At 43.7% G+C, this 269624-nt stretch overlaps 2 protein-coding genes across 10 annotated transcripts; both read left to right on the forward strand.

Moving 5' to 3' along the window:
* Positions 1-2657: 2657 nt before the first annotated feature.
* ILDR2 (immunoglobulin like domain containing receptor 2) lies at positions 2658-196717 on the forward strand. Of its 4 annotated transcripts, XM_077293754.1 has the most exons (10): positions 2797-2992; positions 108384-108704; positions 113094-113213; positions 161768-161824; positions 183946-184092; positions 184528-184698; positions 184850-184963; positions 190529-190727; positions 192360-192987; positions 194279-196717. In XM_077293754.1, exons 1-10 carry the CDS (start codon positions 2947-2949, stop codon positions 194312-194314), a joined length of 1839 nt encoding a protein of 612 aa, XP_077149869.1. In that variant the 5' UTR covers positions 2797-2946; the 3' UTR covers positions 194315-196717. The 4 variants fall into 4 exon arrangements, with proteins under 4 accessions (XP_077149873.1, XP_077149871.1, XP_077149870.1 ...); XM_077293758.1 differs by lacking the exon at positions 194279-196717 and having other exon boundaries at positions 2658-2992; positions 192360-193840; XM_077293756.1 differs by lacking the exon at positions 161768-161824 and having other exon boundaries at positions 2796-2992; positions 194279-194458.
* A 37923-nt stretch (positions 196718-234640) lies between these two features.
* Positions 234641-255623, forward strand: LOC143814997 (uncharacterized). Of its 6 annotated transcripts, none has more exons than XM_077293759.1 (7): positions 234641-234983; positions 247190-247345; positions 247450-247614; positions 247692-247815; positions 249344-249441; positions 250239-250290; positions 254102-255623. In XM_077293759.1, the coding sequence occupies exons 2-7, from the start codon at positions 247268-247270 to the stop codon at positions 255298-255300; spliced, it is 1716 nt and encodes a 571-aa protein (XP_077149874.1). In that variant the 5' UTR covers positions 234641-234983; positions 247190-247267; the 3' UTR covers positions 255301-255623. The 6 variants fall into 6 exon arrangements, with proteins under 6 accessions (XP_077149874.1, XP_077149877.1, XP_077149878.1 ...); XM_077293762.1 differs by having other exon boundaries at positions 234828-234983; positions 247235-247345; positions 254105-255623; XM_077293760.1 differs by having other exon boundaries at positions 234847-234983; positions 247235-247345; positions 254102-255445.
* The last annotated feature ends 14001 nt before the right edge of the window (positions 255624-269624 follow it).

The following is a 269624-nucleotide window of genomic DNA, read 5'->3' on the forward strand; positions in this document are numbered from 1 at the left end:
TCGTCGGGTTGGTGTACTGCAGTGCACAGCTGCTCCCCTTTTCCCTGGGTGGGGGAAGGGAACAGACTGTGGACGGATTCAGGAGATAAGTCAAGGTACATGGCTCTGGCATCTTCACCTTCAGAAGTAACCTGGGGAACAGGGCGAGCTAGGGCGCCCCCTAGTGTTAGGGACAGGGTCCCGGGTCACCCAACATCTGAGTCGTGACACTGAGTAGTAAACAGAGTGTCACTGGGGTTGGAGAAATGGGAGACAAAACCCTCAAATTCTTTAAAGGAGTTCTCCACCAAAAAGTAATCTTGTAATAAAGTATATAAAGTATACCACCATCCAGAGAATACATTTAAAGGATTAGTCCAGAAGCGGGAAGAAAAACATTGCTGCATTATTTCAGAAACAGTGCCACTTCTGATCATTGGTTGTGTCTGGTACTGCAACTCAGCCCCACTGAAGAACATGGAGCTGAGCGGCAATACCACATACAACCTTTGGTCAGGGGTGGTGCTATATCCCAAAAGAGAATTCATTGGGAGCTTTTCTTGGTGTATACGGTTAATGTACAATGCAAAAGACGACTTATCAAGGAGCTTCTGAGTAGTAGAGGCTCCCATATTGGCCGATTAGGCCCGACCAATGCACATTTCCTCAGGATGGACATTACTTCCCCTGATCTATAAGGGTTTCGGATACAGGGCAATCTGTTACAATCTGTGCATGCACCAGCTTCAGTCTGTAACAGTGTGTCAGTGCTGGCGATCACTGGATACAACTGTAACCAGGGGCATAACGATCCGGGTCGTAGAGTGTGCTACTGCAGCCAGGCCCGGAGGTGGAGGAGGGGTCCTCAGACGTCAGCGCATATTTCAGCGGACATCCAAGGATGCACAGTCAGCTGAAATGCATCGTGGCGCAGAGACCTGCCGGGTCCCTACACTGCGAAACATGCTGCCGGTTAACCACAGGCCAGCAGCTGACGTCGGCATGCAAGTCACTGGCTGCCTATGGCAGGGACATCACTGACGGCAGCTGCAGAACAGGATGCCGCGCGGTGGGGAGCGGAGGGAAGGGGAGTAGAATTATTAAAGGGAACCTGTCACCAGATTTGGCTGATATAAGCTGCGGCCACCGCCTTTCAGGGCTTATCTATGTCTTATTCTATAATGCTGTAGATAAGCCGCCGATCCGACCTGCAAGAGAAGACGAATAAGTTATATTATAGTCACCCGGGGGCGGTCCGGTCCGATGGCGCTCTTGGTCCAGCGCCTCCCATCTTCTTGCGCCGCCGCCCTCCTGCTGTACTTTGCTCCACCCTCAACAGGGCAGAGAAGTGCGCCTGCGCAGGAGCGCGGTGCCGGGGAGCCTGTAAAGCCACAGCAGGGCGGCGTCGCAAGAAGATGGGAGGTGACCCTGACCTGCGACACCCATCGGACCGGACCGCCCCCGGGTGACGATAATATAACTTATTTTTCTTCTCTTGCAGGTCGGATCGGCGGCTTATCTACAGCATTATAGAATAATACATAGATAAGCCCTGAAAGGCGGTGGCCACAGCTTATATCAGCAAAATCTACTGACAGGTTCGCTTTAAAAGACGAGCAGCAGAATGGGGACATATATACCAGGAAGGGCCCGGGGTGGAAGACATATATACCAGGATGGGGGACATATATATGTACCAGGATGGGGGGACATATAAACCAGGATGGGGGACATAATACCAGGATGGGGGACATATATACCAGGATGGGGACATATATACCAGGATGGGAGACATATATATACCAGGATGGGGGACATAATACCAGGATGGGGGACATATATATACCAGGATGGGGGCATATATACCAGGATGGGGGACATATATACCAGGATGGGGGACATAATACCAGGATGGGGGACATATATATACCAGGATGGGGGCATATATACCAGGATGGGGGACATAATACCAGGATGGGGGCATATATACCAGGATGGGGGACATAATACCAGGATGGGGGACATAATACCAGGATGGGGGCATATATACCAGGATGGGGGACATAATACCAGGATGGGGGACATAATACCAGGATGGGGGCATATATACCAGGATGGGGGACATAATACCAGGATGGAGGACATTATACCAGGATGGGGGACATATATACCAGGATGGGGGACATGTATACCAGGATGGGGGGCATGTATACCAGGATGGGGGACATTATACCAGGATGGGGGGCATATATACCAGGATGGGGGACATTATACCAGGATGGGGGACATTATACCAGGATGGGGGACATGTATACCCGGATGGGGGACATGTATACCCGGATGGGCACGTATGTCCTTAGAGGATTTAGAACGCTACCTGAGCCCATACATTTGACCAACACGCGGGCGGTTTGGAGGGTATCGGTCCACATTTTGCACTGCCAGGTTTGGCTGCTGACTGTAACACCTGTAGCTGTGGGGTCTGGGGGCTGCACATGCGCTGTACACAGCAGTGATTGCATTTGCTGACAGCCAGCAGAGATCTTGCCACAATATGATGAACTTGCTGAACTTCTTGTCACCAGCTCTGGGGGGGGTTACCCATGACTGTGCCCTGGGATGCGCATCACTGGGGCAGACGGGGGGTGCACTCACTTCCAGGAGGACCCCCCCAGGTGGCAGAGCAGTCCGGACCTGGCACCGCTGGTGGAGAGGAGCTGGGGATCCCGGCCGTACCACCAGCAGGAGAGGGGGGCGGGGAGGCGAGCGTCTCCCACCTGCTGCGCTCCGGGCTCGGGCTCACTGTCACACACGCTCTGCCTCCCCCCACTCCCGGGCGCAGTGGACTGTTCCGCGCTGCTCGTCGCTCTGGTGCTGGAGCCCCCGCAGACAGCGGAGAGCAGTCGGTGCCAGGTGCTGCCCGGGCTGTGTGCGTGCACCGGATGGAAGCGGCCCCAGGACTGGGCTATGGCTGCCGCTATCCTGGGCTGCATTGCTCTGCTGTGTGCCGCAGGTAAGTGCCGCATGGAACTTTCCCCCCTGCAGCTGGCATCTGCCCGGGGGGCACTGCCCATTATTGGGGTCTCCTGTGCCCCTGGTCCAGTGCATGGGTCTGCCCCGGGCACGGTGTCATTGTGGTGGGCACAGCGGGTGCTCCGCGCTCTGCTCTGGGCTTTTGTTATCATTTCCAGGGGCATCGATCAGTTCATTGTGGGCATGAGCGGCTGATGGGTACAAATGGCCGGAGGTGCCCCGGAGTGTGGGCAGCAGACAATGGGGGCGTCTGGAGACCCCTGGGGGCACGGTCTGAGGGTGACCTCTGGGGTCTTGTCCTGATGCCCGGCTGTGGGCACAGGTCGCTCCCTCTGTGTTCAGTAAATCAACAGATTGTTGGCACCGGCGCCCTGTTACGTGTATCCAAGGTGACAGCGGAGTGTGGGCATGCGGTAAGGAATACGCTCATCGCCGTGCCACTGTGTACGGGGGGCTGCACAGGATTAGCAGGACATTGTGGGCGCAGGGGAACCTGTGATGTGGGCACTGCTGATTGTGTGCTGGAAGATTCAGATCTTGTGTTGGCGCTGCTATCTGGGCACCGGGCACTCCTGAGAAGGAGCACACGCTCACTGCCATCATGTACTATGCTCTATGACATTACACCCACAATCTCGTCACAGCACTGCGCCCATAGATACAGCACTGCGCCCATAGATACAGCACTGCGCCCATAGATTCAGTACAGTGCCCATACATACAGCACTGCACCCATAGATACAGCACTGCGCCCCCATAGATACAGCACTGTGCCCATAGATTCAGTACAGTGCCCATAGATACAGCACTGCGCCCATAGATACAGCACTGCGCCCATAGATACAGCACTGCACCCATAGATACAGCACTGCGCCCATATATACAGCACTGCGCCCATATATACAGCACTGCACCCATAGATACAGTACAGTGCCCATAATACAGCACTGCACCCATAGATACAGCACTGCGCCCATAGATACAGCACTGCGCCCATAGATACAGTACAGTGCCCATACATACAGTACAGTGCCCATACATACAGCACTGCACCCATAGATACAGTACAGTGCCTATAGATACAGTACAGCGCCCATACATACAGCACTGCGCCCATAGACACAGTACAGTGCCCATACGTACAGCACTGCACTCATAGATACAGTACAGTGCCCATAGATACAGTACAGTGCCCATAGATACAGCACTGCGTCCATAGATACAGTACAGTGACCATACATACAGCACTGAGCCTCTACACACAGCACTGCACTCAGATGCAGCACATTGCCCATACATACAGCATTGCGCCATAGATACAGCACAGTGCCCATTGATACATCACTGCACTCATAGATACAGCACAGTACCCATACATACAGCACTGAGCCCATAGATACAGCACAGTGCCCATACATACAGCATTGCACTCATAGATACAGCACAGTGCCCATAGATACAGCACTGCGCCCATAGATGCAGTACAGTGACCATACATACAGCACTGCGCCCATAGATACAGCACTGTACCCTTACACACAGCACTGCACTCAGATATACAGTACAGTGACCATAGATACAGCACTGCGCCAATAGATACAGTACAGTGCCCAAACATACAGCACTCTGCCCATAGATACAGTACAGTGACCATACACAGCACTGAGCTCATAGATACAGCACTGTGCCCTTACACACAGCACTGCACCTATAGATAAAGCACTGCGCTCATACATACAACAGTGCAGCAATACTGCACCCATAAGCACTGAATTTTGCCCTTACACCGCACTGCACCCTTATCTACAGCACTGCACCCATGCATGCAAAATTGCAAAAATACATACAGCACTGCACCTATTCACACTATGCTGCACCCACAAAGAAAGTACCATTACACACTGCTCTGACACTCACTGCATTGCACTGTGCCTATACTCATATACATCACACTGCATCTATAAACATTGCATTGCACCTATAGACACTGTACCCATACAAACTGCACTGTGCCAATAGCTATTGTACTGCCCTGTAGACACTGAAGCTGTACACATAGCAGTGCACCTTTACACACTGCACTGCACCCATATGCATTGCATCAATACACTGTATACTGCACTTAGCCGATGCACACTGCCCTGCACCCAAGAAACACTGCACCTGTACACACTGCCCTGCACCCAAGTAACGCTGCACTTTCCCTATAATCACTGCACCGCTCCGGCTGCACTGCATACAGCAGTAGGCCACTTGACTCTTGCTTTGTGTTGCAGACTGAGAAGAGCTGGTAATGCAACAGGAGCGGTGCGTGCTGCTGGGTGTGCAGTGCCGGGGTGTGCGGCGCTGGCAGTAATGTGCTATAGGTGCCCGCGGTGAGGATGATGGCAGGCAGTGATTGTCGGCTCCTCTCAGTTATGAAGCTGCATATTAATAAGGGGAGATTATTATGCGTGACACCATCCGGCTGACATCAGCACCTCCAGCCCGCGCCTCCGCCGCCATCACATTTGTATGTTATCATTCTTACGTCCCGCTGACCAGAATATTAACCAGGAGGATTGATCCGCGCCAGGAAGAGGCTCTGATTGTTCTGCGCAAACATTCCGTCCCGGATCCCAGAGGGGATGATTAAATGTCCAGTGGTTGCGTATTGGCAGGTGGCGCATTTATCATGGAGCCGGCACTGCGCCACTGGCATCGATAGAGCACCGGTCAGCTGCCTCCGTGCCGTGCGTTCCTACAATTCTGGAGCTTGTTTCCTTCACACTCTTCCTTGTGCGTCTCCTCTGTTACTCTTCCTGGAAATCCTATAAAAATGTGACAACTGGACGTTCCCCTTCATTGTGTCACTCTACATTGGATTGGTGACATTGATGCAACAAGCCATCATCCTGCCAGGAGATCAAGAGTATCTAAGTAACTATCACTGGGAAACAACTAATCTAGGACTGCCACCCAACTCTCCCCGACCCCTGAATGGCAGCTCTGCCCAGGCCTCTCATAGATAAATGCAAACCAAATTGTGACTTTATGTAATGAGTATGTACAAATTACTGTGCTAAACGGGACATATTGCCACAACCCTGTCTCTCACCCAGCTTTCCCAGCCTCCAGAATGGTGAATGCATCTGGTATTTCAGCAGTATGAAAGTTTAGGATGAATCTCAGCGCTTCTTAGATTAATAGTCCAGAAAGTTTACTATGGATATAACCCATCTTTCCATGTCTCTAGATTGTAACCCATCTTTCCCAGTCTCTGCATTAATTTAGCTGTACACTATGGGAAAGCTGAGTGACATACAATGGACAAGGTGAAAAGCAGCTTTACCAGCCTCCTGAATGAAAAATGGATCTATTTCTGCAGCAGTGTGGGATGTTCTGTTATACCTTTCCAATGCGGGTTCCCAACCCAGCTTTCCCAGTCTCCGGAATGGCAAATGCATCTAGTTTTTCAGCACATAGTAATATAGAGATCTAAGTGCTGAAAAACTAGATGCATTTGCCATTCCGGAGACTCGGAAATCTGGGTGAGAGTCCCTGCAAGATCTGTATTAGTTGTCACCCAGCTTTTCCAGTCTCCTGAATAAAGTGAAAATCTACTTAGTAATATAGAGATCTACTGTATGTATATTTGCACTCCATTCAGGAGACTGGAAAAGACGGGTGACAACTAATACATCTCTTCTAGGGACTCTCACCCAGCTTTCCCAGTCTCCTGAATACCAAATATATCTAAGTTTAGCTTTATAAGGCGTCTAGGAAGAAGATTTTCAGTCCAGAACTAAAGTGTTGTGGACATCTAATGCATTTCCATCAGGGCAATCCCCAACTTTTCCAGGCTCCTGATAAAGTTTTGCAATAATTAGAGAACTTACAGTTTTCACAGGACTTACTACCCAGCTTTCCTAGTCTCTTGAATAGAGGATGTGGACTCTTAGTTCAGCAGATTTGCAGTCAGTGACCTTAGAAAAGCTGGGTGACGACCCATGCAGTGCACACGGCTTATAATAACCCAACATTTCCAGTCTCCTGATGAGTTTTGCAGTAAGAGTCGGGGGAGGGGTAAGGATTTATCATGGCATAACTTGGCAGATTTGCCGGATTTGTCTGGATCTCGGCTATGGGAAAGGTTTCCTTGGGTTATGTGGAAGGAGAGGTCACAGATCTGGAGGCGCACAGGGGAGGACGATGCCTTTGTCTCATTGTATAGGAGTAGCAGATGCGGAGGGGTGTAAGAAGTGGCGACCTAAACCCTGCATGACAAAGCCGGGCCACAATATGGGGACACAAAAGAATTGCGAATATATTAGGTGTCTATGGGAATTCCGCAGATGTGGATATCAGCAGCGCCAATTATCACTTTGGATATCGTTGTGACGATGCGTATATGTTTCAGACTTTGCACGTGCAAAAAAAACAGTTCCAGAAAAGTGGATAAGATCTCTATAAATCCCGTACACAGTAGGATTACTGGTATTTAATTTTTTCAACATTGTCAAAATTGACCTGCAGTGCGGTTTTATAATCGGCAGCTTGTCCAATTCTATTGCAGTAAATATTTGCTTTATTTGCTGATTTTTCCCATACAATGAGATGGTGAAATTTGGCCGATTAAAAAAAAAAAAGAAAAAGCATGTTATCTGCACATGACTTTTTAAGTTTTATGAAAGCAGGGTAACTGTGCAAAAAGAAAGGTTAAAAAAGTTTTATTTAACACCCGACATGCCAGAAAGAGGCAGAAAAAAAAACCCAGCTGAAAGAAAACACATTAAGGCTATGTTCACACGATGCGGTTTTTGCTGCGGATCCGCATCCTTTTTCCATGCAGGGTACAGTACAATGTTACCCAATGGAAAAAAAAACCGCTGTTCCCACGATCCTTTTTTCCGCTGGAAAATCCGCGCTGATTTTCTGCGGAAAAAAAGAAGTACCATGTCAATTCTTTCTGCGGATTCCGCTGCTGTTTTCCAACTGCACCAATAGGAAAAAGCAGCTGGAAACCCGCAGTGGAATCCGCAGTAGAAAAAGGACTGAAAACCGCAGTGAAAACCACCGCAGGTTTTGCACTGCGGTTTTCACAAATCAGGACCTGAAAAATCCGCAGGGAAAAAAGGATCGTGTGAACAAGGCCTAAAACATATGTAAAAAAAAGCACTAAAAAAACATTAAAACATATGTAAAAAAAAGCACTAAAAAACATTAAAACATATGTAAAAAAAAACACTAAAAACATATTAAAACATATGTAAAAAAAAAAAGCACTGAAAAACACTATAAAATAAATTAGCTGATGCAGAAATTATGCTGAAAACCCACAGAAAATCACCAGTTTTCCCCATTGTGGGAACCTAAGAGAGCAGCGTGGGAGATAGGACGAGTGCATGCGGAATTTTTTTTAGTTTTTAAATACGTTCAGGAAATGCAACCAGCTGCTGAAAATGTTTTAAAATATTAAAAAAAGCGCCATAAACCTTAAGCAAGTAGAAACTGTAGATTCCCGCTCTTTAGGTCCTGTCTGGTCATTACCAGGAGAGTCTAGTCTGCATGTGACCACAAGAGTATGTAAGGGCATATATGTAGTCTTGGGACCGCTCAATTTTGCTGCCAGAGCTGGGGAATCGTGACAGTGTGATCATTGCATATCATCATGATTCAGCAGACTTTTCTGTTCAGCCCAGAAAACCCCTTTAATGTTGGAAATAACCACTTTAAGGATATATACGGTACATATAATAGATATATATATATATATATATATATATATATATATATATATATATATATATATATATATATGATTTTTGTTGTATGCAAAAAAAAACGGTCTGACTTTCACCAGTTTTTCAGGATCCGAGTGTGGCGTGATGCTTTCCCGCACCCATGGCGTTGCATTAGGGAGATTGGTCCGAGACTTGGATCAAAATCGGACATGTCTCTGTGAGATTGTGCAGATCCCTCAGTCCGCGAACATACAGGGTCCCAGAGACCCCCGCTGAGCAGCTCAACATTGACAGGGTTCATCTCTTCCACATTGTCCCCTAGTGAGGATGCAGGAAGGAGCGGGGCACCGCCATGAGGGTCTTCTTTATCTTCACTGCACAGGGGTTGGGGGGACCACTGTTCTTAATGTAGCTACACATTATGAAAAATAGACTTATGTGGCTGTGGACCCCCCCATGATGGCTCCGGGCATTGCCCCCTCACGTGGATCATGAAGTACGACTGTCTGAACAAGGCCTTTTTGCTTCCTTCACTTTTTTTTTTGCCTGTCATTTTTGGGAGGGTGGCTTGTTGAAAAAATAAAAAAATCAAAAAAAAATCATGGAATTAATTTTTTCCAAATGTATTTTGTGTACATGTTTTTTGATCACACGGTGCTTTACTTGTTTTTTTTTTAACCATTTTTTAACCTATAGTGATATGTATAGGGAAGCCCATGGGGAAAAAAAAGTCACGTCCAGAGCAGACTGCAAACGCGGCCTAAATCAATTTTACCACGTTATAAAAGATGGCCTCCTGCCCCGCGAGTGTCCCAAAGAACAATAATGAGGCAGGAGCCCCCATAGCAACCAATCACAGCTCAACTTTCATTTCATATTTTACTCTTGACTAATTAAAGGTGCTCTGTGATTGGTTGCTATGGGCAACAAAGACATTTTTCGCGCAGAGTAGGCCTCATTTATTGATGTTGTCTGTGTGGCCCATAGCAACCAATCACAGCACAGCTTTCATTTCACATCTTACTCTTAGACATATAGAAGCTGCGCTGTGATTGGTTGCTATGAACAACAAAGACAGTTTTTTCTTCTAGGTTAGGACGTTTGCGCGGAGTAGGCCTCATTTATCGAAAACTACTCTGCAGCCCGTAGGAACCAATCACAGCGCAGGTCTCATTTCTTAAACTGCTCTGGCAAAATGAAAGCTGCGCTTTGATTGGTTTCTATGGATAACAAAGAAAGTTTTCTTTCAGACAGTTAAACCCATTCTTAAAATAGGACGTCATGGTTCTGCGGGGGTATAGACTAGGCTGAGGAGCTGAGCCCACTCCATACACAGCGGACGCCGGCTGCGTTATACAGCCGGCCCTTGCCTCTAACATCGTTGATAAGAGTGAGCTCTGATCCCTGCTGTTTAACCATTTAAACGTCGCTTTCAATCTCTGACAACGAAAATTTAATGGACCCGATTCCATGGCAGAATCATTAATACTTGTCGCCCAGACCCCCTGCTGAAGACCCCATTGCCGCCATCTTAGTGCTTTTGAAGATGAGATTCCTACATACTGTAATACTGTGATATTACAGTTTGTAGAAGGCATGATCAGACGATCACAAGGTCAAGACCCCAAGAGGGGACTAAAAAATAACAGTCTGTTAAAAAAAAATATATAAAAGAATAAATCACCTTAAAAATAAACATAAATGAGAAAAAAAACCACAAAAAACAACAAGCCCTCATCCAGGTCCATGCAAAAACAAAAGTTACGAGTCTCAGAAAATCGCTTTTTTCCCAATATTCTGAATTTTCTAAATTATATACCGTAAATTAAAAAAGTGCCCAGGTTTGGTATCATCGTAATCATACCGACCTGGAGAATCATGTTTCCAGGTAATTTTTACCACACAATGAACACCGTAAAAACAAAACCTTAAAAAAATGGCGGAATTTTATTTTTCTCCCCACAGTTTTACCGCATTTGGCATTATTTTTGAATTATCATTCAAAACTACAACTTGTCCTGTGGTAAAAACTAGCCCTAATATGGCTATGTTGGCGGAAAAATAAAAATGGTTATGGCTCTTGGAAGGAGACTAAGAAAGGACGAAAAGGCAAAAAAATGAAAAATCGCCTGGTCGTAGAAAGGGTTAATAGATCCGCCTGATTGTGTTTAGGCTGGTATCAGAGGGTGGTATTATTCGGTCAGTGTGCAGCGCGCATTATTCTCGTAATGGCAGGCGGCTCTTACACCCGTCCACGATGCAGATAAGGGCTCGGAGCTGCACTGACACCCCGGCACTTCTGCACTTTGCCGATATTCATGTGAACCCTGACTAGATATTAAATTAGATCTGTGTCTTGTGCTGACTCTACGGGGCAGACGACGCGTCTGATAATAGGATCCGTGCCGCGCAAATGACCCATCACATGACACGGGACAGAGGAGACGCATTATTTGTGTCAGTAGTTTCCCTGTGTAAAGGTCAAATCTGAAAAACATGGCTGTTCTGATGAGACCGAAGAGAAGGAATTGTCTGTGGGACAAGAAAGCTATACAATATCGAGAACAGAACTGTCTTAATCAGTGAATTAGGATTTTTCCTTAGGTCACATTTACCTCAGAGTATAACATTCAACCCTCTTTGCACCCAGTGTGCAACATCCGGCCCCTCGCCACTGGTATATAACATCTGACCCTTCGCCACTGGTCACTGGTATATGACATGCGGCCCCTCTCCACTGGTATATGACATGCGGCCCCTCAAGACTGTTATATGACATCCGGTCCCTCGCCACTGGTATTTAACATCCGGCCCTTCACCACTGGTATATGAATGACATCCGGCCCCTCGCCACTGGTATATATTATCCGGCCCTTCGCCACTGGTATATGACATGCGGCCCCTCACCACTGGTATATAACATCGGACCCCTCGCCACTGGTATATGACATCCGGCCCCTCGCCACTGGTATGACATCCGGCCCCTCGCCACTGGTATGACATCCGGCCCCTCACCACTGGTATATAACATTCGGCCCCTCGCCACTGGTATTTAACATCCGGCCCTTCACCACTGGTATATGACATCTGGCCCCTCGCCACTGGTATATAACATCCGGCCCTTCACCACTGGTATATGACATCCGGCCCCTCGCCACTGGTATATGACATCCGGCCCTTCACCACTGGTATATGACATGCGGCCCCTCACCACTGGTATATAACATCCGACCCCTCGCCACTGGTATATGACATCCGGCCCCTCGCCACTGGTATATGACATCCGGCCCCTCACCACTGGTATATGACATTCGGCCCCTCGCCATTGGTATTTAACATCCAGCCCTTCACCACTGGTATATGACATTCGGCCCCTCGCCACTGGTATTTAACATCCAGCCCTTCACCACTGGTATATGACATCCGGACACTGGTATATAACATCCGGCCCTTCACCACTGGTATATGACATGCGGCCCCTCACGACTGTTATATGACATCCGGTCCCTCGCCACTGGTATATAACATCCGACCCTTCACCACTGGTATATGACATTCGGCCCCTCACCGCTGGTATATAACATCCGACCCCTCGCCACTGGTATATGACATCCGGCCCCTCGCCACTGGTATATGACATTCGGCATCTCGCCACTGGTATATGATATCCGGCCCCTCGCCTCTGGTATATGACATCTGGCCCCTCGCCACTGGTATATAACGTCCGGCCCCTTGCCACTGGTACATGACATCTGACCTTCGCCACTGGTATATGACATCCGGCCCCTCACCACTGGTATATAAAATCCGGCCCCTCGCCACTGGTGTATGACATCCAGCCCCTCGCCACTGGTATATGACATCTAGCCCCTCGCCACTGGTATATGACATTCGACCCCTCGGCACTGGTATATGACATCCGACCCCTCGCCACTGGTATATGACTTCCGTCCCCTCGCCTCTGGTATATGACATTCGGCCCCTCGCCACTGGTATATGACATTCAGCCCCTCGCCACTGGTATATGACATCCGGCCCCTCGCCACTGGTATGTGACATCCGGCCCCTCGCCTCTGCTATATGACATCTGGCCCCTCGCCACTGGTATATGACATCCGGCCCCTCGCCATTGGTATATGACATCCGGCCCCTCGCCACTGGTATATGACATCCGGCCCCTCGCCATTGGTATATGACATCCGGCCCCTCGCCACTGGTATATGACATCCGGCCCCTCGCCACTGGTATATGACATCCGGCCCCTCACCACTGGTATATGACATTCGGCCCCTCGCCACTGGTATATGACATCCGGCCCCTCGCCACTGGTATATGACATCCGGCCCCTCGCCTCTGGTATATGACATTCGGCCCCTCGCCACTGGTATATGACATCCGGCCCCTCGCCTCTGGTATATGACATTCGGCCCCTCGCCACTGGTATATGACATCCGGCCCCTCGCCACTGGTATATGACATTCGGCCCCTCGCCACTGGTATATGACATCCGGCCCCTCGCCACTGGTATATGACATTCGGCCCCTCGCCTCTGGTATATGACATTCGGCCCCTCGCCACTGGTATATGACATCCGGCCCCTCACCACTGGTATATGACATTCGGCCCCTCGCCACTGGTATATGACATCCGGCCCCTCGCCACTGGTATATGACATTCGGCCCCTCGCCTCTGGTATATGACATTCGGCCCCTCGCCACTGGTATATGACATCCGGCCCCTCGCCTCTGGTATATGACATTCGGCCCCTCGCCACTGGTATATGACATCCGGCCCCTCGCCACTGGTATATGACATCTGGCCCTTCGCCCCTGGTATATGACATCCGGCCCTTCGCCACTGGTATATGACATCCAGCCCCTCGCCTCTGGTATATGACATCCGGCCCCTCGCCTCTGGTATATAACATCCGGCCCTTCGCCACTGGTATATGACATCCGGCCCTTCGCCACTGGTATATGACATCCGGCCCCTCGCCACTGGTATATGACATCCGGCCCCTCGCCATTGGTATATGACATCTGGCCCTTCGCCCCTGGTATATGACATCCGGCCCCTCGCCCCCCAGTGTATAATATCTTCCCCCATTGCCCCTTGTGTATAACATATGGCTCCTTAACCCTCATATATAACCTCAAGACCTTTTCCCCCCACCGGTTGTGCAGAGCTCACTGATACCAGGGGTAAAAAGTCAGTTTATGTAACAAGTTCATTCATGACATTTCTTCCTGAATCTCCCCCATCAGCTGTGAGTGATATTATTGAGAAATGGAAGGAACTGCAGCAAGTCCGTCACGAAGTGGAGACCCTGTGACTTTACTGAGTAGGGTGCCAAGTGCTGAGGAGCAGAGGGCAGAAAAGTCACCACCGCTCTCATGACCCCATAACTGCAGAGACCAGGCCTCCTCTGGTATCCGCGGACACACATTGACCAAGCAGCTGCATGCAGCCGTACATCACCAAGCACAATGCTGAGCATCAGATTGAGTGGTGTAAAGCCGCCACCACTGGACATTGGAGGAGACGTGTTCTGTGCAGTGATAGATCATACTTCTCTATCTGCATCTGATGGAAGAGTCTGGGGGTGGTGATTCCAGGAGGATGTTACCCCCTGGCTACATTGTGCCCCCTGTACAGATGGTGGAGGCGGATAATGCTATGGGATGTTACCAGGGCTTGTGCTCGGACCCTTAATTCCAGTGAAGGGAAATCTTAATGCTTCTGGACAAGACATTGTGGACAATTGTAGCTTCCACCTTTTGTAGGAAAATTTTGGTGAAGACCCTTATCTGTTCCCCATGACTGTGCCCAGTGCACAAGGTCCATACAGATAAAGTGAGGGAAGAACATGAGCTGGAACAGAGCCCGGACCTCAGCCCCATCCAACTGGTAGATCGGAGATTGTGACTCCGGCCTCCCCCCAACATCAGGGTCTGACCTCACAAACAATTCCCACAGACACCCCCAACATCTTGTAGAAATCCAGAAGAGCTGGAGATTATATCTGCAGAGGAGCGACTCCATATTATGTCTATGGGTGTAGGATGGGGGGTCAGGAAAGCTCCTGGAGGGGAATGTAGAGGGGGCACATACCGTACTTTTCTCCATAAACTGTCGCATTATTTATCATCCAGCTTTACCTGACAGAAAGAAGTAATTCACAAAGGTTTTACTAACTTGGCAGAAAAGGACAACTCTGCTAAGTGTAGACATGACCTCCGGATTTGGCCAACCTCATCCTTTCTGACCCCTTTTCTAGTACTCTGGGTGGTCTCTGATTTGGGTGGATCACTGATTTCCAGCAGAGAATATAAACAGGAGAAAGAGGAGGTGAATGTTGATGATGAGCACTCCCAGAAATTGCCGACATAGTTGTGTGTCAAAGTCCCCGAGGGAGGGGATCACTGTCCATCCACAGAGCAAGGGAAGCAAAGACGTGGAAGTGGCGATAGTCTGCAGAAATGTATCTGTGAGGGGGAACAATTTATCTACATGTACTATAGTATTATACTAGTTATATTCTTGTACATAGGAGCAGTATTATAGTAGCTATATTCTTGTACATAGGGGCAGTATTATAGTAGTTATATTCTTGTATATAGGAGCAGTATTATAGTAGTTATATTCTTGTATATAGGGGCAGTATTATAGTAGTTATATTCTTGTACATAGGAGCAGTATTATAGTAGTTATATACTTGTATATAGGGGCAGTATTATAGTAGTTATATTCTTGTACATAGGGGCAGTATTATAGTAGTTATATTCTTGTACATAGGAGACAGTATTATAGTAGTTATATTCTTGTATATAGGGGGCAGTATTATAGTAGTTATATTCTTGTACATAGGAGCAGTATTATAGTAGTTATATTCTTGTACATAGGAGCAGTATTATAGTAGTTATATTCTTGTATATAGGGGGCAGTATTATAGTAGTTATATTCTTGTACATAGGGGACAGTATTATAGTAGTTATATTCTTGTCCATAGGGGCAGTATTATAGTAGTTATATTCTTGTACATAGGAGCAGTATTATAGTAGTTATATTATTGTACATAGGAGCAGTATTATAGTAGTTATATTCTTGTACATAGGAGCAGTATTATAGTAGTTATATTCTTGTACATAGGGGCAGTATTATAGTAGTTATATTCTTGTACATAGGGGTAGTATTATAGTAGTTATATTCTTGTACATAGGAGCAGTATTATAGTAGTTATATTCTTGTACATAGGAGCAGTATTATAGTAGTTATATTCTTGTACATAGGAGCAGTATTATAGTAGTTATATTCTTGTACATAGGAGCAGTATTATAGTAGTTATATTCTTGTACATAGGAGCAGTATTATAGTAGTTATATTCTTGTCCATAGGGGCAGTATTATAGTAGTTATATTCTTGTCCATAGGGGCAGTATTATAGTAGTTATATTCTTGTATATAGGGGCAGTATTATAGTAGTTATATTCTTGTATATAGGGGCAGTATTATAGTAGTTATATTCTTGTATATAGGGGCAGTATTATAGTAGTTATATTCTTGTACATAGGAGCAGTATTATAGTAGTTATATTCTTGCACATAGGAGCAGTATTATAGTAGTTATATTCTTGTACATAGGAGCAGTATTATAGTAGTTATATTCTTGTACATAGGGAGCAGTGTTATAATACAAAAAAAGGGTTAGTGTCTGCTCACACATAGGGGCAGTATTATATTGGTATATTCTTGTACATAGGAGCAGTACTATAGTAGTTATATTCTTGTACATAGGGGCAGTATTATAGTAGTTATATTCTTGTACATAGGGGCAGTATTATAGTAGTTATATTCTTGTACATAGGGGCAGTATTATAGTAGTTATATTCTTGTACATAGGAGCAGTATTATAGTAGTTATATTCTTGTACATAGGAGCAGTACTATAGTAGTTATATTCTTGTACATAGGGGCAGTATTATAGTAGTTATATTCTTGTACATAGGGGCAGTATTATACTAGTTATATTCTTGTACATAGGGGCAGTATTATAGTAGTTATATTCTTGTACATAGGAGCAGTATTATAGTAGTTATATTCTTGTACATAGGGGCAGTATTATAGTAGTTATATTCTTGTACATAGAGGCAGTATTATAGTAGTTATATTCTTGTACATAGGAGCAGTATTATAGTAGTTATATTCTTGTACATAGGAGCAGTACTATAGTAGTTATATTCTTGTACATAGGGGCAGTATTATAGTAGTTATATTCTTGTACATAGGGGCAGTATTATAGTAGTTATATTCTTGTACATAGGGGCAGTATTATAGTAGTTATATACTTGTACATAGGAGGAGTATTATAGTAGTTATATTCTTGTACATAGGGGCAGTATTATAGTAGTTATATTCTTGTACATAGGGGGCAGTATTATAGTAGTAATCTTGTACATAGGGGCAGTATTATAGTAGTAATATCCTTCTACATAGGGGCAGTATTATAGTCTTGTACATAGGGGCAGTATTATAGTAGTTATATTCTTGTACATAGGGAGCAGTATTATAGTAGTTATATTCTTGTACATAGGGGGCAGTATTATAGTAGTTATATTCTTGTACATAGGAGCAGTATTATAGTAGTTATATTCTTGTATATAGGAGCAGTATTATAGTAGTTATATTCTTATACATAGGAGCAGTATTATAGTAGTTATATACTTGTACATAGGAGGAGTATTATAGTAGTTATATTCTTGTACATAGGGAGCAGTATTATAGTAGTTATATTCTTGTACATAGGAGCAGTATTATAGTAGTTATGTTCTTGTACATAGGGGCAGTATTATAGTATTTATATTCTTGAACATAGGAGCAGTATTATAGTAGTTACATTCTTGTACATAGGAGCAGTATTATAGTAGTTATATTCTTGTACATAGGGGGCAGTATTATAGTAGTTATATTCTTGTATATAGGGGCAGTATTATAGTAGTTATATTCTTGTATATATGGGCAGTATTATAGTAGTTATATTCTTGTACATAAGGGCAGTATTATAGTAGTTATATTCTTGTACATAGGAGCAGTACTATAGTAGTTATATTCTTGTACATAGGGGCAGTATTATAGTAGTTATATTCTTGTACATAGGGGCAGTATTATAGTAGTTATATTCTTGTACATAGGGGCAGTATTATAGTAGTTATATACTTGTACATAGGAGGAGTATTATAGTAGTTATATTCTTGTACATAGGGGCAGTATTATAGTAGTTATATTCTTGTACATAGGGGGCAGTATTATAGTAGTAATCTTGTACATAGGGGCAGTATTATAGTAGTAATATCCTTCTACATAGGGGCAGTATTATAGTCTTGTACATAGGGGCAGTATTATAGTAGTTATATTCTTGTACATAGGGAGCAGTATTATAGTAGTTATATTCTTGTACATAGGGGGCAGTATTATAGTAGTTATATTCTTGTACATAGGAGCAGTATTATAGTAGTTATATTCTTGTATATAGGAGCAGTATTATAGTAGTTATATTCTTATACATAGGAGCAGTATTATAGTAGTTATATACTTGTACATAGGAGGAGTATTATAGTAGTTATATTCTTGTACATAGGGAGCAGTATTATAGTAGTTATATTCTTGTACATAGGAGCAGTATTATAGTAGTTATGTTCTTGTACATAGGGGCAGTATTATAGTATTTATATTCTTGAACATAGGAGCAGTATTATAGTAGTTACATTCTTGTACATAGGAGCAGTATTATAGTAGTTATATTCTTGTACATAGGGGGCAGTATTATAGTAGTTATATTCTTGTATATAGGGGCAGTATTATAGTAGTTATATTCTTGTATATATGGGCAGTATTATAGTAGTTATATTCTTGTACATAAGGGCAGTATTATAGTAGTTATATTCTTGTACATAGGAGCAGTATTATAGTAGTTATATTCTTGCACATAGGAGCAGTATTATAGTAGTTATATTCTTGTACATAGGAGCAGTATTATAGTAGTTATATTCTTGTACATAGGGAGCAGTGTTATAATACAAAAAAAGGGTTAGTGTCTGCTCACACGTCCTAGAGCGCACGGATCCTGCTGTGCAGCAAGCTTTTCAGAACTTGAAAGAAATAAGTCCAGCGCTGTATGTCCATAAAATCCATTTTCTTTTAATGCATAGCTTCAAATAAAAACAATTAATTCATAGTCCAGACATTAAAATCATACGCGTTGTCAATGGTTAAGACGCACGTTCTTGCGTTGAAACGCGTATGATTTTAATGTCTGGACTATTAATTAATTGTTTTTATTTGAAGCTATGCATTAAAAGAAAATGGATTTTATGGACATACAGTGCTGGACTTATTTCTTTCAGTGTTATAGTAGTTATATTCCTGTACATGGTGGCAGTATTATTTTAGTGTTATTTCTCTTGCAGACAGATGATTTTCTATGACATCAGTTGGTGCTTGTGAAGCATTTTGTAGCAGCATTAGTTGATCATTGCTGTTGTCCTTGGTTTTTATATACAGACTAGCTGAAGAGCCCGGCGTTGCCTGGGCATAGTAAATATCTGCGGTTAGTTATAGCACCTCACTTCTCTTATTTTCCCATCATGCCTCTCATTTTCCCCGTCACATCTTTCATTTTCTCCCTTACACCTCTCATTTTCTCCCTCACTCCTCTCATTCCCCCCTCACTCCTCTCATTCCCCCCTCACACTTGTCATTTTGACCTCACATCTGTCATTTTCCGATCACTCCACTATTTTCCCTCACTTCTCTCATTTTCCCCTCTGTATATACATGTTTGTCATCTCCCTTATATATAGTATACACCTGTATGTCATCTCCTGTGTATAGTATATACCTGTATGTCATCTCCCCTGTATATTGTATATACCTGTATGTCATCTCCCCTGTATATTGTATATACCTTTATGTCATCTCCTCCTATATATACCTATGTGTCATCTCCTGTATATAGTATATACGTGTGTCATCTCCTCCTGTATATAGTATATACGTGTGTCATCTCCTCCTGTATATAGTATATACCTGTATGTCATCTCCTATATATAGTATATACCTGTATGTCATCTGTATATAGTATATACCTGTGTGTCATCTCCTCCTGTATATAGTATATACGTGTGTCATCTCCTGTATTTAGTATATACCTGTATGTCATCTCCTTCTGTATATAGTATATACCTGTGTCATCTCCTCCTGTATATACTATATACCTGTGTGTCATCTCTCCTGTATATAGTATATACCTGTATGTCATCTGCTCCTGTATATAGTATATACCTGTGTGTCATCTGCTCCTGTATATAGTATATACCTGTGTGTCATCTCCCCTGTATATAGTATATACCTGTGTCATCTCCTCCTGTATATAGTATATACCTGTGTGTCATCTGCTCCTGTATATAGTATATACCTGTGTGTCATCTCCTGTATATAGTATATACCTGTGTGTCATCTCCTCTTGTATATAGTATGTACCTGTATGTCATCTCCTCCTGTATATAGTATATACCTGTGTGTCATCTCCTCCTGTATGTAGTATGTACCTGTGTGTCATCTCCTCCTGTATATAGTATGTACCTGTATGTCATCTTCTCCTGTATATAGTATGTACCTGTATGTCATCTCCCTTGTATACAGTATATACCTGTGTGTCATCTCTCCTGTATATAGTATGTACCTGTATGTCATCTCCTCCTGCATATAGTTTATACCTTTGTGTCATCTGCTCCTGTATACACTGTGTTCCAAATTATTATGCAAATAATATTACCTATCTGAATTGCAGTCATTGTTATTTTCCAGTCATCTACTATTCTAGTATTATTGCAATGTTTTGGAACAAACTGCCTATGAAAACAGGATCTTTTAAAAAAAAATAAACACTCAAAATGCATGTTCCAAATTATTATGCACAGCAGAGTTTTCAACCTTTTTTTTTTTATTTTGAACAAAAAAATGGTCAGTTGTGAAGTTATAAGCATTATCAGCTTATTACAAAATGAAATCAAACAGTTTTCAAGTGAAACCTTTATTCTAGGTGATGTTACATTTGCACATAGGACCCCTTGTTGGAAAGAAGCTTCTGAACTCTCTCGTCCATTGAATTTGTCAGTTTTTGGATGGTTTCTGCTTCAATTGTTTTGCATGTGGACAGAATCCCCTCCCAGAGCTGTAGCTTAGATGTGAACTGCCTCCCGCCATCATAGACACTCCTTTTGATGATGCTCCAGAGGTTCTCAATGGGGTTGAGGTCAGGGGAAGATGGTGGCCACACCATAAGTTTGTCCTCTTTTATGCCCATAGCAGCCAGAGATGCAGATGTGTTTTTTGCAGCATGAGACGGTGCATTATCATGCATGAAAATGATCTTGCTGCGGAAAGCACGGTTCTTCCTCTTGAACCATGGCAGGAAGTGTTGTTTTAGAAACTCCACATAGATTATGGAGTTCATCTTTACCCCTTCAGGGATCATAAAGGGGCCGACAATCTCTCTCCCCATGATTCCAGCCCCAAACATTACTCCACCTCCTCCTTGTTGGCACCTTAGCCGTGTTTTCATGGGGTGTCCATCAACCAGCCATCCTCCACTCCATCCATCTGGACCATCGAGCGTTGCACGGCACTCATCGGTGAACAAAACAGTTTGGAAGTCAGTCTTCATGTATCGTTTGGCCGACTGGAGCCGTTTCTGCTTGTTGCAGTGGATAGAGGTGGCTGACAGGATGGCTTACGCACAGCTGCAAACCTCTGAAGGACCCTGCATCTTGTTGTTCTGGGACGTTGGAGGCACCAGCAGCTTCAAAAACTTGTCTGCTGCTATGACAAGGCATTTCTGCAGCTACTCTTTTAACCTTACGCAGTTGCCTGTTGGAAAGAGTCCTCAATTTTTCCTTATCAGCACGCACACGTGTGTGCTGGGAATCAGCTACATACTTCTTGATTGTGCGATGATCACGATGAAGTGTCTTGGCAATGTTGATTGTAGTCATGCCTTGACCTAAATACTCCACAATTTGTTGCTTCTCAGCAGCCGACACATCTTTTTTCTTTCCCATTTTGGCCAAAAATGTAGGCTGCTTAATAATGTGGAACAGCCTTCTTAAGTAGTCTTGCCTTTATTTGGACACACCGGCCAAACTAATTTGCACAGGTATCTGCAATTGCTTTCAGTGATATAAAGAGCCCTGACACACATCACCATCAATGAGTTTAAATGACAAACAAACAAATTCTAACCTTATCACTCTTAAACTCTTTGTGCAGAATAATTTGGAACACAGTGTATAGTATATACCTGTGTGTTATCTCCCCTGTATATAGTATGTACCTGTAAGTCATCTCGTCCTGTATATAGTATATACCTGTGTCATCTGCTCCTGTATATAGTATATACCTGTATGTCATCTCCTGTATATAGTATATACCTGTGTGTCATCTCCTTCTGTATATAGTATATACCTGTATGTCATCTCCCCTGTATATAGTATGTACCTGTAAGTCATCTCGTCCTGTATATAGTATATACCTGTGTCATCTGCTCCTGTATATAGTATATACCTGTATGTCATCTCCTGTATATAGTATATACCTGTGTGTCATCTCCTTCTGTATATAGTATATACCTGTATGTCATCTCCCCTGTATATAGTATATACCTATATGTCATCTCCCCTGCATGTAGTATGTACCTGTATGTCATCTCCTCCTGTATTAGACCTCGTTCACACGGTATTTGCTCAGTATTTTTACCTCAGTATTTGTAAGCTAAATTGGCAACCTGATAAATCCCCAGCCAACAGGACGCCCTCCCCCCTGGCAGTATATATTAGCTCGCACATACACATAATAGACTGGTCATGTGACTGACAGCTGCCGGATTCCTATATGGTACAGTTGTTGCTCTTGTAGTTTGCTTATTAACCCCTTAACGACCGCCGATACGCCTTTTAACGGCGGCCGCTAAGGGTACTTAAACCACAGCGCCGTTAATTAATGGCGCTGTGGAAAAAGTGAATAGCGCCCCCCAGAGTCGGATTTTCTCTGGGGTCTCGGTTGCCGAGGGTAGCCGAGACCCCAGAGAACATGATTCGGGGGTTTTTTACCGACCCCCGAGTTGCAATCGCCGGTAATTAACCGTTTACCGGCGGTCGCAACAACAACAAAAAAAACGCGATGTGCCGTTTAATTTCTCTGTCCTCCGATGTGATCGCACATCGGAGGACAGAGAAATAGGGTCCCCGATGGCCTCCGGTAGCCCTCCAATACTCACCTATCTCCCTCGGTGCTCCTCGTGGGTCCCCATGGGCGCCGCCATCTTTTTTCCGGGAAAAAATGGCGGGCGCACGCGCAGTACGCCCGCCACCCTAACATACTCACCCGGTGTCCCTGGGTCCTCTTTTGTCTTCTCCTGCCAGCCGGCTTTTTCCTTATGGCGGGCGCATGCGCAGTGCGCCCGCCATCTGCTGCCATCTGCCGGCCGGCAGGAGAAGACGAGTTGGGGCTAAAATTAGGGTTAGGGTTAGGGTTAGGGCTAGGGTTAGGGCTAGGGTTAGGGCTAGGGTTAGGGCTAGAGTTAGGGTTAGGGTTAGGGCTAGGGTTAGGGTTGGGGCTAAATTTAGGGTTAGGGCTAGGGTTAGGGTTAGGCTACTTTCACACTAGCGTTTTTTGGCTTCCGTCGCAATGCGTCGGAGAAAAAACGCATCCTGCAAAAGTGCTTGCAGGATGCGTTTTTTCTCCATTGGCTTGCATTAGCGACGCATTGCGACGGATTGCCACATGTCGCATCCGTCGTGCGACGGATGCGTCGTGCTTTGGCGGACCGTCGGCACAAAAAAAGCTACATGTAACTTTTTTGTGCGACGTGTCCGCCATTTCCGACCGTGCATGCGCGGCCGGAACTCCGCCCCCGCCTCCCCTCACAATGGGGCAGCGGATGCGTTGAAAAAACAGCATCCGCTGCACCCGTTGTGCGGCGCTTACAACGCTAGCGTCGGTACGTCGGCCCGGCACACTGCGATGGGCCGAGTACGACGCTAGTGTGAAAGTAGCCTTAGGCTTCTATCACACTTGCATCGGTACGGGGCGGTCGCAATGCGTCGGCCCGACGTACCGACGCACGTTGTGAAAATTGTGCACAACGTGGGCAGCGGATGCAGTTTTTCAACGCATCCGCTGCCCAGTCTATGTCCTGGGGAGGAGGGGGCAGAGTTACGGCCACGCATGCGCGGAAATGGCGGACGCGACGTACAAAAAAAAGGTTACATTGAACTTTTTTTGTGACGACGGGGCTAAAGTTATGGTTAGGGTTGGGGCTAAAGTTAGGGTTAGGGTTGGGGCTAAAGTTAGGGTTAGAGTTGGGATTAGGGTTTGGATTAGGGTTGGGATTAGGGTTACGTTTGGGATTAGGGTTAGGGGTGTGTTGGATTTAGGGTTTTGATTAGGGTTATGGTTAGGGTTGAGATTAGGGCTGTTTTGGGGTTAGGGTTGTGATTATCGTTAGGGTTGTGATTAGGATTATGGATCGGGTTAAGATTAGGGTTAGGGGTGTGTTGGAGTTAGGGTTGGAGTTATAATTTGGGGGTTTCCACTGTTTAGGTACATCAGGGGGGTCTCCAAACACGACAGCCAATTTTGCGCTAAAAAAGTCAAATGGTGCTCCCTCCCTTCTGAGCTCTGCCGTGCGCCCAAACAGTGGTTTACCCCCACATATGGGGCATCAGCGTACTCAGGATAAATTGGACAACAACTTTTGGGGTCCAATTTCTCCTGTTACCCTTGTGAAAATAAAAACTTGGGGGCTAAAAATCTTTTTTGTGGGAAAAAAAAATATTTTTTTATTTTCACTACTCTGCATTATAAACTTCTGTGAAGCACTTGAGCATTCAAAGTTCTCACCACATATCTAGATAAGTTCCTTAGGGGGTCTAGTTTCCAAAATTTGGTCACTTGTGGGGGGTTTCTACTGTTTAGGTACATCAGGGGCTCTGCAAACGCAACATAACACCCACAGACAACTCTATCAAAGTCTGAATTCCAAAATGGCGCTCCATCTCTTCCGAGCTCTGCCGTGCGCCCAAACAGTGGTTTACCCCCACATATTGGGTACCAGCATACTCAGGACAAATTGGACAACAACTTTTGGGGTCCAATTTCTCTTGTTACCCTTGTGAAAATAAAAATTTGGGGGCTAAAAAAATCTTTTTTGTGGGAAAAATTTTTTTTTTTTATTTTCACGACTCTGCATTATAAACTTCTGTGATGCACTTGGGCATTCAAAGTTCTCACTACACATCTAGATAAGTTCCATGGGGGGTCTAGTTTCCAAAATGGGGTCACTTTTGGGGGGTTTCTACTGTTTAGGCACATCAGGGGCTCTCCAAACGCGACATGGCGTCCGATCTCAATTCCAGTCAATTTTGCATTGAAAAGTCAAATGGCGCTCCTTTGCTTCCGAGCTCAGCCATGCACCCAAACAGTGGTTTACCCCCACATACGGGGTGTCGGCGTACTCAAGACAAATTGTACAACAACTTCTGGTGTCCATTTTCTCCTGTTACCCTTGGTAAAATAAAAATTTGGAGGCAAAAAGATAATTTTTGTAGAAAAAATGCGATTTTTTTATTTTCACGGCTCTACGTTATAAACTTCTGTGAAGCACCTGGGGGTTTAAAGTGCTCACCACACATCTAGATAAGTTCCTTAAGGGGTCTAGTTTCCAAAATGGTGTCATTTGTGGGGGGTCTCCACTGTTTAGGCACATCAGCGGCTCTCCAAACGTGACATGGTGTCCGATCTCAATTCCAGCCAATTCTGCATTGAAAAAGTCAAACGGTGCTCCTTCAATTCCAAGCTCTGCGGTGCGCCCAAACAGTGGTTTACCCCCACATATGGGGTATTGACGTACTCAGGAGAAATTGCACAACAACGTTTGTGGTCTAATTTCTCCTGTTACCCTTGTGAAAATAAGAATTTGTGGGCGAAAAAATCATTTTTGTGAAAACAAATGCGATTTTTTATTTTCACGGCTCTACGTTATAAACTTCTGTGAAGCACTTGGGGGTTCAAAGTGCTCACCACACATCTAGATAAGTTCCTTAAGGGGTCTAGTTTCCAAAATGGTATCACTTGTGGGGGGTTTCCACTGTATAGGCACATTAGGGGCTCCCGAAACGCGACATGGCGTCTGATCTCAATTCCAGCCAATTCTGCATTGAAACAGTCAAACGGTGCTCCTTCACTTCCAAGCTCTGCGGTGCGCCCAAACAGTGGTTTACCTCCACATATGGGGTATCGGCGTACTCAGGAAAAATTGCACAACAAAATTTGTGGTTAAATTTCTGTTTTTACACTTGTGAAAATTAAAAAAAATGGTTCTGAAGTAAAATGTTTGCAAAAAAAAGTTAAATGTTCATTTTTTTCTTCCACATTGTTTCAGTTCCTGTGAAGTACGTAAAGGGTTAATAAACTTCTTGAATGTGGTTTTGAGCACCTTGAGGGGTGCAGTTTTTAGAATGGTGTCACACTTGGTTATTTTCTATCATATAGACCCCTCAAAATGACTTCAAATGAGATGTGGTCCCTAAAAAAAAATGGTGTTGTAAAAATGAGAAATTGCTGGTCAACTTTTAACCCTTATAACTCCCTAACAAAAAAAAAATTGTTTCCAAAATTGTGCTGATGTAAAGTAGACATGTGGGAAATGTTATTTATTAACTATTTTTTGTGACATATCTCTCTGATTTAAGGGCATAAAAATACAAAGTTTGAAAATTGCAAAATTTTAAAATTTTTCGCCATATTTCCATTTTTTTCATAAATAATCGCAAGTAATATCGAAGAAATGTTACCACTAACTTGAAGTACAATATGTCACGAAAAAACATTCTCAGAATCAGTGGGATCCGATAAAGCGTTCCAGAGTTATAACCTCTTAAAGTGACACTGGTCAGAATTGTAAAAATTGGCTCGGTCATTAAGTACCAAATTGGCTCTGTCACTAAGGGGTTAATCAGATTTTTATTTTTGAAGGATAATACCAGACTTGTGTGTGTTTTAGGGCGAGTTTCATGTGTCAAGTTGTGTGTGTTGAGTTGCGTGTGGCGACTTTTGTGAGATGAGTTTTGTGTAGCGACATGCGTGTAGCAACTTTTTGTGTGTCGAGTTGCAAGTGACAGGTTAGTGTAGCAAGTTGTGTGCAGCAAGTTTTGCGCATGGCGAGTTTTGCGCGTGGCGAGTTTTGTGTTCTGCGTTTTGAGTATGTGCAAGTTTTGTGTGAGGCAACTTTTGTACATGTGGCAATTTTTCCGCGTGTGCAAGTTTTGCGTGTGGCGAGTTTTCCATGAGGTGAGTTTTGCACGTGTGGCGAGTTTTGCGTGAGCCTAGTTTTGCACGTGGCGAGTTTTGCGTGTGGTGAGTTTTCCATGAGGTGAGTTTTGCATGTGGCGAGTTTTGAGCGGCGACTTTTGTGTTTTGACTTTTATGTGGCGAGGTTGGCTTATGTGTGGTGAAATGTGTGCTGAGGGTGATATGTGTTCAAGCACGTGGTAGTGTGTGGCGCATTTTGTGTGTGTGTTCATATCCCCGTGGTGGTGTGGTGAGTATTCCATGTCGGGGCCCCACCTTAGCAACTGTACAGTATATACTCTTTGGCGCCATCGCTCTCATTCTTTAAGTCCTCATTGTTCACATCTGGCAGCTGTCAATTTGCCTCCAACACTTTTCCTTTCACTTTTTCCCCATTACGTAGATAGAGGCAAAATTGTTTGGTGAATTGGGAAGCGCGGGGTTAAAATTTCGCCTCACAACATAGCCTATGACGCTCTCGGGGTCCAGACGTGTGACTGTGCAAAACTTTGTGGCTGTAGCTGCGACGGTGCAGATTCCAATCCCGGACATACACACATACACACACACACACACACACACACACACACACACACACACACACACACACACACACACACACACACACACACACACACACACACACATACATACACACACTCAGCTTTATATATTAGATGTATCACAGGTCAGGGATTGCAGACAGCCGCTCTGCTGCACAGTTGTCATCTACCTAATATGTTGTACAACTTGGCTAATCCTTGACTTTTCTGCTGATGCTTCTGGGTAATAATATGCCAATCACATATGCAGAGCTGCATTCATTATTACCCTGACAGCTAATGTGAGCGCACACAGCTCCGCAGCTCTCCGGTGTGAGGCATTGTGGGAGATGTACTTTCTGGAGACATCTTGGCGTAATCCACTTCATGTCCCACGGTGCGACACAGTCAGTGGATTGGCCGGGATCCGCAGCCTGCTGGAAAATAGGAAACCATTCTGTTTCTCGATGCAGCTTTGGGAGTGACTGGAGTATAGGGCAGAATGTAGAGCAAGATTGTATCCTTGTGCATTCTGTATATCAGTGGTTTACAAATGCCTTGGCATCTGGCGGATGACTGAACTTGCTGGGAGTTGTAGTGTTTTTGCATTAATTGAGTCATCTAGACCTTTTACTCCTTTCCATGAGCTTTGGTTTTCAGTTCCTCTTCTTTTCATTCCTCGATCTGCTCCTGCCGACACAGCTGAAGCTTTGCTACAGTGTTCCTGTTCACCGACCGCAAACAGAGATCTTGAAAATGGTAAGAACCCGAAACACCGACGTTACAACCATCCATCATCATCTCTCACAGATAATAAAAGTGTTAATTACTGGTTGACACGACGCCGGTAATTGCAGCCCCTGAACATAAGACACCGGGTCATCTCCTTTTTTTGCGGTGGCGCACCGGCACCCTCTACCGCTCTCTGAAGTCGGATCGCAACACCTGTTTTGCTCCGCACACTTAATTACCATTAATAATTGACGCAGTGTATCGTTAGTCTGCGGAACTCGTGGCCCAGCAAGGCGCTCATTAGCATAGATTTACATAATTTTGCATTCTTCGGCCCCTCCCCCCTTCCCGTGATGTTTTATCCTGGCGTAATGTTCTCTCGCCGAATCACCTGACTGATAGCGAGGACGTGTTAATTGAAGTGTCTGGTAACTCGTTGAGTAATCCCGAGATATTAATTAGTTCTGAAATCCCCCCCCCCCCCCAAAAAAAAAAAAAAAAAAAAAGTGAAACGTGTGCCTCATCCTGCCGGCAGCCACCGAGGAGGAAATGCAAATCAACGCCAGAGGAACGGAAGTCAGCTCTGAGAAGTCGCACAGTATCAGCCCGGATCCCCTCCAGCTGTTAGACTAAGGCCCCATATTTGCTTTGTATCCAGATATTCGCTGTCATTATCCATTAAACGGTTGGAATACTTTTCACAGCTGAGCGTTTGTTACAGTTGTATCCAGGCTACACAACCCTCTGAGTGTTAAATCAGCAGCTCAGACTTCTCCGCTGTCCTGGTACAATGTATCAGTGTTGGAGTTCAGAGAGGATTTTCCAGACAGAATACCATTGCAACAAACCCTCAGCTGTGAAAAGTTTTAGGTCCATCTACCTCTGTATGTAAACAAGTATGTTCTCATTCACTGACAGCAAGCAGAGAGCTTGAAGTGGGTGAATAATCGAATTGAGCCGCACGGACCAAAGGCGTTGGTGCAGCGAAGAACAGCTAATCCTGATATACTGAACGGCACCTGGAGCAGCGTGGAATAGCAGAGCTGGATAGGCTGCATGGCACCGTCTGTGTGAAGCAGCAGAGCTGAGCGTTATGGCAACACCTTGGACGTGGAACAGCAGAGCTGGATAGGGTGAAGTCCAGCTGATCCATGGAATGGTAGAGCCAAATATGCTGGATGGCACCATGCCAGGCTAAGAATGCAGGACGGCACTTTGGAATAGCAGAACCGAGTATACCATCCAGCTGGGATGAGGTTGTCGAAAGATTAATATTAGGGTATATACAGCAGAGCCAGGTTAGATATGTGACAGCCGAGTCCCGAAATGCGTCAGGAGCGAGGATGCCGAGTTACCAGAATACTCAGCTAGCCTATAAGCTGTAAGCGTGTAACATCAGAGGTGAACATGTTAAGTGAATGTTCTTCTTTTCTCATCTTGTATCTTCAGTCTAGAAAAGGAAGTTATTTGCAGACCGAATCTTATCATGTATCTCTGTATACAGGGAGCTCCCCCTAGCGGTGACTGCAGACAGGATCTTATCATGTATCTCTGTATACAGGGAGCTCCCCCTAGTGGTGGCTGCAGACAGAATCTTGTCATATATCTCTGTATACAGAGAGCTCCCCCTAGTGGTGGTGGCAGACAGGATCTTATCATGTATCTCTGTATACAGGGAGCTCCCCCTAGTGGTGACTGCAGACAGAATCTTATCATGTATCTCTGAATACTGGGAGCTCCCCCTAGTGGTGGCTGCAGACAGAATCATATCATGTATCTCTGTATACAGGGAGCTCCCCCTAGTGGTGGCTGCAGACAGAATCTTATCATGTATCTCTGAACACTGGGAGCTCCCCCTAGTGGTGGCTGCAGACAGAATCTTATCATGTATCTCTGTATACAGGGAGCTCCCCTGTTGTGAACTCCATTTTCAGGCTCCCTCTTGTGGTCACAGATGGTATTGTGTGACTTTGGTTTTTTGGCTCCCCCTGGTGGTTTGGTTTATTATCCTGCGGGTCTGCTGGATCAGCTGCCTCGTTATTCACCAGGGAGGCTCCTATTTAGCTCTGCTTCACTTCCACTTGTTGCCGGCTGTCAATGTATTCAGTGCTATTCTGATTACTCCTGATTATCTCGTTTTCTGCCTCTTCAGGATAAGCTAAGTTCTGTTTGAATATTTTTTGCTCATCTGCCTGCAATATGATTTCTGTGTATGATGAGTCTAGTCCAGCTTGCTAACATGTGATTTCTTTTTGCTGGTAAGCTCTGGGGTATGGAGTTGCTTCCCCCGCACCGTTAGTTGGTGCGGGGGCTCGAGCAATCTCTGCGTGGATATTTTGAATAGGGTTTTTTATTGACCGCACAGTTTCCTTCCTATTTTCTGCTATCTAGTATTAGCGGGCCTCATTTGCTAAATCTGATTTCATCTCTGCGTTTGTGCTTTCCCCTTAACTCACCGTTAATATTTGTGGGGGGCTATTCTATATCTTTGGGTTCATTCCCTACGCCTGCAGGTCTGAATGAGTCAATGACTCTGGCCATTCAGATTGATCGGCGTTTGCGGGAGCGCAAACCTGCGCACCATTTGGCGGTGTCTTCTGAACAGACACCTGAGTCTATGCAATGTGATAGAATTCTGACCAGAAGTGAACGGCAAAATTATAGACGGCAAAATGGGTTGTGCTTTTACTGTGGTGACTCAGCTCATGTTATCTCAGCATGCTCTAAGCGCACAAAAAAGATTGATAAATCTGTCACCATTGGTACTTTACAGCCTAAGTTTATTTTGTCTGTTACCCTGATTTGTTCCCTGTCATCTTACCCGGTTATGGCTTTTGTGGATTCAGGTGCTGCCCTGAGTCTGATGGATTTGTCATTTGCCAGGCGCTGTGGTTTTGTTTTGGAGCCTTTAAAATTCCCTATTCCACTAAGGGGAATTGATGCTACACCATTGGCTATGAATAAACCTCAGTACTGGACACAAGTGACCATGTGCATGACTCCCGTTCATCAGGAGGTGATTCGCTTCCTTGTACTGTATAATTTGCATGATGTTGTCGTGTTGGGCCTGCCATGGTTGCAGACTCATAATCCAGTCCTGGATTGGAAAGCAATGTCTGTGTCAAGTTGGGGTTGTCAGGGAATTCATGGCGACGCTCCTGTGGTGTCAATTGCTTCATCCACTCCTTCTGAGGTCCCTGCGTTTTTGTCAGATTACCAGGATGTATTTGATGAGCCCAAACTCAGTTCTCTACCTCCTCATAGGGATTGTGATTGTGCTATAAATTTGGTTCCTGGTAGTAAGTTTCCTAAGGGACGACTTTTCAATTTGTCAGTGCCGGAGCATGCTGCTATGCGGAGTTATATAAAGGAGTCTTTGGAGAAAGGACTTATTCGCCCATCCTCTTCCCCTCTTGGTGCGGGGTTCTTTTTTGTGGCTAAGAAGGATGGTTCTCTGAGACCTTGTATTGATTATCGCCTTCTAAATAAGATCACGGTCAAATTTCAGTATCCTTTGCCATTGTTATCTGATCTGTTTGCTCGCATTAGGGGGTCTAGTTGGTTCACCAAGATAGATCTTCGTGGTGCGTATAACCTTGTGCGTATTAAGCAGGGTGATGAATGGAAAACTGCATTTAATACGCCCGAAGGCCATTTTGAGTACTTGGTGATGCCTTTTGGACTTTCTAACTCTCCTTCTGTCTTTCAGTCCTTTATGCACGACATCTTCCGCGAATATCTGGATAAATTTATGATTGTGTATCTGGATGATATTCTGTTTTTTTCGGATGATTGGGAGTCCCATGTTAAGCAGGTCAGGATGGTGTTTCAGGTCCTGCGTGCCAATGCTTTATTTGTGAAGGGCTCAAAATGTCTTTTTGGAGTCCAGAAGGTCTCTTTTTTGGGTTTAATTTTTTCTCCTTCTGCTATTGAGATGGACCCAGTCAAGGTTCAGGCTATTCATGACTGGACTCAGCCTACATCTGTTAAGAGTCTTCAGAAGTTCTTGGGTTTTGCTAATTTTTACCGTCGCTTCATCGCTAATTTTTCTGGTGTTGTTAAGCCATTGACGGATTTGACCAAGAAGGGTTCTGATGTTACTAATTGGTCTCCTGCGGCTGTGGAGGCCTTTCGGGAGCTGAAGCGCCGGTTTTCTTCGGCTCCGGTCTTATGTCAGCCAGACGTCTCCCTTCCTTTCCAGGTCGAGGTTGATGCTTCTGAGATTGGAGCGGGGGCTGTTTTGTCGCAGAGAAGCTCTGATGGCTCTGTGATGAAGCCATGTGCTTTCTTTTCAAGAAAGTTTTCGCCTGCCGAGCGGAATTATGATGTTGGTAATCGGGAGTTGTTGGCTATGAAGTGGGCATTTGAGGAGTGGCGACATTGGCTCGAGGGAGCTAAGCATCGTGTGGTGGTCTTGACTGATCACAAGAATTTGATTTATCTCGAGTCGGCCAAGCGTCTGAATCCTAGACAGGCTCGTTGGTCGTTGTTTTTCTCTCGTTTTGATTTCGTGGTCTCATACCTGCCTGGTTCGAAGAATGTGAAGGCTGATGCTCTTTCTAGGAGTTTTGTGCCTGACTCTCCTGGTGATTCAGAGCCAGCTGGTATCCTCAGAGAAGGGGTAATTTTGTCTGCCATCTCCCCAGATTTGCGACGAGTGCTGCAGGAGTTTCAGGCGGATAGACCTGACCGTTGTCCACCGGAGAGACTGTTTGTCCCGGATAGATGGACCAGCAGAGTTATTTCCGAAGTTCATTCTTCGGTGTTGGCAGGCCATCCTGGGATTTTTGGTACCAGAGATTTGGTGGCTAGGTCCTTCTGGTGGCCTTCCTTGTCGCGGGATGTGCGTTCCTTTGTGCAGTCTTGTGGAATTTGTGCTCGGGCTAAGCCTTGCTGTTCTCGTGCCAGTGGCTTGTTGTTGCCTTTGCCTGTCCCGAAGAGGCCTTGGACGCACATTTCCATGGATTCTATTTCAGATCTCCCTGTCTCTCAGAGAATGTCGGTCATTTGGGTGGTGTGTGATCGTTTTTCTAAAATGGTCCATTTGGTGCCCTTGCCTAAGTTGCCTTCCTCCTCCGAGTTGGTTCCTCTGTTTTTTCAAAATGTGGTTCGTTTGCACGGGATCCCTGAAAATATTGTTTCCGACAGAGGATCCCAGTTTGTGTCTAGATTTTGGCGGACCTTTTGTGCTAAGATGGGCATTAATTTGTCTTTTTCGTCGTCCTTCCATCCTCAGACCAATGGCCAAACCGAGCGCACTAATCAGACTTTGGAAACCTATTTAAGATGTTTTGTTTCTGCTGATCAGGACGACTGGGTGACTTTTTTGCCATTGGCCGAGTTTGCCCTTAATAATCGGGCTAGTTCTGCTACTTTGGTTTCGCCTTTTTTTTGTAATTCAGGGTTTCATCCTCGTTTTTCCTCGGGTCAGGTGGAGTCTTCTGACTGTCCTGGAGTGGATGTTGTGGTGGATATGTTGCATCAGATTTGGAATCATGTGGTGGACAATTTGAAGCTGTCACAAGAGAAGGCTCAGCGCTTTGCCAACCGCCGTCGCTGTGTGGGTCCCCGACTTCGCGTTGGGGATTTGGTGTGGTTGTCTTCTCGCTTTGTTCCTATGAAGGTCTCCTCTCCTAAGTTTAAGCCTCGGTTTATCGGTCCTTATAAGATTTTGGAAGTCCTTAACCCTGTGTCATTTCGTTTGGACCTCCCGGCATCGTTTGCTATTCATAATGTGTTCCATCGGTCGTTGTTGCGGAGGTATGTGGTGCCTGTGGTTCCTTCGGTTGAGCCTCCTGCCCCTGTGCTGGTTGAGGGAGAATTGGAATACGTGGTGGAGAAGATCTTGGATTCTCGTATTTCTAGACGGAGGCTTCAGTATTTGGTTAAGTGGAAAGGCTATGGTCAGGAGGATAATTCCTGGGTTGTCGCCTCTGATGTTCATGCGGCCGATTTGGTTCGTGCCTTCCATGTGGCTCACCCTGATCGCCCTGGGGGTTTTGATGAGGGTTCGGTGACCCCTCCTCAAGGGGGGGGTACTGTTGTGAACTCCGTTTTCAGGCTCCCTCTTGTGGTCACAGATGGTATTGTGTGACTTTGGTTTTTTGGCTCTCCCTGGTGGTTTGGTTTATTATCCTGCGGGTGTGCTGGATCAGCTGCCTCGTTATTCACCAGGGAGGCTCCTATTTAGCTCTGCTTCACTTCCACTTGTTGCCGGCTGTCAATGTATTCAGTGCTATTCTGATTACTCCTGATTATCTCGTTTTCTGCCTCTTCAGGATAAGCTAAGTTCTGTTTGAATATTTTTTGCTCATCTGCCTGCAATATGATTTCTGTGTATGATGAGTCTAGTCCAGCTTGCTAACATGTGATTTCTTTTTGCTGGTAAGCTCTGGGGTACGGAGTTGCTTCCCCCGCACCGTTAGTTGGTGCGGGGGCTCGAGCAATCTCTGCGTGGATATTTTGAATAGGGTTTTTTATTGACCGCACAGTTTCCTTCCTATTTTCTGCTATCTAGTATTAGCGGGCCTCATTTGCTAAATCTGATTTCATCTCTGCGTTTGTGCTTTCCCCTTAACTCACCGTTAATATTTGTGGGGGGCTATTCTATATCTTTGGGGTCATTCCACTGAAGCAAGTGAGGACTTACTTTCCCTCCAGGAATAGTCAGTTTCTCAGGCCGTGACGAGACGTCTAGGATTTTTAGGTAACGTTCCACGGCTGCCTATAGTTGTTTGCGGATAGGATCAGGTTGCGGTCAATCTAGTTACCACTTCCCCAGAGCTAGTAGTCTGTTCAGTTCCTTAGCTAGTAAATAGATAATGGCTGCACTCAAGTTTATTGTGCTAAAGCAAGGAAATGTGCAATACATGAAATGTGAACAGCATAATGGCTTGTGAAATTTATGAAAAAACACATGAGATTTTTAGCACAAAATGTGGCCAAATATTGTGAGCCCATTCACCAAACGTCAAGGTAATCTCAGATCGAATGGGTAACTAACCTGTCTGCCTAGTGTGAACACTTACCTATGGCTAATAAAATGGTAAAGCCTGTATTTATAGAGGAGGTTAGAACCAACTGTGTTTGGATGTAGTTAAAATCACAGCATGGTGAAGGTGAGTGCAGCCATTATCTATTTGCTATGTAAGACTTTTTGGTTATGCACCAGTTCAGACTAGATGGCTGTTCAGTCAGTTTTTCTATATTTACTATGCAGTTACTTAGCTAGTCCGACCTGCGATCCTTGCCACTAGGATCATAACACTCCCCCTAGTGGTGGCTGCAGACAGAATCTTGTCATATATCTTTGTATACAGAGAGCTCCCCCTAGTGGTGGCTGCAGACAGGATCTTATCATGTATCTCTGTATACAGGAAGCTCCCCCTAGTGGTGACTGCAGACAGGATCTTATCATATATCTCTATACAGGGAGCTCCCCCTAGTGGTGTCTGCAGACAGGATCTTATCATATATCTCTGTATACAGGGAGCTCCCCCTAGTGGTGGCTGCAGACAGGATCTCATCATGTATCTCTGTATACAGGGAGCTCTCCCTAGTGGTGGCTGCAGACAGGATCTTATCATGTATCTCTGTATACAGGTAGCTCCCCCTAGTGGTGGCTGCAGACAGGATATTATCATGTATCTCTGTATACAGGGAGCTCTCCCTAGTGGTGGCTGCAGACAGGATCTTACCATGTATCTCTGTATACAGGGAGCTCCCCCTAGTGGTGGCTGCAGACAGAATCATATCATGTATCTCTGTATACAGGGAGCTCCCCCTAGTGGTGGCTGCAGACAGAATCTTATCATGTATCTCTGTATACAGGGAGCTCACCCTAGTGGTGGCTGCAGACAGGATCTTATCATGTATCTCTGTATACAGGGAGCTCCCCCTAGTGGTGGCTGCAGACAGGATATTATCATGTATGTCTGTATACAGGGAGCTCTCCCTAGTGGTGGCTGCAGACAGGATCTTACCATGTATCTCTGTATACAGGGAGCTCCCCCTAGTGGTGACTGCAGACAGAATCTTATTATGTATCTCTGTATACAGGGAGCTCCCCCTAGTGGTGGCTGCACACAGGATCTTATCATGTATCTCTGTATACAGGGAGCTCCCCCTAGTGGTGACTGCAGACAGAATCTTATCATGTATCTCTGTATACAGGGAGCTCCCCCTAGTGGTGGCTGCTGACAGAATCTTATCATGTACCTCTGTAGACAGGGAGCTCACCCTAGTGGTGACTGCAGACAGAATCTTATCATGTATCTCTGTATACAGGGAGCTCCCCCTAGTGGTGACTGCAGACAGAATCTTATCATGTATCTCTGTATACAGGGAGCTCCCCCTAATGGTGACTGCAGACAGAATCTTATCATGTATCTTTGTATACAGGGAGCTCCCCCTAGTGGTGGCTGCAGACAGAATCTTATCATGTATCTCTGTATACAGGGAGCTCCCCCTAGTGGTGACTGCAGACAGGATCTTATCATGTATCTCTGTATACAGGGAGCTCCCCCTAGTGGTGGCTGCAGATAGGATCTTATCATGTATCTCTGTATACAGGGAGCTCCCCTTAGTTGTGGTTGTATGTGTATATAACTGCTCATCTTTATGCAGGGCAATAGTATCAGAAAACTGATATTATCATAGAATTTTTGAAAAAAGCATAATAATGTTGCAATTTTTACATATTTTTCATAGCTGGAAGAATATGAAGTTTCACGGACAACAATAAAAAAATTAAAAATTTTAAGATGATGTACCGATAAAATCTTGGGAGGAGGAAGAGAAGTGGAGGAGGAGTGCTTTTTTAATGACAGCTTGTGTCTTTAATTGTGCAGGGAGTCTGGTAATAAAGTGAAATGTGCTATATTCATTTTTGTAAACTTCTCTCTGTGTAGTAATATCACAGCGCACGTTCCATTCTCATGGCTGCCACTTGTCATATCTGATTAATGCAAGGGATAGCTGGAAGTCCTGCCTGTCTGCATCTATGCACGCTGCTCATTTTACATTCTGATGTTTTCGGAAGCTTCCGGGTTTTCTGACGTTTGTGATATATAGGTAGCCTAATAAATTATTTTCCAGTAATAGGTGAATTCTTGCACATGGAGGTAGCATTATACTATATTCAGGTACATAGGAGGCAGTATTATAGTAGTTATATTCTTGTACATAGGAGCAGTATTATAGTAGTTATATTCTTGTACATAGGGGCAGTATTATAGTAGTTATATTCTTGTACATAGGAGCAGTATTATAGTAGTTATATTCTTGTACATAGGAGCAGTATTATAGTAGTTATATTCTTGTACATAGGAGCAGTATTATAGTAGTTATATTCTTGTACATAGGGGCAGTATTATAGTAGTTATATTCTTCTACATAGGAGCAGTATTATAGTAGTTATATTCTTGTACATAGGGGCAGTATTATAGTAGTTATATTCTTGTACATAGGGGCAGTATTATAGTAGTTATATTCTTGTACATAGGAGCAGTATTATAGTAGTTATATTCTTGTACATAGGAGCAGTATTATAGTAGTTATATTCTTGTACATAGGAGCAGTATTATAGTAGTTATATTCTTTTACATAGGAGCAGTATTATAGTAGTTATATTCTTGTACATAGGGGCAGTATTATAGTAGTTATATTCTTGTACATAGGAGCAGTATTATAGTAGTTATATTTTTGTACATAGGAGCAGTATTATAGTAGTTAAATTCTTGTACATAGGGGCAGTATTATAGTAGTTATATTCTTGTACATAGGGGCAGTATTATAGTAGTTACATTCTTGTACATAGGGGCCAGTATTATAGTAGTTATATTCTTGTATATAGGAGCAGTATTATAGTAGTTATATTCTTGTACATAGGGGCAGTATTATAGTAGTTATATTCTTGTACATAGGGACAGTATTATAGTAGTTATATTCTTGTATATAGGAGCAGTATTATAGTAGTTATATTCTTGTACATAGGGGCAGTATTATAGTAGTTATATTCTTGCACATAGGAACAGTGTTATAGTAGTTATATTCTTGTATATAGGGGCAGTATTATAGTAGTTATATTCTTTTACATAGGAGCAGTATTATAGTAGTTATATTCTTGTACATAGGGGCAGTATTATAGTAGTTATATTCTTGTACATAGGAGCAGTATTATAGTAGTTATATTTTTGTACATAGGAGCAGTATTATAGTAGTTATATTCTTGTACATAGGGGCAGTATTATAGTAGTTATATTCTTGTACATAGGAGCAGTATTATAGTAGTTATATTCTTGTACATAGGAGCAGTATTATAGTAGTTATATTCTTTTACATAGGAGCAGTATTATAGTAGTTATATTCTTGTACATAGGGGCAGTATTATAGTAGTTATATTCTTGTACATAGGAGCAGTATTATAGTAGTTATATTTTTGTACATAGGAGCAGTATTATAGTAGTTATATTCTTGTACATAGGGGCAGTATTATAGTAGTTATATTCTTGTACATAGGGGCAGTATTATAGTAGTTACATTCTTGTACATAGGGGCCAGTATTATAGTAGTTATATTCTTGTATATAGGAGCAGTATTATAGTAGTTATATTCTTGTACATAGGGGCAGTATTATAGTAGTTATATTCTTGTACATAGGGACAGTATTATAGTAGTTATATTCTTGTACATAGGAGCAGTATTATAGTAGTTACATTATTGTACATAGGGGCAGTATTATAGTAGTTATATTCTTGTACATAGGGGCAGTATTATAGTAGTTATATTCTTGTATATAGGAGCAGTATTATAGTAGTTATATTCTTGTACATAGGGGCAGTATTATAGTAGTTATATTCTTGTACATAGGGGCAGTATTATAGTAGTTATATTCTTGCACATAGGAACAGTGTTATAGTAGTTATATTCTTGTATATAGGGGCAGTATTATAGTAGTTATATTCTTGCACATAGGGGCAGTATTATAGTAGTTATATTCTTGTACATAGGGGCAGTATTATAGTAGTTATATTCTTGCACATAGGAACAGTGTTATAGTAGTTATATTCTTGTATATAGGGGCAGTATTATAGTAGTTATATTCTTGCACATAGGGGCAGTATTATACTAGTTATATTCATGTACATAGGGAACAGTATTATAGTAGTTATATTCTTGTACATAGGAACAGTGTTATAGTAGTTATATTCTTGTATATAGGGGCAGTATTATAGTAGATATATTCTTGTACTTAGGGGCAGTATTCTAGTAGTTGTATTCTTGTATATAGGGGTAGTATTATATTATGTATATGATGGTTTTGGCAGAGGGTGATTTGCATTCATGTCGCTTTTCTCTCCTTGTAAAGTTCGCTTTGTAAGATTCACAAACTGTTGGATGTTTTCATTAAGGAGAAGAGAAGAAATCAGACGCCCACATACGTTACTGATGCTTATGTAATATGTGTGATGTGCGGCCTATGTTCTCTGTATATGCACGTGGCTGCATCTCTGAAAATGTCAGGACATTGATGGAGCGACTGCACACCTAGTCCACCCCCTGCCACCCTAAGTATTTTCATGTATCTATCTTTGTACTGTTGCCCATGGCAACCATTCAGATTTCAACTGTCATTTTGGAATCTCGTCTGGTTCTGTTGCCATGGGCGATGCACACTTTACTGTCACCTCTACACTATGTACATGACCCTGCTGTGTGTAAATGATTCTGTAGTTTTCTTCCGGGCAGACTTATTATTCCAGCCCACATGTTAATTAGGTAATTAATCAGTAGTGCCAGACTATCTGTGACCTTCTATGGGCACCTGTAACATGCAGCGCCCCCACAGGCTGTTTTTGTGTATTGCAGTCAATTATAATATACAGTATACTGGTGTGGATTTTTTGTTTTGGCTGATATTTTTTTTACATCCACTGATCAAGCAATGATGGCCTAAATTAAGGATAATATAGAAAGAGATAAAGAAGTTTGGCAAAACAGCGGCTCACCTAAACAAATATTTACTGTTTATTAATTAAGTAACAGGAGAAGAGGGACCATACAGATAAAAACAACAAAAACAGCCAAGAGGCTACATATACAATCCACAACATGCCCATGGATGGGTCCTCTAAAGCCTAGTAGTTCATCGGACCACCAGACAGCAATTATAAAGGGTTTTTCAGTAAACACATGATGTGAGAACAGATTATACTCCATGTTGGATAGCATAGCCCTATTAAAATGTGATAATACTACATTAAATCTGAAAAACAAATCAAAAGTGTAAATAGATCACAAATAATACCAACTCCCAAAATTGGCAAAATACCATCTCCTAATGTCCCTAAGAGCATTATTGTGAGCATGTAGTATAGGAGCAAAACATGTTTTGGGATTTTCTTTAACAAATTTGTCATTTATCCTTCAGAAATCTCTTCCTGGCTGTAATAGGTTGGCGAGGGCCCTTCAGTCCTGTAATAATGTACAATATATGGTAATTTCCGCTGCTTTTTATCACGTCGATTGTTATTTTGGCAGATCCCAGGGTCCCTCTTGCAGTGAGATGCTGTTGTGTCTGCAGATATTAATTAAAGCTGTCTCCGGTTATATTTCGCGCTTCCGAGCACAAATGCGGATTTATGTGTCAATCTGCTTAATATTGGACAGTGCCGGTATTGCAGGCAGCCATTGCGTGGTCTAAAAATATTCCCAAAATTCTCTTCTGCAAATCGTGAGAATTTCTCGTGCCATTAAAAGTGCGTTATTCCCCTCTAAGGATATTCTCATCATAGGAGTTTAGGACACATCCGCATGATATATCTGGTGTTTCACCTATCTCTGACCTGCCTCCTATTGGCAGAAGATGGTCCCCTGAACGAGTTTCCAGCAGATGAGGTGTCTGGCAACAGAGACTGAATGACAAGGTCCGCGGCTCTATCCTGTGCCACCTAGGACTGCCCCTGACCTGATTTAGGAAATCCCACCCATCTGGCCTGCCTACTTTTTGGGCATGGTTTATACCATGATCGGCCAACTCTATTCATCACCAAATTTGCCAGGGCTGTGCCTGATAAATCGGAACAGTTCCAGTAAATTGACATCATCAGGAGATCAGATGGTTATATTTCCTAGTGGGACCATAAAAAAAAGCTTATTTAAAAAAAAAAAAAATGTTTTCAATAAATCAAAAAATAAAAAAGTGCACATAACTATAAAATCATTACATTATTTAATCTGTATGGCGGACGTTCCAAAATAGATGTACACAAAAAAAAAATAATTGCGGAACTCCTGTATCCTGTTTATTCTCGTTCCAAACAAGTGAAATAACAAGAAATTAAAAAGTTGTACGGAATCTAAAATAATGTTAAGAATTAAAACAAGAACTCATAATCCTGTAAAGGACAAAATAAAAAATGGTGACACCGAACAAATTACTTTTATTCTGCTATAATAGTAAAAAAAGGATCTGTCACCAGATCAAATGTAGCCAGTTTTTGCTTTTATTTTGTTTCCGTTGCTCCCCTGGATATTTATTTATTTTTTTATTTTATTTATTTTTAATCCAACATACGGTTCCACAGATATGAGTCTTTTATTTTTTCAAAGGAGGCGTGGCTCACTTGGTAATAAGGAAAAGCGGATTAAAGACACGCCCCTGAGGATCCTGTGAGCCAAGCCTCCTTGTAAAGACTGTAACAATTAGGACTAAATAAGAAACTGTAAGGCAGATTTTAAAAATAAAAATTTGGAATACTCGGGGGAGCAGTGGGAAAAAAACGCTGTCACTTTTTGACATGGTGACAGATCCTCTTTAAGGCATAAAAATGTGTTGAAATTTGATATCACCATAACCAAACTGATCCACAGAATAAAGTGAAGATGTCTAATAACAAGATATAACCTTCACCCCAAAATAGGAAGCTAATGAAAGATTTTCAGTACATTTTATGCACTTCAAAATTGTGCCAATGATATATACAGTCATGGCCAAAAGTGTTGACACCCTTGAAATTGTTTCAGAAAATGAAATATTTCTCTCAGAAAATTATTGCAATTACACGTTTTGTTACACACGGGTTTATTTCCTTTGTGTGTATTAGAACAAAAAAAAAAAACAGATAAAAAAAGGCAAATTAGACAATTTCACACAAAACCCCCCAAAAATGCGCCAGACAAAAATGTTAAACACCCTCAACTTAATATTTGGATGCACCCTTTGGATTAAACAACTGCAATCAAGTGCTTCCTATAACCATCCACAAGCTTCTTACACCTCCGACCTGGAATTTTGGACGACTCTTCTTTTGCAAACTTCTTCAGGTCTCTCATGTGTGAAGGCGCCTTCTCCCAATAACAATTTTAAGATCTCTCCACAGGCGATCAATGGAATTTAGATCCGGACTCATTGCTGCCACTTCAGAACTCTCCAGCACTTTGTTTCAGTACATCTCTGGGTCCATTCATCTCTGGGGGCTACTTGAAATATGTTTGGGGTCATTGTCCAGTTGGAATGCCGATGACCTAGGACGCAAACTCAGCTTTCTGACACTGTGCACTACAATGCAACCCAAAATCCTTTGGTAATCTTCAGATATCATGATGCCTTGCACACAGTCAAGGCACCAAGTGCCAGAGGCAGCAAAATAACTCCAAAACATTTTTTAACCTCCACCATATTTGACTGTAGGTACTGTGTCCTATTCTTTGTAGGTCTCATTCCGTTTTTTTTGATAAACAGTAGAATGATGTGCTCTAACAAAAAGCTCTATCTTGGTCTCATCTGTCCAGAAGACGCTTTCCCAGAAGGATTTTGGCTTACTCATGTACATTTTGGCAAACTACAGCCTAGCTTTTTTATGTCTTTGTGTCAGCAGTGGGGTCACCTGCCATGGTATTTCATTTCATTCAAATGGCAACGCATAGTTCTCGGTGACACTGATGAACCCCGAGTCTGCAGGACAGCTTGAATTGCTTTGGAACGTGATTGGGGCTGCTTATCCAACATCTAGACTATCCTGTGTTGCAACCAATTTTTCTCTGCCGCCCACGTCCATGGAGATTAGTTACACTGCCATGGGTTGTAAACTTCTAGATTATGTTGCGCACCGTAGACAAAGTAACATCAAGTCCTCAGACCATTCTCTTCTCCTCTTCATGTTCTCCATGCTTAGTGTGGCACACACAGACACACAAGGCAAAGATTGAGTCAACGTCTCCCCTTTTTATCTGGCTTCAAGTGTGATTTTCATATTGCCCACACCTGTTACTTGCAACAGGTGAATCTAAACTAGCATCATATGCTTGAAACAAAGTTGTTCACCCACAATTGTGGAAAGATGCCAACAATTCTGTCAAGACCATTTTTGTTTTTTTGTGTGTAATTATGTCCAATTTACCTTTTTTCTCTGTTTTTTTTTTTTTTTGTGTTCCAAAACACACAAGGGAAATAAACATGTGTATAACAAAACATGTGTAATTGCAATAATTTTCTGGGAGAAATACTTCATTTTCTGGAACAGTTTCAAGGGCGCCAACACTTTTGGCCATGACTGCATATAATCTGTCCCCTTCTAAACAATGACAAAACAGTAGTTATGGTTCTCAAGAATGATTGAAAAACTAATCGGGTGCAAGAACAAAAAACATACTGCTTTCTAAAGACTAAAATATCTTCAGTTTTGGCTGTTTCGAGGGAGGGTGAGCAAGAACTCGGCTTTCTCAGGTTCCTGAAAGGCAAAGCTATTTTATGTATTTTTTCCCTATGAGGTCTGCCAAATAGAAGTATAGGAAAGCTGGGTAGCGGTGATATGTCTTATCTTTACTTATCAGGATATTGTTTTTCCTCTTTAGAAGCTTTGTGTGCAGAGTTTTATCACATCAGAGTTTTGCGGTAGCGGCTGTCACCTCGTGTCTCGTCGCTCAGCGCTCTCCCTATGAATAATATATGTTCAGCGTCTTCTCCCGGGGTCTCCTCTTTTGAACATTTGCTTTTACAGAAGCAACTCCTTTGGGGGTCTCCGCAGCGTCATACTGTAAACATCATTCTCCACCTTACATAACCCTCAGAATCTCTGCGGTGGCCATATTGGCTGCCTCTTGGGTTGTCACTTAGATTCCTTAGAAGACCACACCACTAATATGACTTTTAATATACTGATATCGTCGGTGCCCCCTCGCTTCTGTGTAGGTGGTCAGACTTTCTATAAATCAACAGTGCAATCAAATATAAAAAACATTATAATATTTCTTAATAGAAAAATCTGCTTCTTCCTCCCTCATGAGCCACTTCTTCTCCCTCGTGCCTCCTGATCTTATCATTCACTAAGAAAAAAAAAGCTAAAATCCGTTTTAGTCAAAACAAAAAAATCTGACTGCTCAGATTACAGTTACCTTATCACTTTTAGGAAGGAGGAGGAAAGAAACACAGAACTTCCATTGAGACGTTCTAGTAAGTGATGTATTTCACTTCAGAGCTGGACTCACAGCAGCACTGCTCAGGCTTCTGTGTATTACTCTCCATTCTTCTCCTTTCCAGTAGATGTTTTCTCTCACCCCCAGTACTGAATTCACAGCTACACTGCTGTATAATTTCTTCTAAGTTGCTGTTTTCTAGTAAGTTTTTTAATCTGATTCCAGAGCTGGATTCACATCTACATTGATCAGTACTGCTGTATAATGACCCCCATGAGGCTGCTGCTTTTGAACATGTGCTACAGAAATACAGTAGAGCAGGAACCCATTACATTTGGTTACCGCTCGTCCTGAGTCCTGAACTGAATATCTTCCTAGTTCTGCAATTTTACAGTCTGGGGTCATTCATTGCAGCATACGCAGTACAGTCTGTGGTCATTCATTGCAGCATACGCCGTACAGTCTGTGGTCATTCATTGCAGCATACGCCGTACAGTCTGTGGTCATTCCTTGCAGCATACGCAGTACAGTCTGTGGTCATTCATTGCAGCATACGCAGTACAGTCTGTGGTCATTCATTGCAGCATACGCAGTACAGTCTGGTCATTCCTTGCAGCATACGCAGTACAGTCTGTGGTCATTCATTGCAGCATACGCAGTACAGTCTGTGGTCATTCATTGCAGCATACGCAGTACAGTCTGTGGTCATTCATTGCAGCATACGCAGTACAGTCTGTGGTCATTCCTTGCAGCATACGCAGTACAGTCTGTGGTCATTCCTTGCAGCATACGCAGTACAGTCTGTGGTCATTCCTTGCAGCATACGCAGTACAGTCTGTGGTCATTCCTTGCAGCATACGCAGTACAGTCTGTGGTCATTCCTTGCAGCATACGCAGTACAGTCTGTGGTCATTCCTTGCAGCATACGCCGTACAGTCTGTGGTCATTCCTTGCAGCATACGCCGTACAGTCTGTGGTCATTCATTGCAGCATACGCAGTACAGTCTGTGGTCATTCATTGCAGCATACGCCGTACAGTCTGTGGTCATTCATTGCAGCATACGCAGTACAGTCTGTGGTCATTCATTGCAGCATACGCAGTACAGTCTGTGGTCATTCATTGCAGCATACACCGTACAGTCTGTGGTCATTCCTTGCAGCATACGCAGTACAGTCTGTGGTCATTCATTGCAGCAGACGCAGGTACCATACATGAGGCTGGGAAATCTGGGTGATCACACCTGTGAGGACTGTATTGTCTCCTCTGGTTGCTACATTGGTTATCACAATTTTTTTTTTTTAGGAAACAGTTGATGGGAATTTTGACCGGATATTTTCCAGTATTATTAATTATTATTATCTGGTGATTTTTAGGGGTCACACTGACGCCCTGACTGACACTAGTTGCTAAGGATGACGTCCTTGTCGTCTATCTGTGCACTTGGGATAACACTTGTTTCTTCCCGTGCTGAGGATGTGTGAAGAAATCCTAATGTGTTTAGAAGAATGTGATTTTTTTTCTTGCCTGGGAGCTAAGTGACTGTCGGAACAATAACTCCCACTTACCGTACGGCTGAGGAGTGAGTCAGAGGTAACACGTCGTCTCCCCCCGGGTGGGAAGGTGAAATTATAAGGACCCTGCTCCGGCAGCCGCGTGACTGTGTGCATTGCCCCGGACCCGACGCTGTATACACTGGCGCGAGGCGTCAGGGGTCACTTTGACATTGATAATTGGTAGCTTTGGGATTTCTGGAAGCATTTGCCCAGGACACATTTGCATTTCACAGTTAGCACTGGCAGATCTTCATACCGTCCAGTAATGGTCAGTGCGAGTTACAGCGCTCCAGTCCTTTCACACAATGCATGAAGAAAAGCCGCCACCGTCCCCCACAACAAGGATGAACTGCTATTGGTGCACATACCTGTTTAGTGTGCCCTGTCCTCATCCTCTGTAACTCGCCATCAGCTGTTTTCTGTCGATTGGGCACTTCCTCCTCATCAGCATTTTGCCATCACAATACGATAAGGAATAAGATAAAGTCCCGCCTCCACTTCCTGTAGTGAGAGAAAGTCCCGCCTCCACTTCCTGTAGTGAGATAAAGTCCCGCCTCCACTTCCTGTAGTGAGATAAAGTCCCGCCTCCACTTCCTGTAGTGAGATAAAGACCCGCCTCCACTTCCTGTAGTGAGACAAACCCCTGCCCCTACTTCATAGAGATAAAGTCCCGCCTCCACTTCCTGTAGTGAGATAAAGACCCGCCTCCACTTCCTGTAGTGAGATAAAGACCCGCCTCCACTTCCTGTAGTGAGATAAAGACCCGCCTCCACTTCCTGTAGTGAGATAAAGTCCCGCCTCCACTTCCTGTAGTGAGATAAAGACCCGCCTCCACTTCCTGCAGTGAGATAAAGTCCCGCCTCCACTTCCTGCAGTGAGATAAAGACCCGCCTCCACTTCCTGCAGTGAGATAAAGTCCCACCTCCACTTCCTGTAGTGAGATAAAGACCCGCCTCCACTTCCTGTAGTGAGATAAAGACCCGCCTCCACTTCCTGTAGTAAGATAAAGACCGCCTCCACTTCCTGTAGTGAGATAAAGTCCCACCCCCACTTCCTGTAGTGAGATAAAGACCCGCCTCCACTTCCTGTAGTGAGATAAAATCCCGCCTCCACTTTCTGTAGTGACATAAAGATCCGCCTCCACTTCCTGTAGTGAGATAAAGTCCCACCCTCACTTCCTGTAGTGAGACAAAGCCCTGCCCCTACTTCATATAGAGATAAAGTCCCGCCTCCACTTCCTGTAGTGAGATAAAATCCCGCCTCCACTTCCTGTAGTGACATAAAGATCCACCTCCACTTCCTGTAGTGAGATAAAGTCCCACCCTCACTTCCTGTAGTGAGATAAAGACCCGCCTCCACTTCCTGTAGTGAGATAAAGTCCCGCCTCCACTTCCTGTAGTGAGATAAAGACCCGCCTCCACTTCCTGTAGTGAGATAAAATCCCGCTTTAACTTCCTGTAGAGACATAAAGATCCGCCTCCACTTCCTGTAGTGAGAAAAAGACCCACCTCCACTTCCTGTAGTGACATAAAGATCCGCCTCCACTTCCTGTAGTGAGATAAAGTCCCGCCCTCACTTTATATAGAGATAAAGACCCGCCTCCACTTCCTGTAGTGAGATAAAGACCCGCCCCCACTTCCTATAGAGACAAAGTCCTGCCCCCATTTCCTAGAGAGACACAGACCCGCCTTCACTTCCTGTAGTAAGATATATATATATATATAATCATAAATAAATAGGTGCCAACTTCTTCTGGTCGGCAGTTGATCGGCATTAAGGGTTCATTATAGCTGAGCTGATCCCACTCTGTTTTGGGCCTTGTGATATATGGAACTTTTTATTGCACACATTTTCATTATTTTGCACATTGTTACTGTAATCAGTTGGTATATTCAGTTACTCTCAATTGATTTTTTTAGATCAGTTTTCTTGATCTCTTGATCTTTGGTGACCAACTAGATTGCGAATGCATTCAGGGATATTTAGGTTCAGCCGTTGGTGAGCGGGGGCGGGGAATAGGGTGCCAACCTCCGCTGGTGGGCAGGTGTACGATTGGGATAGATCAAGGCTGAGTACAGTCTTTATAGTGATATCCCTGTATATATATATATATACTCCTTCAGACCCCATCCCTTGTGAGTGGGATAGTTTCAGTAGAGGGGTATTATCATATTGTTACTGGTTAATTGGCTCATCTTGCATATAAGACAATTGGCTGCAGCAGGAGCCTCCCCCCTTTTCCTCCGTCTACAATAGGACAAAAAGTTTGGATAACAATCCCAACCCCTCAGTAATCCCTCAGCTGAAGATGGAAATAATCAGCGGGAGATTAACCCCTGTGTTCTCTAGAGGATTTTTATATTTTGTGTGTCGGGATCAGTCAACCCTGACAAAATCTGAGGGTCGGGATCCTCTCCTTTTTTTCCAATCCCCCCCACACCCTTGTCCCTGGTGATGACGCTTCCGATCCTGCACTCGAAAAAAAGAACAGCGCTTAATTTGCAGAAAATCCACAGTGGCAAAACCTGCTGTGCATTCAGCTGCGTCCCCTCCACGCATTTCACAAATTGCGTCACTGCAACTAAAATCCGTGGTAAAATCCACTGGCGTCATTGCCGCAAACTCCCTTTTGTACCATTTTGTGTCACTTCTAGGATTCTACCTCATTGGCTACTTTTGCGAAAACAGCGCCACTCCCGTCCTCAGGTTGCGTGTGGTACTGCAGCTGATACAAAACGATAGAACCTCCATTATATTTATTTCCGCTCCGTCTTTCCAGCTTGATCCCTTCCCCCGCACGGATTCTGCTTTGCTCGTATCTGGGCAACTGCAATGAACGTTCTGATTTTTTTGACAAGCTGCAGAGTAATAATAAAAAAAAGCTCCAAGCAGAAACCAGCGGCAGAGACATTGGAGACGTTCCCTCATCTGGAGGATCTCAGCACCCTGTCCTCTCATCTCTCGGTGCCACTTCCCATCGCTCACCCCAGTACGCACCATTTCACATCCTCGTGGGACTGGGATCACAGGACGCCCCGTCTAGTTATCTCCTGGGGAGTGCGGCCAAGTGTAGGAAAGCTGGGTGACCAGTGAGGCCGCCAGGGTCCATATCTCACCGCCTCCTCCGGCCGCCAGCCTGCTCAGACAGCACCAGGATGGGCTCAGCTACGCCATGGGTGGCACTATAGAAATCAGTGTTACTAATGGACGGTGTGTCTCATGAGTTGTCACAGTACTCATAGCAGCACTGGCTGGCACCAATATGGAGCACTCGGGCACTATTCATAGGGGCGCACTATTATGGAGCCTGCTGACTGGCAATACTTGGGCTGTTACCATTTGTAGGAGCATTGGTGGCTGGCACTATTTACAGGGAAACAGGCTGGCATTTTGGTAAGCCCTGTAGGAGCGCGCTGACTGGCACTGCTCATAGGGGCGCTCTGACTGGCATTAATTATGTTGATTCTCTGGATTGCACTATTCATGAGGACACTACTGTTGGCACTTCTTACAGGAGCGCTCTGACTGACTGCTTACAGGAGCGCTCTGACTGGCACTATTCATAGGAGCACTCTAGCTGGCATTACTCATAGGAGCACTCTAGCTGGCACTACTCATAGCAGCGCTCTGGCTGGCACTATTCATAGGAGCACTCTAGCTGGCACTACTCATAGGAGCACTCTAGCTGGCACTATTCATAGGAGCACTCTGGCTGGCACTATTCATAGGAGCACTCTAGCTGGCACTACTCATAGGAGCACTCTAGCTGGCACTATTCATAGGAGCACTCTGGCTGGCACTATTCATAGGAGCACTCTAGCTGGCACTACTCATAGGAGCGCTCTGGCTGGCACTATTCATAGGAGCACTCTAGCTGGCACTATTCATAGGACCACTCTGGCTGGCACTATTCATAGGAGCACTCTAGCTGGCACTATTCATAGGAGCACTCTGGCTGGCACTATTCATAGGAGCACTCTAGCTGGCACTACTCATAGGAGCGCTCTGGCTGGCACTATTCATAGGAGCACTCTAGCTGGCACTACTCATAGGAGCGCTCTGGCTGGCACTATTCATAGGAGCACTCTAGCTGGCACTACTCATAGGAGCGCTCTGGCTGGCACTATTCATAGGAGCACTCTAGCTGGCACTATTCATAGGAGCACTCTGGCTGGCACTACTCATAGGAGCACTCTAGCTGGCACTATTCATAGGAGCACTCTGGCTGGCACTACTCATAGGAGCACTCTAGCTAGCACTACTCATAGGAGCACTCTGGCACTACTCATAGCAGCGCTCTGGCTGGCATTACTCATAGGAGCACTCTAGCTAGCACTACTCATAGGAGCACTCTGACTGGCACTATTCATAGGAGCACTCTAGCTGGCACTACTCATAGCAGCGCTCTGGCTGGCACTATTCATAGGAGCACTCTAGCTGGCACTACTCATAGGAGCGCTCTGGCTGGCACTACTCATAGGAGCACTCTAGCTAGCACTACTCATAGGAGCACTCTGGCACTACTCATAGCAGCGCTCTGGCTGGCATTACTCATAGGAGCACTCTAGCTAGCACTACTCATAGGAGCACTCTGACTGGCACTATTCATAGGAGCACTCTAGCTGGCACTACTCATAGCAGCGCTCTGGCTGGCACTATTCATAGGAGCACTCTAGCTGGCACTACTCATAGGAGCGCTCTGGCTGGCACTACTCATAGGAGCACTCTAGCTAGCACTACTCATAGGAGCACTCTGGCACTACTCATAGCAGCGCTCTGGCTGGCATTACTCATAGGAGCACTCTAGCTAGCACTACTCATAGGAGCACTCTGACTGGCACTATTCATAGGAGCACTCTAGCTGGCACTACTCATAGGAGCGCTCTGGCTGGCACTATTCATAGGAGCACTCTAGCTGGCACTACTCATAGGAGCGCTCTGGCTGGCACTATTCATAGGAGCACTCTAGCTGGCACTACTCATAGCAGCGCTCTGGCACTACTCATAGCAGCGCTCTGGCTGGCACATTCATAGGAGCACTCTGGTTGGCACTATTCATAGGAGCACTCTAGCTGGCACTACTCATAGGAGCGCTCTGGCTGGCACTATTCATAGGAGCACTCTAGCTGGCACTACTCATAGGAGCGCTCTGGCTGGCACTATTCATAGGAGCACTCTAGCTGGCACTACTCATAGCAGCGCTCTGGCTGGCACTATTCATAGGAGCACTCTAGCTGGCACTACTCATAGGAGCGCTCTGGCTGGCATTACTCATAGGAGCGCTCTGGCTGGCACTATTCATAGGAGCACTCTAGCTGGCACTACTCATAGCAGCGCTCTGGCTGGCACTATTAATAGGAGCACTCTAGCTGGCACTACTCATAGCAGCGCTCTGGCTGGCACTACTCATAGGAGCGCTCTGGCTGGCACTATTCATAGGAGCACTCTAGCTGGCACTACTCATAGCAGCGCTCTGGCTGGCACTATTCATAGGAGCGCTCTGGCTGGCACTATTCATAGGAGCACTCTAGCTGGCACTACTCATAGGAGCGCTCTGGCTGGCACTATTCATAGGAGCACTCTAGCTGGCACTACTCATAGGAGCGCTCTGGCTGGCACTACTCATAGGAGCACTCTAGCTAGCACTACTCATAGGAGCACTCTGGCACTACTCATAGCAGCGCTCTGGCTGGCACTACTCATAGGAGCACTCTGACTGGCACTACTCATAGGAGCACTCTGACTGGCACTACTCATAGGAGCACTCTGGCTGGCACTATTCATAGGGGTTCTCTGACTGGCACTATTCATAGGAGCACTCTAGCTGGCACTATTCATAGGGGTTCTCTGACTGGCACTGCTCATAGGAGCTGAACATCTGGACTGAGGTCGGTTTATGAAGGGGGGATCATTATACTAGGGTTATGTCTATGTTTACAGGGTCTGGTTTATGGTCTTTATAAGCAGATGGGCTGGGGTTTCTATTTAGGGGTCTGGTCTGGGGTCTGTGTTTATTTAAGGGTCTTGGTCTGGGATTATTTGTGACCATGCTCTAGCAGTGGAATCAGCAGGGGCAAAACATCCATTTTATAGTCTTTTATTTTACATTAATTGTCCGCACTGTGTGCAGGAGATCACATAGGCAAACATGGGACTATCTGGTCATTGACAGCAAGCAGAGAACTTGAAGATGGCGACAAACTGAACCACAAAGTGTATTAGAAAACTGCCGAACATTTCATTATACGATGATCGAGCCCCACGGGGACATTAACACTAGATGTTTTTGCCGCAGTCCCTCCGGTAATTCGTGGTAACCCCCATACATATTTATGCAGTTTTCGGCAGCCTCATGGTCCTTTGAGAATACAGATTTTAGATGTTCGGCCCGTGTAATCTGATTCCAGGTCGTGTTGTATCTACCGTAATCCGGGAGGGAGGCCCGTCCCGGATCGGGAAGGAAAACTGGCAGAAGCTCCTGTCATTTATGGATTGGGGGAAAATGGAATCAAAATCTGGAGTCATTGGAGATGATGAGAAAGGAGTCCAGTGACGACGTGCTTTACACCGCTCCTGCAGACACCTGGCATTGTGCAGATGCTCCACCATGGAGACCCGGATGGTGACGCTGCGGGCGCACACTTCTGGTCACCTCCAGGGCCGGAGCCTCAGCTGGCAGTCACATTACATGACCATTATACCACTGTAGTTCTGTGCCCTTACTGGGAAGGTTGGCATTAACGGGATCCGCCGATGCCTGGAAATCCGTTTCTAGGGTTAAAAAGCGCCCAGCACTTATGAATTCCCGAGAAATGCCAGCCCGAGCCTTGGCTAAAGCCGCACAATTAATGAGTCCTTTGTTTAGTGAGGTGCCGTGCCAGCCGCTCATTAATTTATGCACACACACAATTATCAGGCTCGTCTCCGAGAGCGGCGGAATACAGACTAAACATTGTACCACCGCGATACGAAGGCCAAAGGGGGCGCCATATTTATACCCGGGAGGGGAGGGAGACGCCTTGCTGAATGTATAGGCCGCGACCTAAGACTTGTCAGTCATGGCTAGTGCATCCATAGGAAACAGTGCCAGCCATAATGCAGCCTACAAGAAAGCTAGCCACAGTGCCCCCCCCATAGGAGTGCCAGCCACAGTGCCCACCATAGGAGTGCCAGCCACAGTGCCCACCATAGGAGTGCCAGCCACAGTGCCCACCATAGGAGTGCCAGCCACAGTGCCCACCATAGGAGTGCCAGCCACAGTGCCTACCATAGAAGTGCCAGCCACAGTGCCCACCATAGGAGTGCCAGCCACAGTGCCCCCACCATAGGAGTGCCAGCCACAGTGCCCCCACCATAGGAGTGCCAGCCACAGTGCCCACCATAGGAGTGCCAGCCACAGTGCCCCCATAGGAGTGCCAGCCACAGTGCCCACCATAGGAGCGCCAGCCACAGTGCCTCCAGAGGAGTGCCAGCCACAGTGCCCGCCATAGGAGCGCCAGCCACAGTGCCCCTAAAGGAGTGCCAGCCACAGTGCACTCATAGAAGTGCCAGCCACAGTGCCCACCATATAAGTGCCAGCCACAGTGCCCCCAAAGGAGTTCCAGCCACAGTGCCCTCAGGAGTGCCAGCCACAGTGCCGCCATAGGAGTGCCAGCCAGAGTGCCCACCATATGAGTGCCAGCCACAGTGCCCACCATGAGTGCCAGCCACAGTGCCCAACATATGAGTGCCAGCCACAGTGCCCTCATAGAAGTGCCAGCCACAGCTCCCCCAAAGGAGTGCCAGCCACAGTGCCCCCTTAGGAGTGCCAGCCACAGTGCCCACCATAGGAGTGCCAGCCACAGTGCCCACCATAGGAGTGCCAGCCACAGCGCCCGTCATAGGATTGGCAGCCACAGCGCCCACATAGGAGTGCCAGCCACAGTGCCCCCATAGGAGTGCCAGCCACAGTGCCCCTTTAGGAGTGTCAGCTACAGTGCCCACCATAGGAGTGCCAGCCACAGTGCACCCATAGGAGAGCCAGCCACAGTAGCCCCCATAGGAGTGCCAGCCACAGTATCCCCCATAGGAGTGCCAGCCACAGTGCCCCTTTAGGAGTGTCAGCTACAGTGCCCACCATAGGAGTGCCAGCTACAGTGCCCGTCATAGGATTGGCAGCCACAGCGCCCACATAGGAGTTCCAGCCACAGTACCCGCCATAGGAGTGCCAGCCACAGTGCCCCTAAAGGAGTGTCAGCCACAGTGCCCACCATATGAGTGCCAGCCATAGTGCCCCCAAAGGAGTGCCAGCCACAGTGCCCTCATAGGAGTGCCAGCCACAGTGCCCTCATAGGAGTGCCAGCCACAGTGCCGCCATAGGAGTGCCAGCCACAGCTCCCCCAAAGGAGTGCCGGCCATGGTGCCCTCATAGGAGTGCCAGCCACAGTGCCCCCATAGGAGTGCCAGCCACAGCGCCCCTTTAGGAGTGTCAGCTACAGTGCCCATCATAGGAGTGCCAGCCACAGTGCACCCATAGGAGAGCCAGTCACAGTAGCCCCCATAGGAGTGCCAGCCACAGTGCCCCTTTAGGAGTGTCAGCCACAGTGCCCACCATAGGAGTGCCAGCCACAGTGCTCCCATAGGAGTGCCAGCTACAGTGCCCGTCATAGGATTGGCAGCCACAGTGCCCGGGGTGACGGTGCTGGATGTTATACACCCAGGGTGATGGGGCTGGAAGTTATACACCAGTGGTGAAGGGGCCAGATGTTGTACACCGGGGTGACAGAGCCGGAAGTTATACACCAGGGGTAATGGTACTGGATGTAATACACCGGGGGTGACAGGGCCAGATGTTATACACCGGGGTGAATGGACCGGATGTTATACGCCAGGGGTGATGGGGCCGATTGTTTTATACTGGGTGTGACGGTCTTGGATGTTATACACCAGGGGTGACAGTGTTGGATCTTATACATCGGGGGTGATGAGGCCGGATGTTATACACCGGGTGTGATGGTGTTGGATCTTATATACCGAGGGTGATGAGGCCAGATGTTATACACCGGAGGTGACGGGGCTGGATGTTATACACCGGGTGTGATGGGGTCGGGTGTTATACACCGGGGGTGATGGTGCTGGATGTTATACACTGGGGGTGATGGTGCTGGATGTTATACACCGGGGGTGATGGGGCTGGATGTTATACACTGGGGGTGATGGTGCTGGATGTTATACACTGGGGGTGATGGTGCTGGATGTTATACACCGGGTGTGATGGTGTTGGATCTTATATACCGAGGGTGATGAGGCCAGATGTTATACACCGGAGGTGACGGGGCTGGATGTTATACACCGGGTGTGATGGGGTCGGGTGTTATACACCGGGGGTGATGGTGCTGGATGTTATACACTGGGGGTGATGGTGCTGGATGTTATACACCGGGGGTGATGGGGTCGGGTGTTATACACCGGGGGTGAGGTGATGAGGCCGGATGTTATACACCGGGGGTGATGGTGCTGGATGTTATACACCGGGGGTGATGGGGCCGGATGTTATACATCGGGGGTGACGGTGCCGGATGTTATACACTGGGGGTGACGGTGCTGGATGTTATACACTGGGGGGTGACGGTGCTGGATGTTATACACCAGGGGTGACGGGACCAGATGTTATACACCGGGGGTGACGGTGCTGGATGTTATACACAGGGGTGACAGGACCAGATGTTATACATCATGGGTGACGATGTTGGATGTTATACACCGGGGGTGACGAGACCAGATGTTATGCATCGGGGGTGATGGTGCTGGATGTTATACACTAGGGGTGACGGGACCAGATGTTATACATCAGGGGTGACAGGACCAGATGTTATACACCGGGGGTGACGGTGCTGGATGTTATACACCAGGGGTGATGGAACCAGATATACACCAGGGGTGACGGGGCTGGATGTTATACCCCAGGGGTGACGGGGCCAGATATTATACACCAGGGGTGACGGGGCCAGATGTTATACACCGGGGATGATGGTGCTGGATGTTATATACCAGGGGTGACGGGACCAGATGTTATACACCAGGGGTGACGATGCTGGATGTTATTCAGCGGGGGTGACGGGACCAGATGTTATACACCAGGGGTGACGGGGCTGAATGTTGTACACCAGGGGTGGTGGGACCAGATGTTATACACCAGGGGTGATGGGGCCAGATGTTATACACCGGGGGTGACGGTGCTGGATGTTATACACCGGGGGTGACGGGACCAGATGTTATACACCAGGGTTGACGGGGCTGGATGTTATACACCGGGGTGGCGGGACTAGATGTTATACACCAGGGATGATGTGGCTGGATGTTATGCACCAGGGGTGGCGGGACCAGATGTTATACACCAGGGGCGACGGGGCCGGATGTTATACCCCAGGGCTGACGGGACCAGATGTTATACACCAGGGGTGGCGGGACCAGATGTTATACACCGGGGGAGAAGGAACCAGATGTTATACACCAGGGGTGGCGAGACCAGATGTTATACACCAGGGGTGGCAGGACCAGATGTTATACACCAGGGGTGATGGGGCCGAATGTTATTAACCAGGGAGCCAGACATTGTACATCAATGTTAATGGGACTGAATAAGAAACTGTAGTTCAATGATTTTAGGCGTCCGGCCCGGTTCTTTTCTCCATACTGTCTGTCCTGGGTTTATGGCGTCTGTAGTGACGGTTATTTCGGCGGTCACCCAGCTTTCCTACATACTGACAATCCTGTGTACTGACCGTTCCCCTACACTCTGCGCTCGGTGACCTTGCAGCCACTGGGATCAGACCTTTGTACGGAGCGACGTTCCGTGTGTAAATCATTGTCCTCGAGGGCAATCAATACAGGAGAGACAGGAACACGGTTAGGAGAAATAATCTGCCCCATCACCGGCCCATGACTGCTGCCCCGAGCCGCTCCAGTGATTGTGGAGATCGGTGCGAATACGCAGAGCTGATTATACCAGCTGTGAAAGGAAATCAAAATTCAGATTGCAGCTTTGGAGGTGACTAGAGTATAAGCCTGATGCATTTTGCAAAATGCATTTTTCCCTGTTAACAATAACTGGCAGAATTATAAGAACATCAGTCTTTCACAGAGTTTTCTGTTTGTGGACAGGACACATGCACATACAGCTTTAGTTGTGACTACAGATAACGGAATTTATGATCTGTAAGAATTCTGAATGGAGCTCTGGATGTGACTAGAGATATAACAATGATTGCACAAGTTTCTTTTTAGGATCAGCAAACCAACATAGTGCAGCTTTGGGTGTGACTAAAGTGTAAGACATGATATACGGTAACTAGGATTGCACAATGCTTTACTGTTTAGGAGCAGCCAACATAATGCAGCTTTGGTTGTGAGTAGAGTATAGACGATGTAAATTAGCTCCTACAATGCACTACTGTTTGATGTCAGCAAACTAACAGAATGCAGCTCTGGATGTGACCAGAGTATAAGGCTTGATGTAACTAAGCTCTAACAACCCTCTCCTGTTTGATAGCAGCAGACCAACAGAATGCAGCTCTAGATGTGACTAGAGATGTAACAAGGATCATTCAATTATCTGCAATTTAGGAGCAGCAAAACATCATGATGCAGCTCTGGATGTGACTAGAGCATAAGACTTGTATTTAGGTGCTAACAACGCTATGCTGTTTAGTCGCAACCAAAGCTGCACTGCTTGTTTACAGCTACAACATACATACTCCATTCACATCCAGAGCTGCATTTTGTTGGGTAGCTGCTACCAAATAGTACTGTATGGTATGAGCTAATTTACTTTATGTCTTATACTCTAGTCACAACGAAAGCTGTGTTTTGTAAAGTGCTGCGGAATCTGTTGGCTCTATATTAATACAATTATTTTATTATTATTTTGTTGGTTTGCTGCTACCAGAATTTAAGACGTGATGTAACCTTAGCTGTCACAATGTGCTGTTCTTTGGTAGCAGAAAACTGAACAGAATGCAGCTTTAGATGCGACTAGAGTAAGACATGATGTAACAAGTATCGCACAGTGCTCTTCAGTTTGGTAGCTGCAAACCACCAGAATGCAGCTTTATTTGTGACTAGAGTATAAACGAACACTGCTCTGCTGTATACAAGCTGCAAAGCAGTAGAACGCAGCTTTGGCTGTAACTAGAGCATACATGCACAATGCTCTGCTATTTTGGAGCCCAGGTAAAAATAAATTGTAAGCTCTGCGGTCAAGACTTAGGAGTGTGAGGCTAAATACATTCATACAAATGGCGGCAAATCTAATGACAAGAGTGTAATGTTCTCTGACGAGGCCATCGAGCGATTGTCTGGTAATTACGGGACGATTGAGGGAGCCGCTCGGTTTCATTTTCTCTATTGTCTTGCGGGCAGTGGAATTCTGTCTAATCCCTGACGTGCGGGCACCGGCGGCGGCTCGGAAGGACAGACCCCACTTATCACTCCCGCCTGCCGTGCCACTGCGCGGTACTGTGAGAATAGCTCTGGGGGCGCCATCACTAACCCCACACATAATGACATTACTCCGGGTAAATACTTCAGCTGTCAAAGGGATTTCTCAATTTGAGGAATCATTAACCGAGGCCGGAGAGCTGAGTAATGGCATCTCCTTACGATTTCTGGGGGGTCACTCATCTTTGCTGGACTCCTGAATGGCGAATAACACTCACTCTGCAGTGAAACTCTGTGTATTCCTACTTCACTAACTAATCTGCTCCTCGGAAAGCTGAGTGACAACCTCTAAAATCATTACTACGTCATCATTATAAAGGGTTGTCACAAAGCTTTCCTGGACCCCTGAATGGCAAATAAGCAACTTTATAAAATCCTTTTTGCTTCATCCTTTTGCTCCTCTGAAAGCTGGGTGACGAGATATTTCCTCACCATCTTTACAGTTTTTCTCAGACTCCATTCTTCTGCGTTATTGCTTTTCTGCCATATCAGTCTCAACAGAAAGCCTCCGTCAATATGGCAGCCACTATAAAGACTGATCTCACCCTGCTTTCCTGAACTCCTGAATGGAAAAATCTGTCACAGTGATACATAACTCCTTACATCATCCATCTCTCAGTCCATATACCCAGTTTCCTGAGTGGAAATTTCGGGCCTAGTCAGGCAGTGAAGCCTTGATTTGACATACAGTCTCTAAGACTGAATGACAACACCATGAGAACCGTTGTAGCGGCCATTTTGGTTGTCACCGTGATATCCCATATGAATAAAAGCCTGAGGATGTGAATTTGCCGAGAATTTCTAATTTATTTTTATGTAACATCATTCTTTATAGACTGTTTCCTAAAGGGGTCCTCCACATTTACAAAAATCTGATTATTATGGAGCAAAGTGACGAAAATCGCCAGCTTTATATATGTCTACCGGACCCCAGCTACAGCCTGAATCAAGTTTCAATCCCTCCTAATCTGTGTTAGACTGGTTGCTAAGGACATCCCGCTTGGCAACGCATATAATAAAAAAAAAAGTCTTGTTGTTAGGCAGTTTATCCCTAGTAACCGGACTGTCCAGCCTGTCCCAGATGTACAGATATACAGTAGTTAGATGTAAGAGATGAGTCCAAGTGTGCCATAAGTCAGAAGTCCACGGCATGGGTACTTCACCACTAAAGCCACTGCTATTTTTTAAATTTATTTTCTTTTCTTTGTTTTTGCTCACCTATCTATTTTGTCCCACATGGTATTCCACTGCCAGGAGCTCCCTGGTCAAAACTTTTCCAGTCTTTTATGCCCTTAAAAAGGACCTGTCAACAGATCAACACTGGCAAATTTTAACTCTTGTTTTATTCCCACTCCCCCCGCAATATTTATTGCTAATTATTATGGTTTTACTAAGAGATTGTGAGTCACAGGATCCTCAGGGGCGTGTCTTTAGGCTGCTTTGCATAATTAACCTGTGTTAACGCCCCTTGGTAAAGGCCATAAAACGTAACACTAAATATAAAAGCTCTTATCTCTAAAACCATATGGCAGATTTATAAAAAAATAAAGAGAATATTCAGGGAGCCAGCAGAAAAAAAATAAGAGCAAAAACTGGACACTTGTGTCCTAGTGTTAGGTCCTCTTTAAAGGGGTTGTCCCATGTGAAATATGCCACAAGTATCTGATAGACTGTGTCTGTAATTTTCGGGACTCCCCTAAAATGATGAGAGTGTATTTGGCTGCTTCTCCATTGAAGACAATGTGCAGTGGACCCCAATTTTCAAGACTGATGCAGGATCCTGGACTTTTACAGCATGTTCATACTTATTGTCAACTGTCCATAAATTTGCCACTTGTGTCGTGAAAATTTGAAATGCAATTCTGGCAAATTTGTAGGTGTCCTGGATCAAAAAGAGTTATGGTTTGCATACATTGGGAATGGTGCTGGGCCTTATGAGGTTGTGGTTTACATAAACTCCATATCCATAGTCTAAGTATGTCATCGCTGGAGACCATGATGTAGGGATCACTCTCAGAAGCCATTGTGAGCAGCTATGGAGCTGTCACCTGGTCACAGAGTCACCCAGGCTTCATGGTGATGCACATCCCTACACATGGTCACAGAGTCACCCAGGCTTCATGGTGATGCACATCCCTACACATGATCACAGTCACCCAGGCTTCATGGTGATGCACATCCCTACACATGGTCATAGAGTCACCCAAGTTTAATGGTGATGCACATCCCTACACATGGTCACAGAGTAACCCAGGCTTCATGGTGATGCACATCCCTACACATGGTCATAGAGTCACCCAAGTTTAATGGTGATGCACATCCCTACACATGGTCACAGAGTCACTCAGGCTTCATGGTGATGCACATCCCTACACATGGTCACAGTCACCCAGGCTTCATGGTGATGCACATCCCTACACATGGTCACAGAGTCACCCAGGCTTCATGGTGATGCACATCCCTACACATGATCACAGTCACCCAGGCTTCATGGTGATGCACATCCCTACACATGGTCATAGAGTCACCCAAGTTTAATGGTGATGCACATCCCTACACATGGTCACAGAGTAACCCAGGCTTCATGGTGATGCACATCCCTACACATGGTCATAGAGTCACCCAAGTTTAATGGTGATGCACATCCCTACACATGGTCACAGAGTCACCCAGGCTTCATGGTGATGCACATCCCTACACATGGTCACAGAGTCACCCAGGCTTCATGGTGATGCACATCCCTACTCTCTTCTCATTTTACTCTGATTTATATGGAGTGCCTGATCTATGGACACCCAGGAACCATTACTGATGCTTTTCCTATAAATTAATATCAGGTTGGTAGTATCGCCGAGGTGGGGCGGAACCGTCCCTTTAATTCCGTAGTATTGAAGGCACATACACACATTAACCTTGTAGCCGCGGGGCATTGTTATATTAATGACAGCTCCGGCTGCTCCGTAGCAAGCTACTACTGATCTACTAATATCACACACATGGAAGGAGCCCAGGTGTTTTAAGCGGCTTTGTTACACAAACTACGCCGCGTCATCATCTAGTGTTCGCGCCAGCAAGGCGGCAGATGTGGAGCGCGCGTCTTCGGAACAATTATTTCAGTTCATTTTGTAAAGTGTTCACAGTCCCACTGTGCAGATTTTCAGCATTAAACGGATCTCAGAGCGGTATTATAGAATACAAGAAAAATAAAGCTTTATTAAAAGGCTTATTGGAGCAGAGAGATTATAACATTGGCGGCGGGATGAGGTGCGGGCCTGCAGTGGAGAGATCTGCCTCTGAGATTCCACTTGTACACGCTGCTTGACAGCCTGTCAGGTTTGGCGGCTGATATTATTATTGCCTGATCCCCCACTAGTGTCATTATATGATGATAATAAATTGTAATTTGCTGTGAAAAAAAAAATATTTAAAGAGCCAGTAATTGTAAAATAAATATACATGTGTATACTCCCATCCCTGTGTATCAGATAATTTACCGTCCTGGTGTATTAGCTAATATACAATCCCGGTGTATCACACAACATACCAAATGATGTATCACACAATATACCATCCCAGTGTATCACACAATATACCATCCCGGTGTATCACACAATATACCATCCCGGTGTATCACACAACATACCAAATGATGTATCACACAATATACCATCCCGGTGTATCACACAATATACCATCCGGTGTATCACACAATATACCATCCCGGTGTATCACACAATATACCATCCCAGTGTATCACACAATATACCATCCGGTGTATCACACAATATACCATCCCGGTGTATCACACAATATACCATCCCGGTGTATCACACAATATACCATCCGGTGTATCACACAATATACCATCCGGTGTATCACACAATATACCATCCCGGTGTATCACACAATATACCATCCGGTGTATCACACAATATACCATCCCTGTGTATCACACAATATACCATCCCGGTGTATCACACAAAATATACCATCCGGTGTATCACACAATATACCATCCGGTGTCGGTGTATCACACAATATACCATCCCGGTGTATCACACAATATACCATCCGGTGTATCACACAATATACCATCCGGTGTATCACACAATATACCATCAGGTGTATCACACAATATACCATCCCTGTGTATCACACAATATACCATCCGGTGTATCACACAATATACCATCCGGTGTATCACACAATATACTATCCGGTGTATCACACAATATACCATCCGGTGTATCACACAATATACCATCCCGGTGTATCACACAATATACCATCCCGGTGTATCACACAATATACCATCCGGTGTATCACACAATATACCATCCGGTGTATCACACAATATACCATCCGGTGTATCACACAATATACCATCCGGTGTATCACACAATATACCATCCGGTGTATCACACAATATACCACCCGGTGTGTCACACAATATACCATCCCTGTGTATCACACAATATACCATCCCTGTGTATCACACAATATACCATCCCGGTGTATCACACAATATACCATCCGGTGTATCACACAATATACCATCCGGTGTATCACACAATATACCATCCGGTGTATCACACAATATACCATCCGGTGTATCACACAATATACCATCCGGTGTATCACACAATATACCATCCGGTGTATCACACAATATACCATCCCTGTGTATCACACAATATACCATCCGGTGTATCACACAATATACCATCCCGGTGTATCACACAATATACCATCCGGTGTATGACACAATATACCATCCGGTGTATCACACAATATACCATCCGGTGTATCACACAATATACCATCCAGGTGTATCACACAATATACCATCCGGTGTATCACACAAAATACCATCCGGTGTATCACACAATATACCATCCCGGTGTATCACACAATATACCATCCCGGTGTATCACACAATATACCATCCGGTGTATCACACAATATACCATCCGGTGTATCACACAATATACCATCCGGTGTATCACACAATATACCATCCGGTGTATCACACAATATACCATCCGGTGTATCACACAATATACCATCCGGTGTATCACACAATATACCATCCCTGTGTATCACACAATATACCATCCGGTGTATCACACAATATACCATCCCGGTGTATCACACAATATACCATCCGGTGTATCACACAATATACCATCCCGGTGTATCACATAATATACCATCCGGTGTATCACACAATATACCATCCGGTGTATGACACAATATACCATCCGGTGTATCACACAATATACCATCCGGTGTATCACACAATATACCACCCGGTGTGTCACACAATATACCATCCCTGTGTATCACACAATATACCATCCCTGTGTATCACACAATATACCATCCCGGTGTATCACACAATATACCATCCGGTGTATCACACAATATACCATCCGGTGTATCACACAATATACCATCCGGTGTATCACACAATATACCATCCGGTGTATCACACAATATACCATCCGGTGTATCACACAATATACCATCCGGTGTATCACACAATATACCATCCCTGTGTATCACACAATATACCATCCGGTGTATCACACAATATACCATCCCGGTGTATCACACAATATACCATCCGGTGTATGACACAATATACCATCCGGTGTATCACACAATATACCATCCGGTGTATCACACAATATACCATCCCGGTGTATCACACAATATACCATCCGGTGTATCACACAATATACCATCCGGTGTATCACACAATATACCATCCCGGTGTATCACACAATATACCATCCCGGTGTATCACACAATATACCATCCGGTATATCACACAATATACCATCCGGTGTATCACACAATATACCATCCGGTGTATCACACAATATACCATCCGGTGTATCACACAATATACCATCCGGTGTATCACACAATATACCATCCGGTGTATCACACAATATACCATCCCTGTGTATCACACAATATACCATCCGGTGTATCACACAATATACCATCCCGGTGTATCACACAATATACCATCCGGTGTATGACACAATATACCATCCGGTGTATCACACAATATACCATCCGGTGTATCACACAATATACCATCCCGGTGTATCACACAATATACCATCCGGTGTATCACACAATATACCATCCGGTGTATCACACAATATACCATCCCTGTGTATCACACAATATACCATCCGGTGTATCACACAATATACCATCCCGGTGTATCACACATTATACCATCCGGTGTATCACACAATATACCATCCGGTGTATCACACAATAGACCATCTGGTGTATCACACAATATACCATCCGGTGTATCACACAATATACCATCCCGGTGTATCACACAATATACCATCCGGTGTATCACACAATATACCATCCCGGTGTATCACACATTATACCATCCGGTGTATCACACAATATACCATCCGGTGTATCACACAATATACCATCCGGTGTATCACACAATATACCATCCGGTGTATCACACAATATACCATCCGGTGTATCACACAATAGACCATCTGGTGTATCACACAATAGACCATCCGGTGTATCACACATACCATCCGGTGTATCACACAATATACCATCCGGTGTATCACACAATATACCATCCGGTGTATCACACAATATACCATCCCGGTGTATCACACAATATACCATCCGGTGTATCACACAATATACCATCCGGTGTATCACACAATATACCATCCGGTGTATCACACATACCATCCGGTGTATCACACAATATACCATCCGGTGTATCACACAATATACCATCCCGGTGTATCACACAATATACCATCCCGGTGTATCACACAATATACCATCCGGTGTATCACACAATATACCATCCGGTGTATCACACAATAGACCATCCGGTGTATCACACAATATACCATCCGGTGTATCACACAATATACCATCCCGGTGTATCACACAATATACCATCCCAGTGTATCACACAATATACCATCCCAGTGTATCACACAATATACCATCCCGGTGTATCACACAATATACCATCCGGTGTATCACACAATATACCATTCCGGTGTATCACACAATATACCATCCGGTGTATCACGCAATATACCATCCAGTGTATCACACAATATACCATCCCGGTGTATCACACAATATACCATCCAGTGTATCACACAATATACCATCCGGTGTATCACACAATATACCATTCCGGTGTATCACACAATATACCATCCCGGTGTATCACACAATATACCATCCGGTGTATCACACAATAGACCATCCGGTGTATCACACAATATACCATCCGGTGTATCACACAATAGACCATCCGGTGTATCACACAATATACCATCCCTGTGTATCACACAATATACCATCCGGTGTATCACACAATATATTCGGAGTATCACATGTATCAATATATCACATGATATATGCAATATGTCACAATGATCAGAGCAACAATTAACCTTAATGCAGTTTCTCGTTTCTTTTCACCGTGAAACAGAAGCGGTACTTGTCCCAACAGCCGTTCAGTACAATACCAATAAATAAGAAATTCACAGCTTATCAACATTTCGGTTTTAGAGTTCCTTTATATTGAAAATGAAGATACATCCATATCACATTGTTAGCAGTTAAACTTCCACCACTTTCACCGTAGTATAAAGGATCCGGCTTGGGCGAGGAGGAAGCACCTCTCCGTATAAATCAGGCCGAGACGCTTCGCATTTTCGATAAATTGAATTTTACAATCACATTTTTGATGTGCCGTGAATTTCTTATTTATATTGTGTATCACAATGTCTCATACGCGGCACCGTTCTGGGATACAATCTATCGCACAATACTCACATATTTTATATTTTCAGTATCGGTTATTTTTTTGTGTGTTTTGTATAATGGTACAAACCATTGAAATTCTTCTCATATTTCTTATATTTATTAATGGCAAGAAAAAAGGAATCTTAAGTCTTCAAGGGAACAAGTGAGATCAGTGAGGATCGCATCATCCCAAACATTATCAAATCTTGGATTCTTTCTGATGTCGACCAAATCCCCCGAGTTTTCTAAGGCTTGTTTACTGCCCGAACTCCAGGAGTCACCCGACCGAATCTTGATTTACTTACAGTTGTACGGCAGAGCAATCTTCAGAACAATGATGGAAAATATTAGCGCGTGCCATCGGAATACAGATGGGTATATACTGTATATAGGGCCAAGTATGCGAGGACTCATTGATAAAAGGGGGACTGAGTGATGGCGGACATAGCTTTCTATTGTTTGATTTAAGAAGCTATTTCTTGGTTTATTCCCATTTATGAGGAAACCTGTTCTGGATTGAAATATCGGTCCCAAAGTTCCTTTAAATCTGTTCTTGGGATAACCCTTCAATTGTTCTCAGAAGTGAGGGAGAAAAAACTTTGAGTCTCGTTCACCCCCCATTCATTAAAACGCTTCCTTTATCGACTTGTAGAAAAAGCCGGAAGAGTCCTACTCTTTTCGCCCACTCATAGAGAAAGTGTCATGGGTTTATCACGACAGAGAGGGCCAGAAGACCGTGGTGTCTGATTTTACGTACTCCTGCACTGATTGGAAGCACTTCACCATAATATTAAACAGTGCAGGTTTCTGCTAGCAGTGCAGGGGTTAATCTGTTCAGTTGAGCTCTGCTAGAGCTTTCCTACTTTGATGGTCTCAGCTGTTCAGTGTTGGCCACTCCTCTCTGATATATATTCACCTCTGGCTATCAAGGATGCCAGTGTTAGTTTCATACTGTCTGTTTCTAGAGTTGGAGGTGTTGGTTATTTGAGGAGGCATTTGGAGTGTTGTGCAGAAGAAAGCTGCTTAGTGATTTGTTTGTATGCACATCCTCAGCGTCTCCTATTTGTTTTTTCCTTCCTGTACTTCCCGGTGTTCCACTCTGTTGTTTGTGAGTGCATATTTGTATGATACATCTTTCTTTGTTAGTCTGGTTTGTGTATTCTTATACACTACAACTCCCTACTTCTCTGGTTGGTGGAGGGGACAGATAAGGGTTGATTGAGGAGCTCAGCAAGGCATGTGGCCCCAGAGTCTTCACCATCAGAAGTAATCTGGATATCGGGGATAGCTAGGGTACTCCTAGCTTTAGAGATATGAAAGGAGCCCCTATCCCCGGGATATCCTGCAACAGTGCTATGACAGATAGCCTGTGAGTTCTGCTATCTTCTTCCCACTCAATGAGATCCTGTGAATCCTGCTTATCCTGCCCATTCATAGAGAGATCCTCTGAGTCCTGCCCTCTCCTGCTTATTCATAAAAGAAAACCTGAGTCCTGTCATCTCCTGCCTATTCATGGAGACAGCCTGTGAGTCCTTCTTCTCCAGATCACTAATTGAGAAAGCATGTGAGTCCTGCTTCACTCGCAGACCATAGAGGCTGTGAATCTGACTCCTCACATACTCACAAAGAAAGACTGTGAGTCCTATTACACCTACCCACGAAATAGCCGGTGAGTCTTGCTTCCCCACCAATTCACAAAAAAGCCATTAAACCCTGCTTCCATGGCCACTCAGAAAGAAGGCCTATGTATCCTGCCTCTCTCGGTCACTCATAGAGAAAGCATGTGAGTCTGACTTCCCTGGCCTTTTCTTAAAGAAAGCATGTGAGTCCTACTTCTCCTGCCCACTCATAGAGAAAGCCTGTGAGTCATGCTTTTTCTGCCAACTCATAGAGATAGCCTGTGAGTCCTTCTTCTCCCACCCACTCAAAGAGAAAGCCTGTGAGTCATTCTATCACTGTCTACTGATATAAAAAGATTGTGTGTCCTGCTTCTCCCGCCTACTTAGAGAGAGAGCTTGTGAATCCTACTTCTCTTACCCACTCAGAGAAAGCCTTTGAGTCCTGCTATCCCTGCCTACTTATAGAGAAAGCCTGGGAGTCCTGCTATCCCCGCCTACTTATAGAGAAAGCCTGGGAGTCCTGCTATCCCCGCCTACTTATAGAGAAAGCCTGTAAGTCCTGCTATCCCTGCCTACTTATAGAGAAAGCCTGGGAGTCCTGCTATCCCCGCCTACTTATAGAGAAAGCCTGTAAGTCCTGCTATCCCTGCCTACTTATAGAGAAAGCCTGGGAGTCCTGCTATCCCCGCCTACTTATAGAGAAAGCCTGTAAGTCCTGCTATCCCTGCCTACTTATAGAGAAAGCTTGTGAGTCCTGCTTCTCCTGCCTACTCATATAGAAAGCCTGTGAGTCCTGATATCTCTTTACTCTTTTTAGAGAAAGCCTGTGAGTCCATCCCCCACTCACTAATAGTAGGAGCTTGTGAGTCCTGCTTCCTCACCTACTCATATAGAAAGCCTGCGAGTCCTGCTTCCCCACCTACTCGTAGAGAAAGACTTTATTTCCTCGCCAATGCACCATTATAAACATATTTCTGGCACTGCAACCTTTTTGCAAACTCAGAAAAGCTTTCAGTATGAAATCTTATTCACATTGTCTTGCCCGATGTTTTAGATTGTCGGTCCCTTTAAGGGCAGCGAGTGATTGACTAAAAGGTGACCCCGGCCAGGCTGATGTTGAGTGACAGCCGCGTAGTGTCACTTGCGGTTATTCAATTTAATAGTAGCCTAAAGTGTCTTCTGGGCGACGTGTCCCTATTCTTGTCACGTAGAGAATTTGTTTTAGTGTCATTTATCTTGAGAGCCAATGTAAAGCTCCTGACCTACATCATATGGCCAGAGATGTGAAGATACCGAGATCTAAATGAAATTATACTGCCGGGAAAATTGGGAAATACGAGTCCCCGAGTCATCCTCCTGTGCCTTTTTATAAGTCTTTTCAACCATTACTAAACAATCTTGATCTCTACTATGGGACGCTGAGTGCCAAGCGCTACGGCCACACTATTGTAACACCTAGATCTTGTTACCCAGGGGTCTTAAAGGGATATAATTCAAAATATGACCTACTTTAGCTCCACTTTCAAATAATCTTCTACATATTTACCTTAATTGTACCTCTAAGTATAAATAATATCGCCAGACTGTGACCTGTTATTACCACCGCGAATCAGAAAGGGCTGATTAAATAGAGACACGCCCCTGCGGAGTTTGCTGCCCAGGCTCCTCACGTTTACACCTTATACCTTCCATGACTGCGTATGATATCCCTATGCCCAATGTTCTTTATCCCAGCCAAAGTGCCCCCCATGGCAGCCATGCTCCTAAATCTAAATCCCCCTATTCTATTGACAATGCCCCTCTGCATACCCCAATGACAACTCCACTAATAAAACCACAATGCCCCTTATCCCATGCACAGTCCTGCTATAACAGTCTTAATGCCTTAAATGTCCCCTCGGCTAGTGATGATGCCCCTTCTATAAGCCAAAATACCCCCTACAACAGCCACATATTGCCCCCAAGACAGGAACAATGTCCCTTGCCCCATCTACAGCACCGCCATTGCCTCCTTTGATGATGTCCCCATGCAAATCCCAGTCACAGTGCTCTTATCACATCCATACAACCACTACAGTGGCTTGCAAAATTATTCACCCCCTTGGCTTTTTACCCACTTGGTACATTACAACCTGTTTATATATTTTTGTAATCCGATTTGTGTGTGAAGCATCAGCACTAAATAGTCTAAGTTGGTAAATTGAAGTGAGAAACATATAGGAATAAATTACATTTATCGGATCGAATAACTAAAAATTGTCATGTGCATATGTATTCACCTCTTTTGCCATGAAGCCCCTAAAAAATTCTGATGCAAGCAATTACCTTCATAAGTCACATGCTTAGTGCCAAAACGTCTCCCTGTGTGCAGTCTCACATCTGTCAGTTTATACACTTTACCTTTTCTGAAAGGCCACAGTGGCTGCAACACCATTAACAAGAGACACCACTAACCAAACAACACGAAGGCCAAGGAGATCTCCAAACAACACCATGAAGACCAAGGAGATCTCCAAACAACACCATGAAGACCAAGGAGATCTCCAAACAACACCATAAAGATCAAGGAGATCTCCAAACAATACCATGAAGACCAAGGAGATCTCCAAACAACACCATGACGACCAAGGAGATCTCCAAACAGCACCATGAAGACCAAGGAGATCTCCAAACAACACCATGAAGACCAAGGAGCTCTCCAAACAACACCATGAAGACCAAGGAGATCTCCAAACAAGTTAGGGACAAAGCTATTAAGAAGTACAAGTCAAGACTTGGGTTTTAACAAAATATCCCAATCTCTTGATGATCCCCCAGAGCACAATCCAATCCATTATCATCAAATGGAAAGAACATGGTACCACAACAAACCTGCCTAGAGGAGGCCGCCCACCAAAACTCTCAGCCTGGGCAAGGAGGGCATTAATCAGAGAGGCAGCACAGAGACCAAAGGTAACCCTGAAGGAGCTGCAGAGTTCCCAAAGACTGGAGTATCTATCCATACGACCACAGTAAGCCATGCACTCCATAGAGGTGGTCTTTATGGAAGAGTGGGCAGAAGAAAAACCTTTACTTACACAAAAAAATTCTAAGGCTTGTTTTGAGTTTGCTGAAATACATGTGTGAGACTCCCTAAATGTATGGAGGAAGGTGATGTGGTCAGAAGAGACCAAAACTGAACCTTTTGTCTACCACGGTAAAGGCTATGTCTGGTGCCAAACCAACACATCTCATAACCCCAAGAACACCATCCCCACAGTGAAACATCATGCTCTGCGGATATTTTTCTGCAGCAGGGACAGGGAAAATGGTCCGAGTCGATGGGAACATGAATGGTGTGAAGTACAGGGATATTCTTGAGCAAAACCTGTTTGTCTGTCATAGATTTGTGACCAGGACGGAGGTTCACCTTCAAACAAGACAATGTCCCAAAGTTTACTGCTAAAGCAATACTCGAGGGGGTGTAGGGGTAAATATGTAAATGTTCTGGAGTGCCTGAGTCCCAGCCCAGACCTGGACCCAATGGTGAATCTGTGGTCAGACGTGAAGATCGCTGTTCACAGAGGAAACCATGTCACTTGAAGGTGTTGCAACAGTTTTGCCTTGCGGAATGAGCAGGAATCCCAGTGGCAAGATGTGGAAAGTTCATAGAGACTTATCCAAAGTGACTTGCAGCTGTAATTGCCGCAAACGGAGGCTCTACAAAGTACTGACTTTAGGGGGGTGAATAGTTATTCACACTGAAGTTTTCAGTTAATTTATCCTATTTGTTGTTTGCTTCACAATAAAAAGAAAAACAAATCTTCACAGCTGTCGGCATGTTCTGTACACGAAGTGATGGAAACCCTCAAAAATAAACAGTGAGATTCCAGAGTGTGAGGTAGCAAAAGATGAAAAATGCCAAGAGGGGAATAGCTTTCCAAGCCACGGTATGCCTGCTATGCTAGTCACATTGTCACCTCGCTAGCCACAGTGCCCTCATCCCCATAAATTTTTTTATATTTTGAGGGCAGCATTAACTCCGGTCAGAGACCGGGAGGATTTGATGCATTAGGACTTTATTCTTCTTCGCTGTCCGACCAGGAACAGCGATAGGTGACAGAGAAGTGCTGAGTGCTAGTAATAACGTTATTTTGGCAGCTGACGTCCTCCGTCAGCAGAATCGTGTGATGAATTTTCTGTTTGCATTGCTAACTGGAGGAAATACAATGTTCAGCAGAAGTGGCTGCCGCCTTACAGAGCGGCGCAAAAAGTTTTGCTGCCCTTTCGTAAACTTTTATTTTTGTTCTTTGGTGCTAGGAATCTGAAGCCTGCAGGATTACAAAGTTTAGGCACATTTGTATAAAAAGGGGAGTTTCTAGACAATTTTAGAATTCTTTTATTAGAACTTAAAGGGATCTGACACTTGGCATAAGTATATATTTTTTTTTTACCTGGGATAAATGCCGCTGTTCTCCTGAATCCGGCGTTGCTTTTCTTTGGTTCTTACGCCTCTCCGTTCCTGAGATACGGCCATCTCTACCATCTGTATAAGTCTAGTCTGGTTATGACATGGGCGTGGTCACCAAGATGACGCCCACAGAATAGAACTGAGGTCCATGCCCATTGGCTAACAAGAGTAGATTTATATACAGCGAACAGATGGCCATATCTCAGGAACGGAGATGCACAGGAGTAAAAGAAAAACATCGCCGGATTCAGGAGAACAGCGGCATTCACACCAGTTTAAAAAAAAATGCATATTTATGACAATACGTATCAAAGTGGAAGTATCATTTATATTTTTTCTCTTACTAATTATTTTTTCTAATCTGTTTTTTTATTTTATGCTTGTATATATTTTTGAAATTTATTATTTTCTGTACTTTATCATGGGGGCGGCGGCGGCCATCTTGCCTGAGTTACTGTTTACGGCATTCAGAGATTTGCTTTACAGCAGCCGCATGGATCACTGGAGCAATGTTCATTAGGAGAGCATTACAGGAATGGCACAGATGAGCCAAAGTATAGGCGGTATGATTTTAGCCAAATATTACCATCCCGATTATGTCTTATTATGAAGCAGAGATATATGGAGCTGTTTGACATGGCGCTGACCTGATAGACCTGCCGTTCTGCTGCCAGTGAGATGGAGGCATCATGGTGACCATATTGTTCTCTTTTGATTTTTGCAAATTTGCTCTCCAATTGACTTTATTTGGAGAAAAATATAAAGTAAAGTTCATGAATTAAAGGGGACCTCCAGTAAGAAAACCCCCTTAGCTTCCCACCGTACGGTGGTTCTTGAAAGTTTGTGAACCCTTTACAATTTTCCATATCTTTGCATAAACTTGACCTAAAACTACATTAGATTTTTACATATATCCTAAAAGAAAATAAAGAACAAAATAAAACAAAGGATTAAAAAATATTAGAATTTGTCATTTTCTTTATTGAAGTACATGATCCTGTATCACTCATCTGTGAGTGGTAAAAGTATGAACTTTTAGGATTAGCAGATAATTTGAAGGTGAAATTAGAGTTTGGGGCTTTCAATCAGTGGGAAGATAATTAATTGTGAGTGGGCGACCTGTTTTATTTAAAAAACAGGGATCTGTTAAAATTTGATTTTCATAACACGTTTGTGGCTGATCGTGGCACGAACAAAGGGGATTTCTGGGGACCTGTCACAAGGGTGTCACATCCCCCTGGAAGACATGGAGTTAGATGGTCACGTCGGGTAATAAATCGCAGTCCTCTTTAGAGATGGTGTGATTCATGTCCTAATTTAAATGGATTTCCTTTTCCTTCAATGCTGAGAGGGTTAAGGACTCTTTCCATGCTGACTGAGACCATACAGCCTGGTTGTGCTCAGCTGCAACTGCTTAGCTTTTACTCCCTCTATATACACAGGCTCTTGGCGATTAGTCACTGCTGGTGAAAGATTCATCTTCCTGTGCTTTGTGCTAAAGCTAAGTAGTTCATGTTTGGAGTTGTGGTGTTCTGTGGTTTGCTGTAGTACATTTGTGTTTATCTCTTGGTCCCTGTACCCATTTAGTTTATCCCTACCTGTCCCTATCTTCCTTCCTATTGTTGGTTAGTACTTTTGTATGATTGAGGTTTTCTGCTATCCCTCTTTTGTCTTTCTCTCTTTTACCTTTAATTCCTCTCCCATGCTTCATGGGATAGGGGAAGGGACAGATTAGGGTTTATATAGGAGCATAGTAAAGACGAGTCTCTGGCCTCTCTACCTTTAAGAATACCCCCGGGACAGGGATGATTAGGGTCCCAGTTCCAGGGACAGATTGAGGCCCCTCTTCCTTACTGAACTCCGTCACAGCAAGACAGGAATTCAGAAAGAAGAGTTGTTGATTCTTTTTAGGCTGGAAAAAGCACCAAAACCATCTCTATAGAGTTTGGACTGCATCAAGCCACGGTCAGACAGATTGGGTACAAATGGACGAAATTCAAGTTCAGTATTACCGTCCCCAGGAGCAGCCGACTGAAAAGGATCACACCAAGAGCAAGGTGTATAAGGTTACAAAGGACCCCAAGGTTACCTCTAAGCAACTAAAGGCCTCTCTCAAATTTTCACATCATAAGTGATAAGCTCATGGTTAGTGGGGATCCGACATAATCATTCAACATCTATAGGAATATCTCCCTCAGTCCCATAGACAATTAAGGGAGTGGTGGTCTCACATGGCCACTATTACTCATTTCACACAAGAGACTTGGGAACCCAAGCGTTCATGATCCTGAGGGCCTAATTGGACAGACCCAATGAAACATCATCTAACTTTGGATCCATGGGGGAAGCCATTGCATAGACAGGTTGTGCTAAGCCTTGGCGAGGGGTGGCCATATGTCCTTCACCATTACAGGGCCTTCAAGTTCAAATGGTTAGCAATTTGGGACCCCTTTCTTCAGAATATTTTGACCATGGAGCAGTGTATTATGGGAACTCAGCTGTTAGGTCACATGTCTGACAGTAGGGCGGGACTACATGCTGTCTGTCTCCCAGTACGACCAGCAGAATTTTGATTGCAGCTCCGGATGTGTATTGTTTTTGTGCTTCTTTTATTTTTTATTCTTTTTTCACACGACGGCCAGGTTCACCACACCAGCCGCTATGTAAATACATGTTTTGTTTGGAAATTCTGATAAATGTGCTCCATTGAGCTAAATATAAGCTCCTCAGCGCCGCTCCAAGCTTTCAATTCCAAAAAGATAATTCCACCATAAACCACAGACTCGGTCTACGAAAATTCAATTTGTTTTGTGCGCGTTAGTAAATGGAAGGAGTCAGAAGAAACGATCTGCGGAGTTAACTGTCCTGACCTTCCAGCATCTGAGGACTAAACGCGGCGGAGGCAGGACGGCCTCCACGCCACACAGTGCTGATCCTTACCACTGTCCCTGCAATGTCTGTCATAGTAAAGGTTCAATTCATCCTGGTGCCTGCGTCAGCACCGCCGCTGTGACCGCAGACATCCGCCTCCCGCTGCGGAGGACAAGGCCGCTGTCTGCCACCTCACAGCCACAAAGAGAGCGCACTGTGGTGACCGTCACCAAGTAGTCTGAGTCATGTATCTAAGCCTGTCATGTGTGATACATGTATCTAATCCTATCCTGCGTGATACTGGCTACTGAGCTGTGTATCTAATCCTATCCTGTGTGATACTGACTGCTGAGCTGTGTATCTAATCCCATCCTGTGTGATACTGACTGCTGAGCTGTGTATCTAATCCTATCCTGTGTGATACTGCCTGCTGAGCCGTGTATCTAATCCTCTCCTGTGTGATACTGTCTACTGAGCTGTGTATCTAATCCTATCCTGTGTGATACTGACTGCTGAGCTGTGTATCTAATCCTATCCTGTGTGATACTGTCTGCTGAGCCGTGTATCTAATCCTCTCCTGTGTGATACTGTCTACTGAGCTGTGTATCTAATCCTATCCTGCGTGATACTGTCTGCTGAGCTGTGTATCTAATCCTATCCTGCGTGATACTGACTGCTGAGCTGTGTATCTAATCCTATCCTGTGTGATACTGACTGCTGAGCTGTGTATCTAATCCTATCCCGTGTGATACGGACTGCTGAGCTGTGTATCTAATCCTCTCCTGTGTGATAGTGTCTACTGAGCTGTGTATCTAATCCTATCCTGCGTGATACTGACTGCTGAGCTGTGTACCTAATCCCATCCTGTGTGATACTGACTGCTGAGCTGTGTACCTAATCCCATCCTGTGTGATACTGACTGCTGAGCTGTGTATCTAATCCTATCCTGTGTGATACTGACTGCTGAGCCGTGTATCTAATCCTATCCTGTGTGATACTGACTGCTGAGCTGTGTATCTAATCCTATCCCGTGTGATACTGACTGCTGAGCTGTGTATCTAATCCTATCCTGTGTGATACTGTCTGCTGAGCTGTGTATCTAATCCTCTCCTGTGTGATACTGTCTGCTGAGCCGTGTATCTAATCCTCTCCTGTGTGATACTGTCTGCTGAGCTGTGTATCTAATTCTATCCTGTGTGATACTATATGCTGAGCCGTGTATCTAATCCTATCCCGTGTGATACTGACTGCTGAGCTGTGTATCTAATCCTCTCCTGTGTGATACTGTCTGCTGAGCCGTGTATCTAATCCTATCCTGTGTGATACTGTCTACTGAACTGTGTATCTAATCCTATTTTGTGTGATACTGTCTACTGAACTGTGTATCTAATCCTATTTTGTGTGATACTGTCTACTGAACTGTGTATCTAATCCTATCCTGTGTGATACTGTCTACTGAGCTGTGTATCTAATCCTATTTTGTGTGATACTGTCTACTGAACTGTGTATCTAATCCTATCCTGTGTGATACTGTCTACTGAGCTGTGTATGTAATCCTATCCTGTGTGATATATACAATGCATAAATAATACCGCAGCGGACACCATCACACAGGTGTAGAGCTCTGTAGCAGCAGAGTAATGAAGATGCCGAAATATTGGGGGCTGTGCAGTGATCGCTTTCAGACTGCCTCCAGTCACCACCAGGGGGAGCTGTCTGTATACAGCCCATTGATTTCAATGAGAGCTTAGTTGTAGATTTCCGTTTCCCGAGCACAGATGATGGCGGATGCTTGTGGCGCGACCTCTTAATTATGGAGCTTTTTTGGATTTCCTCTTCTGTAAGCGCGCCGTTAATTTGCCACGTTCTCTGTATAAGTGGCGTGAGATAAATTTGCCGCAGTTTACAGAGATTTCTGTGCATTTGCCTCTCAGGAGGATGCAATGATGCCAATGATACGCATCTCGTTAATGGTGGCATCAATCTGTGCATCGTCAGTGTCGGAGGCGCTTCCTGCTGCTCGTCATTCATAGGGAGCGTATAATAGTGCCGGAGCGACAATGAAACCAGGGGGCTTCGGTGATTTCTACCCTGTAGTGTATAAGTAATATGCTTCTGCCTGGAAACCATCAACAAGCAGCTGCTGACTGAGAGCTTATACTTATTAAAGTGAAAAATAGCGGTGTAAGAATCTGGATCTGCTTTACTTCTCATAAGGCATCCCCTTTAAGTATAAGACGCCTTTTACATTTAAAGCCTGACCTGCAATCACCTGATCGCCCACCGCGGGGCCGGCTGTAGACCACCAGAGATGCTGACAATGAGCCCCTATTACCCTAGACCACCAGGACTACTTTCATTATTGATTACCCTATACCCCCAGGTATGCTGACATTAAGCCCTTATTGCCTTAGGCCACTAAGGATGCTGCCATTAGTCCCTTATTATCATAGACCCCCAGGTATGCCAACGTTAAGCCCTTACTACCCTAGACCGCCAGGTATGTTGACATTAAGCCCTTACTACCCTAGACCACCAGGTATACTTAAAGTACATTAAGCCCTTACTACCCTAGACCGCCAGGTATGTTAACATTAAGCCCTTACTACCCTAGACCACCAGGTATACTTACATTAAGCCCTTACTACCCTAGACCGCCAGGTATGCCAACGTTAAGCCCTTACTACCCTAGACCGCCAGGTTTACTTACATTAAGCCCTTACTACCCTAGACCGCCAGGTATGCCAACGTTAAGCCCTTACTACCCTAGACCCCCAGGTATGCCAACGTTAAGCCCTTACTACCCTAGACCGCCAGGTTTACTTACATTAAGCCCTTACTACCCTAGACCGCCAGGTATGCCAACGTTAAGCCCTTACTACCCTCGACCGCCAGGTTTACTTACATTAAGCCCTTACTACCCTAGACCGCCAGGTATGTTGACATTAAGCCATTACTTCCACCAGGCATACTGACATTAAATAACAAAATCAGATCGTACTGACCCTCCCCGCCGCTCCAGCTCTCTGCCGTTTCCTCTGTGTCAGTTTTTGACTGCAGCAATGATGTCCCTTGGATATCTCCCTTCATCACTGCTACTAAAACACTGAGACAGAGGTAGCGGCGGAGGGTGAGTACTCTCTGATTTTGTTTTTTTTTTATATGAATTCTATCATTTGGGGACCGCTTTACCACAAAAACCCCTTTAAGGGTTCTATATCGCCAGGTAGGCTGACATTGATCCCTTTCTCTCCTAGACCACCAGGGATCCTTAAATTAACTCCATAACCAATAGAGATCCTGAAATCACTACCTTGCTGCCCTAGATCACCAGGGATCATTAAACTGACTCCTTAACTACCAGGGGATCCTGAAATAACCACATACTGCCCTTGACCACCAGGGATCCTTAAATTAACTCCATAACCAATAGAGATCCTGAAATCACTACCTTGCTGCCCTAGATCACCAGGGATCATTAAACTGACTCCTTAACTACCAGGGATCCTGAAATAACCACATACTGCCCTTGACCACCAGGGATCCTTAAATTGACTCCATAACCACCAAGGATCCTGAAACAACCACCTTACTGCCCTAGACCACCAAGGATCCTGAAATTAACTCCTTACTGCCCTAGACCACCAGGGATCTTTAAATTAGCTCCTTAACCATCATGGATCCTGAAATTAGCCCCTTACTGCCCTAGACCACCTGGGACTTTGAAACTGACCTGTATTGCCCATATGCTAAATCTTCAGTTCTGCACTGATCTGAGAGCTGGGCCTATGTCACACCAACATTTCGTAAGAAGCTTGGATAGAGGTCACCTCCGGTGGGAGCGGTTCTAATTATCCCTTCATTTTGATCATTGACTTCTGGTCACTTTGGCTTTCCAGCCGGTCAAGGCCACCGTCTGCGGAGGGTAGGATTGATGACTTTTCTCCGCTGTGATTCCCCGTGCTCAGCTTTCTCTTAGTGAGGGCTCCATCCCACTAATTAACGCTGTCTTCAATACAAAGTCATTACGCGGCCAGAAGAAGAGATTGCAGAATTTCCCTTGTGGAGTGGAGATTAGACTCTAGATCTAGAGCGCTAAAAGTCTTCACATTTTGGAGATCCAAGACCTGATCTAGTGATCGCAAAGGGGGCGACTTAGTTATAGAACAGAGTCCTGGTGCAGCAGAACCTGGTGTGGACCTGGCAATGGGGTAGATGTAAGACGACCCAAAAACAAACCCTCACTGCCTCTCTGTTTCGTGTCGGAACGTCATAAATCATGTGTTGGCATGGGCCCTGCTGTTCTTCTCTGTTCACGCTGTCGCATGATCAGAGGTGAGCAACCCTAAAACGTTGCGTTACGATGACACGGCCCAGAAGAAATGACGGAACTTCTTGTTTCACACTCCTGAGAAGCAGACTTATTTAGTAAGTGTATAATTTTCTAGCCCAGGATAACCCCTTTAAGAGTTCTTATTTTGGCTCCTGAATTTATCTTGGGGTCTGGTCCTGATTCCCAATTTATTTATAAGTGTACAGTGAATTAGTTTTGGGGGGTTCTGTGGATTTGGATGCTTTATGGCAGCGAAGAGAATGGTAGCCATTGGACAGAAAAAAAGTCCACAGACTTCTACAGTCTTCTGGAATTAACGCAGTAGAGACCTGCCCCTGATGACCAGCCAAGGGCAAGATGCATACAAAGCCTTATCTGTGTGTACAGTATATTTTGGAACTATCCAAACTTTCTGTATTGTAATTATTTAGATATTGTAGACATTTATTTCATAGTGCAAAAGTGCGCCTGCTCCGTACGCCTCAGCTTAGACATAGCACCCCGTAATTGGCCGATCGAAAATAATGTCTTCTGTCCATTAAAGAGGACCTGTGACGAGATAAAAGTGACTGGAATTTGCTTTTATTTTATTCCTTCTTCTCTCTTGAGTATTTCCATCTTTGTTTTTTTTAAATCGGCCATATGGTTTCAGAGATAAGGGCTTTTTTATTTAGTGATATTAATCGGGGGCGTGGCTCTCAGGGTAATTATGCAGAGCAGCCTAAAGACACGCCCCAGAGGATCCTGAGAGCGCTAAATAAAAAGGCTCATATCTCTGGAACCGTATGGCGGATTTTCATAATATAAAAAACAGAAAAGCTAGTAGAGTAGTGAGAATAATAAAAAAGCAAAAAACTGAACACTTTTGACTTTATTACAGGTCCTCTTTCAGCGATATGCAGAAAAGACTGGAAGGTTTGACAGGATACATTTGGAAAAAAAGATTAATGAATAGTCTGGAGTATCAAACACGATTTTCTGAATTATGTTACCAAAGTCAAATACTCTATTTCCCTTTTTGTGCATGAAATTTTAATAAATCCTCTTAAGTCCTCGCACTTATTTGGCTGTCATTAGGCCGAAGTGTTTCCGTCCAGTAATTATTCCTCGTCTCTCATTCTGAATAATTCTCACCGTTAAAAGGTATAATTACTGATGTCATCTAGCCTGGCGGTGACTGTCTGCCCTTCGCACAATGGGGAAGAGCAGAAGAAGAATTGATGAAAAAATTCATTATTGTGCACGCCGCATGGAAGCGTAGACACAATACGTGGCAGTCGCTGCTGCCGAGCGATATACAGCAAAAGACGTTTAACCTTCCGAGATCTCAAGAGGTTAATGTGCCAGTCACAGCTGCCCGACCGTGCCCCGCACAGTGTGCAACCACTTTGTGGAAATCGGCACCGCAGAATCTGGGCTGCCTGCCATGCACCTGAAACTCATTGAGCTAATTAGGTTAAACAGACTTCATTTACATAGGGGGCTGAGACGGGACAGCTGAGGAGGAATGAGGGGGACATGACGGTCATTGTCTGGAGGTGACTCCCCGGGTCGTCGGCTGACACATGTCACAGCTCGTTTTGCTGGCACTGATTGTCACTTTAGAGTTTAATTTGACATATTCCCAAACTGGTCAAAACCCAGGTTGCCATGGCAACTAGGAAAATAGCCATGGAAAGCGGTGTTGCTCCATGCTCTTCATACATTGTGGCCAGGTGCTACCACCAGGTGCCAAATGCATGGAGGTGGATCACGTCTCTCATGCAACCCCCTCCTGCTCCCCTGGCAGAAGCAATCACGCACCACTCCTGATGGCGGAGAAAGCAAACAGCGGCTATCCCATAATGTCATACAATAATGACACCGTGACTGATAGAGGAAGCTCAAGGCTCTGGATTGTGTGTGAGACCACTGGGAAATGGGAGAATGCAGAGGCAGAAGTTGACTGCTGGAACTACTGGGGGGGGGGGGAACTGCTCCAACTATTGGGAAGGCAGGTACATTGAGGGAGCCAAGTCTCCACCTGAGACTACTGGAAAAGTGAGGGGATATCTGTTGTGACTGCTAGAGAAATTGGGAGAGGCTGCTATGACTACTAGAAAAATTAGGAGAGACTTGTGACTGCTAGACAAAATGGGAGAGGCTGCTGTGACTGCTAGAGAAATTGGGAGATTCTGCTGTGACTGCTAGAGAAATTGGGAGATCCTGCTGTGACTACTACAGAAATTGGGAGATCCTGCTGTGACTACTAGAGAAATTGGGAGAGGCTGCTGTGAATGATAGAAAAATTGGGAGAGACTGCTGTGACTACTAGAGAAATTGGGAGAGGCTGCTGTGAATGATAGAGAAATTGGGAGAGGCTGCTGTGACTACTATAGAAATTGGGAGAGGCTGCTGTGACTATAAAAATTGGGAGAGACTGCTGTGACTACTAGAAAAATTCGGAGAGGCTGCTGTTACTACTAGAGAAATTGGGAGAGGCTGCTGTGAATGATAGAGAAATTGGGAGATCCTGCTGTGACTACTAGAGAAATTGGGAGAGGCTGCTGTGAATGATAGAGAAATTGGGAGAGGCTGCTGTGACTACTAGAGAAATTGGGAGAGGCTGCTGTGACTATTAGAGAAATTGGGAGAGGCTGCTGTGAATGATAGAGAAATTGGGAGATCCTGCTGTGACTACTAGAGAAATTGGGAGAGGCTGCTGTGAATGACAGAGAAATTGGGAGAGGCTGCTGTGACTACTAGAGAAATTGGGAGAGGCTGCTGTGAATGATAGAGAAATTGGGAGAGGCTGCTGTGACTATTAGAGAAATTGGGAGAGGCTGCTGTGACTATTAGAGAAATTGGGAGAGGCTGCTGTGAATGATAGAGAAATTGGGAGATCCTGCTGTGACTACTAGAGAAATTGGGAGAGGCTGCTGTGAATGACAGAGAAATTGGGAGAGGCTGCTGTGACTACTAGAGAAATTGGGAGAGGCTGCTGTGAATGATAGAGAAATTGGGAGAGGCTGCTGTGACTACTAGAGAAATTGGGAGAGACTGCTGTGACTACTAGAGAAATTGGGAGAGGCTGCTGTGAATGATAGAGAAATTGGGAGATCCTGCTGTGACTACTAGAGAAATTGGGAGAGGCTGCTGTGAATGATAGAGAAATTGGGAGATCCTGCTGTGACTACTAGAGAAATTGGGAGAGGCTGCTGTGAATGACAGAGAAATTGGGAGAGGCTGCTGTGACTACTAGAGAAATTGGGAGAGGCTGCTGTGAATGATAGAGAAATTGGGAGAGGCTGCTGTGAATGATAGAGAAATTGGGAGAGGCTGCTGTGACTACTAGAGAAATTGGGAGAGGCTGCTGTGACTATTAGATAAATTGGGAGAGGCTGCTGTGACTACTAGAGAAATTGGGAGAGTGCTGTGACTACTAGAGAAATTGGGAGAGGCTGCTGTGAATGATAGAGAGATTGGGAGATCCTGCTGTGACTACTAGAGAAATCGGGAGAGGCTGCTGTGACTACTAGAGAAATTGGGAGAGGCTGCTGTGACTACTATAAAAATTGGGAGAGGCTGCTGTGACTACTGTAGAAATTGGGAGAGGCTGCTGTGACTACTAGAGAAATTGGGAGAGGCTGCTGTGACTACTATAAAAATTGGGAGAGGCTGCTGTGACTACTGTAGAAATTGGGAGAGGCTGCTGTGACTACTAGAGAAATTGGGAGAGGCTGCTGTGAATGACAGAGAAATTGGGAGAGGCTGCTGTGACTACTAGAGAAATTGGGAGAGACTGCTGTGACTACTAGAGAAATTGGGAGAGGCTGCTGTGAATGATAGAGAAATTGGGAGAGGCTGCTGTGACTATTAGAGAAATTGGGAGAGACTGCTGTGACTACTAGAGAAATTGGGAGAGGCTGCTGTGAATGATAGAGAGATTGGGAGATCCTGCTGTGACTACTAGAGAAATTGGGAGAGGCTGCTGTGACTATTAGAGAAATTGGGAGATCCTGCTGTGACTACTAGAGAAATTGGGGGAGGCTGCTGTGAATTATAGAGAAATTGGGATAGGCTGCTGTGACTATTAGGGCTCATACTCACTTGCGAGAAACTCGGATGAGTCTCGCACGTTAATACCCAGCACTGCACCCGGCACTCAGGAGCGGAGCATGCGGCCGCATAGCAATCCATGCAGCCGCATGCTCCGCTCCTGAGTGCTACTACTGAGGAAGGTGGATGCTGACTAGTTTGAGGAGGGCTACTGTGACTATTGGGGAGAATAGTGAGTCCGCTTTGACTAGTGAGAAATGTAAGGGAGCTGCTGTGACTACTGGAGAAATAAAAGGCTACTATACTAGAAGAACGCTAAAGAGGACTGCTATGACTACTAAGGGTAGTGGGAGAAGGTGATTAGATTGCGAGACCTGTGATTATTAAGGGAGAGAATGGTGGATACTTTTGTAGTGCTGGCATCTCTGCGTGCCGGTAGAGACGCCGGATTACTCACCGCCACAGCCCCCGTCCCGCACTTCTTCCTTGCTCCATGTCTTCTGACGCACGGGGTGTGCGCAAGGCGTGCAGATCCTCAGGTATTGTGCTTAGGGCACGCTCCCTCTTTCTTAAAGTGGCTGCGCACCATCTTAAAGTGTCCCCAGCCAATAGCTAGTTGTCAGATCCACAGTACCTGTCAGTCAGTCTACCTGTCCTGTACCTGTCTGCCCGTTCTTGCTTGTCTATCTCAGTTTCATCCAGTCCAGTCCGCGCGTGCCAGTGCTCATCTGTACATCAGCCTGTCCGGTCCACACCTGCTAGTGCTCTTCTGTACATGAGCCAGTTCAGTCCGCACCTGCCATTGTCAATCTGTACATCAGCCGGTCCAGCCCGCATCTGCTAGGGCTCATCTGTATATTATCTGGTCCAGTCTGCACCTGCCAGTGCTCATCTGTATATTAGCTGGTCTAGTCTGCACATGCCAGTGCTCATCGCTCTACCAGCGGGTCCAGCCTGCACCTGCCACTGCTTCTGTAAATGACCAGCCTGCACCTGCCTGTGTCTATCAGTAAACCAGCCAGTCCCGTCTGTATCCGTGGTCCCGGTGTTCCTTCACTGCCTGCCTGCATCTGCTGTCTCTCCAGGCCATACCTGCTACCAGTCCCTTGTTGGTCTTCTGCCGTGCGTCCAAGGTCTGTCTCGCTCTAGCACCTGGTGTCCATCGGGAGCCAAGCCTAACCCCACCATCAGGGGCTCTAGTGAAGAGAACCGGTGTTCACCAATTACGCCCCTCCAGGCTCTCCTCGGACCGCAGCACAATGGTTCTACCATTCCCGTTAGAACTTTGGTTAGTGAAGAAGCAAAAGGGGCCTGCTGTGACTAGGAAGAGAGGGCTATGTGGGTCCAGTGTGGACTCAGAAAACCATAGCCAGAGAAGTCTGCAAAATTGGTGATGAAAGGAGAATTTTGGGTAGATGCCATTTGCACCCTCCCCCTTAGGGTCACTCACTGTCTTGGGGCTGATGCTTCGGTATACTGTAGATACTTCTCTGTAACAAAACAAGTGGATAAATCATGGCAAGCATTGTCCCTAGAGTTCTATGGCAGCCGTTCTTTCATTGGATTTGTTTTGTAATCGCTCTCATGACGCTCGCACTGAAGAGGCGGTTTGTACACAATGTTATATTGCTCTTGATTTTGAGGACAGGAAATAACTAATTGAGAGTCGGGAGGGTGAATTATTTCTATAGAGACCATATTTTTCATGTTCAGCATCTCCTATTGGCTACGTCTTTCCAATGTAGTTGAAGAAAACCTTGAAGACCTTTCCATAGAGCGGAGATCTTCCTCTTTTTTTTTCATGTACCTTCTTTAGCTTCAGCCTTTGTTTTTTTAACCCATATAATGATGCTTACTCTGTGGTACTGTGTCCAATTTGACTAGGGGCAAAGTTTGCATGGTCTCATTTGGGTCAGTTTCCCCTTGGATTCTAATATTTACTATGTTGCACAAAAATCACAACAATACGTTGACTTGGCTCCACTTGGAGGTGTAAGACTAAGTCTTATCAGGATGTTGGGCTCATTATATCACTTAAAGACCATTTTCAGATGAACACAATACGCCAGCATCTTTGTATTCGTATTACAGCATACATTTTATTATCACTGGGTTCTTCTATGGGTCTTCTGACATAGGAAACTGGCCTTTTGGCCATTTGATTTTCTTCGAAGATTCATTATGGAGGAAAATCAGGTTAGTAAAAAGGATATTGATGATGAATCATGGGAAACATACTGTATGTATAAAACTATACCAAAGAAAACACTGTACATGGTAAACCTGTGTACATAATAATGTATAGATCCTAAATTGTAGGCATATTCAGTATAGTTAGAGTTTAATGACCCAAGGGTCGTAATGGGGTCTAATTCAACCCCATACTATTTCATCTTTTCGTCCTTATGAGCACCTGTCTGTGTAGGCAGTAAATATACATTTGCAAATGTCTTCAGTTTAATGACAAAGGGGTTGTAATGGGGTCTAAATCAACCCCATACTACTGCATCTTTCAGTCCTTATGAGCTCCTGTGTAGGGAATGAATATACATTTGTAATGTCTTCAGTTTGATAACACAGGTATTGCGATGGCTGTCTAACTCAAAGCAAAACTGATGCCTGTATACTAAATGGTAGAGATGTCAATGTAGTTAAGAGTTTGATGACCAAGTGGTTGTAATACTCAACACTATTGCATCTTTCAGTCCTTATGATCTTTGATCTGTATGTCTGAATATACATTGTACTCTAATACATGTCTCCAGTTGTTGAGTCCCACATAACCTTGCTACCGACCCACTTTTGAGGACCACTATGTAAGTTGTATGGTCGTTGGTGCTGGTGGGTTGACATAGTCCTTTAATCATGATGCTGTATAGTAATTACCATTTAAAAAAAAACAAAAAAAACTTTTGCTCACCTGTATTGATATTTACAGGTGGTCTCGGACTTTCGGAGTTCTGAGAAAAAACAGTGGTGACTTGCAAAGTTCACTGTGCCAGCTTTTGAGTCATATACCTATTTGTTCTTCTAAGTGCCGAGCCCCTGAGCATTTTTAACTACCTTATATAAACTGTAACGAAAAACAGTTATTTTACCAAAGTGTTTACATGTCCCAGCACCTTTTTACACACCGCAACTCCTGACTTCAGCCCCTTAAACTAGACTCACCCTTTACTAGAATCCAGCACCATTCATCAGATGTCATTTTCTTTCTTTTGATCGGAGCAACCTTCAGTAGAACCTCTCCAGCCTTCAACAGACCCCCATAATCTATCCCCAGATGCTGCAATGCTCAACAGACCTCAGCCCTCCATCTCCAAACCCTCAAAATTTTCCAACCATTTTCTGTAGACCACAGCCCTTTTCCACGGACTCCCAACACTTCCTCAGGACCAGAAGTCCTTAAGATCCCCCCTACGAGAGTAGCCACCAGCGACCCCACGAGACTCCACCTGCAGATGTTCTAAATCTGAAAACGTTCTTCAAATATCTTTCGTTGAACAATGGCACAATTTGACATCAACGTTTTTGGAACCTTTTTGTCTTTTCCTGTTTATTTTTGGGCTGATCTTACGTTTCTAGACGTACTAATAGTTATTCTCTGTTTTGACGTCAGACAGGATCATTTTGTTCCTTTTTAGCATGGTGCGATGATTCATCGGGAAAACAATGTAGAGATCACAGCTACATGACATGTAATCTATACACGTGGTGTCTTATGTAGACTGGAGATATTCAGGGGCGAAAATCCCAAATAACCTGCTGGGGGCCAATTAAAGGGGATCCTCCATTGATATTATCCTTTTCGCTGTACTTCTTTCTGCATAGCGGTGACCATACTTAGGGGGTTAAAGAAAATAAAAGTCCATGTCGCTACTAGGGGGAGCTCACTACACAGACTAATTATTGAGCTCAGAGTTAGCTCCTGTAGCTGACACTAGAGGGAGCTGCTGAGCTGCTGTAACTGACACCAGAGGGAGCTGCTGTAACTGACACTAGAGGGAGCTCCTGAGCAAGTGCTCCTGCAGCAAGTGTTCAATTTCCCTATAGTGCCACCACTGGAGAAATGGGGTATTGCAGTGTACTGAATAAGTGTACAATTGATCGATTCAGGGCCCCCGAAAGAAAACGAAAAAATAGAGTAAAAATATTTTTAAAAAAATGTAAAAATAAAAGAAATAAAAAAAACAAAAAACACCTATTTGGTATCGTTACTAAAATAACACAAAAACTGTATATTTCAAGTCACCGGGTCATTTTTACCGCACAGCGAACACTATAAAAGCAAAAAAAAAGTTGATATTGCAGAGTTTTTCTTTAGTAATTTCTACCACTTGAAAGTTGGCGGCTCCCACACAGCAATAAATGGCCTCTCTGACAATTACCGGCCTCTTAGGAGATTCCTGGAAGGAGCTGATAACACTTGAGGACGAGCGCAGGCATGGAGAGTCTAATGGTCAGCACCTCGCGTCAATGACCAGAAGCCGCCATCCGAAAATTCATCCCGAGCCGTAACCACAGCAGACAGTATAGCAGTATATCATCTGCTCTGGATGGCGATTACTGGCAGATACTGTACAGTTTAGCAGTATATCATCTCCTCTGGATGGAGATTACTTGCAGATACTGTACAGTTTAGCAGTATATCATCTGCTCTGGATGGCGATTACTTGCAGATATTGTACAGTATAGCAGTATATCATCTGCACTGGATGGCGATTACTTGCAGATATTGGACAGTATAGCAGTATATCATCTGCTCTGGATGGTGATTACTTGCAGATATTGGACAGTATAGCAGTATATCATCTGCACTGGATGGTGATTACTTGTAGATATTGTACAGTATAGCAGTATATCATCTGCTCTGGATGGCGATTACTTGCAGATATTGTACAGTATAGCAGTATATCATCTGCTCTGGATGGCGATTACTTGCAGATATTGTACAGTATAGCAGTATATCATCTGCACTGGATGGCGATTACTTGCAGATATTGGACAGTATAGCAGTATATCATCTGCTCTGGATGGTGATTACATGCAGATACTGTACAGTATAGCAGTATATCATCTGCTCTGGATGGCGATTACTTGCAGATATTGTACAGTATAGCAGTATATCATCTGCTCTGGATGGCGATTACTTGCAGATATTGTACAGTATAGCAGTATATCATCTGCTCTGGATGGAAATTACTTGCAGATACTGTACAGTATAGCAGAATATCATCTGCTCTGGATGGCGATTACTTGCAGATACTGTACAGTATAGCAGTATATCATCTGCCCTGAATGGAGTTTACTTGCAGATATTGGACAGTATAGCAGTATATCATCTGCTCTGGATGGAGATTACTTGCAGATATTGGACAGTATAGCAGTATATCATCTGCTCTGGATGGAGATTACTTGCAGATATTGGACAGTATAGCAGTATATCATCTGCTCTGGATGGCGATTACTTGCAGATATTGTACAGTATAGCAGTATATCATCTGCTCTGGATGGTGATTACTTGTAGATATTGTACAGTATAGCAGTATATCATCTGCTCTGGATGGAGATTACTTGCAGATATTGTACAGTATAGCAGTATATCATCTGCTCTGGATGGAGATTACTTGCAGATATTGGACAGTATAGCAGTATATCATCTGCTCTGGATGGAGATTACTTGCAGATATTGGACAGTATAGCAGTATATCATCTGCTCTGGATGGAGATTACTTGCAGATATTGGACAGTATAGCAGTATATCATCTGCTCTGGATGGCGATTACTTGCAGATATTGTACAGTATAGCAGTATATCATCTGCTCTGGATGGTGATTACTTGTAGATATTGTACAGTATAGCAGTATATCATCTGCTCTGGATGGCGATTACTTGCAGATACTGTACAGTATAGCAGTATATCATCTGCTCTGGATGGAGATTACTTGCAGATATTGGACAGTATAGCAGTATATCATCTGCTCTGGATGGAGATTACTTGCAGATATTGTACAGTATAGCAGTATATCATCTGCACTGGATGGAGATTACTTGCAGATATTGTACAGTATAGCAGTATATCATCTGCTCTGGATGGAGATTACTTGCAGATATTGTACAGTATAGCAGTATATCATCTGCTCTGGATGGTGATTACTTGCAGATACTGTACAGTATAGCAGTATATCATCTGCTCTGGATGGCGATTACTTGCAGATATTGTACAGTATAGCAGTATATCATCTGCTCTGGATGGAGATTACTTGCAGATATTGTACAGTATAGCAGTATATCATCTGCCCTGGATGGCGATTACATGCAGATACTGTACAGTATAGCAGTATATCATCTGCTCTGGATGGAGATTACTTGCAGATACTGTACAGTATAGCAGTATATCATCTGCCCTGGATGGCGATTACTTGCAGATATTGGACAGTATAGCAGTATATCATCTGCTCTGGATGGTGATTACTTGCAGATATTGGACATTATAGCAGTATATCATCTGCTCTGGATGGCGATTACTTGCAGATACTGTACAGTATAGCAGTATATCATCTGCTGTGGATGGCGATTAATTGCAGATACTGGACAGTATAGCAGTATATCATCTGCTCTGGATGGAGATTACTTGCAGATATTGGACAGTATAGCAGTATATCATCTGCTCTGGATGGTGATTACTTGCAGATATTGGACAGTATAGCAGTATATCATCTGCTCTGGATGGAGATTACTTGCAGATATTGTACAGTATAGCAGTATATCATCTGCTCTGGATGGCGATTACATGCAGATACTGTACAGTATAGCAGTATATCATCTGCTCTGGATGGAGATTACTTGCAGATACTGTACAGTATAGCAGGATATCATCTGCTCTGGATGGTGATTACTTGCAGATATTGTACAGTATAGCAGTACATCATCTGCTCTGGATGGTGATTACTTGCAGATACTGTACAGTATAGCAGTATATCATCTGCTCTGGATGGCGATTACTTGCAGATATTGTACAGTATAGCAGTATATCATCTGCTCTGGATGGAGATTACTTGCAGATATTGTACAGTATAGCAGTATATCATCTGCTCTGTATGGCGATTACTTGCAGATACTGTACAGTATAGCAGTATATCATCTGCTCTGGATGGCGATTACTTGCAGATATAGGACAGTATAGCAGTATATCATCTGCACTGGATGGCGATTACTTGCAGATATTGGACAGTATAGCAGTATATCATCTGCCCTGGATGGCGATTACATGCAGATACTGTACAGTATAGCAGTATATCATCTGCTCTGGATGGAGATTACTTGCAGATACTGTACAGTATAGCAGTATATCATCTGCCCTGGATGGTGATTACTTGCAGATACTGTACAGTATAGCAGTATATCATCTGCTCTGGATGGCGATTACTTGCAGATATTGTACAGTATAGCAGTATATCATCTGCTCTGGATGGAGATTACTTGCAGATATTGTACAGTATAGCAGTATATCATCTGCCCTGGATGGCGATTACATGCAGATACTGTACAGTATAGCAGTATATCATCTGCTCTGGATGGAGATTACTTGCAGATACTGTACAGTATAGCAGTATATCATCTGCCCTGGATGGCGATTACTTGCAGATATTGGACAGTATAGCAGTATATCATCTGCTCTGGATGGTGATTACTTGCAGATATTGGACATTATAGCAGTATATCATCTGCTCTGGATGGCGATTACTTGCAGATACTGGACAGTATAGCAGTATATCATCTGCTCTGGATGGTGATTACTTGCAGATATTGGACAGTATAGCAGTATATCATCTGCTCTGGATGGTGATTACTTGCAGATATTGGACAGTATAGCAGTATATCATCTGCTCTGGATGGCGATTACTTGCAGATACTGTACAGTATAGCAGTATATCATCTGCTCTGGATGGAGATTACTTGCAGATATTGTACAGTATAGCAGTATATCATCTGCACTGGATGGCGATTACTTGCAGATACTGTACAGTATAGCAGTATATCATCTGCTCTGGATGGTGATTACTTGCAGATATTGGACAGTATAGCAGTATATCATCTGCTCTGGATGGCGATTACTTGCAGATACTGTACAGTATAGCAGTATATCATCTGCTCTGGATGGTGATTACTTGCAGATATTGGACAGTATAGCAGTATACCATCTGCTCTGGATGGCGATTACTTGCAGATACTGTACAGTATAGCAGTATATTATCTGCTCTGGATGGAGATTACTTGCAGATATTGGACAGTATAGCAGTATATCATCTGCTCTGGATGGTGATTACTTGCAGATACTGTACAGTATAGCAGTATATCATCTGCTCTGGATGGCGATTACTTGCAGATATTGTACAGTATAGCAGTATATCATCTGCTCTGGATGGTGATTACTTGCAGATATTGGACAGTATAGCAGTATATCATCTGCTCTGGATGGTGATTACTTGCAGATACTGTACAGTATAGCAGTATATCATCTGCACTGGATGGCGATTACTTGCAGATACTGTACAGTATAGCAGTATATCATCTGCCCTGGATGGCGATTACTTGCAGATACTGTACAGTATAGCAGTATATCATCTGCTCTGGATGGTGATTACTTGCAGATACTGTACAGTATAGCAGTATATCATCTGCTCTGGATGGCGATTACTTGCAGATATTGTACAGTATAGCAGTATATCATCTGCTCTGGATGGTGATTACTTGCAGATATTGGACAGTATAGCAGTATACCATCTGCTCTGGATGGCGATTACTTGCAGATACTGTACAGTATAGCAGTATATCATCTGCCCTGGATGGCGATTACTTGCAGATACTGTACAGTATAGCAGTATATCATCTGCCCTGGATGGTGATTACTTGCAGATATTGGACAGTTTAGCAGTATATCATCTGCCCTGGATGGCGATTACTTGCAGATATTGTACAGTATAGCAGTATATCATCTGCTGTGGATGGCGATTAATTGCAGATATTGGACAGTTTAGCAGTATATCATCTGCCCTGGATGGAGATTACATGCAGATACTGTACAGTATAGCAGTATATCATCTGCTCTGGATGGTGATTACTTGCAGATACTGTACAGTATAGCAGTATATCATCTGCTCTGGATGGTGATTACTTGCAGATACTGTACAGTATAGCAGTATATCATCTGCTCTGGATGGCGATTACTTGCAGATACTGTACAGTATAGCAGTATATCATCTGCCCTGGATGGCGATTACTTGCAGATACTGTACAGTATAGCAGTATATCATCTGCTCTGGATGGCGATTACTTCCAGATTCTTGTGAAATTGCATATTATATACTATAGATTTTTGTAGCTAAGGATCAGAAGTATTTGCATCTTCATCTTAAATCGAATGAACAGAAATGATTTCTGCACCGTCCTATCGAGTAATGGGATGCATAAGTATTTGCACCCTGTAAATATGACACCCGTGAGTAGTCTGTGGCGGTGTGCAGCCAGGGAGTTTCCTGGGATTGAATCGCTGCAAATTAGTCCACAGAGACCATAATGGTGAGGGGGGTGAATACTTATACAAACAGTAGAAGAAGCTAATTACCTTCCTGAAATGGAAGCTTTAAATCCTTCTAGTGTCTGAATATTTCAGCTTTTTATGGCGGTGTTTGAAGGTAACGATCCTGGCAGCGCGCTCCTTAAAGAGCTCATTAAATTGGCGCAGATAGTGTGGGCTCCTCGCTGCCAATCAGATCTCAGCTTTGATCATGGCGGCGATCAGATGCTCGTTAAGCTAATATTTCCAGGATGTTGCCGGAGGTCCCATTGTGTTTCCCAGCTTTGAGGGAAAGGGGGAAAGGGTTAACAGACATACAAATCCAAGGAAGGAGGTTTAATCCAAAGCTAACCGGTATATCACCAAGGCTACCTGAGACGTAGCCGGAATTGATCTCCTTCACGTTCTCCTTAATTACCAGTAATGCGAGTTACCTAATGTCTCGTCGTCCATCGACCTGGAAAAGCCAGAAACCGACGGGAAAACACCTATCGGGGACCACCAGCCAAAACGTACGCAGAGGGCTAGTATCTGCACAGCAGGATAAATCATCCCAAAAATCACAAGAATTGTCATTCCTACCGTGTCACACTCAGGCAATTGATTTTAGCTATAAAAAATACATTAAAAATAAAAACAAATATCAGCAAGTGTTCGACTTCCCCACAGCACTCCCGCAGGTAAGACAAGGCATTACACATGGTTCAGTTCTCATTGATGTGTCCTCCTGCGATCTGCTGTAATCTGCAAGGGAACCTGGCAGCAAGGGTTAAACTTCCTCACATCGCCCCCCGCAGGGAAAGCAAGGCATTACACAGTTCTCATTGATGGATCCTCTAGAGATCCTTTGCAATCTATGGGGAACCTGACAGTAAATGCTCATCTTCCCTGCAGCGCCCCCACGGGAATCAAGTCAAGTATTACACAGATCTCATTGATGGGTCCTGCAGAGAACTACAGTAATCTTCAGGGGAATCTGGAAGTAAGCGTTTAACTTCCCCACAGCTCCCCCGCAGGTAGAACAAAGCATTACACCGTTCTAATTTATGAGTCCTCCAGAGATCTGCAAGGGAACCTGGCAGCAAACATTTAACTCCTTCACCATGCCCTCCGCAGGGAATACAAGACATTACACAGTTCTCATTGATGGATCCTCTAGAGATCTTTTGCAATCTATGGGGAACCTGACAGTAAATGTCCATCTTCCCTGCAGCGCCCCCACGGGAAACAAGTCAAGTATTGCACAGTGCTCATTGATGGGTCCTCCAGAGAACTACAGTAATCTTCAGGGGAATCTGGAAGTAAGCGTTTAACTTCCTCACAGCTCCCCCGCAGGGACAACAAAGCATTACACCGTTCTCATTTATGGGTCCTCCAGAGATGTGCAATAATCTGCAGGGGAACCTGGCATCAAGTGTGCAACTTTCTTGCAGTGCAAATGAAGGATTATCCAGTTCTCATTGATGGGTCCTCCAGAGATTTTGTGTAGTCTATGGGGAAACAAGGCAGAAAGCGTGTAACTTGCGATCCCTTTAAGTAAGGAGACAGTTGAGATGTGTGATGAAGCCATGAAGTTATTGTATGGGAACAGCCGATGGACACCCTATTGTGGACTTAATTAAAGGGGTTGTCCCACTTGTATGACATATCAACAGAATCTATAAACGTTGTTGCACTCATACCCTAGTTGCATCCAGAGCTGTAATCTGAATTCTGCAGGCTGGAATGTATCTATAGCTCTTGTTGTGAGCTCCCACCATGCACTGCAGAAATTTGAATGCAGCTTTGGATGTGACTGGAGCATAAAGTCTAATTCCTTATTCTCTATAGTACTATTATTTTGTCATTTGCGGCACCACTTTTGGGGTTGCCCAGGATCCCTTTCCACGCCCGCGCTCTTGTAATGTGGGTTACCCAGGGCTGTCGCTTGCTCATTATTCCAGGTGGTTCGTCTATAAATATCAGGCACGCTCGGTAAACGTGCCTTTAAGGACGGCTCGCTTCATTGGGAAAGTAGGTTATGACGGTGGAGGAGGCCATTAGGAGGCAGCGTCATTATTTCTTTGTGATCCTGGGGGAGCCGTGACCTCTTATGTTTGCCACATCTTGGACCACAGAGGACGCTCCCCGTGGCCCCTCACTGATCATCCATGACCCATATTCCACCTACAGACACAAATCTATGAAGCGCGAGCCGGTGCCGGGCTGCAGACTATCGCTGGTCTCCACTTGTACAAGATAATCCAGAAAATCTGATAATCCGGCAGCGGTCAGGTGTCATGGATGCCGTAATGTGCGTTATATATCTATATTGGCGGTCTCTGTGATATCACATACCTGGGGGGCTCGGTTGTACAGATACATGGTGGATAAGTGGTACTGATAGGGGCTATGTCATTCATGGTGGGCTCTGTGGTATGGTACTGATGGGAGGACCTGTGGTATGGTACTGATGGGGGGCATGTGGTATGGTACTGATGGGGGGGACCTGTGGTATGGTACTGATGGGGGGGACCTGTGGTACGGTACTGATGGGGGACCTGTGGTATGGTACTGATGGGGGCTCTGTGGTATGGTACTGATGGGGGACCTGTGGTACGGTACTGATGGGGGACCTGTGGTATGGTACTGATGGGGGGGACCTGTGGTATGGTACTGATGGGAGGAACTGTGGTATGGTACTGATGGGAGGAACTGTGGTATGGTACTGATGGAGGGCTCTGTGGTATGGTACTGATGGGGGACCTGTGGTATGGTACTGATGGGGGACCTGTGGTATGGTACTGATGGGGGACCTGTGGTATGGTACTGATGGGAGGAACTGTGGTATGGTACTGATGGAGGGCTCTGTGGTATGGTACTGATGGGGGACCTGTGGTATGGTACTGATGGGAGGAACTGTGGTATGGTACTGATGGGGGGGGACCTGTGGTATGGTACTGATGGGGGACCTGTGGTATGGTACTGATGGAGGGCTCTGTGGTATGGTACTGATGGGGGACCTGTGGTATGGTACTGATGGGAGGAACTGTGGTATGGTACTGATGGGGGGGGACCTGTGGTATGGTACTGATGGGGGACCTGTGGTATGGTACTGATGGGGGACCTGTGGTATGGTACTGATGGGGGGCATGTGGTATGGTACTGATGGGAGGAACTGTGGTATGGTACTGATGGGGGAGGAACTGTGGTATGGTACTGATGGGGGACCTGTGGTATGGTACTGATGGGGGACCTGTGGTATGGTACTGATGGGGGGGACCTGTGGTATGGTACTGATGGGGGGCATGTGGTATGGTACTGATGGGGGGGACATGTGGTAGGGTACTGATGGGGGGCTCTGTGGTATGCTACTGATGGGGGACCTGTGGTATGGTACTGATGGGGGATCTGTGGTATGGTACTGATGGGGGACCTGTGGTATGGTACTGATGGGGGATCTGTGGTATGGTACTGATGGGGGACCTGTGGTATGGTACTGATGGGGGGCTCTGTGGTATGCTACTGATGGGGGACCTGTGGTATGGTACTGATGGGGGATCTGTGGTATGGTACTGATGGGGGACCTGTGGTATGGTACTGATGGGGGGCTCTCTGGTATGGAACTGATGGGGACCTGTGGTATGGTACTGATGGGGGACCTGTGGTATGGTACTGAGGGGGGGCATGTGGTATGGTACTGATGGGGGGCTCTGTGGTTTGCTACTGATGGGGGATCTGTGGTATGGTACTGATGGGGGACCTGTGGTATGGTACTGATGGGGGGCTCTCTGGTATGGAACTGATGGGGACCTGTGGTATGGTACTGATGGGGGACCTGTGGTATGGTACTGAGGGGGGGCATGTGGTATGGTACTGATGGACCTGTGGTATGGTACTGATGGGGGGACATGTGGTGTGGTACTGATGGGGGACCTGTGGTATGGTACTGATGGGGGACCTGTGGTACGGTACTGATGGGGGGGACATGTGGTATGGTACTGATGGGGGGGGACATGTGATATGGTACTGATGGGGGGCTCTGTGGTATGGTACTGATGGGGGACCTGTGGTATGGTACTGATGGGGGGGACATGTGGTATGGTACTGATGGGGGGCTCTGTGGTATGGTACTGATGGGCTCTGTGGTACGGTACTAATGGGAGGCTCTGTGGTATGGTACTGATGGGGGGACATGTGGTATGGTACTGATGGGGGGCTCTGTAGTATGGTACTGATGGGTGACCTGTGGTATGGTACTGATGGGGGACCTGTGGTATGGTACTAATGGGGGTAACTGTGGTATTGTTCTGATGGGGGACCTGTGGTATGATACTGATGGGGGGGACCTGTGGTATGGTACTGATTGGGGGCTCTGTGGTACGGTACTAATGGGAGGCTCTGTGGTATGGTACTGATGGGGGGACATGTGGTATGGTACTGATGGGGGACCTGTGGTATGGTACTGATGGGGGACCTGTGGTATGGTACTGATGGGGGTAACTGGTATGGTACTGATGGGGGACCTGTGGTATGATACTGATGGGGGGGCATGTGGTATTATACTGATAGGGGGCATTTGGTGTTATTCTGATGGGGGGACATGGGGTATTGTACTGATGGGGGGACATGTGGTATGATACTGATGGGGGACCTGTCGTATGGTACTGATTGGGGGGCATGTGGTATTATACTGATAGGGGGCATTTGGTGTTATACTGATGGGGGGACATGGGGTATTGTACTGATGGGACATGTGGTATGGTACTGATGGGGGTAACTGTGGTATCGTCTTGAACTATTACAGACTGACACATTGTGGCTCGGGAACTTCAAAATTTATGTTCACCCCGGGAAAAAAAGAAATCTTGTCTTCATTGCTCAAGTTAATGGGGTCCAATGTTCCAGTATGCGCCCCTCATCTCTGCTCATGCAGCGTTTATTAGTAATGTGGTAGGCGGTAGTGGTCTCGGAGGACCCTGAGGACCCAGACTGTGGGAACGTAGGAAGAAAATATTTGCCATGTCATCATTAGTGAGATGAAATTTTAAGATTGTGAAAGTTAATTTTCTTGTAATGTTTAATTCAGCCGATAATGAGCCGGCTCCGAGCCGCCAACTAATCCTAATTCTGTAATTGGGAGATCATTAAGGGCCATGAAATTCATGAGCAATTAGGAGACAAAGTCAGCGGCACAGGTGACTCGCTAGAAGACTCTAACTAAGAATCTTACCGCTGTCTCCATGTCTGTAGTACCAGATTAGATCACACCTACCATAGTGGATGGGTAGGGACTACTATGGGTACCCAAGTCAGAAGTCACCGAAATATGCCATACTGGCAACCTGTCGCTGGGGGGAGCTGTATAGGGGCTCATCTTTGTCACAAGTAGGTCACGTCCTCCAGTGAGATCTTTCGTTAGAAAATCACTACGTATTGTGAATGGCATCCTCCATTTATATTGTGTCTTTGTGTTGCATATTAAATGGATTTTGTTTCCTTTGGTGCTGAAGAGGTTAAAAACCCATTCTATGCTGGTTAGAAACTTGCAGCTCCATTTCACAGCTATTCCTGACCTGGTCATTTCCTCTCCCTATAAAATCTGACCAGACCTTCTGTTCCTCTCCAGTGAAAGTTGTACTTCCTAGCTCCTTGGAGTTGCTATGCTGAGTTGGAGATCATTGTTGCTGCAGGAGATTGTTGCGTGCTGTTTTTGGGTGTATGCTTTGCTTATTTACCCTTCCCTATATACTTCTCTACCTTTGGTGAGTGTTTTCTGTTTTAATTACTTTTATTATTGTTATTCCAGTTTGTCTTACTTGTTTATACCCTAGCATTTCTGTTGCATGCCTCTTGAAGGAGGGCACAGCTTAGGGTATAACAGGAGAACAGTAAGGCTGGTGGCCCAAACCTCCTCACCTTTAGAGATACTTTTGGGACCAAGGATGGTTAGGGTCCCAGCCCTAGGTAAAGTGCAGTGCCCCTCTTCCTATTTATGTACAGTCACAGCATGACAGTCTCCCAATAAAAATGATATCTGTTTTGTAGCGATCCGATGTGCCAGTCATAAGTATTTTGTTGTTGAAGAAAATCGGTCTGGAAGTGCACTGGGGGCGTGTCAGTGCACTTGAAAGAAGTAGTCTAAGTGCATTGACACCCCCCCAGACCTATTTGCATAGGACTTCTAAGCTAGATTTCTCTTGACTTGGCATTTCGGATATTTACAAAAAAAGTATCATTTTTTGTTAGGAACTGAGTGTCTATACAGCCACACCTCTCCTGCCAAATGAAAAATATAGGTTGATAGGTTCCCTTTAAGATGGTTGCAGATAGCCTGACTGCTTCTCCTGGCATCATAGAGCAGTAGGCCAGACTATGGGCCGTGCTGCCCAATTATTGCTGATCTGCACCTAACTTAGAACACATTCTAATCTATTAATGAAAACGTGATTATAATACAGAAAATGATTACATTGTTTCTGTTTATTCTATAATAAACAATTATAATGAAGCGCCACAAATAAATATGTTTACACGTATATGTCGCAGCACCGCACGGAAGCACGGGGAATTGTGCCAGCAACCGTAGCCACAGAGACTTATTACTAGACAGGATCTGATGCACTTCAACAAAATTATCCAGAAATACAAACAATGAGCAAGAAAAATAAACACCGTAATGAGAAAATAATGATCAGCGATGTCACAGAACCGCCAAACACTGCGCACAATACATACACGTCTAACCAAGAGTCCTCAGCAACTGGGGTGTGATTACAACCTCTAAAATGTCATATTCTTATAAATAGGAGCCGTATTATAGTAGATATATTCTTATACCTAGGGGCAGTATTATAGTAGTTATATTCTTATACATAGGAGCAGTATTATAGTAGTTATATTCTTGTACATAGGAGCAGTATTATAGTAGTTATATTCTTATAAATAGGAGCCGTATTATAGTAGTTATATTCTTGTACATAGGAGCAGTATTATAGTAGTTATATTCTTGTACATAGGGAACAGTATTATAGTAGTTAAATTCTTGTACATAGGAGCAGTATTATAGTAGTTATATTCTTGTACATAGGAGCAGTATTATAGTAGTTATATTCTTGTATATAGGAGCAGTATTATAGTAGTTATATTCTTGTACATAGGAGCAATATTATAGTAGTTATATTCTTGTATATAGGAGCAGTATTATAGTAGTTATATTCTTGTACATAGGAGCAATATTATAGTAGTTATATTCTTGTACATAGGAGCAGTATTATAGTAGTTATATTCTTGTACATAGGAGCAGTATTATAGTAGTTATATTCTTGTACATAGGAGCAGTATTATAGTAGTTATATTCTTGCACATAGGAGCAGTATTATAGTAGTTATATTCTTGTACATAGGGAACAGTATTATAGTAGTTAAATTCTTGTACATAGGAGCAGTATTATAGTAGTTATATTCTTGTACATAGGAGCAGTATTATAGTAGTTATATTCTTGTACATAGGAGCAATATTATAGTAGTTATATTCTTGTATATAGGGGCAGTATTATAGTAGTTATATTCTTGTACATAGGAGCAGTATTATAGTAGTTATATTCTTGCACATAGGAGCAGTATTATAGTAGTTATATTCTTGTACATAGGGAACAGTATTATAGTAGTTAAATTCTTGTACATAGGAGCAGTATTATAGTAGTTATATTCTTGCACATAGGAGCAGTATTATAGTAGTTATATTCTTGTACATAGGAGCAGTATTATAGTAGTTATATTCTTGTACATAGGAGCAATATTATAGTAGTTATATTCTTGTATATAGGGGCAGTATTATAGTAGTTATATTCTTGTACATAGGAGCAGTATTATAGTAGTTATATTCTTGTACATAGGAGCAGTATTATAGTAGTTATATTCTTGTACATAGGAGCAGTATTATAGTAGTTATATTCTTGTATATAGGGGCAGTATTATAGTAGTTATATTCTTGTACATAGGAGCAGTATTATAGTAGTTATATTCTTGCACATAGGAGCAGTATTATAGTAGTTATATTCTTGTACATAGGGAACAGTATTATAGTAGTTAAATTCTTGTACATAGGAGCAGTATTATAGTAGTTATATTCTTGTACATAGGAGCAGTATTATAGTAGTTATATTCTTGTACATAGGAGCAATATTATAGTAGTTATATTCTTGTATATAGGGGCAGTATTATAGTAGTTATATTCTTGTACATAGGAGCAGTATTATAGTAGTTATATTCTTGCACATAGGAGCACTATTATAGTAGTTATATTCTTGTACATAGGGAACAGTATTATAGTAGTTAAATTCTTGTACATAGGAGCAGTATTATAGTAGTTATATTCTTGCACATAGGAGCAGTATTATAGTAGTTATATTCTTGTACATAGGAGCAGTATTATAGTAGTTATATTCTTATACATAGGGGCAGTATTATAGTAGTTATATTCTTGTACATAGGGAGCAGTATTATAGTAGTTATATTCTTGTACATAGGGGGCAGTATTATAGTAGTTATATTCTTATACATAGGGGCAGTATTATAGTAGTTATATTCTTGTACATAGGGGGCAGTATTATAGTAGTTATATTCTTGTACATAGGGAACAGTATTATAGTAGTTAAATTCTTGTACATAGGAGCAGTATTATAGTAGTTATATTCTTGTACATAGGAGCAGTATTATAGTAGTTATATTCTTGTATATAGGGGCAGTATTATAGTAGTTATATTCTTGTACATAGGAGCAGTATTATAGTAGTTATATTCTTGCACATAGGAGCAGTATTATAGTAGTTATATTCTTGTACATAGGGAACAGTATTATAGTAGTTAAATTCTTGTACATAGGAGCAGTATTATAGTAGTTATATTCTTGCACATAGGAGCAGTATTATAGTAGTTATATTCTTGTACATAGGAGCAGTATTATAGTAGTTATATTCTTATACATAGGGGCAGTATTATAGTAGTTATATTCTTGTACATAGGGGGCAGTATTATAGTAGTTATATTCTTATACATAGGGGCAGTATTATAGTAGTTATATTCTTGTACATAGGGGCAGTATTATAGTAGTTATATTCTTGTACATAGGGAACAGTATTATAGTAGTTAAATTCTTGTACATAGGAGCAGTATTATAGTAGTTATATTCTTGCACATAGGAGCAGTATTATAGTAGTTATATTCTTGTACATAGGAGCAGTATTATAGTAGTTATATTCTTATACATAGGGGCAGTATTATAGTAGTTATATTCTTGTACATAGGGGGCAGTATTATAGTAGTTATATTCTTATACATAGGGGCAGTATTATAGTAGTTATATTCTTGTACATAGGGGCAGTATTATAGTAGTTATATTCTTGTACATAGGAGCAGTATTATAGTAGTTATATTCTAGTACATAGGGGGGAGTATTATAGTAGTTATATTCTTGTACATAGGAGCAGTATTATAGTAGTTATATTCTTGTACATAGGAGCAGTATTATAGTAGTTATATTCTTGCACATAGGAGCAGTATTATAGTAGTTATATTCTTGTATATAGGGGCAGTATTATAGTAGTTATATTCTTGTACATAGGAGCAGTATTATAGTAGTTATATTCTTGCACATAGGAGCAGTATTATAGTAGTTATATTCTTGTACATAGGAGCAGTATTATAGTAGTTATATTCTTGCACATAGGAGCAGTATTATAGTAGTTATATTCTTGTACATAGGAGCAGTATTATAGTAGTTATATTCTTATACATAGGGGCAGTATTATAGTAGTTATATTCTTGTACATAAGGGGCAGTATTATAGTAGTTATATTCTTATACATAGGGGCAGTATTATAGTAGTTATATTCTTGTACATAGGGGCAGTATTATAGTAGTTATATTCTTGTACATAGGAGCAGTATTATAGTAGTTATATTCTAGTACATAGGGGGGAGTATTATAGTAGTTATATTCTTGTACATAGGAGCAGTATTATAGTAGTTATATTCTTGTACATAGGAGCAGTATTATAGTAGTTATATTCTTGCACATAGGAGCAGTATTATAGTAGTTATATTCTTGTACATAGGGGCAGTATTATAGTAGTTATATTCTTGTACATAGGGGCAGTATTATAGTAGTTATATTCTTGTACATAGGGGCAGTATTATAGTAGTTATATTCTTGTACATAGGGGGCAGTATTATAGTAGTTATATTCTTGTACATAGGGGCAGTATTATAGTAGTTATATTCTTGTACATAGGAGCAGTATTATAGTAGTTATATTCTTGTACATAGGGGGCAGTATTATAGTAGTTATATTCTTGTACATAGGGGCAGTATTATAGTAGTTATATTCTTGTACATAGGGGCAGTATTATAGTAGTTATATTCTTGTACATAGGGGCAGTATTATAGTAGTTATATTCTTGTACATAGGAGCAGTATTATAGTAGTTATATTCTTGTACATAGGAGCAGTATTATAGTAGTTATATTCTTGTACATAGGAGCAGTATTATAGTAGTTATATTGTACATAGGAGCAGTATTATAGTAGTTATATTCTTGTACATAGGAGCAGTATTATAGTAGTTATATTCTTGTACATAGGAGCAGTATTATAGTAGTTATATTGTACATAGGAGCAGTATTATAGTAGTTATATTCTTGTACATAGGAGCAGTATTATAGTAGTTATATTCTTGTACATAGGAGCAGTATTATAGTAGTTATATTCTTGTACATAGGAGCAGTATTATAGCAGTTATATTCTTGTACATAGGAGCAGTATTATAGTAGTTATATTCTTGTACATAGGAGCAGTATTATAATAGTTATATTCTTGTACATAGGAGCAGTATTATAGTAGTTATATTCTTGTACATAGGAGCAGTATTATAGTAGTTATATTCTTGTACATAGGGGCAGTATTATAGTAGTTATATTTTTGTACATAGGAGCCGTATTATAGTAGTTATATTCTTGTACATATGAGCAGTATTATAGTAGTTATATTCTTGTACATAGGGGCAGTATTATAGTAGTTATATTCTTGTACATAGGAGCAGTATTATAGTAGTTATATTCTTGTACATAGGAGCAGTATTATAGAAGTTATATTGTACATAGGAGCAGTATTATAGTAGTTATATTCTTGTACATAGGAGCAGTATTATAGTAGTTATATTCTTGTACATAGGAGCAGTATTATAGTAGTTATATTCTTGTACATAGGAGCAGTATTATAGTAGTTATATTCTTGTACATAGGAGCAGTATTATAGCAGTTATATTCTTGTACATAGGAGCAGTATTATAGCAGTTATATTCTTGTACATAGGAGCAGTATTATAGTAGTTATATTCTTGTACATAGGAGCAGTATTATAATAGTTATATTCTTGTACATAGGAGCAGTATTATAGTAGTTATATTCTTGTACATAGGGGCAGTATTATAGTAGTTATATTTTTGTACATAGGAGCCGTATTATAGTAGTTATATTCTTGTACATACGAGCTGTATTATAGTAGTTATATTCTTGTACATACGAGCAGTGTTATAGTAGTTATATTCTTGTACATAGGGGCAGTGTTATAGTAGTTACAGTATATTCCTGTACATAGGAGCTGTATTATAGTAGTTATATTCTTGTACATAGGAGCAGTATTATAGTAGTTATATTCTTGTACATAGGGGCAGTATTATAGTAGTTATATTCTTGTACATAGGGGCAGTATTATAGTAGTTATATTCTTGTACATAGGAGCAGTATTATAGTAGTTATATTCTTGTACATAAGGGGCAGTATTATAGTAGTTATATTCTTGTACATAGGGGCAGTATTATAGTAGTTATATTCTTGTACATAGGAGCAGTATTATAGTAGTTATATTCTTGTACATAGGAGCAGTATTATAGTAGTTATATTCTTGTACATAGGAGCAGTATTACAGTAGTTATATTCTTGTACATAGGGGCAGTATTATAGTAGTTATATTCTTGTACATAGAGGCAGTGTTATAGTAGTTATATTCTCGTACATAGAGGCAGTATTATAGTAGTTATATTCTTGTACATAGGGGCAGTGTTATAGTAGTTATATTCTTGTACATAGGGGCAGTATTAATTACACTGGTCATCGCAATTTTTCTGGCAAATGGTTTTGAAACATATTTTAAGTCAATTTTGGCTGCTGATTACAAATATGAACTCCGTTTTTGGCTATTACATCAGGATTTCGAGATATTTTCAATGTTTGATGAAAATTACTCCTATCTAATGTTTTATGATAAAAACACATGATTTTCGATACTACATTGTATATTTTTAATCAAGGAATAGCAAAGCTTACAAAGTCTATGTACAGCAAATCTACTATATAATTGTCTAAGGGGTACTTCCGTCTGTTTGTCTGTCCCGGATATTTATTGGTCGCGGCCTCTGTCTGTCATGGAAATCGAAGTCGCTGATTGGTCGTGGCAAAACGCCCACGACCATTGCCACAACCAATCAGTGACGGCCATAGTCTGGCAGCTAAATGGCCGCTGCTTTACTGCCCTGCAGTCAGCGCTGAGCTCTAACACAGGGTTAATGCCAACGTTAACGGACCGCGGTGTAACGCAGTCCGTTAACGCAGCTATTAACCCTGTGTGACCAACTTTTTACTATTGATGCTGCGTATGCAGCATCAATAGTAAAAAGATCTAATGTTACAAATAATAATAATAATTAAAAAAAAGGTTATTCTCACCCTCCGACGTCGCCCGCTGTCCTCGGCAGTGCAAGCAGCAGGTTCCGGTGCCAAGGATGCTATGTGAGAAGAACCTGCCATGACTTCACGGTCATGTGACCGCGACGTCATCACAGGTCCTGCGCTCATACTAACCCTGGGACCGGAAGCTGCCGCGTGCACCGCACACAGGCGCCAGGACTTCAAGGGGCCTTCGGAAGGTGAGTAAATGTTTATTTTTTATTTTAACTCTTTTTTAACCACGCATGTAGTGCCCACATTGCTATATACTACATGGGCTGTGTTACATACTTCGTGGGCTCTGTTATATACTACATCTCTGTGCTATATACTATGTAGCTGGGCAATATACAACGTGACTGTCCAATATACTACGTGCTCTGTGTTATATACTACGTAGCTGTGCAATATACTATGTGGCTGTGTCGGTTCTGTTATATACTACGTCGACTGTGCAATATACTACGTGCCTCTACAATATACTACGTGGCTGTGCAATATACTACGTGGCTCTGCTATATACTACGTGGCTCTGCTATATACTACGTCGCTGACCAATATACTACATAGCTGTGCAATACACTACATGACTGTGTTATATACTACATAGCTTTGCAATATACTACGTGCCTGTGCAACATACTACGTGGCTATGTTATATACTACGTGGCTGACCAATACACTACGTAGCTGTGCAATACACTACGTGGCTATGTTATATACTATGTGGCTGTGTTACATTCTACGTAGCTCTGTTATATACTACGTAGCTATGTTATATACTACGTCAGTTGTGTTATATACTACGTCACTGTGAAATATAGTACGTAGCCTGTGCTATATACTGCCTACATATTCTAGAATACCCGATACGTTAGAATTGGGCCACCATCTAGTCAAATATACTTACAGAATTAAACTACAAAATATAAAGACACATATATATGGCACACAGATGAATGACACATGGCAGTTATTTGACATTTCTTTTCTGGGCTGATCTGTGATGTGCAGCTTCTGGGTTGTCTCTCATCAAGCTCCAGCAATAGTCAGCCATCATATGTGAGTCCCACCGGCCTGGATACCGTTCTTCCATTGTTTTAATGTCCTGATGAAAACGCTCCCCTTGTTCCTCGCTCACATCCCCAAGGTTCTCTGGAAGAAAGTCCACATTGTTGTGTAAATAGTGAATCTTGATGCTCATTCTACATCCGAGAATTCGCAGACTCATTAGTGGCTCTTCCACAATCTCTTCATAGTTGTCTGCTTTCTTATTCCCTAGAAAATTCTGCACCACATTACAAAATGCATTTCAAGCTCTTTCTTCTGTCTCATTCATTGATGTGATAACATTTGGGTCTCTCATAAGTGTTCTTATTAGAGGTCCATGAAATAATCCAGCCTTTTTCTTCTCTTCACTAAGACCAGGAAAAGTTGAACATATACAGTTAAAGCATTCTCCACTGTGATTGAGAGCTTTGACGAACTGCTTCATCAATCCAAGTTTTATGTGTAAGGGAGGAAAGACAATGTCCTTCCCATCCACTAGAGGATCATGGATGACATTCTTATCGCCAGACGCCAAACTCTGTCGCTGAGGCCATTCAGTTTTCACCCAATGCTCTGCTGTAGCTCTACTGTCCCAGTAGCACAGAAAACAAGGGTGTTATCATAACAAATGGGAATTATGCACGTTCAAAGAAAACAAAGATATTCTCACATTTATTGGGAGACTAAATGAAAACTAAATTTACCTTAGTGAACCGTATAAACCGGCACTTTTCATAAACTACTTATATTTATCATGGAATTCATGAAAATGGGCTGTATACCTGTAGAGCAAAAACGTGATGTGATAGAGAAATTCTAAGATCAGATTCGAATTCAGCACCCTCAAATTAGTCTACAACTGGTCTTAAAGTCCAGGCCAGAAATTTTTTTTTTTTGTAGACCAGTGTTATTGGTATTGTTGATAGCCAGTATATGGTTTCTGGAGTGTGACTAGGCATTGACCTGTCTTTCTCCTTTCTCTTCAGGACTGTCCCACGCAGTACAAGTAACGATGCCTGAACACAAGAAATCAGTCATGCTGTTCCAGTCGACCTTGTTGCGGTGCCATTACTCCACCACCTCGTCGAAGCCCGTCTTGGTCCAGTGGAAATACAAATCTTTTTGCCAGGACCGTACAGAGGAGGCTTTAGGCATCAGGAAAGCCCCCAGCAAGAGCAATATGGGGGGCAACCAGTATCTTGATTGTCCTGATGGCAGCAGGACGGTGCGACCAGTGGCCTCTAAACTGGGAGACAGCGTGACTCTGGGAGACTTTTACAAAGGAAGGACCGTCACCATTGTGAACGGTAAGTCGGTGTAGCGATGTCACCAAGGCTTAAAGTTGATGTCAACAAGTTATTTACCGAAAAATTGTGCCATTTGGCTCCTAGGTGAAGTCAAACAATACACCGGACACTTTACTAGGAGTCCTGTGTATTCTCCAGAGCAGTGATCCTTCTCTCTCTGCATACACAGGGACCTGTCGATCACCGTGAGGGGTCTTAAAGGGGAATGTTTACCTTTTACTATTTTTGTTAAAAGGATAGAAGCAAGAATGGAAAATACGACCTCCAGGACTCTAGGGACGGCTTTAGTTAAAATTGCATTGTGGACGGAGACTACGTCATGGTCAGACCCTAGATGAAAGCGGCGTGTCTTTTATTAGATTCCTCCGCCGCAGGATGTTATCATCGTCCTTGAGATTCACATTTGCAATTTTCTGTGTGTTTCATTGTATCCTTTTTGTATATATTGATTTCTGTAATAAATTGTAACCGTTTTCTCGTAAGTAACGTAATCGGTTCTAGCCTTGACGATCGCTGTCATCCGGCTGTAAAACGCAAAGGTCCGTGATCAGTGAAATATACTGAGATAACGACCTGCCTGACGCTGGCCACTGAGATGAATATTTAATTAATGCTCATTTTCCCTAGAAAATACACACGTGGTTAAAATTGTTGGTCCCCCTCGTTTAATGACAGAAAACCCACAATGGTCACAGAAATAACTCGAATCTGACAAAAATAATAATAAATAAAAGATCTATGAAAATGAACAAATGAAAGTCAGACATTGCTTTTCCACCATGCTCCCACAGAATTAAAACAAAAAAATATAACTCCTGAAATCGGCCTGGACAGAAATGATGGCACCCCTGAAAATACTGTGACAAATGGGACATGTTAAATCGCGGTGTGTCCACTAACGAGCATCACAGGTGTCCACAATCCTGGAATCAGTGCGTGGCCGGTATATAGGGCTACAGATCCTCACTGTGCTGTGTGGTGACATGGTGGGTATCACACTCAACATGCGTGGCCGCAGGAGGAACATTGATGACAAATCAAAGAGACGGATAATACGAATGGTAACAAAAGAAAAACTTCTAAACAGATTAAATGTGAACTTGAACCTCCAGGAACATCAGTGTCAGATCACACCATCCGTCGTTCATGGGAGACGACCAAGGAGGACACCATTGTTGAAAAAAAATCATAAAAAAGCCAGACTGGAGTTTGCCAAACTACATGTTGAAAAGCCACAAAGCTACTGGGAGAACGTCCTATGGACAGATGAGACAAAAATGGAACTTTTTGGCAGGCTCTATGTTCACAGACGGAAAAATGAAGCATATCAAGAAAAGAACACTGTCCCTACTGTGAAACATGGAGGAGGCTCTGTTATGTTATGGAGGCTGCTCTGCTACATCTGGCACAGGGTGTCTAGAATCTGTGCAGGGTACAATGAAATCTTAAGACTATCAAGGGATTCTAGAGAGAAATGTACTGCCCAGTGTCAGAAAGCTTGGTCTCAGTCGCAGGTCATGGGTCTTGTAACAGGATAATGACCCAAAACACACAGCTAAAAACACCCAAGAATGGCTAATAGGAAAACATTGGATTATTCTGAAGAGGCTTCTATGAGCCCTGACCTAAATCCTATTGAGCATCTTTGGAAAGAGCTGAAACAAAAGGCGACCTTCACACACGAGACAATGGAGCAGTTTGTTCTTGGATAGCGTCCAAAATACCTGTTGAGAGCAGCAGACGTCTCACTGACAGTTACAGGAATCGTCTGATTGCAGCGATTGCCTCAAAGGTTGTGCAACAAAATATTAAGTTAAGGAACCATCATTTCTGTCCAGGCCGATTTCATGAGTTTTATTTTTTTTTATTCTGTGGAAGCATGGTGGAAAACCAATGTCTGACTTTCATTTGTTCGTTTTCATAGATTTTTTTACCAACAATTTTGACCACGTGTGTAAGTTGCATCTTTTCTGGGGGGGGGGGGGGGGGGTTCTGTTTTTGGATTTTTTTTCTAATTTCGGACTTCCCCCTTTATCTCCGTAAAGCTGTGCAGTATGGGGCACAGTGGTGACATTACACATCGCGTGAGATTATTGTGTTGCTCCTTTGTCACACGTTATTGCAGCCATTACTCTTGCGAGCTCATGATCGTTATAATTTCCATTTTTCGGTTCAGTGATTCACTTCATTGTATTGGGATCGGTCATTAAAATGTAAAAGTTTTATGGATCCCGGGCAGAATGTAGGACGACTGCAGGCATTTCATTAATGCAGATATGGTTATTTCATATTCTCTTCTTTTTTTTTCTCTGTGCATTTTTTGATTTATATCAGATATTATGGAACTAAATCTTAATCCGTGTTTAATGAGTCGTTTTACAGCTTTTTCTTTAATCAAACTTTGGGTTTTAATTCCTCTCCATATCCAAGATCTCTGCTTGCGGTCAATCAATAGGAACAAATTCATAAGTCTGTTTGATAGAAAAAGAAAAAATATCATCAAACTATCGCCCAATAGTAATGTCCAGATATATATTCTGAAGGCAGATACCTGGCACATTACCCAGACCTTTATACTCATAGGCGCCTTCATGCAATTTTGTAGTATTAAAAAAAACAATAATTTATGAAAGTAAAATTCTGAGTCTGAGACTTAAAAATTAAAAGGTAAGATTGGGCACAGACCGTCACATATTCTCAAGAAATTAACAGATCAAAGACCTCCATGGTCATGGTGCAGGATAAAATGTTTGCCCTTTATTACAAAAAATAAGTGTCCCTCCCCTTTTATTGGGACTATTGAACATAACATATGCTCTCTCTCATTGGGGATAACACAAAGAAAAGGGAGTATAGTCCCCTCCTGGAGCAATGGTTGATAAGATGAAGAGGGGTTCCTGTATCTTCCCTCCTCCCTGGAGTCACTATATAGAGAGGGACAGATCACAGTAATTGGCTCTTTTTGGTTAGAGGGCTGATAGCATAGGGAAAAGTTCCAGTGTTCCCTCTCGGAGCCAATGGAGGCTACAGAGGGGAGAGATGACAGGCTACATTTGGTAAGATAGGTGACAACATGAAGAAAAGTTCCTGTATCTTCCCTTTTCCCTGTGGTCACTATTTAGAGGGACAGATCACAGTAAATAGCTCATCTTGGTTAGAGGGGTGATAACATAGAGAAAAGTTCCAGTGTTCCCTCTCAGAGCCCCTGGAGGCTATAGAGGGGAGAGTTGACAGGCTACATGTGATAAGGTAGGTGACAACATGGAGATAGGTTCCTGTATCGCACCTGTGATCACTGCAGTCTGTACAGGTGGAGAGGTGACAGCAAGATGCTGAGATTAGAAAGGTTTGGTAACATGAAGAAAAGTTCCTGCCCCCTACTGCCTCCACTGTTATCACTGGAGACCTTTCAAAGAGAGATGACAGTAACCGGCTGTGAATGGAGAGAAGGATAATAACCTGAAGAAAAGCCTCTCCCCCCGATCATTGTGGAGGCTGTACCACAGGGGACATGACAGTGACAGACTAATGGTAAGAGGGGTGATTACATGAAGAAAAGTTCCTGACCGCTTTACTAAGCAAGATGACAGTAACAGGATGAGATTGGAAAGAGGGTGATAACACGAAGAAAAGCTTTCCCCCCGATCATTGTGGAGGCTGCACCAGAGGGGTGATTACATGAAGAAAGTTCCTGACCGCTTTACAAAGCAAGGTGACAGTAACAGGATGAGATTGGAAAGAGGGTGATAACACGAAGAAAAGCTTTTTCCCCCATATCATTGTGGAGGCTGTACCAGAGGGGACATGACAGTAACAGACTAATGGTAAGAGGGGTGATTACATGAAGAAAAGTTCCTGACCACTTTACTAAGCAAGATGACAGTAACAGGATGAGATTGGAAAGAGGGTGATAACACGAAGAAAAGCTTTCCCCCCGATCATTGTGGAGGCTGCACCAGAGGGGTGATTACATGAAGAAAAGTTCCTGACCGCTTTACAAAGCAAGATAACAGTAACAGGATGAGATTGGAAAGAGGGTGATCACAAGAAAAATTTACATATGTCCATTCCCTGAGGCTGTGCGAGGAGGAGGATGACTGTAACTGGCTGTATTTGGTGACGGGTGATAACAGGAAGAAAAGTTCCTGAATCCTGTTCTTTGGTCGCTGGACGCTGTGATCTTACAAAGGATCAGTCCAGTCATTGATAGCAAAATGAAACGTTAAAATAAAGTGAAGAATTGAAATACAAAGTAGTTTTGTAAAGTTGAAGGACTTTTTATTATAGAATTTATTTACGAGCGGCGAGCCTCTTTATCCTGTGTAGCAGTGATGTGCTCTCTCTCTCTTTGCCTGTCATAACTTTGCTGGTCTTTGTCATTGGTTCTAGATGCGGATCTCGAGTTTGGCACTGTGCAGTGGGGAGACAGCGGCCTCTACTATTGCCTTGTGGCTGTCTCTGATGATTTGGAAGGAAAAAATGAGGATCGTGTAGAGGTCCTTGTAATGGGTGAGTACTACAATCCGATGCTTATATACACAGGAGCAGCTATGACTTATAGTGGAGAATACACCTATAGGGACACAGCGGAGTTACATGGTAAAGCTGTGGCTGCTTATGACCACCACTAGAGGGAGCTCACTGCATACAGATTGTAAAACTCCCATAGTGAGCGCCTCCTAGTGGTGGCTGCAGCCAGACAGAATTTTATCAATCACTTTTGTGATTAAGCAAATATGTGAATTTCAGTGTAGATACCATGGGACTCCTTGCACCAGAAGACCCTAAAGTTCGTCTCTTAATCCCTTAATTGCCTGACTGCTTTTTCTTCTGATTGGATGCAGCAGTAATCTGCCGTCGGAGTGAGAAGAGAGAGCTCAGAGACTGGTTTTTTTTCTATCTTGGATAGCAAGAGACCTCTGCAGCCAATCGGTCTCTGGTGATTGGCAGCAGCGGTCACTTGACTTTCTTTGCAAGAAGTGGAAATGAGGCGATCAGCAGGTGTAACAGGGCAGCATAACCAAGGAATTTTAGCACGACCATAGGCCGATTTAAAAATAAAAAGTGATGGACAATCCCTTTAATACCCCCGGTGCCGGCAGTTATATGGAGATTGCGAGTAGTCACCTGCATGTTTCTTTGCCTGGTCCTAGACAAGCAGAAGGGATTCCCTGATGACGTCTGTAGGATTAATGGCGGATTCCCTATCGTATAGCTGCAGCGAGGTCTCCCCGGCGTCCATGGGGGTCCGGAACGGGGGGATATCTTCTGCTCTATAGGAATGAATGGTAATTTCGCTGCCTGGCTTGGAGGGATAACGTAATTTCAGAAATAAATGCAGAGTTTAGAATGAGATTAATTTAGGAAAGACCTCATTACTGCAGCTAGCGACTGAGCGGCCATTAAACTTTTAATATTTGCACCTCTGGGGAACAGATCGCAGCTGCAGCGTCTGTTACATTATTCCGCCTTTTTTTCTGGCGTATCTGGCATCCTCGGGATCTCCATACAGATTTGCAGCCCTGGCAGCGCCTCCATTAATGTTTTGCGGAGTCATTAACCCCCGTCGCTCTCCTTGGTGACAGTATAATGGGGGTTAATTGCAGGAATTATTAGGCGACAGATGCGGGACGCGGCCAGAGGGCTGACACCGGATATCGATCCCCTGGTGATGGGGAGTAACATATATACATAGCGGTAGAGTCGGGATTTAATAAATGCAAAAGTAAAAACTATGTGCACCCTGCGTCTAATTGCAGCATACTTCTAGCGCAATGCGGATTTATTTGTGCAGTGATCTATATGGGATTGTGCAAAATATGTTTGCGCCCCTCCAATGCAACCTCAACTCTGCTACCTGAATTATCACCCTCTACCCTTGTTACTTCTCTGCCAATACATGGCCAACTCGGACCTAATCTGCTCCAGTCTGCAAGGTACCTCCCCATATATCTCTGACTTAATCTTCTGATACCTCCCCACTCATAATCTCCAGTCTACACCTGTCCTCTCCGTACATTTCTGACCTAATCCCCCAATACCTCCCCACTCATAATCTTCAGTCCACACCTGTCTTCTCCGTACTTTTCTGACCTAATCCCCCGATACCTCCCCACTCAATCTCCAGTCCACACTTGACCTCTCTAAACATCTCTGCCCTCATCTCCTGATACCTCTGCACTCATAATCGCCAGTCCACACCTGTCTTCTCTGTACATCTCTGCCCTCGTCTCCTGATTCTTCCCCTCTCATAATCTCTGGTCCACACCTGTCCTCTCCATACATCTCTGAGCTAATCCCCTTAAACCTCCCCTCTCATAATCTCCAGTCCACACCTGTCTTCTCTGTACATCTCTGACCTAATCCCCTGATAACTCCCCTCTCTTAATCTTCAGTCCACACCTGTCTTCTCTGTACATCTCTGACCTAATCCCCTGATACCTCCCCTCTAATAATCTCCTGTCCACACCTGTCTTCTCTGTACATCTCTGACCTAATCCCTGATACCTCCCCTCTCATAATCTCTGGTCCACACCTGTCCTCTCCATACATCTCTGAGCTAATCCCCTTAAACCTCCCCACTCATAATCTCCAGTCCACACCTGTCTTCTCTGTACATCTCTGATCTAATTCTCTTATACCTCCCTTCTCATAATCTCCAGTCCACACCTGTCTTCTCTGTACATCCCTGGCCTAATCTCCTGATACTTCCCTTCTCTTAATCTCCAGTCCACACATGACCTCCCTGTAGATCTCTGACCTAATCCCCTTATACCTCCCCTCTCGTAATCTTTGGTCCACACCTGACCTCTCCGTAGATCTCTGACCTAATCCCGTGATACCTCCCCTCTCATAAGCTCCTGTCCACACCTGTCTTCTCTGTACATCCTTGGCCTAATCCCCTGATACCTCCCCTCTCATAATCTCCGGTCAACACCTGTCTTCTCCGTACATCTCTAGTCTAATCCCGTTTCCTCCCCACTAGAGATGAGTGAATTGATTTGCAGCACAGTGATCTAGAGGCCATGTCAGTTGCGTGCGGCCACCAGACCAGAGCCTTGAGGACCCCTTTCAGCCTGCTGACATCCCCAGGCATGGCGTGACTTCATATATTCATCTAGTCACCAGATCAACATATATTCGGCGGGGATTTAGGCAAGTAGAAGATAACTCAAGGGACTTTCCGTCTGCCACTGGACCAGGGTTCTGCAAATTGAAATTTTAATTTCTACTCCCCACTTCTAGACCTGTGTCCTCCATACAGCCCCAATGTAATATCTAATATCCGGTTCCTTCTTACTCGTAATATCTGGTGGACGACCTGACCCAGGGCCGGCGTTAGGGGCAGGCAGACTAGGCAGCTGCCTGGGGCCCCCGCTGCCCTAGGGGCCCCCAGCCAGGGGCAGACATACTGTTGATGGCACTGCTCCAGGGCCCAGAGGTGGAGGGGGGCCCCTGCAGGCAGGCCCGGTATCATGCAGGGTCGGGCCCCTCTCACTCCCTCCTGTAATCATGGAACACCGAGTGTCGGGGAGAGAGCGGGGCGCGAAGTGCAGGAGATCAAAAAGGGGGCGTGTCATGCAGGGAGAGACGCTGGCCAATGAACGCTTTCCTTACCTCACAGTGACCAGACTGAGGAGAGCGCTCACTGGCTGCCGTCTGTCCCCCTGCATGGAGCGTCCCAATCGTGAGTACTGGCCTACAGTCAGGGGCCCCGGCTGCACAGCAAATAGAGTCATCATGGAGGAAGAGCAGGACTTACAGGGGGTCTTCTGCTCCCTCCACTGTTCTGTTCAGAGCAGGCTGCAGCGTCTCCTCACAGAGAAGAGATGGGGGAGGAGCGCACTGCAGGGGCAGCACGGCAGCAAAATGTATGCTGTGAAGTGACCTGAAAAGTAATGTGCAGTTATAGTGCTCTTTATAACTTATCTCTTTATAATTTTAGTCATGGAACTTTTTGAATTTGAGTCTTCTCCTCCCTTACTGGGAATTTATCATCAGGTGCTGTCTGCTCTGTGCCCCATCCCCCACAGTGGGGTCTGCAGCCCTCTCCAGCTGAACTGACCTGCAGGGCTCATCTGATCACCTATACAAGATTAGTATGTATGTATGTATATGCTTGTATATGTATGTGTGCATCTGTGTGTATCTATGTGTATGTTTCTATCTGTGTGTGTGTATCTGTGTATGTACAGTATATGTGTGTATGTATGGTATAGTTGTATGGCTGTGTGTGTATGCATGTACAGTATGTGTGTATCTGTGTATGTGAAATAAATTTGTATGGATATATGGTATATATGTATGTTTATGTGCATGTACATACAGTATATGTGTATGTATATGTGTGTACGGTATGTGTATATACTGTATGTGTGTATGTACGGTACGTGTATGTGTATCTGTATGTTCGGTATATGTGTGTGTATACATGTACGGTATATGTATGTATGTACGGTATGTGCATTTGGGTGTATTTTATATGTATGTACGGTATGTGTGTACTATATGTATATAACTGTATCTGTGTATGTACGGTATATGTGTGTGTATGTACGATATATGTGTGTACGGCATTTGTGTGAATGTACGGTATATGCATGTGTGTATGTACGGTATGTGTATGTATGATGGTATATGTATGTGTATCTGTGTGTATGTATGGTATATGTATGTGTTTGCATATACTGTATTTGTATGTGTATCTGTGTGTACGTACGGTGTATGTATGTGTATTTGTGTGTATGTATGGTATATGTATGTACGGTATGTGTATACTATCTGTGTATATAACTGTATGTGTGTATGCATGTAAGGTGTATGTCTGTGTATGTATGTACTGTGTGTGTATCTGTGTGTATGTACGGTGTATGTATGTACAGTATATGCCGGAACAAAAATCATTGTTCTCATCAGCACATCGCCCAGTTAAAACTGCAGATATGCTGCTAAGATGATACTGTATGGGGACAGATTGATTTACTAGTGATCATTCTGTCCCCATCATTGTTCCTCAGCCAGTGTAAAGAGGCTGGAAACAAGTGGCGAATGACTTCAATATTGTTGATCACGCTCGTTTAGTGGCCTGAAATCAGCGCATGTAGCTACAACCAAAATGTTTCTGTTGGTGCAATATGTTAGCATTTGGGGCCCCATTTTAAACTTTTGCCTAGGGCCCCACTTTGCCTAAAACCGGCCCTGACCTGACCCCTTCATACATCTTACTTGTGTCCAGTTCTCACAAGATCTCCATTTTTGGTTTCCTCTTTTCTGCTTCCCTCACAGCCATCCCCGAAATTTCTCCTGTCCTTCGCCCATACTTTGGAACTCCCTACTCCAGACTGCCCCATTCTGAACCTTCAAAAGCATCCATATCTTCAGGAAAGCCTGTATCCTACAGTAACCTTCCTAACCTCACCCACAGTCCCCTGCCTCTTCTCTTGTAGACCCTCGTGGGCTGGATTTCCTTCTTCTTATGTGTCTCGTGTAATCCTGTTTATTGTGCCTGTTTTTGCTTTACTATATACTTTTGTACTATACCCCTTCTGTTTGCACCTACTTCATGTATGCAATGTTCTACAAATAAAGTGTGTTTCGACATAGTACTAATGATAATTAGATAAAGGGACGATCAGTGTAGACACAACACTTGAAGACGCGAAAAATTTTTGTTCTTTACTTTTGTACTTACCTCCTCATCTTCCATAACTTTGTTTTTAGGTTTTAGTTGACATAGCCTTATGAGGGCTTGTTTATTTGTGCCACAAGATGTAGTCTTGAATGACACAACATACTTTACCATAAAATCTATATATTGCCCGTCCGGCCTCGACCAATCAGCGTTCATAAATAAACTACATACATATACTAGAACGACAATAACATGAAGGACAGTCTGTGAGGGAGAGAATAACATGAAGGACAGTCTGTGAGGGAGAGAATAACATGGAGGACAGTCTGTGAGGGAGAGAATAACATGGAGGACAGTCTGTGAGGGAGAGAATAACATGGAGGACAGTCTGTGAGGGAGAGAATAACATGGAGGACAGTCTGTGAGGAAGAGAATAACATGGAGGACAGTGTGTGAGAGCGAGAATAACATGGAGGACAGTGTGTGAGGGCGAGAATAACATGGAGGTCAGTCTGTGAGGGAGAGAATAACATGGAGGACAGTCTGTGAGGGAGAGAATAACATGGAGGACAGTCTGTGAGGAAGAGAATAACATGGAGGACAGTGTGTGAGAGCGAGAATAACATGGAGGACAGTGTGTGAGGGCAAGAATAACATGTACAGTGTGTGAGGGAGAGAACAACATGGAGGACAGTCTGTGAAGGAGAGAATAACATGGAGGACAGTCTGAGGGAGAGAATAACATGGAGGTCAGTCTGTGAGGGCGAGAATAACATGGAGGTCAGTCTGTGAGGGCGAGAATAACATGGAGGACAGTCTGTGAGGGGAAAAAATAACATGGAGGACAGTCTGTGAGGGAGAGAATAACATGGAGGACAGTCTGTGAGGGAGAGAATAACATGGAGGACAGTCTGTGAGGAAGAGAATAACATGGAGGACAGTGTGTGAGAGCGAGAATAACATGGAGGACAGTGTGTGAGGGCGAGAATAACATGGACAGTGTGTGAGGGAGAGAACAACATGGAGGACAGTCTGTGAAGGAGAGAATAACATGGAGGACAGTCTGAGGGAGAGAATAACATGGAGGTCAGTCTGTGAGGGCGAGAATAACATGGAGGTCAGTCTGTGAGGGCGAGAATAACATGGACAGTCTGAGGGAGAGAATAACATGGAGGACAGTGTGTGAGGGAGAGAATAACATGGAGGACAGTCTGTGAGGGGAAAAAATAACATGGAGGACAGTCTGTGAGGGCGAGAATAACATGAAGGACAGTCTGTGAGGGAGAGAATAACATGGAGGACAGTGTGTGAGGGAGAGAATAGCATGGAGGACAGTGTGAGGGAGAGAATAGCATGGAGGACAGTCTGTGAGGGAGCGAATAACATGAAGGACAGTCTGAGGGAGAGAATAACATGGAGGACAGTCTGTGAGGGAGAGAATAACATGGAGGTCAGTCTGTGAGGGAGAGAATAACATGGAGGACAGTCTGTGAGGGAGAGAATAACATGGAGGACAGTGTGTGAGGGAGAGAATAACATGGAGGACAGTCTGTGAGGGAGAGAACAACATGGAGGACAGTGTGTAAGGGAGAGAATAAAAATTTTCCCAGTTTTTAAGTTTATCATATGGTAAAATAAATGGTGTCTTTGAAAACTATAAGTCATCCTCTAGAAAACAAGCTGTCATACAGCGATAGATGACTAATAAAGTTTTGACTCTTAAAATAAAGACAGGAGAAAAACAATGGCAGTGTGTCCAATGGGTTAAAACATAAATGTAAGCACCAATGTTTATATGAATACTAGATGGTGGCCCGATTCTAACGCATCGGGTATCTACTATGTAATCGTCTAGTTCTGTCTGTCTGTAACGGAAATCTCGCGTCGCTGATTGGTCTCGCCAGCTGCCCGCGACCAATCAGCGACAGGCACAGTCCGGCCGCGAATTGGCACGGGTTTGAACCACGCTTCACTGATTGGACGCGGCCGGACGGCACACCGCTTCACTGATAATGTATATATTTTACCTGGAATATCCTGTGTATTCATTGCATTATTCTTAAATCTTCATACATGAACTACATACATATTCTAGAATACCCAATGCGTTAGAATCGGGCCACCATCTAGTAGTTTATATAATAATATTAACCAAAGCATTACGACTAAGTAAAAACACGCAGCATACAGTATAAGAATATACAGTATATCTCCATATATCAGAAGATAAGTATTAGATAAAATGCAAAAAAAATAAATAAATCTCCAAATAACTGATGGATTAACCACGGTATTGGACTTGTGAGCTTTTTGTGTTTCGCCACCTCTGTGGCTTCCTCTGGGGTTATAATTTTATAATATGTTGTTTATAATATGCTTTTTCTTTATCTGATTTTTTTTATTTTGCTTCTTCTTATACCTATTTCTAATGTAAGGTTAAATGTATTCTTTATGCACACATTTGCATAATGCAGTAAGAAGATGTGATTTTGACAAATCTTCACATTGCTGAAAATTTCTGCAGATTTCAAAAGCCAAGTGTCATGATCCAGGCCGGGGTTTGTTTCATGTTATTCTCTCCCTGGTCTGGTCAATGTGTGGGTTAACCTTCTCTGCCTCGTTTTGGATTCTGTGTGGCTATTTCAGTCTGCTGTGGCCTGCAAACCAATGTCAGTGATAGTTCATGCTCCCAGGCTAGAGCAGCTGACTCCTTGATTCTGTGTTCTTGTCCTCTGCCTGTTTACTCTGTTCCAGTGACTTCCCTTTCCCTCCTCCCTGCTTGTCTTAGTGTTCGCTCCCTGTGCATGGACCTTTTGGTATGTGACCCGGCTTGTCCTCTCACCTGCTTGACTGTCTCTCGTCTCTGTGATTTCTGCTCCCATCTGTCTCTGACTTCTGGCTTGTATTTGACCACGTGTATTGCTGTAACCTCTGGTACTTCTTGTCCTGACTGTTTCTGACTCGGCCTGTCTGACTACTCTTTCGCCACCAAGTGGCGCTTATACGGCTGCTCAGAGGTGTTGCGCTGTGTGCAACCTCTCTTCCCTCACAGCATCCCCTGGTGGAGATTGCGCTATACTGCACAGCAGCAGCATTACACCAAGTTGTTGCGCAATATTAATTGCAGCCAATTGTCAGTAAAATACATCATGAAATCTGCGCGCAACTCATGTAGTGCATAAGCGACTGATAAGCTACAGAAAAATCTGCAACGTATCTGCTACTTGTGAGATCTGTAGATCTGTATAATTTGATGCCGGTTTTCCACAGTGGAATAACCCTGTGCATCAAACAGTCCTCCATACCGAGAATTTTGTGGACTATGTACATAGTACATTAGTGCGGTTTTGCATTTCTACCTCTTTCACATTAGAAATCTCATGAATGTATTTTAGCCTTTGGCAGGTCTCTAATAACAGTGGTACTTGCCATTACTCCCTACTGTGATGGGTGATAATGAGAGATGTAAGTCCACTATTTCCTGGCATGAAATATGAAGTCTTAATATCCATGTCCCTCCTACAGAACTTCACACAGCTGAGAGTTTGCCACAATTCTATCCAGTCTAGTCACAAACACATGAACTAAACCTGTTAAAGGGAACGTGTTAGGATGATTTTACAAATGAAACGAACAATACGGTTGTTTAGTTCCGAATACTACAATAAAAATGATACCTGTCTTGTAATAATCCGATGTGCCAGTGCTGAGAAATGAGTCTTTGAAGTTACATGCAAATTAGCCTTGAAGTGCATTGGAGGGGCGTGAGATTTTAAACTAAGTACACTAACACGCCCCCAATTTATCTTATTTGCATGTGACTTCAAAGCTCGATTTCTCAGCGCTGGTATATCGGATTACTATGAGACTGGTATCATTTTTATTGTTGTACGAGGCCCTTTGTAGCCATAATAGTTTCAGGAGGAAAATAAAAATATTTTTAAATCTTTAAGTCAGGATTTGTACTTAGGCTGTATATGTAACCTTCAGCTGTTACAACTGATTTTGGTTGTAAATAATAATGTTCCCATTCTCCGGCAGCAAGGATAGATCTTAGAAAAGTTGCGAAACCTTTTAATTATACGATGATTAATCTTTATATATGTAAAATAAAAACACCCATTAATTACCAAAGTTTCCATGGATGACAAGATTTAATATGACTCCTCTGGTGACTTAACGCAGCGTTCATTAATCCAGCCCTTTGTTTTGGTCTTGTAGACTCATTGAGCATCGCACGCTCCATCCTCCGCCTCGTGCGGATGCGTCACACAAAACAGATGCAAATGGCGAGTCTTAGGCAAACACACGGCGTTCATCACATTCATTCCACTCCGGATAGCAACACGGAAAAGGTCGGGAGAGATGACAATGTTAGTAAATCATCGCGGCTACGCAACGTTGCTCGTTTGGCCGCAAATTAATTAGACAGAAAAACAGATGCTACCTCCTGACATTTCCCCCCTCACCCGATCGAATTAGGAAAAGTAAAGTTTACAGTCTGCAGAGGTGGGAGAAATCCTAGGAGGGGTAGGGAATTAAAGGAGTTAAAGGAAAAAAACATTTCAAACATCCAATTTCCACATTTTAAAACAAGTGACAAGCAGCAACCAGGATGGTCTTCTGGTCTGGAGGACCCAGAACATCTGCCCATTGATTTAAAAGAGAATTGTGTAATACCTCTTCTCGCCTGTGGAAGCGCTGTATGGATATTAAACACTTGCTTCCAGGTTCTACTCTGCGTCAGATGAAGAAACCATGTGATTAGCTAATAGTTGGGGGGAGTGCCTACATAGATTGGACTTGATAACTGTGATCAAGACACCCAGTTTATTTTTAGGAATCTGTTTTAACAAAACGGGGCTAATCCAAGTAGGTGGTGCAATGATGTATAGTCCCGTGATGGTTGTGGTTGTGATAGACATCATGTGACTTGAATGTTTTTCTATGGGGGGAGAAGATGTGCACCTCATTTTTGATGAACGACTAAAGTGTCATGATCCAGACAGGGTTTTGGATCTTGTCTCTCCTTTCCCAGTCTGGTCATGTCAAGGGTTAACTTGCTCTGCCTAGTTCCGGTGTCGGGTCTGCTATTTCTCTGCGCTGCATCCTGCAAGCAGTGCCGGTTATATTTCCTGCCTACTGCGTGTGTAGCTGGCTCTGGTGAAACCATGATTTGTTCTGCTGCGTTTATCTGTCTTTTCCCATGTCTGTTCATTCCTCTCTTCCCGCCCCAACTCTGTGTGTCCCTGTGTGTTTGGATCTACCGGTACTCGACTCTGCTTTGGCTCTGACCTGATTCTGTCTCTTCCTTCTTGTACTTCTGCTATGGACCGGTACTGACCTTTTGGCGCTCCTCTGACTCTGAGTTTGGGATTCCCCTTGGTACTATGCTACTCTCTGGTATCGACCCGGCTTGTCTGACTATTTTGCTGCCACCTAGTGGTAGCCTTGCTGCAGTTCTGCTGGTCTGCTCTGAGCAGGATTTCAGCCCTCTCCACTCTGCTGCCATCTAGTGGAGTTTGCATTTACCTGCAGTGCTGCCTCTTTGGGGTGGCAAGTGAATCATGGTAATGTCATAGCTCAACCCAAGCCCTTATTTCTAACATAATAGGTTATTTCTTACCCACAGGAAAAGTGATAACTTGATCGGTGAGGGTGCAACCACTCGGACCCCCATGATCCTGTGAATGGGTCTATAAAACGCCCCATCTGAATGGAACAGTTAATATTTCCTGGAATCCCGAACACAATGAGTGGTGCGTTGGCGCACGTGGGGCCACCACTCTGTTCCAGTCTTGCCCTTTAAATTCTCCCTTCCCGGGATCGGTGGGAGTCCCGGCTGTTGGTCCTCTAACGATCAGCAAGTTATCACCTATCATGTGTATAAGGGATGATTTCCAATGTTGGGAATAACCTCTTTAAAGCGTTAACCCATCTAGATCTACGAATATTTTCCTCCCCTTGGCCCTGGGAATTGTATTTATACATAAGGAAAGCGCACGGCTTAATCTTCTGCAAATAGATGGGATAATAAGATTCTTATCTCCCGGAATTAGGCTCTTAAGAAGAAGAAGAAATTTCTTCAAAACGACCCTTGAGATTCAACAAGACCCTTCAAATTTTAGAGCGTTGAGAAAAAAAAAATTACGTTGCCTACAGGTTATTAGAACATGATTGGCTTTATCCCAATCCCCAAATATATTTGATGTATTTATGCAGATCATTCATCTTTTTTTGACAAGAGGAAAATAAATGGTTCTCTGTTTTGGAGAAAGTCTACTTATTAGATGGGCCCCTTATTAATAAGCAGATAAAAAAAATCTCATACTTGCTGTTGATCAAAGCAAATCAGAAGTGATCGGTGCGGAAACCTAAGCAAGTGTTCAGTTTCCCTGCAGCACGCCCAGTGGAGAAATGGGGTATTACACATCGTTCATTCATATGAATGGGTTGACTGTGTAAGGGTACGTTCACACAGGACTTTTTTGCTGCTTTTTTTTGCTGCTTTTTTTAATGCTAATTTAGGTGCGTTTTTTTGGTGCGTTTTTGGTGCGTTTTTTGGGTACGTTCACACAGGACTTTTTTGCTGCAGATTTTTGCTGCAGATTTTTGCTGCTTTTTTTATGCCAATTTTCAGCTGCTAGGACACCTCACAATGGCTCTTCACACCTTACTACCAGGAACTCCCTCACAATAGATCACAATCAGGACACCTCACAATGGCTCTTCACACCTCACAATGGCTCTTCACACCTCACTAACCACACCCCTAAGCTCTTGGCTGTGAGATCCCTTCCTGCTGGCCATGATTTTCTGCACAAAAAACGCAGCAAATAATGCTACATGCGTTTTTTCAGCGTTTTTGCAGCGTTTTTTTCATCACCCATTCAAGTCAATGGGTGAAAAAACACTGCAAAAACGCAGCAAAAACGCTGAAAGAAGTGACATGCCCTATGTCCAAAAAAAGCAGCAAAGCAGAAAATACTGATCAAACAAAAAACCAACGTGTGTGCATGAGATTTCTGAAATCTCATAGGCTTTACTGGTACTGTAAAAAGCAGCTGAAAATTAGCATTAAAAAAAGCAGCAAAAAAAAGCAGCAAAAAAGTCCTGTGTGAACGTACCCTTAGACAGGACAGGACGTGTCCTCCCGAGCTAGAGACCCTCTTCCTAACCACTCTCTCCTTTGACCAACCCTACATTTGTCAGGGCATTCTGGGAGTTGCAGTTGCCGAAAAACTAGAAAGTCACAAGTTAAAGACTTGAATGTTTACAAGGCTGTTCTCCTAGGGATAATGTATGGTCACGGTGGATTCCACCAGTAACGAGAAGCCATGCGGAAAATAACTTTCTGTGACCGTAAATTTAAAATTTTAGGTGGTAAAAAAACCCCTTGGACATAAACGCTCACTATAAAAATTCACACCTCGAAGACCGTAACTAAGAATTATCGAGCATCCAGCCAGGGAAAAGCAGTCAGGACGGAGACGCTGGTAATGGTGGCCACAAGCGGCTGCACTTGTATGATAAGACCTCTTATCTCCCTGGCCGGACTCCGAGCGAAACGTAGCGCGTATAGTTCTTCCTCGAGAGGTTCATCAATAATGGTGGCGCCTGTCGGGCTGTCACTGAAGTGTCGCACATAGCGCCTCAGTATGGCAGCGCTTCTTAAAGGGCTCTTCCAGGATGAGGCATAGATTACAGCTCTTCTTAAAGGGCTACTCCAGGATGATGTATTGATTGCAGCTCTTCTTAAAGGGCTATTACAAGATGATGTATTGATTGCGGCAGGTTATTTACTGTCTACAATAGAAACTGTATTTCCTAAAGAGACACTTTACTGGCTTCTGGAGGGAGGCTAATTTGCATATTTCTTTTCCCAGAGAGCTTTGCTCCTAAGGCTCTCCTTAATGAAAACCAGTACCTCCCAATTTCATGCACTCCATCCTGGATTTGTAGTCCAGATCCAGTCCCAATCTGCGTGCTTGTACGATACATAGCATGTTCCTAATTGGTATGGATTCCAAGTGGAAAAGCCACAGATTTACTCCATTAAGTCAAAAAAAGGGATAATCCGTGTACGGATGTGTTGGTGCAGCAAGGATCAAGGGGTTTACAGTATATATTGTAGACCGAAGATATAGCGCTTAACAGTAGACTGGTCCTTTACATCCTGATTAATTCCCCCTACACTGTTCATGCCGCCCTCCTCCTATGAAGCCCCCTAATCCTTTATCATTGTATTGTTTACATTTGGATAAAATCTTTTTTTCTTTTTTTTGTACTTAAGAAAATTGACAGACATAGCCCAGAATATACAGGTTGCCTTGACAATCTGTTCATTAAACCTTTCATCTCCTACTACCCAAAACCAATATCACAATTCAAATAAGAGCAAAAAGTGATGTATTGTCTGCTTACATTATAAGTAATTTACACGTGTGCAAGAATATAACTACTATAATACTGCCCCTATATACAGGAATATAACTACTATAATACTGCTCCTATGTACAAGAATATAACTACTATAATACTGCCCCTATGTACAAGAATATAACTACTATAATACTGCCCCTATGTACAAGAATATAACTACTATAATACTGCTCCCTATGTACAAGAATATAACTACTATAATACTGCCCCTATGTACAAGAATATAAGTACTATAATACTGCCCCCTATGTACAAGAATATAACTACTGCCCCCTATGTACAAGAATATAACTACTATAATACTGCTCCTATGTACAAGAATATAACTACTATAATACTGCTCCCTATGTACAAGAATATAACTACTATAATACTGCCCCTATATACAAGAATATAACTACTATAATACTGCTCCCTATGTACAAGAATATAACTACTATAATACTGCCCTCTATGTACAAGAATATAACTACTATAATTCTGCTCCTATGTACAAGAATATAACTACTATAATACTCCCCCTATGTACAGGAATATAACTACTATAATACTGCTCCTATGTACAAGAATATAACTACTATAATACTGCCCCCTATGTACAAGAATATAACTACTATAATACTGCTCCTATGTACAAGAATATAACTACTATAATACTGCCCCCTATGTACAAGAATATAACTACTATAATACTGCCCCTATGTACAAGAATATAACTACTATAATACTGCTCCTATGTACAAGAATATAACTACTATAATACTGCCCCACTGCCCCTATGTCCAAGAATATAACTACTATAATACTGCTCCTATGTACAAGAATATAACTACTATAATACTGCCCCTATGTCCAAGAATATAACTACTATAATACTGCCCCTATGTACAAGAATATAACTACTATAATACTGCTCCTATGTACAAGAATATAACTACTATAATACTGCTCCTATGTACAAGAATATAACTACTATAATACTGCCACTATGTACAAGAATATAACTACTATAATACTGCTCCTATGTCCAAGAATATAACTACTATAATACTGCCCCTATGTACAAGAATATAACTACTATAATACTGCTCCTATGTACAAGAATATAACTACTATAATACTGCCACTATGTACAAGAATATAACTACTATAATACTGCCCCTATGTCCAAGAATATAACTACTATAATACTGCCCCTATGTACAAGAATATAACTACTATAATACTGCTCCTATGTACAAGAATATAACTACTATAATACTGCTCCTATGTACAAGAATATAACTACTATAATACTGCCACTATGTACAAGAATATAACTACTATAATACTGCCCCTATGTCCAAGAATATAACTACTATAATACTGCCCCTATGTACAAGAATATAACTACTATAATACTGCTCCTATGTACAAGAATATAACTACTATAATACTGCTCCTATGTACAAGAATATAACTACTATAATACTGCCACTATGTACAAGAATATAACTACTATAATACTGCCCCTATGTACAAGAATATAACTACTATAATACTGCTCCTATGTACAAGAATATAACTACTATAATACTGCTCCTATGTACAAGAATATAACTACTATAATACTGCCACTATGTACAAGAATATAACTACTATAATACTGCCCCTATGTACAAGAATATAACTACTATAATACTGCTCCTATGTACAAGAATATAACTACTATAATACTGCTCCTATGTACAAGAATATAACTACTATAATACTGCCCCTATGTACAAGAATATAACTACTATAATACTGCCCTTATGTACAAGAATATAACTACTATAATACTGCTCCTATGTACAAGAATATAACTACTATAATACTGCTCCTATGTACAAGAATATAATTACTATAATACTGCTCCTATGTACAAGAATATAACTACTATAATACTGCCCATATGTACAAGAATATAACTACTATAATACTGCTCCTATGTACAAGAATATAACTACTATAATACTGCCCCTATATACAAGAATATAACTACTATAATACTGCCCCTATGTACAAGAATATAACTACTATAATACTGCCCCTATGTACAAGAATATAACTACTATAATACTGCTCCTATGTACAAGAATATAACTACTATAATACTGCCCCTATGTACAAGAATATAACTACTATAATACTGCCCCTATGTACAAGAATATAACTACTATAATACTGCCCCTATGTACAAGAATATAACTACTATAATACTGCCCCTATGTACAAGAATATAACTACTATAATACTGCTCCTATGTACAAGAAACCGCTATAATGCCTCTTTGCAGAAATACAGGTATATTTAAGTAGATCTTGAAATCTGAGTGCAAATTTATGGTGGATATTACACTGAGAGAAAATGTATTCTGTAGATTATTGGATCTGATAATTTGCTCTTTTGCACATTTTTTTTATCATCACTGGATACAATGGAATGATTTTCTTCCTTTTCAGCCACTCTTTGTTATTAGTCGCGGATGTTCTGATGATTGCGATGTCTACAATAGTGTGTTCTGCGAGTGACGGGCATCAGAGTGTGGGTCTCTGTACTACCCTACTACATTAGCTGCATTATCCGGCCGTTTTGTCATTAGGGTCTAGAAAATCTGAATTACGGCAAGTATGGAAAATGTTGTGGCGGCCATGTGGGTGGATTTTTTGACAGCCTCACACATGCTCCTTACTTATATTTCAAATTCCAAAACCAATTTGGCCACAAGTTAAAGAATTCAGTTATTTGATAGAGACTGGTTGCTAGGTACATTTTGTTTTTTTAATATCCCTATATAACAGTTGCTAGGCAGTGTGTACTTAGCAACCAAAGTGTCAGACATGGCTCAAAACTGAATTTGGCCCAAGACCCTTGAATTTTGCCAGTATGTGTCTGAAAAATTAGGACAGTGCCAACAAGTTTTGGACAGTTGGCACCAATGGGGTTTTCATGGTCGTGATCAGATTTTCTAAAAAAAAAAATATATATATAGGTAGAGGACTTTTTATAAAACATGTGCGTTAGACTGGTATCTAAAATTGTGTATAAAATATGGTTGCTAGGCAGGGTATACATAGCAACCATATCCACCATAGCAATAACTAGTTGCTAGGCCACGTATGCATATTAACCATATAGATCTATAAAAGACTGTCTGCTAAGCAGTGTATCCATAGCAACCATACCAGCCATTTCAATCTTGTGTAAAAAAAAAAAAAAAAAAGCATAGTAACCATATCACCCTAATATAAAAAAAATTCTGGTTGCTAGGCAGTATATAGCTAGCAACCTTATCAACCTTGCTTTACAAAAAAATGGTTGCTAGGTGGTGTATGCATAGAAACCATACTAGTTAAGTTATATAAATCTCTCATTAAAGACTGTTTATGGGGCAGTATATGCATAGCAACCATAGCAGACTAGTATAGAAAATGGTTGCTAGGCAGTATATGGCTAACAACCATATCAGCCTTAACAACCTCGCATAAAAAAGACTGGTTGCTAGGCGGTGTATGCATAGAAACCAAATTATCCATATACATCTCATATAAAAGACTAGTTGTAGGGCAGGTTGTGCATAGCAACCATATCAGACTCATATAAAAGACTGGTTGCTAGGGGGTATGCATATCATCCTCGTATAACAGACTGGTTCCTGGGCAGTGTATATATATATCAGCCTGAGGTAAACACTGGGCCCATGATCACCATGCCTGATAAATCAGCGGTGTGCTATACAGGGGCTCCTTGTGCCTTCGGTTCACTCGTGCCTGGAGCCGGCACCGAAAGTTATTACCGTAATTAGCATTTCCTAAAAATGTATTTATGGGGGGGGGCTACTTTATAAGCTCGGTCAGTTGTTATAGGCAACGCCTGTTGTTTTTGTGAGGTTGTATTTGGCCTCAGTTGTGAAGAACGCGTCTTATCTAATGGCTGATGTAACGACTCGGTCGTCTTATTGAAATTCTGTTCAGCCGTGAGACAACTGCATGCGGTAATTTACTCCCAGCGCGCCGCGATGTCAAGATGGTGGGCCTCGTGACCTTTTTCCTTCAGCAAACTACACAAAATGAGAAAAAGAAACACAGCGAAAAGGTCACTGAGAATGGAGGACGCGGAGCTGCATTGTGGATCTCCGCAGAAAGCCGCGCTCCTGGCTCCGTCACCGCCATTGTTACACGTGCTCTTTGGCCCACAATATAAATACTCTAAACGTACAAAAAAAACTCACAGCTGTTTTTTTTTAATGTATTTTTTTTTTCACATTTTTAGTGTCGCATCTGTTCGGCGTGTAGGTTTATTTCTCTTCTGTACTTCATAGAGCTGGTGGGCCCAGGTTGCGTAGAAACCACGGTGCTTTCTGTATAATGGACCTCCATTTTGGTACATGTACCTTTGTTTACCAAACTTTTCATGAGCAGAGAGGCAGACGGGTGTAGGGAGGCCAGTAGGTTCATAAAAGTGTGTAGAGTGCCCCCATAATATGGATTCTGTTTCCCATCATCATAAATAACACGTTTGGTAAGCACAGCTACAGTTCCCCCATACTACTAGTAGTCACCATAACTATCACATCCACAGTGCCCCTGTAGCCGTAACAGCCACAGTGCCCCCACATGCCTCCATATTTGTACATCCATAATGCGTCAATAACAGTGAAATCCGCAGTGCCCCCCCATACCAGTGATGGCCACAGTGGCCCCATAACAGTCACTTCCGCCCACTGTAGACAAGCAGCAAGCAGAATCCTGGTTGAGAGATGTGTATCACCGAGGTGACAAGCCTCGAGAATATGAAATTCGGTAAACAAGATACAGCACTAATAGGTGCTGAAAGGGTTAATAGGACGTATGGGTCCAGGTTTTTAGGAACTAATAGAAGAGATGGGCGGGACTGGTCATTCCCATACTCCAATCCAGGGGGTGCAGCTGGTTTAAAAGTTCAGCTGAGCTGCCCATGAGTGCCTGGGAGTAGAGGTGGAAACACCAGTGGTATTTGTATCTGAGTGTGGTGGGGAAAAGACCTTGGATTGCTCAGTCTCTTAGGGTATGTTCCCACGGTCAGTAATCGGCAGCGCTTTGGACGCAGCACATGTCCTCTCCGTGCAAAGTGCTGCCAGCTTTTGAATGCAGATGATTCCGTATGTGTTTATTGAACCATGCGGAATCACCTCGCCCAATACATTGTACGGGTGAAATTTATCTTGCGGAGACTGAGCGTCTCCGCAAGATAAACATGTTGCTGTCTGGAAAGACGCACCACATGTCCGTCTCCACAGGGAAGCCGGAGACGTCCGTGCACGCATAGTAGAGATGGAATTTTTTTAAATCACGTCCACTATGCTGTAACGTCTGGCCGCTGCGGGTTGGACGCTGCGGATGTACGCAGTATCAAACCCGCAGCGTTTACTGACCGTGTGAACATACCCTTACAGAGACTGTTTGAGCAGGCCGGACAGCCTGACAGTTAAATGGTTGAGCCCACACCTTCTATGGGACTATTTATTTTTTGTTGTACTTTTTTGCCTGAGGAAAAGACTTTTGCTTTCTTTTGGAAGGTTATGTTTGCACTAGAAACTGCGTGCCTGTGTGAACGCTGCCAACTGCAAAATAGCTTAACCTTTACAATTAGGGCTTCACATGCAGACAGTGAATCCCAAGGAGTGCTGGTGATTGTCGATACAAGACTTTGTCCGGAAGAAGGCAAATACAGTTCTGCAAGAACTGTCGGACAAAATGGAGAAACTTGTTAAACAGCTGGTACAGGCCTATGTCCAGCAGCAGCAACAGCAGACCGAACAGGAGACCAACAAACTCTTGATGCATTAGTTCCAGCTGCAGCAACATCAATTACAGCAGCAGATGGAACTCCTAGAAGAATCTGTCAGCAGCAGGGAAACCGGACCTTCCCCAACACGAAGTGATGAGTCCCAGGTAAGTCCTGGGTGATGACATTGAAGCATTCCTGAAGTTGTTTGAGAGGGTGCTGGACCGGGAAAAGTTACTTCTGGAACAGTGGGCGGAGGTTTTGGTGCCATATCTGACTGTAGAACCTCAGGATACTACTTTGACCTGACCCTTCAGGAAGCCTAGGAGTAAGTTGAACTCAAGACCAAGATATTGGCCCATCTGTGCGTAACACTGGCTGTCAGGGTGCAGAAGATGCTCCACTGGGACTATCACAGGGTCAAACCTCAACCGGTCATAGATGCTTGACCTCCTGCACTTGGTGCAGAAATGTCTGAGGCCAGAGACTTGTTCCCCAGTCTAGCTGGTGGAGAGAGTGGTAATGGATCAGTTTAATCACTCTCTGTCAAGGCCAGTTCAATCCTGGGTTGCCCAGGAAGATCTCCAGAACACAGACCGCCGAGATGTCTCCAGGCAGTGAAGGTTGCCTGAGAACCCTTTTCAGAAATACCCAAAAGAAGGGGCCCCAGACCACATCTGGGGGCGCTCGGCAACCCAGGAGGCGTCAGTCAGGTTTGAAGGGTACATCTCGGGACATTATCTGTTGGAAGTGTCATGCCCCAGAGCATATTTCAGCCAATTTGACCCATGCTGATGGACTGCAGCCTAGGCTATTCCTCATCTTGAAGAGGACCTCAGGTATGCCTGGCTGGTGACTGTGAACGGTGTCCCAGTGACTGGAATTCTGGACTCTGGGAATTTAGTGACCCTGGTAAGGGCCACATTTCCACATATGCTAGTCCCTGGGAAGATGGTGGGCATCAAGTGTGTTCACGGAAATGCCAAGAACTTTCCTGTGGTTCAGCTCGACATTGGCACAGACTGTGGTTCTGTGTCTGACAAAGTAGGGGTGGTCAAGAACCTGTCAGATTTTATAATTGTCAGTCGTACTTTCCCTCTGTTTTGGGATTTGTGGGTGAAAGTGGTATCGGCTTTTTGCTTGGCTGACAACCAGGTGACAACAATATAAACTTTGTAACATGCCGCTGCCGACAAGTTTCCATTTTCTGTACAGGTTAGCAAGAAGGAGGTGGAAGGAACCCCTAAAGTCAATTTCCCTGAGCTGGAGATGTAAAGCGAAAATTTTGAACAATTCATCTCAGGGACCTAGGTCTAAAAAGTACTCGAGGGGGAGGGGGTTGGGGAAGTAAAGGTACCAAATGTTGTAATAAATTGTGTTCCATATTCAGCTAGGCAGAACGGTCGGTTGTATTGAGGGATCAAAGTGGGGGACCAGGTAAAAGAGCGCTGCCTCGAGACACAAGGAGTACGATCCAAGGGTACAGTCGGTTGGCTCTAATGAGACAATTAAAGCCTAGTGATCATGTACTTGTGATGGTTCCTACAGTGGGGAGTAAGGACCTTGCCAATTGACAGGGACTGTTTGAGATGATGGCAGAGTATGAGGGTATATGGACACGCAGCCTGCAGAATCCTGGATGGGAGGTGTGCATCACCGAATTGGGATATAAAACCCGGTAAGCAGGCTCCAGCACTAGTAGCTGCTGAGGGGGTCAATAGGAATTATGGGTCCAGGATTTTGGGAACAACTAGAAGAGATAGGTGACACTACTCGTTCCCACCCTCCAATTCAGGAGGTGCAGTTGGTTTAAAAGGGCAGCTGAACATAAGTGACTGGGAGAAGAGGTGGAAGCACCTCATTTAGACCTGAGTGTGGAGGTAAAAAAGACCTTGGATACTTTGCTCAGAGGCTGTTGGAACAGGACTGACAGTAAAGAAGGTGAGCCCGTACCTTCTGTGGAACTGTTTATTTTGTGATGAACCTTTTCACCGGAGGGAAAGACTATTTTTCTTTCTGTTGGAAGGTCATGAACGCAAAAACTCTTCCTGTTTGCACATGAAACTCGGTGCCTATGTGAACGCTGTCAACTGCCAAAGAGCTGAATCCCTACAGCTCATAGGGTCCACATAAGGGACAGCAACGATACCCACATAAGAACGCTCAGAGGACTAGACAGTACACACATAAGAACGTTCAGAGGACTTGATGGTACCCACATAAGAACGCTCAGAGGACTAGACAGAACCCACATAAGAACGCTCAGAGGACTAGACAGTACCCACATAAGAACGCTCAGAGGACTAGACGGTACCCAGATAAGAACGCTCAGAGGACTAGACGGTACCCACATAAGAACGCTCAGAGGACTAGACAGTACACACATAAGAACGTTCAGAGGACTTGATGGTACCCAGATAAGAACGCTCAGAGGACTAGACGGTACCCACATAAGAACGCTCAGAGGACTAGACAGTACACACATAAGAACGCTGAGAGGACTAGACGGTACCCACATAAGAACGCTGAGAGGACTAGACAGTACCCACATAAGAAAGCTGAGAGGACTAGACAGTACACACATAAGAACGCTCAGAGGACTAGACAGTACCCACATAAGAACGCTCAGAGGACTAGACGGTACCCACATAAGAACGCTCAGAGGACTAGATTGTACCCACATAAGAACGCTCAGAGGACTAGACGGTACCCACATAAGAACACTCAGAGGACTAGATGGTTCCCACATAAGAACACTCAGAGGACTAGATGGCAGTCTGAGACTATAACGTGAAAAGGATTTCCTGGATTTATACAGATTGAGCTTAATTGGATTTTCCAGGAGAACCACATTGAAAATCTATCCTTAAGATACCAAACCGGTGGAGGTCCAATGCCTGAGCAGCTGTTTTTCGCTCCCGCTTGGATGTAAACAGGGAGCGAGAACATCACGGTGGCAGATTTTAGGTCCTGCAGCTCAACTCCTGTTGAAGTGAATCGGAGCTGATCTGCTGTACCCGGGAACGAACACTACATAGTGTACGGAGATGTGCTGTTTTGGCTCAGTTTTCATACAGCCATCATGAGGGAATTGCAAACAGTTAATCGGACTGGTGCGGGCGCCGGTTGTCAGACCCCCACTGATCTCATGTCCTAAGGATAGATCGTCAATATGGTAATCCTGGTACACTCCGTTAATCCCTTTATGAAGTTGTACAACTTTCTAATGCACTTTACGTTCCAACTCTTCACTTTTTTGAAAATCTGTTTGCGGTCAGTGAATGAGAACATGCTTGACTCCATCCGGTAAAGCTGTACATTGCAAGAAGTGGATACCGTTGTATCCAGCCCAGACAAAGCTCATTAGCGGCTGCACCTTTCTCTCTGCTGTCTTGTTACAATCTATCAGATATGATCTTCTCTCTGTTGGTTCATGTGTTTTCACCTCTCTTCGCCTCCTGATGGGGCGATGTTGACGTCATCGTATTTATTAAGCCACGAATCGACTCAATCATCAGGATTGCAGATCACTACAATCTCATCTTCTATGGAGCAGGGCTTAATTACAGAGCACGGTCCGTCCTGATAAACGGCTGGTGATTTGCCGCTCGCCTTGATGGTCGGATTTAATCAGTCTTTTCCATTGATTCTGTAGGGAAAGTTAATGTCTACGGTCTCTTCTCCGAGACGGCTCCTGGTATATGGAGGTGGGCTAATCTCCAGTCCCTTCTGCCGTGATTGATGGGATTCATTCCGTGAGGCTTGTGCATATGTATAGGGGAGGGGGCCTTTGTCAAGGATAATGGATGGCTACTCATTGGATTATGAATGGCTCAGATCCAGTTGACCGATTCTCGGTGTGAAGCTGTCAGCTCGATCCTTCAGTCTTTGTGTTTCGCACCCTGTTCTCAGTAGTCTTGGCCATTGATAGCCTGGTCCCCGTAGATTACTTAGTGTTGCCCTAAGGGGTTAAAACAACCATTTCTTAATTACTGTAAGTTATTTCCCTATCCTGATGAAGATGACTATCTGCATCCGAAACGCGTTGTAACGGCTTTGTCCTATAGGATTGTAATGGTAACTTTACCGCAGCTCCCAGGACTGTCTCCTAACCAAATCATCATGAAAGGTCCCCGAGACCACCAGAACCGCACATTGCCTTCTATTGGGGGAACCTGGTTCTGTTATACCTGGACTCAAGCATCCACTGTAATTACATAGGCACGTAGGCCATTCCAAACCTCACGTCAAGTAACAACGTCCATGATGTCCTTCTCCTTACTGCCCACGGTTTCCAGGCTTGTGTGAGTTATTAAAGGAGTTTTCTAGGACATTTGTGTAATATTTCTAGGTATGTAATCTTAACTGTAGGGGTATGTGCACACGTTGCGTTTTTGGCATATTATTTTTCTGCGCCGTTTTGTCACAAAACCTGAAGGATTTCCTATTACCAGCAGAAGATTCCTAAAGTCTCGTGCACATGATGCTTATTTTTTCCTGCATTTTTGCTGCAGAGTTCACACATACTAATGAGTGGGAAAACTGCATCAAAAAGCATGCCAAGAATATTGTAAAAAAAAAAAAAGGATCAAAAACGTGTCAAAACTGGCTGTATTTTATGCTGTGATTTTGCAGCCAGCACATCAGTATCTGCAGCAGATTTTCCTGAACGTGCGGACATACCCTAACGGCCACATGACCTTCTTCTTCCGGAATTCTGGTGGCATAACGACGAGTCTGTAGTATGTTTTCTCCCGGTACTGTCGTTCATCGCGATGTCAGACCATTGAAAGGAGAATCCTCTGGATGAACCGCACTGATCTCTCAGTGCATGTGCCGGAAGAGAATGTGGTGTGCGCAGAAGTGCATTCTAGAAAAATGGGGTATTGGTAAATGGAGGTGGTAACTGGCCATTTAAGAAGCCGGAAATCCACTTGACTTGTGATGTATCCTTCTAGACGGAAGACAACTCTCCTGCCTTAGTGGGATTTAAGGGGATTCTCCACTTTGGGCCATTTGACAATATAGATGTCATGATCCAGTCTGGAGTTTGTTTTCTGTTATTCCCTCTCTGGACTGGTCATGCGGGGGTTAACCCCCTCTGCCTCGTTTTGGAGCTGGCTTGGCTTTTTCAGTCCTCTGCAGTCTGCTGGCCAGCGTCAGTGATAGTTTATGCTTCCAGGCTAGAGCAGCTGACCCGTATACCCTGGTGATCCTTCTGCCTCTGACTTCCAGTATTTGTGTGAGACCCGTTCCCTATCCCTGACGTAAGGCTTGTCTGGTGGTTTCCTTACAGTGTATGACTCGGCCTGATCTCTGAACCCCGCTTCTTGCTTTCCATCTCTGATACCTTGTTCCCCTATCGGCTTTGACTTCTGGTTTGTACCACGACTTCATCTTACGTCTCAAGTTTTGGATACTGCGCTCCCGTTTGGCTCTGACTTCAGGCTTGTCTCTGACTTTGTGCATGCTGTGACGTCTGGTACCTCTGCTCCTGACAGTTTCTGACTGTGCTCGTCTGACCACTCTTTCGTTACCTGTGACACCTGTGCGGCTGCTCGGTGTTGCTACGCTGTGATTGTGCAACCTCTCTTCTATCACCAGCACCCCCTGGTGGAGGCTGCGCTAAACTGCACTGCAGCTGCATCACAATAGATATCAGAAAATGTCCCTCTGCTGGAAACCCCGGCGATCACTGATCTGTGGGGATAAGTGTTCAGTTTCCCTGCAGTGCCACCACATGGGGAAATGAAGTATTACACAATATTCATATCAGTGAAGGACGGGTTCTTCGGAATGAGAGATACTCTCCGCTCTGGACGAGAGATAAGGATCCTGAATAGAGGTCCTGCTCACTATCAACTCCGTGAAATTGGGTTTACTAATCCAGAGAACCCTTTGATGACGTCTTTTGGACCTTCACCATCTCTAGATCTTCAGGAACACTGGAGACATCCAGGCCTTTCTGCTTCTCCTTGGGTGGGAATCTTGCTCGGAGCAGACGTTACATTGCGGCTGGTTGTCTTTCCTAATTTCCTATACGATGTACGGATTTGACACTCTCGGCTCTTCGCTCTTTGTGTTTTCTGCTTAGACTTGTAGATGCTAAAAGCAGATGCACTGGGGGAATAGCGAGTGGGCAGGTTCATCCCACGGAGTGATGCTGGAAACGCGTTCCTCAGCTCCAGTCTAATGGCACAAATTATATTCTGCTGTCGAACATAAACCCCATTGTGTCTCGTTTGTAGGACAACTCGAAGGACGACAAATTCTGCCGACCCCTGATAAATCCATCCCATAATGCCCACCGTAATTGGAGCAGCTGTAGCCACTAATGGTGGCTCCTGGGAGATGGGAGGACGTCAGCGACGCAGCATAAATCTACTGACATTCCTGCAAAATCACCGACAAACATCCGGCAACTTCTGCTCAGTGGCCATTTCCCCTACAGTTCTTCGTTGTGGCCACTGCCCGTTACTGATTCTCTGGTTCCCACACATTCCAAATATCTGTACTCCATTCTTATCAACAGCTACATTCACAATATCCCAGCACTCCCTGCTTGTCCTGTGTCTCTGCAGAACATCAAGCGAGGCTCCTCTACACCAACCAGCAGTGTAATACCAGACGTAATCAAGTTACAAGGCAGAATAGTGAGTGCAGCTCTGGGGTATAATACAGGATGTAACTCAGGATCAGTAATGTAATGTATGTACACAGTGACTGCACCAGCAGAATAGTGAGTGCAGCTCTGGAGTATAATACAGGATGTAACTCAGGATCAGTAATGTAATGTATGTACACAGTGACTGCACCAGCAGAATAGTGAGTGCAGCTCTGGGGTATAATACAGGATGTAACTCAGGATCAGTAATGTATGTACACAGTGACTGCACCAGCAGAATAGTGAGTGCAGCTCTGGAGTATAATACAGGAGGTAATTCAGGATCAGTAATGTAATGTATGTACACAGTGACTGCACCAGCAGAATAGTGAGTGCAGCTCTGGGGTATAATACAGGATGTAACTCAGGATCAGTAATGTATGTACACAGTGACTACACCAGCAGAATAGTGAGTGCAGCTCTGGAGTATAATACAGGAGGTAACTCAGGATCAGTAATGTAATGTATGTACACAGTGACTGCACCAGCAGAATAGTGAGTGCAGCTCTGGGGTATAATACAGGAGGTAACTCAGGATCAGTAATGTAATGTATGTACACAGTGACTGCAACAGCAGAATAGTGAGTGCAGCTCTGGAGTATAATACAGGAGGTAACTCAGGATCAGTAATGTAATGTATGTACACAGTGAATGCACCAGCAGAATAGTGAGTGCAGCTCTGGAGTATAATACAGGGTGTAACTCAGGATCAGTAATGTAATGTATGTACACAGTGACTGCACCAGCAGAATAGTGAGTGCAGCTCTTGAGTATAATACAGGAGGTAACTCAGGATCAGTAATGTAATGTCAGTACACAGTGACTGCACCAGCAGAATAGTGAGTCCAGCTCTGAGGTATAATACAGGATGTAACTCAGGAACAGTAATGTAATGTATGTACACAGTGACTGCACCAGCAGAATAGTGAGTGCAGCTCTGGGGTATAATACAGGATGTAACTCAGGAACAGTAATGTAATGTATGTACACAGTGACTGCACCAGCAGAATAGTGAGTGCAGCTCTGGAGTATAATACAGGATGTAACTCAGGATCAGTAATGTAATGTATGTACACAGTGACTGCACCAGCAGAATAGTGAGTGCAGCTCTGCGGTATAATACAGGATGTAACTCAGGATCAGTAATGTAATGTATGTACACAGTGACTGCACCAGCAGAATAGTGAGTGCAGCTCTGGGGTATAATACAGGATGTAACTCAGGATCAGTAATGTAATGTATGTACACAGTGACTGCACCAGCAGAATAGTGAGTGCAGCTCTGGAGTATAATACAGGATGTAACTCAGGATCAGTAATGTAATGTATGTACGCAGTGACTGCACCAGCAGAATAGTGAGTGCAGCTCTGGGGTATAATACAGGATGTAACTCAGGAACAGTAATGTAATGTATGTACACAGTGACTGCACCAGCAGAATAGTGAGTGCAGCTCTGGAGTATAATACAGGATGTAACTCAGGATCAGTAATGTAATGTATGTACACAGTGACTGCACCAGCAGAATAGTGAGTGCAGCTCTGCGGTATAATACAGGATGTAACTCAGGATCAGTAATGTAATGTATGTACACAGTGACTGCACCAGCAGAATAGTGAGTGCAGCTCTGGAGTATAATACAGGATGTAACTCAGGATCAGTAATGTAATGTATGTACGCAGTGACTGCACCAGCAGAATAGTGAGTGCAGCTCTGGGGTATAATACAGGAGGTAACTCAGGATCAGTAATGTAATGTATGTACACAGTGACTGCACCAGCAGAATAGTGAGTGCAGCTCTGGAGTATAATACAGGATGTAACTCAGGATCAGTAATGTAATGTATGTACGCAGTGACTGCACCAGCAGAATAGTGAGTGCAGCTCTGGGGTATAATACAGGAGGTAACTCAGGATCAGTGATGTAATGTATGTACACAGTGACTGCACCAGCAGAATAGTGAGTGCAGCTCTGGAGTATAATACAGGATGTAACTCAGGATCAGTAATGTAATGTCAGTACACAGTGACTGCACCAGCAGAATAGTGAGTGCAGCTCTGGGGTATAATACAGGATGTAACTCGGGATCAGTAATGTAATGTATGCACACAGTGACTGCACCAGCAGAATAGTGAGTGCAGCTCTGGAGTATAATACAGGAGGTAACTCAGGATCAGTAATGTAGTGTATGTACACAGTGACCGCACCAGCAGAATAGTGAGTGCAGCTCTGGGGTATAATACAGGATGTAACTCTGGATCAGTAATGTAATGTATGTACACAGTGACTGCACCAGCAGAATAGTGAGTGCAGCTCTGGGGTATAACACAGGATGTAACTCAGGATCAGTAATGTAATGTATGTACACAGTGACTGCACCAGCAGAATAGTGAGTGCAGCTCTGGAGTATAATACAGGATGTAACTCAGGATCAGTAATGTAATGTATGTACACAGTGACTGCACCAGCAGAATAGTGAGCGCAGCTCTGGAGTATAATACAGGAGGTAACTCAGGATCAGTAATGTAATGTATGTACACAGTGACTGCACCAGCAGAATAGTGAGTGCAGCTCTGGAGTATAATACACAAGGTAGGAGGCCTGCATTTTATGTACATGCAGCCATTACTTTTTACTTTATCCCAGTTTGCCTCTGGTGCAGCTTATGAAGTGAGATATGTCGTATGGACGCACAGGTTCGTTCTTTATTCGCACCACGTAACGCCAAGACAGAGAGGAGATAAGTAAAAGACAGGACAAGGATTGCGGTCAATTAGTTTTATTGCAGTCAATGGCAGTTGCATCTGGTTCCCTCCAGAAAGGTAATAGGAAATCATTAGGGATCACACGGCGTGCGGCCGTCCCTAGAACATCACCTAATGGACTGTCCCTTATTACGTCTCCTCCACCATTTTCCATGTATTTGGACGCTGTCTGTTTACCCCGTGCTCCCTCACTGGCGTTTAAAGGGGTATTTTCCCCATGAAAATACACACAATCCGAATGTTAGAATTACAGTATGGTCCAAACAATGTCTGTCCGGCCGCTGCTAGATTACAGCTCGGAGTGAGAAGACCCCGGTTGTCAGCCGCTTGATTACCTTCTTTATTGCACCGTATCATTTTGCCAAATGTGGAAGTCACCGCCTTATTTTGTGCTGTACAAAGGCGGCTGCTGCGTGTGCCGCAATCCAGTGATTAGAAACTAACATAAAGTTTATTATTACCCAGAAGAAATAAAAAAAAAAAAAATCACACCTTTAAAATAGCACTAGTCCGTCTGTAATATGCCATTACGATAGATATCGGCGAAACGCGCCTGCTGTAATTGCCGTTCATTACCGTTCAATAGCCATAATTAAATTTCATGGCTGTGATCATAGACAATGTCTGTATTATAGAGATTTTTGGGGTGATTGTAGTTTCTTAAAACTTTTGTATATATATATATATATATATATATATATATATATATATATATATATATATATATATATATATGTAGCCAAAAAGTTTTAGAAAAATACATTGAACCCCAAAAACCTGAAGTAACAAGTGAGTATTTTATGATATGTGCTCGTGTCTGGACGTCATTGAGGGGGTCCGTCAGGCAGAGCTCTGCTTATTGATATGACATGAAGAGCGAGGCATCCTCAGCCCTTCCATTATATGGTTGACCATAGGCCACATCTTGCCTTCAGGGGGGATTACAGATGCTGGGCCCCCGGTAATCAGTAGCTCCATAAGTTCCATAAACAAGCTGGTCCTTTATTCCGGTTACATCCCCTATCACAACCCCTGTGGTTTCCATATCTGTTGTCACCCGGCATTTTAAGAAACTTCTCAAACCGCTGAGTCTAAAAAAAAATATTTGACAGAAGAGAGAACTTGTATTTACAGAGGATTTCTTGAAGTTCGGGGAGAAATGTTCTGTAAGTGTCTCTTCGCCGTAAAATAATCATCTCGAGATGATGAACATTTCAGAACGACTCAATTAAACAAATATTACATCTTGCCGGGTAAAGCTGACGGCGATGGTTTGATTCCGAGTGCTGTCTGTTCCAGCGGCTGAGGACGGTAAGTAATCACGTCACATCAGGCAGATCGAAATTACTTTGACGGGCGACGCACAGGTTCATTTTCTTAATCCAACTTTGCATTCCTGGAGCAGATTATTCCCAGAGTACTGAGTACATCACTAATCTCCCGGAGCCGCCGTCATCTCCCCCGACATATGAAGACAAATAAGACCGGAGATGTGGACATTTTGGGGGCCGGCGACCCATTGCAGACCCCACAGAACTGTTTTAGTTTATCAGAATCCATCATATACTAAATGGAGATTCATTATCAACTGTTTCAAAAACTGTTTTTTATTATTGCAGCCACGTCCTGTCTTATTTATCAGCTTTACTGTATGAACTGGGACATAATGAGCAGAGTCATCTCATCATTAAAGGTTGGACAGTGACCACAGCTGCAGAAGTTCCTTCCAGTCTTCCACGACGTCAATGCAGCACTGACATCGCATAAGTGACTGTGTCAGCCAGTCCTTAAAAACCTCAGTATAGCAATTCTATAAACCAGGCATATAGGTAAAGCTGTGTATGCACCTCGCTGATCACTGGGGGAGACGCCGTACTGCATCGCTTCCTGCAGACTATAGAAGTCAGCTGCCATAAAGCACCGCCCTCCCCCGCTGTGCAATGTATATAGTCCGGCCTGGCAGGCTAATCATGAAGTGGAGCTGCTACAGACTGTACAATCAGTGTTCAATGCCAGCATCATCCTTTACTTATTGTGGCTCACGAGGAGGAACAACACTTGTCAGTTTCAGATCATAGAGAGGCACAAAGCTTAGCGGGTGCCCTCAGATGTAGGCGATGTCTTGGGTTCAGTATCAACAACAAGCTCTCTGTAATAGCATTCACTGGCCGGAAACATAGTGGCATCTGTCTTCGGGCCACAACCACCGTTTCCCCATAGGAGACACGACCACCGTGCCCCCATAGGAGTCACAACCACAGTGCACCCATAGGAGACACGACCTCAGTGCACCCATAGGAGACATGACCTCAGTGCACCCATAGGAGACATGACCACAGTGCCACCATAGGAGACACAACCTCAGTGCCCCCAAGAGAGACACGACCTCATTGCCCCATGAGAGACACAACCACAGTGCCCCCATAGGAGACACGACCACCGTGCCCCCATAGGAGTCACAACCACAGTGCACCCATAGGAGACATGACCACAGTGCCACCATAGGAGACACAATCTCAGTGCCCCCAAGAGAGACACGACCTCAGTGCCCTCATGAGAGACACGACCACCGTGCCCCCATAGGAGTCACAACCACAGTGCACCCATAGGAGACACGACCACAGTGCACCCATAGGAGACACGACCACAGTGCACCCATAGGAGACATGACCACAGTGCCCCATAGGAAACCACCACAGTGCCCCATAGGAGACACGACCTCAGTGCCCCCATAGGAGACACGACCTCAGTGCCTCCATAGGAGACACAACCACAGTGCCCACATAAGAGACACGACCACAGTGCCCCATAGGAGACACGACCTCAGTGCCCCATAGGAGACACGACCACAGTGCCCCCATAGGAAACCACCACAGTGCCCCATAGGAGACATGACCACAGTGCCTCCATAGGAGACACACAATTCCCCCATAGGCGACACGACCACAGTGCCCCCATAGGAAACCACCACAGTGCCCCATAGGAGACATGACCACAGTGCCTCCATAGGAGACATGACCACAGTGCCTCCATAGGAGACACACAATTCCCCCATAGGCGACACGACCACAGTGCCCCCATAGGAAACCACCACAGTGCCCCATAGGAGACATGACCACAGTGCCTCCATAGGAGACACACAATTCCCCCATAGGCGACACAACCACAGTTCCTACATAGGAAACAAAACCACAGTGCCCTGGAGAAACAGAAACAACCACAGCTCTTCAATAGGACATGCAATTACAGTGACCTCATATGAGATACAACCCCAGTGCCAACATAGGAAACACGACCTCAGTGCCCCAATAAAAGACATAACCCCAGTGCCCCAAAAGTAGACAACCACATTACCCTCATAAAAGACACAACCCCAGTGCCCATGTAGCCACGATAGTTTGTCATCCAGGTTCATATTGGCGGTCAGTATTGATTACGACATCGGCCCATGCTCAAATTACCTGAGTTTTCTAAGTTTGATCAGTAAGGGGCAAATTAAAGATTTTCAGGAATGGTTTTCAAGTGCATTTGTACAAAATTCTTTTAATTATACTAAACTTTGCCAACATTTTGCAGATTTTTATTTAGGGAGGCTTATTGGTATAGTGATGGCTTTCCTGTACTACTCCTGGTGGTCTGGAGTGATTTAGTGACTAATATCGCTGGTGGTCTGAGGTTCTGAAGTTCATTTCGATGTATACTATACATTAAATGCTGGTTCGTACCTGCGTACAATCCCTAATTTATCAGATACAGGCCTAGTCCAAAATCAGGACCGTCTGAGACTGAATGGGGCGGATGTTTCTATAAACCCTGCCCAAAAGTTGGAGACTATCATAGGAGTCCCCAGGCGGTGCTAGAAACGGGACTGTTGCTAAGTAACGGTGACCACCGCTTCATTCACACATGCCCCATTGAAGTTAACGGAGAGGTGGTCAGCATGGACAATACTACGCCAGTTTGGGATCTAAACTCCGAAACTTTTTTTTATACATATATTTTTAATCTTCTCTGTAACTGACGATAAAAGAAATAGTTTTAATACAATTGGATCCATTTTTTTTTTTTTTTTGGGACACAGGGTCATAGAGTTAGCGCAAATCGATTTGCCGGATCCAGTTGAGCGGCCATGTACGTAATCTGTGGTCCCTGCGAATCGTGTCCAACCTGCTGGGATCTGTGGTTCTTCCTCTGATTAGCCAGCCTGGCGTGATTTCACATGTACGTCAGAAGGGACCATAGATTCCTGTCATGGCTGCTGGGCCGGCTCCTCCATGGTATCAGACCTCCACCAGTCATCATTAAAGACGAGGTTTTCCTGGGGCCTTCACCAGGGCCTCCACTTAATGAAGATTTCCGTGGTGTCATCTTCGAATAGGTCGTGGCCCACAGAAGATGACTGGAAGTCCCCGCTGAAGGTCCCAGGAGGATGAACCTTGTCAAACTTGACGTTGACGTCTTGAAAAGGCCTGCATTTTGGGGGCAGAAAGTCAAGCCCTCCCTCAGGCGTTAGTGGGAATGCTCGGCGTGATCGATTCTGTCAGCATTACGCGGCCGCCTCGCTGTGGATTTTCTTCTTTTTCCCTCATCCTTGTGTCTCCTAAATATATTCTTCTTCACGTCGTTGTTACCTCAGCGTGAGTCACCGAGTTCTGTCTCCGCCGCCACTTCCACTCATCCTGTTTAAAATGCTGCCGCGTTGCCAAGGATTTTCCACCCTCCCGTTAAGGGTTTTTTTTTTTACAGCAGCGTGCGGCTTACAATGAACATTTTTTTTTTCCCATTAAAGGCCTCAGCGACTAAAGTTTCTATGGTAACAACAGCCTTCCAGAGGTCTTGTTGCCCGCTAGGCCTTTGATCTTTCTGAGCTCCCGCCGCCCTGTCCCTCTAACATTTACAAACAGCAGAAGCGACGGGGACACAAAAAAAAGCAAAAAAGAAAATGAGGAGAAATACTCTGGACGCACTTGGCCTATAAATCTTGTAGCGTCGCCATGGTCGCTGCCAGCCTAAGGATGGGATGGTGTCCTACTTGTTGCTCTCCATTATTTTCTTTATTTTTTTGTCAGGCACATTCGCAAGCGGCCGGCTACTAATTACTGTGAACACACTTGCGGTCGTTTCGTTCTTTTTTTTTTTTTTTTGCAAAGTACTCGCTAGGCCTCGCGACGTCGTCATGGCAACCATTCATGGAATTGAATGGCCCTTTTGTGGCTTATTTAAGAGACATATTAAAATATGGGCAGAATGGGGATGACCCTTGTGATGGTGCGGCAACAAACTAAAAACAAAATAACATTTTTACACAAAATTTAAATAAAAAAATTAAATTTTTGTACAAAAATTTTGTACAATTTTTTTTTTTTTTTTTTTTTTTTACCACCGAGCCTACTGTAACTTGAGACAGGAGTTTCTACCGTACTGATGCCCGGCTCCAGGTTCTTACAGGCCTTTGGGGTGAACCCCTTTTCGATTTTAATTTTTCCTCTTCACTTTCCAAGTGCTGTAAATTTAATTTTTTTTTTTTTTTCGGTTGATGGACTTGATTCGGCTTGGTTTTTTTTTTGCAGTACGAGCTGTATTTTTCATTATTACCATTTTGGGGTCCGTACGACTTTTTCATCACTTTCTATTTCGCTTTTGTGGGAGGTGAAGAGGGCATAAAACACCGAAACTGGTATTTGGATTTTTTTTTTTGCAAACGTCGATACCAGTACAGTGGCATGTAAAAGTTTGGGCACCTCTGATCAAAATGACGGTTATTGTGAATAGTTAAGCAAGTTGAAGATTAAATGATGTCTAAAAGGCCTAAAGTTAAAGGTGACACATTTTCTTTATATTTTAGGCAAAAATATATATATATATATATACAGTATATATAGTAATTATTTTTTTCATTTTAATAATTACAAAATGGAAAGCGGGCTGTTGTAAAAGTTTGGGCACCCTTGGAGATTCGTGTTCTCAGATAATTTTGACCCAGGTTTCAGACCTTAATTAGCCTGTATGGCTTGTCCGCTATCATCGATAGGAAATGCCAGGTGATGCAACTGTCCCAGCTTTATAAAAACCCAGCCTCCTCTACCTTGTGCCAAAAAACAGCAGCCATGGGTTCTTCTAAGCAGCTGCCGAGCACTCTGAAAATGGTGGAGACCCATAAAGCAGGAGAAGACTATAAGAAGATGGCAGAGTTTTCAAGTTGCCCTTTCAGCAGTTCGAAATGTAATTAAGAAATTGCAATTACCAGAAACAGTGGAGGTCAAAGTAAGGTCTGGAAGACCAAGCAAAGCAGCTCCCATCGGTTCTCATAAGCAGCTGCCAAGCACTTGGAAAATGGTGAAGGCCCAAGAGAAGGAGAAGGCTGTTTGAGCAATTTTTCTAGAGAAACTAAGAGAGGCTACCTTAGTATCATGGCGGCACACAGGATGAATAACGTATGAAAACTTGTAATTAGACAATGAGCAAATCAGTCGGCAATTAATCAAATTTGTTAAGAATTTTTCCCAATAATTTTAGATTCTGGCAAAATTTTCAGACTTTGATTCGCACAAGTCCAGGAAAATGGCAGCCATTCTTTTGAGAACTACTGTGTCCATCTTCAGGTGACAGGAGCACTTAAAAAAACAAATGGCGACACAAAACCAAAATTTTAGTTTTACAAATTTCTGGGTTATATTTTTTCACTCCCTATCAGTAATTAACAAAAAAGTCTATGCAATACAAGACAATCATGAGAGGTTAAGACAGCGCACATGTGCCGGCTGCAGATATTCCATATACCGCCATACGTTGCACCTGTACACCACAGATACATTTTTCCATGAAAAAAATGCCGCCATAATGCGACTTTCGATGGAAACATGCCACAACGCTGAATTGCTATAAATATTATATAATATTGTGCGTCTCCATGTTGGTTCCATATTACAGCTGTGCGTGCGGCCTTCCTGTCAGCGGCGCCTCCGCTCCTGTCGTTCTCGGTGATCGATGACCCGGTGCTGGGGCTGCAGAGTTAATGATGGATATTAGACCCGCAGCGGTCACATCTCCACCTCATAGTAATCAGTCAGCCAGGCCTCATGGAGCGCTGCGCTCAGCGACCGGTGAGATTAGCAGACACATTTATATATATATCTACGTGATGAATCGTCCCTCCGTGGTTACACTAAGAACCCGCATTGTTACGTAGCGGAAGCTAATGCAAATGTATGAACGCCGCTGGGAATGACCGAGGTCTCCTAATGGCCGCTAATATCCAGAGGGAGAACACATGCCCATGAATTGCCCCCATTGACTTTAATGAGAGTGGTGTAAGTGTGTGGTAGCGCCCCCACGTGGTTGCTCCAGGCACATGGTTTATTAGAGGCACTCTGCTGGCACTGTTTGTGGGGGTCAGCCCTCTAGCACTCTTTAGGGGCACTCTGCTGGCACTGTTTGTGGGGGTCAGCCCTCTAGCACTCTTTAGGGGCGCTCTGCTGGCACTGTTTGTGGGGGTCAGCCCTCTAGCACTCTTTAGGGGGCTCTCTGCTGGCACTGTTTGTGGGGGTCAGCCCTCTAGCACTCTTTAGGGGGCTCTCTGCTGGCACTGTTTGTGGGGGTCAGCCCTCTAGCACTCTTTAGGGGGCTCTCTGCTGGCACTGTTTGTGGGGGTCAGCCCTCTGTCTCTCTTTAGGGGCACTCTGCTGGCACTGTTTGTGGGGGTTAGCCCTCTGTCTCTCTTTAGGGGCACTCTGCTGGCACTGTTTGTGGGGGTCAGCCCTCTAGCACTCTTTAGAGGCACTCTGCTGGCACTGTTTGTGGGGGTCAGCCCTCTGTCTCTCTTTAGGGGCACTCTGCTGGCACTGTTTGTGGGGGTCAGCCCTCTAGCACTCTTTAGGGGGCTCTCTGCTGGCACTGTTTGTGGGGGTCAGCCCTCTAGCACTCTTTAGGGGGCTCTCTGCTGGCACTGTTTGTGGGGGTCAGCCCTCTAGCACTCTTTTAGGGGCACTCTGCTGGCACTGTTTGTGGGGGTCAGCCCTCTGTCTCTCTTTAGGGGCACTCTGCTGGCACTGTTTGTGGGGGTCAGCCCTCTAGCACTCTTTAGAGGCACTCTGCTGGCACTGTTTGTGGGGGTCAGCCCTCTGTCTCTCTTTAGGGGCACTCTGCTGGCACTGTTTGTGGGGGTCAGCCCTCTAGCACTCTTTAGGGGGCTCTGCTGGCACTGTTTGTTGGGGTCAGCCCTCTAGCACTCTTTAGGGGGCTCTCTGCTGGCACTGTTTGTGGGGGTCAGCCCTCTAGCACTCTTTTAGGGGCACTCTGCTGGCACTGTTTGTGGGGGTCAGCCCTCTGTCTCTCTTTAGGGGGCGCTCTGCTGGCACTGTTGTGTATTACTGACGTTCTGCTGTATAGCCGGCAGTGTTTTATTGGGGGTTACACTGCTGACTATATTAGTATTGGAGGTACTCTAGCGGTATTCTTTGTGATGCTGCACTGTTTTGGGGGGTCTGTAGCTGCAGTATTGGTTGTTGGGGCATTTTTGTGGCACTGTTTATAGGGGGACGCTTCTGGTGCCGCTTAGGGAGCACTAATGAGAGAATACTATACTGACCACTCCTCTAGGTGTAATGGGGCGCTGTTTAGGACGTCCGTTTGCCACAGTTTTCCCGCCAAGTGAACAGTTCTCTGCTCGATCAGATGTGATGGCACTGAATGCGGACCCCACTCTCCGGAATAGCGGACCCTCTGAATGACACATCTTGTATTTTCTGGCCCGCAGAGCATCGACGTCATTTCTGCCGTACATGACTGGTGCTGGTGGCGTGGTGCTCGGCGGATGCCACGCTCGCTGCTCGGGGGGCTTCTGGGTGAGGACGCGGAGCTCGTCAGGCGGAGAGCGCGGAGCAGAGCCGGCATTGTGTGTGCACACAGGCGACGACCAGGGAACAGCAGAGCCGGATGAGTGGGAACAGAGCGCTAACCCCAAAACTCACAAATAGAAGCGACAAGAAAATGAATCTGGTTATATCCCCCAACGTCCTCAGTCCGCTAACGTGTGTGACGCATTAAAGGGACGTTTCCCTGCTTGCTGTCAGTGAACGGAAACACTCTGGGGTAGAGGTTGAACATGTGCGGACAGAATATCTCTGTGGTCTACACCACCAGCCTTCACATAATCGCAGCAGAACAAGTCCCCGTGTCCTCACAATTTCCTAGATACGTGCTCGCTGTCAGTGAATGGAAGCAAAGTATGAGTTTGTAGCAGAGCTGAGTTGGTGACATGTAGCAGAGGATAAATTTGGTGTAGGAGAGTTAAGTTGTTCACATGTATCAGAAGTTTAATGTGGCAGAGATTAATTGTTCATATGTAGTAGAGGGTAAGTTTGATGTAGCAGAGCTGAGTTGGTCACATGTCGCAGAGAATAACTGATGTGGCAGAGCTGAGTTGTTAGCATGTAGCAGAATGTAAGTTTAATGTAGCAGCTTAGTTGTTCGCATGTAATAGAGGATAACTTTTATGCAGCAGAGCTGAGTTGTTAACATGTAGCAGAGGACAAGTTTGATGCAGCAGAGTTGAGTTTCTCAGATATACCAGAGGTTTTATGTAGCAGAGCTGAGTTGTTCACATGTGGCAGAAGATCTGATGTCATCTTATAATGACAAATTAAACATTCTTAGTTCTCTGTCTAGTCTGTAATGTCCCTTGATCCCTTATCATCCTGTGGAATCACAAGTCCCAGCATATCTCCACCATCTGCACAGACAGCCCCCCCCGGCCGGAACATTCTGGAGACATCACGTATTAATCCCATGTGGCGAAAACACCAATATACAGTTTCCGGGGATGTGAGGCGTCCGTGGGTTGTGATCTTATTACTGGTGACAGATTCCCAGCCGTCCTCATAACTTCTTGTATCAAATCAGAAAGCGGTGAATACAATGTAACACGAGGTCTCCGGGATTCCATTGTGATATTCCCCGCAGTGCCGGCTCATTTATATAAATAATTTTCTCATTTTTAGTATTTCTGCTTGCTGTCAGTTAACGGAATGCATCACCTGGACCACCATCAGTACAGCAATACATCATCAGAATCAAGTTTTGAGTATTGGAGACGGATTTGAAGAAATTCTGCTCAGTTTCTGCACCCAAAAAAATCTTTGTGAATACACCCAATTTTGGAGCAGAAACTCAATCATAACCTCCTTATGATTACAAAACTAAATTTTGAGCAATTTTTAGTTTTAACATGAAGCACGTTATGCATTGTTACATGATCAGTACCATTGTCAGTACATGAAATCAGAGCCAGAACCACCGTCAATATATGGATACAGTGCCAGAAACACCATCAGTACATGAATATATGACCAGAACCACCATCAGTACAGGAATACATCAACAGAACTACCATCAGTAGAGTAATAAATCACCAAAATCACTGTCAGTACATGAACACATCACAAGAACCACCGTCAATACAGTGATTCATCACCAGAACTACGGTCAGTAGAGTCATACATCACCAGAACCACTGTCAGTAGAGTCATACATCACCAGAACCACCGTCAGTACAGGAGTACATAACCAAGCTTAGTATCAGTGCTTAGTATCAGTTGCTGTTTCAGGTAAGCCCTGCACTGGTTGAAACTGGTTATTTCATTTGATGTGCTGCCCTCTCCAAATTTCTTTGTCTTAAAGGGGTTGTCCAATATAACAAAATAAGACTGTTTTTTTTCCCCGAAACATGTAATATTAAACACACCCTATGGTAAGGGTAACCCCTCTAAGACACAAGCTAAAAATGGATTAAAAAATGGATTAAAAAGAATATCAAAACATTAGCACCATCCGGTGTTTTGGGGACCCCATTTTTCCAAGTCCCCCGCAGTGGCGCAGGATATGCTCCTTTTTCTGCTATCCTGCATTCATCATGGTCGGGAAATCTTTCACATTCGCCTCCGGAGTAATCGTCCTCATGCTGCCAAGTTGGGAAAACCACCAACTCCATCATCCTCCCGTCCTTATCCGACCGGCAGAAAGTGCGGAGCCAAATCCATGCGCGGCTCTCTGCACAGAAGCCTCCGCCAACACCGCGGGTTTTGTCAAGTGCGGCTGGAATTTGTCCTCTTTTTTTCGTGTCCCCAGACTGTCGTTTTGTTCCAAGTTTTCTCTGCGGAAGAAAAAAACCCCTCTCGTATGACCGTGGCTCGTGCATTTTGGAAGACGGGTGCAATGAAATCATGGGACAATAATATATACCGCCACCCGGTGTAACAATGATATTTATCAGAAGAATTATGATCTGATTCCATTAGGACTGCAATGATTACAGCCGCAGAGATTGGATGACAGAGACGTGGGAAGCCGGACCGCTAACATAAAGGCCGCAATTTAAAGGGATAGTCCACCGGGGGGAAAAAAATGACTAGTTTCTTCATCCCCCATAGCTGACACTTATCCAGTCCCTGCTGGTCTCATGGAAAGAAATGTCACTGCTGGCTGATGAGTAGTTATCATCCAGTATCTTCTTGTTTTTTCTTAATCTGGACATATTCTATGTGATCCCTCATCATAACGCTACGGGAGCGAGAAAGTATGATTTTCCTTGGAGTTTCCCTTTAAATCCTTCGATCTATACCCATTCTTAGAGCACTGCAGTGCAGTCACTGAACCAGCAGGGGGCGACAGATGCAATGCCATCCCATATGACAATTAAAACAGATGACAAAGAAGACTGCCGTTTTGTGTCCGCAGCTCCCGTGCAGACCTGTGCAGATACGTCACTCCTATCCGACCCCTCTTTATTTGACCCCAGTCATTTCAGAACTAAACCAAACAATGTCTCCTCTTATAATACATTCATAATGACAGACTGAAACCTAACCCTCACAGGTGGTCCGACGAGAAGTGGTCTCCATGCTAGAAGTCCCTTTTTTTCACCCATTTTTCAATCTTTTGTAGGGAACACGTGAGTGCCAGATCCGAGTACAGAAGGATTTTAGTTGTGGTACCATGGAGACACATTGATGTGCAGAGAAGCTGTATACACAAAACGGCTGGAAATGTTTCATCAGGACTAATTGCAAAATTGCTGCTTTTTTTTCTTTTTACATATAATATAGGGAAAAAAATAGCTGTTAATGTCTACCTACCCTCTAAGAAATAACGAAGGCTGTTTTACCCGCCTACCCTCTACAATCAGCTCCATACGTTCTACCGTCTTGATGACTCACCTTCTCCAACCCTCCAGGAACTATATATAGGCGTTTCATCTCACAAGGCGACTAGAACATCAGCGCAGTCCTGTAAGATTGGCATCGGGGGCCATAAATCTTATTTAGCCCTTTGCTAATACTGGGATGATTGTCCCTGCGCCGCGCCAATAACGCACAGGTGTTTCTGCTCATTTTTCCTCGCCGGCTCGGAGCACATTGTAGCCTCCGGCTCAAAGCTCTGATGTGATATCTTTAATTACGGTTTTATTGTTCTGTAGAGGGAGAAAATTGCATTAAAATTTGGTTTTGTTTTATTTTGCGCCTGGGAAATGTCACCGCCGGTAGCTGCCACGTCCTAATGCTTGCAGGCGGCAGAAATGAGATTAAAGGGGCAAGAAAAGATAGAATACCTACTGAGAAAGTGTCCAGTTGGCCAAATTAGAGGAAAAAGTAGATAAAAAAACGTTCATAATTCCACATTAGTAGATTAAAAATAAAACAACAAAACCACAGAATTCCTATAAGGGGTGTAATACTTCATTTCTCCTGCGGGGGAGCTGCAGGGAAACTGAACACTTGTTAGATTCTCTTAGCGATTGCTGCTGATCAGTAAGGGTCGCAACAATTCTAACTAAAAGGGGTTTTCCTTGTTTCTCTTCTTCTTGCCTTTTTCCTACTCTTCCTCTATCCAGGTCCCAGATTCTCTGTCCTTAATCCTGTGACTCTCTTCTTCCTGTACAGATCCTTATCTATCCCAATCCCCCTTCTTCTATCCTCGATCCCACGGATGGCTTCTGCCCAGAACCTATATCTCCTTCTGTAATCCCACGCCTCCTTTCTCGCTCCTCAGATTCCATCGATCACTTGTCCTCGCTTCCTTCCTCGGATCCCGTCATTCCTTTGTCTCAGGTTTCTCTTCATTAGATCTAATGTATCCTTCTATCTCAGATCCCTTCTTCCTCCTCACATTTCATATACGGTATATTACGTATGTAGCGGTATTAATTCCACATCATGTACAGACCTCGTGAACGTTGCCCCACAATCTAGATTCCCTATCAGTCTTTGGACATTCTGAGGAAATCAGAGAACCCGGAGGAAACCCACATAACATGGGAAGAACATACAAACTCAGATCAGATATTGCAAAGTACAGTGCTAACCACTGAGCCTCCGTGTGCCCCGTATATTCCTTCATCAGTCCTCAGTTCTCATGCATTTTCTTCCTCCTCAGATTCCATACATCCCTTCTTCCTTCTCAGATCTCATGTATCTCTTGTTTTTTCTTCATCCTCAAATCACACGTATTAATTCCTCTTAGTTAGATCCCATATGTTTCATCGGTCTTTCCAAATTTAATAGATTTCCACTTTCTCCTCAGATCCCATGTATCCATCCTTCCTCCTCAGATCCCATGTATCCATCCTTCCTCCTCAGATCCCATGTATCCATCCTTTCTCCTCAGATCCCATGTATCCATCCTTTCTCCTCAGATCCCATGTATCCATCCTTCCTCCTCAGATCCCATGTATCCATCCTTTCTCCTCAGATCCCATGTATCCATCCTTTCTCCTCACATCCCATGTATCCATCCTTCCTCCTCAGATCCCATGTATCCATCCTTCCTCCTCAGATACCATGTATCCATCCTTCCTCCTCAGATACCATGTATCCATCCTTCCTCCTCAGATACCATGTGTCCATCCTTCCTCCTCAGATACCATGTATCCATCCTTCCTCCTCAGATGCCATGTATCCATCCTTCCTCCTTAGATCCCATGTATCCATCCTTCCTCCTCAGATCCCATGTATCCATCCTTCCTCCTCAGATCCCATGTATCCATCCTTCCTCCTCAGATCCCAGGTATCCATCCTTTCTCCTCAGATCCCATGTATCCATCCTTCCTCCTCAGATCCCATGTATCCATCCTTTCTCCTCAGATCCCATGTATCCATCCTTCCTCCTCAGATCCCATGTATCCATCCTTCCTCCTCAGATCCCATGTATCCATCCTTCCTCCTTAGATACCATGTATCCATCCTTCCTCCTCAGATCCCATGTATCCATCCTTCCTCCTCAGATCCCATGTATCCATCCTTTCTCCTCAGATCCCATGTATCCATCCTTTCTCCTCAGATCCCATGTATCCATCCTTCCTCCTCAGATCCCATGTATCCATCCTTTCTCCTCAGATCCCATGTATCCATCCTTTCTCCTCAGATCCCATGTATCCATCCTTCCTCCTCAGATCCCATGTATCCATCCTTCCTCCTCAGATCCCATGTATCCATCCTTTCTCCTCAGATCCCATGTATCCATCCTTTCTCCTCAGATCCCATGTATCCATCCTTCCTCCTCAGATCCCATGTATCCATCCTTTCTCCTCAGATCCCATGTATCCATCCTTTCTCCTCAGATCCCATGTATCCATCCTTCCTCCTCAGATCCCATGTATCCATCCTTCCTCCTCAGATCCCATGTATCCATCCTTTCTCCTCAGATCCCATGTATCCATCCTTTCTCCTCAGATCCCATGTATCCATCCTTCCTCCTCAGATCCCATGTATCCATCCTTTCTCCTCAGATCCCATGTATCCATCCTTTCTCCTCAGATCCCATGTATCCATCCTTCCTCCTCAGATCCCATGTATCCATCCTTCCTCCTCAGATCCCATGTATCCATCCTTTCTCCTCAGATCCCATGTATCCATCCTTCCTCCTCAGATCCCATGTATCCATCCTTCCTCCTCAGATCCCATGTATCCGTCCTTCCTCCTCAGATCCCATGTATCCATCCTTTCTCCTCAGATCCCATGTATCCATCCTTTCTCCTCAGATCCCATGTATCCATCCTTCCTCCTCAGATCCCATGTATCCATCCTTCCTCCTCAGATCCCATGTATCCATCCTTCCTCCTCAGATCCCATGTATCCATCCTTTCTCCTCAGATCCCATGTATCCATCCTTCCTCCTCAGATCCCATGTATCCATCCTTCCTCCTCAGATCCCATGTATCCATCCTTTCTCCTCAGATCCCATGTATCCATCCTTCCTCCTCAGATCCCATGTATCCATCCTTTCTCCTCAGATCCCATGTATCCATCCTTTCTCCTCAGATCCCATATATTTATTCTCTCTCTTCACACCCCATATGTCTTTCCTTTCTCCCCAGATCCCATGTGTCTCTTCGCTCTTCATAAATGGCATGTATTCACACTTTCACCTTAGATCCCATGTAGCCATTCTTCCTTCTTAGATCTCATGTATCTCCTGTTTTTTCCCAGATCCCATGTGTCTCTTCCTCAAATCACACGTATTTCTACTTCCGCCTTAGACCACATATATTTATTCTTTCTCCTCAGATTCTATGTATTACTACTTCCTCCTTATATCCCATGTTTCCCTTCTTCATATCCCATATATTCTTCCTCCTCCTCACATGCCATGTGTTCTTTCTTCCTCGCCTGATGCCAAGTATCCCACATGTATTCCTATTTCCTCCTTAGATCCCATGTATCCATTCTTCCTTTTCTTCTTCTCAGATCCCATGTATTTGCCTTGCCTCCTTACATCCCATGGATTTCTTCTGTCTCACATCCCATGTGTCCCCTCTATCTCTCCAGATCCCATATATCTCATGTTCTTCCTTCCCAGATCCCATGTATTTCATCTTCCTCCTCATATCACATGTATTCCTACGTCCTTTATAGATCCCATATACTGTATCTTCTTCCTCGTCATATCCCTTGTATCTCTCCTTCCTCCCCAGATCCCACATATTTCTCCCTCCTTCCCCAGTTCCCTTGCATTTCTTCTTCCTCTTTAGATACTATGTATCCATTCTTCATTCTCAGATCTCATGTATCTCTCCTTCCTCTACAGATCTCCTGTACTGTATCTTCTTCCTCCCCAGATCCCACATATTTCTCCCTCCTTCCCCAGTTCCCTTGCATTTCTTCTTCCTTCTTAGATCCATTATCCATTCTTCATTCTCAGATCTCATGTATCTCTCCTTCCTCTACAGATCTCCTGTACTGTATCTTCTTCCTCCCCAGATCCCACATATTTCTTGCTCCTTCCCCAGTTCCCGTGCATTTCTTCTTCCTCCTTAGATCCATTATCCATTCTTCATTCTCAGATCTCATGTATCTCTCCTTCCTCTACAGATCTCCTGTACTGTATCTTCTTCCTCCCTAGATCCCACATATTTCTTGCTCCTTCCCCAGTTCCCGTGCGTTTCTTCTTCCTCCTTAGATGCTATGTATCCATTCTTCATTCTCAGATCCCATGTATCCATTCTTCATTCTCAGATCTCCTGCAATGTATCTTCCTCCCCAGATCCCACATATTTCTTGCTCCTTCCCCAGTTCCCGTGCATTTCTTCTTCCTCCTTAGATCCTATGTATCCATCCTTCATTCTCAGATCCCATGTATCTTTCCTTCCTCTTCAGATCTCATGTATTTCTCCTTCCCCTTTGGATTTCATGTATTAAACCTTAAGTTTCCCTTTTTCCTCCTTAATCTTGATATTTTTGTTCTCCACACTTCCCTTCATTTTTTCCTTTCTCCTTATCCAGGTCCTTGATAGATTTTCTCCTTCCTCCTCTCTTCTGTTTCCTCAGATCTGATGTGTTATTTCTCGGCTCCTCTGTGTGTTTTCTCTTCACCTTATCGTTATGAAACCTGTTGACCATGTAACAGACGCCTTCAGGTCCTCGTAACTCACCGCCGTAATCACAGATCTATAACTTAGGTTTTATGAGACTTTTCTTCTTCTATATCTTGGGTTTATGGAACCTTAAAAAGCTTTTCAGACAAATTGTATGACTAACCTAATGGCACTTATGACGCTGTATAAAAAAAATCATAAAGGACAAATCGCTGTTGACATTTCTGTAAATAATACCAACATGAAAACTGAGGAAAAGGAAACCAACGTGTGGGTGAGAACTAATCTTTTGAAGGATCTCACTGGTGGTACTGGTTTCTGACCAGTTCAACTTCCTTCATGTCATCTCCTTCGTGCCTCTAATTGGCGGTGCTTCTCCAAGGTGGCTCCCATTTTATCTTCATAAATCATTGTAGGATAAACAAAAGTTATTAATGACCCGGTATAAAACTGTAAAATACTAAGAGGAGCAGTAATGAGCAGTCAGTGGTCGCGCAAGGTTTTCTGGTATCTGTGTGAATTTTAAAGGAGATGTGTCATCAGAAAATGATATATTGTTTTAATCAGATTTTTAGATTAAATGTACCCTTTTAAATTTTTTTATTATATCTTCAATTTTTCTAATCATTATGTGAATATAAACAATTCAGAGATGTCCTGTTCTGGACCAATGACTTCTCAGTAGTCTCATTGTCATCACAGAGAGGATTACAGTGAAAGGTAACATCTCTATATACAGTAGGTAGCGCAAGATCCACCATTCACAATAGGGGATGGGATGTCACAGCTCACCTCCTCCTCCTGTACAATGACTGATAACACCTCTATATACTGTAGATAACACAGGATCCACCATTCACAATAGATGTCACAGCTCACCTCCTCCTCCTGTACAATGACTGGTAACACCTCTATATACAGTAGGTAGCGCAAGATCCACCATTCACAATAGGGGATGGGATGTCACAGCTCACCTCCTCCTCCTGTACAATGACTGATAATACCTCTATATACAGTAGATAACACAGGATCCACCATTCACAAAAGGTGATATCACAGCTCACCTCCTCCTCCTGTACAATGACTGGTAACACCTCTATATACAGTAGATAACACAGGATCCACCATTCACAATAGGTGATATCACAGCTCACCTCCTCCTCCTGTACAATGACTGATAACACCTCTATATACAGTAGATAACACAGGATCCACCATTCACAATAGGTGATGTCACAGCTCACCTCCTCCTCCTGTACAATGACTGATAACACCTCTATATACAGTAGATAACACAGGATCCACCATTCACAATAGGTGATGTCACAGCTCACCTCCTCCTCCTGTACAATGACTGATAACACCTCTATATACAGTAGATAACACAGGATCCACCATTCACAATAGGTGATGTCACAGCTCACCTCCTCCTCCTCCTGTACAATGACTGATAACACCTCTATATACAGGAGATAACACAGGATCCACCATTCACAATAGGTGAGATCACAGCTCACCTCCTCCTGTACAATGACTGATAACACCTCTATATACATTAGATACCACAGGATCCACCATTCATAATAGGTGATGTCACAGCTCACCTCCTCCTCCTGTACAATGACTGATAACACCTCTATATACTGTAGATAACACAGGATCCACCATTCGCAATAGGTGATGTCACAGCTCACCTCCTCCTTTTCAATGACTGATAACACCTCTATACACAGTACATAACACAGGATCCACCATTCACAATAGGTGATGTCACAGCTCACCTCCTCCTCCTGTACAATGACTGATAACACCTCTATATACAGTAGATAACACAGGATCCACCATTCACAATAGGTGATGTCACAGCTCACCTCCTCCTCCTCTACAATGACTGATAACACCTCTATATACAGTAGATAATACAGGATTCACCATTCGCAATAGGTGATGTCACAGCTCACCTCCTCCTGTACAATGACTGATAATACCTCTATATACAGTAGATAACGCAGGATCCACCATTCACAATAGCTGATATCACAGCTCACCTCCTCCTCCTGTACAATGACTGATAACACCTCTATATACAGTAGATAACACAGGATCCACCATTCACAATAGGTGATATCACAGGTCACCTCCTCCTCCTGTACAATGACTGATAACACCTCTATATACAGTAGATAACACAGGATCCACCATTCACAATAGATGATGTCACAGCTCACCTCCTCCTCCTGTACAATGACTGGTAACACCTCTATATCCAGCTGATAACGCCTCCTTCATACGTCCATTTTTTGTGTCCGGTTTTTAAGGACCGCAAATACTCACACACCCATTTTATTGGAGACTCCCCCATTACTAACCCCAGGGTCATACTTAAAAAAAATAAAACTCCACACCATCTTTTGCACATTTATTCACAAAAAAAAACAAAGTTATACTCATCTTGACACCTATAATCCATCGAAGCCCATGTCCCCTGCAAAAGACCAAAAATAATAAAACACCATATTCCTCACCTCTCCGACAATAATCCATTAAAGAGTCCCGAGACGATCCAGATGATTTGGAGAGCAGTCTCTGATGTCATCGCTCGTGAGAACTTTCTCGCACAGTGAGCGGTGACATCAGTGAGGTGACCGGGGGTTCTTCAGCTATGAACTCCGGTGACTTTCTCACGTCAGCGCTAGACACTACAGGACGGAATCACGCTGCTCTCTGTGTGTGTTCGTGGAGAGCAGTTGCATCACTGATGTAACATGGCCCTTAATGAATTATTGTGAGAAAAATGGTATTTTATTTAATGTCTTCCTCCACCACCTTTTCCTTCTTTTTTCTGCTCTTCTAGGAATGATCTAGATACGATTTTACTAATTTCTCTCTTTTCTTTCCTCTTTCTCTTCCAGGCAAGACAGGGGTGCTTGCTGATCTGTTGCCCAGTTTTGAAGTGGAAATTATGCCAGGTACCCAGTGTCATCTTCTAAGTGTTTCTACAGATCTGTTATTCATCCATCTGTCTCTTCCATCTGTCTCCACTCTCCGCCAGGTCAGGTTCTCCGATTAGGACGATCTTCGTGTTGTGCGCCGTTCATGTCTCGGGGAGCTCGGCGTCTTGTTACTGGGCTCCTTATGTATCTTTTAGGTTCTGGTAAATATTCTTGAGATCTGACACAGACAAAAACAGCACAAAGTGCAGAATTTGGGGTAAGGCAAGTATTTTTGTGCCCCCCTTAGCTTGTGAACCACTAGCATGCCCTGCGTCCCTTCTACCGCTAATCCCCCAAGGTCCATCGATTGTAATTTCAGGAAAATACTGATAGAAGTATCATTTGCTCTTTGACGTCCAATTTTTTTGTGTATGGTTTTTTTTTTTTGTAAATTTGTTATATGTTCATTTTTTCTTATTTCAATTTTATTGCCGTAGCCCTATCCTTAGTGTTAGGGTTTAGAAAAAGTGTAATAATGTAAAAGTAGCTCTTAAAAGTAAATGAAGACTGTCTTCATTTATAAGTTGGTCATTTTCTGGCTTCTCGTTCACTGCCTATGCAGAGCGCAGCAGTTCACATGAGTTTGTGATCACCTGCTGCGCTCTGCATGAGCAGTGGCTGAGATGGAAAAGTTCACTTCGTTGTACGGAGCTTTGTAATTTATCAGTCCGGTTACTGCCTATGCAGAGTGCAGCAGACTATGACAAACTCATCTCTCCTACTGTGCTCTCGGGTGGGCACTCACTACGCCACTCAAAGAAAAAGTGTGGGTGGCATGGGGGAGAGGCAGGGGCTGAAATTTTGTTTCCCCATTGCACAACGTCTCCTATGGGCCCCCACAATGCAATTGCCTGGGAGTCCTGTAGATTGATGGAGCAAAATAGAGATGCTTCTCATATGTCTCCCTAGGAGCTGATTCTCTCTCTTAGAGGGGGATAAAATATTTTAGCTGAAACGTTAATGGCCTATTAGATGTTTTGAACGATCTTCTGGGCCATTGGGGTTGACCATGAGCAGGGCCGTTGTGCTGGGCCTTTTTTGCTGAGCATGAGCAGGGGCGCTGTTCTGTGCCATTGTTGCTGGGCATGAGCAGGTGTGTTGTGCTGGGCTATTGTTGCTGGGCATGAGCAGGGGTGTTGTGCTGGGCCATTGTTGCTGGGCATGAGCAGGGGTGTTGTGCTGGGCCATTGTTGCTGAACATGAGCAGGGGTGTTGTGCTGGGCCATTATTGCTGAGCATGAGCAAGGGTATTGTGCTGGGCCATTGTTGCTGAGCATGAGCAGGGGTGTGGTGCTGGGCTATTGTTGCTGGGCATGAGCAGGGGCGGTGTGCTGGGTCATCGTTGCTGGGCATAAGCAGGGGCAGCGAGCTGGGCCATCGTTGCTGGGTATGAGCAGGGGTGGTGTGCTGGGCCATCGTTGCTGGGCATGAGCAGGGGCAGTGAGCTGGGCCATCGTTGCTGGGTATGAGCAGGGGCAGCGTGCTGGGCCATTGTTGCTGGGAATGAGCAGGGGTGGCGTGCTGGGCCAATGTTGCTGGGCATGAGCAGGGGCGGCGTGTTGGGCCATTGTTGCTGGGCATGTGCAGGGTCGTTGTGCTGGGAATGAGCAGGGGTGGTGTGCTGGGCCATCGTTGCTGGGCATGAGCAGGGGTGTGGTGCTGGGCTATTGTTGCTGGGCATGAGCAGGGGCGGTGTGCTGGGTCATAGTTGCTGGGCATAAGCAGGGGCGGTGTGCTGGGTCATCGTTGCTGGTAATGAGCAGGGGTGATGTGCTGGGCCATCGTTGCTGGGCATGAGCAGGGGCAGCGAGCTGGGCCATCGTTGCTGGGTATGAGCAGGGGCAGAGTGCTGGGCCATTGTTGCTGGGAATGAGCAGGGGCGGCGTGCTGGGCATGAGCAGGGGCGGCGTGTTGGGCCATTGTTGCTGGGCATGTGCAGGGGCGTTATGCTGGGTCATCGTTGCAGGGCATGAGCAGGGGCGTTGTGCTGGGCCATTGTTGCTGGGCATGAGCAGGGGCGTTGTGCTGGGCCATTGTTGCTGGGCATGAGCAGGGGCGTTGTGCTGGGCCATTGTTACTGGGCATGAGCGGGGGCGTTGTGCTGGGCCATTGTTGCTGGGCATGAGCAGGGGCGGCGTGCTGGGCCATTGTTGCTGGGCATGAGCAGGGGCGGCGTGCTGGGCCATTGTTGCTGGGCATGAGCAAGGGTATTGTGCAGGGCCGATCTTTTTTGTATATTTATCAGCATCTCTCATCTTTTTTCTGCCCTTCTTATCCGCTTTTTTGTAGACTGACAGAGAGTAGTATCAACATTATATACGTTCACCCCTCCCCCGCTCACCCTCGGGCCATTCCGACAACTCATCCTTTGTGCCTCTGCTTTATTGGATTTATTTTGTACATTGTAGTCTGTTCTACCTAATTCCAACAGGGACCATGAACCAACGTGCCCCCACGTAGCACGTTCACCCCGTCACCTATGACAATTAATATATAGTACGTAAATGTTAAAAGGTAGCACAGATTATGAAAACAGCACCACACCTGTCCACAGGTTGTGTCTGTTATTGCAGTTCAGACCCATTTACTTAAGTAGAGCTGCAGTACCAGGCACAACCTACAGGCTGATGTGGCGCTGTGTCTGGAAGAAAGCAGCCGGGGTGTTCTAATCCTGTACAGCCCCATGAATTGTTGCAATCTGTGTGGATCACAATATGTTGATGTTTGTTACACATGTAGCAGATCCTTGACTTGGGGTCCTCTGGTCTCAAAAAATAAAAAGATCTGCTTTATTTCCACAGGAAAAGCGCCACCTACAGGTTGTGATTGGTACTGCAGCTCAGCCCTCTTCACTTTAACTGCAATACCAGACCCTGCCAATAGCCAAAAGTGGCGCTGTTTCAGGGTAAAAAAAAGTATGATTTCCTTGACTATGGATGTAGACTGGAACATATTCTGATCCATGATATTTCCAGTTATTTAACATTAAAATGGGTTAAATGCTAACTGTGTGTGTGGCAAACATGACTTGCAAACGCTGTTCCTCTGGTCAGCTTTCAGTAACTAAACTTTTTTTAAATATTGATCAGCCTTTGCAAAGTTATGTATCTTGGTAATAAACTATATCTTATTTTGCTTTCTTCTCTCTCAAACCCGAGACTGAAAATGCTTTTTTAACTCCCTTGTTCAAGCTCTTTTAGAAGCTGCTTTGAACTGCTGCTGTAGCAAGAATTCTGAGGCTATGTGCTTACGTAGCATAAATACTGCATTTTTTTCTTTGCTTTTTTTGTGGAGAAAATTCGATGCATTTAACATATGAAGGAAAGTGGATGTGATTTTATGCAAACTCCTGCCCACTACTGTGTGTACAAAGCAGCTTCTAAAGGAGTATGTACTAGGCAAAAGCAGCAGTTCAAAGCAGCTTCTAAAAGAACATGAACTAGGCTAAAACATCACTTTCATGCTACAGCATCAGTTCAAAGAAACTCATGAAGTAGCATGAACTAGGCAAAAGCAGCAGTTCAAAACAGATTCTAAAAGAGCATGAACTAGGCAAAAGCAGCAGTTAAAGCAACTTCTAAAAGAGCATGAACTAGGCTAAAACATCACTTTCGTGCTAGAGCAGCAATTCAAAGCAGCTTCTAAAGGACCATGAATTATGCAAAAACAGCATTTCAAAGAAGCTTCTAAAATAGCATGACCTAGGCTAAAATAGCACTTTCATGCTAGAGCAGCATTTTAAAGAAACTCCTGAAGTAGCATGAACTAGGCAAAAGCAGCAGTTCAAAACAGCTTCTTAAAGAGCATGAACTAAGCTAAATCATCACTTTCGTGCTAGAGCAGCAGTTTAAAGCAGCTTCTAAAGGAGCATGAATTATGCAAAATCAGCATTTCAAAGAAGCTTCTAAAATAGCATGAACTAGGCTAAATAGCACTTTCATGCTAGAGCAGCAATTCAAAGAAACTCCTGAAGTAGCATGAACTAGGCAAAAGCAGCAGTTCAAAACAGCTTCTAAAAGAGCATGAAGTAGACTAAAACATCACTTTTGTGCTAGATTAGCAATTCAAAGCAGCTCTAAAGGAGCATGAACTAGACAAAAGCAGCAATTCAAAGCAGCTTCTAAACATGGGCTAGGCAAAAGCAGCTGTTCAAAGCTTCTTCTAAAAGAGCATAAACTAGGCAAAAACAGCTATTCAAAGCAGCTTCTAAAAGAGAGTTGAACTAGGCTAAAACATCACTTTCATGCTATAGCAGCAATTTAAAGCAGCTTCTAAAGGAGCATGAATTAGGAAAAAGCAGCAGTTCAAAGCAGCTTCTGAAAAATCATGATCTAGACAAAAGCAGAAATACAAAGCCGCTTCTAAAAGAGCATGAACTAGGATAAAACAACACTTTCTTGCTAAAGCAGAAATTCAAAGGAGCTTCTAAAGGAGCATGAACTAGGCAAAAACAGCACTTTCAGTATGGGTTTTTTGAGTGAGAAGGAAGCAAAATAAGGTAATGAAGTCTATTAAAAATATCACAATTTTGCAAATGGTGATTAATAATTAAATAAAAAAAATGTTAAAGGCGCTTTAGTTAGCCAGTTGATGTCTTGGGTAGAATGAATGTAGCTTAAAATGCCTTTAATTGGGGATTCCAGTTTTGTAGAAATCATGGGGAGAACTAATGGGATTATTTGACAGATGGAGATGACAGACAGCGGTGGGGGAGGGCTTCCAGAACCAGGAGAAAAATGATGAGAAGAGGAAGAGCTGCTCTCCTGGGTCAATACTTAGAAATCTTCCAAATAATTATTTTTTTTTTGCTTTTTATTTATGGTGTTCCAAACCCTCACTCTATAATTCTACATTTCATCTGTTAAGTTTATCAGTTCATTAAAAATCAGGATGTGGATAATTAAACGATTCTTGTGAGGAGTCAGCATTTCTTCAGATCTGCCGCCAGGACTTCTTATCCTACAGAAAAACTCCAGCTCAGCTCGTTCTTACTTTCTTTAAGTTCTGGGGCCATAGAAAAACTGATACAAAAGTTTATATTATATATATATATATATATAATTCCTTAGAGACATTGCTACTAGAACAATACATTGTATCTCTTCGAGTGCCTACAGCTTGGCACTACTGACCCGTAAGGAGCTGTGTGCCACCACGTGGTTCCTCCGTGCACAAGGTTTTTGGTTTTTAGAACATGTCTTAATTCTTTTCTTATAGGATCCATAATAAAGGAAAAATCTCTGTGTAGCAAAAAACAGTGCAGAACACCATGTCAGAACGGTTGGAGGATACAACAGCTGCAGGCTTATGCTGCTGGGAGGAATGTTGATAAAAGGAAAGGAGTCAGATAATGGGACATGATGAGACTCCCTCAAAGGGGTTTTTCACTCTTAGATAATGTTCGGCCTCCAGCTACAGTTTGTTTAAAAAAAACAACAACAACAAACCGAGCTGTAATCACCGTCTCCAGGTCCAATAGTTCTGCCACTGAGCTCAGTGATTGGCTGCCGACGTGGTGACAGTGCAAGACACTAGGAGCGGCGACGGATGCTCATCAGTGGACCTGAGGACGGTGAGTACAGCTTGATTAGTTTTCTTTTAACAAATTGCAGCCTGAGCTGAACATTTTCAGAAAGGTAAACTACCCCTTTAAAATGGAATGTTCAGAATACATCAGATTTTCTGGGGAAGCGCATTCTAGAGTCCTGGTGCAGCACAAGAGAAATTACGAAAAAGAAGGGAAAAGAAGGGGGAAGATGCAAAACATACAGCGTTTAAGGAGAAAATGTAATGAGATTGGGAAGAGCTCGGTAGATGAGAGTTAGGAGGAAACGGCAAACAAGGCGGTGGATTGCACATACATACTGGTTGGAGAAATGCTTGATACTTAAAGGGGTTGTCTGGTGAAAACAGTTATCGCCTATGTCAAGGATAGGTAATAACTTTATGATAGGTGGTTTTGGGGAATTTTATCAGCATAAAAAAATGGAGCATTAGGTTGGACACTCAACCACCGCTCCATTCCATTTCTATGAGGCTGACGGAAAAAGCAGAGCGCAGCGCTCTGCACCCACTTATGCTCTAGTCACACTCAAAGTAGGAGTTAAAAATGTGACCTGATAGCAAAGATCTTGGTGACAGTTATCTGGGATTTCTTAATATTCTGGTACCTGAAAACCTTTACTCTTTCGATGTTAGAAATCATTTTTTTGGTTGGGGAAGCGCATTCCAGAGCCCTGGTGCAGCAGGAGAGAAAGCCTGGAGATGAAAGTAGAAGATACAGATTATGGAGGATGTTTTTCTTAGATTGCTGATGAAACCTAACGAACGGGTAGAATGGTAAACTGAGATTAGGGGAGAGATATATTCTGGAACCTTAACACCGAGCAGCAAGAGCGTAATTCCACGCAAGATGGATACATTGTACTTGAAGTAGACTGATTATAAAGCTCCTCATCACTATATTCATGAAAATTGATGGAAAAACGACATCAAAAGTCAAGTTTTTGGGAATTTCACCTTTAACTTCGCATCGTGATGGATGGGGGAAACGTAAAACAAATATTAGACCTGATTTAGAAAATGTTATTTCTCAGAAATCAAATTTATTCCATCAGTCCCCTGAAAGAAATACTCGCTGAATAATGAATAGAGTGGACCGGTGAATAATGCATAGTATGGATTGTTACATTTCATCACTTATGCTTGGAAATAAAATATTCATTGCAGCGGCCGAGAGTACGGACACATGCGGAGAGGAGAGGGGATGCGGAGGATAAGAACGAGCGGGAGGTGAACACCTCGGAAGACAGAAATAACTACCGAGTAAATGTTCTACATGAACAGAAGTGGACGCAGATATCTCTGCCTGCTATACCAGGGTAGCCCACCAGGGAATGTTCTATGACCCCTTATGGTATGATGACATCACACTTGGGGCACTAAAACTCCACCTACAAGCCCACCCACTCCATTCAAGCAGCTGCAGGTCCTCCCTTCTGGGTCTTTTGGGTTCCTTTTACTAGTAGTTAATCTAGCTCTTGCTGTTTTGGGGTCCCGTGGCTGTCACATTTACCAGGCGTTACTGTAGCTCTTGCTGTTTTGGGTGTCCCGTGGCTGTCACATTTACCGGGAGTTACTGTAGGGCTCGCTGTTTTGGGGGTCCCGTGGCTGTCACATTTACCAGGCGTTACTGTAGCTCTTGCTGTTTTGGGTGTCCCGTGGCTGTCACATTTACCGGGAGTTACTGTAGGGCTCGCTGTTTTGGGGGTCCCGTGGCTGTCACATTTACCGGGAGTTGCTGTAGGGCTCACTGTTTTGGGGGTCCCGTGGCTGTCACATTTACCGGGAGTTACTGTAGCTCTTGCTGTTTGGGGGGTCCCGTGGCTGTCACATTTACCGGGAGTTACTGTAGCTCTTGCTGTTTTGGGGGTCCCGTGGCTGTCACATTTACCGGGAGTTACTGTAGGGCTCGCTGTTTTGGGGGTCCCGTGGCTGTCACATTTACCGGGAGTTACTGTAGGTCTCGCTGTTTTGGGGGTCCCGTAGCTGTCACATTTACCGGGAGTTACTGTAGCTCTTGCTGTTTTGGGGGTCCCGTGGCTGTCACATTTACCGGGAGTTACTGTAGGGCTCGCTGTTTTGGGGGTCCCGTGGCTGTCACATTTACCGGGAGTTACTGTAGGTCTCGCTGTTTTGGGGGTCCCGTGGCTGACACATTTACCGGGAGTTACTGTAGCTCTTGCTGTTTTGGGGGTCCCGTGGCTGTTACATTTACCGGGAGTTACTGAAGGTCTCCCTGTTTTGGGGGTCCCATGGCTGACACATTTACTGGGAGTTGCTGTAGCTTTCGCTGTTTTGGGGGTCCCGTGGCTATCATATTTACCGGGAGTTACTGTAGGTCTCCCTGTTTTGGGGGTCCCGTGGCTGTCACATTTACTGGGAGTTACTGTAGCTCTAAATGTTTTGGGGGTCCCATGGCTGTCACATTTACCGGAAGTTAATATAGCTCTTGGTTTTTTGGGGTCCCGTAGCTGTCACATTTTCCGGGAATTATTGTAGCTCTTGATTTTATGGGGGTCCCATGGCTGTCACTTTTACTAGGAGTTATTGTAGGTCTCGCTCTTTTGGGGGTCCTATGGCTGTCACATTTACTGGAAGTTATTGTAGCTCCTGCTATTTTTGGGGTCCTGTAGCTCTCTTTTACTGGGGGACCCTCAGATTGTGCTATAAATGAGGTTCTTAAGACTGTTGTTATAACTGGGAGGTAAGGTGGATGTCGCTGTTACTTGGCGTGTGCTATTACTGGGGTTCCTTTGCATGTCAATCTTTTTGGGGGTCCTATGAATGATGAGTATCCTGGGCATTTTACAGTGGGTTCTTTGACCTTCATAGTTTCTAAGGTTTCTATGACTATTGTCTTTATTGAAGGCCCAATGGCTTTTGATGTTAGTGGAGGTCTTGGTTCTGCCTCCGAGGATCCTGCACCAGTTGGCATAATTTGGGGCTAAGCTTAGATCCAGCTCACCATATGGGACATCTTGAAGGTATTCGGAGCCCGGAAATGCCGGGTCAAGGCGTGGAACAATAATTTGGATTGTGACCAAGATCCTGTTGCTGCCTTCATTACTGGACGGCCTTGCTCCTCTTATAACTGGAGGAGGGATCCTCAGGGGTGTGTCTGTCTCTAAATAAGGTTAAAGGGTGGAATGTTATGATCTGGTGACCTTGGAGCCGCATGAAAACTTCCTCTGGAGTCGGTGGAACCTGTACTGACCGCAAATCCTGAACTAACACCGCAACTAGAAGTAGCCGTGGGGTGTGCCTAACAAACCCTAGACACCTCAACACAGCCGGAGGACTAAATACCCCTATAGATGGAAATAGGAATGCTATCTTGCCTCAGAGCAGACCCCCAAAGGATAGGCAGCCCCCCACGAATAATGACTGTGAGTAGGAGAAGAATAGACACACGCAGGTAGAAAACAGGATTTAGCAAAAGAGGCCACTCTAGCTAAATAGGAAAGGATAGGACAGATTACTAGGCGGTCAGTATTAAAACCCTTCCAAAAATATCCACAACAGATAATACAAAAAGTTCCACAATCTAACTAAAGACATGGAATGTATATCTGCCACTCCAGAGAATCCAACAAGACTGAGAAAATACTGACACAATCTAAGCTGGACAAGAAAACACAAAGAATAGCACTGAATTGTGAAGCACACAGCATGTGTGCCACAGGAAAAAAAACCAGACACTTATCTTTGCAGATTTGGCAGAAAGGCAGGAGGAACCAGGCAGAGGTCCAACACCTCCCAACAACAATTGACAACTGGCAAGGACTAATGAATCCTGCACACCTAAATACCCCAGTCAGAACTGCAATCAGCAGACACACCTGACCAGGACTGCAACCCAGGGACAACTGCATTACCACCTACAACCACCGGAGGGAGCCCAAAAGCAGAATTCACAACAGTGGAGCTTCAGAGAGGGTTTTGGCCAATCAGATTCACTGTTGCTCAAAAGAACAGTGTGAAGTCACACGGGAGTCAAATATGGTCAGTATGTAGCTTAAGATTATTTTAAAAGGGGACTGGATAGGTTTGGAGCTTAAATATCTAAACAAAATTGTAATTCAGTCCAGTGTTGACTTGCCTGCAACCACTGAACCGTTAAGGTTTTCATTCACCCCACGGCCTTTTTCGTGGGCTGATGGCGCCATATAGGGCAAAGACTTCCTGGTCCGCTCATTATTAGCGCTCTCGCTCGCTCGGGAGCTATTACAGCGCAATACGATGCCCCCGGCCCATACAGTAATGTCCGTTTTGCTTCCGCTAAGCTGATGGCAGGGCCTAATTACAATGATTGTAAAGTAGAGCAATGAAATTGCGTATCATGAATGAACCTGCAACCCAGTCTAGTAGTCGAGGTAATAACAGCTTTTAGAATTACACAGCGCACCCCTGATTGTATTAATTAACTCTGCTGCTTACAAAATGTTTAACCCCTGAATATGCCCCCTACAAAGCCCCCAGCAATGATGAGATGAGCTTTGTTTATTCCAGCTTTACTCATTTAAAGAGGCAGTAAAATATCAATAAAAAAAACAATCTCACCTTCCCCTCCCGTGCTAATGAATGTGTAACATATCTGGAAAAAAACATTTTTATTTTTTAGGATTTTTTTTCCCATTTACGACAAATTCGTTATGGCTAGAGAAGACCAAAAAGATTTGCACGACCCCGATCCGGCTTCCATTTTGGTACTCCTTGGCACCCGGACCAGGGATGTGCGTCCTTGGCTTTTATATAGGCAATTCTCTAGTTGCACCCATGATTACTAGGCCCCAGTGACATCATGATGTTGTGGTACTGCCCCCGCCAGTGCTTGTTCCCACGGTCCAGAGGTTACGGCAGTTGAGGCTGTGAGGGAGCGGCAGCCTCAGTGACGGCACCGCTAGTCACTGCTCCCAGCATCTCATTCACCAGTGGTTTTCAGCCTTTTCTGGGACGATTGAGAGCTGATGTTTTTAGCCGGGGGAAGGGGCAATATCCATGGCCCCTTCCTAGGCTATTAATATCAGCCAGCAGCTGTCTGCATAGCCTTGGCTGGTTATTAATTATTGAGGGACCCCACATCATTTTTTTTTTTGGGGGGGGGGGTGGCTCCCCTATTTTAATAGCCAGTAAAGGCTAAGTTTACAGCTGTGAGCTGATATTAATAGCCTGGGAAGCTCAATGGGTATTATCCCCTTCCCAGGCTATAAACATCTGCCCCAGTCGCTGGCTTTCCCTCTGCTGGTTGTGTTTTTTCTGTAAAATAATCTTTTAATAAATACATGTCCAGTAATTTGCACACACAATGTACTAATTGTATTTGTCACTGACATCTATATATCTACCTATTCTATATGTATTTACTGTATGTAATCCATCTCTTCTATCTTGTCGGCTCCTGCAGTGATTTTACAGAAGCCGGCAGATTAATTGACGGCTTTTCTTCTGTCTATCTTTCTGTGCAATATAAATACATATATGTGTGTGCTACTGACATCTATATGTCTATGTATTCTATTTGTATATTTCTATCTTTTCTATTCTAACCTGTCTTTGTGATTTTACTGTACACCGCACATGAATTATCGGCTTTTCATCTATCTAATATATGGTATATATATACTGTATATATACTTGCATGACACTCGTCCGTTTTTTCGGTCTAGATATCGGCCTTTTTTTTTTTCTCACATACGGGTATAAGCCCTAACGGCCGGGATCGGACAACATTTGATTAAACCTTTAGATGCTACGGTCAATGGCAGCTGCAGCGTCTAACTGGTTGTACAGAAGGAGAAATCTCCCTCTGTCACCTGCAACATAATCCCCAATGCAGAGACACGGGCTAATAGATTGTCTGTCGGAATATTACTGATGGAAAATAATGTTTTGGTTTCCTCATTTCATTGACAAGTTGATCATAGGGATGGAAAAAATCTCATTCGAAATTAAAAAGTTTATAAATAAAAAATATAATAAAAAAATCAAATATATAAAAAAAAGGCTAAACTGATTTTTTTTTTGTCTCTCATCCCCTTAAAATAAATGTTAATAATTTAAGTACAACAACTAGTTCTAATAAAAAATATCCATTTAATCACAAAAATTAAGTCCTGATTGACAGGAAAAAAATTGGACTGGGGCGATAAATGAAAAATCCATTTTTTTTTATTAATTCAGTTCTGCTTTGAAGGGGTTAAATAAAAATAGATCTTAACAAGAAACACATTTTCCTTCCTTCCACGCTAGGTCTCCATTATTGACCCGATCACTGCTGTGTACTATGTAATTGAAGTGACCCGGCGCTCGACACGGTGACGGTATAATGTGTTATAAGAGCCGCAGGTGTCATCGAGCCGCGGTCACAGTCATGTATAACCCGAGACAAACTCACCCCCGCTTAGTCACATCAGACTCTGAACCCTACACAATAAATTGTGCTTCTTCCACTTCATCTAACACAGAATGTGTAATTGTGATAATTCATCAGGAATTGCCGGAAAAGACAAAGAAAGAATAACAGAAGAATGTTCCATTATCTACACGAGACCCTGACCTAAAGCGTTAATAAGCAATAAAGCCGCAGCCCCAGCCATATTGTGAATGAGAGACCATTATCCATCTGCACCAAGAGTCTTGTCCACATAGGGGCAGTATTATAGTAGTTATATTCTTGTATATAGGGGCAGTATTATAGTAGTTATATCCTTGTACATAGGGGCAGTATTATAGTAGTTATATTCTTGTATATAGGAGCAGTATTATAGTAGTTATATTCTTGTACATAGGAGCAGCGTTATAATAGTTATATTCTTGTACATAGGGGCAGTATTATAGTAGTTATATTCTTGTACATAGGAGCAGTATTATAGTAGTTATATTCTTGTACATAGGGGCAGTATCATAGTAGTTATATTCTTGTACATAGGGGCAGTATTATAGTAGTTATATTCTTGTACATAGGGGCAGTATTATAGTAGTTATATTCTTGTACATAGGAGCAGTATTATAGTAGTTATATTCTTGTACATAGGGGCAGTATTATAGTAGTTATATTCTTGTACATAGGGGCAGTATTATAGTAGTTATATTCTTGTACATAGGAGCAGTATTATAGTAGTTATATTCTTGTACATAGGGGCAGTATTATAGTAGTTATATTCTTGTACATAGGGGCAGTATTATAGTAGTTATATTCTTGTACATAGGGGCAGTATTATAGTAGTTATATTCTTGTACATAGGGGCAGTATTATAGTAGTTATATTCTTGTACATAGGGGCAGTATTATAGTAGTTATATTCTTGTACATAGGGGCAGTATTATAGTAGTTATATTCTTGTACATAGGGGCAGTATTATAGTAGTTATATTCTTGTACATAGGAGCAGTATTATAGTAGTTATATTCTTGTACATAGGGGCAGTATTATAGTAGTTATATTCTTGTACATAGGGGCAGTATTATAGTAGTTATATTCTTGTACATAGGGGCAGTATTATAGTAGTTATATTCTTGTACATAGGGGCAGTATTATAGTAGTTATATTCTTGTACATAGGGGCAGTATTATAGTAGTTATATTCTTGTACATAGGGGCAGTATTATAGTAGTTATATTCTTGTACATAGGGGCAGTATTATAGTAGTTATATTCTTGTACATAGGAGCAGTATTATAGTAGTTATATTCTTGTACATAGGGGCAGTATTATAGTAGTTATATTCTTGTACATAGGGGCAGTATTATAGTAGTTATATTCTTGTACATAGGGGCAGTATTATAGTAGTTATATTCTTGTACATAGGAGCAGTATTATAGTAGTTATATTCTTGTACATAGGGGCAGTATTATAGTAGTTATATTCTTGTACATAGGGGCAGTATTATAGTAGTTATATTCTTGTACATAGGAGCAGTATTATAGTAGTTATATTCTTGTACATAGGGGCAGTATTATAGTAGTTATATTCTTGTACATAGGGGCAGTATTATAGTAGTTATATTCTTGTACATAGGGGCAGTATTATAGTAGTTATATTCTTGTACATAGGAGCAGTATTTTAGTAGTTATATTCTTGTACATAGGGGCAGTATTATAGTAGTTATATTTTGTACATAGGAGCAGTATTATAGTAGTGATATTCATGTACATAGGTGCAGTATTATAGTAGTTATATGACTGTACATAGGGGCAGTATTATAGTAGTTATATTCTTGTACATAGGGAGCAGTATTATAGTAGTTATATTCTTGTATATAGGAGCAGTATTATAGTAGTTATATTCTTGCACATAGGGGCAGTATTATAGTAGTTATACTCTTGTACATAGGAGCAGTATTATAGTAGTTATATTCTTGTACATGGGAGCAGTATTATAGTAGTTATATTCCTGTACATAGGGGGCAGTATTATAGCAGTTATATTCTTGTACATAGGGGCAGTATTATAGTAGTTATATTCTTGTACATAGGGGCAGTATTATAGTAGTTATATTCTTGTACATAGGAGCAGTATTATAGTAGTTCTATTCTTGTACATAGGCGCAGTATTATAGTAGTTATATTCTTGTACATAGGGGCAGTATTATAGTAGTTATATTCTTGTACATAGGGGCAGTATTATAGTAATTATATTTTTGTACATAGGAGCAGTATTATAGTAGTTATATTCCTGTACATAGGGGGCAGTATTATAGCAGTTATATTCTTGTACATAGGGGCAGTATTATAGTAGTTATATTCTTGTACATAGGGGCAGTATTATAGTAGTTATATTCTTGTACATAGGAGCAGTATTATAGTAGTTATATTCTTGTACATAGGGGCAGTATTATAGTAGTTATATTCTTGTACATAGGGGCAGTATTATAGTAGTTATATTCTTGTACATAGGGGCAGTATTATAGTGGTTATATTCTTGTACATAGGGGCAGTATTATAGTAGTTATATTCTTGTACATAGGGGCAGTATTATAGTAGTTATATTCTTGTACATAGGAGCAGTATTATAGTAGTTATATTCCTGTACATAGGGGGCAGTATTATAGTAATTATATTCTTGTACATAGGAGCAGTATTATAGTAGTTATATTCCTGTACATAGGGGGCAGTATTATAGCAGTTATATTCTTGTACATAGGGGCAGTATTATAGTAGTTATATTCTTGTACATAGGGGCAGTATTATAGTAGTTATATTCTTGTACATAGGGGCAGTATTATAGTAGTTATATTCTTGTACATAGGGGCAGTATTATAGTGGTTATATTCTTGTATATAGGGGCAGTATTATAGTAGTTATATTCTTGTACATAGGAGCAGTACTATAGTAGTTATATTCTCGTACATAGGAGCAGTATTATAGTAGTTATATTCTTGTACATAGGAGCAGTATTATAGTAGTTATATTCTTGTACATAGGGGCAGTATTATAGTAGTTATATTCTTGTACATAGGAGCAGTATTATAGTAGTTATATTCCTGTACATAGGGGCAGTATTATAGTAATTATATTATTGTACATAGGAGCAGTATTATAGTAGTTATATTCCTGTACATAGGGGGCAGTATTATAGCAGTTATATTCTTGTACATAGGGGCAGTATTATAGTAGTTATATTCTTGTACATAGGGGCAGTATTATAGTAGTTATATTCTTGTACATAGGAGCAGTATTATAGTAGTTATATTCTTGTACATAGGGGCAGTATTATAGTAGTTATATTCTTGTACATAGGGGCAGTATTATAGTAGTTATATTCTTGTACATAGGGGCAGTATTATAGTGGTTATATTCTTGTACATAGGGGCAGTATTATAGTAGTTATATTCTTGTACATAGGAGCAGTATTATAGTAGTTATATTCTCGTACATAGGAGCAGTATTATAGTAGTTATATTCTTGTACATAGGAGCAGTATTATAGTAGTTATATTCTTGTACATAGGGGCAGTATTATAGTAGTTATATTCTTGTACATAGTAGCAGTATTATAGTAGTTATATTCTTGTACATAGGAGCAGTATTATAGTAGTTATATTCTTGTACATAGGGGCAGTATTATAGTAGTTATATTCTTGTACATAGGGGCAGTATTATAGTAGTTATATTCTTGTACATAGGAGCAGTATTATAGTAGTTATATTCTTGTACATAGGGGCAGTATTATAGTAGTTATATTCTTGTACATAGTAGCAGTATTATAGTAGTTATATTCTTGTACATAGGAGCAGTATTATAGTAGTTATATTCTTGTACATAGGGGCAGTATTATAGTAGTTATATTCTTGTACATAGGGGCAGTATTATAGTAGTTATATTCTTGTACATAGGGGCAGTATTATAGTAGTTATATTCTTGCACATAGGAGCAATATTATAGTAGTTATATTGTTGTACATAGGAGCAGAATTATAGTAGTTATATTCTGCTACATAGGGGCAGTATTATAGTAGTTATATTCTTGATTTGCGAAGCAATGGTGAATGTAGGTTCTCCCGCGAGTGACCCATGAACTGCTTGTTGTAGTCTCATGACGGTTAATATTCCTTCCAGTTATACCTATGGAATATCGTGAAAATATAAGGTTGGAATTCTCTTCATATGGAGAGTAACATATGCCGTGGCTGATTTCCACCAGAATAGATGCCTCCTTCCGTTCGCTGTTCTCGTGATTCATTTTTAATCCCTCTTACAGGAGAATAGATGTTTTATTTGCAGTCTTTAGTCGGTGGGAGTGGGCAGCAGATGGCGCAAGTGCTCAGTACCAGGCTCAACCAAATGGGGGCGATCTTACGCTATAATGGAAGTAATAAGAGGGTGGCCCCACAGAACAGTGGAATTTGGACTCTGTTATCCAAGGTTCTTGTGGACGGTCCTGTGGATGTTCCTAGTTTCACTAAAATAAGTGTAATGAATGGAATTCTGTAGAATTTCAGCTCTCGATCATTTTGTTTCAGAGATGTCAGTGGCTTTTTCCTGGCTCTCCATTGAAAACACATGTACGCTCAGGTGAGCCGAGCATGCTTGTATGTGGTGGAGTCAGGACAGTTAACCGTCTTCGGACAGCTTGACTCTGCAGCAGAGCTCCACTCTAAAAGAGCAGGCCACCTTCAGGGACATTTTATTTTGCTTAAATGAATGTTTTTGGAGCTTAAAAAAAAAATATGTTTTGTAATTTGGTTTCATTAAAATTTTGCACCGTTTTCCTTTTAGAGGTTTTTTTTTTTTATTCACATTCAATTTTGATGTGGTCTGTGATAAGAAAGTTGAGAGGAGCTGAAAGGCAGAGAAAAGATCTACAAACTTTTCCATAAGACTGTGAAAACGAGCTCACTGAAGGATTCTCAGTTAACTTGTTCTACAGCCGGCAATAAACAGCAAAATGTCGAGGCTGTAGGAAGACAATGGTGCCAAATGTTTAATGAAATCTGATTGCCAAAATGATTTTTAGTCCCAAACACGTAGATTTAAGGAAAATAAAAATGTAAGTTGTACTGATACCGGGGCTTCTCATAAACTTAGAATATCATCAAAACGTTAATTTATTTTGGTTCTTCAATGCGAAAAATGAAACTCATATATTCTATAGAGTCATTACACACAGAGTGATCTATTTCAAGTGTTTTTTTTTTCTGTTAATGTTGATGATTATGGCTTACAGTCAATGAAAAGCCAAACGTCTTATGACTGTAAGCCATAATCATCAACATTAACAGAAATAAACACATGAAATAGATCACTCTGTGTGTAATGACTCTATAGAATATAAGAGTTTCACTTTTTGCATTGAAGAACTGAATTAAATTCACTTTTTGATGGTATTCTAATTTTGTGAGAAGCCCCTGTATATCCCTCCGTTCTCAGGGTCTTTGATGCTTTTTGCTGACTGATTCACACTAGGACGGCGGTGCTGAGACACCGAGTCCTGGATGTTAGACGCTCTCTATAAAGGCTCCTCCATAAACAGCGCGGTTATCCGGCAGTGTTACTATAGTGAAATTAGCAGCTCTCACGGCTTCTGTGTAATAATGAGCCGCTAATGCATCGCAGGCGCCTTTATAAAGCTACCTGAAGGCGTCCGTAATAACATGTTGTCAGCAGCGTATACAGGTACCCCTCCCCCCCCAGAATTCATGGCTCATTAGTGGGGATGGGGTTTAGTGTCACGCCTGGGCTCTATTTGTGTAAGTCTTGTTTAAAGTTAATAAATCACAAAAATGACAAAATAAGAATTTATTTTAGAAAGTAGTCATAAAAAAAGTTGTTGTTTTTTTATTTTTAATTGCTAAAAAAAAATAATAATCTTGAAATATCTTTTCCGTGGCCAATGGAAAAGACAATAGACTGACACTTCCTGTTTTCTACAGCTCATTTCTCAGCTTTGCTGTATAGGCTGAGACAGAATAAGCAGAGACATCTCAGCATCATTAAAGGGACAGGAAAAGTGAATGTAATGCTTTTTAACCATATTGGAGGGGTTTTCTTTTTTTATGTGTTTTCCCAGCCTCAATCTTTTTGTCACTTTTGACACTTTTTTTTTTCTAGGGATCTTACCCACCACCAGTTACCTACCAGCAAAATTCTGTCTGGTCGTCCACCACTCGTCCACAGTAACATTGTCTCAATACTGCCAGAAAGTGCAGTGACAGCGGGATTTTACAGGCCGCTTTCCCATATACAGAAAGTACCTGCTGTTTCACAATGAGATGTAATGTGTGTACAGGAGGAATCACACTATTTTTGGCTATAATATGACTTGTATCCTGCATTTTTCACCAGTTTTCCCTCTTGCGAGCACTTGCTCTAATTTTCAGTTGTTCCTGAGGTAGAGGGAGATGTTTCCCATACAAAGTAGACACAGACATGAGGGATTCCTGCTCTCCTATCTTTTTGTAGGAAATGTTTAAAACGGTATCAACAGCTTGGAGGGCATTATACAGCTGAGAGCAGTGTAGCTGTGAATCCTTCTCTGAGGTGAGATAAAACACTTACTAGAAAGCCGCAAAAGCAGCAACAGGAACTGTCTATGTATTTCTTTGTCTTTTGCAGCCACAGCGACTCAAACATAGTATTCGAGCACACCAAAGATATTCTATTAGAATGTCCCCCTTTAGGGTTCTCCATCCACATTGCTCTGTTCCCCCCCCCCCCCCAAGACTCCCATCAGTCACCCCCATTTAGTGTCCATTGCGCTTCATGCATTTAATTGTTGGCTTTTTTGAAAATGTAAAATGTTATTTTGAAATTCTAATACTTGCTCCCATATCCTTCTTGCCAGTCTAGATCTACATTTTATGCTCTTTCAAAGTCGCCGTCATCATTACCTTAAAGTCTCGCTGATGCGCCTTTAACACTGCTGAGAAATGTCCAAGAACTGAAGTCTCTGGGCAGTGCCAAAGTGCCGAAGCCTCTCGGGGTCTCTGTAGGGGGCTGCAGCCCCTTGTAGTTTTACTTTTTTCTATGTCCGAGTTCAGAGTCCAACATCCATGTATCAAGAACTAGTCAGAAGATTAATCTTTGGTTGGAAATTTCCTCTAAGAGGCGGTCATCCCTTCCTTAAAGGGGCTCTATGACAACAATCCTCTTTTGCTTTATAGGTGTCCAAACTGATAGGCCAAAGCTTTGGCTTAAAAAGCAGCCATCTTTGCCTTAGGGTTAAGAAGCGGCCATCTTTGCCTTAGGGTTAAGAATCAGCCATCTTTGCCTTAGAGTTAAGAATCAGCCATCTTGCCTTAGGGTTATGAAGCAGCCATCTTTGCCTTAGGGTTAAGAAGCAGCCATCTTTGCCTTGGGGTTAAGAAGCAGCCATCTTTGCCTTAGAGCTAAGAAACAGCCATCTTTGCCTTAGGGTTATGAAGCAGCCATCTTTGCCTTAGGGTTAAGAAGCAGCCATCTTTGCCTTAGAATTAAGAAGCAGCCATCTTTGCCTTAGAATTAAGAAGCAGCCATCTTTGCCTTGGGGTTAAAAAGCAGCCATCTTTGCCTTAGGGTTAAGAAGCTGCCATCTTTGCCTTAGGGTTATGAAGCAGCCATCTTTGCCTTAGGATTAAGAAGGAGCCATCTTTGCCTTAGGGTTAAGAAGCTGCCATCTTTTCCTTAGAGTTAAGAAGCAGCCATCTTTGCCTTAGAGCTAAGAAACAGCCATCTTTGCCTTAGAATTAAGAAGCAGCCATCTTTGCCTTAGGGTTAAGAAGCAGCCATCTTTGCCTTAGGATTAAGAAGCAGCCGTCTTTGCCTTAGGATTAAGATGGAGCCATCTTTGCCTTAGGGTTAAGAAGCAGCCATCTTTGCCTTACAGTTAAGAAGCAGCCATCTTTGCCTTACAGTTAAGAAGCAGCCATCTTTGCCTTAGGATTAAGAAGGAGCCATCTTTGCCTTAGGGTTAAGAATCAGCCATCTTTGCCTTAGGATTAAGAAGGAGCCATCTTTGCCTTAGAGTTAAGAAGCAGCCCTCTTTGCCTTAGGGTTAAGAATCAGCCATCTTTGCCTTAGAGTTAAGAAGCGGCCATCTTTGCCTTAGGATTAAGAAGGAGCCATCTTTGCCTTAGGGTTAAGAATCAGCCATCTTTGCCTTAGAGTTAAGAAGCGGCCATCTTTGCCTTAGGGTTAAGAAGCTGCCATCTTTGCCTTAGGATTAAGAAGGAGCCATCTTTGCCTTAGAGTTAAGAAGCAGCCCTCTTTGCCTTAGGGTTAAGAATCAGCCATCTTTGCCTTAGAGCTAAGAAGCGGCCATCTTTGCCTTAGGGTTAAGAAGCTGCCATCTTTGCCTTAGGGTTAAGAAGCAGCCATCTTTGCCTTAGGGTTATGAAGCAGCCATCTTTGCCTTAGGGTTAAGAATCAGCCATTTTTGCCTTAGAGTTAAGAAGCGGCCATCTTTGCCTTAGGGTTAAGAAGCAGCCATCTTTGCCTTAGAGCTAAGAAGCAGCCATCTTGCCTTAGGGTTAAGAAGCAGCCATCTTTGCCTTAGGGTTAAGAATCAGCCATCTTTGCCTTAGGGTTAAGACGCAGCCATCTTTGCCTTGGGGTTAAGAAGCAGCCATCTTTGCCTTACAGTTAAGAAGCAGCCATCTTTGCCTTAGGGTTAAGAAGCAGCCATCTTTGCCTTACGGTTAAGAAGCAGCCATCTTTGCCTTAGGGTTAAGAAGCAGCCATCTTTGCCTTAGGATTAAGATGGAGCCATCTTTGCCTTAGGGTTAAGAAGCAGCCGTCTTTGCCTTAGGATTAAGATGGAGCCATCTTTGCCTTAGGGTTAAGAAGCAGCCATCTTTGCCTTAGGATTAAGAAGGAGCCATCTTTGCCTTAGAGTTAAGAAGGAGCCATCTTTGCCTTAGAGTTAAGAAGCAGCCCTCTTTGCCTTAGGGTTAAGAAGCAGCCATCTTGCCTTAGGGTTAAGAAGCAGCCATCTTTGCCTTAGAGTTAAGAAGCAGCCATCCTTGCCTTAGGGTTAAGAAGCGGCCATCTTTGCCTTAGGGTTAAGAAGCGGCCATCTTTGCCTTAGAGTTAAGAAGCAGCCCTCTTTGCCTTAGGGTTATGAAGCAACCATCTTTGCCTTAGGGTTATGAAGCAGCCATCTTTGCCTTAGGGTTAAGAAGAGGCCATCTTTGCCTTAGGGTTAAGAAGCGGCCATCTTTGCCTTAGAGTTAAGAAGCAGCCCTCTTTGCCTTAGGGTTATGAAGCAGCCATCTTTGCCTTAGGGTTATGAAGCAGCCATCTTTGCCTTAGGGTTAAGAATCAGCCATCTTTGCCTTAGAGTTAAGAAGCGGCCATCTTTGCCTTAGGGTTAAGAAGCAGCCATCTTTGCCTTAGGGTTAAGAAGCGGCCATCTTTGCCTTAGAGTTATGAAGCAGCCATCTTTGCCTTAGGGTTAAGAAGCAGCCATCTTTGCCTTAGGGTTATGAAGCAGCCATCTTTGCCTTAGAGTTAAGAAGCGGCCATCTTTGCCTTAGGGTTAAGAAGCAGCCATCTTGCCTTAGAGTTAAGAAGCGGCCATCTTTGCCTTAGGGTTATGAAGCAGCCATCTTTGCCTTAGGGTTAAGAAGCGGCCATCTTTGCCTTAGGGTTAAGAAGCGGCCATCTTTGCCTTAGGGTTAAGAAGCGGCCATCTTTGCCTTAGGGTTAAAAAGCGACCATCTTTGCCTTAAAGGGGCTTTTCTTACTACCAAAATGACATTTAAGAAAATAAGCCAGAGTGATAATAATCCGCTGTTATCATGGGCGCATCTTCATTGCAATGCCAGTTACTGTTCTGGCACAGAGAGAATGAACATGTGGAGGACCACCATATGCTCTTAAAGGGCATATTAAATGGGATTGCCAGAATTACAAAAACCCTTTAACCAATGCATTTAGGCTAATTCAGGCACAAAGGATCCACCCATGCCCCTTTTTAAGTCGTGCTTGCATAAGGGGGCAAACCTCACGATCAGAACGGCGGCACAGTTAGATGGAGGATAAGCTAACAATGGCGGCATTTAGGATTTTGGTGGAAGGAAATCTTTATTGTACACTGATCAGCAAGTCTTCTTTTGTCCTTTGCAGAATGGGTGTTTGTCTGCCTGGTGATAATCGGCACTTTCCTCTTCTTCGCCATGGTGGGCCTTTGTTGGTGCCAGTGCTGCCCCCATAGCTGTTGCTGTTACGTGCGCTGCCCCTGCTGCCCAGAATCCTGCTGCTGCCCCCGAGCCTGTGAGTATCACGTGTGTTACTGTATCCTGAGATGAACAGCTTAAAAAGAAAGATTGTGTTACCCCGTCGGGTGTTATTTATGCTATATGTGACTTAAAAAATGGGGCATATTTACCAAGCAAAGTGCGGCAGAATATCATGACTCGCATTCAGTGATGCCCCAGATGCGCTCGATGGGAGACAAGTCTGGAGACGTCGCAGCACATTTGTATTTAGATGTATTTTGTATTATTTTTCTTGTTTCTCTCATGTTCTCGTGTATATTCTGATACGGAACCCCAAATCCCCAACATTCCTGCTGCCTGCAGCCACCACTAGGGGGAGCTCTGTCCACACTGCGGTGACATCGGACTCATGGTGAATGTGGCGACTTTCTGAAACTTTTTACTTAAAGTCCAGAATTTTAGTTGTTTTTTTTTTCTTTCCTTTCCGCAGTGTATGAAGCAGGCAAGGCAGCAAAGATTGGCTATCCCTCCACCGTTCCCACTGCCTGCCCTCCGTATTACATCTCCACAGTCCCTGTTGCTCCAGTCCCAGCCCCAATGCTGATGGAGAAGCAGCACGTTCCACCGCTGGTGCAGAGCGACTCGTTAGGAGGTCAAAATGGTAAATCCAATACAGCTTGTGATGGGGAATGGGGCCAAGAATTGCGCAGCACAGAGTATTTCAGGAGAGGAGGGACCCGTCCAATGTACATAGAGCTTAGCTAACCGCAGAGACTCGCTGGTCGGTGAAGTAACATCTGTGTTTCCACCAGTGCGTAAAGGTTACCGCATCCAGGCCGACAAGGAGCGGGACTCCATGAAGGTTCTGTACTACGTGGAGAAGGAGCTGGCGCAGTTTGACCCGGCGCACAGGATGCGGGAACGATGTAAGTGCTCCGTACAGAACGTCTCCGAGCAGAGCCGGGGGTTTAATCCAAGACTCCAGAATCTGTTCAGTTGAGTCATTTTTCTGTGAACTTGGCGGCCACCTACACAATGAGTCACCGGCTATGAGCCGCCACTTCCAGCCTCGCATTGTTCCCAGCGCAGAAATATATTATATTCCGGTCATAAACACAGACTCATCAATGTTAGCGGCTTCTATAAGGACTGAAGTACGGCTGGTCAGAGGATGAGGCTCCGTGCGCGGCGCTGCTGGGTCCTGCTCCTCCAGAACTTCTCGTATGTGTGACCGCAAGAAAAGCCGACCCATGACAGGAGCCTAATGGGATTATTCCTAAACGTATACAGACCCCTAAATAATACAGACCCCAGATCAGACCTCTGAATAATACAGACCCCAGATCAGACCTCTAAATAATACAGACCCCAGATCAGACCTCGAAATAATACAGACCCCAAACGAGACCTCTAAATAATACAGACCCCAGAACAGACCCCTAAATAATACAAACTTCTGACCAGACCCCTGAATAATACAGACCCCTAAATAATACAGACCCCAGACCAGAACCCTAAATAATACAGACACCAGACCAGACCCCTAAATAATACAGACCCCAAATGCCTAAATAATACAGACCCCAGATCAGACCCCTAAATAATACAGACCCCAGACCAGACCTCTGAATAATACAAACTCCTGACCAGACCCCTAAATAATACACACCCCAGACCCCTAAATAATACAGACCCCAGATCAGACCTCTAAATAATACAGACCCCAAACGAGACCTCTAAATAATACAGACCCCAGAACAGACCCCTAAATAATACAAACTTCTGACCAGACCCCTGAATAATACAGACCCCTAAATAATACAGACCCCAAATGCCTAAATAATACAGACCCCAGATCAGACCCCTAAATAATACAGACCCCAAACCAGACCTCTAAATAATACAGACCCCAGAGCAGACCCCTAAATAATACAGACACCAAACCAGACCTCTACATAATACAGACCCCAGACCAGAACCCTAAATAATACAGACACCAGACCAGACCCCTAAATAATACAGACCCCAAATGCCTAAATAATACAGACCCCAGATCAGACCCCTAAATAATACAGACCCCAGATCAGACCCCTAAATAATAGAGACCCCAGACCAGACCTTTAAATAATACAGACCCCAGGCCCCCAAATAATACAGACCCTAAACTGGAACCCTAAAAAAATAGACCCCAGACTTGACTCCTGAAAAATACAGACCCAAGACTGGACCCCTAAAATCAGAACGCAGACCAGATACCTAAATAATACAGATCCTTTACTTGACCCATAGGTACAGATCCCAGACCAGAACCCTAAAAAAAGAACCCAGACAAGATATCTAAATAATCAGAGCATCAAACCATATCCCCTAAATAATACAGACAACAGATCCTTAATTAATACAGACTCAAGACCCCTAAATAATGCAGAGCCCATGAATACATGCAAAAACACCAGATTCCTAAAGCATAGAGACACATAAAATTCTGTCTGCAGCCACCACTAGGGGGAGCTGCCTGTATACTCAGATTCATGATAAGGTCCTGTCTGCAGCCATCACTAGGGGGAGCTCCCTGTATACAGAGATACATGATAAGATCCTGTCTGCAGCCACCACTAGGGGGAGCTCCCTGTATACAGAGATGCATGATAAGATCCTGTCTGCAGTCACCACTAGGGGGAGCTCCCTGTATACAGAGATACATGATAAGATCCTGTCTGCAGCCACCACTAGGGGGAGCTCCCCGTATACAGAGATACATGATAAGATTCTGTCAGCAGCCACCACTAGGGGGAGCTCCCCGTATACAGAGATATATGATAAGATCCTGTCTGCAGTCACCACTAGGGGGAGCTCCCCGTATACAGAGATACATGATAAGATCCTGTCTGCAGTCACCACTAGGGGGAGCTCCCTGTATACAGAGATACATGATAAGATTCTGTCTGCAGCCACCACTAGGGGGAGCTCCCTGTATACAGAGATACATGATAAGATCCTGTCTGCAGTCACCACTAGGGGGAGCTTCCTATATCCAGAGATACATGATAAGATTCTGTCTGCAGTCACCACTAGGGGGAGCTCCCTGTATACAGAGATACATGATAAGATTCTGTCTGCAGCCACCACTAGTGGGAGCTCCCTGTATACAGAGATACATGATAAGATCCTGTCTGCAGTCACCACTAGGGGGAGCTCCCTGTATACAGAGATACATGATAAGATTCTGTCTGCAGTCACCACTAGGGGGAGCTCCCTGTATACAGAGATACATGATAAGATCCTGTCTGCAGCCATCACTAGGGGGAGCTCCCTGTATACAGAGATACATGATAAGATCCTGTCTGCAGTCACCACTAGGGGGAGCTCCCTGTATACAGAGATACATGATAAGATCCTGTCTGCAGCCACCACTAGGGGGAGCACCCTGTATACAGAGATACATGATAAGATCCTGTCTGCAGCCACCACTAGGGGGAGCTCCCTGTATACAGAGATACATGATAAGATCCTGTCTGCAGCCACCACTAGGGGGAGCTCCCTGTATACAGAGATACATGATAAGATCCTGTCTGCAGCCACCACTAGGGGGAGCTCCCTGTATACAGAGATACATGATAAGATCCTGTCTGCAGCCACAACTAGGGGGAGCTCCCTGTATACAGAGATACATGATAAGATCCTGTCTGCAGCCACCACTAGGGGGAGCTCCCTGTATACAGAGATACATGATAAGATCCTGTCTGCAGTCACCACTAGGGGGAGCTCCCTGTATACAGAGATACATGATAAGATTCTGTCTGCAGCCACCACTAGGGGGAGCTCCCTGTATACAGATATACATGATAAGATCCTGTCTGCAGCCACCACTAGGGGGAGCACCCTGTATACAGAGATACATGATAAGATCCTGTCTGCAGTCACCACTAGGGGGAGCTCCCTGTATACAGAGATACATGATAAGATCCTGTCTGCAGCCACCACTAGGGGGAGCTCCCTGTATACAGAGATACATGATAAGATCCTGTCTGCAGCCACCACTAGAGGGAGCTCCCTGTATACAGAGATAAATGATAAGATCCTGTCTGCAGCCACCACTAGGGGGAGCTCCCTGTATACAGAGATACATGATAAGATTCTGTCTGCAGCCACCACTAGGGGGAGCTCCCTGTATACAGAGATACATGATAAGATCCTGTCTGCAGCCACCACTAGGGGGAGCTCCCTGTATACAGAGATACATGATAAGATCCTGTCTGCAGCCACCACTAGAGGGAGCTCCCTGTATACAGAGATAAATGATAAGATCCTGTCTGCAGCCACCACTAGGGGGAGCTCCCTGTATACAGAGATACATGATAAGATCCTGTCTGCAGCCACCACTAGGGGGAGCTCCCTGTATACAGAGATGCATGATAAGATCCTGTCTGCAGTCACCACTAGGGGGAGCTCCCTGTATACAGAGATACATGATAAGATCCTGTCTGCAGCCACCACTAGGGGGAGCTCCCCGTATACAGAGATACATGATAAGATTCTGTCAGCAGCCACCACTAGGGGGAGCTCCCCGTATACAGAGATATATGATAAGATCCTGTCTGCAGTCACCACTAGGGGGAGCTCCCCGTATACAGAGATACATGATAAGATCCTGTCTGCAGTCACCACTAGGGGGAGCTCCCTGTATACAGAGATACATGATAAGATTCTGTCTGCAGCCACCACTAGGGGGAGCTCCCTGTATACAGAGATACATGATAAGATCCTGTCTGCAGTCACCACTAGGGGGAGCTTCCTATATCCAGAGATACATGATAAGATTCTGTCTGCAGTCACCACTAGGGGGAGCTCCCTGTATACAGAGATACATGATAAGATTCTGTCTGCAGCCACCACTAGTGGGAGCTCCCTGTATACAGAGATACATGATAAGATCCTGTCTGCAGTCACCACTAGGGGGAGCTCCCTGTATACAGAGATACATGATAAGATTCTGTCTGCAGTCACCACTAGGGGGAGCTCCCTGTATACAGAGATACATGATAAGATCCTGTCTGCAGCCATCACTAGGGGGAGCTCCCTGTATACAGAGATACATGATAAGATCCTGTCTGCAGTCACCACTAGGGGGAGCTCCCTGTATACAGAGATACATGATAAGATCCTGTCTGCAGCCACCACTAGGGGGAGCACCCTGTATACAGAGATACATGATAAGATCCTGTCTGCAGCCACCACTAGGGGGAGCTCCCTGTATACAGAGATACATGATAAGATCCTGTCTGCAGCCACCACTAGGGGGAGCTCCCTGTATACAGAGATACATGATAAGATCCTGTCTGCAGCCACCACTAGGGGGAGCTCCCTGTATACAGAGATACATGATAAGATCCTGTCTGCAGCCACAACTAGGGGGAGCTCCCTGTATACAGAGATACATGATAAGATCCTGTCTGCAGCCACCACTAGGGGGAGCTCCCTGTATACAGAGATACATGATAAGATCCTGTCTGCAGTCACCACTAGGGGGAGCTCCCTGTATACAGAGATACATGATAAGATCCTGTCTGCAGTCACCACTAGGGGGAGCTCCCTGTATACAGAGATACATGATAAGATTCTGTCTGCAGCCACCACTAGGGGGAGCTCCCTGTATACAGATATACATGATAAGATCCTGTCTGCAGCCACCACTAGGGGGAGCACCCTGTATACAGAGATACATGATAAGATCCTGTCTGCAGTCACCACTAGGGGGAGCTCCCTGTATACAGAGATACATGATAAGATCCTGTCTGCAGCCACCACTAGGGGGAGCTCCCTGTATACAGAGATACATGATAAGATCCTGTCTGCAGCCACCACTAGGGGGAGCTCCCTGTATACAGAGATAAATGATAAGATTCTGTCTGCAGCCACCACTAGGGGGAGCTCCCTGTATACAGAGATACATGATAAGATTCTGTCTGCAGCCACCACTAGGGGGAGCTCCCTGTATACAGAGATACATGATAAGATCCTGTCTGCAGCCACCACTAGGGGGAGCTCCCTGTATACAGAGATACATGATAAGATCCTGTCTGCAGCCACCACTAGGGGGAGCTCCCTGTATACAGAGATAAATGATAAGATTCTGTCTGCAGCCACCACTAGGGGGAGCTCCCTGTATACAGAGATACATGATAAGATCCTGTCTGCAGCCACCACTAGGGGGAGCTCCCTGTATACAGAGATACATGATAAGATTCTGTCTGCAGCCACCACTAGGGGGAGCTCCCTGTATACAGAGATACATGATAAGATTCTGTCTGCAGCCACCACTAGGGGGAGCTCCCTGTATACAATGCAGTGGGCTCTGCCTAGTGGTGGCTGCAAGAAAAGCTACATTTATAGTGTCACCCAGCTTTACTAGGAATAGATATCCTTCTGATTAAGGGTGTGTTTTGTTTTCTCCCTGGCGTTCTGTTCATTGATTCTGCCTCTTTTTTCAGACAGCCACACCATCTCAGAGCTGAGCTCCCTGCATGAGGACAGCACTAGCTTCAACCATTCCTATCGGCAAGTCCGCAGGAAGCCGTTACCTACCAGCTGCACCATTGATGGAGATAAGGAATATTGGTCAGGGGTGGTGGGAGCCACGGCCAGACCCTCAGCGTGTTCCAAATTCCGAGATGAAAACTTCAGGAGCAGGTGAGTGATGAGTGAAACATTTAACACTTGAAAGTCTTCTGAGCTAACAGAGTTGTGTTGTACAAGAACTGCTCAGCTCCTGACTCCACAACCTGTTCATAAGGGTCGCAGTTAAAAATCCCCTGTGTAGACATACCATATTTTTCGGACTATAAGACGCACTGGATCATAAGACGCACCTAGGTTTTAGAGGAGGAAATTAGGAAAAAACATTGAAGCAAAAAAATGGTCAATTCTGTACCTAATATCCCCTATCCTGGTATATATGGCCCCATCCCGGTCCTGGTATGATTGGTCCCATCCTTATTCTGGTATCCATGGCCCCATCAGGAAAGATTAAAAAAAACCATTACACTCACCCTCCTCCACTCCCTCTCAGTGTCCTGCTCCGGTGCCAGCAGCTGCCAGAATACTCACCGGGACCGTTCATTGGAGAGAGCGGTGAGTATCCATTCCTCTGCTATTCATGTCTCTTAAGTATCGGCACACGTGATCGCCAGCAGCAGCAGGAAGGCTCCGGCTGACACTGCGCGCTACTGAAGAGGAATGGATACTCTCCGCTATCTGCGATGAACGGTCCCAGTGAGTATTCTGGCAGCTGCTGGCACCGGAGCAGGACACTGCGAGGGTGCGGAGAAAGGTAAGTGTAATGTAATGTATGTACACAGTGACTGCACCAGCAGAATAGTGAGTGCAGCTCTGGAGTATAATACAGGAGGTAACTCAGGATCAGTAATGTAATGTATGTACACAGTGACTGCACCAGCAGAATAGTGAGTGCAGCTCTGGGGTATAATGCAGGATGTAACTTAGGATCAGTAATGTAATGTATGTACACAGTGACTGCACCAGCAGAATAGTGAGTGCAGCTCTGGGGTATAATACAGGATGTAACTCAGGATCAGTAATGTAATGTATGTACACAGTGACTGCACCAGCAGAATAGTGAGTGCAGCTCTGGGGTATAATACAGGATGTAACTTAGGATCAGTAATGTAATGTATGTACACAGTGACTGCACGAGCAGAATAGTGAGTGCAGCTCTGGGGTATAATACAGGATGTAACTTAGGATCAGTAATGTAATGTATGTACACAGTGACTGCACCAGCAGAATAGTGAGTGCAGCTCTGGAGTATAATACAGGATGTAACTCAGGATCAGTAATGTAATGTATGTACACAGTGACTGCACCAGCAGAATAGTCAGTGCAGCTCTGGGGTATAATACAGGATGTAACTCAGGATCAGTAATGTAATGTATGTACACAGTGACTGCACCAGCAGAATAGTGAGTGCAGCTCTGGGGTATAATACAGGATGTAACTTAGGATCAGTAATGTAATGTATGTACACAGTGACTGCACCAGCAGAATAGTGAGTGCAGCTCTGGGGTATAATACAGGATGTAACTCAGGATCAGTAATGTAATGTATGTACAGACTTTTTTTTTTTTACACAAAATGTTAGTATCTATTATCTACATATTGAATATGAAATGTTCTCAATGTATAAGATTTTGGGGAGGATCAGTCATACGTTGTCATTTCTTAGTTCCCATTTAATGTGTGGCAACAAATTGTCCATCATTTTATACCTGTGAACCCAATCTCATTTTTTGTTTCGATTTACAGTCTACAAAGACCAACCTCGGAGGTGTTAGAAAGAAAAGCCTTTCCAATGGCCGTCCAAGCCATCTCTACAGACGAGCTAGCTCAATACACAGACTCATACAAGCAAAGGTCCCGGAGGTCCGACAGCCGAGGTCCCGGGACAGGACCGAGGTTTGAGAGGTCTGAGTTGAGAGGAAGATCCCTATACCAGGACACCTCAACCGATGACTACTATGGCAAGAGAAACCACGGCAGGGAACTGTTTTCAGACAACGAAAGAGGCTGGTCATTCAGCCCGTCTAGGATACGAGCCCCAGAGGACAAGCATCTGCCCAAAAGGATATCCCGGATGGGACAGAGTTACGACGACGCTTATCTTAGCAGTGTTCTCGAAAGGAAATCAAGGGGTATCGAGGAGACCTGCATTACCCCATCCAAACTGAGCTTGCGGCAAAATTCAAGTCGCAGCTACGGTCGATCTCCAACGTTCAAGACAGGAGACGGCAAAGATCAGAAAGTTGAGGAAGATGACTCGCTTCCTCCGTACTGCGAGAGGGAGCTTGCCAGGGCTCTCCCGTTTCGCTCAAGAGAACACTCCTATCTCAGCGCCTCAGACAAGAGGAAGAAAAAGGACCAACCAAGTAAAACAGTGAGAAAAGCCTTCTTTTTTTACATGAATGGGTCACAGGCCAAATGGGGTTGGCGGGCTTTGTCAAAAATTTAAGAAGTGGGTAGGATGTGTGTGAGGACACGATTATACAATGTCGGTGGACCGTTAACATGATCGGGAAAAGCATGCTGTATAAAGGCAGCTCCTGTTTGATCATATTTCGAAAACGGGACCTTTTTTTTTGTCCTCTTTTTCGGGTTTGTCCAAAATAGTTTTAAAAAAAATTCGAAAATAACACAAGAAAAACTTGGGCTGTTTGGACAATTCTCCATGCTGTGGACAATGAGTGGTTAATTCTGTCTTTTTTATATATATATATCTATTTATTCTGTGTATTCGGCTCCAGATGTAACTCGTCTTGTGCAGGCATGGTTGAAATCGGGATACATGTTTGAGTTGAAAATCCTTGTGAACAACTAATAAAAGCTACAAATGTGGGTGTTCCGGGGTGGTTCCACTCTTCTTAGGTTGATTTTTTTTTTTGTGGTTTTAATATTGATGTGATGGAACTAAGAATGAAATGTTGTAGAAAAGGAACAAAAAAAGTCAAAAAGTTAATGCCGCATTGTCTGTGCAGTTCCAAAAAGACTCTGAATTTTAAGGTCATCTGACCAGAAGTCTATTTTTTTGCAATGATAACAATAAAAAAAAGCAAAAACATTCTAGACTTGTACAGATACAAAACTGTTTGTGTTGCTGCTGCTAATTATTTTTGTTCCCAAATTAATTTACATGAACATGTAAATGTGGCAGCTTTTTTTTTTATTAAATGTACAACATTTTTTTTTAAATGTATTAAATCGAAAAAATATATATAAAAATCAAAAACACAGACGGGTGGTTTCCTTTATTCTTTAATAATCGCATTCCTTTTCTTTGTAGTTTTTGTGTTTTTTTTAACGTAAAGTTTGAGAGAAACATCCAATAAGGAATAGAAAATTTTCATTTTTTTACATATTTTTTTTCCATCCTTCCGACTTAAGAAACTCCACCCCATGTGTCATCATGTCCGTCCGTCTGCATGCCGTGGATCATCCGTCAGCCCTGTGTTGCCTCTTTGTTTTTGAGACAGTCTCATTGGTGCCACTTGGCTAGGTGTAGAAATTGTACTATAGGATGTTCTCAATAGAAATTTCGTAAATTCCCCCCCAAAATGTTGGGCAGTCGGTTGGGGTATTACCAATTTTCTTGGCCCAAGGACAGGGACAGGTTAATCATTTTGTTCTCCATTTTGTCATGTTCATATCTTACTGTTTATTATTTTTCGCAGGGTGATTTTCCAAACAGGATGTCCCTCGTTGTCTGACACCGTGAAAGACTTAAGGAAGATTCTCATTGGAGGAGGTACTGAGGCAGTCCTGGTTACAAGAGGCAGAGCCATTAGCCACTGTGCTCCAAGGAACCCCTTCTTGGCGTGGAAGATCTTTAAATAGTTAGTAGACCATATGCATTGGGCCTTAAGTTGGAAGCAATGGTCTCCTGCTGGGTTTACAACCCAACCCCCCCAAAAATGGACCTTTCAAAAAAACAAAAATGTGGAGTATAGCGGGGCATTACAACTTGCCACAATTTTAGATTGTGTTAGGACTAGCCTTAGTATAATCTTACTCCTGTTCCTAAACAAAACTTAACAGGGGTAGAAATTGCCTCCATTCTCCAACATTCCTTATGTCTCACACTCTTTAACAGTGTTATTTTTGTACCATCCAACCTCTTTGTGCCTCTCATGCACAGTGTCCGAGGAAAGGACGAGTGATGTCTTTGTGTAAAGTGGGCCGAATTCACAGACATAAATAATAATAAAATAAAACGTTCTTTATAAGAAAGGAGTTTTTAATATAACAAGGAGGACCTGTCATTTGCTCAAATAATTTGGCTTAAATATCATGTAAAAATCCCTGAGCTCCCCCCGATTCTGACGCACTTTTCCTTTTCGCTCTGCGTTGTTCCATTGCAGAGATATTCACATTTGTTTCCTCTGGAGCACAGTATGTGAAATATCCTGCTTGTAGTACAACTGGGCGTTTCTTCAGGGTCTTCTTTGGGGGCGTGTGCTTTTACCTCTCCCTCCAAGACACTGCCAATCAGCTTGACAGTATTCTATACTGACAAATTAGCAGCTAAGTTGTGATAGGCGGCCTCTTGTAGATAGGGGTGAATGCACACGCCCCCAGAGAAGACCGAAGAAGTTGCTAACAGAGATTTCACATACTGCTCTCCCAAGAAACAAATAAGAATATCTCTGCAATGCAGCGACGCAGCGCAAAACGAAAAAAAGCATCAGACTCACGGAGAGTTCAGGTATTTTTACAAGGTATTTATCTCCATTTTTTATAGCAAGTGACGAGTCCTCTTTATATAGTTAAAGCCAAAACAATTGTTAGGAACAGGAAGCTAATTCAATTTTGAATTTTTTTCTTCTTTTCTTTAAAGAAACTAAAGATTTTTAGTAAAAAAAAAGATTTCGGGATCAATTTTATATTTTTTCATAGTTGTAATTTGCCCAATGAGCAATTAAAATACATAGAAAGAAAAACTATTTTCACATTAGATATTGAAATCTTGTATAATAATATATTTTTATTTTTAGGACCTAGATTTTCAAATCTCGCGAGTATAAATTAAAAATCTGTTTCAAACAGAATTGAAAAAATGTTTGTGGCCCAAGCTGTCTGTGAATTCAGCTAGATTTCCCCATTGTTTACATGGAATAGGTGCTACCTACATTCACTACATTCATCTCTTTTAGTTTTAGTATTTTTTTGTTGTTGTTGTTGTTCACTGCTGCCATATATCTGTTCTCACTCCCCCTTACTCCCGTTTTTACCATGTCACAAATACCATTAATGCAAGAAATCGCTTTTATTATAGAAGGAGAAACAATACATGTGACTTTTTGTATCAATTTTTGCGAACAATATTCTTTCAGTTTTTTGTAAAAAAATGTATTGCATTTTATCAACCGAAAACAAAACTCCCCCCCAGGGGTGAATGTACTGTGAATGTATCGTGTTGCATTTTTGAGGTTTTTATGATTTAGTATTTTAGTTTATAAAAGTAGTTAATATTATAGTACGGTGTTCTCTGCATTAGTATCTTGATGCTTAAAAGCTGAAAGTGTTGATTATTTTTATTATTATTTTTTTTAATCTTGTTACTTTTAAGAAAAAAAAAAGTTCTTTTACCCTTTACTATATCTGTTTATAAGATGTAACTTGCATGGACATGGATTCATCTGAACATAACCCATACATTTTAGTTTTCAGTTCCTAAATTTACATTATTACACAGCTTGAAAAGATCCAGGATTTTAACTATGGGCCAATTTCCCATAAGGACAGATTAAAAATTTTTTTACAAAAAAAGTTTTAAATAATTTAAATAATTTCTAAAATATTATTATCTCATATGTTCTTTGCAATTTGATCATGTGGGGGCTCCATGTGCTTTATATACGGAAACGTTCTCTGTGATCAGCGATTTTGTGGCAGAATATAACTTTCTGCAATGTTTTTTCCGTATAAATCCTGGGCCCTTTCATAGGGCCCTATCAAAGTTCACGGCTCCTATGATGATGTTTCACATCTGTAAAGTTGCGTGGTGCCGTATCACGCTCATGGTATCAAGCCTTTAGTATATTGCGGGGAAAAATGTAAAAAATAAATAAATAAATTGTGCTTTTTTAAAAAAAAAAAATTTTGACACATTTAAAAAAAAAAAAAAACATGCAATAATGAATGAAAAAAGAGGGGAAATAAAATAAAAGTAAAGCAATAAAAAATATATTCTATTAAACACTTCTCGATGTGATGTACTGTACATGTACGCCACACGTTGTGTAAAGGTTTATGTAGCGGGCTCAGAAGCTGAGCCCGCACCATTCCTGGAAGATAACAGCTGTATTAAACAGTTCTCATCTTCATGTAGCAGCAGCGACCAGAGCTAAGTTAAGAACGCTGCTGAAAGCCCTTTAACTGCCACAATTTGTCACAGACATTTAAAGGGTATATTCGGGACATTGTGAAAAACAATAAATGTGCCTAACCACTAACAGGCAGGCAGTTGCTACCTACCTGCCTGGTGTGTCCGTTCATCCCCGACACAGAGTGATCACAGACCGCTCCTGCCAGCGATTCCGCTGCCTCTTCTGATGTCACGTCAACAGAGCGGCGACTTTTGACTTCATTGTGACTGACAGTCAGCTCCCCCAGATAGGTGGTGAGAATCTGACTGTCTATCAGAATGACGCCGAAGTTGCGCTCTTGTCAAGAGCGGAGAGGAAATCGATTCCCTTCAAACCCCGGCCAGGGACAGCGGTTCTTCTATCTTGGAGAGGTCTTCCGGCTCACTGGAACCTCCGGCCTGCAGGGGCCGTGCTCTTACTAGGCTGACACGGGGGAAGCGAACCCATACAGCGTCTCCCGGCCCATCGGGTGCATCTGCATCCTTGAGTTCCGCCTCTCGTTCACCCTCAACAGCGGAGATTAGTGAACGTGGCTCGGATTATGATTCTGAAGGGTCCCTCGATTTTGCGGCACCTGATTATCAGGAGTCAGTAGACAGCCTCATTGAGGCCTTCAACCAAACCCTGGGTATAGAGGACGATTCTACCTTGGCTACGAGTCATAAGGTATCATTCAAAAAGATCAAGTTGCCTCATAGGGTGTTTTCCACTCACCATGAGTTTGAGGACTTAGTCCAACGTCACAGAGAGCGTCTGGACAGGCGTTTCTCGGGACAAAAGGCTCTAAATACAAGGTACCCTGAGCTGCATAAGAAGTGGGCAGAATCCCCGTCAGTAGATCCACCGGTTTCTCGGTTGGCCTCTAACACGCTATTATCCCTTCCCAACGGTTCCTCTATTAGGGATCCAACTGATCGGCTCATAGAAAGTTTGGCCCGCTCAGTCTTCGAGGCTTCAGGTTCTGCCCTCTCGCCCTCTTTTGCGGCGACTTGGGTAGCCAAGGCCTTGATATTTTGGTCAGAATCTTTAACTAAGGCTCCACAGGAGAGGGACCTACCAGCGGTATTGACGGAGATGTCAAATCAGATAGCTCTAGCTGGGAGCTACCTTATCAATGCATCTTTGGATGCAGCGAATGGTGCGGCATTAGCTGCCGCGAATGCAATTGCTATTAGACGGGCTCTTTGGTTGAGAACATGGCGGGCGGATTCTACCTCGAAAAAATCCCTTACAACTCTCCCATATCAAGGTGGTTGATTATTTGGGGAAAAACTGGATCAGCTCATTTCTGATACCGCAGGGGGAAAAGCAATTTTCTCCCACAGCAAAAGATTAAACAACCCTTTCGTCGCCAGTTTCAGGCTCATTTCAAATCCTTTCGTAACCCCAGGTGGACCCCAGCGTCAAAACCCGCTGGCCCAGGTCGACCAAATCAGGACAGAGATCATCAGATCTCCTACAGAGCCAACCCGTTGGGAAGAATGCGGTGCCAGCTTCCAAGGTCAAGGGGATCTAGATCCCATAGGTTTTCGGCCAAATGACTGGAGGCGGTCTCCAATCGCCACCGACAGAGTGGGCGGCCGTCTACTCTTGTTTCATCAGTCCTGGCTCACGGTGGTTCATGACAGGTGGGTAAGAGAACTAGTGTCCTCAGGGTACAAAATAGAGTTTCTCAGTTTCCCCCCATGCCGGTTCTTTCCATCCCGTCTTCCCAGTTCAGAATCCCAGGTACAAGCCCTGTTCAGAACTATAGAATCCCATCGGCTCCGCGGGGTCATCATGCCAGTCCCAAGGGAAGAGAGATTTCAGGGTTTTTATTCCAACTTGTTTACAGTTCCCAAAAAAGACGGATCTGTAAGGCCCATTCTGGACCTTAAAAGTTTAAACAGGTTTGTCAACATTCGTCACTTTCTAATGGAATCCCTCCGGTCGGTCATTGTGGCAATGGAAAAGGGAGAATTCTTAGCATCAATAGATATTCAAGATGCTTATCTTCATATTCCCATATTCCCTTCGCATCAAAAATTTCTACGTTTTGCCGTAGGCAGCCTACATTTTCAGTTCACAGCCTTATCTTTCGGGCTGGCCACCGCACCCAGGGTATTTACAAAGGTCATGGCTGCAGTGGTGTCCATCCTGCATTCCCGGGGCATACTCGTCTTGCCATATCTAGACGACCTCCTTATCAAGGGGCCGTCTTTTCGAACCTGCAAGGAAAATGTCAGCATTACTCTGGATACTCTTTCTCGCTTAGGGTGGCTGGTGAATCTAAAGAAATCGTCCCTTGTACCATCTCGGAAAATCTTTTTTAGGGATGATCTTCAACACATCACAAGGGCTGACAATCCTACCCCGGGACAAGGTCCTGACCCTCTCACAAGAGGTAAGGGTCCTTCGCCGGCCGGTCTACCATACAATCTGGTTCTGCATGAGGGTCTTAGGAAGGATGGTGGCAGCAATAGAGGCAGTACCTTTTGCGCAATTCCATCTCCGTCCCCTCCAACGTGCACTGTTGGCAGCATGGGACAAGATTCCGTATTCCCTCAACCTCAGGTGCCGTCTGTCTCTCCAGGTCAGACAAGCTCTTGCATGGTGGTCAACGAGCCCTTCTCTACGACAAGGGAATCCCTTTCCCCCAGTCCATTGGCTGGTAGTCACGACAGATGCCAGTCTTCTCGGTTGGGGAGCAGTGTTTTGCCACCACACAGCCCAGGGATGCTGGTCCTCGCGGGAGTCAACCCTCCCGATCAATCTATTGGAGATTCGGCTGACGCTGCAACACTTTCATCATCTTCTTGTAGGCCGCCCTGTCCGGATTCAATCGGACAATGCCACAGCGGTTGCCTACATAAATCATCAAGGGGGTACCCGCAGCAGGACAGCCATGCACGAGGTAAACAGGTACTCAACTGGGCCGAGAAGAACTGCTCTGTGATTTCGGCAGTCCACATCCTGGGCGAGGAAAACTGGGCTGCGGATTTTCTCAGTCGTCAGGGCCTTGCATCCGGGGAGTGGTCTCTCCATCCCGAGGTGTTTCAGCAAATATGTCATCTCTGGGGAACCCCGGACGTGGACCTAATGGCTTCTGGAATGAATGCCAAAATACCCAGGTTTGTCGCCAGATATCGAGATCCACAGGCAATGGCCGTGGACGCGTTAGTTCTACCTTGGAACCAGTTTCGCCTCCCATATCTGTTTCCGCCTCTGGCACTGCTCCCGAAGGTAGTCAGGAAGATCAAGTCAGAGGGAGTCCCAGCAATCCTGGTTGCTCCAGATTGGCCTCGTCGGTCATGGTACGCAGACCTAGTGCAGCTGCTCACCGAGGTTCCTTGGCGACTTCCAGAGCGCCCAGATCTACTGTTTCAGGGTCCAATCTACCACCAGAACTCAGGGGCCCTGTGTTTAATGGCCTGACCATTGAATCTTGGATTCTGACGCAGGCCGGGTTCTCGCAAAAGGTTGCCGCTACCATGATTAGCGCCCGCAAATTCGTCTCAGCACGTATTTATCATCACACCTGGAAAGTTTTCTTTTCATGGTGCAGAAAGCGTGGGCTTCCCCCACTACGTTACTCCATCCCTAACATTCTTGCTTTTCTCCAAGCCGGCCTGGATTCAGGGTTCGTACCGAGTACCCTCAGAAGGCAGATATCATCCTTGTCGGTTCTTTTTCAGCGTAGGATCGCCGTCAATTTACAGGTGAAAACTTTTCTACAGGGGGTTGCTCACATGGTACCGCCTTACAGGGCCCCCCCTGGATACTTGGGACCTTAACTTGGTCTTAAGTGCCTTGCAGGAACCTCTTTTTGAGCCTCTTCAGGACGTCTCTTTGACTTACCTTTCCTGGAAAGTCGAATTCTTGGTAGCCATAACTTCCATTAGAAAGGGTGTCAGAACTGGCGGCGCTGTCCTGCCGGGCTCCGTTTCTACGGTTCCACCAGGATAAAGTTGTGCTCAGGCAGGCACCTTCTTTTTTGCCAAAAGTGGTTTCCTCGTTTCACATTAACGAAGACATTGTCTTACCTTCTTTTTACCCGGCGCCAACGCACCGTATGGAAAAAGCTCTCCATACGTTAGACCTAGTGAGAGCACTTAGGAGGCACATTTCACAGGCGGCACCTTTTCGGCAGTCGGATGTGCTGTTTGTCCTTCCTGAGGGTCGCAGGAAGAGACTCGCTGCCTCAAGATCCACCATGGCCAGGTGGATACGATCGGCTATTCAGGAGGCCTACCGCGTCAAGGGCATGGTCGTTCCGGCCAGAATTAGAGCTCACTCCACTCGAGCAGTTGGGGCTTCCTGGGCGATTCGGCACCAGGCTTCAGCAGAGCAGAATTGCAAGGCTGCAACCTGGTCCAGTTTGCATACTTTTTCCAAACACTATAATGTCCATACGCAGACTTCTGCAGATGCAAGTCTGGGTAGAAGGATTCTTCAGGCAGCGGTAGTGCACTTATAGGCGGCAGATGCCTGGATATTACTCCGGTGAGTCATTTTCCCACCCAGGGACTGCTTTAGGACATCCCACAGTCCTGTGTCCCCCAATGAGGCGAAGAAGAAATAGGGATTTTTGTGTTACTCACCGTAAAATCCTTTTCTCCGAGACGCTCATTGGGGTACACAGCTCCCTCCCTGTTAGCCAAATGGCTCTCTTTTTTTTTTTTGTGATTTGACTTTATCAGTCAGTAAGGTCGTTTCTAGACATGTTGTTTCTGTATTAATGCTGACTTTTTTATTTGTTCTCCTACTGCTTTTTGCTCCAAACTGGGTTCGCCTTCGGCCAGTGTCAGGGTGTATACGACGGAGGAGGAGCGAAACCTTTTTTTATGTTTACTTAGTGTCAGCCTCCTGGCGGCAGTAGCATACACCCAAAGTCCACAGTCCTGTGTTCCCCAATGAGCGTCTCAGAGAAAAGGATTTTACGGTAACACAAAAATCCCTATTTTAAAAGTGTTTTTAAAAAAAAAAAAAAAATAGTATCACTGTTATCTTTAGTGATGAGCGAATATACTCGTTACTCGAGATTTCTCGAGCACGCTCGGGGGTCCTCCGAGTATTTTTTAGTTCTCGGAGATTTAGTTTTTCTTGCCGCAGCTGAATGATTTACATCTGTTAGCCACCATAAGTACATGTGGGGGTTGCCTGGTCGCTAGGGAATCCCCACATGTACTTATGACCAGAGATCGAACTCTGCGCATGCTCAGCCTTCTGACACCCCTTCCTCCTAGCCCAGGGCCTGCAGCATCACCGGCGCATGCGCAGCCTCGGGCCACTACCACATTAAAACTATGGAAGGAACGGTGTGGAGGCTCCAAGCTTTCAAAATATGTTGGCAGAGCTGAACACCCCCTTCTACCAGCCTTGGATGGGACTCGCAGCATCACCCCTCAGCGTCAACCTCTGAACATCTCCTGTGACTCTGGTCTACCACCACTGCAGCCCCCATCCCCTACGGTAAGCTGAATTCGGACCCACATTTGACTTATTTAATTTTTCTTACCTATTTTCCTCCTGAAAAATGCGCCTTATGGTCCGGTGCGTCTTATAGTCTGAAAAAATGAGGTATGATTAATGACTCTTAAGTTATAAAAAAAAAAATGAGAAAGAACCAAACAAAAGCGCAAGAAAAGAAAATTGGCAGGGAGGGGTTAAAAATGTCCATTTATGAGAATTTGTCCCACAGTGGATCTCGGGATAAATCAGCTGATGTAACATCCAGTTTATGGTTATTTTCTTCTTCATGTACTAACTATTCATGGTCACGTTGCCCTTTGCTAAAATAGTCATTATTCCTTTTTTTTTCTTGAAATATTATTTAATTTTATTTTTGTTTTAATTATTAGAAGAGAAAAGAGACCGATTCACTTAGACATAAAAATGAATCTCAGTCGTACCAACTCCTGCATGATAGAATTTTGTTTTAGTTTTTTTTAAAAATTCCCATCTTTGTTAACCCCGATATGCAGAAGCTATAATTTCCCTCTCGGCTACAACCGGCTATTTTTTCAGCCGTTTGCTCCAAAGACGGACGCTCTTGTCTTTACTAGATTGAGAATATTTTTGAATTGGTCGGTGGTGCTGATGTTTATCTTCAGCATTGCATGACGGGATATGCTCATACGTTGTCATTTTTGGGGTAAGTACGATTAATCCCGAGAGAGCGTCGGGGCGACCGCCTCTGGACGACCTCCTCTGGACGACCCCCTCTGGACGACCCTCTCTGGACGACCCCCTCTGGACGACCCTCTCTGGACCTTAATGTATATACAATTTCTAGAACGGCTTGTATTGAACTGTGAACAGAATTTTCCGCTGCCTTTCAATTCATTAATTGTCTCTTTATGATTTTATTAAAAAAAAAGAAGAAAAAAAAAATTGTGATAGAAATCTGGTCGTATTTTTATTCTCAGCCTGAATCTTCGTTATCGGTCGATGTTATAAAATTTGTCACAGAATTTTTGATGTTTTGGTTTGGATTTTTTTTTTATGTTTTGGAAGTACTGTATGAACAGAAAAAACATCTGTAAGAAGAAAATGAATTCTAAATCAATATATTTATGAGGGAAGGGGATGTCCGACATTAAAATACATTGTATTTTAGGCATACATACTTTTAAGACAATGAACCCTTCTAGCTCTCCCCGTGAATCAGGTGCTGGCCGACCTTGGAGGTCTGCGCGTGCGTCAGAAGTGATGCTCTAGACAGAAATCAGCGAGACTGCCAGAGCGGTCCGGGGACCAGAAGAGCGCGTCTTTGGACATTTCTCATAATCCATGCTCTTCTAGTCAACTGACTGCTGCTGCCAATCACAGGCTGCAGCGGTCCTGTTGACTTTGGAATGGAGCACTCGTGGTCTCCAGAGCTGACATAGACCTCCGGAGTGACCTGCGCTGGATCCCTGGCTGAGTTGGAAGATGAATAAGTCTTTAAAACCAGCATCATCCCCTTTAAGGTGGAATTTATAATTCACTCTCATAGTCAACATTATTCTAAAAAAATTCTGATGTTTCTCAGTGAGAAATGTAACAGCAAGTAGCATCGACACATAGTCCAACTGCTGAAAGGTACAAGAAATTACAAAGTAGGAGGCAATTGTGTCTGTTCCCCGGTTTATAATTTTGGAGTTTCATCCAGTTTTTAGAGCAACATTACACATTATGTCAGAAGCCCTAGAAAATAAAATTAACTTAAGTAGAACTTCAGAACATCTTTCTTTCTGTGTCCCGACGACAATTCTACTTTTTTTAATACTATATATTTTTTAGCATGGGTGACAGATTTTGCAGTTGGCAAAACTGTGAACATGTCCATAGACCATATTATTTTTTATTATTATTTATTTATATAGCACCATTAATTCCATGGTGCTGTACATGTGAAAAGGGGTTACGTACAGGGTTATAGATATCGTTAACAGTAAGCAAATTTACAATGACAGACTGGTACAGAGGGGAGAGGACCCTGTCCTTGCGGACTTACATTCTTTGAGATAATGGGGACGAGACAGGAGGTCAGTGTGTTGCAGCTCGGGTGGTGGTGAGGCTGCAGCTTCGGTGGTTGGTGAGGAGGCAGAATGGTTATTGCAGGCTGTAGGTTTTCCTGAAGAGATGGGTTTTCAGGTTTCGTCTGAAGGATCCGAGGGTGGTGGATAATCGGACGTGTTGAGGCGTGGAATTCCAGAGGATGGGGGATATTCGGGAGAAATCTTGGAGGCGGTTAAGTGTGGAGGAGAGTAGGAGGTCTTGGGAGGATTGAAGATTACGTGAGGGAAGATAGTTGGAGATTAGTTCAGAGATATAGGGAGGGGACAGGTTGTGGATGGCTTTGTAGATCAGTGTTAGTAGTTTGAACTGGATTCGTTGGGGAATTGGGAGCCAGTGGAGGGATTTGCAGAGGGGAGAAGCAGGGGAGTAGTGAGGAGAGAGGTGGATTAGCTGGGCAGCAGAGTTGAGGACAGACTGGAGTGGTGCAAGGGAGTTAGCGAGGAGGCCACAGAGAAGGATGTTGCAGTAATTCAGGCGGGAGATGATGAGGGCATGCACAAGAGTTTTAGTAGATTGTGGGCTGAGGAAGGGACGGATTCTGGCAATATTTTTTGAGTTGGAGGCGACAGGAGGTGGCAAGAGTTTGGACGTGTGGTTTGAAGGACAGGGCAGAATTGAGAGTTACCCCGAGGCAGTGGATTACAGGTGCGGGAGAGAGTGTGATGCCGTTTACCATAATAGATAGATCAGGTAGGGAGATACGCGAGATGGGGGAAAGATGATGAGTTCGGTTTTGTCTACATTGAGTTTTAGGAAGCGAGAGTTGAAGGAGGATATGGCTGACAGACACTCCGGGATTCTGGACAGAAGAGAGGCGACATCTGAGCCAGAGAGGTAGATCTGAGTGTCATCAGCATACAGATGTTACTGGAAGCCATGGGACTTTATGAGTTGTCCTAGGCCAAGGGTATAGATGGAAAAAAGTAGAGGCCCTAGGACAGAGCCTTGAGGGACTCCAACAGACAGTGGGCTGTGTGAGGAGGTAGTATGTGAGTGGGAAACGCTAAATCTGCTGTCAGAAAGGTACGAGGAGATCCAGGACAGGGAAAGGCCTTTGATGCCGAGGGAAGAAAGAATCTGTAGAAGTAGGCAGTGGTCGACTGTGTCGAAAGCAGAGAACAGGTCTAGAAGGAGGAGGATGGAGAACTGTCTGTTAGCTTTGGCTGTAAGTCATTAGTAATTTTGGTCAGGGCAGTTTCGGTGGAGTGATGGGGCGGAAGCCAGATTGGAGGTTGTCAAGGAGAGAGTTAGATGAGAGGTGGGAGGAAAGTTGACCATGGATATGCTGCTTAAGGAGTTTGGAAGCAAACAGGAGTAGTGATATGGGGTGATAGCTGGACATAGCAGTTGGGTCAAGGTTAGCTTTTTAGAGGATGGGTGTGATGGTGGCATGTTTGAAGGCAGAGGGGAAAGTACCAGAAGATAGCGATAGGTTGAAGAGATGGGTTAGGGCTGGAATGAGCATGTTAGTGAGGTTGGGGAGCAGGTGAAAAGGGATGGGGTCAAGTGCACAGGTGGTGAGGTGTGATTTGGAAAAGAGGCGAGTAAGTTCTTCAGTGATGTTGGAGAGGGAAGTTATTGGGGAAGGGCAGAGGTCTGGTATATGGAGTGGTTGGGGTGGTGGAACAGTAAAGGTTTGCCTTGTTTGGTCGATCTTGTTTTTAAAGTAGGTGGCAAAGTCCTCAGAAGAGATGAGGGGAGTTGGAGGTGGCAGTGGGGGGAGGAGGAGAGAGATAAATGTGCTGAACAGTTGTTTTGGGTTGTAGGATAGTGAAGATACAAGGTTAGTGAAATAGGTCTGTTTAGCAGAAGTGAGGGCTAGTTTGAAGGCAAGTGTAGCTTGTTTGAAAGCAGTGAAGTCGCCTGGCAGGCGTGTGTTTTTCCAACGTCGCTCCGCGACCCTGGATGCTTGTTGGAGTTTTTTGGTGAGATTGTTATGCCAGGGTTGCCTATTGATTTGTCGCACTTTGCCATGCATGAGAGGGGCGACTGAGTCTATGGCTGATGTGAGGGTGGAGTTCTAGAAAGCGGTGGCGCTATCCGTGTCGTGGAGTGAAGATATGGAGGACAGGGGTAGAAGAGAGTCTGTGAATGTCTAGGTGTGCAAGGTTTCTGCGAGGATGTGGTACTGGCTGGACGTGGGGGGTGGGTGAGAAGGACAAGGAAGAGAAGGTGAGTAGATGGTGGTCAGATAAGGGGAAGGGAGAGTTTGTGAGATTAGATAAGGAACAGAGGCGGGTGAAGATGAGGTCTAGCGTATGTCCGTCTGTGTGGGTGGCTGCGGAGGACCACGGAGTAAGTCCAAAGGATGAGGTAAGGGCCAGGAGCTTGGAGGCTGCTGGTTGGCAGGTGTCAGTAGGGATATTAAAGTCACCCATTATGATGGTGGGGATGTCAGCAGAGAGAAAGTGAAGAAGCCAGCTGGAGAATTCGTCGATGAAGGCCGTGGCTGAGCCCGGTGGTTGTTATATGAGTCATTTGGAGTTTAGAGGGAGAGTAGATACGGACAGAGTGAACCTCGAAAGAAGGGAGGATAAGGGAGGGTGGGGGTTGGATAGGGTTGAAGTAGCAGTTTTTAGAAAAAAGGAAACCCACTCCCCCACCATGTCTATTGCCAGAGCGAGGAGTGTGGGTAAAGTGGAGGCCACCGTAACTCAGTGCAGCAGGGGAGGTGGTGTCAGCCAGGTCTCAGTGAGGGCCAGGAAGGAAAGATTGCGGGAAGTAAAGAGATCGTGGATCACGTGGAGTTTGTTGCAGACAGAGCAGGCATTCCAAAGTGCCCCAGAGAGAGGAAGCAGCGGGGAGGGGGTCAGTGGCACAGGTTTTAAGTGTGAGGGATTGCCGTAGTTTCTCATAGTGTGAAAAGGATAGGGGTGAGGATTAGTGGAGTGAAAATAGTGAGGGCAAATGTGAGTATGGTTAAATAGCAGGGGAAGAAAAGAGAAGCAAGTAAAATTAGAATACAGTGATTAGTCTTACCGTCTGGCCGATTCCAGGACTGTTTCTGGCATATTTCTGACGATACACTTAAAGATGTCACTTGAAATGATGTCACATCTGACTAAAGTCAAATCTGACCGACACCATTCAACTTATACCATTAAAGTGTCCAAGAAATGGACCCAGGTGAGAGAGGGAGGGGGGGAGGTGGAGGACAGTCCACAGCAGTATATGAGGGTATACGTTCTGTCTGTGAAACACAGTGATAGAACAAGTATATATCAAACATTACATTACACTCATTAAGCCTCCGTCCTTAGATAACAAAAGGCAAATTATTACCACATCCTATACTTCTTACAATATTTGTACCATGTACAAAAATATAACTACTATAATACTGCCCCTATGTACAAGAATATAACTACTATAATACTGCCCCTATGTACAAGAATATAACCACTATAATACTGCTCCTATGTACAAGAATATAACTACTATAATACTGCTCCTATGTACAAGAATATAACTACTATAATACTGCTCCTATGTGCAAGAATATAACTACTATAATACTGCTCCTATGTACAAGAATATAACTACTATAATACTGCTCCTATGTACAAGAATATAACTACTATAATACTGCTCCTATGTGCAAGAATATAACTACTATAATACTGCCTCCTATGTACAAGAATATAACTACTATAATACTGCTCCTATATACAAGAATATAACTACTATAATACAGCTCCTATGTACAAGAATATAACTACTATAATACTGCCCCTATGTACAAGAATATAACTACTATAATACTTCTATGTACAAGAATATAACTACTATAATACTGCTCCTATGTACAAGAATATAACTACTATAATACTGCCCTCTATGTACAAGAATATAACTACTATAATACTGCCCCTATGTACAAGAATATAACTACTATAATACTGCCCCTATGTACAAGAATATAACTACTATAATACTGCCCCTATGTACAAGAATATAACTACTATAATACTGCTCCTATGTACAAGAATATAACTACTATAATACTGCCCTCTATGTACAAGAATATAACTACTATAATACTGCCCCTATGTACAAGAATATAACTACTATAATACTGCCCCTATGTACAAGAATATAACTACTATAATACTGCCCCTATGTACAAGAATATAACTACTATAATACTGCTCCTATGTACAAGAATATAACTACTATAATACTGCCCCTATGTACAAGAATATAACTACTATAATACTCCTATGTACAAGAATATAACTACTATAATACTGCTCCTATGTACAAGAATATAACTACTATAATACTATGTACAAGAATATAACTACTATAATACTGCTCCTATGTACAAGAATGTAACTACTATAATATTGCTCCTATGTACAAGAATATAACTACTATAATACTGCTCCTATGTACAAGAATATAACTACTATAATATTGCTCCTATGTACAAGAATATAACTACTATAATACTGTCCCCTATGTACAAGAATATAACTACTATAATACTGCTCCTATGTACAAGAATATAACTACTATAATACTATGTACAAGAATATAACTACTATAATACTGCTCCTATGTACAAGAATATAACTACTATAATACTGCTCCTATGTTCAAGAATATAGCTACTATAATACTGCTCCTATGTACAAGAATATAACTACTATAATACTGCTCCTATGTACAAGAATATAACTACTATAATACTGCTCCTATGTACAAGAATATAACTACTATAATACTGCCCCTATGTACAAGAATATAACTACTATAATACTGCTCCTACGTACAAGAATATAACTACTATAATACTGCCCCATGTACAAGAATATAACTACTATAATACTGCCCCTATGTACAAGAATATAACTACTATAATACTGCTCCTATGTACAAGAATATAACTACTATAATACTGCTCCTATGTACAAGAATATAACTACTATAATACTGCTCCTATGTACAAGAATATAACTACTATAATACTGCTCCTATGTACAGGAATATACCTACTATAATACTGCTCCTATGTACAAGAATATAACTACTATAATACTGCTCCTATGTACAAGAATATAACTACTATAATACTGCTCCTATGTACAAGAATATAACTACTATAATACTGCCCCTATGTACAAGAATATAACTACTATAATACTTCTATGTACAAGAATATAACTACTATAATACTGCTCCTATGTACAAGAATATAACTACTATAATACTGCCCTCTATGTACAAGAATATAACTACTATAATACTGCCCCTATGTACAAGAATATAACTACTATAATACTGCCCCTATGTACAAGAATATAACTACTATAATACTGCCCCTATGTACAAGAATATAACTACTATAATACTCCTATGTACAAGAATATAACTACTATAATACTGCCCCTATGTACAAGAATATAACTACTATAATACTTCTATGTACAAGAATATAACTACTATAATACTGCTCCTATGTACAAGAATATAACTACTATAATACTGCCCTCTATGTACAAGAATATAACTACTATAATACTGCCCCTATGTACAAGAATATAACTACTATAATACTGCCCCTATGTACAAGAATATAACTACTATAATACTGCCCCTATGTACAAGAATATAACTACTATAATACTGCTCCTATGTACAAGAATATAACTACTATAATACTGCCCCTATGTACAAGAATATAACTACTATAATACTCCTATGTACAAGAATATAACTACTATAATACTGCTCCTATGTACAAGAATATAACTACTATAATACTATGTACAAGAATATAACTACTATAATACTGCTCCTATGTACAAGAATGTAACTACTATAATATTGCTCCTATGTACAAGAATATAACTGCTATAATACTGCTCCTATGTACAAGAATATAACTACTATAATATTGCTCCTATGTACAAGAATATAACTACTATAATACTGTCCCCTATGTACAAGAATATAACTACTATAATACTGCTCCTATGTACAAGAATATAACTACTATAATACTATGTACAAGAATATAACTACTATAATACTGCTCCTATGTACAAGAATATAACTACTATAATACTGCTCCTATGTTCAAGAATATAGCTACTATAATACTGCTCCTATGTACAAGAATATAACTACTATAATACTGCTCCTATGTACAAGAATATAACTACTATAATACTGCTCCTATGTACAAGAATATAACTACTATAATACTGCTCCTATGTACAAGAATATAACTACTATAATACTGCCCCTATGTACAAGAATATAACTACTATAATACTGCTCCTATGTACAAGAATATAACTACTATAATACTGCCCCATGTACAAGAATATAACTACTATAATACTGCCCCTATGTACAAGAATATAACTACTATAATACTGCTCCTATGTACAAGAATATAACTACTATAATACTGCTCCTATGTACAAGAATATAACTACTATAATACTGCTCCTATGTACAAGAATATAACTACTATAATACTGCTCCTATGTACAAGAATATAACTACTATAATACTGCCCCTATGTACAAGAATATAACTACTATAATACTGCTCCTATGTACAAGAATATAACTACTATAATACTGCTCCTATGTACAAGAATATAACTACTATAATACTGCCCCTATGTACAAGAATATAACTACTATAATACTGCTCCTATGTACAAGAATATAACTACTATAATACTGCTCCTATGTACAAGAATATAACTACTATAATACTGCTCCTATGTACAAGAATATAACTACTATAATACTGCTCCTATGTACAAGAATATAACTACTATAATACTGCTCCTATGTACAAGAATATAACTACTATAATACTGCTCCTATGTACAAGAATATAACTACTATAATACTGCTCCTATGTACAAGAATATAACTACTATAATACTGCTCCTATGTACAAGAATATAACTACTATAATACTGCTCCTATGTACAAGAATATAACTACTATAATACTGCTCCTATGTACAAGAATATAACTACTATAATACTGCCCCTATGTACAAGAATATAACTACTATAATACTGCTCCTATGTACAAGAATATAACTACTATAATACTGCTCCTATGTACAAGAATATAACTACTATAATACTGCTCCTATGTACAAGAATATAACTACTATAATACTGCCCCTATGTACAAGAATATAACTACTATAATACTCCCCCTATGTACAAGAATATAACTACTATAATACTGCTCCTATGTACAAGAATATAACTAATATAATACTGCTCCTATGTACAAGAATATAACTACTATAATACTGCTCCTATGTACAATAATATAACTACTATAATACTGCCCCTATGTACAAGAATATAACTACTATAATACTGCTCCTATGTACAAGAATATAACTACTATAATACTGCTCCTATGTACAAGAATATAACTACTATAATACTGCTCCTATGTACAAGAATATAACTACTATAATACTGCCCCTATGTACAAGAATATAACTACTATAATACTCCCCCTATGTACAAGAATATAACTACTATAATACTGCTCCTATGTACAAGAATATAACTACTATAATACTGTCCCTATGTACAAGAATATAACTACTATAATACTGCCCCTATGTACAAGAATATAATTACTATAATACTGCTCCTATGTACAAGAATATAACTACTATAATACTGCCTCATATGTACTAGAATATAACTACTATAATACTGCCTCATATGTACAAGAATATAACTACTATAATACTGCCCCTATGTACAAGAATATAACTACTATAATACTGCTCCTATGTACAAGAATATAACTACTATAATACTGCCCCCTATGTACAAGAATATAACTAATATAATACTGCTATGTACAAGAATATAACTACTATAATACTGCTCCTATGTACAAGAATATAACTACTATAATACTGCTCCTATGTACAAGAATATAACTACTATAATACTGCCCCTATGTACAAGAATATAACTACTATAATACTGCTCCTATGTACAAGAATATAACTACTATAATACTGCTCCTATGTACAAGAATATAATTATTATAATACTGTTCTCACTGTACACAAATATGGATGTGAATTGTGTGGTAATCATTTACATTATAATTTGGTCCACAGTAGATGATAATTAGGAATTGTTGGTCGGTGCGCGGTGGCTACGTGTTGTGCAGATGATGACGCTTCTCCTCTTCCTCCGTTTATTATGGACGCTCTGAAAAGACTGTTATTTGCTTTGTGTTTGTGCATTGAAATGTAAATAGAGGCAGACAGTGATTTCTATACATGCGGTCTCCCCCATACACTCGGCATGAACGCTGCGTGATCTGTAATCTGACAAATCGTGGTTTATAGCTGGAGGAACAAGAGCCTTTTATGTGTAAAGATTGGTATTTCATCAGATTCGCTCGATGATGACAACAATGGCTGGAGGATGATCCACAGGTGCAGAGAAAACCAAGAGGTAGAGGAATTATTGTCAAAATGCGAGAAATAAAAAAACGAAAAATACAATGAGTCGAGTACACCAAAAGACAGAAAAAAATAGTAGCAATGCTTGACGAAGGCTCGGCACATGGGCCAATAAGTCACCTACCTTTTTTCATCTGATTCTCTTTGAGTGCTGCCTGCATTATTTTTTACATTAATGGTCGTTTTTTTGGGTTACAACTTCTAAATTGAAACTAGTGCTGCTCGCTTTTTCTTTTTTTACAAAGTGTACACACCCTGGCTCCATCGGCGCACCGCCCAAAGCCCGGGGTGTCGGCAATGAAGTAGGACTCACTCAGTCACGGGATTGAAATTGTAATACCAAGAAGTAAAACTACAGGATGTCAATGGTGAAAAAGTGGAAGCAAAATTTTCATATCTCAGTTTTTGCTTAATATTTAGTATAAGCGCCTCATGCAGAAATCCTGACACTTCCAGCCTCGGTTTATCCCTATTCCTACTATGTCATTAACCCTGAGAATCAGCTCGATTTTCTTTCTCCTATGATAAATGGTGATGATAAACTAGAACGTTTTCGGAAAATAGCAAAATTTTGAAAAGGTGCCAACAATTTTGTATGACTCATTTTTGGAGTTTTGTGTTTAATTATGTCCAATTTGACTATTTTTCTCTGTTTTTTTTTTGTGTTGTTCTAATACTGTCCCGCACGGTGTAGGAAAGACTAAGTGCAACACGAAGGGATAAGGGTAAGGGAACCCAACACTAGGGAAGGGGGAAGTGGAGACCCCTAGGCAGATCTAACCCTGCATGTCACCCCGCATGTCCTAAGCGTCCCTATATAGGTTGCGCGCCTATCGCTGAGCAGGATTCCTAACCCCTGCCTGACCCTGGCGATAAGCCTTGCATCGGGAAGGGCAGGATTATCACTAGTCAATCCCGACTACCACTAAATGCAGTTGTCTAGGCCGTCTCTCCCATACACAGGAGCGCTGCTTGTTTGACCAAGCGCTCCTGTGTTCTCTATGATATAGCAGCCGACAGACATCTCAGCCGGTGACTAATCTCCAGAAGAACAAAGCATTCGGCAGTCCGAAATCTGACAAGCCCGATGGACAATCTCCCCAAAAAGTTGGCCAAACCCACTGCCGACATTAGTCTAATGTGTATGAGGGGGCTTTAGGATAAGTGATCTGCCCGATATAACAATTTCAGCCTTAACTATATAGTTATAGGTTTTTTTAAGTACTGAACACTGGGACCCCATTTGTAATTATTGCTCACCATGCAAAAGTTTTAATAGTACCAATAAAAGTAAAGATTTATTATTTACAATTTTGGATGGTGAACGCTTGGATATCGTTTCTGTCCTATGGACTTTTTCTTTTACAAAGTGTTGACTTGGCCCTTAAATTTACCAATTTCGATTCAGGATCAATGGGATGTACTGAGAAAAAAATAATAATTGATGGAAGCACAAACTCTTAACGGGACTTAAAGCATGCCTGTTGTTTCAGAATAAGCTCTTGTGTGTGCATGTAAGAACCTCTGGCCTTTTATTTCTTTGTATCCTGTTTCTTTCAATAGTTTTTTCCTTTTCAGGTTCTCACTGCAACATTAATAAGCATTGTAGCTGTGAATCCAGCACTGGGATAAAATAAAACTTACTGGAAAGCAGAAGCATGGTCTCTATTTGTCTCTTTGCCTCTGTCCCTGCAGTCACCACCTCCTTCCCCTCGCCTTTCTTTCAGTAGCACAGTCTCAGGTTTACGGCCTTTACATTCCGAATTCCATTGTACAATCCTAAATTCAGAAATAGAAACCTACAGACTTCAAGGATGTAATATTGCAGGCGCAGCCTTTTAGAGGGTATCTGAACTTTGAGGATGGAAACCTAATAGAATACTGTTGATTAACTCAGTTGATGAACATATGAGACCTTAAAGGCCATCATCACCACAGCGAATGGATACACCTGGCGCTAATTAGGAGCTCATATACTGTATATCCAGAATAATTTATTTTTCCTCTTGAAGCTCCACTTAATTTATTCTGTAGGATGTCTTAGCTTATGTTGCATAGTTACTACGTGACTATGGTGTGGGTGACCACCAGCTTAATACATGAACAAAGGTGCTGTACAAGAAGACTTCCCTCCATGCTCCACAGGCTTTCTTCGATCCCTGGAACTGGAAGGAAAAGGAGAATCCTCAAAAAGCTTCAGAAGACAAAGCGATCAATAAAAGGGTGAAAACTTGCGGAAACAAGCAAAATGGTAAGTTATGTACCGACTGTGTAAGGAGAGTCAGGAATTATCAAATTTTATGGAAAATGTAAAAAGAAAATATTTCAATAGTAGGAGATGCAGGTGTGCTGCACTGCTGGTCTGTATAAAATAAATATCCAGCGAGTCCAAGGTATTGTGAAATAGTTTCGGATTTGAAGTATCTATAGTCATGGCCAAAAGAGTTGGCACCCTTGAAATTGTTGCAAAGAATTAAGTATTTCTCCCAGAAAATTATTGCAATTACACGTTTTGTTATACACACGTTTATTTCTTTTGTGTGTATTGGAACAACACAAAAAAAATGAAAAAAGGCAAGTTGGTAATCTTCAGATTTCATGATGCTTTGCACACAGTCAAGGCACCCAGTGCCAGAGGCAGCAAAACAATCCCAAACAATCTTTGAACCTCCACCATATCTGACTGTAGGTACTGTGTTCTTTGAAGGCATCATTGCATTTTTGGAAAACAGAATGTTACAATTTTGTCTGGCCCATTTTTGGAGTTTTGTATGAAATTCTGTCCAATTTGCTTTTTTTTTTTTTCATTTTTTTGTGTTATTCCACTACAAAAAAAGGAAATAAACCGGTGTATAAAAAAAGTGTGTAAATGCAATAATTTTCTGTGAGAAATGCTTCATTTTCTAGAACAATGTAGAGGGTACCATCGCTTGATGCAAAAGCATTCCATGTTGGACAATCCCTTTTAATACCTGGATTAAAATATTTTATAGCAATAAAGTCAGATGAGATATATGTCCAATGGACAGGAACAACATCTGTAAGATCCTCTGGCAAGCTGTACCAATTGCATCTTTTAGGAGGTTCTTAAAATTGGCCACCCTCATGACTACAATGATTGCTTAGGATGTTACCATAGTGGACAACCCCTTTAAGGCCAAGTTGAGATGACCGTAACTCTAGGATCCGTATACGAACTGCAATGTCTGGACTGACCAAGGGTTCGGAGACACAAACTTGCAACTTATATGCCTATGAAGCTTGTAAGTTTGGATCAGGAGCCCCATAATCAGACCGGTTCAAATACATTTCATAGAATCGTCTAAACAGGATTAGAAAAACAGCGCCACCCCTGTCCACAGGTGGTGAGTGGTATTGCAGCATGCAGCCAAAACCCATGGATAGGAACCACACTGGAAGACACAACCATGTTTTTTGTTCTCTTACATAAGCTATCTAGAGCAGTAGTGCAAGCTACAACTCCCAGGATGAAGGAAGGTAGGATACACGAGGACAAGCTGGCCATTCCTTTATTATTTTTTTATGAATGGGAATACAGACATTGCACTCATGGCCGGGAATGATCGTCAGACAACGGCTTCTTGGTGTGTACATCGCAGTGTTGCCATGGAGACCTTTGTTAACTGCGCGGTCCCTAACAAAAGAGAGCGTCAAACATGATGTCTCCTGTCTCGCCTGCTCCCGATGGGAATACAACACAACTGTCGCTGACATCCGGCGTTCTCTCTTAACGAGCTGTGAACCTTCGTGCGGCACAACCACAGCTCTTAGACACAGTCATGACTATCCCGTCTGTACGCCTTCTATTGATTTAGGACGTTACTGTAGTTTTATTCTCCTTTTTCTTCATTAATGTCTTCCTTGATTTCTCTATTTGGCCTCGTAGGATGGACGCCCTTCTTCAGGCTCTGCCTTAGCCTAAGAGGAGGAGCGAGCAGGGACTATGCATCTGTATGGTGACTGTGGGAAGATCATAGCCCCAGAGGTGATTAAAAATGGCTGATTTTTATCTGTATACTACTGGATCCCAGCTACGAGACGTAGACGCGCATAGTGAGAGACGTCAGAGCCTTCTCAGCACAGAAACCTACTAATGAAAGACCATAAAGGAATAAAACATCAGTAGTAACCTCATACGGTCTTATTAAATGCACTCAATGGCGGTAATTACAGGTAATTCCCAATAGGGCTACAGGTACCTCTCTTAAAGGCATTTCTGTCTCACAAACAATTTGTACATATTCTCGGACCTTGAGTACACAGCTTTCACTATTCTATAACTGAACCTTTAACACACGGTTGTTGTTTTTCCGGTAATAAAAATTTATTGTTAAAAGTGCTCAGACTAATTAAAATTTAGAAAGGAAATGGTACTAAACAATCCCCTGGATGTCCCGTTCCGTGTTTGCCCAGTCTTTGGTGGTCTGTGCTTCCTCGACACACCAGAAATGGTCGGAATCACTAGCTGAGATGGGTCATTAATATTATTATTTATTATTATAGCGCCATTTATTCCATGGCGCTTTACATGTAAGGAGGGGTATACATAATAAAAACAGGTACAATAATCTTAAACAATACAAGTCACAACTGGTACGGGAGGAGAGAGGACCCTGCCCGCGAAGGCTCACAATCATGACCAGTGTCTAAACGAGTGGCCATTTCTGGTATAATGAGGATGGGATTAGAACCAGGTAGGTGCCGAATCAAGCCCTGAAGGGGAACCAATGAGGGTAAGCGCCATTTATTTCATTGTTTTGAAAGGGTCTGAGCACTTTTAACATTTACTCTGCTTAAATGGAATCTGTCTCCAGGTTTTTGCTACCTAATCTGAGAGCGTCAAGATGTAGGGGCAGAAATCGTGATTCCAGCGATGTGTCACTTATCGGGCTGCTTGCTGTAGTTTTCATAAAATCACTGGCTTGTCAGCTGGAAATTATCACTAGAGGACTAGTAACCCTGCAGTCAGGTAGTCCAACCACGCCCCCACCACTGATTGGCAGCTTTCTGCCTATGAACTTTCTACACAGAAAGCAGCCAATCAGTGGCGTGGGCGGGGTTGTACACAGCTCAGCATTCAGAAAACTGCTAATTTTGCAGCAGATAAAACAGTAATTTTATCCAAACTGCAGAACCCAGTAAAGTAAGTGATACATCTCTGGAATCAAGGTCTGGGCACCGACACCATGCTGCTCTCAGATGAGGCAGCAAAAGCTTTGACAGATTACGCCTAACCATTGAGCTCCCATGGCCGAGGACTGGTTGCCATCTTTTATACGAGACAGCTAACAGCAGATGTTGTAAGAAAGAAAGATCAAGCATCTTGAATTTCAAAATATTTTCTTCCCTTGGAGATAAGCTGCTGAGGTCTGAAATCGGCTTATTGACATTTACCCAAGCAGTCGATAAATGTGGATGTCTGGAGGAATAGCTAACGACTAAATGAGAGTTCAGTTGACGACAACTCAGTAGATGACTAAAGCTTCCGCTTGGATGTGATCACCTTTAAAGGACTCGGTAATCAATTCTATCAATACCAACAACCTTTAGGCAAAGCATATTTGAAAAAAAAAAATAATAGAACAAATAGTTAAAAAAGAACTATACACTGTGTGCAGAATTATTAGGCAATTTGTATTTTTGATGAATAATTTTATTACTAAACATCTCCAGTGCTGTCAGTCAATCCAAAAGGTGAATAAACCTGAATATCTTAGAAAGCAAAAGTGCAGTTTTGTCTTAGGAGAATATCTCTGTGCAGAATAATTCAGCAACTAAATGAAAAACGTAAATTTTCCATTGTTTATTTGCATCTGTTACAGTGAGAATAAGAACCGAACAGCTCAATGTACAAAATACATTGCTGACATTTCCGTACAAATCTCAGTGGCAATATAGTAATATACAGTGGGGCAAAAAAGTATTTAGTCAGTCATCAATAGTGCAAGTTCCACCACTTAAAAAGATGAGAGGCGTCTGTAATTTACATCATAGGTAGACCTCAACTATGGGAGACAAACTGAGAAAAAAAAATCCAGAAAATCACATTGTCTGTTTTTTTATCATTTTATTTGCATATTATGGTGGAAAATAAGTATTTGGTCAGAAACAAAATTTCATCTCAATACTTTGTAATATATCCTTTGTTGGCAATGACAGAGGTCAAACGTTTTCTGTAAGTCTTCACAAGGTTGCCACACACTGTTGTTGGTATGTTGGCCCATTCCTCCATGCAGATCTCCTCTAGAGCAGTGATGTTTTTGGCTTTTCGCTTGGCAACACGGACTTTCAACTCCCTCCAAAGGTTTTCTATAGGGTTGAGATCTGGAGACTGGCTAGGCCACTCCAGGACCTTGAAATGCTTCTTACGAAGCCACTCCTTCGTTGCCCTGGCGGTGTGCTTTGGATCATTGTCATGTTGAAAGACCCAGCCACGTTTCATCTTCAATGCCCTTGCTGATGGAAGGAGGTTTGCACTCAAAATCTCACGATACATGGCCCCATTCATTCTTTCATGTGCCCGGACCAGTCGTCCTGGCCCCTTTGCAGAGAAACAGCCCCAAAGCATGATGTTTCCACCACCATGCTTTACAGTAGGTATGGTGTTTGATGGATGCAACTCAGTATTCTTTTTCCTCCAAACACGACAAGTTGTGTTTCTACCAAACAGTTCCAGTTTGGTTTCATCAGACCATAGGACATTCTCCCAAAACTCCTCTGGATCATCCAAATGCTCTCTAGCAAACTTCAGACGGGCCCGGACATGTACTGGCTTAAGCAGTGGGACACGTCTGGCACTGCAGGATCTGAGTCCATGGTGGCGTAGTGTGTTACTTATGGTAGACCTTGTTACATTGGTCCCACCTCTCTGCAGTTCATTCACTAGGTCCCCCCGCATGGTTCTGGGATTTTTGCTCACCGTTCTTGTGATCATTCTGACCCCACGGGGTGGGATTTTGCATGGAGCCCCAGATCGAGGGAGATTATCAGTGGTCTTGAATGTCTTCCATTTTCTAATTGTTGCTCCCACTGTTGATTTCTTCACTCCAAGCTGGTTGGCTATTGCAGATTCAGTCTTCCCAGCCTGGTGCAGGGCTACAATTTTGTTTCTGGTGTCCTTTGACAGCTCTTTGGTCTTCACCATAGTGGAGTTTGGAGTCAGACTGTTTGAGGGTGTGCACAGGTGTCTTTTTATACTGATAACAAGTTTAAACAGGTGCCATTACTACAGGTAATGAGTGGAGGAAAGAGGAGACTCTTAAAGAAGAAGTTACAGGTCTGTGAGAGGCAGAAATTTTGATTGTTTTTTTCTGACCAAATACTTATTTTCCACCATAATATGCAAATAAAATGATAAAAAAAACAGACAATGTGATTATCTGGATTTTTTTTTCTCAGTTTGTCTCCCATAGTTGAGGTCTACCTATGATATAAATTACAGACGCCTCTCATCTTTTTAAGTGGTGGAACTTGCACTATTGCTGACTGACTAAATACTTTTTTTCCCCACTGTATAGGGATGGCCAAAAGTGTTGGCACCCTTGAAATTGTTCCAGAAAATGAAGTATTTCTCCCAGAAAATGATTGCAATTACACATGTTTTGTTTTACACATTTATTTCCTTTGTGTGTATTGGAACAACAAATAAAATCTTGAAATATGTTTGGGGTCATTGCTTTCACACACTGAGCACTACATTGCAATCCAAAATCCTTTTGTAATCTTAAGATATCATGATGCCTTTGCACTTTCAAGGAACCAGTGTCAGAAGCAACAAAACAACCCCAAAACATCTTTGAACCTCCACCATATTTGACTGTAGGTACTGTGTTCTTTTCTTTATAGGGCTCATTCTGTTTTCTGTAAACAGTAGAATGATGTGCTTTACCAAAAAGCTCTATCTTGGACTCATCTGTCCACAAGATGCTTTCCCAGAAGGATTTTTACTTACTCAAGTACTTTTTGGCAAACTGCAGTCTCTGTGTCAGCATTAGGGTCCTCCTGGGTTACATTTTATTCAAATGGCGACAGGTACGTTTCCCTGACACTGATGCACTGTTACCCACATTTTTTAAAAGATGCCAACAATTTTGCCTGGCCCATATTTGGGGTTGTTTGTCAAATGTCCCATTTGCCTTTTTTTCTCTATATTTTTTGTTGTTCCAATACACACAAAGGAAATAAACCTGTGCAACAAAACATGTCTAATTTCAATAACTTTCTGGGACAAATACTTCAATTTTCTGGAACAATATCAAATGTGCCGACACTTTTGGCCATGACTGTATATATACAGTTCTGTCTAAAATTAAGAGACCACTGCAACATGTTCAGTTTGTCTGATTTTTCTCTTTATAGGTATATTTTTGAGTAAAATGTAAATTGTTCTTTTATTCTATAAACTTCTGACAACAGGTCTCCGAATTTCCAAGCAATCAATTTTGTATTTTTTTCTGAAAAGGAGAAATGGTCAAAATAACAAAAAAAAAATGCATTGCTTTCAGACTTCAAATAATGCAAATAGAAAACAAGATCATAATAATTTTGAAACAACAATACTAATGTTTTAACTCGGGAAGAGTTCAGAAATCAATATTTTGTAGAATAACCATGATTTTGAATCACAAATTTCATGTGTCTTGGCATGCTTTCCACCAGTCTTTCACGCTGCTTCTGGGTGACCTTATGCCACTTCTGGTACAGAAATTTAATCAGTTCTCCTTTGTTTGATGGCTTGTGACAATCCATCTTCCTCTTGAATACATTCCAGAGGTTTTCAGTGGGGTTCAGGTCTGGAGATTGGGCTGGCCATGACAGGGATTTGATGTGGTAGTCCTTCATCCACACCTTGCTTGACCTAGCTGTGTGGCATGGCTTATTGTCTTGCTGGAAAAAACAGTCCTTAGAGTTGGGGAACATTGCCTGAGCAGAAGGAAACAAGTGTTTTTCCAGGATAACATTGTATGCGGCTTGATTCATACGTCCATTGCTAAGAACAACCTGCCCAATTCCAGCCTTGCTGAGGCATCCCTGGATCATCACCAATCTTCCACCAAATTTCAAAGTGGGTGCCAGACACTGTAGCTTGTACGCCTCTCCAGGTCTCAGTCTAACCATTAGAGGACCAGATGTTGGGCAAAGCTGAAAATTAGACTCATCAGAGTAGATTACCTTATTCCAGTCCTCTATAGTCCAATCCTTATGGTCTTTGGCAAACTTCAGCCTGGCTCTCCTTTGCTTCTCATTGATGAAAGGCTTTTTCTAGCTTTACATGACTTGAGTCCTGCCTCTAGGAGCCTGTTATGAACTGTTCTTGCCGTGCACTTCTGTTGTGAACTCTGTTTTTGGGCTCCCTCTTGTGGTCACAACTGGTACTGTGTGAGTGCTGTCTTTGGGCTCCCTCTGGTGGTTCTTTGTGTCATTCTGCAGGTCTGAGGCAGGATCAGCTGTCTCGTTATCTCTTAGCTGGTTTCATATTTAGTTCACCTGGACTCTCAGTTGTTGCCTGCTGTCAATGTCTTCAGTGCTATTTTGGAGCTCCCCTGCAGTCCTTCGTTATCAGTCTCTTCAAGAGAAGCTAAGTTTTGCTTGGTTCATTTTTTGACCATCAGTGGTCACATGTTTCTTGGTTTATTTTTGTCCAGCTTGCTAATATGTGATTTCCTTGCTTGCTGGTAGCTCTAGGGGGCTGAGTTTCTCCCCTCACACCGTTAGTTGGTGTGGGGGTTCTTGTATTCTCAGCGTGGATATTTTGCATAGGGTTTTTTACTGACCGCACAGTTCCCTATCTATCTTCTGCTATCTAGTATTAGCGGGCCTCATTTGCTTAATCTGTTTTCATTTCTACGTTTGTGTTTTCCCCTTACCTCACCGTTATTATTTGTTGGGGGCTTCCTATATCTTTGGGGTGATTTCTCTTGAGGCAAGTGAGGTCTTACTTTCCCTCCAGGAGTAGATAGTTTCTCAGGCTGCGTCGAGACGTCCAGGATTTTAGGCACGTTCACCGGCTTCCTTTAGTGTGTTGGTTAGGATCAGGTTTGCGGTCAGTCCAGTTACCACCTCCCTAGAGCTCGTGTCTATGTTCATAAACTTAGCTAGTCCGTTTTGTGATCCTCAGCCACTAGGATCATAACACACTTCACCCCATCTGCCATTCCTTTTGTAGGTCACTTGATGTCATCCTGCGGTTGCTGAGTGACATTCGAATAAGATGACAGTCATCCCGATCAGTGAAGTTGTTCTCGCCCTCTGCCGGTCTGTAGCTTTGTTGTCCCCAATGTCTGCTGCTTGACCTTGTTGTAATGGACTGCCGTCTTAAAAATTTTAAGGATGGAGGCAACAAGATGCTCACTGTGTCCCTCTGCTAGTAAAGCCTGAATTGAGCCCTTCTTTTCCTCGCTCAATACTTTTCTTTTCCACTCCTTTGACATGGTTAAAAGTTATTTTTTCATTCCTATTACTTTTGGGATATTACTAGCACTTGTTTTGCCATCCAGCTTGTCCTATTGCAGGAGGATTGTGAAGACCACAGCAGTTTTTTATACTTTCCTTTATTAAATAAGATTTGGTTCAGGTGATCACCTAATTAGAAGCACATTAAGTAGAATATAGTGTCCTCTGGTGGGAATTCAACTGACACTGGAATGGAATGGCTGTCAGACATGGAGAGAAGTGGATTTTTATAAAAGTCTGCAGTGGTCTCGTAATTTTTGCGAGATATGTATATTAAACATAGGGATTCAGTAGGAGTTACACCTTTAAAGAGAATTTGTCATATCAAAAATGCTATTAGGGCAGAGAGAAAAAGCCGTGTTTCTCCTGGGCGATTCTCCTGGGAGAATCTCATCGCAAACGTGGTACTGGCTGTCCGCTCTCCTGACCTGAGCTTGACAGCTGCAAAGTAATCCATCACGCTGTCTTGCTCAGGTCAGGAGAGGTGCCGGCCAGTCTGTGCAGTGCCATGGGATTCTCCCACGAGAAATACGGCCCTCTGTCTCAGCCCTTAACCTGCAGATATGGGTGTAATCTACAGGTTAATAGCATTGTAAAGGTGTCCTGCCACCTGGAGGAAATTAACTTTATTTCTCCCATTCAGGGCCACCATCAGGGCATTACTGCCCTGACTGGCATATGGGGCCCGATGACCAGAGGGGGCCCGCATCGAGCCCCGTCTCTTCTGGTCATCGGGCCTTAGAGGCAGGATTGTGCCGGTGCAGAAACTGAACCTGCGTCCGAGACAAAGGTTCAGTTAAACTCTATTGCCCTGCGGGCCCGAATCCGCATGGCAATAGTTAAAGACCGCCAGCCAATCGGAGGCTGGCAGCTGACGTCAGCGCACATATCGCCGATGTATGACGTCATTGTCATTCGCCGGTGAGTGCGAGCTTGAACTGCGTGGAGGGAACTTCGCTGCAGGAGCGTGGCAAGGTAAGGAGAAAGTTTTTGGATTTTTATTGAAAGCGGCAGGGGGGCAGAATGGGAGACACAAAGGGAAGAATAGAGACACGGGGCAAGAATGGAGACACGGGGCAAGAATGGAGACAAAGGGGGCAAGAATGGAGACACGGGGCAAGAATGGAGACACGGGGCAAGAATGGAGACACGGGGCAAGAATGGAGACACGGGGACAGGATGGAGACAGATGGGGCAGGATCATGGGGCAGGATGGAGACAGGGGCAGAGTCATGGGGCAGGATGGAGACAGATTGGGCAGGATGGAGACAGATGGGGCAGTATAGAGACACATGGTGCAGGATCATGGGGCAGGATGGAGACATAGGGCAGGATGGAGACACATGGTGCAGGGAGGATACAATGGAGGCAGAAGGGGCAGGATCATGGGACAGATGGAGAAGGATCATGGGGCAGGATCACGAGACATCACATGGGGGCAGAATGGATACTAATGAGGGCAGGATGGGAGAACATATGTTCGGAGCCAGGAATGAGACATGAGGGCCAGGATGGGGGATATTATTACCATAGGGGCTAATTAAGGGATATTATTACTGCAGTCATGTATTTATTTTATTTTTTAAGGTTACTGTTTTAAATGGGGGTGGGGGGAAGAGGTCCTGTTACTGAGCAGAGCGACACTATGTTGCCTTTTTTGTCTTCATCTGGTGTAGTGTAGAAGTTGGGAAAAATTAAGTAATGTGTACTGCAAGCGGTGCTGTAGATAACTGTGTTATTTCCTTCAGAGACAAACCCTGTCTTGAAGAAGTGATGGCGGTCTGTGCTGGATGAAGATGAAAAGCAAAGATGAAGGACTTCACCTAGAGACGTCATTGGTGAGTTAGTGTGTAACCTGTACACTGACACTATACACAGTATACAGAGCTCTTGCGTACAATGTCACGAGTGATCACTTTATTACCTTTACACTGACACTATATACAGAGCTCCTGTGTATAATGTCATTGATCACTGTATTACCTGTACAATATACAGCGCTCGTGTGTATAATGTCACCAGTGATCACTGTATAACCTGTACACAGACACTGCATATTAAGTACAGATCTCCTGTGTATAATGGCACTTATGGTGATAGTAGTATTGGGGTTTTTTTTATAAATGATCAGTATTGTAGTATTCAGTCACTATATGGTGGTAATATGTTGTCCGGCCATGGTGTGGAGCTATTTGTTCCTTGTATGTGCTGTTATTTGATCACTATGTGGTGGTATTATGTTGTCTGGCCATGGTGTGGCGGTATTTGTTCCTTGTATTTGCTGTTATTTGGTCACAATGTGGTGGTAATATGAGGTCTGGTCATGGTGTGGCGGTATTTGTTCCTTGTATTTGCTGTTATTTGATCACTATGTGGTGGTAATATGTTTCCTGGCCAAGGTGTGGCGGTATTTGTTCCTTGTATCTGCTGTTATTTGGTCACAATGTGGTGGTAGTATGTGGTCTGGTCATGGTGTGGTGGTATTTGTTCCTTGTATGTGCTGTGATTTGGTCACAATCTGGTGGTAATACGTGGTCTGAACATGGTGTGGCAGTATTTGTTCCTTGTATGTGGTATTATAGGTCAATATGTGGTGGTAATATGGTGTCTAGTCATGGTGCAGTGATATTTGTCTCTTATATGTGATATTATTGGTCATTTTACAAATATACCTAAATTGTATTGGATATTTTAACAATCGATTAATAGGATAGAGTATGTTAGGGGTCGAGTTCCCGCCTCTGCACAGGGGGAATCTCAGGCCATCTTCGCTGCGGTCTCCCATTCTTCTGCCGCAGTGGAGCCTGCTCAGCGGAGACGTCGGTCCCAGCGTCTCGCTCAGTCTGACTCTGTACAAAGAGTTACTGCTGCTTTTCCTGCTTCTGCCATGGAAGTCAGTGCTGGGCAGCGGCGAGCAGACGCTTCTGGGACTAAGTCCTGCTTTTCTCGTTCTGAGCATGCCCAGAGTAAGATCTCTCAGTGGAGATCGAGGGTCACATGATCAGATACTGCAGCTAAGGCCATTGGTCCTTCAGGAAGGTCCTGTAGGTGCCCACACTCTGTGGCAGCCTCTCATTGGTCCTTCTAGGAAGGTCCTGTACGTGCTGCAACTATTTAAGGCTCGCATGGCCATGCGCTAGTATTGTTCTATGTTGTGTGCTTTGCGCCAGTGTGGTCAAGTGAGTTTGTGTTCAGGGACCCGGCTGAAATAAGCCCCTAGAATGCTGGCACCTCCGGCGAGGAGATTTTGTGTGAATGTATTCAGGGACCTGGCTGAAATAAGCCCCTAGAATGCTGGCACCTCCGGCGAGGAGTTTGTGTGCATGCATGACCACTGACTGCTCTCAGTTGAGTAGTTAGCCTGTGCCACTGTGAAGTCTAACAGGGCGCAGTGCTTTGAGTTTCGGCTACTCTGTGAAGTAACAGGGTTAGCTCATACCGCCATATAGTTCCGCTGTTTACTAGCAGCAGGTTCTCCTGCACGGTGAACCCCGGGCTGCGAACGCATCTATTATAATAAAACCTCTATATTTACTCGGTGCGTTCCGCTAGCCCTAACATAATACTAGCGCCAGGGTCTGGCTAGTAAATGGCGGACATTAAGCAATCCTTGCGGTATATCCAGCAGCTGGAGGGTATGTTGGCGGCTCTCGAGAGCTCAACCTCAGCTGTGGATGTTACTGCAGTTGCTGTACAGGCTGCTAGCGTGGCTGCAGCAACCTTGTCCACTGCCACCCCTGTTCTGACATATCTTGCCTCCCGCTGCCGGAAAAATTTTCTGGAGATAGCAAATCTTGTAGGGGATTCATGAGTCAGTGCTCTATTTACCTCGAGCTCCTGGCTGCACATTTTCCCACTGAGCAGGCTAAGGTGGGATTTATTGTGTCTCTCTTGTCGGACAGGGCGTTGGAATGGGCTACGCCGCTGTGGGAGCGTGGCGATCATGTGGTGCAGAGTGCTCCACTGTTCCTGAGCACTCTGAAACAGGTCTTTTTAGGACCTCGAGTCACCCATGACACGGCGCTCCAACTGCTGGCATTAACTCAGGGTGTGTCCATTTTGCCGTCCGCTTCCGTACTTTAGCTTCTGAGCTGGAGTGGTCGGATAAAGCCCTTATCCCCATATTTTGGAGGGGGCTGGCTGATCACGTGAAGGACGCTTTGGCCGCTAGGGAGATTCCTGCTACACTGGAGTAGTTAATATCTGTCTCTACTCGTATTGACCTCCGTTTTAACGAGCGGAGGTTAGAGCGAGCCCAGTGTAGGCAGAGGTTTCGGCTGGCTCCCACCTTCGCCAAACCTCTGGAATCTCCAGTCCTGGTTCCTGAGTCAGATGAGGCCATGGAAGTGTCACGAGCGGGATCTAAGTCCCGGACCGCTTGTGCACTCAAGGTCTGTCATGTTTGCCAGCAGTCAGGACATCTTGCCACCAGATGTCCCCAGCGGTCGAGGAAACGTCAGCGTCTAGTGGTAGTAGGTGGAGGTACACTAGACACGGCGACGTTTGCCTCCAAATTGTCCTTTAAGGGGACAATTATTATAGGCTCATCCTCCCACTCGGTAGAGCTCTGCATGGATTCAGGGGCGGAGGGCAATTTTATGTCTTCAGCCTTTGCCCAACGTTACGCAATACCCCTGGTTATGGTAGCTCAACCAGTAACGGTACGAGTGGTGAATGGGTCGACACTGCCCTCACAGATAACACACCAGACCATCCCTTTTACTCTGTCCATGTCGCCATCCCATCAGGAGATTATATCTCTGCTCGTCATTCCTGAAGGAATTGATGAGGTCCTGTTGGGGATACCTTGGCTACGGTACCACTCTCCTCATATCGAGTGGTCTTCTGGCAGAATTTTGGGATGGGGTGAATCTTGTGGGGGTAGGTGTCAGAGGGAGTGCGTTCAGGTTGCTACTACAGAGGTACCCGCATATCTATCCTCTCTCCCCAAGCAATATTGGTCTTATGCGGACGTGTTCTCCAAAAAGGCGGCGGAGACCCTTCCGCCCCATCGCCCCTATGACTGTCCTATTGACCTTTTGCCTGGTGCTGAGCCTCCCCGGGGTCGAGTCTATCCGTTATCTCTCCCGGAGGCGGAGGCAATGTCTCAGTACATTCAAGAGAATCTGGCACGAGGGTTCATCAGGAAATCAGTGTCACCTGCTGGGGCTGGGTTCTTCTTCGTGCAGAAGAAAAATGGGGAACTGCGTCCATGCATAGATTACAGGGGACTTAACGCCATCACCGTTAAGAATAAGTATCCTTTGCCCTTGATATCTGAGCTCTTCGATAGCCTTCGGGGAGCAAGGGTATTTACTAAATTAGATCTGCGGGGTGCTTACAATCTGATTCGCATCCGTGAGGGGGACGAATGGAAGACGGCTTTTAACACCAGGGATGGGCACTATGAATATCTGGTGATGCCCTTCGGGCTCTGTAATGCCCCAGCCGTTTTACAAGACTGAACGACATCTTCCGGGATATGCTCTCCACCTTGGTCGTAGTCTATCTGGATGATATTCTCATCTACTCTCCAGATATTGACTCCCACCGGAGAGATGTTTGCAAAGTCTTCGACCTCCTACGGGCAAACTCCCTCTATGCCAAGTTGGAGAAGTGTATGTTCGAGCAGGAGTTCTTACCTTTCCTGGGCTATATCATCTCCGCCCAGGGATTGGCTATGGATCCTGCCAAACTACAGGCTGTGATGGACTGGCAGGAACCCCATTCTCTTAAAGCGGTGCAGCGCTTTATGGGGTTCATTAATTATTATCGCCAGTTCATTCCGCACTTCTCAACTTTGGTAGCTCCCTTGGTTGCCCTCACCAAGAAGGGAGCAAATCCCAAATTGTGGTCTGAGGAGGTCTCCAAGGCCTTTAACTCCATAAAGTCACACTTCGCTAGCGCTCCCATCCTACATCGCCCCGATGTAGATAAGCCTTTTATCATGGAGGTGGATGCCTCATCTGTTGGTGCTGGAGCAGTCCTCTTCCAAAAGGATGCTCAAGGTCGGAAGCATCCTTGCTTCTTCTTTTCTAAGACCTCACCAGCAGAGAGGAATTATTCCATTGGGGACAGGGAGTTGCTAGCCATGAAGTTGGCTTTCTCGGAGTGGAGACATCTCTTGGAGGGAGCTCGTTTTCCCTTCCAAGTCTTCACAGATCATAAAAATTTGGTGTACCTGCAGACAGCCCAGCGGTTAAATTCTCGCCAGGCCAGATGGTCCTTGTTCTCCCGGTTTCGCTAGAGTCTGTGCCTCCGGGCAAGACTTTTGTACCATCCAGTTTGCGACCGGAGGTTCTCTCTTGGGCACACTCGTCCAGGGTGGGTGGACATTTTGGTTCCAAAAGGACATCAGAGTTACTGGTGGCCGCATATGGCTCGTGATGTTGCAGACTATGTTCGGGCATGTGTCTCTTGCGCCAAGAACAAGTCCCCTCGGCAACGGCCAGCTGGGTTGCTTTACCCTCTGCCGGTGGCGGACAGGCCCTGGGAGATGGTCGGGATGGACTTTGTGGTGGGCTTACCCAAGTCTTGTAACTGCACCATTATCTGGGTGATCACCATTTTTCCAAAATGGTTCATTTGGTGCCTCTTCCACTGCTACCTTCTGCACGGGCTCTGGCAGCCTTGTTCATCAAGCATATCTTTCGCTTACACGGTATGCCGGACAAGATTGTCAGTGACCGGGGTCCCCAGTTTGCGTCTCGATTCTGGAGGGAGCTTTGTCGTCTACTCAGTATTGAGTTAAATCTCTCCTCGGCTTATCATCCCGAGACGAATGGGTTGGTTGAGAGGGCCAGTCAGACTCTGGTCACTTATTTACGACATTTTGTTTCTGCCAGGCAGGATGACTGGGCATCCTTGTTACCGTGGGCTGAGTTTGCCCTTAACAACGCTGTAGCCGACTCCACCGGTCAGACTCCTTTCCTCCTTAATTACGGCCAACATCCGCGGGTTCCTGTGCCTCTGCCCGTGTCCTCTGCTGACTCCAAAGTGGCAGACTGGGCAGTGGAGGCGCGAGACATTTGGGACCGCACTCAGGATGCCATCCGGGCCTCCAAGGAGAGAATGAGGTCCTCCGCTGATGCACATCAGCGCCCTGCCCCGACCTTTGCTCCTGTTGACTTAGTGTGGCTCTCCGCTCGTAACATCAGGCTGCGTGTAGAGTCCACTAAAGGCCCCGTCTCACTTAGCGACGCTAAAGCGATCCCGACAACGATACGACCTGTCAGGGATCGTTGCTGCGTCGCTATGTGGTCGCTGGTGAGATGTCAAACAGTGAGATCTTCCCAACGATCGCTGCTGCGATCTCACTGTTTGACATCTCACCAGCGACCTGTAGTGACCTGTACAACGATGTCACATGGGAGCTATTATGACGATTCAGTGTCTGAGTCGTCGAGGTCGTTGGTGAGGTGTCAAACACAGCGATGTGTGCTACCCAGCGGGACCTTAACGATCAAAAAAAGGTCCAGGCCATTCCGACACGACCGGCGATCTCACAGCAGGGGCCTGGTCGCTGCTACGTGTCACACATAGCGAGATCGCTACTGAGGTCGCTGTTGCGTCACAAAACTTGTGACTCAGCAGCGATCTCGCTAGCGATCTCGCTTAGTGAGACGGGGGCTTTAGTTTGCACCTCGCTACTTGGGTCCCTTCAAGGTCCTCGAACAGGTTAATCCTGTGGTCTACCGTCTAGCCCTTCCCCCATGCCTAGGTATCACTGACACCTTTCATGTGTCCCTCCTTAAGCCCGTATACATGTCCCGGTTTTCTGAGTCGTCTGCCGGGACATCGGGTTCGTCTACGGACGATTACGAGGTGAACGCTATTTTGGGGTGCAAGGTGGTTCGTGGCAAAACATTTTATTTGGTGGACTGGAAGGGTTACGGTCCTGAGGATAGGTCCTGGGAGCCTGCCGAGCACATTCGGGCTCTGCAGCTCATTGCTGCCTTCGAACGTAGCAAGGTCCTAGGAGGGGGGGTAATGTTAGGGGTTGAGTTGCCGCCTCTGCACAGGGGGAATCTCAGGCCATCTCCGCTGCGGTCTCCCATTCTTCTTCTGCCACAGTGAAGCCTGCTCAGCGGAGACGTCAGTCCCAGCGTCTCGCTCAGTCTGACTCTGTACAAAGAGTTACTGCTGTTTTTCCTGCTTCTGCCATGGAAGTCAGTGCTGGGCAGCGGCGAGCAGACGCTTCTGGGACTAAGTCCTGCTTTTCTCGTTCTGAGCATGCCCAGAGTAAGATCTCTCAGTGGAGATCGAGGGTCACATGTTCAGATACTGCAGCTAAGGCCATTGGTCCTTCAGGAAGGTCCTGTAGGTGCTCATGCTCTGTGGCAGCCTCTCATTGGTCCTTCTAGGAAAGTCCTGTACGTGCTGCAACTATTTAAGGCTCACATGGCCGCACGGCCATGCGCTAGTATTGTTCTATGTTATGTGCTTTGCGCCAGTGTGGTCATGTGAGTTTGTGTTCAGAGACCCGGCTGAAATAAGCCCCTAGAATGCTGGCACCTCCGGCGAGGAGATTTTGTGTGAATGTATTCAGGGACCTGGCTGAAATAAGCCCCTAGAATGCTGGCACCTCCGGCGAGGAGTTTGTGTGCATGCATGACCACGGACTGCTCTCAGTTGAGTAGTTAGCCTGTGCCACTGTGAAGTCTAACAGGGCACAGAGCTTTGAGTTTTGGCTACTCTGTGAAGTAACAGGGTTAGCTCATACCGCCATATAGTTCCGCCGTTTACTAGCAGCAGGTTCTCCTGCACGGTGAACCCCGGGCTGCGAACGCATCTATTATAATAAAACCTCTATATTTACTCGGTGCGTTCCGCTAGCCCTAACAGAGTAGAGTAGGGCCCAGCCAAAAGACTCTATCTTGTTGTGGTGGCGGCTGAAAAAAATCTTGTGGCCAAAACAAAAGCTGCTGGCTATGTTTGTGATCTGGTGATGGGAACCGTTAATGTGTGGTTGGTGAGAAGTGGAGCTTATCCAAGAGAGAACAGTGGGACTGTGGACAGTTTGAGGGGTGGAGCCTGGGTGGAGTCTCAAGGGGGCCCTGAAAATTTTGCCAGTAATTCCTAGTGGCAGCCCTGCTCCCATTTTCAGTTATACTCCAGTCACTGCTCAGTACATGGTGAGTGGTGGCTGTAACCGTGCACCGTCACTGACCGATAGCTGGCTAAGTACATGGTGAGTGGCAGCTGTGACCATGCTCCGGCACTGACTGGCAGCCGGCTCTGTACTGATGCACTGCTGTTGTCAGTTCCGGGGGCTATGTATTGAGTGGTGACTGAAGCCACATCGGCCGCTCCTGTATAATTGAAAACTGGAGGCCTCTGGGACGAATAAAGTCCAAGTTAACCCCATATCTGAAGGATTAATAGCATTTGGGGATGTGACCGGTTCGTGTGGTTGTGTCCCAAATGGGTCCACTAAAATACAAGCGTACTTACTTCAGGACATTGACATTGTTTATGGCACCAGAGCAGCCCGTTATCATCAAACTGCACTATGAAGGCTGCAGATCATCAACGTCCTCTGATCGTCTGCAGCGCTCATGTCACATAAACAATGTCATGAGATTGCTGGGTGACACAGCGCTCGGAGCGGAGGAGTCACCAGATTAGGAGCATTCAAAAGGGGCTGTCTTCTACTGGACAATCCCTATAATGTGGATGCATAAAGTTTTGTCTGGTCAGTGCTATATTTTTCAGTATAGTCTGCAGTGTGGTAATAGTCTGCAGCGTGGTAATAGTCTGCAGCGAGGTAATAGTCTGCAGTGAGTAATAGTCTGCAGCGTGGTAATAGTCTGCAGTGTGGTAATAGTCTGCAGTGTGGTAATAGTCTGCAGTGTGGTAATAGTCTGCAGCGTGGTAATAGTCTGCAGCGTGGTAATAGTCTGCAGCGTGGTAATAGTCTGCAGCGTGGTAATAGTCTGCAGCGTGGTATAGTCTGCAGTATGGTAATAGTCTGCAGTATGGTAATAGTCTGCAGCGTGGTATAGTCTGCAGTATGGTAATAGTCTGCAGTGTGGTATAGCCTGCAGTGTGGTAATAGTCTGCAGTGTGATACAGTCTGCAGTGTGGTAATAGTCTGCAGTGTGGTAATAGTCTGCAGTGTGGTAATAGTCTGCAGCGTGGTAATAGTCTGCAGCGTGGTATAGTCTGCAGTATGGTAATAGTCTGCAGTATGGTAATAGTCTGCAGCGTGGTATAGTCTGCAGTATGGTAATAGTCTGCAGTGTGGTATAGCCTGCAGTGTGGTAATAGTCTGCAGTGTGATACAGTCTGCAGTGTGGTAATAGTCTGCAGTGTGATACAGTCTGCAGTGTGGTAATAGTCTGCAGTGTGGTAATAGTCTGCAGCGTGGTAATAGTCTGCAGCGTGGTAATAGTCTGCAGCGTGGTATAGTCTGCAGTATGGTAATAGTCTGCAGTATGGTAATAGTCTGCAGCGTGGTATAGTCTGCAGTATGGTAATAGTCTGCAGTGTGGTATAGCCTGCAGTGTGGTAATAGTCTGCAGTGTGATACAGTCTGCAGTGTGGTAATAGTCTGCAGTGTGGTAATAGTCTGCAGTGTGGTAATAGTCTGCAGCGCGGTAATAGTCTGCAGTGCGGTAATAGTCTGCAGCGCGGTAATAGTCTGCAGCGCGGTAATAGTCTGCAGCGCGGTAATAGTCTGCAGCGCGGTAATAGTCTGCAGTGAGTAATAGTCTGCAGCGTGGTAATAGTCTGCAGCGTGGTAATAGTCTGCAGTAATAGTCTGCAGCGCGGTAATAGTCTGCAGCGCGGTAATAGTCTGCAGCGCGGTAATAGTCTGCAGCGCGGTAATAGTCTGCAGCGCGGTAATAGTCAGCAGAGTGGTAATAGTCTGCAGCGCGGTAATAGTCTGCAGCGAGGTAATAGTCTGCAGCGAGGTAATAGTCTGCAGAGCGGTAATAGTCTGCAGCGCGGTAATAGTCTGCAGCGCGGTAATAGTCTGCAGCGAGGTAATAGTCTGCAGAGCGGTAATAGTCTGCAGCGCGGTATAGTCTGCAGTGAGTAATAGTCTGCAGCCGTCTGTAGTGAACTGTTGTGTGGTCACACTATGGCCGCTGCAGGTTTACATGTATCAAGGTGATTGGTAACAAGTGAAGCAGAGGTCGCCCAACCTGCAGTGTTGTAGGATCTGGGTGCGGACACTCATTGTATGTGGCCGGTGACTTCTCTGTGTGCCGGGGCCGGTGTCTGGTCCCGGTCCGGCCCGTATATAGCGCCCTGGGTTCTGCTGTCAGGACGGAGACTCGCAGCTCCAAGCGCCTTCTGTGAGGAGAGTGACTGGTTACGTCCTCTTCTGATTGGTCTAAATGAGCCATGTGACTGCGTTGGTAAGGTCCTGGCAGGGTAAAACTGCGTTGTTGTTATCACTGAATTGCTCAGGTCCTGGTTGGTAACGTTTGGATTAACGGAGATGATCCGGTGCGGCCCTGAGCGGCGGGAGGACGAGTGACGTGACACGTGTGCCGCTATCCCGGTGAGTGACTGCATTATATGGGCACGTGGTGTCGGGAGGAGGCGGTGACAGATATTGTGTGGCCGCTGCAGTGACGTGTGCGCTGTATTCCCACTGCATCGCCTGCAGTATATCCTGTGTGTGGCCGCTGCATCGCCTGCAGTATATCCTGTGTGTGGCCGCTGCAGTGACGTGTGCGCTGTATTCCTGCTGCATCGCCTGCAGTATATCCTGTGTGTGGCCGCTGCATCGCCTGCATTATATTCTGTGTGTGGTGCTGCAGTCACGTGTGCTGTATTCCTGCTGCATCGCCTGCATTATATCCTGTGTGTGGCCGCTGCATCGCCTGCATTATATCCTGTGTGTGGTGCTGCAGTGACGTGTGCTGTATTCCTGCTGCATCGCCTGCATTATATCCTGTGTGTGGCCGCTGCATCGCCTGCATTATATCCTGTGTGTGGCTGCTGCAGTGACGTGTGCGCCGTATTCCTGCTGCACCGCCTGCAGTATATCCTGTGTGTGGCCGCTGCAGTGACGTGTGCGCCGTATTCCTGCTGCATCGCCTGCAGTATATCCTGTGTGTGGCTGCTGCACCGTCTGCAGTATATCCTGTGTGTGGCCGCTGCAGTGACGTGTGCGCCGTATTCCTGCTGCATCGCCTGCAGTATATCCTGTGTGTGGCCGCTGCAGTGACGTGTGCGCCGTATTCCTGCTGCATCGCCTGCAGTATATCCTGTGTGTGGCTGCTGCACCGTCTGCAGTATATCCTGTGTGTGGCCGCTGCAGTGACGTGTGCGCCGTATTCCTGCTGCACCGCCTGCAGTATATCCTGTGTGTGGCCGCTGCAGTGACGTGTGCGCCGTATTCCTGCTGCATCGCCTGCATTATATCCTGTGTGTGGCTGCTGCAGTGACGTGTGCGCCGTATTCCTGCTGCATCGCCTGCAGTATATCCTGTGTGTGGCAGCTGTAGTGATGTGTGCGCTGTTTTGTTGCTGCATCGCCTGCAGTACACTGTGTTCCAAATTATTATGCAAATTGCATTTAAGTTTCATAAAGATTTAATTGTTTCGCTTTTCAAATAAACTCGTGGATGGTCTTGTGTCTCAGGGCTCAATAGATCACTGAAATCAGTCTTAAACACGTGATAATTAGTTTTCCAGGTGATTCAAATAAAAGGAAAACTACTTACAAATTATATTTCACATTATTACGCAGGCCACAGGTTTCAAACAATATGGAAAATAAAAAGAATCTTTCTGCTGCTGAAAAGTGTTAAATAGTGCAATGCCTTGGACAAGGGATGAAAACATTAGCTATTTCACGAAAGCTTAAGAGTGATCATCATACTCTGATGAGATTTGTGACTGAAACAGAGCACAGACAGAGTTCATGCAGATAAAGGCATAATGAGGAAGGTTTCTGCCAGACAAATTAATTGGATTAAGAGAGCAGCTGCCAAAATACCATTATAAAGCAGCAAACAGATATTTGAAGCTGCTGGTGCGTCTGGAGTCCCTCAAATCGCAAGGTGTAGGATCCTTCAAAGGCTTGCTGTGGTGCATAAACCTACTATTCGGCCACCCCTAAACAGTGTTCACAAGTAGAAACGGTTGCATTGGGCCCAGACATACATGAAGACTAATTTTCAAACAGTTTTGTTTACTGATGAGTGTCGAGCAACCCTGGATGGTCCAGATGGATGGAGTAGTGGATGGTTGGTGGATGGCCACTATGTCCTAACAAGGCTGCGACGTCAGCAAGGAGGTGGAGGAGTCATGTTTTGGGCCGGAATCCTGGGGAAACAGCTGGTAGGGCCCTTTAAGGTTCCTGAAGGTGTGAAGATGACCTCAGCAAAGTATATAGAGTTTCTGACTGACAACTTTCTTCCATGGTCTAAAAAGCAGAAACGTGCCTTCAGGAGCAAAATCATCTTCATGCTGACAATGCACCATTTCGTGCTGCAAAGAATACCTCCGAGTCATTGGCTGCTATGGGCATAAAAGGAGATAAACTCATGGTGCGGCCACCATCTTCCCCTGACCTCAACCCTATAGAGAACCTTTGGAGGATCATCAAGCAAAAGATCTATGAGGGTGGGAGGCAGTTCACATCCAAACAGCAGCGCTGGGAGGCAGAGAAACACAAGAAACTCTCCAAAAACTCACAAGTTCAATAGATGCAAGAATTGTGAAGGTGACATCAAAGAAGGGTCCTATGTTAACATGTAACTTGGCCTGTTAGGAGGTTTTGGAGTTAAGTAGATTTGTTCAGTGAATGTGACCTCCTAATGCTGCAAATTCCACAAATGAGCATTTTCAGTTCTTTATATCAAATGTTTAGAAATTCTACTGTGCCTGATAATTTAGAACAGTGCATTGTGAGGTTTTATTCATTTTGGAGATTATACTGTTATCATTGGGAAGTTTCTTCAATAAAATTTGATGTATACTCTAACGGGTGATGACTTTTATTAGACTGTCATTTGCACCGACCATTTAGGAAAATCTTATCATTTGCATAATAATTTGGAACATAGTGTATATCCTGTGTGTGGCCGCTGCAGTGACGTGTGTATTCCTGCTGCATCGCCTGCAGTATATCCTGTGTATTGGCTTTTTTCTTTGCAATGTATCAGTGTGAGAGAATCACAATTTGCATGAATGCGGTGTTTTTCTAGTTTGTCCATTTGTCCATACCAGTGCACGTAGCTCCGTGTCCGTTGAACCGCTCCTCATCTTATCTTTGATTCCTGTAAGGTTTGAAGTGGATTGTCAGCAGGTTTCATAATACTGCGTACATTATACATAGAGCTATCAGACCTGATGAGGCTGGTGTACTTACTATGAAAATCCATGTACGAATGTCCTTTATTATTCTTTCTTTTTAGATCACCATTGATTACATGTTGCTGTACATGGGAAGAGGTAGCATACAAAACACAAATAGAGATTGTGATGAACAAACTAATAGTGACAGGTACAGAGGAGAGAGGACCCTGCCCTTGTGGGTTTACACAGTTTATATTTTCTCCACCTTCCTAGCCTGATAACAGGTCTCCAGTATCCCCCCCTCCACACTGAATTTCCACCCACCAACTGCGATTAACATCTCCTCAGTGTCCCTCCTCCCTGCTGGTGTTGAATCTCCTCTTACCCAACCTGATTGCCAGCACCTCAATGCCCCTCCTCTCTGCTACTGCTAAATATACGTCCACTCAGTCTGATTGATTGTTCCTCGGTATGTGTCATACCTGCTGCTGAATCTCTGTGCATCCCACCTGATTGAGAGGTACTCATCCATTTAATAGCTCCACTATGGTCCTACTCCCTGAAGTCCACCCACATAGCCTGATTGATGGCTTCTCATTGCCCCTCCATCCTGCTGCTGAAACTCAGCCAACCTAGACTGCAGCTTAGTGCCCCTCCTCTGTGCTACTGCTGAATCTACACCCACCCAGGGTGGTTGCCCACTTATCAGTATCGTCAGCTCATTCCTGCTGCTCAATCTCTGTGCAACCTGCCGGACTGACAGCACCTTCCTGCTGCTGCTGAATCCTGCCCACATTGCCTAATTGTTGTCTCCTCTTTGTCCCTCCTCCATGCTGCTGCTGAATCCAGAGCACATTGCCTAATTGTTGGCACCTCTTTGTCCCTCCTCCATGCTGCTGCTGAATCCCGCTCGCATTGCCTAATTGTTGGCTCCTCTTTGTCCCTCCTCCCTGTTGCTGCTGAATCCAGCGCACATTGCCTAATTGTTGGCTCCTATTTGTCCCTCCTCCATGCTGCTGCTGAATCCTGCCCACATTGCCTAATTGTTGGCTCCTCTTTGTCCCTCCTCCCTGCTGCTGCTGAATCCTGCTCACATTGCCTAATTGTTGGCTCCTCTTTGTCCCTTCTAACTGCTAAAGCTGAATCCAGCGCACATTGCCTAATTGTTGGCTCCTCTTTGTCCCGCCTCCCTGCTGCTGCTGAATCCCGCGCACATTGCCTCTTTGTCCCTCCTCCCTGCTGCTGCTGAATCCTGCTCACATTGCCTAATTGTTGGCTCCTCTTTGTCCCTCCTCCCTGCTGAAGCTGAATCCAGCGCACATTGCCTAATTGTTGGCTCCTCTTTGTCCCTCCTCCCTGCTGAATCCCGCTCCCCCCCCCCAAGCTTAGCCTGATTGAAAGCTCCTCAGTGTCCCTCCTCCCTGGTGCTACTGAAATTTTCACACTGCTCAGGACAAGGAGCAGTTTTTAAACAGGGTGGGAAAAGATTAAATATACTCTGCTTTATGAGCTCCCTTACTTTAAAACTACCAAGTCACTCCAAAATCAGATCCAATAACATTTCTAGTGCCAGTGTCTGACAGCCGTAAAAGAAGCGAAAACTTTAAGTCCGTCCAAGTTTATGAGGAATGGGAAGATTATTTTTTTTCAATAAATTGTTAGCATGTATCTTACTAGTGTGAACCATAATTACACCAATATACCAGATACTGTATAGACCCCCAAACAAGGAAGAAAGATGTATTTTCTAAATTCAAGCGTTATTTTGAGGGTTTCCTATTTGGAGGTAGAGTTTAGGAATTACGGCTCTTTAATATGTAACTGCCTCTTTTTCAAGGGACCAAAGGTAATTGGACAATTATCTCAAAAGCTCTTTAATGGGCAGCATGAGCTTTTCTCTTCTTAATTCATCAGTTATGCAAATTAAAAGGTCTGGAGCTGATTCCAGATGACGCATTTGCATTTGTAAGCTGTTGCTGTGAACCCACAACATGCAGTCAAATGAACTCTCATTGTAAGAGAAACATCATCATTAGGTTGAATAAAAAAAAAAAAGAATTTAATCAGAGATGGCAGAAATGTTAGGAGTGGACAAATCAACAGCTTGGTTACATTGCGCAAAAAAAAAAAGACCGCACTGGTGAGCTCGGGAACTCAAAGGGACCTGGAAGTCTCCAGAAGACAACAGTGGTGGCTGATCGCAAAATCCTTTCCGTGGTGATGAAAAACTCCTTCACAACAGCCAACCAAGTGAAGAACACTCTCAAGGAAGTCGGTGTCTTGAGTATCTAACTCTACCATAAAAAGAAGACTTAATGAGAGCAAATACACAGGGTTCACCACAAGGTGCAAACCATTCATCAGCCTGAAAATAGACCAGGTTAGACTTTGCCCCCAAAAATCTAAAGAAGCTGCCCAGTTCTGGAGAAGCAAAACTAAGATCAATCTGTGCCAGATTGGTGGGAAGAAGAAAGTCTGGAGAAGGCTTGGAATAGCTCATGACCCTAAGCACAAACCATCGTCTGTAACACATGGTGGAGGTGGTGTGATGGCGCGGGCATGCATGGCATCCAATGGCACCAGGTCACTAGTGGTTATTGATGATGTGTCTGACGACAGAAGCGGCCGGATGAATCCTGTGTGTACAGGGCGATACTATCTTCTCAGATTCAGCCACATGCAGGAAGGCTGATTGGACGACGCTTCACAGGACAGATGGACAATGGCCCAAAACATCCTGCGAAAGCCAAGAAGTGGAATATTCTGCAATGGCCGAGTCATCCCCAGATCTCCGCCCCATCGAGCCACATTTCACATGAAGACAAAACTGAAGGGAGAATGAGCCACAAACAAGGAACAACTGAACTCACCGCAGTGAAGCCTCACACCGGAGAAGACCAGCGATGGTGACGACCATGGCCTCCAGACCTCAGGCCGTCATTGCTGCAAAGGATTGTCCACATAGTGTTTAAAAATTATTATTATTATTATTTAATGAACATTTTATTTTATTATTTTGAGCCCCTGAACTGAGGAGGCTTTGTTGAAAAATGATTGCAATTCCGAAACATTTTACAGAATATTTTGTCCAACCCCTTTAATAATAATAATCTTTATTTATACAGCGCCAACATATTCCGCAGCGCTTTACAGTTAAACAGTTTCAAACACAACAGTCATGAGTAACAACGTTAACAATACAATAATTAAAGCACAATAAGCCGCCCCTGCTCATGAGAGCTTACAATCTACAATGAGGTGGGGGAGATACAAAGTACAGGTGTGTATTTACAATGATGTATTTACAATGATGGTCCGGCCATCTTCAGGGGGCGGGGGGTAGATGGAGATAGTGAATGGGCTACACACACACACAGACATAAAATGACTTTGATTAGGGAACGTGATAGGCCGCTCTGAACAGACATGTTTTAAGCGAATGCCTAAAACTGTGCAAGGTGTGGATGGTCCTAATATCTTGGGGTAGAGCATTCCAGAGGATTGGCGCAGCACGGGAGAAGTCTTGGAGTCGGGAGTGGGAGGTACGGATTAGTGCAGAGGTTAGTCGAAAGTCATTTGCAGAGTGCAGCGGTCGGTTAGGCCGATAGACAGAAATGAGGGAGGAGATGTAAGGCGGTGCCGCACTGTGGAGAGCTTTGTGGGTGAGAACAAGTACTTTGAATTGTATCCTGTAATGAATGGGCAGCCAGTGTAACGACTGGCGAAGAGCGGACGCGTCCGAGTAACAATTAGCCAGATGGACGACCCTGGCTGCTGCATTAAGGATAGACTGGAGAGGGGAAAGTCAAGTGAGGGGGAGGCCAATTAATAGAGCGTTACAGTAGTCCAGGCGGGAGTGGATCAGGGCGACAACCCAGTCTCAATCAGCATGTCTGCCAACAGTAAAATAACACTTATTCTCACCTCTGCTGCCGGCATCATTCCAACGATGTTGGGATTTGCTCTACCAGGGATCCTGGCACATTGTTATGTTACGTGAGCCCTGCAGCCAATGAGCGATGGCTTCTCTCTCCCTGCTTTTAGATGAATCGAATATCAAAAGAAAACTTAGAGCTGCGGCTGGCCAATCACTGCCCCTTGAGTTTGATTCAATGACAGCGGGAAAGTGAAGCCAGCATTGATTGGCTGCAGGGATGGCGTGACATAACATATGACATGTGGTGTGAGCTCCGCGTGAGACAGTCCAGACACCACTAGAACAGTGCCGCCACCGTAGGTGAGTAGAAGGGTTATTTTACTTGGGGCAAAAATGCTGATTGAGAAGGGGTTGTCCGAATAGTGGTCAACCCCCTTAACCCCTTCACCCCAAAGCCTGTTTTCACCTTCATGACCAGGCCAATTTTTACAATTATGACCACTGGAACGCTTCAATGGATCCCGCTGATTCTGAGGTTGCTTCCTCGTGACATATTCTACCCCGAGGTGCTTCACAGAAGTTTATAACGTTAAGCTGTGAAAAGTTAAAACAAAATCACATATTTCCCACAAAAATCTTTTTTAGCTTCAAATTTTGTATTTTTACAAGGGTAAATGGACCCCAAAATTTGTGTTCTCCGTGTGGTCGAAAACTGCTTTTGAGGCACAGTGCAAAGCTCAGAAGGGAAGTAGCGCCATATTACAGTGCAGATTTTGCTGCACTTGTTTGAGGGTGCCATGTCACATTGGCAGAGCCCCTGAGGTGCCAGAACGGCAGAGCCCCCCATATGTGACCCCATCTTACAAACTAAACCTCTCAATGAATTCATCTAGGGTTGCAGTGATTATATTGACACCGCAGGTGTGTCACAGACTTCTATATCATTGGGCAGTGAAGATAAAATAATTTACATTTTTACCACCAAGATTGTGTGTTACAAGTTTTACATTTTCATACTGGAAAATAGGTAAAATGGCACCAAAATGTGTCCCACAATTTCTGCTGAATGTGGGAGGACCCCATGTGGCTGTACAGTACTACTTAGCCATACGGAGAGACTTGGGAGGGACAGAGCGCTATTTGCCTCCTGGAGCGCAGATTTTCCTAGAATAGTTTGCAGATTTTATAAAAAGAGCCCCTAAGTGCTAGAAAAGCAGAATCCTCCCTCAACCACGGCAAGGTGACACTTCTCTGATGGGTCCTATCACAACCAATTCTACTTGCCCATTTCAAATTGTAGGCTTGCAGCCCAGGAGACACAGATTGTCCATTATTGTAGGCTTTTTAGCCCGAAAGTGGCATGTACAGTAGGATAGGGAAAGGTTATGATAGGACCCATCAGAGAAGTGTCACCTTTGCGTGGTTGATGGGCACACTTGAATTGGCCAATTTATGCGATAAGAACCTTCGCTTTTTTTGTACGTACATCTTGCTGAGGGACGATGTTGTTGGAAGTTGTTATTTCCATTGACCCTATACATGCATTTCCATTAATACATGTCAGTGATAAAATGGTAAGAATTCCTCCAGGAGTAAGTGACCTCTATATAAGTGCTGCATTGCTTTGTACTATATAATGTTTGTGTCTTGTTCTGTGCATAAATCAACAATATATACAGCACTGTGGAGAAAATGCTGCAATGTAAGAAGCTTTCAAAATTAGAAGTGTTTAATAGTTTATTTTTATCAACAAAATTCAAAGTGAATGAACAAAAGGGAAATTTAAATCCCATTAAAATTTTGTGACAGCCTGTCGCCTTCATCAGTTCTTGGTGACTTGCACACAGGTTTAGAAGGATCTCGGCAGGAGGTTGTTCCAAACATCTTGGAGAGCTGACCCCAGATCTTCTGTGTATGAGGCTTGTGCGGATCCTTCTGTCTCTTCATGGGATCCCAGACAGACTGGATGATGTGAGATCAGGGCTCTATGGAGGCCGAATCATCACCTCCAGGACTCCTTGTTCTTCATGACATTGGCTGGATGTTTGGGGTCGTTGTCTGGCTGCAGATTAATTTGGAACCAATGAGACGCCTCCCTTATGGTATTACATGATGGATAAGTATCTACCTATATTTCTCAGAATTGAGGACACCATTAACCCCTTTCTGACCTCGGACGGGATAGTACGTCCGAGGTCAGAACCCCCGCTTTGATGTGGGCTCCGGCGGTGATCCCTCATCAAAGCTGGGACATGTCAGCTGTTTTGAACAGCTGACATGTGCCCGCAATAGCGGCGGGTGAAATCGCGAATCACCCGCCGCTATTAACTAGTTAAATGCCGCTGTCAAACGCAGACAGCGGCATTTAACCGGCGCTTCCGGCCGGGCGGCCGGAAATGAGCGCATCGCTGACCCCCATCACATGATCGGGCGTCAGCGATGCTTCTGCAGAGTAACCATAGAGGTCCTTGAGACCTCTATGGTTACTGATCCCCGGCAGCTGTGAGCGCCACCCTGTGGTCGGTGCTCATAGCACACCTGCATTTCTGCTGCATAGCAGCGATCTGATGATCGCTGCTATGTAGCAGAGGCGATCGCGTTGTGCCAGCTTCTAGCCTTTTATGGAGGCTATTGAAGCATGGCAAAAGTTAAAAAAAAAGTAAAAAAAAATGTGAAAAAAATAAAGTTTAAATCACCCCCCCTTTCGCCCCATTCAAAATAAATCAATTAAAAAAATCAAACCTACACATATTTGGTATCACCGCGTTCAGAATCGCCCGATCTATCAATAAAAAAAAAAGCATTAACCTGATCGCTAAACAGCGTAGCGAGAAAAAAATTCGAAAGGCCAGAATTACGTTTTTTTTGGTCGCCGTGACATTGCATTAAAAAAATGCAATAACGGGCGATCAAAAGAACATATCTGCACCGAAATGGTGTCACTAAAAAATAAGCCCTCACCCGACCCCAGATCATGAAAAATGGAGACGCTACAGGTATCGGAAAATGGCGCAATTTTTTATTTTTTTTTTAGCAAAGTTTGGAATTTTTTTTCACCACTTAGATAAAAAATAACCTAGACATGTTTTGTGTCTATGAACTCGTAATGACCTGGAGAATCATAATGGCTGGTCAGTTTTAGCATTTAGTGAACCTAACAAAAAAGCCAAGCAAAAAACAAGTGTGGGACTGCACTTTTTTTGCAATTTCACCGCACTTGGAATTTTTTTTCCCGTTTTCTAGTACGCGACATGGTAAAACCAATGATGTCGTTCAAAAGTACAACTTCTTTTGCAAAAAATAAGCCCTCACATGGCCATATTGACGATAAAATAAAAAAGTTATGGCTCTGGGAAGGAGGGGAGCGAAAAACAAACACAGAAAAAAGGAAAATCCCAAGGTCATGAAGGGGTTAATGCTGACCAAATCCCCATCTCCATTTGCTAAAATGCAGCCTTAAACTTGCAGACCCTCCACCATGCTTCACTGTTCATGCATTTGTGCTGCTCTCCAGCCCTTTGGGAATAAATTGCCAAAATATTTCACACTTTGCCTCCTTTGACATTTTTATGTACCCCACTTCCTATATTTTCAGGCATAAATGAGTCGCTTGGCCTTGTTTTCATGTGGAAGGTATAACTTTTGGCCGCATTTCTTCCATAAAGATGTCTTCTGGCTAGACTTCTCCATACAGTAGCCATCTCACTGATTGCTACCAGTTCTGATCTGACGCCACTGCTGGACATCATCTGATTTCGAAGGGAAGTAACATGATGTGTCCTTCACCTGCTGCACTAAGTTTCCTTAGCTGACCTCTGTGTTTACAGTCTTCAACCCTACTCATTTCTTAATGTCCTCAATTCTGAGAAATCCAGAGATACTGTACGTACCCATCATGTAATGCCATCGGGGAGGTGTCTGATGTACTCTAAATTTATACTGCAGCTGGACAATGACCGACAACATCCAGCCAATGTCATTAAGGATGAGGAGTCCTGGAGGTGATGATCTCACATCATCCAGTCTGTCTGGGATCCCATGAAGGGACAAAAGGATCCACACAAGCCTCGTACACAGAAGATCTGTGGTTAGTTGTCCATGATATAAAAGAGAAAAATATGAGATCTCAGTATTAAATATTTAGCATATTCACATCTAGAATAACCTTATTAAGAACTTTTTAAAATTATTTGTATCCTCTAACTATCTCCTCTGTGAACGCTAAATCTATGGACACTGAGAAAGTTTAATTGTGATCATACACATAATAGTGAAAAGTTGTTTAAAAGAACATTCCGGATGTGGTAAATGTCGAAGATTTAATGGTGAAATTTCACATTTTGTTGTATATATTTTATATCTGGAGGTAAAATATTTTTCAGTGAAAGAAAAGTATGAAGAGAGAATTGAGAGAACCTGTTATTTTACTTCTCAGCGTCACGTTCCAATCCTAATTTTTTGCATGCTGTGCATCTTGATGTAAAATATGAAGTGCAAGAAAAGTGATGTCTGCATGGGTTATTTCTACTTCTACATGATGTTTGGAGCAACCTCCTGCCGAGTTCCTTCAAAAACTGCTTGCAAGTGATGGAGAAGAAGTGATGATGGCGAAGGACGGTCACCAAATAGTCATGAGATTTAGATTTCTCTTTTGTTCATTAACTTTGCATTTCGATAAAAATAAACTTTTATCACTTCTGTTTTTGAAAATGTCTGCAGAATTTTGCCCACACTTGCCTAAAACTTTTGCTCAGTACTATAGATGTCAGGGGAGAGAAGGATGGGAAGTTGGAATGTGAACACCCGTTCCTTTTGTTTCGGGGAGATAAGTCGTTTCCGGAGCTGTCTGGTAGCAGTTGTCACTTTGCCAATCTGAGAGTTAGGGGAGTCGGGAGGGATACACTGTATAGACAAAACATTCCCTCAACAGGAGCTTTTCTGACCACCCCCCAATCCTACATCTATAGACATAAATATGTAGTTGGCCTTTCTGCAGATATATCGGCTCCCGCCTTTCTAGGAAGGATTTCTACAAGATTTTGGAGGTGTTTGTGGACATTTTTTCCAGTTCATTCAGAAGAGCGTTTGTGAGGTCTTACACTGATGTTGGTGACATTTCGGGCTTACAATCTCTGGTTTGGTTGTTGGATGGACTTGAGGTCTGGCCACTTTGCAGCCAGTCATGTTCTACCACCAAACTACCCCCTACATGTCTATATGGACCTTGTTCACTGGGCACAATCATGAGGAATAGAAAAGGATCTTCCTCAAACTGTTCCCATAAAATTAGGAATCGACATTAGTCTAATTGTCTTCTCTTGAAGACTTTAGATTACCTTTTATTGGAACGAAGGGACTGAGGACAAACCCTAAAAAAAAATTTGAAAATGAGCTGTTCTGCAGTAACCGTCAGCCAACGCTACACGTGCAGAGCTTATCAGCTAATCTGTGGGTGTGTTAGGTGTCGGACTCCCACCGATCTGATATTGATGACCAATTCTAAGGATTGGACATCCCTTTTCGCGTAAAATGTCCTTTATAAAAATTATATTTTTTTCAACCCTCCATATTTTTTCTCAGGATCCATAGGTACAGGACCCTTATAGCATAAGTTTTCTTTGAAAGACGGTGATATCTTTCATCGATGACCCATCAAGGATGGCAACAGAAAAAAAACACATGGCTGCAGATATATTAGACCTCACCCTAGAAATAATCTACTTAATAACTGGAGAGGTGAGAGATCCGCGTGACTTTACGATTATTAAAACGGATCAATGATGTGAAAGGTGAAGGAGTTATTTGAATGTATGTAGTGATCAGTGTCTTGCCATACACAGGACTACACAGTAGTGAAAAAGTCATCCGGTGAGAGTGTGACCCCCACGTCAGAAGGAAGGAGCAAGACTGAGACCAACATCATCGATACCCCGCTTCTATCTCTGATACATGAGCAGAAGATTCTAGAACTTTCCAAAAAGATCACGGAGCTGCTGACCGGAGAGGTGAGCACTGCCAGGAATGCTGGGAAATTATACAATGATGGTGAAAAGAAGGATGACGGTATCATTGTGTGTGTCAGGTTTCTTTAAGGTGTCAGGACATCACCGTCTATTTCTCAACGGAGGAGTGGGAGTATTTAGAAGGACACAAGGATCAATATAAAGATATCATGATGAAAGATCACCAGTCCATCACATCCCTGGGTAAGAGGAGAAAACAGGTTTATGGATCACTTAGATTTACCCATCCAATATAAACTCTGGGAGGTAGATTTATTAATCCCTTTCCGACATCGGGTGTAATAATACACCGATGTTGGACTCCCTCCCTTTGATATGGGCTCCGGCGGTGAGCCCACATCTTTTCTGTCACATGTCACATGTCAGCTGTTTTGAACAGCTGACATGTACCTTTAACTTCCGAGTGAGGAATCGCGATCCTTCCGCGGCTGCTAACCTGTTAAATGCTGCTGTCAAACTCTGACCGGTTGGCATGACAGCCAGCGGTCTCCTGCAGACATCTATGGTTGTCACTGCTGGATTGCTATAAGCGCCGCCCGGTGGACGGCGCTCATAGCAAGTCAGCAATTCTGCTACATACAGGCGATCTGATCATTGCCTGTATGTAGCAGAGGTGCTCGAGTTATGGCAGCATCTAATCTCCCATGGAGACTATTGAAGCATGCCAAAAATAAAAAGTTTTTGAAAATATTAAAAAATATAAAAGTTTAAATCACCCTTCTTTCGCCCCATGCAAAATAAAACAATAGAAAAAAAATCGCACATACACATATTTTGTATGGCCACGTTCAGAATCGCCCAATCTATCAAAATAAAAAAATAATTAACCCGATCGCTAAACGGTGTAATGAGAAAAAAAGTCATAACGCCAGAATTTGTTTTTTTTGTGCCCGCAACATTGCATTAAAATGTTAAAAGAGCGTATCTGCACCAAAATGGTATCTTAAAAATTTCAGCTCGACACGCAAAAAATAAGCCCTCATCCAACCCAAGATCACGAAAAATGGAGACGCTACGGGTATCGGAAAATGTCACAGTTTTTTTTTTTTACAAACTTTGGAATTTTTTTCCACCACTTAGGCTACTTTCACATTAGCGTCGTGCACTGCACGTCGCAATGCGACGTTGCGGCGCACCGACGCATACTGTGGAAGCGCCGCACAACGGGGGCAGCGCATGCGGTTTTTCAACGCATCCACTGCCCCTTTGTGAGGTGCGGGGAGGAGGGGGCAGAGTTCCGGCTGCACATGCACGGTCGGAAATGCTGGACACGACGCACCAAAAAACGTTACATGCAACGTTTTTTGGTGGCGACGGTCCGACGCAACCGTCGCACGACGGTTGCGACGTGTGGCAATGCGTCGCACTGCGTCGCTAATGCAAGTCAACGGAGAAAAAACGCATCCTGCAAGCACTTTTGCAGGATGCGGTTTTTCTACAAAACGACGCATAGCGACGTGCAGTGCATGACACTAGTGTGAAAGTAGCCTTAGATAAAAAAAGAACCTAGACATATTTGAAATGTTGAAAAATGTAGAATTTTGGCTTTTTTACAACCGTCTCGCACACTTTTTACAGAGACTGGTGTGCAAAATGGGGGCCTTCGAGCCTGACATGATTACCAGTTTAAAACATTTGAGCGAGATATTTGACATATTTTGCTCAGTTAGTTTCCCAAAATGTATTCTGTCCTTGTGTTTATTTCCGATAGATAAATCCAGTGTAAGAAATCCACCAGAGAGATGTCCTAGTCCTCTACAAAAACGGGACTGTCCAGGAAAAACGCCAACTGTCCCGCTGGATCATCAGGTAGATGAAGCTGAGATTTCTTCAAATCATTGCTGTAATGAAGCTTTGTAGTAAACTGTACAGGAAAGATATATATCTTGGTACCGTGTTAGCCAGTAGATAGAAGAATATTTAGAATTGAGAGTCCTCAGTGGTCGATACCTTTTCATGGCTAACTGAAAAGATGGTAACAAGTCGCAGCTTTCGAGACTACATACGTCTCTTCATCAGGCATAGACTAATACAAAATCTGAAGAATCACATGTTTATACACAACACAGCAGAAAAATAATGCAATAGATAAGACATGTGACGTGAAGCAGAACTATCATTATGGGAGAGGGATGAACATAAATATTGGAACAGTTCATAGATAAGGAGTGTGAAAGTTTTATTGTTGTTGATTGTCGAAAGGCAGAGGCTACGTACGGATTCTGTATTCTGTTTTCCTAAATAATTTGGTTAAACCTTCACATGTTTCAACGTGCACTTGGCCACCACGATTCAGTCTGGATGAAAGTAAAGTTCTGCAGCATCAATCACAGGCTAAACAACTGCACAATGCCAATCAGCTGCTTCTAAAGCCAGCCGACTATCATCTTCAAATTTACTGGATGTAATCCTACTGCTTTACGAAACATTTGTGCTGCCTTATCCAGAATATGCATTTTGGCCACCAGGATTGGAAAAATGCAAAAAAAAGCAACAAATTTGGTTAGAGACCTCCATGGTGAGGAAAGATTAAAAGTAATGAAGGTATTTTGACCTTTGAGTATCTCATAACTAGGCTTTTTTTTTATTTTCTCTTGTCCTTTCAGGAAAGTTCTGGTGAAACAACGAATCAACTCGAAATACCCACATCTGAGAATGGTAAGAACCTTTCGTAAATCTTATGTCCTTATAAATTGTAGGCTGAGATTCCGTAAAACATTTTTCTTCATGGGCTATTGTTGTTCATGATACATGCCAAGATGAATTGGGGTCCATGTACTGGTCTTTAGAGGGTATACAGTATATCAGTCTCATGTACCACACAATGTCACCGATGAAAACGAAACCACAAATAAAAATTAAGTCCTCATATAGCCCCAGTGAAGAAAATTGTGAAATGCTTGGCTCCCAGTTCAAATGATTTCTTTTCAAAGAAAAAAAATGAAAAATTAAATAAAAAAAAATAATATAAATAAATAAATTAAATAAACATAAAAAAAAATTTAAACTAAAAGGAAAAATGTCATTATACAAAAGTAATAAAACTATATATATACTAGATGGTGGCCCAATTCTAACGCATCGGGTATTCTAGAATATGTATGTATGTATGTATATAGCAGCCACATAGTATGTAGCACAGGCCACGTAGTACAGTTATCTTAAAAAGTTTGGGCACCCCTATTAATCTTAAGCTTAATGCTTTATAAAAATTGTTTTTTTTTGCAACAGCTATTTCAGTTTCATATATCTAATAACTGTTGGACACAGTAATGTTTCTGCCTTGAAATGAGGTTTATTGTACTAACAGAAAATGTGCAATCTGCATTCAAACACAATTTGACAGGTGCATAAGTATGGGCACCCTTATCATTTTCCTGTTTTAAATACTCCTACCTACTTTTTACTGACTTACTAAAGCACTTTTTTTGGTTTTGTAACCTCATTGAGCTTTGAACTTCATAGCCAGGTGTATGCAATCATGAGAAAAGCTACTTAAAGTGGCCACTTGCAAGTTGTTCTCCTGTTTGAAGAGTGGCATCATGTGCTCCTCAAAACAACTGTCAAATGATCTGAAAACAAAGATTATTTAACATAGTTGTTCAGGGGAAGGATACAAAAAGCTGTCTCAGAGATTTAACCTGTCAATTTCCACTGTGAGGAACATAGTAAAGAAATGGAAGAACACAGGTACAGTTCTTGTTAAGGCCAGAAGTGGCAGGCCAAGAATAACATCAGAAAGGCAGAGAAGAAGAATGGTGAGATCCGTCAAGGACATCCTCAGACCACCTCCAGAGAGCTGCAGCATCAACTTGCTGCAGATGGTGTCACTGTGCATCGGTCAACTATACAACGCACTTTGCACAAGGAGAAGCTGTATGGGAGAGTGATGCGAAAGAAGCCGTTTCTGCAAGCACGCCACAAACAGAGTCGGCTGAGGTATGCAAAAGCACATTTGGAGAAGCCAATTTCTTTTTGGAAGAAGGTCCTGTGGGCTGATGAAACCAAGATTGAGTTGTTTGGTCATACAAAAAGGCGTTATGCATGGCGGGAAAAAAACACAGCATTCCAAGAAAAACACTTGCTACCCACAGTAAAATTTGGTGGAGGTTCCATCATGCTTTGGGGCTGTGTGGCCAATGCCGGCACCGGGAATCTTGTTAAAGTTGAGGGACGCATGGATTCCTCTCAGTATCAGCAGATTCTTGACAATAATGTTCATGAATCAGTGACAAAGTTGAAGTTACGCAGGGGATGGATCTTTCAGCAAGACAATGATCCAAAACACCGCTCCAAATCTACTCAGGCATTCATGCAGGGGAACAATTACACTGTTCTGGAATGGCCATCCCAGTCCCCAGACCTGAATATCATTGAACATCTGTGGGATCATTTGAAGAGGGCTGTCCATGCTCGGCGACCATCAAACTTAACTGATCTGTAATTGTTTTGTAAAGAGGAATGGTCAAAAATACCTTCATCCAGGATCCAGGAACTCATTAAAAGCTACAGGAAGCGACTAGAGGCTGTTATTTTTGTAAAAGGAGGATCTACTAAATATTAATGTCACTTTTCCGGTGATGTGCCCATACTTATGCACCTGTCAAATTTTTTGTTTGACTGCAGATTGCACATTTTCTGTTAGTACAATAAACCTCATTTCAAGGCAGAAACATTACTGTGTCCAACAGTTATTAGATATATGAAACTGAAATAGCTGTTGCAAAAAAAACAATTTTTATAAAACATTAAGCTTAAGATTAATAGGGGTGCCCAAACTTTTTCATATAACTGTATATAGGAGCCATGTAGTATATAGCAGACAAACAGTACGTGGCCTGTGCTATATACATACATACATACATACATATTGTAGAATACCCGATGCGTTAATACAGTCCACACAATATATAACACAGCCCACGTGCTATATAACACAGCCCATGCAGTATATAACACAGGCCACGCAGTACAAAACACAGCCCACATAGTATCTAACACTGGCCACACAGTGTAAAGCAGCCACACGGTATATAACACAGCCCACGTAGTATACAGCAGTGTGGGCACCATATCCCTGTTAAAAAAAAATAATTAAAATAAAAAATAGTGCTATACTCACCCGCCGGGATCCAGCGAACCTCTGGCGATGCGCGGCTGCCACCATCTTCCGTTCCCAGGATGCGGTGCGAAATTACCCACATAACTTAGGCTAGGTTCACATTTGCGTTGTACGCCGCAGCGTCGGCGACGCAACGCACAACGCAAATGTAAACGCATGCACAACGCAGCGTTTTGTGACGTCCATTTTTGCATGGTTTTGGGCGCAGAAAAAACTGCAACTTGCTGCGTCCTCTGCGCCCTGACGCATGCACCACAGTGACACATGCACCACAGTGACGCATGCGTCACAAAACGCAAGTGCAACGCATGTCCATGCGCCCCCCATGTTAAATATAGGGGCGCATGACGCATGCGGCGACGCTGCAGCGCCGAACGCTAATGTGAACATAGCCTTAGCGGTCTCTCGAGACCGCTAAGTCTTCTGGGTAATTTCGCAATTCATCTCTGGGAACGGAAGCTGGCAGCAGCCGCGCGCGCCTCGACAGAAGGTGAGAATAGCAGGTTTTATGTTTTTGTATTTTTTTTAACATAACATCTTTTTACTATTGATGCTGCATAGGCAGCATCAATAGTAAAAAGTTGGGGACACACAGGGTTAGTAGCAGCGATAACGGAGTGCGTTACCCGCGGCATAACGCGGTGTAACGCAGCCAATAACCCCATGTTTGCGGTGACTGGAGGGGAGTATGCGGGCACTGGGCACTGAGTGCAGGGGAGTAGGGAGGGACTAATCGGACTGTGCCCGTCGCCGTTTGGTCGCGGCAGCCATGACAGGCAGCTGGCGAGACCAATCAGCGACGCGGGATTTCCGTTATGGAAGTTGAGGACAGAAAGACGGAAGTACCCCTTAGACAATTATATATATAGATTTGCTCTCGCCATATAAAGGAAACACTATATTTGTGTAGCACGGTGAATAGCTTAAAATTTAACACAAAAAAACAGTATCTTGCTGCTTTGTTTATATTCCTATTCCTTCCCATCTAAAGTTACTGACAAACTTTTATAAAGTTATGTATAATTCAAAATGATGCCGCTGATACAACTTGTCCCAAAAAAAAGTCGCTAAAAAAAAAAAAAAAGTTTATGGCTCCTGGAACGTCATAAAGGCCAGGGCTGGCTGACACACCAAGTGGGTAATCGGTGAATGTACCAATTTGTAAATATTAGAAATAGTTTGGGTAGATGTTTTTTATATACTTCACTGCATGTTATAGATGCACTGCTTTACAGTATTTGAATGTTCTAGTCTTGTTATTTTGACTGTTTTTAATACCTGTCCTGCTCAATCCGCAGAATTTACTACAATAATTTTTCGTTTCAAACTATGATTTTCTTTTCCCAGTAGAAGAGCACTTCATAGGCCTCGATGGACAACTCATTTCATCTCCCTATCCTAAAAAAGACAATGATCAATCACAAATTGGCACAGAAACAACTGGACCTAAAGCTTTTGCAATTTCTGAAAGTGAAAAACATTTTGAAGAAAATTCTCACGAGAAAATTGACATTGATGAAAAATCATTTTCATGCCTGAAATGTAAGATATATTTTAGCCAGAAAATAAGTCTTATAGATCATCTGACAATTCACAAAGAGGAGGAACCATATGTATGTTCAGTTTGTGGAGAGTGTTTTAGCCAGAAATCGAAATTTGTAGAACATCTGAGCGTTCACCCAGGAGATAAACCAAATTCATGCTTAGAATGTGGGAAATGTTTTACACTAAAATCTGATCTTGTTAAACATTTAAGAATTCACACAGGGGAGAAGCCATTTACGTGCTCAGAATGTGGGAAATGTTTTACCAATAAATCACATCTTGTAGATCATGTTAAAATTCACACAGGGGAGAAGCCATTTGCATGTTCAGAATGTGGGAAAAGTTTTACCCATAAATCTAATCTTCTAGATCATCTAAAAACTCACACAGGAGAGAAGCCATTTGCATGCCTGGAATGCGGAAAATTATTTAAGCTTAAAAATCATCTTGATAAACATGAAAGAATTCACACGGGGGAGAAGCCGTACTCATGCACAGAATGTAGGAAATGCTTTACGCATAAATCTGCTTATGTTCTACATCTGAGGACTCACACAGGGGAAAAACCATACTCGTGCTCAGAATGTGGGAAATGTTTTACTTATAAATCAGGTTTTAACCATCATCTGAGAAGTCATGCAGGGGAGAAGCCTTACTCATGCCCAGAATGTGGGAAATCTTATAGCTATAAATCAAGTCTTGTGGAACACATAAGAACTCACACGGGAGAGAAGCCGTTTAAATGTTCAGAATGTGGGAAATGTTTTAACCATAAATCAAATCTTGCGGATCATCTAAGAACTCACACAGGGGAGAAGCCATTTTCATGTACAGTATGTGGGAAGCGCTTTACCAAGAAAACATCTCTTGTGGAACACATGCGAATTCACACAGGGGAGAAACCATATTCATGTTCACAATGCGAGAAATGTTTTAGCCAGAAATCAGCTTTTCTTGCACATCAGAAAGATCACTCGGGAGAAAAAAAAATTAATGTGTAAGTTATAAGAAAGTTATCAGGTTGTAGAGCTTTATTATAGGACCTTCTGCCTTTTTCCCAGTTAACCTTACAGAAAACCATTACCGCTATAGTCAAATTCAACAAGTTTGGATTGAATGGGCTGTATTCTAAAATTTACTGTCTGAAATAAAAATATAAATATATACACTGTATTTATATGTATTGGGTAAGAATGTTGTTTTCCTTTTCTTTGCACTTTTTTTGTGTGTTAAGTGGTCTGACCATATTCTTTATACTGTACATGAGAGAAATCATATGGTGCATGACTGTACTTGATGTGTTTTATTTAAAAAATTTCAATATAATTTTTTTTTCTTAAAGCTCTATTGGGGAAGGTCATAGCAAAGAGCCAAAAATGTAGTGAAGTGAAGCTGGGTCATATTTTGTCTAAGTTCAAGACGTTAGGCAATTACAACAGGCAGAGACCCAGTTCGGGCAGTCTGAAGAGCAAAGAGCGTACCTGGGTTAAATAGAGGAGTTGTCATTGCACTGTTGCAGGATATCCCGATGCCAGGGGCTCCTTTCCTGTCACTAAAGCTAAGGGCGCCCTAGCTATCCCTTTCCCCAGATTACTTCTGATGGTGAAGACGCCGTGGCCACGTGCCTTGCTGAGCTCCTAAATCAGCCTTATCTGTCTCCTCCCCCACACAGTGACAGTGGGAATTGTAGTAAAGAGGAACCTTCAGCACTCAACAAGTCCACAATTCAGTGTATTCAACTTGGATTTTTATTATGCAGCCAGGAGGAAAAAACAGACATCACAATCCAACGTTTCGGCATACAATGCCTTTTTCAAGGAAGTCTATGACAGCAAAACAAAATATAGAACATACACATATAATTCAAAGGGAAACCTTCACTGATAGACTGCGGCTGAACAAAATGCACCAAAAAAAGAAAAAACAGACAAAAGAATTTTTAATAGAAAGAAAAAGACACCGAAACCTCAAAGTGAATAAAGTGTCACCGTGAAAGTCTGATATAAATCCTTACGTATGGTGCCTGGTAGCTTATTAGTCCGTTTGTGGACATGTCCCTGCAATGCAGTGCGCATGCGCAGGCTCCGGACTTCGGCTATTTTCGTCTCTTTTACGAGCTTGCACTCGTAGTGCCGGATATTACATCACGCCAGATACGGCATTTATACCCGGTTTACGGCACTTGGTCTGTCATCCCGCCTTCAGCTACAGGACGCACGCCAGCATTCTACCTTTTGCAGGTATATATCTTTAGCATTATCCTTTTTTGGGGCAGACATGGACACACGGAATTATATGGCTATGTCTTGGTACTTGTTACTTGCTTCTATATTTGTTGGAGATATGTTTTCGATTATATTCGTTTTCTTTGTGATACTACTGATAGTGTATCCACCATTTGTTGTATTTCCAGCTGTCTTCTTTTTCTCATGCCGTGTTGGCGAGTTATTTACATAGAAGCTCTATTTACTATATACAGGTATCTATTTTATTCATTTATATTTTTTTCCGCACTGGTCTTTAGGTGTTGTTTGCAAATGGCTATATTCATGATCAGGTTCATGTTTGTACATTTTAACTGTCTTGGTACACAGGTATATATGAGTCAAGCTTGCATAAATCTACACACCCTTTTGTTTACGGTGGTCTCATTAACTTTGATTCGTTATCTTATTGTTCTCACACCCTCTTCTTGTCCAGTAGGATATTCTGGTCGAGTATAAATAATAAAAGGATGGGTTTATTACCTTGATCTCTCTTTCACGGTGACACTTTATTCACTTTGAGGTTTCGGTGTCTTTTTCTTTCTATTAAAAATTCTTTTGTCTGTTTTTTCTTTTTTTGGTGCATTTTGTTCAGCCGCAGTCTATCAGTGAAGGTTTCCCTTTGAATAATATGTGTATGTTCTATATTTTGTTTTGCTGTCATAGACTTCCTTGAAAAAGGCATTGTATGCCGAAACGTTGGATTGTGAGGTCTGTTTTTTCCGGCTGGCTGCATAATAAAAATCCAAGTTGAATACACTGAATTGTGGACTTGTTGAGTGCTGAAGGTTCCTCTTTATTACATTTGACTTTTTCCTTCAAGCACCGCATTACCTTTTTTTGAGCGCACCACTCCTGACCTATCTATAAGTGGGAATTGTAGTGTATAAGAATGCACACACCAGACTAACAAGGGAAAACGTACAGGGATAAATGAAAATACCAATCATACAAATATGCACTCACAAACAACAGAGTAGAACACCGGGAAGTAAAGGAAGGAAAAAACAGAGGATGAGGATATGCACACAGACAAATCACCAAGCAACAGCCTTCTGAACAACACTCCAAATGGCTCCTCAAACAACCGACACCTCCAACTGCAGAACCAGGCAGTATGAAACTAACACCGGCAATTCCTGATAGCTAGAGGCGAGTATATACAGGAGAAGGGACCAAGCAACAGCCTTCTGACCAACACTCCAAATGGCTCCTCAAACAACCAACACCTCCAACACCAGAACCAGGCAGTATGAAACTAACACTGGCAATCCCTGATAAATATAGATATATATACAGGAGAGGGGAGTGGCCAACACCAATCAGCTGAGAGCATCAAAGCTGAAAAGCTCCAGGAGCTTCAAATGAACAGATTAACCCTTGCACTGCTAGCAGAAACCTACACTGTTTAATATGATAGTAAAGTGCTTCTAATCAGTGCAAGAGTACGTGAAATCAGACACCGCGGTCTTCTGGCCTCTCTGTCTCAGTAAACCTGTGACAGGAGTTGTCAGAAACACAAGCAGGGTCAGAGCACGATAAATCAAGCTTTCAGTAGTGCACCAGGGACAGGGGACATGGGTTTATATATTGCACTGTGATCACATGCTGGCCATCGAACGCTCAATTGGTCAGAGGGACCATCACTAATACAGATAGCCTTTTCAATCATCCTCACCACAGACAAGAGGTTTGGGCAGCATGAATCAGCTGACAGGTTCCTTCACAATATTGAGCTTTAGGATTGCTACTTCCAGCAGGTGTCACTAGAGAGACCCTGCTCCCTATGGATCTATCCACTGGATAGGTGATAACTTATCTTCACTGAACAACCCATTTGAAGTGGAAATTGCAATATTTCCATTAGCCACATTTAAAAGGAGTCTCTCAGCAGGTTTTCCTATGTGATCCAAGTACAATATGATATAGGGGCTGACAGCCTGATTCTAATGATGTGTCACTTACTGGGCAGTGTTGTGCTGTTTCAATACAATGAGTGTTTTATCAGCAGGAGATTATCACTCCAGGATAAGCGGCTTCATGCCACCTAATCTACCAGATCTTTGGAATCATGCACCCACCACTACAGTGTACATAGAAAGCTGCCAATCAATGGTGTGTAGGGTCATACAGGGCTCAGCATTCCGAGCTCTGCTAGATCTACAGAAGAGAAGAAAGTGCATGAAAATGTCAGGAAGCAGGCCAACAAGTTACACATCGCTGGAATCAGGCTCTCAGACCCTAAATCATGCTGCTCTCAGGTTACATAGTAAAAACCTGCTGACAGATTCCCTTTCAGGGTCTTTTTTTACCCCCTACATGACATCTGTTGTACATGTACGGCACTTCAGGAGGTGCATTACCGCAAACTGCTGTAAATGTACTCACTCGCAGACCCAGCGCTCCCCTCAAAGGAAATCCATTGAATTCTGCGCTCCCAAATCCAAATGCCCCCCCCCATCCTTCTTCCCTCCAGTGTGCCTAACTCGCACTTAGTTGGCACCCACATATTTGTTAGAACTGTAGCGATGAGAGCCCTATTATTTTATGCGGTGCGTGTATCTTGAAGCACATACTGGCACAATGCATGGGCACTACAACGTTCTGGTCACTACAACGTTCTGGTCACTACAACATACTGGGCACTACAACGTACTGGGCACTACAAAGTACTGGTCACTCACTACAACAGCAGATTTGCAATTTTCACTAAGCAGCATCTATTGATGTTTGTTTCTCATGGAGGCAAAATCGTTACTACATCTGTAGATAAATTTCCAAGGGTTGTAATTTCCAAAATGGGGTCACTTGAGGGGGGATTCTGCTATTCTGGAACTTAGGGGCTCTATATGGAGTCCGCAACTATTCTAGGAAAATCTGCGCTCCAGCAGACAAACAGCGCTCCGTCCCTTTAGAGTCTCTCCGTATGGCTAAGCAGCACTGTACAGACACATATGGGGTGGCAAACAAGACTTAATACTTGGTGGTAAAACCCTTGTTGGCAAGCCCAGCAGTCAGACAGTTTATGTAGTTGATGATGAGGTTTGCGCACATATCAGGAGGAATTTTGATCCACGCCTCTTTGCAGATCATCTCTAAATCACTAAGATTAAGAGAAAAAACAGTAGTTTGACAATAAATGGCTTCACCCAACCACTAACCATGAGTGGAGAAAAAGTTTTGGTGTTATCATTCATATTCTCTGAAAAAAAGGCAAAGAAAGCAAAAATTCTGCTGGGGTATGTAAACTTTTGCATACAACTGTATATATATATATATATATATATATATATATATAAAGCAGTATGCACTAATTCCAAACTGGAGCCAGTGTGTTAATTGATACCAAATATGTGTACTTTTTTAGTTTTATACATAAATATTCATTAGTAAAATATTTTTTTCATTTTTGTGCCTTTAATTTTGTGATTTTTTTTATCTTCACAACTTTTTTATATTCTTTTTTTACTTAGTCCCTTTATGAAACTTTAACTTTTATTACTTTGATCGCTGGTATAATGCACTGCAATGCGTTATACCTGTCAGTGCTACACTGACAGACGCCTCTTAGATCATGCTCTCAGAATGGTCTAACAGGTTTGCCATAGCTGGCTGACCCAGATGTCATGATAATCTCGGTTTTCCATGGTAATGATTGGGCCCTCGCAATGATGACATCACAGGGGGCGCTGATTGAAGGTAGAAGGAGCCCCCTTCTTCTACCGGTCTTCTAAATGCTGCAATTTAGGGGGTTAAATATCCCGGGGCGGTGTGGTCACCATTCCTGGCGGTGACTTAAGCTGAGCTCCCGGTGGTGATCGTGGTCAAACATTGTGAAGGAGTTAAGGGCATAAGATTTCAAAGTTTGAAAATGTCAAAATTTTCAATTTAGTTTTTTGCCAAATTTTTGTAAATAAATGCAAATCATATCCACATAAATTTGCCACTAACATTAAGTACAATATGTCACGAAAAAACGATCTCAGAATCACTGGGAAATGTTGAAGCATTTAAAAGTTATTACAAAATGACAGTGGTCAGAATTGGAAAAATTGGCCGTCGTTAGATAGGAGAAAACAGGCTCAAGGGTGAAGGGGTTAAGCCCAATTAGTATTCGGGTTCTGAACCTGCTTTTCACTAGGTTGTCGTTCAGATCTTTGCTACGTCTCAAGGGAACGAGGGTTTTCATCCTGCTGTCTCATTTACAACCGGATCCCTTTTTAACACGTCAGTTTTTCATGACATTTGACCTCCCATTATTCTTGGCTTCCTTTCTCCTCAGTAGATCTGCACCATTACGATTTTTCGCTTCCTCGAGGGCTTTATACTGGAGCCGTTCACAATAGTCTGGAATAAACGTGATTGAAAATTGGAGGCTTGTTGTAAAAGTGTTATCTGGGGAAGCGTAGACAGTAACGAGACGAGTCTGACGATGTCATTAACCTCATTCACAGATGCGAGAAAATTATCAAACCCTCATTACTTCAAAGGCAAAAAATCATCTGAGAAAGTGTCTGACGTTCTCTAAGTAATGTATTTATTTTTCTTCAAAATATGCTGGAAAAATGTATCTATAACTGCAAGAGTCAGACGTCCCCATCACTGTCCCATATATCTGTCTATAGATTCATTATTAAATGCAGCATGGGATTGTACAAATTGTAACACATACAGAAGTGACACAACATTTACATGTGTTTACTAACATTTCATGAATTATCCCCATAAACCCCGTGGGATATACAGGAGCTTCTCACTAAATTAGAATATCATCAAAAAGTGAGTTTATTTCAGTTCTTCAATACAAAAAGTAAATCTCCTATATTCTATAGAGTCATTACACACAGAGTGATCTATTTCATGTGGTTATTTCTGTTAATGTTGATGATTATGGCTTACAGCCAATGAAAAACCAAAAGTCATTATCTCAGTAAATTAGAATACTTTATAACACCAGCTTGAAAAATGTTTTTTAGAGATGGTATTATGTCTGCATCATTGAATCTATTCTTCCCTCTACTCATGAAATGTTTCCCATGCCATTGCCTGCAACACAATCCTAAAGCATGATTATACTTCAGAGCTGCACTCACTATTCTGCTGGTGCAGTCACTGTGTACATACATTACTGATCCTGAGTTACATCCTGTATTATACCCCAGAGCAGCACTCACTATTCTGCTGGTGCAGTCACTGTGTACATACATTATATTACTGATCCTGAGTTACATCCTGTACTATACTCCAGAGCTGCACTCACTCTTCTGCTGGTGCAGTCACTGTGTACATACATTACTCAGAGTCCTGAGTGGGATTTTCCTCCATTCTTCCTTGGACAATTCCTCCAGTTCTGTCAGATTCCTGGGTCGTCTTGCTTCCTCTGCTATTTTGAGGTCTAGTCACAGATTTCCAATGATGTTCAGATCAGGGTACTGTGAGGGCCATTGTAAATCCTTCAGCTTGCTCCTTTTGAGGATTTTGCTGTGTGTTTAGGATCATTATCCATTTGTAGAAGCCATCCTCTTCCTCTTTTCAACTTCAGCTTTTTCGAGATGGTGTTATGTCTGCATGATTGAATTCGTTCTTCCCTCTACTCATGAAATGTTCTCTGTGCCATTGACTGCAACACAACCCTAAAGCATGATTTCTCCACACCATATTTAATGATTGTCGAGATGTTCTTTTCCTGAAGTTCTGTGCCCTTTTTTCTCCACTCATACCTTTCATCATTGTGGCCAAAGAGTTCTACACTGCTCAAAAAAATAAAGGTAACTCTTAAACAACAGAATATAACTCCCAGTAAATCAAACTTCTGTGAAATCAAACTGTCCACTTAGGAAGCAACACTGATTGACAATCAATTTCACATGCTGTTGTGCAAATGGAATAGACAACAGATGGAAATTATTGGCAATTATCCAGACACCCTCAATAAAGGAGTGGTTCTGCAGGTGGGGACCACAGACCACATCTCAGTACCAATGCTTTCTGGCTGATGTTTTGGTCACTTTTGAATGTTGGTTGTGCTTTCACACTCATGGTAGCATGAGACGGATTTTACAACCCACACAAGTGGCTTAGGTAGTGCAGCTCATCCAGGATGGCATATCAATGCGAGATGTGGCAAGACGGTTTCTGTGTCTGTCAGTGTAGTGTCCAGAGGCAGGAGGCGCTACCAGGAGACAGGCCAGTACACCAGGAGACATGGAGGGGGCCATAGGAGGGCAACAACCCAGCAGCAGGACCACTACCTCAGCCTTTGTGCAAGGAGGAACAGGAGGAGCACTGCCAGAGCCATGCAAAATGACCTCCAGCAGGCCACAAATGTGCATGTGTCTGCACAAACGGTTAGAAACCGACTCCATGAGGATGGTCTGAGTGCCCGACGTCCACAGATGGGGGTTGTGCTCACAGCTCAACACCGTGCAGGACGCTTGACATTTGACACAGAACACCAGGATTGGCAAATTTGCCAATGGTGCCCTGTGCTCTTCACAGATGAATTTCAGGTTCACACTGAGCACATGTGACAGAGTCTGGAGACGCCGTGGGAGCGATCTGCTGCCTGCAACATCCATCAGCATGACCGGTTTGGCAGTGGGTCTGTAATGGTGTGGGGTGGCATTTCTTTGGAGGGCCGCACAGCCCTCCATGTGCTCGCCAGAGGGAGCCTGACTGCCATTAGGTACCGAGATGAGATCCTCAGACCCCTTGAGACCATATGCTGGTGCGGTTGGCCCTGGACAATTCCAGACCTCATGTGGCTGGAGTGTGTCAGCAGTTCCTGGAAGATGAAGGCACTGAAGCTATGGACTGGCCCGCCCGTTCCCCAGACCTGAATCCGATTGAACACATCTGGGACATCATGTCTCGCTCCATCCACCAACGTCACGTTGCACCACAGACTGTCCAGGAGTTGGCGGATGCTTTAGTCCAGGTCTGGGAGGAGATCCCTCAGGAGACCATCTGCAGCCTCATCAGGAGCATGCCCAGGCATTGTAGGGAGATCATACAGGCACTTGGAGGCCACACACACTACTGAGCATCATTTCCTTGTTTTGAGGCATTTCTACTGAAGTTGAATCAGCCTGTAATTTGATTTTTCACTTTGATTTTGAGTATCATTCCAAATCCTGGCCTCAATTGGTTAATAAATTTGATTTCCATTGATGATTTTTGTGTGATTTTGTTGTCAGCACATTCAACTTTGTGCAGAACAAAGTATTCAGTGAGAATATTTCATTCATTCAGATTTAGGATGTGTTATTTGAGTGTTCCCTTTATTTTTTTGAGCAGTGTATATTAAGCTCATGGGTCCACAGGACTTGTTTCCATCAGTCTTGTTTAGATGTTCTTTTGCATACTTCTGATGTTAAATTTTATGGTGAGAATGCAGGAGAGGTTTTCTTCTGATGACTCTTCCATGAAGGCCATATTTGTGCAGGTGTCTCAGAACAGTAGAACAATGAACCACCACTGCAGAGTCTACTAAATCATTGTGAAGGTCTTTTGCAGTCAAGCGGGGGTTGTGATTTGCCTCTCTAGCAATCCTACAAGCTGCTCTCCCTGAAATGTCGATTGGTCTTCCAGACCTTATCTTGACCTCCACTGTTCCTGATGACGGCCATTTCTTAATTACATTTCGAACTAAGGAAAGGGCAACTTTTAAACGCTTTGCTACCTTCTTATAGCCTTCTCCTGCTTTGTGGACCTCCACCATTTTCAGAGTGCTAGACGGCTGCTTAGAAGAACCCATGGCTGCTGTTTTTGGTACAAGGTTAGAGGAGGCTGGGTGTTTATAAAGCTGGAAATTTGCATCACCTGGCCTTTCCTAACGATGATAATGAACAAGCCATAACCCTTACAGGCTAATTAACGTCTGAAACCTCTGTCAAAGTGATCTGAGCAAACAAATCTCAAAGGGTGCCTAAACTTTTGCATTGGCCCAATTTTATTTTTGCAATTTTTAAAATGTAAAATATGAAAATACATATATATATATATATATATATATATATATATTTTTTTTTTTCCCCTAAAATACAAAGTTAATGTGTCATCTGTAACTTTAGGCCTTATAGACATCATTTCATTTTCAACTTGTTTAACTGTTCACAATAATAGTAGTTTTGACCAGGGGTGCCCAAACTTGTGCATGCCACTGTATAATCCAGAGCTGCACTCACTATTCTGCAGTGTCTGATGGGGAGGGGAACTCCCTCCACTATAAAGACTTAGCTGAGGTATAAGGTTGCATTCACACAGTTGTGCTATATTTTTAGACTGCACACTGACCTGTCGAGTTTCATTGATCCATTTTAACAATGGATCCGTTTCTTTGGGAGACTCGGTCTTATTCTCGTCCAGTTTGCGGATCACAGGCGGCCAATAAAGTCTATAAGGATCCGGTAAACAGGGATAAAAAATAGAAGACTTTTTTTACGTTAATGTTCCATCCATTTGTCTCCGATCAAGTCTTAAGAGTCAATAAACGTTCAGTTTTGAAAAGTGGATGAAAAAAACAAACAGATGTAAAAACCCAAATGTAAAAAATAGACACAAATGTGTGAAGTCGGTCTTAGCCAAGTTCACTCATAAATGGACCAAGTTTCATTAGTCTTTTGGATGAAAATGCAAAATTTTCATTGGTAAATATTGATTTGATCAAAGTCAGACGTCTCCATTCTTCTTTTGTGACCACGCAGTCCACAAAAAAACATGGAGACGTGTGAACAGCCCCATAGACTATGATGTGTGTGGAACACCCGCCAGGGCTGTGGGGTACTCGGTACCGGGTCCGGTACTTAAAGGGGATGTCACGGTGGCTGCGACCCGGTCCGTGGACCTGGGCGCCCATGTAAAAGGGGATAGTCTTTAAGGCTATGTGCACACGTCCGGAATTTCCGCGGAAATTCCGCAACTCCCTGCAGCGAGTAAAACGGATGCGGAATTGGCATGCGTTTTCCCGCTAAACACTAGCTATTTACAAGCGTAATTAGCTTGCAAAATGCTAGCGTTTTACAAGCGATCTGTAGCATCGCTTGGAAAACTGATTGACAGATTAGTCACACTTGCCAAACATAGCGCTTGACAAGTGTGACCAACTTTTTACTATTGATGCTGCCTATGCAGCATCAATAGTAAAAAGATATAATGTTAAAAATAATAAAAAAAATAATAAATCGTGATATTCTCCCCTTCCGGCGTCCCCTGCAGCCTTCCCGCTCCTCGCGATGCTCCCGTTCCCAGTAATGCCTCGCGGCAATGACCCCAGATGACGTAGCATCACGTGAGACCGCTATGTCATCACAGGTCATTGTCGCAAGGCATCACTGGGAACGGAAGCATCGCGAGGAGCGGGAAGGCTGCAGGGGACGCCGGAAGGTGAGAATACCACGATTTTTTATTTGAATTCTTTTTTTTACATAGGATATGGTGCCCAGTCCCTGGAGGAGATTCTCCTCTCCTCCACCCTGGGAACCAACCGCACATGATCCGCTTACTTCCCGCATGGTGGGCATAGCCTCATGCGGAAAGTAAGCGGATCAATTCATTCCTATGTGTGTGCAATCGTCGCGATTCCACACAAAGAATGAGCATGCTGCGTTTTTTTCCGGAATGCATTAAAATGATGGGATGCTTAAATTAAGCATTTTTATTGCAGAAAACCGCCGAAAAACAAAAAAAAAAAAAAAAAAAAAACGCAAAAAATCCTGCACGTGGGCACATAACCTAAAGTTTGTGTTTGTGACGCCACCTGTGGTATTCGGTCAGTGGAGACCGATGCTGCTTAAAGGGGTCCTCTGGGGTGATCTTATGGCAGCTAAGATGGTATAACTTCCCACAGGTGAAGTATATCCCCAGGACTCCCGGTGTGTAGATGGAAGATGGTGGGTAGTGAAGAAAGAAAAGGAGGACACAGGATTGCAGTCTCTTTACCTGGTTTGCTGGAGACTTCAGGCATTCACAGTCCAGGGCACCAGATCCCAGGTACAGGCAGGGTCCGGCCGGCTTGGAAGCGAATCCAGAGTCCCCTTTACCAGGTGGAGGTTAGAAGCCTTCCTACCAGCGCTGTGGTGTAGTCCCTTGCTGCCTGTGGCCTCTGTCAAGGTCCTCACTGTTCCTCTCTGTCCTCCTTAAAGGGTAGGATGCTAATCCGTATGACAGGTAACTCGAGCCTTTTTACAGGGTTTCTATCACGACCCAAGCTCTATGCGCCACTGTGTCTTCAGGTGTTATGGCGGACAGGTGACGTGTAGTCCAGCTGTCCTGCCGATTTCTGCTGTGTCTCATGGAGCCTGACACAACCTCGGTCTTCAGTCTACGGGTGTCTGCGCTCTGCAAGGAGGTAGCTCAGTCACAGCTATTCTCCCCAGTTCTTTCTCTCCTGTGCGCCGCTCTCCTGCATGCTCACTACAATGTGTTCTTCTCTCTGTATCCTCTCTCTCCAGGAGCTGCAGCACTTTCTCGTGGCTGCACAGCCCATCAGCTTCCTTCTCCTCTCTCTCTCTCTGACAGGAACTAACTAACTTTCCCTCCAGACCAGAATATATATATAGGGGAGCCACCCGTAAACTGGATCAGAGCTCCCCCTTCTGGCCTGGAGTGTGAACATGTTGTGTGCTTGTGGTTACCTGATAAAGAAAATCTTCCCTTGCTTCCAAGCGTGACATCACTCTCCCCGTGAGGAAAGCAATGCCACTGTAACAACCAGGACCCTGGGGTGTTACATGTGCATGGTCTGTTCGGGACAAATGTGGATAGAACATGAATATGGAAAATGGACGTCTGAATGAGTCCTTATCTGCAGAAGTGTGAACGTTGCTCTGAAGTATCAAATCCATATTGTAAATCAGGAGAGGTGAAATATTAGTGATGTGTTTGTAAAGTGACTCATCTTTTTATATTGATTAAAACTGTGAAGTTATAGTGAAAGGTGAACTCAGACTACAGCTACATACCAGACTCGCCCAAGAAACCTACATGTCATATACTGCCAGATACACAGTGCACCCAGCAGGGTCTAGTTTACCATAAGAGAGTCATATAGTGTCCACCTACAGCTAAACAGACATAATATTTCCACGTAAACCATATAGTACCCATGATGCTGTATTGTGCCCATAGTGCTGTATTGTACCCATACAGTACCCATGATGCTGCATTGTGCCCATATAGTACCCATAGTGCTGTATTGTACCCATATAGTACCCATAGAGCTGTATTCTACCCATACAGTACCCATGATGCCGTATTGTGCCCATATAGTACCTATGGTGCTGTATTGTGCCCATATAGTACCTATGGTGCTGTATTGTGCTCATATAGTACCCATAGTACTGTATTGTGCCCATATAGTACCCATGGTGGGGTATTATACCCATATAGTACCTATGGTGCGGTATTGTGCCATATAGTACCTATGGTGCTGTATTGTACCCATAAATTACCCATGGTGCTGTATTTTGCCCATATAGTACCTTTGGTGCTGCATTGTGTCCATATAGTACCCATGGTGCGGTATTGTGCCCATATAGTACCTATGATGCTGTATTATGCCCAAATAGTACCCATGATGCTGTATTGTAGTACCCATATAGTACCTACGGTGCTGTATTGTGTCCTTATAGTACCCATGGTGCGGTATTGTGCCCATATAGTACCCATGTTGCTGTATTGTAGTACCAATATAGTACCTATGGTGTTGTAATGTACCCATAAATTACCCATGGTGCTGTATTTTGCCCATATATTACCTTTTGTGCTGCATTGTGCCCATATAGTACTCATGGTGCTGTATTGCGCCTATATAGTACCCATGGTGCTGTATTGTGCCCATATAGTACTTTTGGTGCTGTATTTTGTCCATATAGAACTCATAGTGCTGTATTGTGCCCATATAGTACTCATAGTGCTGTATTGTGCCCATATAGTACCCATGGTGGGGTATTATACACATATAGTACCTATGGTGCTGTATTGTACCCATAAATTACCCATGGTGCTGTATTGTGTCCATATAGTACTCATAGTGCTGTATTGTGCCCATATAGTACTCATAGTGCTGTATTGTGCCCATATAGTACCCATGGTGCTGTATTGTGCCCATATAGTACCCATGGTGCTGTATTGTGCCCATATAGTACCCATGGTGCTGTATTGTGCCCATAGTACCCATGGTGCTGTATTGTGCCCATATAGTACTTTTGGTGCTGTATTGTGCCCATATAGTACCCATGGTGCTGTATTGTGCCCATAGTACCCATGGTGCTGTATTGTGCCCATAGTACCCATGGTGCTGTATTGTGCCCATATAGTACTTTTGGTGCTGTATTGTGCCCATATAGTACCCATGGTGCTGTATTGTGCCCATATAGTACTTTTGGTGCTGTATTTTGTCCATATAGTACTCATAGTGCTGTATTGTGCCCATATAGTACTCCTAGTGCTGTATTGTGCCCATATAGTACCCATGGTGCTGTATTGTGCCCATAGTACCCATGGTGCTGTATTGTGCCCATATAGTACTCATAGTGCTGTATTGTGCCCATATAGTACTCATAGTGCTGTATTGTGCCCATATAGTGCTCATAGTGCTGTATTGTGCCCATATAGTACTCTAGTACTCATAGTGCTGTATTGTGCCCATAGTACCCATGGTGCTGTATTGTGCCCATATAGTACCCATGGTGCTGTATTGTGCCCATAGTACCCATGGTTCTGTATTGTGCCCATATAGTACCTATGGTGCTGTATTATGTCCATATAGTACTCATAGTGCTGTATTTTGTCCATATAGTACTCATAGTGCTGTATTGTGCCCATATAGTACTCATAGTGCTGTATCGTGCCCATATAGTACCCATGGTGCTGTATTGTGCCCATATAGTACTCATAGTGCTGTATTGTGCCCATATAGTGCTGTATTGTGCCCATATAGTACTCTAGTACTCAGTGCTGTATTGTGCCCATAGTACCCATGGTGCTGTATTGTGCCCATATAGTACCCATGGTGCTGTATTGTGCCCATAGTACCCATGGTTCTGTATTGTGCCCATATA

The sequence above is a fragment of the Ranitomeya variabilis genome, chromosome 3 (assembly GCF_051348905.1).
Source record: "Ranitomeya variabilis isolate aRanVar5 chromosome 3, aRanVar5.hap1, whole genome shotgun sequence".
Taxonomy (NCBI): Eukaryota; Metazoa; Chordata; class Amphibia; order Anura; family Dendrobatidae; genus Ranitomeya; species Ranitomeya variabilis.

Coding starts and splice junctions, on each gene's coding strand:
- LOC143814997 (XM_077293759.1), top strand. CDS start 247,268: ATGGCAACAGAAAAAAAACACATGGCTGCAGATATATTAGACCTCACC. Junction 247,615..247,691: donor CGGAGCTGCTGACCGGAGAG/GTGAGCACTGCC, acceptor TGTGTGTGTCAG/GTTTCTTTAAGGTGTCAGGA. Junction 249,442..250,238: donor CTGTCCCGCTGGATCATCAG/GTAGATGAAGCT, acceptor TTGTCCTTTCAG/GAAAGTTCTGGTGAAACAAC.
- ILDR2 (XM_077293758.1), top strand. CDS start 2,947: ATGGCTGCCGCTATCCTGGGCTGCATTGCTCTGCTGTGTGCCGCAG. Junction 184,964..190,528: donor GCACAGGATGCGGGAACGAT/GTAAGTGCTCCG, acceptor CTCTTTTTTCAG/ACAGCCACACCATCTCAGAG. Junction 190,728..192,359: donor GATGAAAACTTCAGGAGCAG/GTGAGTGATGAG, acceptor TTCGATTTACAG/TCTACAAAGACCAACCTCGG.